The sequence below is a fragment of the Staurois parvus genome, unplaced genomic scaffold (assembly GCF_062004578.1).
Source record: "Staurois parvus isolate SC_StPar_1 unplaced genomic scaffold, SC_StPar_1.0 ptg000097l, whole genome shotgun sequence".
Taxonomy (NCBI): Eukaryota; Metazoa; Chordata; class Amphibia; order Anura; family Ranidae; genus Staurois; species Staurois parvus.
The window spans coordinates 10,889,117-11,177,474 of record NW_028317893.1 but is presented as its reverse complement, the minus strand read 5'-3'; the positions used below and the strand labels follow the sequence as shown (position 1 = coordinate 11,177,474).

Genomic DNA, 288,358 nt, shown 5'->3' with positions numbered 1-288,358 from the left:
CACATGCGCGTGCACACGTGTGCACGCCTATGTCCAAGTGCCTGCAAATCTGTTTGGCTCGTAAGGACTCTGTGCATGCGCATATTTGTGCGCCATGGAACTTCACCTGCACTATGGGCAGGCCTTTCCTGACAGATAACTAGCACATGCATGCTGCACTCTCAATGAATGGCATGCCTTAGAATCCTGCGTGCATGAACGGGATTGACGTCACTGTGGCTCGGCCAGTCAAACAGCTGCAGCCCAGGAGCTCAAAAGAAAGACGAGGTGAAGATGGAAGCCCGGGGGAGCTGTGACAGCGCTCCACTAGTGGGCTTTGTTTTCCAGTAAGTCTTTCATAATGTGCTAGTATGAAAATGCATACTAGCAAATTATGCCCTTAACTTACAGGGAGAAGATTTTGTTTTATTTTTTCAAAACGGTTTACTACCACTTTAACAGTAAGTGCATTAAAACATGCTTGGGTTAAACATAGATCTATACTTAGATAGATATATTGTCCCAAGGGTAGTCAACACACTCTATGTGTGCGGTAAATGCCCAAGACCTCACACACAAAGAAACCCGTACAAATCCAAAACAGGTATAGAGACACTCAAAAGTCTTGCAGTGGAGGTACCCAAAACAGCAATATTGATAATGTTAAAGTTTCGATGAAGCTCAGCCCAGTTTTCTCAAGACAGCTTGAGAAAGATGGGCTAAGCTTCATACAACAATGAAAATGCTGTTTTTATTAATCTCTGCTGCAAAATCCATGAGTGCCTCTATACCTGTTTTGGATATATACTATATATTATATATATGTATATATATATATATATATTGACATGGGGGATGTTTAGCTTCATGGTAGATGCAGTTTCAAGTGAGTTCACGCCAGTGAACTCGCTTGAGTTCACAGGGCTTTTTACTTTTATTGAAAGTAAAGGCAAAAACAAAAGTCCCACATAAGGTTTCCCGTGCAGGGGTTCTTCTCCAGTAACATATACAAAGTTCAAATGAAACTGCTAGCCCACCTGGCTACTCTTCAACAGCACCGTTCCTCTAGACACCGGTCCCTCTGACCGCCAGCTCCTCCAGGCACACAGCTTAGAGCTTCTCGGATACACACAACTCCTCTGGCCTAGTCCTCAGTCCATTAACTGTCTCTTGCAGACAGTCATACTCCTGCTGCCACATGCAGCCTCTCTGACTCCTGTAGAGGCCTTCTGTCTCTCTTGGGAGGAGCCCTGAGGCATTCCAAAACGTCCATTATAAGGGCTGTGTGCACCTGGGCACACACCCTGCTGTTCCTCCACAAAACCCAGACACTGGGTTGGAGATTCCATCTTGCCCAAGGCACTATGGAATCTCCAAACTAGGAAGCCCCATCCAGAACTTCCAAAACCTGGGGAAAGCTGAAAAGTCAGTTCTCTCTATAAAACCTTTTTGATGACCAATCTCACTGTGACAAAGTCTCACCCTGTCACAATATATACAGTTGTGTTCAAAATAATAGCAGTGTGTTGAAAAAAGTGACTAAAGCTCAAAATCCTTCTAATAGCTTTTATTTCCATACACACAAATGCATTGGGAACACTGCACATTCTATTCCAAATCAAAACATGAAGAAAAATATATCAAATTTGTGTTGTTCCTCTAAAAAAATTGAAGAAAAGTGAATATTAGACTGTTCAAAAAATAGCAGTGTTTGTATTCTTCTTTACAAACTCAAACATTCACTATATAAACTAAAAAATGTTTGAAGATTTTGCTTTCCTTTGAATCACTTAATTAATATTTAGTTGTATAAGCACTGTTTCTGAGAACTGCTGTACATCTGTGTTGCATGGAGTCAACCAACTTCTGGCACCTGTGAACAGGTATTCCAGCCCAGGATGATTGGACTACATTCCACAGCTCTTCTCTAGTTCTTGGTTTTGCTTCAGAAACTGCATTTCTGATGTCACCCCACAAGTTTTCTATTGGATTAAGATCTGGGGATTGGGCTGGCCACTCCATAATGTCAATCTTGTTGATCTGGAACCAAGATTACTGGTGTGTTTGGGGTCGTTGTCCTGTTGGAACCCCCATTTTGAGGGCGTTTTCTCTTCAGCATAAGGCAGCATGACCTCTTCAAGTATTCTGATGTATTCAAACTGATCCATGATCCCTGGTATGCGATAAATAGGCCCAACGCCGTAGTATGAGAAACATCCCCATATCATGATCCTTGCGCAACCATGCTTCACTGTCTTCACAGTGAACTATGGCTTGAATTCAGTGTTTGGGGGTAGTTACAGCCTGATATTAGGTACCGAGTTCTGATCTCATTTGCACACAGGACACTGAGTTGTGCCCTCATATCTGTACTATCCTCCTCAAGAAAATGGCAGCCGCACGATCCGCGCATGCACACCTTGATGTGGCCACATAGTAGTTTTCTAACCAACAAAATGGCGGCCAGGACACCCGCGCATGCGCGGTGAGGCATACGGTGGCCATCTTAACTTCCGGAAAATCACTGGGAAAATGGCGCCCGCGCATGCGCAGTATGACGGTCTTCGGCAAAATGGCGCTGGCGTGATTAAGTGAAATTTTGCCTATATATATAACTAATGTGACATCCGGCCTGCATGGCAGCATCCCTACTGCAGAGGTGTGTTTACACGAACCGCGTCTAGGAGGAGCCCTTGCACGCCTCGACGTCACGCCACCGGATAAGGAGGTCCGGCGGCCCACACTTGATTTGTAGTGGTCAGTGCTTGTTTGGGTGCTTCTTATGATTGCTCACAGCAGTCTCTTGTAACCTTTTTAGTTGCTTTTGTACGTCAATGTTCTTATTTGATACAATAAATTTATTATTCATATTACTACACTATGAGCACCTTTATTCCCCATACCTGGCACTGAGCCTCCATACCTCAGCACCAGTATTTCAGGCACTGCTGCAGACCTGAGGATTAAGCACCTTGTGATCTGACCTGTATCCTCCCCGTATACCACTGAGGGACCACCAGAGGATCTTGGCACCAGGCTGTTTCCACCCAGGACCCCAGGATGCATGTGATCTAGAAATGCGTAATGATATTGTGCTTCTGGTGAGTAGGCAATCTATTCATACCTCTACAACAGAAGATTGGATCATACTCACAGAAATTGATATTTTATGGTGGACTACATAACTCTTACTAAGATAATATAAGTGGACTTATATCAGTCACATATTCTGTTATGATAAAGGTTTATATTTGATTTAGTGCTGCACTCCCTGTTTTGTGATAGTGTTTGGGGGTCGTCTGACAAACTGTCTCCGGCCACTAGACCCAAAAAGAACAATCTTACTTTCATCAGTCCACAAAATGTTGTGCCATTTCTTTTTAGGCCAGTCAATGTTCTCTTTGACAAATTGTAACCTCTTCAGCACATTTTTATTTTCAACAATGGGACTTTGCGGGGGCTTTTTGCAGATAGCTTGGCTTCACATAGGCATCTTCTAATTGTAACAGTACTCACAGGTAACTTTAGACCTTCTTTGATCTTTCTGGAGCTGATTGTTGGCTGAGTCCTTGCCATTTTGGCTATTCTTCTATCCATTCAAATGGTAGTTTTTTGCTTTCTTCCACGTCTTTCAGGTTTTGGTTGCCATTTTAAAGCATTTGCGATCATTTTAGCTGAGCAGCCTATCATTTTCTGCACTTCTTTATATGTTTTCCCCTCTCCAATCAACTTTTTAATCAAAGTACACTGTTCTTCTGAACAATGTCTGGAACGACCGATTTTCCTCAGAATTTCAGAGAGAAATGCACTGTAACCAGCATGTACAACATTTGCTGCCTTCCTTCCTTAAATAAGGGCAATAATTGCCACCTGTTTTTCAAAGAATGAATGACCTCACTAATAGAACTCCACACTGCTATTATTTTTAACATGCCCCTTTCAATTAGTGATTCAATTACACAGAATCAGCAGCATGCATGTCATGACTGTTGGATCTGTTGGATTTCTATTACTCTACTACACCTGATAGTAAATTATTTGCTATGTAGAAATATCATTTCTACCAAAAACAGTGATTGATCAGGTTAGTGATGTCTGACTGCTATTATTTTGAACACAACTATATATATATATATATATATATACACACTGTACATACTGTATATACAGTATATTACAAAATTAAAAAAAATGGTGCAGACTCAATGGACCACTTAGTCTCTTTTCTGCCATCACTGTTCTTTGTTCTTTTTGTGATAGATACAATGTAATATAAAAAATAATTTCTGTCCTTGGGCCACACTTATCCAATTCGATTATCCAGTTATGTGAATAACAAACTCCTGTTACTTTAGATTAACTCTTATATATATTCCTCTAGTGGAACACAGACTTGGTAATGAATAAGAAACGTCGAGCAAAGCAAGCTGAATACTTTCATGTATCGAAAAGGGTTTTTATTCAAGGCATAAATCATTACAATATCTTACCCCATTGCAAAACACTGGTGTGGTCTCATCTTGAGTATGCATTCAGTTTTGGCCACCAATCAACAGAAAGGATGATTGCCCAAAGAGATAGTAATGAAACTTGTTGATAGTAGATAGTCCTATTAAGGAATTTTAGGTTTTAAACAGAATTAATCCCAAAAACATATATTTATTATATTGCAGTTTACCAATTCCTAGATGTGATGACTGTATTATTTTTCTTTTTTAGGCTTTCTTTCTTCTATTTTCATCTGGTGATTCAGTGAGCAACTCTGATCTTTTTCAAAAGTTTAAGCTCTACAGTAGAATGTATCAGTTTACATAGATGAGACAAACCACTTAACATTGTAAGGGGTGATTAACATATTCAGCTTTAAATTTGTTAATAGAAAGTCTTTATGCCAAAAGGAAAAACAGTTTGCTGTAACTGACTATAAAGAGTTAGCTGTAGTTTGGCTTCAATTTGGTATTCTATTCAGATCTGCTAATACATTTAACACTCCCATCCCCACAGACTGACAATACTGCTGTCTGCTGTGTCCTGTGCTCATTCCTCTAAAGCGGTGTCTCACTAATAGAGGAGGTGTGTTGCTGGCCATATGACCAAAAACAACAAAGACAAGAAAACTGTTAGGAATCCGGGTATGACCAGAAATGTGTGGACTGACACAGAGAAGTAGCAGGCTTCAGGAACACAGGCGTAGTCAAGCTGGAGAGGTGGAATGGTCAGGCAGGCCATAAGGTACTGTCAGGCACCGCCCAGCAGGATCTCTAGTGACCCACAGAACAGGATTCCCCGGGGCGCGAAGTCTAAGCCCCAGTCTGCCTTTTCACCAGAGCCCCTGATGGTGGGGATGGACTTGGCGCAGGACTGAGACCAGGTCGCGGCCCCTGGGTGCACCCAACAGTGGTAGAGGGGTCTGCCGAGGGTATGTACCGGGGGAAAGCCTGATGTGAATGGGCTGGCAGGTTTGGACAGTAGTGACTGGATCCGTGCGGGATGGATGGATCGTCTGGGTAGCGTCAGGCGTAGTCAGGCAGGCCAGGTCAGCAACGTGCGGGCAGTGAGGTACCGGAGGAGCAGGCAGAGAATAGTCAGGGTCACAAGCTGGGTTCAGTAACTCACGGGCAGCACGGTACAGAGGATCAGGCAGAAGGATGGTCAGGCAAGCCAGGGGTTCAACAGGAGATGGTCAGCAGAGGTCAGGATCAAAGCAGGGTCAGCAACTAGGCAGGAACACAGGATACCATGTACAGGGAAACATACACCAAGGCCCTGATCACAGGCCTGGTCATTCCTTAAATACACCTCCTGCAATCAGCGCCAGGTGTTGGCTGACTGCAGGAGTGAGCTTATGGCTGCTGAGAGCACCCGCTGGTCAGCCCTGGTACTGCAGCCCACACGGCAGGTGAGTCCCACCACCAGTGCTGAGTCCATTCCTGACAAAAATTGATGCAGCCACCACATTCTAATGATTAGTAAGTTGCAATAGAAAAAAAGTTTGGTTTTGGGTTTAATACCGCTTTAATAAAGGACTGTGAACATGAGTGTGTGTGTTTGTGTGTGTGTTTGGGGGTGAGATACAAACAAGGCTCTGTCCACTGCAAAACTAACCTTAATCTATACTGGTGATGAGCTAAAGTTCCTGCTGAACCCCTGTCTGATCTGAAGTTGTGGGAAACTGTCACATGATAGCAAGCCCCATGCCCAATCAGCTTCTGCCAGGGAAATCCCCATTCCACAACCATGAATAACAAAGGAGCAGGGATGCTGGTGACATCATTGGCTTAATATGGTCACATGGGAACCCTACCTTGTTACTCATTTCTACCTATTCTTTTTCTACAGCAACTTTCAGTACACAGGCACTTAAGCTGGCTTTACTTTGAACAAAATTCAGCTGGTTCAATGCAGTCAAGCTAAATTGTGATCAGTCTGTAACTGTCTCTTCTCGACAGAAGTCAGTTGTTTGATCAACATCTTTTGAAGGGACATGCCGAAAAAGTTCTTGATCAGTGGCTGCAGCCAATCAGCAAATTTCTGACAGTGGGTCAGAATACAGTATCTTTAGAGGTGAGGGATTCCTTCATCCACCTTGTTTCAGATTGCTGAAGGTTTTACCATCTTCATGACCAGGCCATTTTTTTGCTATTCAGCACTGTACTACTTTAACTGGCAGTTGTGCCTTCATGCAACATTATATGTAAATTAAATTTCTATTATTTTATTCACACAAATAGAGCTTTCTTTTGGTGGTATTTGATCACCACTGGTTTTTTATTTTTTGCTATATAAATGAAAAAAGACTGAAAATTGTAAAAAAATTTATTTATTTCTACTTTCTGTTAAAAAACATATCCAATAAAATAACATTTCTTCATAAATTTAGGCCAAAATGTATTCTGCTACATGTTTTTGGTTGTGGTCACGGGAGCTGTGCACTGTGCACCTCTCAGCTGGGTGACATACATGTGCATGTTCCAGCCTGCCCATGCCGCCTGCCCACAGTAAATGTACTGTGGGCGAGCAACATCTGGTTAAGGGCTATAATTACAATTAAAAAAAAGGCAATTTTTTTTTGTTTTGTTTTGGATGTTGACACCTGTCAGTTTTCATTGCTGTCTGCACCCCCGTTAGGGAGATTCACCTACTCTATTTGTCCAGTTTACCATTATAATTAAAAGCAAAAAAAATCACAAACATTGGGCTGTTCCCAGAAAAATAATAGAGGGGAAATCTTCCAATGGGGTTACTAGCTCTGGTGACCTGGGGGTCCCCAAAGGATTCCCTTAATTTTCAGGGATTTCCTCTCACTTCCTGTTTATCTATGGGACAAGACATGAAGGGAAATCTCCAAAATGGGATACAGATGGTGAGAAAAAAAAATCTGACTGGGGTTATAACACTCCCTTACTCTATCCAACAAAAAATGTTTTGCCTATAGTTCTCATTTAAAAACTTTGTATGCAATACCTTAAGATTTAATTTGTGATGCCTATTCATCTGTGCATGTCTGTACAGCATCACAAAAAATCTTATCTTATCTTTTGACATTGAGACAGCAATAATTTTAGCCACTCGCCAACCTCCCGCAGTACTTTTACTGCGGATTGGCAGCAGCAACAGGCAGAGACATACCGCTATGTCGCTCTGGCTGTACTAACACAGGGTGGCACTGTGTGCCCAAGCAGGCATGCAGCATGCCCCCCACAATTGCTGTGGCCACCAGAAATGGCAGAATGCAGATCCTGGTAAACCGGACCCGGTGGTCATGTGGTTGCTATGCGATCACATAAACACTATACTACCAAAGGTGTTATGAATCTTTCTGATTCATAACAGCTCTGCTTCCCTTCCTAGTGAGCTATGATTGGCGCATAGCTCTGCACCCTGTACCATGTGATCAGCTGTAGCCAATCACAGATCACTAGTAATTTGAAGTAAATAAAAGTAACCCATTCATGACAGTTCAAAGCAAGCACTGCATCACAGGAGCAATATTATTTATTGTACCAACAAAACAAAGTGCAAAAAAAACTCCCTGATCACTCCCCTAGAGTAGTACAATGTTACTATGGTAACATTGTACTGCTCTGATGAAAGTATTTTTTTTACTAATAAAAAACAATGTAAAAAATTTGAGGAAATGTTTTTTTAAAATGTAAAAAAGTTTTTCCTTAAATACTTGCCAGCTGCCCACCCGCCTGCGATGTGCGGGCAAGCAGCAGCTCTGGGCAAAGAGACGTACTCTTACATCGTTTTCTATTTCCAGGTGTGGCATGCATGCCCACTGTCAGTCCAGGGAGAGAAGAGAGAACACCACACTGTGAGTCACACACATTAGATTAGCACATTTACCCTTTGATTGCCCTATTAACCCTTTGATCACTCCTGTCACCCAGTCACTATCATTAGTACAGTGTCAGTATATAGATTTTTTCACTAATCATTGTATTACTGCTACTAGAGATGTCAGATAGCATCAGGGTCAGTTAGCACCCCTCCCAGCCAGGGTCAGCTAGCGTTAGCTTGCCCGCACACTATTGCAGTCATGCTATAGGTCACTGATCACTGCCATTACTAGTATAGTGTTTGTATGGATCAATATACTGATTACGAACAGAACTATACTAGTGCCTCCTTAGTATATTGTCCCTAAAACACAGTGTTAGCAGGGTCAGCCCCGTTCACTGCCAGCACTAGCATTTAGCTCCTCCAAATGTAACTACTCCCTTTATTTTTTGGAGCTGTTGTTCATGGAAGATTTGTATCAGTTTATTGTTGGCCAAAGTAATTTATACACACAACACATCGCTGCCCACCCAAATTGAACTCTTGTCAGACAATTCACATACAAACCTATCACGGTTTCCGAATTTAAAACTTTTTTAACTCTCAACATGGGCATTACAAAAAATAATGAATTGTGGTGGTATTGATCCACAGACCCGATTCAACATATACCTGTGTTCTCTGTTGTTACATATATTTATGCCCAACAAGGACCAGCAACGTGCAGGTACCTTGTTTGACTATGTTGGAGTGGTTATACTAGGATGAGCAGCTAGAGGCATCATCCTGGCATCACTTTTTTTAGATGGCAGTCAGCTTTCATTTAAAAGCAATCCTAGTGGCTAATTAACTGCTGGACTACTTTTACAAGCAATGTGAAGGTATGTACCCCTTTCCACTGCCTTCCACACCTTCTTATCCCACCGGCGAACCCGAGAATGCAGCTGGTGCTTCCGCTGGCTAACCATAGAGCTGATCAGAGACCGGAATGGCTTCAATCATCTCTATGGTCTAAGAAACCAGAAGCTATGAGCATTTCATAATTTTTTTTATATTAACAATTTTTATTGGTTTTCAAAGAAATCATATGTTACAGAAAACAAAGGAGAGAAAAACAAAAAAGACAAGCAAAACAGAGAAGTACATCGATGGCAAGGATTACATTTAGTCAAGACCAATGGAGTCATATATTAACAGTACGTCAGGGTCTTACGTTTCGGGCCAGCATAGAGGAAGAGAAATTATCCCACGGGAGCCAGATCATCTCAAATACAGCAAACAAACCACTATGTGAAGCAGTCAAACACTCCATCTGTCTTACATCGGCAATAAGTTTATACAAAGTTGGCAATGAAGGTGGAGTAGAGGATAACCAACACATAGAAATACTTCTCCTGGCCGCTGTTAGCACATGTGCAGCAAGTTTTCTGGCTAGTTTAGGTAGACCCGGGAATGGCAAGCCCAGCAAAAAATGCAATGGGTCAAATGGGAGAGAAACATGCAACAACGATTGCAACAAGGATCGAACCTCTTCCCAAAAAGGAGCAATGGAGCTGCAGGTCCAAAAAATATGATAAAGAGAGCCAGAAGCTCTACTACAGCGCCAGCAGGCAGGAGAAGCACTCGGATTATAAACATGAAGAACTTCTGGTGTTTTGTACCACAACATCATAATCTTGTATATATTTTCCTTAAAAACCACACAAATAGAGGATTTAGATGCATTGTCCCATATTTTCCTCCATGACAATAAGTCAATATCACGTTGTATAAATTGAGACCATCTACGCATATAAAGGTGAGCGTCACTGGACAAAGGGGGGCCTCCATAAGAAGTTTATAGGTGCTAGAGACAATACCCTTTGGTGGGGACCTTCCATACATAGACGTTCGAAGGGGGTAGGTTTTCCTAAGCTTAATGAGGGTGATAGAGTAGAGGAAAAGTGGCGTATTTGAAGGTATATATACAGATGGCGAGAGGGTAGAGAGGCTTTCCTCTGGAGATCCGAGAATGAATGCAACTTACGAGTCACCGGGTGTACCAAGTGACGTAGTTGAAAAAGGTTAGATCCTACCCAGAGAGACATCCGGGATATGGCCATATTGTCTGGAAGATTAGGGTTATAAAGGATATTTGTCAGTGGGGAGCAATCAGAGGCCAATGTGAATTTAGCCTTACATTTCTGCCAAACAGTCAATGAGAAAAGCATGGGACCTAGGAATAAGTGGCGAAAAGAAAGGACTTCCACCGCTGAGGTCGACCAGAGAAGGGAACACGGATGAACAGGGGACAATTGCAAAGACTCAATCTCAGTCCATGTATTGGGAGGGTAGTGGGTGGACCATGACATGAGAAAGCGAAGGTGGGTTGCAAAGTAGTATGTTATTATATCCGGCGCCCCCAAGCCTCCCCTAGAACGTGGGGAAAGCAGAACCGAACGAGCAATCCTGTGCCGCCTTTTGTGCCAAATAAAGTGTAAGAAAGATTTCTGAAGGGAGTGGAGCTTGGACATAGGAACGGGTACGGGCAGAGTTGCAAACAGATATAAAAGTTTGGGTAGCACGGTCATTTTTAGGACATTAATACGACCGAGGAAGGAAATGGGCAAGGCATCCCAGTGTTTCAGAGAGCGAGAAATTGCTATAAACAGTGGGGGAAAATTGGCCTCATATATGGATTGGTAAGAGGAGGTGAGGTTGGTACCTAAATACTTTAAAGAGTGGGTGCACCATCGGTAGGAAAAGGCTGCCTGAAGGGAGGAAAGAACGTCAGGAGAAACATGTATTGGAAGTGCCTCAGTTTTGGACGTGTTGACCTTATAGCCTGATAAAGCCCCAAATTGTTTCAAAGTTTTGTGCAAAATCGGTAAAGAGGTGTGGGGACTCGTAAGTGTAAGGACAATGTCATCTGCAAATAACGATAATTTGTACTCATGAGAATGGGATTGTATTCCCCGGATATCCAGATTCGACCTGATGGCAATAGCCAATGGCTCCAGGCAGAGAATGAACAACAGGGGAGAGAGTGGACAGCCCTGACGAGTGCCATTTGACATCTGAAAGGGGGGTGAGAGAAAGGAGGCTAATCTGACCTGTGAGAAAGGGGATGAATAAAGGGCCTTCAAAGCTGCTACAAATGAACCCCTAAAACCAAATCTCTCCAGAACCATGAACATATAGGGCCAGCTTAAACGGTCAAAGGCTTTTTGAGCATCCAGACTCAATAACACAGCAGGGGTAGAGGAACGATTTACCAAATCAACCAGATCAATAGATCTCCTGGTGTTATCTGCAGCCTGTCTGGCAGGTACAAAGCCCACCTGATCCCTGTGTATGAGCTTGGAGATAATACCGGAGAGTCGATTGGCCAAGATTTTAGTAAAAATCTTATAATCGGAATTAAGTAGGGCAATAGGGCGATAGTTATCTACGATAGAGTGATCCTTATCAGGCTTAGGGATAACCGAGATATATGCACGGGAGAAGTCAGTCTGGGGTATGATTCCCTTAAAAAGATTTCGGTAAAGGGAGAGGAGATGCGGGGCCAAAATACCAATAAAAGATTTATAGTAGGAGTAAGGCAATCCGTCCGGTCCCGGGGCTTTACGAGAAGGGAGGTGTTTAATTGTGTCCAATAATTCCTCTAGTGTAATGTCTGCGTTAAGGGCGTCCATGTCTGAGGATGTTACTTTCGGAAGTGACAAGGGGTCAAAAAAATTGTCAAATGATGACTGTGTGAGAGACGGGTGAAGGTCCGGGGTCAGACAATTATATAATTTCCCATAAAATGAGCCAAAAAGTGTTGCCATGGCCCGAGGGTCATAAGTAGGGCTTCCATCTGGCTGTATTAGAAGGTCGGGCATCGTAGAAGGGGACTGAGCTTTGAGATGGTTGACTAACATACGGTGTGGCTTGTTAGAAAATTCATAAAATTTCTGTTTAACCCAAAGGAGGGACTGTGCAGTCTTACTGGAGTCAAAAGCTTTAATTTGGGCACGTAGAGATGCCACCCTCTGAAGCCCTGAAATAGATGGCCTATTCAGTAACCGACGTTCCGCCACTGAGAGCTGTTGTATGAGAGAGGCCATAGCACTCGCCGAGGACTTTTTTAAACGAGAGCCCATGGAAATACAAAGTCCACGAAAAACCGCCTTGTGGGCCTCCCACAGAGATGAAGAGGAAGCTACGGAACCGACATTAAGAGTGAAATATGAATCGAGTCCCCGTGATAATTCATCCCTAAAATGATCTGTGGAAAGAAATGTCTCATTAAGGCGCCAGTGACACGGTTTGGACACAGCAGGGGGAAAAAAAAGATTTAAGGTCAAAGAGGCATGGTCAGACCAAGTGATGGGATTGATTTCAGAGGAAACCAGAAGTGGGAGCAATGAGGCTGAAATGAAAAAATGATCTAGGCGGGAATAGCTACGGTGAGGGTTGGAGTAAAATGTAAATTACTTATGAAGAGGGTGTTTAATCCGCCAAGCGTCAAAGAGACGATGCTCCCTAATCAATTTACGAAACGATTTTGAAGAGGAGCATTGCCGCTTCGAGGGGGTGGATTCAAAAAGAACTTTCCTATCTTTATGAGGGGAAACAATCAGATTGAAATCTCCCCCTACAATCACCTGTGAGGTAGTAATGGAGTCCAGATTAGCGAGCGTTTGGGACAGGAATTGCAGTTGACCTGTATTGGGAGCATATAAATTCAACAGAACAAGGGGAGTCTCGCCAAGCATACACTAAAATAATATAACGACCCTGACGGTCAACTTTGGAAGAAACAACCCGAAGGGAGCAGTGTGACCCAATAAGGATTGCCACCCCGGCCTTCCCAGAGGGATCAAAGGCCGAGTACGCTTGGGAAAAAAATCTCGAGGCAAAACAGAAAGAGCCAGTTGATTTGAAATGGGTCTCTGGACAAAAATAATGTCTGCTCCTGAGGATCGGAATTCCTTCAAAACCATCCACCGTTTTTGAATGGAGTTGAGGCCCTTGACATTATATGATAGAAACCGCAAAGCCATTATAAAATAACGACAACTGTTTTACATGTAATAGCATTAAAAATTAATAGAATACCATCGATGTAATACAGTAAAAAACAAAGAACATCAAATAGTTGAACACAATACTTTGCAAGGCAATAGTGTAAAGAACAAAAAACAGAGAAATAAGTATCCGCAAGGATATAAACTCGGGAGCAACAATGTGACCCAAGTCGTCTAGGCCTATGGCTAGAAAAAATCGGGAGCAGCAGGACAACCAGAACATCGGAGAGGACGTCAAACCCGGCCAGGAAAGAAATAGTAATCAAAAATGAAAAAAGCACCCAACACAATTTGGCCGGACAGATAAGGGAGACCTGTGGGAAAATTATGTAGAGGAAAAAAAAAAAAAGAGAGAGAACCAAAAACCCAGGAGGAAAAGGTTCATCACCGGATCCAGAAGGTAGCCCCAGAGATTCGTCAAGCAGGTGGATCAGTTGACCGAGGATGGCGCGGACGTTGTGGGGTACGTGAAGGTCTCTTCCGACCTCTGCGAAAATCCCGCTGGGGGTGGCGGACGGACGAGACGGAGTTGGTGGCAGAGAGGACCCATCCTCTGACAGAGGCGGAAGTCCCAGGCGTTTTAGGAAGGAGTCCGCCTCATGAAGATCACGGAGCACAACTTGGGTATTGTCCCTATTTACGACCAACCGAAAGGGAAACCCCCAACGGTAAGGGACACGGTGTTGTTGAAGGTGCATGGTAATCGGCTTCAGGTCTCGTCGCTTAGCCAGCGTAATCGGGGACAGGTCGCAGAAGAGTTGGAGTCTGTCACCCTCAAAATCCAGCGATGATTTATGACGAACAGCAGAAAGTAGAGCTTCTTTGCTTTGAAAAAAATGAAAGCGAACAATAACGTTGCGTGGTCTGGTGCCTTCAGCAGGTTTTGGGCCCAAGGAGCGGTGAGCCCTATCCATACGCCAATCCGCTTCTGGAACTAAGGGGGCAGTGGCAGTAAAGAAGGACAGAAGATGATGGTGCAGCTGTGCATCTGCAATAGACTCGGACATACCGCGAATACGGATATTTTGGCGCCGTTCCCTGTTTTTCAGGTCCTCTTGCTGGAGCTGCATTTGGGACATGGAGTGCTTCAGGTAAGCGTTATCTTCTTCCAGTACGTGGACGTATTGTACCAAATTATCAAACTCGTTTTCCAATCTGTCCGTGCGGTCTCCAATCTGGGCAATTTCCCCTCTAAGCTCCAAGGCCAGCTTTCCCACCTCCGTGGATATGGATGCAGTAATGTTGCGCAAAAAATTTTGTAACTTATTATCCAACGCTGACAATGTGAGGGAAGCTGATGAGGTGGCCTGCTGAGGTGCCTGGATGGAGGGAGGGTGCTTCCCTGATGCAGACTGCTCCGCAACCCCCCCAGTAGCATGCTGGGGCTCATAGTCCTCCAGCAGTGATTGAGTCAGGGCAGAGGCTGGAACATCTGTGGGTGCAGTACCCTCTGCGACCACCAGGGGGCCGCGATCCCTTCCTGGGCTCCCAGCCATACTAGAGGCCGGGCATTGCGGCCTGGAAAGGAACCGCCGGAGCGGCGACGGCCGCGGGTCACGTGACTGCGGGGAGGGGGGCCTCCAGCACCCTATCTTCCCCATCAAGTCTCCTCTCAAGTGCTGGGCCGGGTGCGGGGTACGTAGGACTCACCTGCAGCTGAAGAGGAGTGGAAGCAGCTGTCGGGTGAGTCTATACTGGCCGGGGATGAGCGGAGCTCACTTAAAGTGCGGCCGCCATCGATCCTGGCCGCGCATGCCGAGCATTTCATTATTAGGTTTCAACGGATATAAACAGCGCCATTTTAAAATTAGGAAAGCATATGATCACACTGATCTTGGTGTGATCAGATGCTTTAAGGGCAGAGGAGAGCTCTAAAGTCTAATAGACCCCAGATTTCTCAGAAAAAAGTACCTGTCATTGCTTATTGCTATCACAGGGGATATTTACATTCCCTGTGATAACAGTAAAAGTGATAAAAAAAATGAAAGGTACAGTGTAAAATAAAAGAAAAAGCAAAATAAATAATTATAAACATCCCCCCCTCCTGTGCTTGCATGCAGAGGTAAGTGCAAGCGTAGGTCTCGTGTCAGTGTGTAAACAGAGAATGCATCATGCATATGAAGTATCATCACGAATGTCAGATCGAGGGCAGTAATTCTAGCACTAGACCTTCTATATAAATCTAAAGTGGTAACCTGTAAAGGCTTTTAAAGTGTCACCTATGGATATTAAAAATTTACATAGTTTGCTGCCATTGCCCAGGGATATACAATTTTAAAGCATGTCATGTTTGGTATCTATTTACTCGGCATAACAGCATCAAACAATTGGTCAAAATATTGTGCAATGAAATTCAACAAAGTGTATTTTTCTCAAAAAATTGGGTTTGAAAAATCGCTGTTCAAATACTGTGTGATATAAAAAACTTCAACACCCACTGATTTATTCTATAGGGCCTCTTCTTTAATAAAATATCTAATGTTTGGGTGTTCAAAGTAATTTTCCAGCAAAAAAATGGTTTTCTGTGCCAGAAAAGACCTTCAAGTTGTTAGAAGAGTGGGTGATGTGTGGCATAAGCTTCTAATGTTGGCCCTGAAATGCCAGGATAGTAGAAGAACTCCCCCAAATGACTCCCTTTCTAATTTTCTTTTTCAAAACCCTGTGACAAACAGGATATCTGAAAAATACTCACCATGCATCTTATCAAGTTCCTTGGGGGTGTCTAATTTCCAAAAAGGGGTAATTTGAGGGGGGGGTGTTGTAATATCCTGGCACTTTAGGGCCTCCAAAACTGTGATAGGTAGTGTGTTAGTGACATGAGGAAATATTTCCTTTGAAAACCTTAAGGTGGTCATTGGATTTTGGGGGCCTGTATGTGGCTACGCTGCCAAAAAGTCTCTCACATGTGGTATCTCCATACTCAGGAGAAGTAGCAGAATGTGTTTTGGGGTGTTATTCCACATGTTCCTATGGCATTGCATGAGCAATATATCATTTAAGTGACAACTTTGTGTAAAAGAAAAACATTTTGTAATTTTCCAAAAATTTGTGGCAAAAAATTAAATCTTCCATGGACTCAGAATGACTCTCAACAAATTCCTTGGGGTGTCTACTTTCCAAAAAGGGGTCATTTGGGGGGGGGGGTTACTGTCCTGACATTTTAGCACCTCAAGAAATGTGGTAGGCAGTCAGAAAGTAAAAGCAGCTTATATTCCAATATACAATATATACCATAGTTTGTAGATGCTATAACTTTCACACAACCATATTAATATACATATATTGTGATTTTTGTTTTTTACCAAAGACATGTCGCAGAATACATTTTGGCCTAAATGTATGACTACATTTGAGTTTATTGGATATTTTATATAACAGAAAGTAGAAAATACTTTTTTCTCAAAATCTGCAGTCTTTTTTCGTTCATATCACAAAAAACTAAAAAAAACAGTGGTGATCAAATACCATAAAAAAAAGCTTTTTTTGTGTGAAAAAAGGACATAACTTTAGTTTGGGTACAGTATTGCACGACTGCGCAATTATCACTTAAAATAACGCAGTGCTGAATAGCAAAAAATTATCTGGCCAGGAAGGGGGCTGAAGTGGTCATGCCAATATTATTATTATTATACAGTATTTATATAGGACCAAAAGGTTTGCTCAGCGCTGTACATTATAGTGGGGGACATTACATGAGACAATACAGTAACAAAACAATACACGAGGGGTTCGAGGGCCCTGCTCTTTCGAGCTTACAATCTAGGAGGGAGGGGATAGTGGTACAGGAGGAAGTGGCTGTGAGGGATGGAGTGGTAGGAGGAGTGGAGGAGATCGGCTGTTAGGTGAGGGTGGGGTAGGCTTCCCTGAAGAGATGGGTTTTCAGGGTGCGCCTGAAGGTAAGGAGGGTAGGTGACAGTCTGATGGATTGTGTCATATGTTTTATTGAAACTAAGATCTGAGAGAGAAAAAATACTTATCATCATTTGTAGAAGTTATAATAGCAGTATTTTGTCTACATCATGCTCACGCTAACTATTCAGCCACTTCATTTAATAATTGTAGGGTTACATGACAAAATAAAACATTTTAACAGCAAGCAAAAATCAAGTATCTCTGCATTTGTTCCAGTTTTCCTCTCTTCATATTTTTCAAATGAGTACCTCTAGCTAGCTTGTGACAGAGGAAATCTGGAAAAAGTGAATAGAACGTTCACAATACATTTGTTCCAGTCTAGTCCAGTGCTGGTGGTTGTGGGAACCCTGTGCTGAAAAAAAGTGGTACTCCTGCTGGCCCCCTAACATGAAAATGATCCTTTATACTAAAACAAAACTCATAACACTTAACCCTGACATATCGTAACCTAACCACTAACACAAACCTTTAACACCACACACAAGCACTTTATCCCATTATTGCATACTCACCTCATGTAGCACTCATCCAAGAGCATGCAGGTCTCATGCGAAGTCATGCAGCATCAAAATAATGGGACCAGAAGTAACCAGTGTCACACCTATCTTTACAATAAAATGTTTTGAAAATAAGCTATTTCCTGGCAATACGTATGACCTTCTTATGATTTACTAATGAATTCACTCACCATCTCTGGTAACTGATCCCCTTTTCTATCTCCACTAGTGACTGAGCCAACGCTGTATCAAAACAATGAATACTGTACTGAGTATGCAGGATACATCATATACCTCAACTAATTGAAAGTTCTGAAACCTAGGACATTTTGAACTCTAATTACCGCTGTGGACTGTCCTTTGCAATTGTGCAGCTGTACACAAGCAATGGAAAAATGTGTGTGATGTCAGCCCAATTAACGAAGCTGACATGAAAAATCTGTACACATATTCCACACATTAAAAGATACCATTTTTTCTGCAGTATGATTATTCTGAATGCAAACATGTTTCACAGTAACCTAATAGATAGGAACATTTTGGGTTATTTTATGCTACCTCCATACATACTTGTAGTCAGCTGTCTTAAAAGATAAAAGAGGAATTTGATCATAAACTATATTCTGCTATACTTGCATAATGCATACAGCAAATAATTCCTAGCCAGTATAAATGCTAGTTTACCTAACAATAAATGTGAATGTAGGAGTGATACTAAATAACACATATGATGTTCATGGGATGAACACATAGCCCACCCAAAGGTCCCATCCTACAATATATATTGTTTTACATCAAACATTAGCAATGCTATTTCTAATGACAATAACATTTCCATAATCTCCAAAGAATTACAATCTCTTTTGCAGCAATCTGCATAATCTCCTGCTTCAGCTGCTTTCACTCAAGTTTAAGACCATTTTTTTGTATATTTAGTGCTAAAGAACCCAATTTAATCTATAAAGATTTACTGTATGTTTATAAAACAATAAATAACAACTGAAAAGGACTTTGACAAAGGGGTGGAGCCCCAAAACATGTATGCCCACCCACAGCCCGCTGCAGAATTCGTTGTGGCCTGTCTCTCCATCATCCAGCTCAGTAATCCTTTGGCATCCTGCTCCTGCTGTCATAGTGGATGGTAACCCCCATCCTGCTCTTTCAATACCTCAAAATGGTGGGTACAATTGGATACCTCAACATTACATCCCCAAGCAAAACTAGTGAATGCACGAAAATAAGAATAGACGGGGTTTTAACAGTGCTGGAAACTTTCCTCTCAGGAAAAAACAAGGCACAGAATTTTCTAAAAAGAAATAGTTTTATTACAAAATCAGGTAAACTTTCTTCTGGGATAAGTGCCCCATAAAATCATTTAAATGCATCAATCAATAATGTATCCATTCAGCAACCCCTACCAGCTCTCATTAGGTAAAGATGTATACAATACATATAGTGGGTAAAATAGGTATTGAACACATTACCATTTTTCTTAGTAAATTTATTTCTAAAGCTGCTATTGACATGAAATTGTTACCACATGTCGGTAACATACATACAAAGAACAAAAATCAAATAAGTTCAGAAATTAACTTATGTGTAATAAAATGACAGGGAAAAAGTATTGAACACACTAACTGAAATGTATTTAATACTTTGTACAAAATCCTTTGTTGGTAATGATAGCTTCAAGATGCCTCCTGTATGGAAAAACTAGTTGCATGCATTGCTCAGGTGTGATTTTGGTGCATTGCTCCACACAAACAGTCTTTACAGTATATCTTGAAGGTTCTGTGGGCCTCTTCTATGAACTTTGATCTTTAGTTCTTTCTATAGATTTTCTATTGGATTCAAGTCAAGTGAATGGCTGGGCCATTCTAGCAATTTATTTCTTTATTTGAAACCATTTGATAGTTTCCTTGGCTTTGTGTTTGGGATTATTGTCTTGCTGAAATTTCCACCCTTGTTTCATCTTCATCATTCTGGTAGATGGCAGCAGTTTTTATCAAGAATGTCTTGGTACATTTTTCCATTCATCCTTCCTTCAATTATATGAAGTTTGCTAGTACTATATGCTGAAAAACAGTCCCACACCATGATGTTCCCACCTCCAAACTTTACTGTTGGGATGGTGTTTTTGAGGTGATGTGCAGTGCCATCTGAGCTCCAAACATGGTGTGTATTATGGCATCCAAAGAGTTCAATTTTGATGCCATCTGACCAGACTATATTCTCCCAATATTTCATAGGCTTGTCTAAATGTTGTGCAGTAAACTTTAAAGAAGCTTCAACATGCTTTTTCTTTAGCAATGGAGTCTTGAGTGGCGAGTGTGCACACAGGCCATGGCGATTGAGTGCATTACTTATTTTTTAATTTAAAACAAATGTACCTGGTAATTCCAGGTCTTTCTGAAGCTCTCCACAAGTGATCTTTGACTCTTGGACAGCTCTTCTGATTATTCTTTTCACTCCTCTGTCAGAAATCTTGCAAGGAGCATCTGATTGTGGCTGGTTTATTGTGAAATGATGTTTTTTTCACTTGTGGATTATGGCCCCAACAGTGTTCACTGAAGCATTCAAAGGTTTAGAAATCCTTCTATAATCAATGCCATCAGTATGTTTTGCAACAATAAGGTTGTGAAGGTCTTCAGAGAGCTCTTTCTTGTGTGACACCTTGGTAATGTGATACCTTTTTATAGGGCATCAGTTAAGACTGAACCTGAAGCTGATATTAATTTGCACTATCAAGAGACAGGATTTCTTTCTAATTACTGATAGATTTCAACTGTTGTCTTGGCTTTCCATGCCTTTTGCATCTCCCATTCTTCATGTGTTCAATACTTTTTCTGTGTGTCATTCCATTTTATTATACATAACTTAATTTGTAAACATATTTGTTTTTGTTTCTGTGTATAAATGAATAACATGAGTTGTTACCGATATGTGGTGAACATTTCATGCCAATAGCAGCTTTAGAAATATATTTACTGAGAAAAATTGTGACATGTTCAATACTTATTTTACCCGCTGTATATCATATGAATATCCCAACACGTTTTGCAGAATGAGCTTCTCCAGGAGTTTGTGGGGTGCAGTTGAATACAACTGACAAAAAAAGAGAGAAAACCATATCATAATACATGCATTTATTCTGCAAAATGCATTAGGATACTAGCATGTTCCTTGAAAGTCTTTGCATTGCAACAATACTCTGCTCTTGAACTGCCTCACAAATAATGGGGAATTCTGTATCTATGACCATCATAAAGCAATTCATTCATTAACATGAATTATGCAAGCACACCGGGGGTTGGTTTACTAAAGCTGGAAAGTGAAAAATTGGGGGGCAGCTCTGTATAGAAACCAATCAACTTCCAGGTTTTTGTCAAAGCTTAATTGAACAAGTTGAAGTTAGAAGCTGATTGGCTACCATGCACAACTGCATCAAATTTTGTACTCTCCAGTTTTAGTAAATCAACGCCAACATGATATAATGACAGATTTGCCATGAGACTGGGCAGAAGAATCACCCACAGACATGGCGTCCCCTTTTGAATACAGTCTTTTAACAAGGCTTTTCAGGATGTTAGAAAATCTATGTGCTCCACAGTACCATTTTCACCTGCAAGACAGAAAAGACATGTATAACACCATCAAAAAATAGATTTTTGTTTTATAGAACTGCAAGGAGGGTAGTAGTAATTTTTCTAGATCCCAGAGTTAAACACCCTAAGCCTAAGTCCTTGGCATTGATGAACCCTTTTTTTGTTTTTAATTCAAACTTAATTACACACCCTCCCAAACATGGACTAGTTTCAGAAAAAATATGTGAATAATAACATGAGGATGGTAATTTGTTGGCTACCAAGTTGATGCTTTGTCTTCAATCAATATTAAGTTACTGATCTGTAATGCGTTTAGAGATAAGAAACCAGACAAAAAAAACAAAACAAAACATGTTTCATAGTACTTTTCAACAGCAACATAGAAAATAAGGTTTAGATATCATGTCTGTGCAAGGCAGTGAGAGAGTTACACACTGTCTTTAAAAAGCACACTCCCACACCATCCCACTCAGGCATTAACAGCAAGGCTCTTACTTTCCATTCATCACACATCAGCATCAGAGGTTGGTCATCAGCTCTGAGGAAATGGATTCGTCCCCGAAACGCATCAGTCATTTGACCGCACTGACAGTGAGAACACCTTGCCTGCCGTTGTGGCCATTGTCATTTTTCTATGCTTTTTAGATACATGCTTCGTCTGTGAGTATGTTTTTATTATTCTTTCACTCCTACAATAAACCTTGGATAACGCACTAGGTGTGTGCGCCACCTGTTTTCTCTCTATCTTTTTATTTTTTGATGCTCGCTTTAACCACTTGCTCTCCTGAGGATTTACCCCCCCTTTCTAACCAGGTCATTTTTTGCATTACGGCGCTGCGTTACTTTAACTGACAATTGCATGGTCATGCAACACTGCACCCATTATATTAATAATAGCAACGATCAGCAACTTATAGCGGGATTGTGGGACTGCAGCGGGCAGTCTGACAATGGGGGGAACTGACTTGGTGTCACTGACATTCTCAGTAACACCAATACAGTAATCAGTGCTAAAAAAAGCACTGTACTAATGCCACTGGGCAGGAAGGGGTTAACATGAGGGGCGATCACAGGGTTAACTGTGTGCTGGGAGTGTTTTACTGGGTGGAAGTGTGTTTGTGGTTCTCTGTAAGCACACTTCTCTTGATGGCTGTGCTGTGTAAAGTTGTGGGGAAGAGGCTCTTGTGCTTTGTGCTTATTAGTCTCCCCCCCTTTCCTGGCCTGCCAGGCTGCATGCTTTTTTAACAATCTGCTTTGTATTTTGGGAGGACCCCATGCCATTTTTTAAATGTTGGTGTGGGGAAGCCTGGTAAGGATTGGGGGGACCCCCATGCTGTTCTTTTTTCATTTTTAATGTTGGCACTTGTTTGTTCACATTCTGCTGTCATCAGGGAATCCTGTTGACAACAGATGAGTCATGGTTGTTAAGGATGTGGCGGTCACCCACTATAAACAACCAGCTATTCACAATTAATTAAAAAAAAAAAAATCTGAATGACACAAATGCATTCTTTTTTTAATTATAACTTTTTTTTGGTCTTGTCACCATTCTTTTCTATGTCCATTTGGAAATTTGGATACATCCAAAACATTAATTAAAATGAAACAAATCACTCATGTCTGATACTAATAGTTTTTTTTGCCTCATTCACAAACGTATCTTCGTGGAGGGCTGTGTTTACCCACACACGGATGCACAGGTGTTTCGTGCATCCCCATGCAAGTAGTCCCATTGGTTGCCTGCACAGGGATGCATGGAATAGCTATGCAGGTAAACATGGCCCTCCCCAGGGGTACACTTATGTATGCCCCATGTGAATAAAGCCCTACACACACAAGCACGCACCAATTACACACAAACATGCCACAACTCTTCTTCCCCTCTTTGCTTTACTTAAGGCAATTTATTTTCCGAGCTGAATATCTGATATATATATTTAAAGCTTGGGTTTTAGCTTTCATTATATCTTAATAGATCTGTAAAGCTTTAATTTAAACTATTAATAAAGGCTGAATTTCTTTTTTATTTCAGTGTACAAATCAGCACTATGGATTGTAAAAGGAAATACGCAATGGTCATATTTGCATATATATATTCTTGATCGGTGGTTATTATATCTCGCATTTATTTCTAAACAAAGCATCAAAAACATTTTACAGAAGTGAAAACACACATGAATATAAAGCATAATAAAAAGGTAAAAAAAGCAACAATCTGACAGATCCAAAAACAAATTTGTTCTATTTCTTTCAAACAGTGATTCCCTAAACCTGTCAGCGTGCTCCCTCCTTATTTTTCTATGCACCATTTAATGTTAAATTTAATTTTCTGTTTCTCCCAGGGGCTTGGAAAACATTACAGTATCCAACAGCTGTTATACAATTTCAGCGGTTCAGCGCCTTTTCTTATTTGAGGAACTAGGCTTAAAGTAGAATTTCCCAGGGCCTTCAGTAGCCAGGAATATACAGTCATCCATTACAAAAACAATGTCCTGCAATGGTAAATACCTTGTGGTTAATGAACACATCTGTGCATATATTCTCCTTCCCTGAGGAGTTGTGTATAATACTAGAATTGAAAAAAAAAAACAACAACACAAATCCATCAAATAAGCATTACAGGTCTAATTTAACCCTTATGGTGTCATTACCTAGTTCCCTTATTGAACTTCGCATGGCTAAGACATTAGACCATTTTTTCCACCAACCTCAAATGAAATATATGCTAAAGACTGGAAAATTCAGTGCAGGAATAAAATACTGTTTTCTTGATGTTATGTATTACAATAATTCTGAAGATTATTATACAGACTGTATCTTTACTAGCGTACACAAACACTTATACTGTCCAAAATTCCTACTAAATGTAATATTGTTTTGAGTTATAATAAATCAATCTAGATTTAAGCCTGAAACAATAAAAAAGATATACAAATCTTACATTAATGAATTCAATCATTTAAATGTCTTATAATAATTGTTTTACATAAAAACAAAAACCTGAATTCATTCTTAAATTATTGTGATGTCTGTGGACACCTACTGTGTATAGAAGAGATTTTATTTAAAGAAAAATGATGTGAATCCTAACTGTGTGCATGATGTTATTTGTGCTTATGTGTAAAGAGTATGATTGTCAGTTCATTTAAATGATTTAATATTTTATATTTTCTTGCATAAGGTTTTATATTTTTTTCTACATTGAACTTTTTACCAAGCTCTATAATTTTCACAAGGGCACTGATATGCTATCATGGGGTTCAGTTTCTGAGCCTCACAGCTCTATAAAAGAACACAATACATTCTACTCAACGTAAATGAAAAAGAGTTGAAATACTACTAATGTAATGCATACTGTATGTATGTGTAAGGGGCCCTTTAAAACGTTTTTAAACCTTAGACATGAAGTCTGAACATAGCACTTATGTTTGCATGCCTCTAAAACATAGTGTATCATTTCTCTCTGCTGTCTAGTTCCTCTAGTATCAGCATGAGTCACTTCTGACAAGTTTTCCTGACACCAAGAGAAAAAAAGGTGACAGGGAAGGGACAGGGGGGTGTCTCTTCCCTTCAATCAGCTCTTAGAGCTCTTGTGCAGTGTGTAATTGCTGCTTTCTGCCCCCTGCTATGTGAGTCTGTGAAAAATCAGTTTTTATCTGAGTTTTGAAAGGATGTATAGGACAAATGGCTACAAATAAACAGGTACAGCTTATGTAGAAGGATTTGTTTCATCTCCATGTATCACCTGAGTCTTGTCACTTCACTGGGTATGGGTAAGGGTTTACAACCATTTCAAGGACTGAGTTTTGTTTCCCTTGAAGAGTACTATGGCAACGAGCTGCTCTCAGTGGTAGGTGAGCTCTGTTCCAATCAGGAGAGAGCACATGAGAGAGGGAAATTTGTGAATTTAAGCTGTTTAGTGGCTGTGTGAGGAGCTGACATCTTGTTCTCAAAGGAGAGGACTGATAGGGATCACCATGTAGTAACTAATTGATGACCACTGATCCTGAGGGAGCATGGTGTCATCAGTTGTGTTATTATTATTATTATTATACAGGATTTATATAGCGCCAATAGTTTGCTCAGCGCTTTGCAAGATAACGGGAGACAATACAGCAACAATACAGTTCAATACAAGAGGGATAGGAGGGCCCTGCTCCTTGGAGCTTACAATCTAGGAGGGAGGAACTAGTGGCACAAAAGGTAGTAACTGTAGGGGATGGACTGGTTGGAAGAGTAGAAGATTCCATTATTATCTGAGGGCAGGATAGGCTTCCCTGAAGAGATAGGTTTTCAGAGATCGCCTAAAAGTGAGCAGAGTAGGCGATAGTCTGATAATTTGGGGTAGAGAGTTCCAGAGGATGGGGAAGCTCTTGAGAAGTCCTGGAGACTAGCATGGGAGGAGGAGACAAGGGAGATAGAGAGCAGGAGGTTGTGCGAGGAGCAGAGAGGACGATTTGGGTGATATTTGGAGACAAGATCGGTGATGTAATTTGGAGCAGAGTTATAAATGGCTTTATATGTTATTGTTAATGTTTTGAATTGTATCCGTTGGGCAATGGGAAGCCAGTGGAGGGGTTGGCAGAGAGGGGTGGCAGATACAGAACGGTTAGCAAGGTGGATGAGTCTGGCAGCAGCATTCATGATAGACTGAAGAGGGGATAGCCTGCGATGAGGTAGGCCAATGAGGAGGGAGTTACAATAGTCAAGTCGAGATATAACAAGGGAGTGAATAAGTTGCTTAGTGGTTTCCAAGGTTAAGAACGGTCGTGTTTCCTCAGGGTAAAACTTTACCCCCTAATGGAGAAAGGTTGGAAAGAAAGTACCTTTACCTCCATTGTATGGAGAGGTGTCTAATAACAGAAAAAGTGTACCTATCACTGGATGTGAAGTAATCCAGCAGTTTTACCACAAACTTGACAAAACGGTGGTGTTCAGTAAAACTGTTGTTTCAGTAAATTTTCCATATATGTTTAATATACTTAATTGCCAAAAGTATTGGGACACCCCTTCAAATCACTGGATTCAGGTGTTCAAATTACCTTCATGGCCACTGGTGTATAAAATCAAGCACCTAGGCATGCTTCTACAAACATCTGTGAAAGAATGTGTTGCTCTCAGGAGCTCAGTGAATTCAAGCGTGGTACCGTGCTAGGACATCACCTGTGCAATAATTCCATTTGTGAAATTTCCTTGCTACTGAATATTCCATGGTCAACTGTTAGTGGTATTATAACAAAGTGTAAGCAACTGGGAACAACAACAACTCAGCCACAAAGTGGTAGGATATGTAAAAAGTGATGCCCGTAGCAAAAAAAAAAAAATAGCGAAGGGTAGACGTAACCGTTTGAAGAGGGGAGGACAGCCAGGAAAGGGTTAAGGATAGGCTGGCAAGGTTTTAAAATATGCAGGCTTACTTGATTGGAGATGGCGTGGTGTGGGGTGGGGTCTCAAGCACCTTTGGGAGTGGTGTAGAGTCACAACGTCTTCGATACAGAGGGCAGACGTAGGAAGAAACTTCACTGAGACCCTCTACATGTGGCAATTTTGGCATGGGACCACTTGCTGTCCCAGGTGGGGGCTTCAGCCACTTCCAGGACCACTGCCTGGCTGCAGGACCAGGTATCCTCTCTGCTGGGGGACCAGGTCTCCAGGATGGTGGTGGGGGGGCAGGAGTTCTCACATGCTCGGTGGTCCAGACCTCCTTAATGCTTCAGCCCAGAATCCACTCTCAGAGCTTTGCACCACTGTAGGAGCCCTGAGAGGGACACTACAGGCCTGCCGGCGAGGCGCTTGCAAGCCTCTGCTGACGGCATGCTCAGGAGGTATCCTCAGCTATGGCAGAGCTCGGCTGGTGGGGTACCTCATGGAGTCAGCCTCTCTCCCCCCCTGCTTGGCGGCAAGTGTGGGGATGTTCGGATACCTCCCCCGATGAGGTGCCTGTCAGGGAGGAGGTCTGGCACGGGAGAAGGTTGGCTGTGGCTGCCGGACTGTCACGACCTGCAGCTGGCGGCCCCACTGGATCCATGGGCTCATCTTCTGGGACAGTGGAGAGGAGGAGTGGCTCTGGGAGGAGTGCAGATGGCCGCTCTTCTGCTCGGAAGATCAGGACTTCGGTGGGCGGGTCTGAACTCTGCCCCCCAAGTGGCGTGCCTCGGTACTGCTGCATTGGGGCCAGATGCTGGCTTGCGGGACTTGCTCTTTGGCTTGTGAGATTTGCTACGGGGGTTTGAAATAGGTGGTGGTGACCAATCTGCACCTGTGGTTGCTTGTATCCTGCCTAGTGGCAGGGAGGTGTTTGGCAGTCAGGTGAGGGGTCCGTGGAGGATCAGGGGGTTGCGGGAGCTTCCCCTCTGTGATCGGGATCGGGCACTGGGGTATCTTCTGTGACAATATCAGTTGCTGCTGGATCGGTGATGGGAGACCAGTCAGAGGCATCGGGGGATGGTGCGAGGAAGTCAGAACCTGTCCGTCTCGCTGACTCTGCGAAGTACGAGGTTTAAGTTTGTTTCGAGGGCCTGTTAGGTGTTCACTTGAAGATGGAGGTCCGAGAGAAGATTTGAAAAGATGAGTATATAGAAATATTCACTCTTCTGCCCCTGGAGAAATTTAACTTGGAGAGGGTAAAGCCAGAGAAAAGCAAGAAGGAGGATGAGGAGAAGAGATGGTACCGGCTCATCCCTCGCACCCTCTCTAACTGGTTGCAGGTGTTTGCTATTATGGCCAGTGTCATTGGGGAGAAGACTCTTGAGCATTTCTTGGTGCTTCTCTGTTATCTCAATGCTATTAGTGAGGACCACAGGGTCTAAGGGGGCACTGCCTGGCTCTGTTATGATGAACAGTTCCAGCAGCGGAGGGCAGTCCAACTGTACTTGCATTGGGACCACAAGGAAATTAGCCTATGGATAAATCTTATGACTAGAGATGAGCGAAGTAGCCGAAGTGGAATTCGAGTCGAATATCGGAAAAATTTCGATTTTTTCCGAAAATGGCGGCGGACATGTGCGGCGACGGAGCGGGGATGTCTGGGAAGGCGCGCAGACAAGGCGCGCTGACCCATAATGCATTCCTCAATGACATGTGATCGCATCAGCCAGCCAGCCAGCACTGTGTAATGGTCGAGCTATAAATAGCGGCCATTTTGGAATTCTTCATTTGCCTGCAGTCATTGAACAGAGGCAGACCGCTCTATATTAGGGACAGAGTTAGGGCCACAGAAACGATACTTGGGGACAGAGAAACGTTACTTAGGGACAGAGAACCATTACTCAGGGACACAGAATTGTTAGTGAGGGCCACAGAATCGTTACTTAGGGACAAAGAAACGCTAGTTAGGGCCACAGAATTCTTACTCAGGGACAGACAGAATTGTTACTGAGTGCCAGAGAATTGTTACTTAGGGCCACAGAAACGTTATTAGGGCCACAGAATTGTTACTCAGGGACAGACAGAATTGTTACTGAGTGCCAGAGAATTGTTACTTAGGGCCACAGAAACTTTAGTTAGGGCCACAGAATTGTTACTCAGGGACAGACACAGAATTGTTACTGAGGGCCACAGAACTGTTACTTAGGGCCACAGAAACGTTATTAGGGCCACAGAATTGTTACTCAGGGACAGACAGAATTGTTACTGAGTGCCAGAGAATTGTTACTTAGGGCCACAGAAACTTTAGTTAGGGCCACAGAATTGTTACTCAGGGACAGACACAGAATTGTTACTGAGGGCCACAGAACTGTTACTTAGGGCCACAGAAACTTTAGTTAGGGCCACAGAATTGTTACTCAGGGACAGACACAGAATTGTTACTGAGGGCCACAGAACTGTTACTTAGGGCCACAGAATTGTTACTCGCACAGACACAGAATTGTTACTCAGGGACACAGAACTGTTACTGAGGGCCACAGAACTGTTACTTAGGGCCACAGAATTGTTACTCGCACAGACACAGAATTGTTACACAGGGACACAGAATTGTTACTGAGGGCCACAGAACCGTTACTTAGGGCCACAGAATTGTTACTCAGGGACACAGAATTGTTACTGAGGGCCACAGAACTGTTACTTAGGGCCACAGAATTGTTATCGCACAGACACAGAATTGTTACTCAGGGACACAGAACTGTTACTTAGGGCCACAGAATTGTTACTCGCACAGACACAGAATTGTTACACAGGGACACAGAATTGTTACTGAGGGCCACAGAACCGTTACTTAGGGCCACAGAATTGTTACTGAGGGCCACAGAACTGTTACTTAGGGCCACAGAATTGTTACTCGCACAGACACAGAATTGTTACTCAGGGACACAGAACTGTTACTGAGGGCCACAGAACTGTTACTTAGGGCCACAGAATTGTTACTCGCACAGACACAGAATTGTTACTCAGGGACACAGAACTGTTACTGAGGGCCACAGAACTGTTACTTAGGGCCACAGAATTGTTACTCGCACAGACACAGAATTGTTACACAGGGACACAGAATTGTTACTGAGGGCCACAGAACCGTTACTTAGGGCCACAGAATTGTTACTGAGGGCCACAGAATTGTTACTGAGGGCCACAGAACTGTTACTTAGGGCCACAGAATTGTTACTCGCACAGACACAGAATTGTTACTAAGGGACACAGAACTGTTACTGAGGGCCACAGAACTGTTACTTAGGGCCACAGAATTGTTACTCGCACAGACACAGAATTGTTACACAGGGACACAGAATTGTTACTGAGGGCCACAGAACCGTTACTTAGGGCCACAGAATTGTTACTGAGGGCCACAGAACTGTTACTTAGGGCCACAGAATTGTTACTCGCACAGACACAGAATTGTTACTCAGGGACACAGAACTGTTACTGAGGGCCACAGAACTGTTACTTAGGGCCACAGAATTGTTACTCGCACAGACACAGAATTGTTACTCAGGGACACAGAACTGTTACTGAGGGCCACAGAACTGTTACTTAGGGCCACAGAATTGTTACTCGCACAGACACAGAATTGTTACACAGGGCCACAGAATTGTTACTGAGGGCCACAGAACCGTTACTTAGGGCCACAGAATTGTTACTGAGGGCCACAGAACTGTTACTTAGGGCCACAGAATTGTTACTCGCACAGACACAGAATTGTTACTCAGGGACACAGAACTGTTACTGAGGGCCACAGAACTGTTACTTAGGGCCACAGAATTGTTACTCGCACAGACACAGAATTGTTACACAGGGACACAGAATTGTTACTGAGGGCCACAGAACCGTTACTTAGGGCCACAGAATTGTTACTGAGGGCCACAGAACTGTTACTTAGGGCCACAGAATTGTTACTCGCACAGACACAGAATTGTTACTCAGGGACACAGAACTGTTACTGAGGGCCACAGAACCGTTACTTAGGGCCACAGAATTGTTACTCAGGGACACAGAATCGTTTAATTAAAGAGTATGTCAGACAAAATGCAGAGAAGTGGCAGAGGAGGCAATGTTTTAGGAGCGAGCAGACGTGGCAGCAGAGGAAGGGGTCGAGGCAGCACTATTCGCAGCCAGAGGCTAGTGCTCCCGGTGTCATCCAGTACAGTGAGGAAGAGCTAACAGAGGGCGGTCAGGAACGGGGGGAGACATCCGCCTCTTCAGCAGCCAGGCGAAGAAGTAGTGGCGAGGAGAGTGGCTCGGTAGCCGGTGTAGAGACAGGTCTGTCTCCTGACCCACACGCAGCCGAGGGGGCTAGTAGTGAGGCGGAGACCCTAATTGATGATGATGAGGCTGATCGCACTTGGCAGCCTCGTCGTCATCAGGCTATTGCTTCCGCATCATCAGGAGAAGAGGGTGGCAGCTTGGCAGCGAGCAAAACAGTCGGTGGGTTGTCTCCATCGCCAGACTCTGCCATGTGCCACTTTCAGGTCTCCTCACACACTGCTGATGTGTTGAATTTTTTGACATAGGGTGCTGGCAGATTACGGGCCTCCCATAGCTGCTGCCAGGCCCCTAATCTGCCATGGGCCCCTATACCGCCTCCTCATGCTGCTGCCAGGTCCACAGTCTCTCATGCCATGTGCCACTTTCAGGTCTCCTCACACTGCTGGTGTGTTGAATTTTTTGACATAGGGTGCTGGCAGATTACGGGCCTCCCATAGCTGCTGCCAGGCCCCTAATCTGCCATGGGCCCCTATATACCGCCTCCTCATGCTGCTGCCAGGTCCAGAGTCTGTCATGGGTCCCTGTACGGCCTCCCATTGCTGCTGTCTCCATCGCCACACTCTGCCATGTGCCACTTTCAGGTCTCCTCACACACTGCTGGTGTGTTGAATTTTTTGACATAGGGTGCTGGCAGATTACGGGCCTCCCATAGCTGCTGCCAGGCCCCTAATCTGCCATGGGCCCCTATACCGCCTCCTCATGCTGCTGCCAGGTCCACAGTCTCTCATGCCATGTGCCACTTTCAGGTCTCCTCACACTGCTGGTGTGTTGAATTTTTTGACATAGGGTGCTGGCAGATTACGGGCCTCCTATAGCTGCTGCCAGGCCCCTAATCTGCCATGGGCCCCTATACCGCCTCCTCATGCTGCTGCCAGGTCCAGGCGAACGTAGTCACACAGGGGAGGAACTTCTGAGTGTAATGAACAGAGAAATCGACAGATGGCTGTCTCCGCGCAAACTGAAAATCGGAACCATGTTGACCGACAACGGAAAGAACATGGTGTCTGCTCTGCGTCAAGGAAGGTTGTGCCATGCGCCATGCATGGCTCACGTGTTCAATCTGGTTGTCAAGCGGTTCCTAAAATCCACCATCCCACTGCAAGACATCCTTAAAATGTCACGTAAACTTTGCATGCATTTCAGCCATTCCTACACCGCAAAGCACACCCTCCTTGAGCTGCAGCGGCAGAACGGAATTCAACATCATCACCTGATCTGCGACGTTGCAACAAGGTGGAATTCAACCCTACACATGTTAGACCGCCTTTACGAGCAGCGAAAGGCCATCACCGATTTCCTGATGTTACAAGCGGATAAAGGTACTCCCCTGTGTAACTTCGATGTCAGCCATTGGCAGCTCCTGCGTGACACCTGCCGCTTGCTCAGGCCCTTTGAGGAGGCCACGCTATTCGTGAGTCGGCAGGACTATGGGATGAACGACGTCATTCCTCTGTTGCACGTCCTTGAACAAATGCTGTTAACAATGGCTGGTCAGGGTGCGGTAGACGTGGCGCACAGATCTCAACGCCACATGACCCCTGTGGGGGCAGGACAGGAAGAAGCGGAGGAGGTAGAGGAGGACATTTGTGCTCAGGAATTATTGAGTGAAATGGGTGGTTTTTCCACTCAGCGGACAGGAGTGGAGGAGCAGGAGCATCTGGTAGAGGAGGAGGAGGAGGAGACAGAGGACCCAGACGCACCGTGGCAGTATGCTGTGGAGATGGAGGCAGGGAGTCCCTCGCATTCCTTGGCACAAATGGCCCATAGCATGCTCGGTTGCTTGTGTAGCGACAGCCGAATAATACCCATCAGACAGAGGGATGACTTTTGGCTGTCCACCTTGTTGGACCCTCGCTACCGTTCAAAAATGGTGGCCTTTTTCACACCTGCTGAGAGGGAGGCCAAAATAACGTACTATAAAAACCACCTATGTAGTCAGTTGGTCTCTGCCTTTGTGCGCCAACGTCCATCCTCAGACACTTTGGGCCCTGTGCGCTCGCGTTCCGCTGCCATGGCAGCAGGGGAGGGGTGGGGTGGTAGGAGCAGTGGCAGCTCCACCAGCAGCGGCTGCCTCAGTCTGCAGTCGATGATGAGTAGCTTTCTTCACCAGCGCAGTGAGGAAACTACTAACCAGCCGCAGCAGCAGCAGCAGCAGCAGCATCAGGTGGACCTGGAGCAGGACCTCAAACAACAGGCTTGGGCCTACTTGGACAGCACCCTGCCAACCGAGGTAGACAATCCCCTTGACTACTGGGCAACGAAACTTGACCTTTGGCCCCAACTAGCTGAATTTGCCCTTGAAAGGCTGTCATGCCCGGCCAGTAGCGTGGCATCGGAGCGCGTGTTTAGTGCGGCAGGAGGTATTGTAACTCCGCGGAGGACACGACTGTCCACCCAAAGTGTGGAGAGACTCACGTTTGTGAAAATGAATCAGGCGTGGATTAGTCTGGATTTCAAACCACCAGTTCCTGACACAACTGACTAAATCCGCCATGAATCATGCCTCAAACATGTGCCACTTTCAGGTCTCCTCACACACTGCTGGTGTGTTCTATTTTTTGTCATAGGGTGCTGGCAGATTACGGGCCTCCCATAGCTGCTGCCAGGCCCCTAATCTGCCATAGGCCCCTATATACCGCCTCCTCATGCTGCTGCCAAGTCCAGAGTCTCTCATGGGTCCCTATACGGCCTCCCATTGCTGCTGTCTCCATCGCCACACTCTGCCATGTGCCACATTCAGGTCTCTTCACACTGCTTGTGTTTTCAATTTTTTGACATAGGGTGCTGGCAGATTACGGGCCTCCCATAGCTGCTGCCAGGCCCCTAATCTGCCATGGGCCCCTATATACCGCCTCCTCATGCTGCTGCCAAGTCCAGAGTCTCTCATGGGTCCCTATACGGCCTCCCATTGCTGCTGTCTCCATCGCCACACTCTGCCATGTGGCACTTTCAGGTCTCCTCACACACTGCTGGTGTGTTGAATTTTTTGACATAGGGTGCTGGCAGATTACGGGCCTCCTATAGCTGCTGCCAGGCCCCTAATCTGCCATAGGCCCCTATATACCGCCTCCTCATGCTGCTGCCAGGTCCAGAGTCTATCATGGGTCCCTATACGGCCTCCCATTGCTGCTGTCTCCATCGCCACACTCTGCCATGTGCCACATTCAGGTCTCTTCACACTGCTTGTGTTTTCAATTTTTTGACATAGGGTGCTGGCAGATTACGGGCCTCCCATAGCTGCTGCCAGGCCCCTAATCTGCCATGGGCCCCTATATACCGCCTCCTCATGCTGCTGCCAAGTCCAGAGTCTCTCATGGGTCCCTATACGGCCTCCCATTGCTGCTGTCTCCATCTCCACACTCTGCCATGTGCCACTTTCAGGTCTCCTCACACACTGCTGGTGTGTTGAATTTTTTGACATAGGGTGCTGGCAGATTACGGGCCTCCTATAGCTGCTGCCAGGCCCCTAATCTGCCCTAGGCCCCTATATACCGCCTCCTCATGCTGCTGCCAGGTCCAGAGTCTCTCATGGGTCCCTATACAGCCTCCCATTGCTGCTGTCTCCATCGCCACACTCTGCCATGTGCCACATTCAGGTCTCTTCACACTGCTTGTGTTTTCAATTTTTTGACATAGGGTGCTGGCAGATTACGGGCCTCCCATAGCTGCTGCCAGGCCCCTAATCTGCCATGGGCCCCTATATACCGCCTCCTCATGCTGCTGCCAAGTCCAGAGTCTCTCATGGGTCCCTATACGGCCTCCCATTGCTGCTGTCTCCATCGCCACACTCTGCCATGTGCCACTTTCAGGTCTCCTCACACACTGCTGGTGTGTTGAATTTTTTGACATAGGGTGCTGGCAGATTACGGGCCTCCTATAGCTGCTGCCAGGCCCCTAATCTGCCCTAGGCCCCTATATACCGCCTCCTCATGCTGCTGCCAGGTCCAGAGTCTCTCATGGGTCCCTGCACGGCCTCCCATTGCTGCTGTCTCCATCGCCACACTCTGCCATGTGCCACTTTCAGGTCTCCTCACACACTGCTGGTGTGTTGAATTTTTTGACATAGGGTGCTGGCAGATTACGGGCCTCCTATAGCTGCTGCCAGGCCCCTAATCTGCCATAGGCCCCTATATACCGCCTCCTCATGCTGCTGCCAGGTCCAGAGTCTCTCATGGGTCCCTGTACGGCCTCCCATTGCTGCTGTCTCCATCGCCACACTCTGCCATGTGCCACATTCAGGTCTCTTCACACTGCTGGTGTGTTGAATTTTTTGACATAGGGTGCTGGCAGATTACGGGCCTCCCATAGCTGCTGCCAGGCCCCTAATCTGCCATGGGCCCCTGTACCGCCTCCTCATGCTGCTGCCAGGTCCACAGTGTCTCATGCCATGTGCCACTTTCAGGTCTCCTCACACTGCTGGTGTGTTGAATTTTTTGACATAGGGTGCTGGCAGATTACGCGCCTCCTATAGCTGCTGCCAGGCCCCTAATCTGCCATGGGCCCCTATACCGCCTCCTCATGCTGCTGCCAGGTCCAGAGTCTCTCATGGGTCCCTGTACGGCCTCCCATTGCTGCTGTCTCCATCGCCACACTCTGCCATGTGCCACATTCAGGTCTCTTCACACTGCTGGTGTGTTGAATTTTTTGACATAGGGTGCTGGCAGATTACGGGCCTCCTATAGCTGCTGCCAGGCCCCTAATCTGCCATGGACCCCTATATACTGCCTCCTCATGCTGCTGCCAGGTCCAGAGTCTCTCATGGGTTCCTGTACGGCCTCCCATTGCTGCTGTCTCCATCGCCACACTCTCCCATGTGCCACATTCAGGTCTCTTCACACTGCTGGTGTGTTGAATTTTTTGACATAGGGTGCTGGCAGATTACGGGCCTCCCATAGCTGCTGCCAGGCCCCTAATCTGCCATGGGCCCCTGTACCGCCTCCTCATGCTGCTGCCAGGTCCACAGTGTCTCATGCCATGTGCCACTTTCAGGTCTCCTCACACTGCTGGTGTGTTGAATTTTTTGACATAGGGTGCTGGCAGATTACGGGCCTCCTATAGCTGCTGCCAGGCCCCTAATCTGCCATGGGCCCCTATACCGCCTCCTCATGCTGCTGCCAGGTCCAGAGTCTCTCATGGGTCCCTGTACGGCCTCCCATTGCTGCTGTCTCCATCGCCACACTCTGCCATGTGCCACATTCAGGTCTCTTCACACTGCTGGTGTGTTGAATTTTTTGACATAGGGTGCTGGCAGATTACGGGCCTCCCATAGCTGCTGCCAGGCCCCTAATCTGCCATGGGCCCCTGTACCGCCTCCTCATGCTGCTGCCAGGTCCACAGTGTCTCATGCCATGTGCCACTTTCAGGTCTCTTCACACTGCTGGTGTGTTGAATTTTTTGACATAGGGTGCTGGCAGATTACGGGCCTCCTATAGCTGCTGCCAGGCCCCTAATCTGCCATGGGCCCCTATACCGCCTCCTCACGCTGCTGCCAGGTCCAGAGTCTCTCATGGGTCCCTGTACGGCCTCCCATTGCTGCTGTCTCCATCGCCACACTCTGCCATGTGCCACATTCAGGTCTCTTCACACTGCTGGTGTGTTGAATTTTTTGACATAGGGTGCTGGCAGATTACGGGCCTCCTATAGCTGCTGCCAGGCCCCCAATCTGCCATGGACCCCTATATACCACCTCCTCATGCTGCTGCCAGGTCCAGAGTCTCTCATGGGTCCCTGTACGGCCTCCCATTGCTGCTGTCTCCATCGCCACACTCTGCCATGTGCCACTTTCAGGTCTCCTCACACACTGCTGGTGTGTTGAATTTTTTGACATAGGGTGCTGGCAGATTACGGGCCTCCCATAGCTGCTGCCAGGCCCCTAATCTGCCTTGGGCCCCTATATACCGCCTCCTCATGCTGCTGCCAAGTCCAGAGTCTCTCATGGGTCCCTATACGGCCTCCCATTGCTGCTGTCTCCATCGCCACACTCTGCCATGTGCCACTTTCAGGTCTCCTCACACACTGCTGGTGTGTTGAATTTTTTGACATAGGGTGCTGGCAGATTACGGGCCTCCTATAGCTGCTGCCAGGCCCCTAATCTGCCATGGGCCCCTATACCGCCTCCTCATGCTGCTGCCAGGTCCAGAGTCTCTCATGGGTCCCTGTACGGCCTCCCATTGCTGCTGTCTCCATCGCCACACTCTGCCATGTGCCACTTTCAGGTCTCCTCACACACTGCTGGTGTGTTGAATTTTTTGACTTAGGGTGCTGGCAGATTACGGGCCTCCTATAGCTGCTGCCAGGCCCCTAATCTGCCATGGGCCCCTATACTGCCTCCTCATGCTGCTGCCAGGTCAAGAGTCTCTCATGGGTCCCTGTACGGCCTCCCATTGCTGCTGTCTCCATCGCCACACTCTGCCATGTGCCACTTTCAGGTCTCCTCACACACTGCTGGTGTGTTGAATTTTTTGACATAGGGTGCTGGCAGATTACGGGCCTCCTATAGCTGCTGCCAGGCTCCTAATCTGCCATAGGCCCCTATATACCGCCTCCTCATGCTGCTGCCAGGTCCAGAGTCTCTCATGGGTCCCTGTACGGCCTCCCATTGCTGCTGTCTCCATCGCCACACTCTGCCATGTGCCACTTTCAGGTCTCCTCACACACTGCTGGTGTGTTGAATTTTTTGACATAGGGTGCTGGCAGATTACGGGCCTCCTATAGCTGCTGCCAGGCCCCTAATCTGCCATAGGCCCCTATATACCGCCTCCTCATGCTGCTGCCAGGTCCAGAGTCTCTCATGGGTCCCTGTACGGCCTCCCATTGCTGCTGTCTCCATCGCCACACTCTGCCATGTGCCACTTTCAGGTCTCCTCACACACTGCTGGTGTGTTGAATTTTTTGACATAGGGTGCTGGCAGATTACGGGCCTCCCATTGCTGCTGCCAGGCCCGTAATCTGCCATGGGCCCCCGTACCCACTCCTCATGCTGTGACGTTGCAACAACGTGGAATTCAACCCTACATATGTTAGACCGCCTTTACGAACAGCAAAAGGCCATCACAGATTTCCTGATGTTAAAAGCGGATAAAGGTACTCCCTGTGTAACTTAGATGTCAGCCATTGGCAGCTCATGCGTGACACCGGCGCTTGCTCGGGCCCTTTGAGGAGGCCACGCTATTCGTGAGTCGGCAGGACTATGGGATGAACGACGTCATTCCTCTGTTGCACGTCCTGGAACAAATGCTGTTAACAATGGCTTGTCAGGGTGCGGTAGACGTGGCGCACAGATCTCAACGCCACATGACCCCTGTGGGAGCAGGACATGAAGAAGAGGAGGAGGTAGAGGAGGACATTGGTGCTCAGGAATTATTGAGTGAAATGGGTTTTTTTTCCACTCAGCGGACAGGAGTGGAGGAGCAGGAGCATCTGGTAGAGGAGGAGATAGAGGAGACAGAGGACCCAGACGCACCGTGGCAGTATGCTGTGGAGATGGAGGCAGGGAGTCCCTCGCATTCCTTGGCACAAATGGCCCATAGCATGCTCGCTTGCTTGCGTACCGACAGCCGAATAATAACCATCAGACAGAGGGATGACTTTTGGCTTCCACCTTGTTGGACCCTCGCTACCGTTCCAAAATAGTGGCCTTTTTCACACCTGCTGAGAGGGAGGCCAAAATAACGTACTATAAAATCCACCTATGTAGTCAGCTGGTCTCTGCCTGTCTGCGCCAACGTCCATCCTCAGACACTGTGGGCCCTGTGCGCTCGCGTTACACTGCCATGGCAGCAGGGGAGGGGTGGGGTGGTAGGAGCAGTGGCAGCTCCACCAGCAGCGGCTGCCTCAGTCTGCAGTCGATGATGAGTAGCTTTCTTCACCAGCGCAGTGAGGAAACTACTAACCAGCCGCAGCAGCAGCAGCAGCAGCATCAGGTGGACCTGGAGCAGGACCTCAAACAACAGGCTTAGGCCTACTTGGACAGCACCCTGCCAACCGAGGTAGACAATCCACTTGACTACTGGGCAACGAAACTTGACCTTTGGCCCCAACTAGCTGAATTTGCCCTTGAAAGGCTGTCATGCCCGGCCAGTAGCGTGGCATCGGAGCGCGTGTTTAGTGCGGCAGGAGGTATTGCAACTCCGCGGAGGACACGACTGTCCACCCAAAGTGTGGAGAGGACTCACGTTTGTGAAAATGAATCAGGCGTGGATTAGTCTGGATTTCAAACCACCAGTTCCTGACACAACTGACTAAATCCGCCATGAATCATGCCCCAAACATGTGCCACTTTCAGGTCTCCTCACACTGCTGGTGTGTTCCATTTTTTGTCATAGGGTGCTGGCAGATTACGGGCCTCCCATAGCTGCTGCCAGGCCCCTAATCTGCCATGGGCCCCTATACCGCCTCCTCATGCTGCTGCCAAGTCCAGAGTCTCTCATGGGTCCCTGTACAGCCTCCCATTGCTGCTGTCTCCATCGCCACACTCTGCCATGTGCCACTTTCAGGTCTCCTCACACTGCTGGTGTGTTCAATTTTTTGACATAGGGTGCTGGCAGATTACGGGCCTCCCATAGCTGCTGCCAGGCCCCTAATCTGCCATGGGCCCCTATACCGCCTCCTCATGCTGCTGCCAAGTCCAGAGTCTGTCATGGGTCCCTGTACGGCCTCCCATTGCTCCCACTCTGCCATGTGCCACTTTGAGGTCTCCTCACACTCCTGCTGTTTTCCATTTTGTCATAGGTTGCTGGCAGATTACAGGCCTCCCATAGGTGCTGCCAGGCCCCAAATCTGCCATGGGCCCCGTACCGCCTCGTCACGCTGCTGCTGGGTCCACAGTGTGACATGGGTCCCTGTACCGCCTCCCATTGCTCCCACTCTGCCATGTGCCACTTTGAGGTCTCCTCACACTCCTGCTGGTTTCCATTTTGTCATAGTTTGCTGTATGGGCCTCCCATTGCTGCTGCCTCCACCGCCACACTGTGGCTCCAAACACTGGTTTTGGCCCCGTGACTGGCCAAATGAGTGAAGTGTGGCGGTGATTCTAAGATCGACGGCACTCATCTGCATGTCATACTGACTGACAGTATTATTTCTCTTCCCCAGCAGACTCCAAGGGCATTTAAATTAAAGGTACAGTGTTCTGCACTAATATTAAGTCTCTCTGAAGCCTAGAAACACCCTTTTTTAAGTTAAATTCACAGCGAATATATTCGACTCGAATCGAATATTGTCCATGAATTCGCCGAATCGGTCGAATCGAATTTTTGAATACTTCGCTCATCTCTACTTATGACCTATGCGCGGACCCCTAGTCTGTTTTTTCAGGGTGGGGGTGGTAGTAGTTCCTCTACCCTGGGACAAAATGAAGGGGTTTCTGCTGGTAGTACAATGAGGGATCATGTAAGTTCGGTGTGGCCTGCCGTTTCAAGCATGAATGTTCCAGCTGTGGTGGATCCCATGCTCTGTCACAATGCTTCAAACACGGAGAAGGCCATGGCGGTGAGCCTGCAGGTGAGAGGGACGACGCTGGTGAGGGTGGAAAGGATGAGGCCTTTCCTAAATATATACCCTGACCGACAGACTGCTTTGCTGCTAGAGGCTGGGTTTTGAGGGTTTCTCATCCCTTGTGCTTTGGCTTTCATTTCGCCGCTGTCACAGAATTTACATTCAGGCTTGAAGCATCCTGCGGTGGTTTCTACAAAGTTGTGTAAGGAAGTGGCTTTGGGCCATGTGGGCGGCCCATTCATGTGCATGCCTTTGTCATATTTGGTGATCTCTCCCTTGGGGGTAGTGCCCAAAAAGGATCCTCTTGCATTTCAGCTGATTCACCATCTTTCCTTCCCAAAAGGGGGGTCGGTAAATGATGCCATCGCTCCTGAGTCATATACTGTGTCATATACATCTTTCCATGCCATGGTTTTTTGGGTACACTCCATTATTTGGACGATTCTCTCTGTGTGGGACCGCCTGCCTCCAATGTGTGTGCCATTCTACTTGCGACATTGCAGCACATCACGAGCATTTTGGGATTATTCTGGCTCTGGAGAAGATGAAGCCTCTATGATCAGTTTCCTGGGCATTATTTTAGATTCAAGCGCTATGGAGTGTCGCTTGCCTGAGCACAAGCTGTTGGCCCTCAAAGTTGAAATTCAGGGGATCCTGGGACAACGTAAGATTCAGCTTCGTGCCTTGCAATCTTTGTTGGGCAAGTTGAATTTTGCAAGTCACATTATGCCTATGGATAGAGTATTTTGCCGACGGCTGTTGGCAGTGATGTTGGGGGACACCTCTCCCTTTCATTTCATTCACTTGACTAAAGATCATTGGGTGGACTTGCGAGTCTGGCACAGTTTCTTGGAATCATTTAACGGTCGGTCATTGTGGATGTCCGGCCCTGTTAGCAATTTAGATTTGGAGCTCTATATGGATGCAACCAGTTCCATGGAGCTATGGGGCCTTTTCTCAGGGTCGCTGGAGTGCAGCTCCTTGGCCGCATTCATGGCGGTCGGCTGGCTTCCTTCAGAATCTGGTTCTGTTAGAGCTCTTTCATCTTGGCTGTGGAGGTTTGGGGTGAGTCTTTTCGGAATATGAAGGTGCATTTTAACTGCAACAATCTTGAAGTGGTTCAGGTCATTAAAAGCATCTTGTCCTCTTCACAGCCTGTAATCCGCCTCCTTTGCCACTTAGTGTTGCGTTGCCTTCAATTGAATCATTTTATCTATGCTGTGCATCTCTCTGGTATTGATAATGATTTGGCTGACTCATTGTCTTGCTTTCAGTGGGATAAGTTTTGAGAGTTGGCACCGGCAGCGGAGCAACGCGGGTTCCTTGTCCCAACTGGCTGTGGGAGATTGCCTTGGAGTCATCGTAGGATGGATCCGGTGTTCTGTGAGTGACTCAACATGGTCCGCCTACTCCAGGGTATGGCTTGAGTGGCTGGAATTGTTACGACAGGCTGGAATTGATCCACTGGGTCTGGATGGTTTGCTGTCTTGTATTTTGTTGCTGGGAACTTTGAGTGGGGTGTGTCTGCAGCTGCTATAGATTATAGGTTAGCCGGCTTGACCTTTTTCTTTAAATTTCAGGGTTGTGGCGACTTCACAAAAGATTTTTTGGTCCGAAAGGCTCTCAGGGGATATCACAGGGCCCATAAGTGCGGGGATATGCGCCGTCCTGTGTAATTTGCTTTATTACATATTCTGTTTGCTTGTTTCGGTTCACTGCGCTCTTCAGTTTATGAAATTGGTTTATTCAAAACAGCATTTGCAGTAGCCTTTTTTGGGCTCTGCGGATTTGTGAGCTTGTCAGCCCTTTTAAAATGGTTCAAGGGGGTTTGTTGCTAAAGGATGTCTGCTGCAGTCAGGTTTGGGTTGCATTGCATGTCAGCCGGTTTAAAACCGACCAGTTGGGCATTGGCGTGCAGGTGCGCCTTTTTGCTATTTCGGCCTCACCCTTGTGCCGGGTGAGCACGGTCTGGGATTATCTTTCCAGCCATCTGTCTATGTCTGGGTCATTTTTTATGCATGCCAATGGGTCTCCCTTGTCTAAGTTTCAATTTGTGTCTGCCTTTCACAAATACCTGATGGATGCTGGCATGGATGCGTAAATTTACGCCTTCGCACTCAGTCAGCATCAGGGTGGCCATGGATGCTGCCTGGTGGGGTTTGGGTGAGGAAGTGGTGAAGCGGATTGGTAGGTGGGATTCTCATAGGTTTCGCCTTTAAGTTTGTCCTCATTTGTTGATGGCTTAGGCTGGGTTCTGGTTCTGTGTTCTTTTGTCTCTGAGCACTGTGCATTTTCTGGTTGTATTCTTGTTATTCTCCTTTGTTTTTCAGGTGGTGCAGTGGGCCTTGTGTGGATCCTTGGTCACTTGTACATGTTTTGGGGGGCCAGGCGCGCAGACGTTAGGCCCAATGGCAAGCAACTCATTTTTTCTAGACAGTCGGCCTGTGTCCGCTGGATTGGAGTACCGGACATGATGTGGGGCAGGGTGCTTCCAGAAGCACATTGTTTTGCATGCCTGGACAGATCACCGGATGTGCTGTTGCTCCACAGGGGCGGCAACGATTTTGGGGTTAGGTCTATGAGGGAGCTGATTCAGGACATCAAATATGACTTCCTTCAGTTGCGCATGGGTTTTCCAGACATGCTTATCTTGTGATCCGACATTGTCGCCTGCGCTTCTTGGCGTTTGGCTAGACCTGTCGAGGGGCTTAACAAGGCCTGAATTAAGGTTAACGAGGAGGTAGGTAGGTTTGTGATCCATAACGGGGGGCTGGTTGTTTGGCATTTGGAATTGGAAATTGACACTTGGCAATACCTTCATAGCAATGGTATGCACCTTAATGAGGTGGGGACCAACATGTGGTCCCTGAGCTTACAGGATAGAATCCAGTCAGCTTTGAGGGTGTGGCAGGGCATGTATAGGTAAGGGCTTACCCTTCATGTGCTGTGGCGGTTTTTTGGTCTTTGGAGGTGGCAAAATTTGAAGCTAAAGTGAATAGTTGGGACCCATCGGTGGTATTCTGGTTAACCAAGGTTTAACTGGAAGGTGGAGGTAGTGCACTTTGGATTGTGTGTTTTGTCTCTGAGCCAGTGGGGAATGCGTCAATGTGTTTCGCCCCTCCTCCAGGGCGTTTTCACAGTTACTGAATTTTTTTTTTCTGTCTGACCACAACACAAATTCAAATCAGACCCCCTTCCTATGTTTGGTAAGGAATCTGACATGCTCATAGCCAGTGCCTTACAGGAAGGTATTTTTTCAAAATCTGAGGCAGGTTTCTTTCGTAGAAACTTTTTTTAAAGTACCCTATTTTTACCACCTCCCCAAGGTACATAAAAGTCTGGAACCCCCCCCAGGATGCACTATAGTGGCTGAAGTGGAGAGCATCACTACCAGGTATTCTTTGTATATTGATTATTTTCTCCAGCCATTAACCCAGCCCCTTCCATCAAATATCCGAAATGCTACCCTCCTCCTAGAACTATTACGTCTATACACCTGGGAGTCCTCATATCTTTGGGTCTGCATGGATGTTTGTTCATTGTATACTTCTATACCACATGAAGTGGGTCTCCAAGCAGTATTACATTTCATCTCTAATGATATAAATTCTAAACAATCCGACTTCATTCATACCTCCAAAAGACTGGCATGGCCGTGGGGGCGAACTTCACAATGAGTTATGCAAATCTAACGATGGGGTTGTGGAAGGCCATGTGTGTCTAGAATAATAATCCCTTTTCAGCATACCTGGTCCTCTATATTGATGATAATATCATAATTTGGGATGGTTCCATTCACTCAGTTCAGGAATTTGTCACTCACTGTAACACATTTGGGCTCTCTTTCACTTCAGTTGTCGACACTACCTCCCTATGTTTTTTGGACCTGGAGCTTAGTCATTTAAATTCATCCATTGAAGCCAAGAGGCCAACAGCAGGGAATTCCTTTCTGCACTATAATAGCTGTCATCACCCAAGATGGGTGAACAATGTTCTAAAAGTCAATTCTGCCGCTTGTGGCAAAATTGTATAAGATTAGACAACTATGAACAACAGAGTGCAACTCTGAAGCAAAGTTTCTGGATAAGGGATCCCCCTGATATTAGCTGTAGCCCTCCCCCTGCTAGGAGCCATTTTTTAAATGCTTTCAACCATAACCAATCTGGTCTGAAGAAGAAGAGGAAGCTTCAAAACACTTTACCGCCCATTTGCTGGTGTCAGTCCCGACCTGGCGTTATCTTGTGCTTCATGCTGGTTACCACAGTGGTCAACCAATTCCTGGTCATCTCATCCAAGCTGCCCTGCTACACTGGCACATAGTACAACTGAGGATAATACCAGAGACTGCTTATGATCAGACATGGAATGTGTTACATGCTTACTAATTTACATCTATATGTGAGTTACCAATTGTCACATGTTTTAATAAATCAAGGTGTTTTATGCTGCACTTAGTCTGGCGCCCCTCTGTGTTATTTTATAATATGTAATGGTAGAATACAAATGATGAAAGATTTAATGTATGGAACCAAGACATCGTCATATTGAAAAAAGAGAAGAAAATCACTTTGGGACTTAGGGCATTTGGAGAGAAAAAGGCCCAGGGATTCAAGTGGATGTGACATAATAATTTTACTTGTCAAATCCCTTCAGCTGCTTCTAAATATTGACACAAATAGTTTGATAACCTGATACTGACAGTTGTTATTTTGAAGAATAACCAGTTGAAGTCCGCCCTATAGCAGTTTTACTGCAAAATCACACAAACACACACACACACACACATATATAATCATATGCATGTCCCCTGGTCCTGCGGTACTGTGATTCAGTACAGCACTGATCACAAACTAGATCCAGGCCAATGATGTTTTCCCTGGACCTGCTGATCAGTTGTACCAAATCAGAGCTCTTCCTCTGCCAGTGTTTACAAAACACAGGCACAGGAATTAATGAAATATTCTCTCTCTGAAGCACATTCTGTTCTAGAGAGAGAAGAAAACAAATATATGTAAGTACACTGACACTAAAACACATTGTTTAGGCACATTTTAACCTTTTGATCACCCCCAGCTAACCCCTTCACTGCCCTGTCAGCAGTGTCATTAGTGCAGCGTACAGATTTTTTTATTGATCACTATATTAGTTTCTCCCAGATAGCATCAAATTGCTCACCACTACATTACCATCACATTTAATCCTTTGATTGCCAGGAACATGCTCACATACACAATATAAACCTCCATTGCTAGTATAGTGTCTGAACGGATCAATATCTTTGATCAGATCAGAACTATACTAGCGCTCACAATAGTATAGCATCTCCCCTGCGTTAGCAGGATCAACCCTGACACCTGTCAGCACCCGTGTTTAGCCTGTCCACCCCCCCAGCAAATGCAATGTCAGTAGATCACTGTCACTTGATACATTACACACAAAACTGCAGTGTTAGCAAGATCAGACCTGATCTCTGCTAGCACATACAGGTAAATTTTTTGGTAGTGGTTCAAGCAGTCCCTGACAGCCAGGTGCTCTTTTTCCTGTGAGTTGCACTAGGTACCTATACATTTAGTGACCAAAATATCCAAAGAAAGGTACACTAATGAAGAGCCGAAACATGATTCTGAGTATGTCAGATAAGAGCAAGGGGAAGCCTCATTGACAGAATCAGGCTCATAAAGAGAGAGCAGTGGCACCCTGACAGATAGCTCAGATGATGGAGAAGAGCCCAGGTTGCTGAGGTGTTAGAATTGCATGATGAATCATATATGCAGCAGAGTGCCAGTACTAGTGCCGCACTACATTTTTGTGAACTGGTGAGCACCAGAGGCATAGTACATCCTGGTCTTTTACATATCAGCACTGCGGTATCACTTGGGGATGTGGTAAGTCCCATAGGTGCAGTACAAGCTGGTACGGTGGATAGCACAAGTAGTGTCCCACAGTCACTAAGAATTCAAACAGAGTCCCATAGAGCCTGATTGGCAGTCCACAAATTCTTCAGCACCCGCACTTCCCCCATTCACTGCCCAACCCAAAATTCAGGTGGAAACAGCAAATGTAACTACTCCCCTTGATTTTTTGGAGCTGTTTTTCACACAAGATCTGTATGGATTGATTGTAGCCCAAAGCAATTTATATGCACAACAATTTATTTCTGGTCCCCTTGCATTCAAACAGTTTCTCCCCAGCAAGAGTGCTAGATCTGGGGTAAAAATATATAAGCTCTGTGAGATGGCGACCTAATTGCTGGGGCTTCCCCCAATGGCTTGTGAATACCCAATTTAGAGTGGGGGAAAAGGCCTGTTTGAGAGAATTGCTCACAGTGAAGTGGAAGGACAAACGGGATGTTTTAGTCCTGTCTTCCAGTCATGCAGACATGACAGTGAAAATTTGCACAACAATTGGTGTTGTTGAAAAGCCCCTCTTTGTCCACTACTATAGCTTTTACAGGGGAGGGGTGGACTGCAATGACCAGATGATGAAGCCATGCTTAGTTTACAGTAAAGCCAGATGCTGATACAAAAAATTGTCTATATTTATTTCAGTTGGCTCTGTACAATGATTTTGTGCTTTACAAAGCAACAGGACAAAGTGGATCCTTCCTAAAATTTCAGGAAGAGATCATCACAGACCTTTTGTATCCAGAAGGTGCTGTGGCTCAAACCCCCAACCCAGATTCAGTGTGTAGGCTGCATGTGAGGCATTCTCCTGATGCCATTCCTGGTACCCCAACTCAAAACAAATCCCAAAAAAGATTTTGTGTCTGTAGAAGACTCACAATTAGATGTGACACCTGATTTTTTTTCCCTCCTGTCTTGGCCAAGCTGGACTATGTCTCAAGGACTGTTTCTGTTGCTACGATGCACTAGAGAAACATTAGTATAGGGTACAGCATGGCACAGTCTAGGCTACAGATTTACACAGGGTCTCAAAAGATGTTATGTAGATAGGAAATTGGCTATTTTGAGAGACCCTACAATCACAGTCTGGAAAGGTTACCTTTTAAGTTACAAAAAAGTAAAAAAACAAAACATTAAAAAAGTAAAAAGAATGTTCCGCAGTACACTTCCTGACTATCTATCACAATTTCAGATGCCATGAAATGCCAGAATAGTATAACCTCCTCCAAATGACCCCTTTTTTGGAAAGTAGGCACTCTAAGGTATTTGCTAAGAGTGAGTATTTCTCAGATCTCATTTGTTGCCACATGTTTTTTGGAAAATGAAGAAAGAAAATGAAAATGTATTTTGACTTTCCTTTTTTATTTTCCATATTTTCCAAAACCTTTTGACAAAAATGAGATCTGTAAAATACTCAATATGCCTCTTATTAAGTTCATTGGGGTGTTCACTTTCCAAAGGGGGGGTTGTGCTATCCTGGTATTTCAGGGGCTTTGAAACTGTGATAGTTATTGAGGAAGTAAAATGAGGAAAATGCGCACCTTCGGGCTTTCAAAGGGGTCATTAGATTTCAGGCTCCTGTATGAAACTAGGCTCTGAAAAAGTCCTGTACGTGGGGTATCCCCATATATGGGAGAAGTAGCAGAATGTATTTTGGGGTGTAATTGCACATATACCCATGGCATAATTTATTGGAGAAGAGAAAGGGGCCATTTGTTGTACTTTAAAGGCACTACAACAGGGATAAGAAAAATAATTATCTTATTGAACATACAACAATTATTTGTTTACGGGATAACGCTCAGTTGTTGTGACTGTCTTTTCACAAATGGAACTTTGATTGACCCTACTTGACCATTTTAATGCAAATACTGTGCCATTACATTGAATAACCCCTCTCTTGTGGCTCAATTTCCATATATGTAGGTAGGACTGGGTATTCACTTTTTTCTTCCCTGCATATTAGATCCCATTAACTGCTGTTCCATGATATTCTAAGGGTGGTGGATTGATGGTTTTTACACCCCCCCCATACACTAAATGACAATTAAGCATTCTCCCTCCTTTTGTGTCCTCTTTTAGTGATCTCCTCACATATTATACTAGCTGATTGCTAGTGTCTTCTGTATATACTTTACTTGGACCAAAATTGGTGATGAGATTGTATCTCCATACCATACTAGTTTATCTCTGATTCTTTTATATGCGCTCCATTTGGACCGGGATTGGTGACGGTAATGTACCCCTATCAATGGAGAGGTTAGTCCAATTTCTATACTCATATACCCTTATTTACCATCTAGGAGGCCCCCATCATGTTTTCTAACAGTTGCATATACTTTTTATGCATCAGGAAGTCTTTTGAGGGGCTGCCGCAGGTGCTCTTGGCTTATTGGGATCCCCCCATTGACTGGCCCTGCTTGGGAAGGCCTGAGGTCCTCTATCTTAGCCTCTGCACCGATGCATATAGACTAAGGTATGGCAATTTATTTAGTTGACCTGTATGAGTAATACTGGTCAATACAAAATGCCGTTTACAAATTTATATCATTCTCTTTATGTAGGAATTTAACTTTAATTTAAGAAGCGATATTATCACAAAACGTCAAGTTACTACAGCCATTGATATCAGAATATCTGTTTCTAAATCTGTACCGGATTGCGGTATACTTTTATTGTGGAATGTAACAATACCATATGTACCTATACGATTTGCATCTGCATTGAGTGTACAATTCCAATTACTGTGGGAGTACATTCTCTGCAGAGGATTTTAATAATTGTTGCACGTCTATGTATGTTCAATAAAGCAATTATTTTACTTATCACTGTTGTAGCACACCAAATGGCCTCTTTTTCTTCTCCAATAGTTTGAATAGGACATGGCACTTGGGAACGTTGTACATATCCTCACAGTAATCACCCTGTATTGGATATCATATCTCTATAACCAATATATAATTTAAGTGGCAACTATGTGCAAAATAAATGTCTTTTTTCAAAAACTTGTAGTAAAAAATGAAATCTTTCCTTGTCCCAACATGCCTCTCAGCAAATAGTTTGAGGTGTCTAATTTACAAAAGGGGTCATATGTTTTTTTTTTAACTGTCCTGGCATTTCAGAGCCTCTGAAACTGTTATAGGTAGTAAGGAAGTGAAATGAGGAAATTACAAATCTTCAGCATTTCAAAGGGGTCATTGGATTTTGGGCTCCTGTATGCAGCTAGGCTCCCAAAAAGTCTCACACATGTGGTATCCTCACACTGAGAAGAACTAACAGAATGTATTTTGGGATGTAATTTCACATATACCCATGACGTAAAATATATAAAAACAAAGTGTGCTAAAAAACAAAACTTCCATTAACTCAGCATGCCTTTCAGAATAGTTTGGATGTCTACTTTTCAAAAAGGGGTCATTTGGGGGGGGGGGGGGGGGGGGAGTTGTGCTATCCTGGAATTTTAGAGCCTCTGAAACTGTGATAGGTAGGGAGGAAGTGAAATGAGGAATTTATGCACCATCAGGCTTTCAAAGGGGTCATTGGATTTCAGACTCCTGTATACAGCTAGGCTCTCAAAAAGTCTCACACATGCGGTATTCCCATACTCAGAAAAGGTAGCTGAATATATTTTGGGGTGTAATTACACATATACCCATGGCATGTGAGACCAATATATCATTTAAACGACAACTTTGTGCAAAAAAAAAAAACAACAACAAATTGTCATTTTCCAAAAAACTTGTGGAAAAAAATAAATCTTCCATGTACTCAATGTGCCCCTCGTCAAATACCTTAGGGTGTCTACTTTTGAAAAACGAGTCATGTTGGGGGTCTTTGTACCACCCTGGCATTTCAGCATCTCAAGAAATATGGTAGGCAGTCAAAAAGTAAAAGCTGCATACATTTCAGTAAATTTCAGTATCTATACCATAGTTTGTAGAAGGTATAAATTTCACACAAACCAAATGATATGCAATAATTGGGATGGGTTTTTTTTTTACCAAAGACATGTACCAGAATACATTTTTTGGCCTAAATTTATGACAAAATCTGAGTTTATTGGATATTTTTTAAAACAGAAAAAAAATATAATTTTTGTTTTCAAAATTTTTGGTCTTTCTTCTTTTATTTTGAAAAAAAAAACAGATGTGATGAAATACCACCAAAAGAAATTTCTATTTGTGTGAAAAAAATTATATACATTTTTTATGAATTTTGGGTACAGTGTTGCATGACAGAGCAATTGCCAGTTAAAGTAACACAGTGCCGCATAGCAAAAAATGACCTGGTCATGAAAGGGGGGGGGAATCTTCTGAAAGTCAAGTGGGTACATTTTATGTCATTCTTTTACACAGACATGAGTGGGCCAACCACTGATGTTGCTACCAGCATTGCCACTATGGGCTTTGAAAGAGATTTCTACAGCCAAGTATTAGAAATAAATCATGTCAGAGAACACCTGACTAAGTATTGATGGAGATTCCTCTTCTTTCATTTATATCAATTTACTTTAGTCAGCCTTTCCTTGTACATGCTCTGCTTTCAATATGTATTCTGTAATTTATGTAGGACGTTTCTAGATTATAGGTCTGCTTTTCTAATATAGATGATGACCATGACAGTTTACCCTTCTTGCATGCTTATGCTGTAGTTTTCTTCCTTTTTTTCATGATTTTACTAAACTTCACCTGTCTCTAGCCAGTGTTGTCTTTGTGTTGCCACACATCCTCCATTTAATTGCTGATCTACATCTTTCTGTATTCCCTGCTTCTGTGTCCTATTCATAACCTCTGTGTTTGTCATAGATAGAGATGAGCGAATTATTCAAAAATTCGATTCGACTGATTCGGCGAATTCGTGAAAAAATTTCGATTCGAGTCGAATATATTCGCTGCGAATTTAACTTATAAAAGGGTGTTTCTAGGCTTCAGAGAACCTTTATATTAGTGAAGAACACTGTACCTTTAATTTAAATGCCCTTGGAGTCTGCTGGGGAAGAGAAATAATACTGTCAGTCAGTATGACATGCAGATGAGTGCCGTCAATCTTAGAATCACCGCACACTTCACTCATTTGGGCAGTCACGGGGCCAAAACCAGAGTGTGGAGCCACAGTGTGGCGGTGGAGGCAGCAGCAATGGGAGGCCATACAGCACCCTATGACAAAAATGGAACCCACCAGCAGTGTGAGGAGACCTGAAAGTGGCACATGGCAGAGTGTGGCGATGGAGACAGCAGCAATGGGAGGCCGTACAGGGACCCATGAGAGACTCTGGACCTGGCAGCAGCATGAGGAGGCGGTACAGGGGCCCATGACAGATTACGGGCCTGGCAGCAGCATGAGGAGTTGGTACGGGGGCCCATGGCAGATTACGGGCCTGGCAGCAGCAATGGGAGGCCGTACAGGGACCCATGACACACTCTGGACCTGGCAGCAGCATGAGGAGGCGGTACAGGGGCCCATGACAGATTACGGGCCTGGCAGCAGCATGAGGAGTCGGTACGGGGGTCCATGACACACTCTGGACCTGGCAGAAGCATGAGGAGGCGGTACAGGGGCGCATGACAGATTACGAGCCTGGCAGCAGCAACTTGGACAGGAGGACGTTCAGCTTCTGCACCGTCGGGTGCGTGCTCGCAAACTGTTATCTCTTCCAAGAAAGACTGCTGACGGAATCCGTGAAGAGGAGTAGCAGGAGAAGGAGCATCTGAACGAGCGGAATATGCCAACAAGCGACAACAGGGGCCCATGACAGATTACGGGCCTGGCAGCAGCATGAGGAGTCGGTACGGGGCCCATGGCAGATTACGGGCCTGGCAGCAGCAATGGGAGGCCCGTAATCTGCCAGCACCCTATGACAAAAAATGGAACACACCAGCAGTGTGTGAGGAGACCTGAAAGTGGCACATGGCAGAGTGTGGCGATGGAGACAGCAGCAATGGGAGGCCGTACAGGGACCCATGAGAGACTCTGGACCTGGCAGCAGCATGAGGAGGCGGTACAGGGGCCCATGGCAGATTAAGGGCCTGGCAGCAGCAATGGGAGGCCCGTAATCTGCCAGCACCCTATGACAAAAAATGGAACACACCAGCAGCGTGAGGAGACCTGAAAGTGGCACTTGGCAGAGTGTGGCGATGGAGACAGCAGCAATGGGAGGCCGTACAGGGACCCATGAGACACTGTGGACCTGGCAGCAGCATGAGGAGGCGGTACAGGGGCCCATGGCAGATTAGGGGCCTGGCAGCAGCAATGGGAGGCCCGTAATCTGCAAGCACCCTATGACAAAAAATGGAACACACCAGCAGTGTGAGGAGAACTGAAAGTGGCACAAGGCATGAGACACTGTGGACCTGGCAGCAGCATGAGGAGGCGGTACAGGGGCCCATGGAAGATTAGGGGCCTGGCAGCAGCTATGGGAGGCCCGTAATCTGCCAGCACCCTATGACAAAAAATGGAACACACCAGCAGTGTGAGGAGACCTGAAAGTGGCACATGGCATGAGACACTGTGGACCTGGCAGCAGCATGAGGAGGCGGTACAGGGGCCCATGGCAGATTAGGGGCCTGGCAGCAGCAATGGGAGGCCCGTAATCTGCCAGCACCCTATGACAAAAAATGGAACACACCAGCAGTGTGTGAGGAGACCTGAAAGTGGCACATGGCAGAGTGTGGCGATGGAGACAGCAGCAATGGGAGGCCGTACAGGGACCCATGAGAGACTCTGGACCTGGCAGCAGCATGAGGAGGAGGTACAGGGGCCCATGGCAGATTAGGGGCCTGGCAGCAGCTATGGGAGGCCCGTAATCTGCCAGCACCCTATGACAAAAAATGGAACACACCAGCAGTGTGAGGAGACCTGAAAGTGACACATGGCATGAGACACTGTGGACCTGGCAGCAGCATGAGGAGGCAGTAGAGGGGCCCATGGCAGATTAGGGGCCTGGCAGCAGCAATGGGAGGCCCGTAATCTGCCAGCACCCTATGACAAAAAATGGAACACACCAGCAGTGTGTGAGGAGACCTGAAAGTGGCACATGGCAGAGTGTGGCGATGGAGACAGCAGCAATGGGAGGCCGTACAGGGACCCATGAGAGACTCTGGACCTGGCAGCAGCATGAGGAGGCGGTACAGGGGCCCATGGCAGATTAGGGGCCTGGCAGCAGCAATGGGAGGCCCGTAATCTGCCAGCACCCTATGACAAAAAATGGAACACACCAGCAGTGTGAGGAGACCTGAAAGTGGCACATGGCAGAGTGTGGCGATGGAGACAGCAGCAATGGGAGGCCGTACAGGGACCCATGAGACACTGTGGACCTGGCAGCAGCATGAGGAGCCGGTACTGGGGCCCATGGCAGATTACGGGCCTGGCAGCAGCTATGGGAGGCCCGTAATCTGCCAGCACCCTATGACAAAAAATGGAACACACCAGCAGTGTGAGGAGACCTGAAAGTGACACATGGCATGAGACACTGTGGACCTGGCAGCAGCATGAGGAGGCGGTAGAGGGGCCCATGGCAGATTAGGGGCCTGGCAGCAGCAATGGGAGGCCCGTAATCTGCCAGCACCCTATGACAAAAAATGGAACACACCAGCAGTGTGTGAGGAGACCTGAAAGTGGCACATGGCAGAGTGTGGCGATGGAGACAGCAGCAATGGGAGGCCGTACAGGGACCCAGGAGAGACTCTGGACCTGGCAGCAGCATGAGGAGGCGGTACAGGGGCCCATGGCAGATTAGGGGCCTGGCAGCAGCAATGGGAGGCCCGTAATCTGCCAGCACCCTATGACAAAAAATGGAACACACCAGCAGTGTGAGGAGACCTGAAAGTGACACATGGCATGAGACACTGTGGACCTGGCAGCAGCATGAGGAGGCGGTAGAGGGGCCCATGGCAGATTAGGGGCCTGGCAGCAGCAATGGGAGGCCCGTAATCTGCCAGCACCCTATGACAAATAATGGAACACACCAGCAGTGTTTGAGGAGACCTGAAAGTGGCACATTTTCAGAGTGTGGCGATGGAGACAGCAGCAATGGGAGGCCGTACAGGGACCCATGAGAGACTCTGGACCTGGCAGCAGCATGAGGAGGTGGTACAGGGGCCCATGGCAGATTAGGGGCCTGGCAGCAGCAATGGGAGGCCCGTAATCTGCCAGCACCCTATGACAAAAAATGGAACACACCAACAGTGTGAGGAGACCTGAAAGTGGCACATGGCAGAGTGTGGCGATGGAGACAGCAGCAATGGGAGGCCGTACAGGGACCCATGAGACACTGTGGACCTTGCAGCAGCATGAGGAGCCGGTACTGGGGCCCATGACAGATTACGGGCCTGGCAGCAGCAATGGGAGGCCCGTAATCTGCCAGCACCCTATGACAAAAAATGTAACACACCAGCAGTGTGAGGAGACCTGAAAGTGGCACATGGCATGACACACTGTGGACCTGGCAGCAGCATGAGGAGGCGGTACAGGGGTCCATGGCAGATTAGGGGCCTGGCAGCAGCTATGGGAGGCCCGTAATCTGCCAGCACCCTATGACAAAAAATGGAACACACCAGCAGTGTGTGAGGAGACCTGAAAGTGGAACATGGTAGAGTTTGGCGATGGAGACAGCAGCAATGGGAGTCCGTACAGGGACCCATGAGAGACTCTGGACCTGGCAGCAGCATGAGGAGGCGGTACAGGGGCCCATGGCAGATTAGGGGCCTGGCAGCAGCAATGGGAGGCCCGTAATCTGCCAGCACCCTATGACAAAAAATGGAACACACCAGCAGTGTGTGAGGAGACCTGAAAGTGGAACATGGCAGAGTGTGGCGATGGAGACAGCAGTAATGGGAGGCCGTACAGGGACCCATGAGAGACTCTGGACCTGGCAGCAGCATGAGGAGGCGGTACAGGGGCCCATGGCAGATTAGGGGCCTGGCAGCAGCAATGGGAGGCCCGTAATCTGCCAGCACCCTATGACAAAAAATGGAACACACCAGCAGTGTGAGGAGACCTGAAAGTGGCACATGGCATGAGACACTGTGGACCTGGCAGCAGCATGAGGAGGCGGTACAGGGGCCCATGGCAGATTAGGGGCCTGGCAGCAGCAATGGGAGGCCTGTAATCTGCCAGCACCCTATGACAAAAAATGGAACACACCAGCAGTGTGTGAGGAGACCTGAAAGTGGCACATGGCAGAGTGTGGCGATGGAGACAGCAGCAATGGGAGGCCTTACAGGGACCCATGAGAGACTCTGGACCTGGCAGCAGCATGAGGAGGCGGTACAGGGGCCCATGGCAGATTAGGGGCCTGGCAGCAGCAATGGGAGGCCCGTAATCTGCCAGCACCCTATGACAAAAAATGGAACACACCAGCAGTGTGAGGAGACCTGAAAGTGGCACATGGCAGAGTGTGGCGATGGAGACAGCAGCAATGGGAGGCCGTACAGGGACCCATGAGACACTGTGGACCTGGCAGCAGCATGAGGAGGCGGTACAGGGGCCCATGGCAGATTAGGGGCCTGGCAGCAGCAATGGGAGGCCCGTAATCTGCCAGCACCCTATGACAAAAAATGGAATACACCAGCAGTGTGAGGAGACCTGAAAGTGGCACATGGCATGAGACACTGTGGACCTGGCAGCAGCATGAGGAGGCGCTACAGGGGCCCATGGCAGATTAGGAGCCTGGCAGCAGCAATGGGAGGCCTGTAATCTGCCAGCACCCTATGACAAAAAATGGAACACACCAGCAGTGTGTGAGGAGACCTGAAAGTGGCACATGGCAGAGTGTGGCGATGGAGACAGCAGCAATGGGAGGCCGTACAGGGACCCATGAGAGACTCTGGACCTGGCAGCAGCATGAGGAGGCGGTACAGGGGCCCATGGCAGATTAGGGGCCTGGCAGCAGCAATGGGAGGCCCGTAATCTGCCAGCACCCTATGACAAAAAATGGAACACACCAGCAGTGTGAGGAGACCTGAAAGTGGCACATGGCAGAGTGTGGCGATGGAGACAGCAGCAATGGGAGGCCGTACAGGGACCCATGAGACACTGTGGACCTGGCAGCAGCATGAGGAGGCGGTACAGGGGCCCATGGCAGATTAGGGGCCTGGCAGCAGCTATGGGAGGCCCGTAATCTGCCAGCACCCTATGACAAAAAATGTAACACACCAGCAGTGTGAGGAGACCTGAAAGTGGCACATGGCATGACACACTGTGGACCTGGCAGCAGCATGAGGAGGCGGTACAGGGGCCCATGACAGATTACGGGCCTGGCAGCAGCATGAGGAGTCGGTACGGGGGCCCATGGCAGATTACTTGCCTGGCAGCAGCAATGGGAGGCCCGTAATCTGCCAGCACCCTATGACAAAATGGAACCCACCAGCAGTGTGAGGAGACTTGAAAGTGGCACATGGCAGAGTTAACATGTTTGGGGCATGATTCATGGCGGATTTAGTCAGTTGTGTCAGGAACTGGTGGTTTGAAATCCAGATTAATCCACGCCTGATTCATTTTCACAAACGTGAGTCTCTCCACACTTTGGGTGGACAGTCGTGTCCTCCGCGGAGTTACAATACCTCCTGCCGGACTAAACACGCGCTCCGATGCCACGCTACTGGCCGGGCATGACAGCCTTTCAAGGGCAAATTCAGCTAGTTGGGGCCAAAGGTCAAGTTTCGTTGCCCAGTAGTCAAGGGGATTGTCTACCTTGGTTGGCAGGGTGCTGTCCAAGTAGGCCCAAGCCTGTTGTTTGAGGTCCTGCTCCAGGTCCACCTGATGCTGCTGCTGCTGCTGCGGCTGGTTAGTAGTTTCCTCACTGCGCTGGTGAAGAAAGCTACTCATCATCGACTGCAGACTGAGGCAGCCGCTGCTGGTGGAGCTGCCACTGCTCCTACCACCCCACCCCTCCCCTGCTGCCATGGCAGCGGAACGCGAGCGCACAGGGCCCACAGTGTCTGAGGATGGACGTTGGCGCACAAAGGCAGAGACCAACTGACTACATAGGTGGTTTTTATAGTACGTTATTTTGGCCTCCCTCTCAGCAGGTGTGAAAAAGGCCACCATTTTTGAACGGTAGCGAGGGTTCAACAAGGTGGACAGCCAAAAGTCATCCCTCTGTCTGATGGTTATTATTCGGCTGTCGCTACGCAAGCAAGCGAGCATGCTATGGGCCATTTGTGCCAAGGAATGCGAGGGACTCCCTGCCTCCATCTCCACAGCATACTGCCACGGTGCGTCTGGGTCCTCTGTCTCCTCCTCCTCCTCCTCTACCAGATGCTCCTGCTCCTCCACTCCTGTCCGCTGAGTGGAAAAACCACCCATTTCACTCAATAATTCCTGAGCACAAATGTCCTCCTCTACCTCCTCCTCTTCTTCCTGTCCTGCCCCCACAGGGGTCATGTGGCGTTGAGATCTGTGCGCCACGTCTACCGCACCCTGACCAGCCATTGTTAACAGCATTTGTTCCAGGACGTGCAACAGAGGAATGACGTCGTTCATCCCATAGTCCTGCCGACTCACGAATAGCGTGGCCTCCTCAAAGGGCCTGAGCAAGCGGCAGGTGTCACGCATGAGCTGCCAATGGCTGACATCGAAGTTACACAGGGGAGTACCTTTATCCGCTTGTAACACCAGGAAATCGGTGATGGCCTTTCGCTGTTCGTAAAGGCGGTCTAACATGTGTAGGGTTGAATTCCACCTTGTTGCAACGTCGCAGATCAGGCGATGCTGTGGAATTCCGTTTTGCTGCTGCAGCTCAAGGAGGGTGTGCTTTGCGGTGTAGGAATGGCTGAAATGCATGCAAAGTTTACGTGACATTTTAAGGATGTCTTGCAGTGGGATGGTGGATTTTAGGAACCGCTTGACAACCAGATTGAACACGTGAGCCATGCATGGCACATGGCACAACCTTCCTTGACGCAGAGCAACCACCATGTTCTTTCCGTTGTCGGTCAACATGGTTCCGATTTTCAGTTTGCGCGGAGACAGCCATCTGTCGATTTCTCTGTTCATTACACTGAGAAGTTCCTCCCCTGTGTGACTACGTTCGCCAAGGCATACCAGGTGCAGCACAGCGTGACACCGTTGCGCCCTGCACATGTGATATGCCGGTCGGGTAATGCGACTTGGCACGGGGGTGGCGGCTCAGGACACGAAGGAAGAAGAGGTGGTAGAGGCGGACATCTTTTGTGGACCAAGGACGTGCAAACGTGGAGGCAAAATCGGCGTGACCTGTCCAAGTTGCTGGTGCGGCTGTGACGGCACCACGTTCACCCAGTGGGCCATAAATGACATGTACTGTCCCTGACCGTAGTTAAAGCTCCACACGTCAGCGCTGCCGTGCACTTTGGCAGAGACCGACATGCTCAAAGACTGGCCCACCATCTCTTCTACATGTGAATGCAGGGCTGGCACTGCCTTTTTGGCGAAGAAATGACGGCTTGGCACTCTCCACCGCGGCGCGGCACAAATCCATCATTTCTCGGAAAGGTGGTGAGTCCACCACTTGGAAAGGGAGGGACTGCAGCACCAGCAACTTGGACAGGAGGACGTTCAGCTTTTGCACCGTCGGGTGCGTGCTCGCAAACTGTTGTCTCTTGGAAACGGATTCCAAGAAAGTCTGCTGACGGAATCCGTGAAGAGGAGTAGCAGGAGAAGGAGCATCTGAACGAGCGGAAGATGGCAACGAGCGACAACTCCCCTCAGCAGAGGTGTTGGAGCCTTGACTGGCTGATAGAGGGCGATTGACGTCGGGTGACGGAGCAAGTAACGGAGCGGGTGATGGAGCGGGGGCTGGGGCAGGCAGAACCACCGTATCTTTATCACGGTTTTCCCAGGCCACCAAATGGCGACGCTGCATATGCTGCCGCAACGCTGTAGTCCCAACATGGGCCCCCTGGCCATGCTTGACTTTCTGGCCACATAGTCGACATACGGCTACGTTTACTTCCTCGGGCGGCTTGGCGAAAAATTGCCACACCGCCGAGTAGGAAACTTTGCCCCCGCTACTCCTCACTGGCTGACTGCTACTTCCTCCGTGCACACCGGCACCACTACTGGCCGTGGTGGTAGGCTGCAGTGGAGCTGGTGCTCTACTCCGTGGCCGTTTGCCTCCACTGACACTGCTGCGACCCTGCTGCCTCCTGGGCAACCCACCGACTGTTTTGCTCGCTGCCAAGCTGCCACCCTCTTCTCCTGATGATGCGGAAGCAATAGCCTGATGACGACGAGGCTGCCAAGTGCGATCAGCCTCATCATCATCAATTAGGGTCTCCGCCTCACTACTAGCCCCCTCGGCTGCGTGTGGGTCAGGAGACAGACCTGTCTCCAGACTGGCTACCGAGCCACTCTCCTCGCCACTACTTCTTCGCCTGGCTGCTGAAGAGGCGGATGTCTCCCCCCGTTCCTGACCGCCCTCTGTTAGCTCTTCCTCACTGTACAGTGGGGCTGAGCCCACAGCATGCGATACTTCACTTGGTGAGGGAACACCAAAGGACAGGGGCAGGTCGAGGACACGTGATTTCAGTGGGCTTGCTCCCGGGCCATGCCAACTAACGGTTGTGTCTGACGTACCCACCGACCGTTGGCTGTAGGTGTCAGAGGTGACCTGGGAAGAGGAAGACGACCGAGCCAACCAATCGATGATGGCAGGGTTGTCGGTGGAGACAAGACCGCTGGATGACACCGGGAGCAATGGCCTCTGGCTGCGACTAGTGCTGCCTCGACCCCTTCCTCTGCTGCCACGTCTGCTCGCTCCTAAAACATTGCCTCCTCTGCCACTCCTCTGCATGTTGTCTGACATACTCTTTAATTAAACGATTCTGTGTTCCTGAGTAACAATTCTGTGTCCCTGAGTAACAATTCTGTGTCTGCCCCTGAGTAACAATTCTGTGTCCCTGAGTAACAATTCTGTGTCCCTCAGTAACAATTCTGTGTCCCTCAGTAACAATTCTGTGTCCCTCAGTAACAATTCTGTGTCTGTCCCTGAGTAACAATTCTGTGTCTGTCCCTGAGTAACAATTCTGTGTCCCTCAGTAACAATTCTGTGTCTTTCAGTAACAATTCTGTGTCCCTGAGTAACAATTCTGTGTCCTTCAGTAACAATTCTGTGTCCCTCAGTAACAATTCTGTGTCCCTCAGTAACAATTCTGTGTCTGTCCCTGAGTAACAATTCTGTGTCTGTCCCTGAGTAACAATTCTGTGTCCCTCAGTAACAATTCTGTGTCTGTCCCTGAGTAACAATTCTGTGTCTGTCCCTGAGTAACAATTCTGTGTCCCTCAGTAACAATTCTGTGTCCCTCAGTAACAATTCTGTGTCCCTGAGTAACAATTCTGTGTCCCTCAGTAACAATTCTGTGTCTGTCCCTGAGTAACAATTCTGTGTCTGTCCCTGAGTAACAATTCTGTGTCCTTCAGTAACAATTCTGTGTCCCTCAGTAACAATTCTGTGTCCCTCAGTAACAATTTTGTGTCCCTGAGTAACAATTCTGTGTCCCTGAGTAACAATTCTGTGTCCCTCAGTAACAATTCTGTGTCCCTCATTAACAATTCTGTGTCTGTCCCTGAGTAACAATTCTGTGTCTGTCCCTGAGTAACAATTATGTGTCCCTCAGTAACAATTCTGTGTCTGTCCCTGAGTAACAATTCTGTGTCCCTCAGTAACAATTCTGTGTCCCTCAGTAACAATTCTGTGTCTGTCCCTGAGTAACAATTCTGTTTCTGTCCCTGAGTAACAATTCTGTGTCCCTAAGTAACGTTTCTGTGGCCCTAAGTAACGGTTCTGTGTCCCTGAGTAACAATTCTGTGTCTGTCCCTGAGTAACAATTCTGTGTCTGTCCCTGAGTAACAATTCTGTGTCTGTCCCTGAGTAACAATTCTGTGTCCCTCAGTAACAATTCTGTGTCTGTCCCTGAGTAACAATTCTGTGTCCCTAAGTAACGTTTCTGTGGCCCTAAGTAACGGTTCTGTGGCCCTCAGTAACAATTCTGTGTCTTTCCCTGAGTAACAATTCTGTGTCCCTAAGTAACGTTTCTGTGGCCCTAAGTAACGGTTCTGTGTCCCTCAGTAACAATTCTGTGTCCCTCAGTAACAATTCTGTGTCTGTCCCTGAGTAACAATTCTGTGTCCCTAAGTAATGTTTCTGTGGCCCTAAGTAACGGTTCTGTGGCCCTAAGTAACGTTTCTGTAGCCATAAGTAACGTTTTTGTGGCCCTAAGTAACGTTTCTGTGGCCCTAAGTAACGTTTCTGTGGCCCTAAGTAACGGTTCTGTGTCCCTCAGTAACAATTCTGTGTCCCTCAGTAACAATTCTGTGTCTGTCCCTGAGTAACAATTCTGTGTCCCTAAGTAATGTTTCTGTGGCCCTAAGTAACGGTTCTGTGTCCCTCAGTAACAATTCTGTGTCCCTCAGTAACAATTCTGTGTCTGTCCCTGAGTAACAATTCTGTGTCCCTAAGTAATGTTTCTGTGGCCCTAAGTAACGGTTCTGTGTCCCTCAGTAACAATTCTGTGTCCCTCAGTAACAATTCTGTGTCTGTCCCTGAGTAACAATTCTGTGTCCCTAAGTAACATTTCTGTGGCCCTAAGTAACGTTTCTGTGGCCCTAAGTAACAGTTCTGTGGCCCTAAGTAACGGTTCTGTGGCCCTCAGTAACAATTCTATGTCCCTCAGTAACAATTCTGTGTCTGTCCCTAAGTAACAATTCTGTGACCCTAAGTAACGTTTCTGTGGCCCTAAGTAATGATTCTGTGTCCCTAAGTAACGGTTCTGTGGCCCTCAGTAACAATTCTGTGTCCCTCAGTAACAATTCTGTGTCCCTCAGTAACAATTCTGTGTCTGTCCCTAAGTAACAATTCTGTGGCCCTAAGTAACGTTTCTGTGGCCCTAAGTAACGTTTCTGTGGCCCTAAGTAACGATTCTGTGGCCCTAAGTAACGTTTCTGTGGCCCTAAGTAACGTTTCTGTGGCCCTAAGTAACGATTCTGTGGCCCTAAGTAACGTTTCTGTGGCCCTAAGTAACGTTTCTGTGGCCCTAAGTAACGAATCTGTGGCCCTAAGTAACGATTCTGTGTCCCTAAGTAACGTTTCTGTGGCCCTAAGTAACGTTTCTGTGTCCCTAAGTAACGTTTCTGTGTCCCTAAGTAACATTTCTGTGGCCCTAAGTAACGTTTCTGTGGCCCTAAGTAACGTTTCTGTGTCCCTAACTAACGTTTCTGTGTCCCTAACTCTCTCCCTCAATACAGCCAGGTCTGCCTCTGTTGAATGACTGGAGGCAAATGGAGAATTCTAAAATGGCCGCCATTTATAGCTCGACCATTACACAGTGCTGGCTGTCTGGCTGCTGATTGGCTAATGCGATCACATGTCATGAATGAATGCATTATGGGTCAGCTCGCCTTGTCTGCGCGCCTTCCCAGACATCCCCGCTCCGTCGCCGCACATGTCGCCGCCATTTTAGGAAAAATTTCGATTCGCGCATCCGAAGTCTGCTAATTTTCGGATTCGTCGCGAATCGAAATTTTCCTAATATTCAAAACGAATTCCACTTCGCCTAGTTCGATTCGCTCATCTCTAGTCATAGAACCTGGTTCAAGACCAAAGTGACAAGAGTGCTTCCCTAGCAGCCCTGGTCCAAGCACCCTTTAATATGGAAACCAGTGTTTAAGACACAACGTAGTCAGTGGACCAGGTGTCTGGTAGCTGCCCATGAAGGTGACCAGCAGGAGTGATGTCAGTGCTGTAGCCATCAGTCTTAGAGACACTTCAGGAGAAAATGTGGTCAACAGTTTGCTATGTCTGCAGTGGTGCAGAGAAGAACCCATAAGGCAGATCTTTAATGCAGCAGTATGAAGACTGTACCTCCAAGGGAAAAGCTAAGCACTAGTATGAAAGTCCAGCCAGGAGTAAGTTCAGAAAATGTGGTGAGGAGAAAAGCTGGTGTCATGCACAGGTCAGAAGCCAATAAGAGAGAAGTGGTCAGGAGATGAGCTGGGGACAAACATGGGTAAGCAGCAGGAATAAAATCAGTGCCCAGGTCAAGGTCATACATAGATGGACAGGTGGAAGTGTGAATAACAATAAGCCAAGATCAAGAATAGGAGTTCAGCAGAACGTGGTCAGGAGCAAGCTGGGTAACCAGGTGACAAAGAATCAGGAGCACAGGTCAAGGGAAGCTGAAGATCCATCCAGCGGTTTTCACTTACCAATGATTCCTTTAGATTGGATGCATGGCACCAGCCCTAAGATTGAGTGCATGTTTGTGAATTGGTGCTCGCAAAGGGTTACTCAAAGTGTGTCCATACACAGAGGGGCCAACATGTGAGTCCACACTAGTTAATGGCAGAAATTGTTTGTGTGCTGGTGCATATGCACTACAGTTAGCATCCTATTTTGTCTTTTATGCATGCAGGTCTTCCTTTGCTAATCACTTGACAACATTTATACTGATTCCTTGCCTCCGATTCTTGTGTACCATCTGGCTTTCTTGTCTATTGTTCATGCATCTGTTACTTTTATCAGTCCATCATTCCATCATTAGTATCTTTTTCTGGTTTAGTCTTTTACATGGTACCCCTTGTCAGCTGTCACTAGCAGTTGGTCTCACAAATCAGTTCTTACCTAGTATATCTTCTTGCTGTTAAGCATTTCTAAACCATTGCCTGCATTTTTACCAACAGCCCAAGAGTTTGCCTTAGGTCAAGTTTTCTGTTATCTAAGGTTTTGTCTGTGCCCTTTGATACTTTTACTCGCAAATTCTCTGAAAGATTTTTTCATACATGGTTACATTTCCTCACCTGCCAACAAGTTTTACAATTGAGTAAAGACACATGGCTCTTTCATGGTAAACTTCTGGAGAAAAAATGTGACAGTTCTGTTTTCAATACCATACCCCTGATATTGACAGGATGTCCAGAAACCTTTTTTCATCAGAAGTCACTTTTCATCCAATGCTAAAAACTATAGAGAGCTCCAATAGTTCACCGTTTATCCCATTTATTGCAGCCAGACTCATGCTTAACAAGATAAAATTAATTGTGCATTAGCCTAAATAAAAAATTTCTGAGTATCAAAGGAAGAAAAAAAATAAACCATACTCACTTTCAGATCTTTGGTTTCCAGTTACCAGGCTTCAAAATCAAAAAACATCTCTTTTGAAGTAGCAATTTCCTGGGGTCTGAGCCTTAAGATATACCACTACTTTAAAAAAAAAACAAGAGCAAGAATAAGTTTCAATGAGCACAGAATTATTATTCAAACATGTAAAGCCCCAAACACATTGTAGTCTGAGATAAAAACCAATAAGGACTGGTGTCCTCTAAGGAGTGAATGTATCAAATATTACACCGATAAAACACTGCTAGGAAAAAGAGCTACAAGAAATTTACAAAAAAATCATTATTAAGTGGAAAAGGTAAAAACAGTTTTACAAGACTGAACGACAACTTTTTAAACATTGGTCATCCAAAAATTATTTAATAGTTTGGTATTTAAACTATACTCAGTTTTTATGTTTTTTTAAAAAAATCTGTTTTCTTTTATTATTTATTTTCCTCAAAGCAAAACAAAAGTCTTTTTAGTTTCCTTTTTCAGAGTTCAGTTTTTACTATAGGCATTATTTGCATGTTGGTTTTATGATCTCCCTTTCTTAGTATTGCTTTTTTTCTGGTACTTTCCCCCACATTGCAGGAATATATTGGTATTTTAAATGACTTGCACTGGAAACTTTCCTTATTCTGTGCACATGTGTGTATAATTGGAGTATGTACATTTAACTGTAAACTCTTTAAAGGTCAGGGACTGATGGTTCAGTGTTCTCTGTAAAGTACTTCTAAAGAAATGTCTATATACTGTAAATGGGAGAAATAAATATAAGTTGTGAGGTTTAAGATAAAAATATGATCAAAATTGACCTAAAGTAAGAAAAGATGAATACTCTGTAAGTACAAGGTAATAGCTTTCACAAAGTTTGAAAACTGTTAGCTTAGCTTTGTATGTGAATAAAAACTTTATAAAATAGTTTTAAGACCCCTTTTGTATATAAAAGATGATAAAGAGCAAGAAATGTTTTTTTCTTTTCTGGCAAATCTTAATGTTCCAACAAGTTGGCAGAACAAAAACACATTTTGAATATACTGAGGATGCTTGACTAAAACCAAATATGCGGCTCACTTGGCAAAAGAATTTCACTTTGCCAGGGAATGTTCCTTTAGCTTTATGAATGTGGTGAACATTCTCTTTGCAAAAGACTACCAAATAGATGGCAAGGAAATTTAAAAAAGAAATTCAGCAGAGCTTTATCTCATTAACTAAGATAAAGGAAAATTCCCTTGCAAAATGAACAGCCTATTTCTCTTTAGAAAATTAACCTCAATTTAGTTGATAATCTAGTTTGCTAATAAATATTTTTTTTCTCAAAATGACATACTAGAGTTGCTTGAAGTGATTCTAAAATCGACTTTCTTAAACAAGAGAGGTAATACTTATGATTTAAATAATAATAAAGTGTATTTGTGCTAAATGCACTCTGTGGTGAAAAATCTGCTAACACAAAATTGCAGGCAACATATAAAATGATTATAAAAAAAACGAAAATGTAGGTCTATTCGATACAACTATTTCACAAAATATATGACAATTTTATAAATTCAAGTCCTCCAATATATGTGACTATGTGTTAGATAAGAACCATATCTTCAAAAAGTGATGTGCCGCCAGCAGGAAGAAAAAAAGAAGAAAGATCCCTCCACCATCACCATTCAAAGCCTCTTACCAGAAAATATGACCACAGATCATGTGGTCAAAAACAGCAAATATGGAATAACAATGGACATGTTGTATTCTTGATCTTCTCCTCAAAAAAGGCAGTTCCACCGATAGTGACTCTGTGATAATATGCCTCAAAGATAATGGCATAATGGGATACAAAGAGAGCAAAAGTTCCTCATAGTGTAGTATTTAAAATAATCCAAAGCTCAACAAAAGTATTGCACTTACAAACATAAGATGAAATCAGTATGTGAGATCATAAAAGTTTCCAGCCAACAAAATGGCCATAGTACGTGGTGCGATGACATCATAAGCTGTAGCTCCAGCCTACGCATTTCGTCACAAGCAGACATCATCAGAAGCATGGCCCATGATGCCCATCATGCTATAAATAGTCACAGGGCAGAAATGAGCCTGTGGCATTTGCGCTCCACAAACTGGAACAATAGATGAATAGCTGGACTGGATGTAATAATGACACCATAACAGAAAGCCTATGAAGCTTCACAGACCAGGACTACAAATATATGAACAGACCATGTGTCAAAATGATAACATAAATAAAATATAGGCCAAAACTAAAATAACAAACAGTAAAAAATTTAAAATCGCCTAAAACATACTATATCAAACATTAAGGCCCAATATACCATCTAGTGGCTAAAAAACAATAATGGTATATCCAACAAGTTCCTATAAATTTCCTGGCTCAGTGAGCCATCTAATTTGGAAAAAAGCGTCATCTTTTGGTTGGAAACCAATACATAAACGCATAAAATAAATACACAATACAAAATTTATAAATTAACAGATAACATTACATAGTTTCAATCCATCAAAAGGTGGGCTGAAATCTAACATAGTCTAATAAGTAAATAAACAAAAATAATAAGTAAAACAAAAATAATATAATCATAGACCTATGACCTCACTAAAATATGTTCAACTATTATTAACCGCTTCCCGACCACCCTAAAATAGATACACTGCTACAGGGCGGCATGGGTGCGCAAAATGATGTATATATAAGTGATTTTGCATTTCCGGGCAGGGGGTGCGCACAAAGTCCTACCCGCACCACTGTTTATGGCTGTTTGTCAATCACAGGGTTTACTTGCCGGTGCCCGGTAATTGCCGAGCATCTCCGATGGGGAGGAGAACTGTTTGTAAACAAAACAGTTCTCCTCCCTGTCAGCTCGTGCACACTGCTTTGGATGGCTGTGCACAGCACAGCCATCCAAATCAGTGTGATTACAGTGAAGCACACGGACACAGCTTACAGTGAAACAGCAGTCAGTTAACCCTTTGATCGCCCCTCATGTTAAAAGTGCCCAGTAGGCAAGTCGTTAAACCAAACAGGATATATGTTTTTAATGTATAAATCCATCGGGTCTCTAATTTAGAAATTTCCCTCCTGGCATAACTTCCACGCCAGTTAGGGGTAAACCTATCAATGCCCAAAAATAGTGTACCATTAGGGTTTTTTCCATGATGCAATGCATAATGTTTGGATACACTATTGTTTCGGAAAACCTTTCCGTATATTAGCAATATGTTCTTTAATCCTAGTTTGCATTGTACAGACAATGAGGCCCATATATTGAAGACCATGTGGACAACACATTAGATAAACTAGGTTCTTAGAGGAACAAGAGATGAAAGAATTAATATCATATGTGCTAGAAGTGTAATTGGAAGCAAAGGAAACAGCCTTTCTTCCCCTCACAATATTGATATTGCAAACAGCACACTTCTTACATGGATAAAATCCCTTCATTGGATCAAAGAACCCAGTTTTCTTAGGTGACTCACAATGTTAGGAGAAACAAATAATCTCAATGGGGGACAGCTCTATATAAGACACCCTAGGTGTTTCTGGCAATAAAGGACCTAAGACTCTATCATTTTTTAAAATGTTTCAATGTCTAGAAAAAATATTCTTAATTGCAAGATAATGGGTGGAATAAGTGGTCAGAAAAGGACAATTAGAGGAAAAGACAGCCACATCCTCTTTCTGTTTTGGCAATAACATATTAGTTCTGTCCAATTTATCCACCTCTGATATAACTCTATCCAATTCAACCGGTTTACATAGTTACATAGTTACTCTGGCAGAAAAAAAACAAAAGTCCATGCAGTTCAACCATAAACAAACAAAAAAAGTTATCCTACACCCACAGTTGATCCAGAAGAAGGCAAAAAACCCAGCAAAGCATGATCCAATTTGCTCCTGTAGGGGAAAAAATTCCTTCCTGATCCCCTGAGAGGCAATCGGATATTCCCTGGATCAACTTTACCTATAAATGTTATATCCAGTTATATTCTGTGTATCTAGGAAAGAATCCAGGCCTTTTTTAAAGCAATCCACTGAGCTGGCCAGAACCAACTCTTGAGGCAGTCTATTCCACATTTTCACAACTCTTACTGTGAAGAAACCTTTCCGTGTTTGGCGATTACATTTCTTTTCCTCCAGACGTAAAGAGTGCCCCCTTGTCCTCTGTGATGACTTCAGGGTGAATAACTCTACACCAAGTTCACTATATGAAACACTGATGTATTTATACATATCGATCATACCCCCCCTTATCTCCTCTTCTCAAGAGAGAATAAATTCAGTTCCTCTAATCTTTCCTCATAGCTGAGCTCCTCGATGCCTCCTATCAGTTTGGTTACCCATCTTTGTACTTTCTCCAGTTCCCCAATGTTCTTTTTGTGAATTGGTGCTCAAAACTGAACTGCATATTCCAGATGAGGTCTTACTAATGATTTGTACGGGAGTAAAATGATATCTCTCTTTCTGGAGTCTATACTTCTTTTAATACAAGAGAGGACTTTGCTTGCTTTAGAAACCGCAGCTCGGCATTGCTTGCCATTATTAAGCTTGTAATCTACCAGAACTCCCAGATCCTTCTCCACCATTGATTCCCCCAGTTGTACTCCCTCTAGTATGTATGATGCATGCATATTCTTAGCCCCCAAGTGCATAACCTTACATTTATCAACATTAAACCTCATTTTCCACATAGTTGCCCAATTAAACAGTGCATTGAGGTTGGCTTGTAAATTGGAGACATCCTGTAAGGACCTTATTCCACTGCACAGGTTGGTGTCATCTGCAAAGACTGAAATGGTATTTTTAATCCCAGAAGATCCTATATAATTTATAAATATATTTAAAAGTAAGGGTCCCAACACTGAACCTTGGGGTACACCACTGACAAACATAGACCATTAAGAATATGAATCATTAACCACTACTCTCTGAATACGATCTTTTAGCCAGTTTTCTATCCATTTACATACAGATTTTTTCAAACCTGTAGACTTTACCTTACACATTAGCCATGTGTGGGGAACTGTGTCAAACGCTTTTGCAAAATCCAAGTATACCATGTCCACCGCCACCCCTCTGTTCAAGGTTTTGTTCACCCCCTCCCCAACTATAGAAGTTAAACTAACAGATCTAGAATTACTTGATAAAGATTTTGACACCTTTTTAAATATTGGCATCACATTGGCCTTATGCCAATCCAGTGGTACTATGCCAGTAATTAAAGAGTCTCTAAAAATTAGAAACAATGGCTTTGAAATGAGAGAGCTCAATTTTTTAAGGACCCGTGGGTGTATGCCATCCAGTCCAGGTTCTTTATTCACATTTATTCTGTCTAAATATTTTTGGGTCAAATCAATTCTGAGCCAATGTGGATCATCTGGAGCTGTGTCAATACCATGCCCATTATGGACAAGAGCTCCCCATGCTCCTTTGTATACACAGATCTGAAGAAGGTATTTAATAAATTTGCCTTCTCTTTGTCCCCAGTCACCCACTATACATTATTTTGTTACATGCTCAGAACGGACCTTTTTACTATTAATATATTTGGATATATTATAACCCTTAACCTCCAAATATTGCTTTAAGAGAGTGGCTTCCTTTAAATAAACATCCCGAAAGATGCAATTTCTATAAAATTTGTGCAAAGTCTATAAAATTGGCTTTTGGGTACTGACCGTAACCAGCCATTATGGTTGGTCTCTTTGAAAAGTTTGGAAGTAAGTAGATTACCTTCTACAACCCTAATATTCAGATCCAAAAAATGGATATGCTCACTGCTCACCTCAAATTGAAGAACTATACCCCTATCATTAACCACTTGCCTACCGGGCACTTCTACCCCCTTCCTTACCAGGCCAATTTTCAGCTATCAGCGCTGTTGCACTTTGAATGACAATTGCACGGTCATGCAACATTATACCCATATGAAATTTTTATCATTTTTTTCCTCACAAATAGAGCTTCCTTTTGGTGGTGATTACTTGCCACTGGCTGTTTTACTTTTTGCGATATAAACAATAAAAGAGCAAAAAAAAAGTTTATTTGTTTCTAATATAAAATTTGCAAACAGGTCATTTTTTTCCTTCACTGATGTGCGTCGATGAGGCTGCACTGATAGGTAGCACTGATGGGCACTTATAGGCGGCACTGATTGGCACTGATAGGCAGCACTGATTGGCACTGATAGGTGGCACTGATAGGCAGCACTAATGAGGTGGCATGGATAGGCAGCACTGATAGGCGGCACTGATGATGGGTACTGATAGGCGGCACTGACTGGTGGTACTGCTGGGCACTGACTGGCGGCACTGCTGGGCACTGACTGGTGCAACTGCTGGGCACTGACTAGCGGCACTGCTGGGCACAGGTGGGTGGAACTGCTGGGCTCAGGTGGGCGGCACTGGTGAGTGGCACTGCCCTGATGATCAGTGCCGATCCCTGCTCTAACAACTGCAGGTTCTCAGCAGTACTTTCCTCATGCTCTGACAGCTTGAAGAAAGTGCAGCCAAGAACCGGCAATTGCATTTCTCAGTGACGCCCTCCCAGAACTGGCTGGCCGCAGTGCAGCTGTCATTCGGCTATCTGCGGTCGGCAACTAGTTAATATTGAGGGCATTATTAAACTTATCAAGAGAGCTACAGTCACCCTTCCAAAGGAGGAGGACGTCATCAATGTATCTTTTCCAAAGCATCAATTCAGATCTGCTTTCTCCATAGATGATGTTCTCCTCCCACCTTGCCATAAAAAGATTAGCCATACTGGGAGCAAATTTTGTGCCCATATCCACTCCACGATTCTGTAAATAATAAGTCCCCTTAAACCAAAAGTAATTGTGACTCATGGAAAATTCCAGAAGTTGCAAAATGTATTTTTGTTGTATATTTGGTAAACCTGCATCCCTATGTAAGAAATGTTCTACTGTCTCCCTTCCAATGCTGATGGTATACAAAGAAGTCACATCCATTGTAGCCAATGAATAACTATTTTTCAAATCCAATGAATTTAAGGTATTAATCACTTGTGTAGTATCTTTCAGATAAGAAGGGGTTCGAGTAACCAGTGACTGCTAAAATGAGTCGATATAGAGGCCAACTTTAGCAGTAACAGAAGGAGGATTCAATAGATCCTTGTGTATCATAGGCAGATAGTACATAACAGATTACTTTATGCATTTACTGTATATATTGGTTTCCAACCATAAGATGTCGCTGAGCAGTTTGTTTTATTTTATTATTTTTTCCAACCACTAGATTGCTCACTGAGCCAAGGAATTTATAGGAACTTTTTGGATATTCCATTATTGTTTTTTTAGCCACTAGATGGTATATTGGGCCTTAATGTTTAATATAGTATATTTTAGGCAATTTAAAATTTTTTACAGTTTGTTATTTTCGTTTTGACCTATATTTTATTTATGTTGCAATTTTTGACACATGATCTGTTCATATATTTGTAGTTCCATTCTGTGGAGTGCAAGCTTCATAGGCTTTCTGTTATGGTGTCGTTATGACATCCGGTCCAGCTATCTATCTGTTGTTCTGGTTTGTGGAGCGCAAGTGTCACGGGCTCCTTTCCGCCCTGTGACTATTTATAGCTATGGCTTATGACGTCAATGCGCCACGTACCGTGGCCATTTTGTTGGTTGGAAACTTTTATGATCTCACATGCTGATTTCAGCTTATGTTTGTAAGTGCAATACTTTTATTGAAATTCATATTTTAAATACTACACTGTGAGGAGCTTTTTTTCTTTTTGTATACATCCCGTTATCTCTGAGGTGTAATACTGAAGCTTTATCATTAAGTCACTAGTTTTGGAACTGCCTTTTTTGGGAGAAGATCAAGGATCCAACATGTCCATTGTTATTCCATATTTGCTGCTTTTGAGCACATGATCTGTGGTCATATTTTCCGGTAAGAGACTGTGAATGGTGATGGTGGAGGATTCTTTTTTTCTTCTTCTTTTGGCCTCTTTGCACTGGACACTGGATGACCTTGTTCCAGCAATGAATATGGGCACACCATTTTCTGTTGCTTCACCTTGTCAGTATCCACAACAACCTGTAATGTTCTGTGAACAATTTTATTAAAAAGAGCTCTGATGCATTGGTTGGGGGAAGGAAACGTCTGAATGAGTGATATTGGCAGGGATTGGATGGGAGTGGAAAGGTCTAAGAGGGGGTACACTGGCCAAGAACAATGAGAGCAAGGTAGTGGCCAGGACAGACAGGCACTCCGGTAGGGTGAGTGATTGGAACAGGTATGTTGTGTTGACCAGGGACAGAGGAAGGAGAGCAGGCACTTGGGTAAAGTGGAGAGTGGAAGAGGAAAATTAAAGCAAATTTTGGAAAGCAGAACTATGCTGAGAAAAGTAAACTATAAATGAGCTTTTCTATTATTACGGATAAGGTTGGTCAAGACTGTGTTTTTAAAGGAACAATGTTTTTTGATAATTTCTTTAACACTTACAAGGATATATACTTATGCTTTTACAATTTTAGTAATTTACACTATATAACATTATTATTTTGTAAATGAACTGCTGCTTTCAGGGCCAATTTTATATGTGGGCTTGATTCAAGAGCAATTATTGAAAAAAATTTAACAAATCCATGAGTTAGAGGAGATGATAATAGAAGTAAAATTAAATAGACTCATGAGCATCCCTCATGACCAGGGGTGGACTGACAACTCATGGGGCCCCCAGGCAATAGGGGATCATGGGGCCCCTGTGTCCTTGCCCAAACTCAAAAAAGCTCATGAAAAAGGTACCAGGGGCATCTCATGGGGCCCCCTACTGACCCCGGGCACTTGGGTAGTGCCCTGGTTTCCAAATGGTCAGTCCGCCCTTGCTCATGACCATCATAATGTTTCTCTAAGTATCTTGTTTGACTAGGTTGATAGACTGGTAGACTGTATGCTTACCTTAGATGTATAGGCAGGAAAGGTGCAACCAGAGCTGCATTTCTAGACAGTGAACTAGTCATCATCATTCCTCCGTCTGGTGTTCATTGCTGTATAATTTAGTTTTTTTCCCTCCTTTTAGCTGGGTAACAAAGAAAAAACAGTTGTTCCAAATCTAAAAACAGAAAGTGAGTCTATTCTGAGATATGATTAAAGTCACATTTATATGATCCATGAGGCAGTAGGCAACTGAGTGGAAAGTTGTTTTTTTGTCAGAGCTCAGATGGAGAGAGACACAGCTGTAGCAGCGTGAGTGCAAAATATCGCTATCTGATGCGAATGAAAGGAGATAAAGATTTTAGACTAGATAGAATTGTAATGATTTAGCTTCCAAATAACAAGTAAGAGAGTGTAGCTCCGTAAAATGCTGTGTATGGAATTACATAATGAACTGAGGCTATTTTATAATGCTTTCTAAAGGCCCTTATAAATTTTTATCAGTGCAACTTCTGATACTGAAAATATAAAATTAAGTGATACATTACAGACTCTTTTAAGCAGGTCTTTTAGGCCATATTTTGACATGATAAATAAAATATTGCATGAGGTTGGTTGTTTAGCAGTAATATATTATTCCCTAAAAAACACTTTTCTAGTTGGAAAATATAAAACGGGGCATGCCGCAACTGTCATCCCAACCTGCACACAGTGAAAGAAAACAACAGCACTACAGAAAGGCACACTGATTGGTAAGCAAGCTGATGCTTTAAGTTGGTGGATTTTGTAGAGAATACATGGAACATGAGGACTTCACAGATCTAGAAAATGATTTGAAGGGGTGAAAAGTGAATAGCTTATATGAATAATAATTCATAGAAAGAAGAAAGAAGGGTATGTGTTGGAGCATATACTGTATATGCAAGGAACTGTGGGGAAGGAGAGCATAAGGTATTTACCTTAGCTGTTAAAGGACTTTGTCACAGCATTATATAGTTGTGTAAAAGTGACTCAGTTTGACAAACAAATCACCTTCTTTACAGAGGCATTTCACAGAAGGAAATATTGTATAGTAATACTGTATTTTGGAGCTGAGGGTGTGAAGATGGTAATAACAGTGATGCTGTAAACTTTTATTCTTTTCATAAACAAATTTCATCTCTGGGTTCTCTTTGGACTCTTTATGAATTCCCTTGATTTTTTTCTTAATTGAATTTTGTTCTTATAGGGACTGTAACTGGCTTGTGAAAATAGCTGAGATTATCTGAAGTTCATTTGGTACAATTAACTGTTTTATTGATTTCTGTAGGGGATGACAGATCAGCCTGACCAGTGCCTTTAAAGCTGAACTCCAGGCAAATAGTTAAATGCACAGATCAATTACAAATATGCAAGTTGTTTTCCCTGCCAACGGATTTGTATTTCTGTTCATGCAGTCCTGAGATTTTTTTTTGCTTTTATAAAAACGTAATAAATCCATGTACGTTTGCAGGTAACAAAATGTGCATTCATTATTTTTTACTGTGCCTCCTGCCTGCTAGAGCCTCCTGCAGGCATCTGCAGACTCTCAGTAAGCTGTCTGCCTATACCTGACAGGTCGCCAGTGGCCAAAGCTACTCGTGGCTGTCCACACTGCAAGCGATTACCTGCAGTGATTACTGCTGGATCCACACAAAGTGAATCCAGCAGAGATCACTGTTGGAAATTGCTGGCTGTGAGATCAGCTGCAAATAGCTTCAGCTGCTGGCAGCCTGTCATTATAGTGAATAGGCTCAGCAGCCATACCTAAGATCATACATTCACCAACCACTTTATTGGGTACACCTGTTCAATTGCTTGGTAACACAAAATGCTAATCAGCCAATCACAGCATGAATTTAGGCATCTAGACTTGTTGAAAACGACTTGCTGAAGATCAAACCAAGCATCAGAATGGCAATAAAAGGGGATTTAAGTGTCCTTGAATGTGGCATGGTTGTTGGTGCTAGAGAAGCCGGTCTGAGTATTTAAAAAACTTCTGATCTACTGGGATTTTCACACACAACCATTTCTAGGGCTTACAGAGAATGGTCTGAAAAAGAGAAGATATCTGGTGAGCAGCAGTTGTGTGGTCAAAAATGTCTTGTTGATGTCAGAGGTCAGAGGAGAATGGGCAGACTGGTTCGAGATGATTAAGAGGTAATAGTAAGTCATGTCAATACAGTATGGACCAAAATGTCTGAGGAATGTTTCCAACACCTTGTTGAATCTATGCCACAATGAATTAAGGCAGTTCTGAAGGTTAAAGGGGTTCCAACTTGGTACTAGCAAGGTGTACCTAATAAAGTGGCAGGTGAATGCATATCAATCATAAGATTCCTGCAGCTGCAATCAATTTGCACTTGGCAAAATCACCAGTGCGAATGTAACCTTAGGGGTTACCTTAGCATAGACAACGCCCAGGCAACCCTTTGATTACTAACAGCAATTCTATACTTTGTTTTCTATCAATCACTCCTTGGTTTTGGCCAGAAAAGGCACAACGCAGTGTTATTTCTCAAACGTCATCCAAGTTTTACAGCTCTTTGGATGAGGAGTTACAAAACTAGAAAATTACACTATGGTAATGAGTGCTAGACTCCCAGCAAATTGTTATCTTAGCAGTCCTGAGAAAATGGTGCTTCACAAATACTTTAACCGCTTAAGGACCACCCACAGTACATTTACTGCTACAGGGCAGCTCCTGTGCACAGGATCACGTATAAATACGTGATTCCGCATTTCTGGGAGGGGGTGCAAGTGAGCCGTGCTCGCGCCCTACCCGTGCCGCTGCTCACAGCCTCGGGTGTCAATCATTGGGTCCTGGCCGGTGATTACCTGCTGGCACCAGGTAATTACCAGCGATCACCGACAGGGAGGAGGGCTGCATTGTTTACCAACAGTCCTCCTCCCTGTCAGTTTGGGCACACTGCTTTGGATGGCTGCCCCAGGTTTCTCAAAAAAGAATATATAACAATGCCCATTGAAGTTATAGGGGATATTTGCATTCCCTGTGATAGCATTAAAAGTGATTAAAATAAATAAATAAAAGGGACAGTGTAAACATAATTTAAAAAATCAAAGTGAGCGAGCCTTCACCTTGTGCCGTTATGTAAACAGTAGTTGCACCATGCATGTAAGGTATCACCACGAATATCAGATCAAAGGCAGTGCACAGTTTTAAAGCATGTCATGTATGGTATCTATGTACTCGGCATATCGTCATCTTTTATATGTTACCAAATAAGTGGCCACTATATTGTGTTTTTGTGCACTAAAAGTAAAAAAAGTGTTTGTTTTTTTTTAAATTGCATTTGAAAAATTGATGTGCGAGTACTATGTGGCATAAAATATTGCAGCACCCACCATTTTATTTACTAAGGTGTCTGCTTTAAAAACATATAATGTTTGAGGGTTCAAAGTAATTTCCTAGCAAAAAATACAGATTTTTGTCATGTGAACAAAAAGTGTCTGAAAAGGCTTGGTCTTCAGGTGGTTAGAAGAGTGAGTGATGTGTGGCATAAACTTCTAATGCTGGGCATAAAATGCCCCACCCCCCAAAATGGCCCCTTTTTGGAAAGTAGACAAACTAAACTATTTGCTGAGAGGCATGTTGAGTTAATAGAAGAATTTATTTTTTTACCACAAGTTTGTGGAAAATGACAAAAAAAATATATTTATTTTTTTTACACAAATTTGTCACTTAAATGATTTATTGCTCACACATGCCATGGGTATATGTGGAACTACTCCCCAAAATACATTCTGCTACTTCTCCCGAGTATGGGGGTACCACATATGAGAGGCATTTTTTGGAGTCTAGTCAAGTACAGGACCCCAAATTCCAATAAGCACCATCAGGCTTTTATAGGGCTTTATTTCCTCATTACACTTCCTGACTACCTATCACAGATTTGGAGGCCCTGAAATGCCAGGATAGCACCAAACCCCCAAACCACCAAACTGCATGGCAAGTATTTTATTTTGCAGATCTTGTTTGTTGCCACAAATTTTTGGAAAATGAAGAAAGAAAACAAAAACATATTTTTTCTTTATTTTTTATATATTTCAAAACCTTGTGAGAAAAAATAAGATCTGCAAAATTCTCACCATGCCTTTTTAATTTCCTTGGGGTGTCTACTTTTCCAAAAGGGGTTATTTGGGGGGTTTGGTGCTATCCTAGCATTTCAGGGCCTCCGAAACTGTGATTGGTAGTGAGGAAGTGAAATGAGGAAGTTACGCACCTTCAGGCTTTCAAAGTGGTCATTGGATTTCAGGCTTCTGTATGTGGCTTGGCTCCCAAAAAATCTCACACATGTGGTACCCCCATACTTGGTAGAAGTAACAGAATCTATTTTGGTGTGCAATTCCACATATACCCATGGCTTGCATGAGAAATATATAGTTTAAATGACAACTTTGTGTAATATATATATATATATATATATATATATATATATATATATATATGTGTGTTTTTGTCATTTTCCAAAAACTTGTGGAAAAAAATAAATCTTCCATGGACTCAATATGCCTCTCAGCAGATAGCTTAGGGCAGCGTTTTTCAACCACTGTGCCGCGGCACACTAGTGTGCCGTGAGATATTGTCTGGTGTGCCGTGGGAAAAATTCCAATTTCATCTGTAACATGTGGCTTCGGCTCACAAATAGACCAATCATTAGAATCTAATGATTCAGTGGTCGGCAAGCCGCGGCTCGCGAGCCACATGCGGCTCTTTACCCAGTCTAATGCGGCTCTTCTGTGTGCCGGGCGCCTGCTCCCCTCCCTCCTCTCGGTCGGCCGCTCCCCTGCCTCCTCTCGGTTGGCAGCCCCAAAAGTCCGCGCGGACCTTTTAATCCGGCTTGCGGATGTGGCTGTCAGGATGTGTGTAGGCGGGGCAGCGTGCCGAACGTGAGGGGAGGGGAGCTAGGCTCCTCTCACAGTCCGCCCTGAAGACCCGAACGGCGCGGGAAGACAGCGAGAGGAACGCAAAAGGTAAGTGAATTGACACGGGGGACTTGGCTTACTAGAAGGGGGGGGGGGGAATAGTACTGTGGGGGATGAAATACTATATGAGGGATGAATTACTTTATGAGGGATGAAATACTATATGGGGGGATGAAATACTATATGGGGGATGAATTACTATATCAGGGATGAATTACTATATGAGGGATGAAATACTATATGGGGGGATGAAATACTATATGGGGGGATGAAATACTATATGGGGGGATGAATTACTATATGAGGGATGAAATACTATATGGGGGGATGAAATACTATATGAGGGATGAAATACTATATGGGGGATGAATTACTATATGAGGGATGAATTACTGTATGAGGGATGAAATACTATATGGGGGGATGAAATACTATATGAGGGATGAAATACTATATGAGGGGATGAAATACTATATGGGGGGATGAAATACTATATGGGGGATGAAATACTATATGAGGGATGAAATACTATATGAGGGATGAAATACTATATGAGGGATGAATTACTATATGAGGGATGAAATACTATATGGGGGGATGAAATACTATATGGGGGGATGAAATACTATATGGGGGGATGAAATACTATATGAGGGATGAATTACTATATGAGGGATGAAATACTATATGGGGGGATGAAATACTATATGGGGGGATGAAATACTATATGAGGGATGAATTACTATATGGGGGGATGAAATACTATATGAGGGATGAATTACTATATGAGGGATGAAATACTATATGAGGGATGAAATACTATATGGGGGGATGAAATACTATATGAGGGATGAAATACTATATGGGGGGATGAAATACTATATGAGGGATGAAATACTATATGAGGGATGAATTACTATATGGGGGATGAAATACTATATGAGGGATGAAATACTATATGGGGGATGAAATACTATATGGGGGATGAAATACTATACGGGGGATGAAATACTATACGGGGGATGAAATACTATACGAGGGATGAAATACTATACGGGGGATGAATTGCTATGGGGGATGAATTACTATATGGGGGATGAATTACTATGGGGGATGAATTACTATATGGAGGATGAATTACTATATGGGGGATGAATTACTATATGGGGGATGAATTACTATGGGGGATGAATTACTATGGGGGATGAATTACACTATGGGGGATGAATTACACTATGGGGGATGAATTACTATATGGGGGATGAATTACTATGGGGGATGAATTACTATATGGGGGATGAATTACTATATGGGGGATTAATTACTATGGGGGATGAATTACTATATGGGGGATTAATTACTATGGGGGATGAATTACTATGGGGGATGAATTACTATATGGGGGATTAATTACTATGGGGGATGAATTACTATATGGGGGATTAATTACTATGCTTACTATGGGGGAATATTACTATACTTACTATGGATGACACATACACATCATTCATCTACTCTTGGTCCGGCCCCCGGGTCCAATTATAAAATACTTTATTATTTCATAATAAAGTAATTATAAAATAATTTCTTTGTGTTTGATTCCTATTCAAGAGAATTACTTTATATATAGTCAATATAGGCACAGAGGTAAATTTTTTTAACATTTTCTAATGGTGGTGTGCCTCGTGATTTTTTTCATGAAAAAAGTGTGCCTTTGCACAAAAAAGGTTGAAAAACACTGGCTTAGGGTGTCTACTTTCCTAGCAGGGGTCATGTGGGGGTGTTTGTACTGTGCTGGTATTTTAGCACCTCAAGAAATGTGATGGGCAGTCAGAAAGTAAAATCTGTGTAAATTCCATTATCTATACCATATATTGTAGATGCTATAACGTTCATACAAAGCAATCAATATACACTTATTGGGATTTTTTAACCAAAAACATGTAGTAGAATACATTTTGGCCTACATTTATGACTAACTTTGAGTTTACTATATATTTTTTATAGCCGAAAGTAAAAAATATAGTTTTTCTTAAAAATTTTTGGTCTTCTTTTGTTTATAGCATGAAAAATAAAAAGTGCACAGGTGAAAACAATACCCCCAAAAGTAATTTCTATTTGTGTGAAAAAAGGTCGTACATTTTGTTTGGGTACAGCATTGCATGACCGCGCAATTATCAGTTGAAATAGCACAGCGCCGAATAAAATAAAGAGGCCTGGTCATTAAGGGGGGTAAATCCTCAGGATGGCAAGTGGTTAAAAAGAAATGATACTTTGTAATGCAGATAAAAATTCAATTAATACAACTCTTTGCACTGCAAATTTAGTTTCTCCATATGTTCTACAATAATATACTGAAACATTGTTATAATGTACACATCTTAATTACAACAGGCAATTCTGGGTTTGTTCTCTTATGGGATGTCACAAAGCAAGACAAGTAGTTTTGCGACAAAAGTCAAATAGAGGACAGTGCCATTCAGCTCACAACATGTATAACACACAAGCACAGTCTTCTTTTTGAGCTTGAACTTTGCTTGCAGAAGCCTTCTGCATTTCAATCTAATGAGCTGAATGAACATCAGAAAAGCGTATTATGTTAAATACAAAAGTCCTTGTGTTCCGTGTTTACCACCCAGTACACCCAAAATAGTAAGGAGTAAAGTACTGGGAGTTTTGTAAAACTGAACACAAGAGCTTTTTACTGGAAGGAGCATGGAGTATGTGGATTTTAATTAAACATCTACAGAATAAAAATGTGTAAGTATGCAAAAATATTATCTTCCTTAAAACACACTGTGCTACAAATTTAACATGTGTCTCTTACAGAAAATTCATAGACTTTAAAATATCTAAAAAAAATGTGTTGCATTTAAGTTTATGCTGTATTTGAATGCTTGCAGTAATAATAATTTGTCATCGCTTCATAATATGTCAAGTTGTTACATCAGCAGTATACTGTTTTGTAAATATATTTATCATACATACTTTCATTTTGTAAATATATTTATCATTCATACATTCATAAACTGATACATTTTAAAGAGTAAAACATAAATTTGAGCAAGTATAAAATAATGTAATAAATTAGGTGTATAATATAGAATATTTTTCAAAGTCTGTTCACTTCTAACATTAAACCCAGAGATTGTTTTCCTAACTGCCAGTTACCTTTACATGAATGTTGTTTCAACTGTCAGTTATTTATTAGAAACAGCTAAGGGATACATTGTTTTTCCTATTATGAAAATATATGTGATAATATAGTATATGTTCAATACAGGACCTTAACACAAAGATTTTCAAAAATATACTATTTCTCAAAGTAAATTTATTAAGCTTATTTGCTATTTGCTGTTTAGATCTTTAACAAGTGCAATCATTATGAGAGTAAACTTTGACTTCAATTGTCCTGAGCAAATTTTGTTGTGTGACATATTTGTGTTATGCAAAACAAGTCATTTATGAAATTGATGACTGTGCTATATTGTCTATTTTTCCATTACAACTATTAATATTATTCTATCATACTATAATTGAATTGAATTCATGTTGATGTACTGTAGGAGTTAAGATCACTAATTGAATATAAGAGAGTTCTATATGCAAAATCTAATGTTGTTAATATGAAACAGTAAATATATACAGGGTTACTAAACCTGGATCATTCAGCATCTGATAAAGCTTTGCCAAGCAGCTTCTAACTTCAGCTTGTTAAGCTTTGACAATAACATCTGGAAGCTGGTTGGTTTCTATGTAGAGCGGCACCAGATTTTGCACACTCTAGTTTGGAAAATCTCCCCCATAGTTTCATAGTTATGTTGAAATAAGACACATGTCCGTCTAGATTAACCAATTGGCAAAAATACATAAAAACCTTGATCCACAGAACCCCAAACTCACAGTTATGCCGGATATCCACAGTTGATCCAAATATGTTTCTGTTTTTTCACTCACAGTGCAATCCAAAAATGTTATTTCTAATAAAACCGCTACTACTACTTATAGTAATAATTATAAAAAATAATACATGTATTATCATATTTATTTTTGTAAAGTGTATATACATCCAGTTATTTTTTGGCTTAAGTTTTGGATAGAGTGTAGAGGGTTAAGAACCCCATTTGAGTTTTTAGCTGCTATCCAGGGCTTTAGTTTTAAATTGAGGGCTAGCCCTGCAACCTTAAATACCTCAATACTGCCATACATATATATATACAGCCTCATATTGAGATGATTATACCAGAATCACGGCTGCAGCTACAACCATGACTCTGGTACCATTATTTTCAGCAGCCGTTACCCTACAAGTTAAACATTATCCAAACAGCTGTACAGCTGCTCAATTACTTTTACAGGTGGTGCAAGGGTCCCCCCCTCCACCTTTCCAGGCTCTTTTATACCACAAAGGAGCCCAGTACCAATGCGACCAGTTGCATCAAGATATGTACACAGAGTGAAAGGAATGTCTGTTGTTCTTCTCCCTCTGTGACATCAGAAACCAGAAGCGATGAGAATTTTTTTCACTTTCAATTTTGGTTTGTTTGTTTTCTAGCCATTAAGGACTTTCAAAGCATCTGATTCAATAATGCAGATATTGACTGGTCAGATGAAACTGCTCACTCCTCTAAGGCTCGACACTTCTTAAATGTCTTGTGGGACAATTTTATGTGTCAGTTGGTGGATGCCCCAACTAGAAACAGGGCTCTGCTTGACCTAATTACAACAAACCAGAGCTGACAGTGGCTGTAAAGGTAAGGGATAATTTAGGAAACAGTGATCATAGGGCAATTGCGTTCACTGTAATTCATGGCAAATGCAGATATGAGGGTAGAACAAGTACATTAAATTTTAAGAAATCCAACTTTACCAAACTGCACCCCATACTTCCCCATTATAAGGTTCAATGTAGAAAAATGTAAATTGATGCACTTGGGTGCTAAAAATATGAACACATGTTACACACTAGGAGGAGAACCCCTGTGGGAATAAAGTTTGGAAAAAGATCTGGGGGGTCCTAGTTGGTGACAGACTCAGCAATAAAATGCAATGCCAAGCAATAGCAACCAAAGCCAGCAGGCATGCATTACTCAGGAGATACTGTACATCTATAATTCTACCACTTTACAAAACTCTGGTTTAGCGGCATCATGAGTATGCTCTCCAGTTCTAGTCACCAATCCTAGAGAGATGCGCTGGAACTGGAGACAGTCCAGATAACAGCAACAAAACTAATATTGGGACTGGAGGATCTCAGTTATAAGGAATGGCTACATACATTGAGCTTATGTGCTTATGTTCCTTGGAGAAAGGGAACTTAAGAGGTGACATGATTGCAATATATAAATATCTAAATGGTGATTCTAGCAAAGGGAGAAAACTGTTCAGTCTCAGGTCACTTAAGAGGACACGCAGTCATTCAGTGAAGTTGGATGAGAAGTTTTTAACCTTAAATGGTGTAGGGGGTTCTTTACTGTCAGGATGGTAAGGATGTGAAACTCCCTTCTACAATTGGTGGTGTCAACGGGAAGTGTTGACAATTTACAAAAAAAAATTAGATAGGCATCTTAGCTTACATGATATACAGGGATATGGGAAGTGGTAGAGACATAAATACGCACACCCACACAGGTTGAACTATATGGACTGGTGTCTTTATTCAACCTCACCAACTATGCAGGCTATGTAAAAATGTATTAAATTGCAGCTCATCAGTTCTTGTGGTGTGCTGCTGCATTTGTTTTATTTTTTAAGACTTTTTTCCCTTTATTTTCACCTGGTAATCTAGCCAGAAAGTGTGTAGTTGCTAATCAACTTGCTTTAACACACCAAGGTGTCCGGACAAAGTAGCAGTTAAAAGTTTGACACAAACCATTTAACACTGATAGGGGTGCTTACAGGGGTCAGCTTACATTCATTTATGTAATGATATGCTTTTAGAGTGTCAAGTCCATCTAAATCTGCTAGTCTAACACTACCTTCCCCCCAGACTGAAATGTTGTTGTCTAATGGTGTATATAGATGTTCTTCGTATCCAGACCATTATCTTGCACATTATCATGCATAAGGATTTTAAAGGAAAAAATATTATCACTTAAGGAAGGAAATGCTTTAGACATGCACTGAAGTCTGATAGAGTGTACATCCTGTTCACTTTATATGAGACAGTGGAGGTTAAGGGCATTTTTAAAGCCACAGGGATGGCATAATGTTCCATGTTTTCACTAACTATATTATTTATCAGGATTTAAGCTGACAGATGTAGATATATCTTGGAATGAGATCTGTATTTGCAAAGAGAATAGAGCAGTAAAGTGATAAGGCCTTTGCAATAGGGAAATAGAAATTTAAAATCCCTACTCAAACCTTATAAAGATATTCAGCTGTTTAAACAGATAATGTCTTCAGTAAATGTTTGCTGCTGCATCAAATATATTGAGGATTAATAACTAGAGAAGAGTTTCTCAGTGTGATTGTGTTTATCATGTGCTGTCAACTAGTAAAAGTTCAAGACATGACATTGAAGTGTACATTCTTTAAAGCGGAATTATTTTCACATCCCTGTTAGATTAAAAGTTGATAGCATAAATATAAATCAGTATTTTTTTCAATATCATTTTCGCCTAGTTTACCTGATTTGGGTACCATTTTATATACAAATGTAAAATGTAAATAATCTGAGCAGAAAATTCCAACAAAATAGGATCTTGGTATGGCACTGTCTGACTCCATTAGATTTCAGTGTTGGATGTTTTTGGTCTATATAGTAATCTTTTTCACCCAAGCTTCACCAAACTTTCACCCAACATTTACATTACAAACAATCAAAGTAAACAAGTGTGAATCTTGGGTAAAAGTTGTATGAAACTGACATTCATAAGGACTTTTGCATAAGTATTTGTATGAAGTCTCAGTACATTCCATGACTGTAATTTGAAAGTACTTGTTTTCTTTTAACATTTGATTTTGGAATGAATGTACTTTACTGAATGAAAACCACATACATTTTTATAATTTTTTTAATTTAAGAAAAAAATTCCATCCTGCTTCTTAAAACTTTTTTGTCAGTTTGACCCCACTAATGATTAGAAAATCAAATTAATGTTCTTAAAATAATACATTTTACTACTAGGCCAGCTTTAGTAAAATACTTACCATATCCTTGGCTTCTATCTTGCAGGAAGTGATGTCACCATCCTTCCAAGGAGATCTGGGAAAATGCTTAGTACCCTAAATCTTATGGGATGATGCTTAGTGTAAGATGATATTCTTGTGAAATCTGGGATACTCAGTATTCTCTGGGATTTTGCTGGAAGCATGATGACCTCACCCTCATCTATGAGCCATGGCTATCATAAGTAGTTATATGCAATCCTCTTTGTCCTAACCTGTTTTTTACATTTATGCTGCTCTTTGTATAGTATATAGAATGGAGACCAGATATTCTAATTGGATAGTGCTTTCAATTTAACTTCTGATTTAATAGAAATTTCTCAAGAGGCACATTAAAGCTGAAGTTCAGGTATGGATAGTTTTGCATAGTTACATTGGTCCAACTTGGACCAATGTAAATATGCATGTGCCATACCTGGCCAATCCCCATGACAGCTAGAAATCACTCTGCAGAGATCATGGTTTCTCCACCTTATCAAATCAAAGAATGGCTGAATGGCTCTCGTATATAATATTGTTTTTAAAAAATGTGCTATCTGCTAAATAAAGTGTAATATATAAAAGGCACTGGTTTAAGGATGTTCTTTGCCCATTTTTAAATAAAGGTAAGGGTTCCTTACAGCAGCATTCCAACAGGAAGGTCTCAATATCATCCAGTATTTAAAGTAAATATACATTTTCCCTGCTATTAAGCAGCCTACCATGGGCTACACCAGCTTTCAACCTAATAGAATGCAGTCCCTGAGTCCAAAACATAATGGTGTTCACATGCTGCTGCTGTAGTAACCATAGCTCCAAGTTTCATCTTGGTTAGTGCAAGTAGACACGGCCCTAGATGTCCATGCATCTGCTGCTCCATAGTAGCTTACTAGTCTAATTGTCAAGGTAGAGCCCTGTACCATAAGTTATATGCACAACTGCACAGCAGACTCTGGTCACCATCAAAATGTGGACCCAAGGTTGAAGGCTTCATCCCATCCAAAACACTACAACACCTTGAGGATCTAGAACCTAGTTTCAGATGGTTTCTCTTAATGAGGCACACAGCCCAGAGCCCCTCAACCTGGAAAATGACAAAAAAAAACACATTTTTTACACAAAGTTGGAAGTTAAATGATATACAGTGGGGCAAAAAAGTATTTAGTCAGCCACCAATTGTGCAAGTTCTCCCACCTAAAAAGATGAGAGAGGCCTGTAATTGGCATCATAGGTAGACCTCAACTATGAGAGACAAAATGAGAAAAAATATCCAGACAATCACATTGGCTGATTTGTAAAGAATTTATTTGCAAATTATGGTGGAAAATAAGTATTTGGTCAATATCAAAAGTTCATCTCAATACTTTGTTATATATCCTTTGTTGGCAATGACAAAGGTCAAACGTTTCCTGTAAGTCTTCACAAGGTTGGCACACACTGTTGCTGGTATGTTGGCCCATTCCTCCATGCAGATCTCCTCTAGAGCAGTGATGTTTTGGGGCTGTCGCTGGGCAACACAGACTTTCAACTCCCTCCAAAGGTTTTCTATGGGGCTGAGATCTGGAGACTGACTAGGCCACTCCAGGACCTTGAAATGCTTCTTACGAAGCCACTCCTTCGTTGGCCGGGCGGTATGTTTGGGACCATTTTCATGTTGGAAGACCCAGCCACGTTTCATCTTCAACGCCCTTGCTGATGGAAGGAGGTTTGCACTCAAAATCTCACGATACATGGCCCCATTCATTCTGTCCTGTACATGGATCAGTCGTCCTGGTCCCTTTGCGGAGAAACAGCCCCAAAGCATGATGTTGCCACCCCCATGCTTCACAGTAGGTATGGTGTTCTTTGGATGCAACTCAGCATTCTCTCTCCTCCAAACACGATGAGTTGTGTTTCTACCAAACAGTTCTATTTTGGTTTCATCTGACCATATGACATTCTCCCAATCCTCTTCTGGATCATCCAAATGCTCTCTAGCAAACTTCAGATGGGCCCGGACATGTACTGGCTTAAGCATGGGGACACGTCTGGCACTGCAGGATCTGAGTCCCTGGTGGCGTAGTGTGTTACTGATGGTAGCCTTTGTTACGTTGGTCTCAGCTCTCTGCAGGTCATTCACTAGGTCCCCTCGTGTGGTCCTGGGATTTTTGCTCACCGTTCTTGTGATCATTTTGACCCCACGGGGTGAGATCTTGCGTGGAGCCCCAGATCGAGGGAGATTATCAGTGGTCTTCTATGTCTTCCATTTTCTAATTATTGCTCCCACAGTTGATTTGTTCACACCAAGATGCTTGCCTATTGCAGATTCAGTCTTCGACAGCTCTTTGGTCTTCACCATAGTGGAGTTTGGAGTGTGACTGTTTGAGGTTGTGGACAGGTGTCTTTTATACTGATAACAAGTTCAAACAGGTGCCATTGATACAGGTAATGAGTGCAGGACAGAGGAGCCTCTTAAAGAAGAAGGTACAGGTCTGTGAAAGCCAGAAATCTTGCTTGTTTGTAGGTGACCAAATACTTATTTTCCACCATAATTTGCAAATAAATTCTTTCCAAATCAGTCAATGTGATTGTCTGGATTTCTTTTTCTCATTCTGCCTCTCATAGTTGAGGTCTACCTATGATGCCAATTATATGCCTCTCTCATCTTTTTAAGTGGGAGAACTTGCACAATTGGTGGCTGACTAAATACTTTTTTGCCCCACTGTATTGTTCACAAATGCCATGTTTATGTGGAATCAAACCCTGTCCAAATCGAATGTGGTTTCCCCACTGATCCTGTGTGAACCGAGGCTTGTCATAGCCTGAGTTCACACAGGAGTGGAGTGGGAAACCTCCCTACAGGCATCCCAGTGTCAGTGGTAGGAGAAGAGATAAAGTGGTGGGGATTTGAAATTGGGGAAGATCACCTCTATGGTAAATTGACAGAACATTGACCTCAGTTCCACATTCCCCGCCAGGATGAGGGAGCCGAAGAGGTACCAGAGGATTCCTGTTTCTACACAAAACTGCTCCGACGACTGATTAAAAAAAAATATAGGGTTGATGCCTGCAGCTGCAGCTGGTACAGTAAATGCTTCCGAACTGGCAAAGTACTTGTACATTATCTGGCCCAAAAGTAGATAATAAGGCTTACTTGTAGGTGCAGTGAATATTTCCTAAATGTTTCCTAAATGTGCACAGTTTGGGAAATATTCACAATTGTAGCACACTGTGCTCTGAATGAACAGCATACTCAAGTGTGCATTCCATTCAGAGCACTGTGCCACAAATGTGACTTCCTCAACTTCATCGCAACACAACCATTTAAATGGCCAGAGCACAGAAACCCAGATGGAAGAGTGGGTGAATATGGAAGCCCTGTCAAAGAAATCCGCTTTACAGATAACTCTGTCATATTGGGCTAGTAAGAGGTGTATAAGTATAACCTGCAGGGAGACCTTTTTTATTTATTTATTTATTTTTTAGAGTTTACTACCGCTTTAAAAGGTTTAACTGGAGTTTGCCTAGTGCATCTAAGTTTGCTAATGCATCTAACACTCTCCACCCCCCAAACTAACAATGCTACTATTTATCGGTGTCTCTGTTGCTCCTTTATCCAGAGTGTAGGCCCTCTAATACAGGATAATACAGCCAGTTGTGTTACTGGCTGGATCACCAGGTGAAAACAGAGGGAATAAATAATTAAAAAAAAGAAAAAAAAACAATGCAGCCGTCACATTTGATGGTTGGCAATCTTCAATATATTACATTTTTGGTTTTGAGTTTAAAATTAAACTTAAGGGGGGCGTGTCCAAGATGGCGACCGGAGCGGCCGCATAATCCGGAGCTCCGGTGCCGAGCTTTTAGATCCGCTGCCATCCGTGCGGCGGCGGGTCACGGAGTGCCGGCGGAGGACCCGGGTAGTATCCCTGATCCCGGGGAGTCGGAACCCAGGTGATATTTCCGCCCCTCGTGGCGGCTGACGTCCGCGGCCTGGTGCGGCCGTGCGGGCCGGGGCTCCGGCGCCGCCCATCAGCTCTCCCATCCGCACCTGCTGCCATCCGGTGCCGAGCTTTTGAGTCCGCTGCCATCCGTGCGGCGGCGGATCGCGGAGTGCCGGCGGAGGACCCGGGTGGTGTCCCTGATCCCGGGAAGTCGGAACCCGGGTGATATTTCCGCCCCTCGTGGCGGCTGACGTCCGCGGCCTGGTGCGGCCGCGCGGGCCGGGGCTCCGGCGCCGCCCATCGGCTCTCCCATCCGCACCTGCTGCCATCCGGGCTGTGGTAGATCGCCTGGGGACATCCGCGGCGCCCTCTGCACTGCTGGGACTGGGGGAGAGACGCCACTGAGCCTTGCTGCTTCCCGCGGTGGCGGCGGCCTACATCACCGGTCTGGAGCCTCCATCTGGTCACAGTGAGTGGGGGATGCGGGTGCCCTCTTATTATTAGCTCCCCCCGCAGTGACCTGGGAGTGGGCCTCACGTTGCTGACCCCGGAGCCTGCCATCTCCTGTAACCACAGCCCCTGTTGGGCTCAGAGGCCTACTGGGGCCTTGATATTGCCCCGTGGAGTGTCTCCCTGGAGGGCCCTGTGCTTGGTGTTGGAGGTCCTCTGCTTCCCACTTGTCCCTCTTGTGTCCTAGATTGGGATCTGGTGCCATCATCCTGCTCCGGTGTGCTATATCTGCGTGTTACTGTGATCTATGTCCTCTCTACCCTTCCATGACTTGCTAATTATCCTTACAATATAATGTTCTCGCAGATGAATCTAACCGCATTCATGTAACTACAACCCTAAACCTATTTTGGGCGTTATAGGTCCCCTGGGGTTATAATCTCCATTCATTATCCTATTTTCAGTTGATCACCCCCAGGAGACTCCCTGTATGCCGTCCACAAAGAAAAAAAAGGGACAAGCCCAGAAGTCCCTCACAACATACCTACTTAAGGCACACGAGCTTTGTAATATGTCTCCAGTCAATACAGAGCGAGCATCCCTGTCCGATCCCACACAGGATACCACCGCTCCCTTATCGGCCTTGGTCAGTGAAAATACACAGCAACTTACAAAAGGAGACTTGGAGTCCTGCTTGGAATCTATGTACGCCAAACTAGCCGCCAAATTTCAATCAGAATTGCATAAAAGCACTAATGTTCTCTCTCAGGAAATAGCCACATTGGGCTCCAGGACAGACCGCTTAGAAACCAAACACGATGAACTTAGCCTGGCCTATGGTGAACTTTCCAGAGAGCATGATCATCTACAAACGGCCTTTTTTCAACTACAGGCGCAGGTGGAGGACCTTGATAATCGCAATCGCAGGAATAATCTGCGAATCAGGGGAATCCCGGAGTCTATGTCTGACCTCTCCTTAATCGTGACCAAATTATTTCAATCACTCCTCCCGGATTGTGACCCTGGGTCTTTTCCCTGTGACCGCATCCATAGAGCCCTGCGCCCTAAACCTCCTACTGACAAGCCACCTAGGGATATTGTCCTGTGCATGAGGGACTTTTTGACCAAAGAGGAAATACTCAGAGCTGCTCGCAATACCCCTACGATCTCCTTTGAAGGCTCGGTCTTACAAATCTTTCCGGATGTTTCCCCGGCCACGTTGGAGAAGCGTAGAAAAATGAAAGAAGTCACAACGGTCCTGTTCTCAGCTCGTATTCGCTACAAATGGGGCTTTCCCTTTAAGTTGATTGTTCCACATAATGGGAGCACATATATAGCTACATCTCCTTCTGAAGGTAGAGCAATCTTGGCCAAACTGGGCCTAGCGGATGCCCCATCACCTCAACGTCCACCCTCCACCCCTCGTGTCTCTCCCATTTGGCATACCCCATCTCCACGGAGAGATAGAAGGAGAGTCAGACAGGATCCGGGTTGATAGGTCCATTCTCACTTGCCTATTACCTATTGTTTGACAGTCCTTGGTCTTGCCTATTGTCTTTTATGACTTTACCGAGAATTGAGACACAGGGATTTTGTTTCTTACATCTTACGCTGTCAGGATGTGTATTTCTATGGTTACTGCTATGTTAATTTTATAATCCTGAGTAATATGTGTGTGCCTTGCATTGATAGCTGGACGAGTTAAGGTATAACAAGGGTCTTTGGTCCCTCTTAATTGCGCCCATTGGTTTATGGTTCCACAACTCTTTGACACGTTACCCCACCCTGCCTCCTGACATGGCCGGAAGTGTCGCCGCCCGATTGAGGGGTGGCAGTTCCGTTTTCCATGTTTTAGGGAGACAGGGTTTGGGCCCATTTGGCCCCTTAATATTTGAACTTTTTGTTTTATCAGGTATGACAAATTTTCAGCCTGATCCATGTTCTTTAGTTACCTTATTTGTAGGAGCTCTTCAAATCTCCTCTCTATTGTTTTTTGTCTTCTCTTTTTTCAACACTTTAGTGCATGAGGATTGTGTTGTGTCGGTCTATGGACATCATGGCCCCCATCTTGGGGCCGGGGGGTCCCCTGGGCTGGTTCTGCCACCTGTACGTCTGTCTGCTATAGACCTGCGGATCTCTATGTCTAGCCAATTAATTTTAGAGGATATCTTTGTAATGTATACTTTTATGATGATAGTAATAAGCTCTGTTTACTATGGTAATTCAATGTATTTCGCATAATGTCCAGGGTTTCAATTCGCCAAACAAGCGCAAAACGGCCTTTCTTCAATATAAACGACTGGGAGCCAAGATTATCTTATTACAGGAAACACATTTTGCAGCTGCAAAACACCCGACATATTTTCATAGATCTTATAGGCAGGGGTATTATACCCTGCATTCCTCCAAGAGTAGGGGCGTAGCCATCTTTCTACATAATTCATTCCCCTTTGAGGTTCAACATGTGTATCGTGATCCGGACAGTAGGTTTATCATTCTTAAAGGCACCCTTTCAGGTCGAGAACTTACTATTGCTAATGTATATGCACCGAATTCAGCTCAAGCTACCTTTTTTTCAAAATTTTTTGGTACTCTGGATAGGTTTTTGTCCCCTCATCTCTTGGTGGGTGGGGATTTTAATCTGGTGGCAAATCCTCTTTTGGACCGTAGTTCCCCCTCGCATTCTTCCCAGGCTTTCCCAAAATCCCTTACTAAGAAATTAGATACCCTCCAGTTGGTGGATGCCTGGAGAGCGCACAACACCGGAGCCAGGGATTACACATTTTATTCCCACCCACGACTCTTATGCTAGATTAGACTATATATATTGTACCCCAATTTTACTAGCTAATTCTAAGGTAGCTTGCATTCATTTGAGCCCCTGGTCGGATCACAGTATTGTGGCCTTATCTATCACATTTGTGGGATTGGCACCTACTCCTTTCTCTTGGAGACTTAATGATTCTATGCTAACCGATATCGACTCTCGCCAGGAAGTGGTTACATCTATTCAGGAATATTTTCAATCTAATTTAACCCCTGATATTTCCCCAGCCACACTCTGGGTAGCCCACAAGGCGGTCCTACGAGGCCGACTTATCTCCATGGCCTCATCCAGAAATAGAAAACGTTGGCAGCAAATACTACTTCTAACCCGAGAATTAGAAGCACACTATAGAAGCCATGTCGCTAATCCATCTCTGCTTAATAAACAGCTACTGTCCCAAAAGCGCTTGGAACTGAATGCCCTGCTTTCCCAAAAAACTGAAAAGGCCCTTCGCTGGTCGAAGGCCTCATTCCTATTACATAGTAACTCGGCATCTACCATGTTCGCAAGGAAGTTGAACCACTCTCTGCGCCCCCCACACGTGTATAAATTACGCACAAATTCGGGTGCTATCTCATCTCTACCTCAGGAAGTCTTGGGTATTTTCGAACATTTTTATTCAAACCTACTAGCTCCTCCGCAGTCGGATTCTGTCCCTCTGTCGGACTCTTGGCTGGACTCTATACCCCTCCCTGCCCTTACACCCTCTCAGATTGTCACTCTTAATGCCCCCTGTACTTTAGAGGAAATAACATGTGCAATAGGCGCGCTCAAGCGCTCTACTGCGCCGGGTCCTGACGGATATACCGCTAGCTATTATAAACATTTTGCCTCTACATTGGCTCCATACTTGATAACTTTATTTAATGATGTTTTGCAGGGGGGTAAGTTCCCTGAGGAGATGTTATTGGCTAACATGTCTCTAATACCCAAGCCACAGAAGGACCACTGTTTGCCACAAAACTATAGACCAATCTCAGTCATGAATAATGATCTAAAGATATTTAGCCGTATTTTGGCGGACCGGTTGGCCCCTATCATCTCCTCTTTGGTCTCTCCAGACCAGTCGGGTTTTATTCCCGACAGATTTATTACTGATAACATTCGTCTCACTCTAAATGTTATTCAAGATGCCAATTTACATTCCAAAGAGGTTCTGTTGATGAGTTTGGATATAAACAAGGCCTTTGATAGTGTTCTTTGGCCCTACTTGTTCTCCTTGCTACAGAAAATGGGCTTTAGTGAGGGGTTTTTGGCAGGCATACATGCCCTGTATGACTCTCCTAAAACGAGAATTAGGCTTCCTGGCTGTAACTCTGACTTCTTTACATTGGGTAGAGGTACCCGCCAGGGCTGTCCTCTTTCACCCCTTTTATTTGCGCTGGTGTTGGAACCTTTGGCATTGGCGATTAAATCACATTCGGATATTTCTGGCTATTCATTATTAGTTTCACAGTTTAAATTGAGCATGTATGCTGATGATGTTATGCTTTTTATTACTAACCCGTTGACTTCTTTACCTAACTTGTGTGCTGTATTGAACGATTTTGCCAAAGTGTCAGGTCTCACCGTTAATTTTACCAAATCTGTGGTCATGCCTGTTAATGTTCCTGACTCCCTAAGTGCATCTCTCCGTAGTTCTTTCCCATTTCGCTGGGTCAAGGACAGGATATCCTATCTGGGGATTAACCTCACTCCCAGATACTCGGATATATTTGCGGCTAATTATCCACCATGTGTATCGCGTCTCTCTACTCTACTGAAGATCTGGCACGGTTATCATATCTCCTTTCTGGGTAGAGTCACGGCGGTTAAAATGAATATTTTGCCCAAATTGCTTTATCTCTTTAGAGCACTTCCAGTTCCGGTCTCAAAAACCTTTTTGGATCATTTTCAGCGGACTATTAATAATTTTATTTGGGGAAATAAGCATCCACGTTTTGCCTCATCCATTTTGTATCGCTCACAACGGTCGGGAGGTCTCGGTCTTCCTAACTTTTGGCTATATTATCTCTCGGCTCGCTTTGCGCAATTGTCACAATGGGCTACTATTAACTCTCAAATCCCGTGGATCAAGTTTGAGTCTCAGTCGATACGCCCTTTTTATTTACCGGGAATTTTATGGTCTAACATCTCCCCCCGATCGACTGTTTTTCATAACTCCATAGTGACTCACTCACTGACGCTTTGGTCCAAACACAAATCTAAATTGGGTTTAGTCTCTTCTATTCCCCCAGGTGTGTCATTTTTTGGGGATCCTACTTTTGTTGTAGCCTTTTCTTCCCCTCATATGTTTCGTTGGTGGTATGATCGATCTTTTATCAGATTGTCTGATTTCCAAAGAGGAGGATCTTATATTACCTTTGATATGCTGCGCGTGTTGTTTGATGTTCCTCTTCGCGAGTACCTTCGTTATAGACAGATTAGGCACTTTTTTAAAGCGCACTTTGGCCTTGCCCCATCCTCTCCGATTTCCTTTTTTGAACGTGTCAGCCGTGACTCTCCCAGGGGTAGGGGTCTTATCTCAAATCTTTATCACCAATTTTTGATCTGTCTTTTTCATGCTCCCCCTTTGTACAGACGAAAATGGGAGGAGGATTGTGGCGTCACTTTTTCGGATGAGGATTGGGATTCCATGGTGGATAATATATGCAAGAGCTCTAGATCTCTTTCGGTTCGTGAGACGGCCCTTAAAGTTCTAACCAGATGGTATTATACCCCGTCAAGACTACATGTACTGTTTCCACAAACGTCCCCTCTATGTTTTCGGGGCTGTGACTGCACGGGTACTTTGGTTCATATATTTTGGGATTGCCCGACCATATCTTTGATCTGGCGTAGGATTTCTGAGGTCGCTACCTTATTGTCGGGCGCCCCGATACGATTGTCCATGCAGACCTGTTTGTTGGGGGCCCATATCCCAGGGGTCTCTGATGCCAATCTGAGATTGATACACACATTATGTATTGCCACTTTATGGTCTATTGCCCTACATTGGAGGTCCAATGTTGTACCCTTAGACTCCGTTTTACACAGAATTGACACTGTAATGCTTATGGAACACATTCATTATACCCTACTGGATAAGCTGCACTTATACGATAAAAAATGGGAGTCATGGAGAGATTGCAGACACTTATTACATGCTTAATAACATCCCCAGTAAAAGTTGGCTGGCATGTACTATTGACAGGTGTATCACCTAACCTATTTTGTTGTTTACGTACTTCATGCACTTGTAACTTCCTCTTTTTTTTCTTATCTTCTTTGTTATGTTAATATACCTTTATGTATTGTACTTTTCAAAAGTGCCTTGTTTTTGCTGACAATATCACTTTTAAAGTGTGCTGTTGTTCTACTGTCTACTCTTGTACAATAAAATCGTTTGTAAACAAAAAAAAAATTAAACTTAAGTCAGAAAATTAGGTTCTGCTGGATCACTTCAGACTGGCCCCTTTGCAGATATAGATATAAAACGTTAAAAATAAGTATCTATACTGTTTAAAATCCAGTAATACACTGTCTCATCCTACTCTACATACCGTATGTTCAGTTGCTCTTTATTTTTTGGCACTGCCAATAATGTACAAGGCAATCTGTTGCCAGCCTAAATATTTACTGCTGCTCAGGGGTTCTGGGCCTCAGCAAAATGGCAGCCTCAAGCAAGAAGTAACAGGTACAATGCTGGAGGCAATTTACAGCACACAATTTTGATAGCATAATTATTAATGTAGAATGTATGTTCTTTGCTAAAGAACATTATTTTGTATTAAGTTATGGGTAAAGTTCACTTTAATACTGCTTTTAGATTCTTCTGAAATTGACACAGTGTTTAGTTGCAACACTTGAAGTGAAATATCCAGATGTGTATATAAATGTAAAGATACAGTAAATGTATAGTTTGTAGTTTTGGATGGAGTGAGTAAGGATCAGAACTCTTGGCAGGGTTTTGCTGCTATCCAGATCTCCATTAGAAAGATTTTATAAACAAACTCATTTTTTTTTTTTTCTCATTTCAATTTTCATGTTTTGTTTTCCAGAATTGTGAAGACAATGCAATCCCACATTCTATGGAATAAAAGTCCACAAATATGTGAATTGTGCATTATCAAATAGCACATAGCACACTTGCACTGAATGTACAATATGAGGAACCTGCTTATATGGCTGAATATTCTCTTGGAACTTTCTTTTCTGTGGTCTTGTGCCAAATGTATGACTTTTTTCACATTTTTTACGCAACAAAATAGAGTTTTAAATCATGCAAGAGTTAAACGAGGATGGCAATGGGAACCTTTAATTGTCCTTGAGGAGCAATCAATCACAAACCTATCACATTATGTAGGACAGGTAAGCAGTGCAAACCCATATTGTATCCATAATCATAATGACTTTTGTAAATGTGTTTCTTTAATAAGTAACAGTGTCTTTATATAGAATGGAAATTTTGATGTCAAGCACATACTGTAAATGTTATCTATTATTTAAGATGAAACTCCAGGCAAATAACAAAACACAAGTTAAATACTTAGAAAGGATTTTTAATATAAGCTGACAATTCTTATGAGTTGATCCACACATGTGTGATGCGGATTGCAGCTCAGGTTTCACAGCTAATTGATACAGTAGTTGTTCACATGAGGTTTACGCAGGGCTGCTGTAAGAAACCATGGGGCCCCTTACAGTCAACCTGTACCACTAGCCCCTCCCTTTTTGATTGTAAGCTCTAAGGAGCAGGGCCCTCCTAACCCTTATGTATTAAACTGTATCGTTGCTGTATTGTCTCCCTTTATATTGTAAAGTGTTGAGCAAACTGTTGGTACTGTATAATAATAATAATAATAATCTGGCAGCCCCCAAACCACAGGGCCTCATACAGCCAAACATGCCTGTTGAATTTTATTGTGTTTTTATCCAATATCATTTCATTCAATATAGAGCTAGAGGCTTTCCTTCCATACTGTATATACATAGTGCATCCAGAAAGTATTCACAGCGCTTAACGTTTGCCACATTTTGTTATGTTAAAGCCTTATTCCAAAATGGATAAAATTAATTTTTTCCTCAACATTCTATATTTGCAAAAACATACTGTATATAAATTAAGAATCCATTAAAACTCATATGAATCCCTCCTTACATCAGGGTCTTCACTGGAGTTCTTTTTTTCATCCGGGTCCCCATCAGAGTCCTCACTTACATCAGAGTTCTCATTAAATTTCATCTTTTTATCAGGGTCGCCATCAGAGTCTACTCTTACATTAGAGTTTCCATCAGAGTACCCCATACATCAGGGTCCTCTTACAACTGAGTCCCACCTTGCATTAAGGTTTTCATCTAAACCCACTTTTAAAATCCCCCTTACATCACAGTCCCTGTTTAGGGTCCCCATATGAGTCCCCCCTTATATCAGGACCCCTATATGGGTCCCCCATACATCAGGGTCCCCATCAGAGTCTCCCCCTTACATCAGAGTTCCCATTAGAGTTCCTCCTTTCATCAGGCTCCCCATTAGAGTATACCCTTACATTAGAGTTACCATCAGAGTCCACTTTCAAAGTCACCCTCACATCACAGTCCCCACTTAGGGTCCCCATATGGGCCCCCCCTTACATCAGGGTCTCCATCAGATTTCTCCTTTATATCAGGGGCCCCATCAGAGTTTACCCTTACATTAGAGTTCCTATAAGTGTCCCCATACACTGGAGTTTCCAAGAGAGTCCCACTTAAATCAGAGATGTCCCTTACCTTAAGGTTATTATCAGAACCCACCTTCACAGTCACCCTTTCATCAGTGTCCCTGCTTTTATTAGGGGCTCTATCAGATTCCTCCTTGCACTAGGGTCGCATGAGAGTTTCCCCTTACATTAAGGTCCCCATCAGAGTTCCATCTTACACTGGGGTTCTCATCAGAGTTCCCCTTACATCAGAGTTCCCCCAGACATCAGGGTGCCTATTAGAATCCCCCTGACAAGAGTCCCCTTTACATTTAAAAAAAACTGGATGAACCCCCTGCACACTGCTTATATACCCTTTCTAGCAAACATAGCAATAAAAAACAGGAATTTGTAGTTCACACATATTACAATACCTGTTTAAGCTGGCCAACTGCGTTAAAGTAATCCCTCTATGGCCAGTCCTACTTTTCTCTACAAATGCAAATGCTACTGTGGACACAACACCAACATGGGGTAAACAGCCACAAAGTGGTTGAGAGCTACTCGGTTCAGGTCTGGCCACTGATCAGCAATGCAACATGAATAAGATATACCTGTGCTCAAATTCTAATGGCCTGCACATGTATATAAACTATCAGGTGCTAAAGGGGTATAAACACATGCAGGGGTGGACTGACAACTCATGGGGCCCCCGGGAAATAGGGGATCATGGGGCCCCTGTGTCCTTGCCCAAACTCAAAAAAGCCTATGAAAAAGGTACCAGGGGCATCTCATGGGGCCCCCTACTGACCCCGGGCCCTCGAGCAGTGCCCAAGTTTCCAAATGGTCAGTCTGCCCCTGAACACATGTTAACACTAGAAATTCTGGATGAACTCTCTGCACACTGCTATATACCCTTTCTAGAAAACTTTGGAATTTGAGCACAGGTATATCCTATTTCTGTTGCATTGTAGGTCAGCGGCCAGACCTGTGCAGTGGGTTTATCCAGAATTTCTAGTGTTAACATATGGACACACCCCTTTAGCACCTGAATGATTATATACATGTACAAGCTATTGGGTTTTGAGCACAGGTACAATATATCATATTCCTTTTTAAATCAGGGTACTCTTCCAAGCACCGTTACATCAGAGCCCATCTTAGTAGTGCCCCTTTATATCAGAGTCTCCAATCATAGTACCTCCATATATCAGGGCTCCTAACAGAAACCTCTTACATCAGTGTCCCCGTAAGTGTCACCCTTATCACTGTGAGCTGTAAGCATGGCTGTAGCAGCAGGGGGGAAACTGGGAGGCTGAGCGGGTATGGACAAAGGAAATTTCATCCCCCCTATGATAGCTGGGGCAAGCACATAATTGGATGCTAGGATGCTTGTGATCAAAGCAACCAACAACCAACAGCAGGGATGATGAAAGTGGAGCAGGGGGTAACCTGCACTTGAGACAGGGGGTTGTTGACCTTAATCCTTAATCTTTGCATACTGAGGATACACCACTGACCCTAGATGTGGGACAGAGAAAAACTTGTATAGGGCCAGACGTGGCATGTGTGCTATAGTTTGGATACCACTGACCTAAAGCATGATGTTATGAGACCTTGCACCTAACTGAATACTTTTAAAATATTGCAATTTTGGAATAGTACAATTTCAAAAGACAAATTAAATTATGTAGGAGACAGAGGACCACCAAAATAGGGTTCTGAAAAGAACACAGATTCAAAGGCCTTTATTCGCTACTTCTGGATTATTATTGTGCTTTCACTGTTTGATAGTATTTCAGTAAAGAAGACATTTTTACTTTTAATGAAGTATGCTTATTTTAAAAACCCCATTATAAACAGGAAATGTGCTGTTTATTTAATGTCCTTGCACATACTGTAATTGTGTGCTTGAAGTGAGCAGAGGTTAATTTAATCAAGAATGAACATTGCTTGTTTAGTAAATTAGGCCCTGTGCGTCCAGCAAGTTGCTGATTACAGTCTATACTGACTCTATTACAGTAAAGTCAGATGATATCAACTGCTACATACAGTCATTCATAGCAATACACATAAACAATGGCATATATATGCAGTGACAGAAAATATTCTGTAAATAATATTTATATTAACGGTCATTTATGGATCATTATGAAGTGCTATTTTTTGCTATTAAAAATTTATAGTATGCCAAAAAATGGCTTATACATTGCAGTCAGTGTTGTTACCATAATTATCACACTCAGATACATAATTAAATAGTGAGCATATTCATCATTTTACAAAAATTATCTTAATTAGGTTTTTTTTTTAAGATGCTTACAATCTGCACTATTGTAGTGTGCCCTTTAATTGTCCTGTCCTGTTTACAAGTCTAAAATTAACCAGGTTTAAGTTATAACTAAGTGGAACATTTAATTGGACCCAGAGGGTACTGGAAACAATTAGCAGTTTTGTTATGGTCTGTGCTAAAGAGACACTCTTTGTTCTATACAATTAAATAGATGCCGACACATTTCTCCCTTCTTACACATATATCAAGGCTAATTACTTTTTTGCTTTACAGTTAAAAAGTCTACAAATTCATAGGTTAATTGAAACTATATGCTGTATATATATATATATATATATATATATATATATATACACAGTGCATCCAGAAAGTATTCACAGCGCTTAACGTTTGCCATATTTTGTTATGTTAAAGCCTTATTCCAAAATGGATAAAATTAATTTTTTCCTCAACATTCTACAAACAATACCCCAAAATGACAACGTGAAAGAAGTTTGTTTTGAAATCTTTGCAATTTATTAAAAATAAAAAATGAAAAAAAAATACATGTACATAAGTATTCACAGCCTTTGCCATGACACGCAGAATTGAGTTTGAGTGCATCCTGTTCCCACTGATCATCCTTGAGATGTTTCCGCAACTTGATTGGAGTCCACCTGTGTGAAATTCAGTTGATTGGACATGATTAGGAAAGACATAAACCTGTCTATATAAGGTCCCACAGTTAACAGTGGATGTCAGAGCACAAACCAAGCCATGAAGTCCAAGGAATTGTCCGTAGACCTCCTTAACAGGATTATATCAAGGCACAGATCTGGGGAAGGGTACAGAAAAATATCCGCAGCATTGAAAGTCCCAATGAGCACAGTGGCCTCTATCATCCATAAATGGAAGAAGTTTGGAACTACCAGGAATCTTTCTAGAGCGTGCTGCCTGGCCAAAATGAGTGATCGAGGGAGAAGGGTCTTAGCCAGGGAGGTCCCCAAGCACCCGATGGTCACTCTGAAAGAGCTCCAGTGTTTCTTTGTGGAGAGAGGAGAACCTTCCAGAAGAACAACCATCTCTGCAGCACTCCACCAATCAGGTCTGTATGGTAGAGTGGCCAGACGGAAGCCACTCCTCAGTAAAAAGCAAATAGCAGCCCAACTGAAGTTTGCCAAAAGACACCTGAGGAACTCTCAGACCATGAGAAACAAAACTCTGGTCTGATGAAACAAAGATTGAACTCTTTGGCTGAATGTCAAGTGTCATGTCTGGAGGAAATCAGGCACCGCTCACCATCTGGCCAATACCATCCCTACAGTGAAGCATGGTGGTGGCAACATCCTGCTGTGGGGATGTTTTTCAGTGGCAGGAACTGGGAGACTAGTCAGGATCAAAGGAAAGATGAATGAAGCAATGTACAGAGACATCTGTGATGAAAACCTAAGCACACAGCCCACATAACAAAGGAGTGGCTACTGGCCAACTCTGTGAATGTCCTGGAATTGCCCAGCCACAGCCTAGACCTGAACCCGATTGAACATCTCTGGAGAGATCTGAAAATGGCTGTGCACTGATGCTCCCCATCCAACATGATGGGGCTTGAGAAGTACAACAAAGAAGAATGGGAGAAATTGCCCACAAATAGGTATACCCAGCTTGTGGCATCATACTCAAAATGACTTGAGGCTGTAATTGGTGCTAAAGGTGCTTCAACAAAGTATTGAGCAAATGCTGTGAATACTTATGTACAAGTGTTTTTTCTTTCTTTTTATTTTTAATAAATTGCAAAGATTTCAAAACAAACTTCTTTCACATTGTCATTATCGGGTATTGTTTGTAGAATGTTGAGGAAAAAAATTTATTTAATCCATATTGGAATAAAGCTTTAACATAACAAAATGCGGCAAAAGTTAAATGCTGTGAATACTTTCTGGATGCACTATATATATATATATATATATACTGTGTATATATATATATATATATATATATATATTGTGGGAACTCACTTCAAATGGTAGAGCTCTTCTTGTTAAAGAACACAGCAACTCGCTTCTTTAAGGGCCTTTTTGCCCACTTTTATTTAAAAGAAAAAAAAGTTCCATAAATAAAAATGCTTCCCACGCAGGGGTATCCACTATCAAGCAATACCAACAGTATTCAGCCTCCTGGCTTGTACGCAGTTTTAAGTCTGCCTCCTGCAGACTCTTCCCAAAATATGGCACTAGCACCCAGCTAGTCTGGCTTCCACCTGACTCCGAGGCAGAGACCTCCCGTCTGCCGGGGTGGAGCCCTCCCGTCTGCCGGGGTGGAGCCCTCCTGACTCCTGTCTGCCGGGGTGGAGCCCAGAACTCTGGTCCTGACTCTATCTAAAGGCCTACACACACCTGTGCAATCAGTCTCCTGGCCATTCCCAAAACCTGGTCCCAGGATTGGAGATTTCATCCCTCCCAGATCTCTTTGAAATCTCCAGGCTCCAGATCCCAAAACAGACCTTACAAACAAAGGAGGAAAGTGAAAAGCCACTTTCCTCCGTATCAAACACTTACCCTGGAGCCCCTCAACCTGCCTAGTTGAGAATCCTGGGTGACAGATAGTCACACTGTCACAATATATATATATATATATATATATATATATATAAAATCACTACTCAAAAAAATTAAAGGAACACTTTTTAATCAGAGTATAGCATCAAGTCGATAAAACTCCTGGGATATTGATCTGGTCAGTTAAATAGCAGAGGGGGTTCTTAGTCAGTTTCAGCTGCTTTGGTGTTAATGAAATTAACAACAGGTGCACTAGATGGGCAACAATGAGGTGACCCCCAAAACAGGAAAGGTTTTACAGGGGAAGGCTACTGACATTTTTTTCCCTAGTCATCTTCTCTGATTGTATTTCACTAGTTTTGACCCACTGGTATGGTGGTGATCAGGACCCATTGCTTTCATTCACACTAGACACTGTTGGGCAAAGATCAGGGCCACCATGAGCTGGCTGGCAATGCTTTGTGTGTGTGTGTAAACTGTGTGCAGAGACTGAAAATTACTCAGAGCTAACTGTAATTGCTCTCTCTCATCACAGAAGATGGTGTTGATCACGTATGGCAGTGATCAGGACCTGCTGGTTTGGTTCACACTGGACAATGTTCGGCAGAGATCAGGGACACCGTGAGTTGGCTGGCAATGTTTTGTGTGTGTGTGCAAACTGTGTGCAGAGGCTGAAAATTACTCACAGCTGTAATCACTCTCTCGTCAGATGATGGCAATGATCAGGACCCCCTGGTATGGCGGTGATCAGGACTCACTGGTATGGTGGTGATTAGGACCCCTTGGTATGGTTCACATTGGACACTGTTGGATAGAGATCAGAGACACCATGCACTGGCTGGCAATGTTTTGTGTGTGTAAACTGTGTCCAAAGGTTGAAATTTGCTCAAAATTAGCTGTAATTGCTCTCTTGTCCCAGACAATGGTGTTGATCAGGACCTCCTGATATGGAGGTGATCAAGACTCCCTGGTATGGCGGTGATCAGGATCCCCTGGCGTGGTGGTGATCAGGACCCGCTGGGGTAGCGGTGATCAGGACCTGCTGGTATGGCAGAGATCAGGACCTGCTGGTATGGAGGTGATCAGGACCTATTAGTATGGTTCACACTAGACAGAGATAAGCGACACAATGAGCTAAATGCAAACAGTGCAGCGCTAATAGACAATAAATGCGTAAAGGTATGCCTAAGGCTCACCATGAGATCGTACCGGAAAACAGTACAAATAAAAGTCCACAAAGTGTTAACTGACAGTTCTTTGATACTATAATGAAATTAAAAACAGGCTGGTGACTCCAATATTCCCATCAAGGCGTGAAACTTGGTGCCGTGCAGAAAATGTTAAAATTGCGCACTCACCAGATGCACAATAAGTAAGCACAATGATCAGTCAGAGGTTCCTTCCTGTCCTGGAAAAAGGTGCAGCTCACACTGGGTACTCTCCCTCTGTGTTGGAGTGACGCCTATAGAGGTCCTCTCTAGTTGTGGGCTGTAGTAGGCCTCTATAGCAATATTAATCACGAGGATGGCATGTCTGCAGTGGACTACTACCTTAACACAATTGATAATATCTCAAGAGCACATAAATCCTTTATACTGGAATTATTGGATTTCGCAATGCGGAAGAACTACTTTTGGTTCGATAGAAAATTTTACTTGCAAACCAAGGGCGTTGCGATGGGGGCGAAATTTGCACCAAGCCTGGCCAACCTCTTCATGGCCAGGTGGGAAGAGGACATGATATATTTCAGGGAGTGGCCGGAGCTTCAATTCTATAAACGGTACATTGACGACATACTTCTCCTCTGGCAAGGAGAGGAAGAAGCTTTAGTTAATTTCTTTGGAACTTTAAATAACAATGATCATAACATTGAATTAACATTTAATTACAGTACCACTGAAATCAACTTTTTGGACATAACTCTAGTTAACAAAGGAGGATATCTTATATCGGAAGCCTATTTTAAAATGACCGACAGATATAGTTATATTTTCCGGTCGACAGTTGTCATCACCCTTCATGGTTAGCTGGCATACCCAAGGGCCAGTTCATGAGGGTAAGGAGTAATTGTGCGGAGGTAAGCACATACTGAGCAAAAGCGAATATCTTAAAACAGCGGTTTGTTGAAAAGGGATATAATGAGGAGACATTAAACAAAGAACTACAGTTTGTAGCAAATCTCAACAGACACAATGCTTTCTAGCACATTAAAACGGAAGGAAGGTAAATTTTGCCCTTTTGTAACATCGTTCTCCATTTAACATAGGACAGTGAGTAACATCATAAGGAAGAGCTGGGATATCCTCATGGCAGATCCCGTTCTCTCTAAGGCCCTTCCTGAAAAACCGGAAATTGTGTTTAGGAAAGCACCTACACTAAGGAATAAGATCTCTCCAAATATCATCGACCTGCCTCCTAGAACTATGTTATTTTCTAATCTGAAAGGGTTCTTTCCATGTACAAAAAGCATAATATGCAAGCAGAGTAAGAATCTACCAAAAAAAGTGGAATCATTCACATCATCTAAAACTCAGAAAAAAATACATTACAACATTTTTAACTTGTAATAGTAGGTATGCAGTTTACCTCCTAGAGTGTCCATGCTGGTTACAGTATATTGGCCACACCACAAGGAGGCTCCCAGATTGTTTTAGGGAACATGTTAACAATATTAAGAAAGGTTTTAGAGAGCACTCACTCTCCAAACATTTCAGATATCATCATAATAGAGATCTGTCCCATCTAAAATTTACTGGTATAGATTTAGTTCAGAGCCACTGGAGAGGCATGAATAAAAGCAGGCTGGTCTCACAAATGGAGACCAGATGGATATGAAGACTCTGACCCCTGCTGGCCTGAACATTGAAGTAGATATTAATTGCTTTTATCGATCTATTTATAATTGTGTGTATAATATACTGTACTTGTTTTGATCTTTTATGATTCTATATCTCTGACACTGAGCAGCTCACGGTTTTTATCTGATCGATAGTATGTTTCCCTATCGACATGATAGTAGGACTTTATTATAGTACATTGGGCACATATAAATCATTTTATAATATCCATGCATTTATTGCTTTTACATCCAGAGTAGAGACATTTATATAGAGTCTTAATAATTAAATCCCGCTGCACAATGTGTAACACACTATACTTGTCCCCTGCGTCCCTGCTGTATGGAAAATGTCCAGTTTTAGCCATTTAGTCCCAAGGCTTAGGGAAAATGGCGTCGGACTTTGCGCGCATGCGCACTATATGACTGTGCCCGGACTTATGGATTTTAATATGTGACCCTTTGTAGCCGTATATTCGGCCGTAGGGCCTGTAGTGTTTGCATTTTAACTGTTAATGTTCTGCCTTTGTTCGTTATTGCTGGTCCCTCACCGTTTGGCTCTTGGAAAATGGCGCTCGGACTGTTTGCACATGGCCCTAAGACACATAACATAAATACACCCTTCCCTATTAGTAAGGCTCTAGTAAAATGGCACGCGTAATTTTCCGCGCATGCGCAATAGTAGAAGAAAGCGCTCGCGGATATTAATTCTTCCCTAATAATAAGGCTCTAGCAAAATGGAGCCCGTAACTTTCTGCGCATGTGCAATAGCGGACGACCGCGCTCGCGGATATTAATCTGCCATACGGGCCCTTTTTCATTTGCCTTGTATAGCCCTATAAGCTAGCCAAGATGGGCCTTTACTTTAAAGGATAGCAACAGGGTCTTTCCCTGTTGATGTGAACTGTTAGCTGCTCAATGTCCGAATGGACTACCAGAAAATGGCGCCCGTCCCTTTGCGCATGCGCAGTTTGCGCAGACCTTCAGCAAAATGGCGCCTGCTCATTTTATGGTTCCTAGTAAGCCTATAAGTAGCACTGTAATTGATGTCCAGGCTGCTATGGCATCTCCCCTTTTGAGAATGCACTAGATGTGCAAAACGCATCAAGGAGGAGCCACACATGCCTGTGACATCACGCCACCAGATCAAAGAGATCCAGTGGCCACACAACTACCCAGTTGGTTAGTTTTATCAAGCGGTTTCCCGCCACATGCTACTCATCTACCTTTTATCTGCTGGCGAAGGCCTTTCATGATTTTATTATGTGTGTTCAATTTTAATTCATTTTTTACATCCATTAATAAATTATTTGAATACTCAAAATACTACACTATGGATACTATTTTTTGCTCCATGTGAGCATTTAATTCCCTAGGACCCATTGGTGACCACCCTTAAGTCCCAGAGGAGAACAACACAATTTGCTGACCCCTACTACACACAACTAGAGAGGATCTCTGTAGGCGTCACTCCAACACAGAGGGGAGAGTACCCAGTGTGAGCTGTACCTTTTTCCAGGACAGGAGGGAACCTCTGACTGATCATTGTGCTTACTTATTGCGCATCTGGTGAGTGCGCAATTTTAACATTTTCTGCACGGCACCAAGGTTCATGCCTTGATGGGAATATTGGAGTCACCAGCCTGTTTATAATTTCATTATAGTATCAAAGAACTGTCAGTTAACACTTTGTGGACTTTTATTTGTACTGTTTTCCGGTACGATCTCATGGTGAGCCTTAGGCATACCTTTACGCATTTATTGTCTATTAGTGCTGCACTCTTTGCATTTTGAACATTTAGAAGGTCTTTAGGTTTCCTTTTAGTGCAGTTGCTGCTCCAACTGATTGCTTTTAGCGCTCGCTGAACCATTCCTTATATATCTGACACAATAAGCTGGCTGGCAATGTTTTGTGTGTGTGTGTGTGTGTGTGTGTGTGTATGTCTGTGTATGTAAACTGTATCCAGAGGCTGAAAATTACACACAGTTAGCTGTAACAGCTCACAGATGATGGTGGTCATTAGGAACCAACCTGCATGGTGGTGACTAGGAATTCGCTGGTGTTGAGGTGATAAGGAGCCCACTGGCATGGCAGTGATTGGGAACCTGGTATGGCAGCACTGATGACAGCTGGCTAGTGATCAAGGACACTGTAAAGTGGCTGCTGGTGCTGTAACTGTATAATCACACTTGCACTATTGTAATCAGCTCCTTCTCCTCTCACAGGCAGATCTCTGTGTGAGGATAAGGAGCCGGAAGCCACACCATGTGGCTTGTGTTTACATTTTTGGACACATTGCATGTGGTATAATACTGATTTACTGGGTCCTATACCATGTCACGTGATCCTCTGTATCTGGGCAATACAGTGATCATATGATTCGCAGGTGTGTGCTCTAGGCGCTGTGCACAAGCCTCAGATGCGGGCAGACGTTCCAGTATGTTAGCCTGCATCGGAGCTTCTCCCGTCCCACCATCTATATGCTTACAGCAGACGGGAAGCGGTTAAAAAAGGAGCTTTTAGTTAAAGGCCCTCTTTACATGAATGAGTAGGGGGTACATAGTCCCCCTACTCATTTACAGAAAATATACTTAGTAAAGAAAGGCACATATTTTTGACAAGTACTTTATTACAATATAAAAAAGTTTTCAAAAATGTCCTACCATGTAAATCTACCATTGGGTCATCCAGTGATTCATATTCTTGTCAATTATGACACCTGCTGATTTGCCAAGAAAAAACCCACTGACTCACCAACACATCCAATCCCATTGCTCACTCACCGTGAATGACATCTCCCGGGCCCCGCAGTGGAGGGTAAACAAAGGGGCAGTGTCACCCTAGTGATGTCATTCACCAACTTTAGACATTGGATTAACATAAGAGTCTGTTATAGATGTAGGGACTCTCTTAATTTACAAGCAGAACAAAGCAGCTGGAAGCTATCATTTACTAGCAATATGAAAGTAGAAAAGAAGGGAAAAACAAGGAAAAAGGGAAGAAGAAAAGAGGGAATAGAATGAGAAGGAGAGAGGTAAGAGAAAAAAGGAATAAGAAACCCGGACCCAAGAACGCTAGTACATAGTATTTTCTAGAAAGATCATCAGCACTGAATCCCTGAGGGGGAGAACAAGACATAAACAAAACAAAATAGAGCCATGGTGTTGCATACCGTGTGAGTGGCTAGCTGACACGTACACAAGGAAGAAAGAGGGCTATGGGACTTCTTAATGCCATATCAAGAGTACACCAGTTGTGTATAAGCTAAAGCTTAATACTTAAGACATTAGGGTAGTAGCTTGGTATGTAATTATCATATCAGTATCATGTCAAAAACCTGAGCATATCACTTCAAGAGCTTGGATTGGTCGTGGATAGGAAGTGTTCTGATAATATAGGTTTGCCATTTCTGGCTAAAGAGATCCATGGAGCAAAAATTAGAAAACTGTGATTTTAATTTTTCTCTGTGAAGAAGACTGTGTAGGTCCTGTTTAACATCTGTGAGAACTCGCTTCAAATGGTAGAGCTTGGTTAAACGCACACAGCAACTTGCTTATTTCTCAGGGCCTTTTTAGCCCACTTTTATTTAAATGAAAGTTCAAAACATCAGAAGTTTCCCACACAGGGGTATCTATCATCCACATAAACAAAATTCAGCCTCCTGGCTCTCTCAGATATACACAATCTTCCACTGGCCTTCCTCTTCAGGCTTACGTCTGTCTCCTGCAGACTTTTTCAAAAACATGGCTCTCGCACACAGCTGGCCACTAGCACACAGCTACTCCCAAGCAGCTCCTTGCCGCTTTTGGCTTCCACCTCACCTTGGTGGAGCCCTCCTGACTCCTGTCTTCCAGGTGGAGCCCTCCTGACTCCTATCTGCCTTGGTGGAGCCCAGAACCCTGGTCCTGACTCTATGAAAATGCCTGCACACACCTGTGCAATTAGTCTCCTGGCCATTTCCAAACCCTGGTCCCAGGATTGGAGATTTCATCCCTCCCAGATCTCTTTGAAATCTCCAGGCTCCAGATCCCAAAATGGACCTTACAAACAAAGGAGGAAAGTGAAAAGCCACTTTCCTCCGTATCAAACACTTACCCTGGAGCCCCTCAACCTGCCTTGTTGAGAATCCTGGGTGACAGATTGCCACACTATCAAACATCCTATATAGTTGGTGGGATAGATTAAATCCATTTCTTAAGAATGGCTCTCCTAGCCGACATGAGGCAACTTGTCAACCAAGGCTTGTTCTTTTGAGTAAATATAGAATGTAGATTGTGCAGCTGAATGTTAGAATGTTGCAAATTCCTGAAAATGAGTTGGAGAGGATTCTTAGATGGCTGGCTGGAGGCCGGTAATCAATGCTATAAAGCTTTCAACTTGGTCACAGAACATAGCAATAGTAGGACACATCCATAGTCTATGAAGAAGAGAAGGTTTTTGAAGGGTACAATGTGGACATTCTTGGGTGCTTGTGGTCGTCTTAGAGAAACTATAGGGCATATAGGCACGGTGCACAATTTTAAGTTGTTGTTCACGCCAGAACTCATTCAATATAAAAGTGCATGTGGTATTGAATCCTGTAATTATTTGATTTACTGAGAATGTATTGTGGAAGTCTTTGACCCAAGAAGCAGTCCACGTGGACTCCAGAGGCTTGCAAAAGTATAGATTTAGAGGAGTCCGATATCTTAAACTGCCAACACAGCAAAAGAGTATCAATTGAGTAATTATGGAATCTGATGGATTTATCTGGGGCGAGGTTTTGAACAAAGTTCAAGACTTGCAGAACATAGATTAAGTGATGGGGAGGCACATCTCTTTGTGACATGATGTGAGAAAAGGATAATAGCAAACCTGATGAGACATCAAATAACTGTACAACATTTTCAAGGCCATGGGACACCCACGTAGCATACACAGCATATTGTTGTGATTGAGGGAAAGAAGGATTATTGTGTGGAGAAAGCGGGATATCCATGGGGGTACACCCAGTTTACGCCTGGCTTCCCTCCAGGCTATCAACGTATCTCATATAAGCAAGTTTTGTTTAAAATGAGATGGAAGAAAATTAATGTTGCAATGAAGCAAGGCCTGTAGGCTAAATGGGTATACCATGTCTGTCTCCAAATCGTAGTTGGAGTATCTAGATTACCGGTTCAGCCAGTCCAAACATACTCTTATTAGACAGAAGAGATTGCATACTCTGATGTTGGGCAAACCCAATCCCCCCTCACTCCTTGGGAGAAATAATTTATGAAGTGCTATACGAGAAAGGTGCCTTTGCCATAGGAATTTGGAGATTGCCCTATTTAGTTTCAAAATGACATAGCAGAAGGGGTATAGTTTGAAGGGGATAAAAAGCTTGGGAAAACTGACCATTTTGAACAGGTGAGATCTCCCAAGGAGTGATAATGGCAGATTCTTCCACATGTCTAGTTCTTTCGAAATTTTGCCTATAAGTGTCGTGAAGTTAAGGTGGTATTGTGAGGAGGGGAGTTTCCCTATCTTAATGCCCAGATATGTTATGTGATGCCTGGCTAAAGTAAAAATCATGGTCAACGTCCAGGGGGGAGGACGTGCATGGTAGAGAGGAAGGATTTTTTTTTTTTTAAGTTTATGCGTAGTCCTGAGCACTGTTTCAAAGTGGTGAAAACATCATAGATGCGAGGCATGTCTAGAGTTGGATTTGAGGTGAATATCAGTATATCATCGGCAAACAAAGCATTGCGAAGATCCTGCTGGCCAATTGCAACTCCATGTAACTTGGAGTGATGTAGTAAGAAGTGTGCTAAAGGTTCCAATGCAAGATTGAAGAGAAGGGGAGAGAGAGGACATCCTTGTCTTGTCCCTTTATGTAGGTGAATAGGATTAGAAATGCGCCCGCCGCTACAACATTAGCCGTGGGTGCTGTGTACATGGTTTTGATCAAATGCGAAAAGGGTCCGGAAAGTCCAAATTTTTTAAGAACCATCTGTAGCCAGGTAAAATTAACATTATCAAATGCCTTTTTGGCATCTAAGAATATTATGGCTATGTCTTTAAGCGGGTTGTGTTTGGCATGTTTTAAAACAGCCAGGACCTTTTGGATGTTGGATGCCGCTGATTGTCACTGCTTGGGAAGGGTGTATGAGAGAAGGCATAAATGTTTTTTTGCAGAGACGAGCACGTAATGTACCTGGTTTGTTACAGAATTTGTGGTATTGGAGATCCAGGTATGACTGATATATGGTTTCCTGAGCTTTTTCCCAGAGATCAATATGATTTTTGCTTCTAGCCAAGTTTTTCTGCTTTCATGTGAGTTTTTATTGGCCATTCAAGCTTGAGCAGCTCTCGATTGATCGCTTGCCTCCCGAAAATTGTGAGATAGTCTTGTTTTGTATGCGGCTGCAAAAGCGATAAATTTCCCCCTTATTAGAGCTTTGCCAGTTTCCCAGAATTGGTTCGGATTGGATTTATGGGCATCATTAGTGAGAGCGAAGTCCGACCAGGTGTCAGAGATCACCTGGAGGAGTTCCTGATTATTAGCGAGATATGAAGGGAAGTGCCAAATTTTAGGGGACTGGTGTAAGTCGAAATGTTCAATATGGATGGAGATTGGGGAATGATGTGAAATGGCTATATTGGGAATATTAGAATTGGTAATGGCTTGTAGGAGAGAGGAATTGCAAAAGAAATAGTCTATTCTTGTGAGAGTATGATGGACAAGAGAATAGAATTTGTACTCCTTTCCGTCCGGGTGGTACAGCCTCCAGATGTCTGTCAGTTGCAGTGCCTCTACAAATTGGGCAAGCAAGGTAGTGGAGTTGGTGAAGGAAGGTGGGGGGGGATGCTGGTAATGCACTACGATCTTTTGATCTGTCTTCCCGCCCATTCATGAGGGAGTTGAAGTCTCCCCCCATGACGAGGGGAAGACGTAAATACCGTGAGATCTGGGAGGATGTTTTTGAAAAAAAGAGTTTGTTAGGTGAGTTAGGAGCATAAATATTAGAAAGCGCCAGGTCTCTGGATCCTATTCAGATGTGCATAGTGATCATAAAACCTTCTTTTTCTGCCTGTCAGGGACATGTTGGCCATGGCATAGCTGAGGCTCGTAGCCGCACAAGAACGCGCAGGTGCGGGCCTGCAGGTGCTCGTACTGTTGTGTGTGGCCGTGCACATATGTGCACACATATGCTCATGAAATGAGCATTGGCTAATTCTGGCGCCCACTAGCCTATAAAGGTGCATCAGTTGCACTAGTGAATTGCTGTCTGATCTGCAGCTCCCCCTCCTGTATTCCTGTGCCTGTTCCTGTGAGTGATTACCTGTGAGTGACCCCATCTTGTTTCTTGGACTACGCCTCTGCCTTCTGACTCTGCTTGATCTGCTCCCACCATCACTGACCATGGCTTGTGACCCAACCATTCTTCTACCTGCCATTCATGTATGATCTTCTTATCTGTTACCGCTTGTCTAACCCTGCATACAGTCTGCTACCAGCCTGCTCCACTGCCTGCCTGCTCTGCTACCAGTCTGTTCTACCACCAGTCAATCCAGATGTGACGTCTGCCTGCTACCAGCCTGCTCTGCTGCCAGCCAGTCCAGCCATCTCATCTGCCAGCAAGGTGCCAGCAATTCCCGCACAGACTACAGGGCTGACCAGGCACTCATATCCTGCCGTGCTCTTGTGGTTGCTGTCACACCTTCGGTGACCCTTGAGCCAGAGCCGTACGAGAGGCCTTCACAGGCTCACAAGTACGTGGCACTACCTCAGCAGTTATGACCTCAGGGGAGAGCCGTTTATGTATAAGGATCAACACCCCTGCTTTCCCTTTGACTGATGGGGAGACATGTACTTGCCCTACCCAGATTTTTTTCATGCTTATAAAATCAACTTGGGTTAGATGGGTTTCCTGTAGTAAAGCTACATCTTTCTTTAGCCACCTCAGGTGGCATAGTATCGCCATTCGTTTATGGAGAGATTTTAAACCCTTGACATTCCATGAAACTATTCGAATCATCACAGCAGAATATTAGCAGTTCTTAAATATATATGACATGTTACCAAATTCGTTGTCCTCGCCCTCTTCCACCTCCAGTACACTGTCTTCAAAGAAATTAGCGGTCTGATGTAGAAGGAATTAGGTTTCTGTGTATAGCTAGAATTGATGGAAGAGAGGTGAGGAGGATGCAGAAGGAGCAGTTAGGGCCCAATGGGGGCCTAACAGAAAATAAACATAAGGGAAAAACCATTGTGAGAGATTTGAGCTGGCTGGTGAAATACCGCACTGGGGCTCAAAACAAATAGCGTCAGAAGCCTTCATCCCCATTCATTTAAAACAAAGCAGAATGGCGGGGCAGTCAACTCGTATGGTTGTTTCATTAGCCAGAGCTGAGTAAAGCTGGGAAGGTGGGACAAGCCCAACCAAACAGCTTGACAACTTATAAACATATGGTCAACCATTATTTGAATTAGAAGTAGTATGAGAAGAACATAACAATACTTGCGTATCTCAAAAATGTCTGGTATCCCAGACTATAGCAATGAGGGTATTTGTGTTAGAGGCTAAGATGGATGATTGTCCTGGCGGGAAAGTAGTTAATGTTATGGAGTCTTGTGCTTTCCTGAATTTTGCGTCATGCGTTGCCTTTTCAGTGGATCTTTGCGTGGGCTGCATTGGTTCCTAGGGCCTGGGACATGGTTGAGGTGTGGTGCATTTGACGAGTCTGAAAGGGCATTGATGTATAGTTGCGTATATTGCAGTGGTTCTTCTGGGTGCGTGAAAGCTTTTGGCTCACCTGACGGGGTTACCAGCTCTAGAGGGGCGAAGTAGCCCAGAGTGAATTTGATGCCATTTTGATGCAAAGTTGAGCATATTGGTTGGAAGGCTTTGCGAGTAGTCTACGATTAGTAACAACTTGTGGCCATCAATTTGAAGTGAGCTGGAGTTATGAAAGGAATTGAGGAGAGCCATTCTGTCTTAGTAATTAAGATATTTAACTATCACTGACCTTGGAGTGCATCTATCATTGGATGGTGAGCCTAGGCGGTGGGCCCTTTCCACAATGCATGGTGTAGTGAGCCCCAGGGCTGTAGAAATGTGTGCGGAACACAGATCCATAAGGGAGCCAGAACTGTAAGGCTCAGGGAGACCAATGATCCGCAGATTTTTTCTGCGTGATCGATTTTCTAAATCATCTAATTTCTCTAAGATGTACTGCTGAGTGTGTGCGGCTTGGTAAGCACCCACTTGTGAAGAGTGGACCTCATCTTCCAAATCAGAGATACGTTGCTCAGCATCCGTAAATCGTTTAGCATGTTCACCCGGCTCTCTTCTGAGTTGTTCTATGCCAGAGGATACTGCCTGGTCCACAGCTGCTGTAATTGTGGGTGAGAGGAGAATAGCTACAGCCTGAGCTATTTTCTCGAGCTGGTCTGCTGGAGGCTGCAGCTCTGAAGACTCTGACACTGACTGGAGCAGAGAAGCTGCCGTGCCTGTCTCCATGCTGTTGGCCATCTTGGCTGCAGAGGAGGGAGAGACGCAGGTATCGGGTCTCGGGACAGCAGCAGACCCTTTGTGTGCAGGTACGAGGTACCGCTCCATGAAAAGCGGTTAGGAGGTCCGGGGGGGGGGAGCCCATGTGGGCAAAAACAAGTGCCCCAGAGATGGGGGCAGAATTTCTAAGCCACGGGAGCCGGAGCCGCTGTGTCTGCCTCCTTCACATGTGGCTCCAAACTGGAAGTCATATTGTCCTTTAGGCATGAATAAAATCTCTGCTTCTTTTCAAATTGAATTTTTGCTTTGGTATGAGCTCCCTGGGACAATGACCAACCCCCCAAGCCATTTGTTTGACAATCTCTTGCCTTTTACTGTAGAAAATGTAATTTACTGTGTTTAACATTCAGCTCCCATTGACTTTAACGGGATTTGTCACCTGAACTTTAATAATGTTTGTAGAACCCATCCAGAACCAAACCCAGATATGTTTGGCTCATAAATAATTGTCAATTACAGGAAAAGGCTGTAACAAACCAACAGTAGGACTGACAACAGGGTCGGCTCTTTAATTAGGCAAATTAGGTGGTCGCTTAAGACCTCACGCTCACAGAGCCTCGCAACCACCTAATTTACCTGTGATCAGTCATGAATGTCTCACCCACCTCTCACTCACCCCTTTACCCCCTCTTTTTCTCACCCCTCTCTTTTTCTCTCACCTTCCTTCTCTCTTACTGCCTCTCTCACTCCCTCTCACCCCCACCTCTCTTTCTCACCCCCTCTGTCTCTCATCATCCCCTCTCTCTCTCACCACCCCCCTCTCTCTCACCCACCTCTTTCTCTCTCACACCCCTCTATTTTTCGACCCCCTTTCTCTCTCCCCCCTCTCTCTCCCTTCCTCCCTCCCTTCCCCTCTCCCTCTCTCTCTACTCTCTCTCTTTCTCTGCCTGCACTGTGCTGGGATCCCTCCACTCTCCTTCCTCTGTGGATGTGGAATTACTTAATTTTCTGGCATATGTGCATCATTTTGATGGAGAATAGAGAGAGCTTATGAGCTGCCATTGTGGCTGCTGAGGAGAATGATTGCAGAAATGACATAACCAGTCCAAGGGTCTAAGGAGTGGTTGAAGCAGTGTTGACTTCTTTATGATCTTTCAGCCACCACTCTCTCAGATACAATTCTCTAAATGCATTAATGTTTTCATTTGTTCACAAGTTACAATCTGGTTACCAATATATTATTGTATAGAAAAGAATTACCTTCCCCCAAAAAAACCACACCAGGCCCTTATCCAAATATGCAGTCTGGTTGGCCAGGAAAGGCTGGGGATAGCGACATACCAAAACATATGCTCTCAACATGGGGTGAGTGCCAAGGGGGACCCCTCTAACAAAGGGCCTCATTTTGAACCAGGGACTTCTGCTGTGTATGCTAGTAACTCTTTTTTCTGAGTGACCGAGGGTCCGGGGTCAGTAGGGGGCCCCATGAGATGCCCCTGGTACCTTTTTCATAAGCTTTTTTGAGTTTGGGCAAGGACACAGGGGCCCCATGATCCTCTATTGCCCGGGGGCCCCATGAGTTGTCAGTCTGCCCCTGCTTCTGATCCATTAAACAATATTGCCTCGTATCTTATTTTTCATGAACCCTGAACTCTTTTCTCTTCCTATGAACTTCCTGATTTAAGCTGTGTCTCTGCACATCCTGTTTGCCAGATTATTGTGCTCTCCCCAGCCAATTTCTTGCTCCTGTCACTTCTGCTGCTGTCTGTAGCTCCACTACCACTTGTTACCAACCTTTGGCTTGTTCTTCAGCTATTCTTCTGCTTAATCAGAACCTGCAACCATGACCATTGGCTTGTTTAATGAATACCCATCTGCTGATCCCTACCTGCTAAATCTTCTACTGGATGCCAGCTTGCTCAACTCTTGTTAAGGAAATCCTGAGGACTGTGACCTGGTAATAACATGCAGCAAAACCCATCTCAACTATCAGGAGCTCTGGTGAACACCAGTTAGTGTTTATACCCCACACCTCAGTTGAGCCATGTTGTCTGCCAGGGTGACCTGCTGCTACACATATCCAGCTGTTTGGTGAGAGCCTTCTTCTGCTATAACTACTGGCCTCTGAGGCTGATCCTTGACTGTGACAGCACCCTCTCCCAATGTTGATGAGGACAAAGATCCCAGAGTGGATGGCCACCCCTTCATGTGAATGAATATTACACTTGATTACTCATTTCTTCATAAAAATAGTAGATAAACAGTGACATGCCAAAATCCCTTATTAAAAAAAAACAAAACAAAACCAAAAAAGTCTTAAGATCTCAAGATGTAAATCTATTGTCAGTTATGCCATCCAGTTATGTAGATCTACAGTACATCACTCACTATGATCGAAGACCCACTGCAGGTCATGAAGAATTTTTGCCATGAATGAAAGCTCCCAGCCCTGTAGCTACATGTAAACAAAGAAGCATGGAGCTGGCTAATGTAATTGACCAAAATTTGGTCAATTACATCAACCAGAATTGCAGACATGTCAAACAGCAGCCAGCGATACTGTGACCTAGCATCTTATCAGTCAACAATGCTAGGAAGTTATCATTTATTGTCAGTTGTAATATCACCATTAAATTAATAACCTCCTTCTGCAGTAGAACGTTTTTGTGGGTGAACAGCGCTAACAGTCCAAACATTTGCCTGGCCTACAAACTATGAATAGGCAAGCTTTGCTTTGAATCCTGCACCATTGCGAACACAAATCCCATCACTTATCCCTGCTGACTACTGTTTAAAATTGCAAACAAGCTGGAGAGAATGCTGCATGATGTCATTAACCAAATATGGTCATAGCTGGTGATGGACTAATCTGCTTGGGTTTGATTCAAGGGCAGGTTCATTGAACACATAAAAAATAATTAACAAACTACAAGCTTTAATATGAACTTAATTGAGATTTGTCTACTTGTTGCTGACCTCAGCTTGCTTCCTGACCACTATCCTGATGACTACCTATTGCTGACCTCAGCTTGCTTCTTGACTATGATCCTGCTGATTATCCATTGATGACCTTGGTGTGACTATGATCCTGCTGATTACCAATTGCTAACCTCTGCTGGCATCCTGACCATAAACATGTTTACCATACAATGCTTGATTTGCTTCATGACTTTGCCTCTGCCTTCCATCCTGACTGATAACTGCCATTCCGGTTATCAGCCACTGGCTGTCGCAACCTCTGCCTCCAGCCTGTTGAGGGTGCTGGTGTTCCTTTCAGCTGTTGTTTCAGTCTACTCATCTGTGGTATTTGCACTGGGTTCCCCAGTGAACTTCTCAGCAGTCTACAAGAGCACTTCTCTGCTAAGTCCCTTATCAGAAGTAGTAATATGTGGACTGGAGTCTCATCACCCATGTAAGTTTGTGCCCTTTCACACCCTATCACTATTTCAGAGTTTTTTTTAGACCAGAGCTGTAAGGAGGTAGTCCCTGTTATCATTTTAGCCCTTAACTAGGTATGTGATATTGGGTATGGATTTTCAATGAGAACAAATGCAAAAAAATAAAGAAATATCAGGGATCTCCCCCAAATAAAAATCCATACCACACATCATTGACTGCAAGGATGCAGGCAGCCAGTCTACACAGCACCCTTGGTTGCTGAGATGCAGGCAGCCACTTGTGTCTAGTAACCAAAGACCTTTGTGGCGTGCATAAAGGGAAGTTGTCACTTGGTGTTAGCAGTGGTGTATTTTGGTTTTGTGCTGCCCTAGGCAAGACTAAAATCACACCCCCATCAAATTTGCCCCTCCCCTTCCTGTTTAGGAGCCACATCTTCATCTGTAAACTCCACCCCTTCTGATTTAGGCTCCACCTCTTCCTATTAGAGCTCCACCTCCAGGAGCTTGTCAGAGACTGCAGACAAGATACAGGAGATGGTCAGAGACTGTGGACAGGATACAGGAGACAGTCAGAGACTGCGGACAGGATACAGGAGACGATCTGAGATTGTGGACATCATACAGGAGACAGTCAGAGATTGAGGACAGGATACAGGAGATGATCAGAGTCTGCTGACATACTTTAGGAGATTGTCAGAGACTGTGGACAGGATACAGGAGACGGTCAGAGACGACAGACAGGATACAGGAGATGGTCAGAGACTGCAGACAGGATACAGGAGAGGGTCAGCGATGGCAGACAGGATACAGGAGATGGTCAGAGACTGAGTACAGGATACAGGAGAAGGTCAGAGACTGAGGACAGGATACAGGAGATGGTCAGAGACTGTGGACAGGATACAGGAGACGGTCAGAGACTGCGGACAGGATACAGGAGAAGGTCAGAGATTGTGGACAGCATACAGGAGATGGTAAGAGACTGAGGACAGGATACATGAGATGATCAGAGTCTGCTGACATACTATAGGAGATGGTCAGAGATGACAGACAGGATACAGGAGATGATCAGAGATGGCGGACAGGATACAGGAGATGGTCAGAGACTGAGGACAGGATATAGGAGAAGGTCAGAGACTGAGGACAGGATACAGGAGAAGGTCAGAGATTGTGGACAGCATACAGGAGACGGTCAGAGACTAAGGACAGGATACAGGAGATGATCAGAGTCTGCTGACATACTTTAGGAGATGGTCAGAAACTGTGGACAGGATACAGGAGATGGTCAGAGACGACGGACAGGATACAGGAGATGGTCAGAGACTGCGGAGATGTTCAGAGATGGCAGACTGGATACAGGAGATGGTCAGAGACTGAGGACAGGATACAGGAGATGGTCAGAGACTGAGGACAGGATACAGGAGAAGGTCAGAGACTGAGGACAGGATACAGGAGATGGTCAGAGACTGTGGACAGGATACAGGAGATGGTCAGAGACTGCGGACAGGATACAGGAGATGGTCAGAGATTGTGGACAGCATACAGGAGACGGTCAGAGACTGTGGACAGGATACAGAAGATGATCAGAGTCTGCTGACATACTATAGGAGATGGTCAGAGACGACGGACAGGATACAGGAGATGGTCAGAGACGGCAGATAGGATACAGGAGATGGTCAGAGATGGCAGACAGGATACAGGAGATGGTCAGAGACTGAGGACAGGATACAGGAGAAGGTCAGAGACTGAGGACAGGATACAGGAGAAGGTCAGAGGCTGCAGACAGGATACAGGATATGATCAGGGTCTGCTGACATACTAAAGGAGATGGTCAGAGACTGTGGACAGGATACAGGGGATGGTCAAAGACTGCAGACATGATACAGGAGATGATCAGAGTCTGCTGATATACTACAGGAGATAGTCAGACACTGTGGACAGGATATAGGAGAGATCAGAGACTGCGGACATAGTACAGGAGACAGAGACTGCGGACATAGTACAGGAGATGACCGGAGACTGCGGAAATAGTACAAGACACAGTCAGAGACTGCGGACATAGTACAGGAGATGACCGGAGACTGCGGACAAAGTACAGGAGATGACCGGAGACTGCGGACAGGATACAGAAGACAGTCAGAGACTGTGAACCAGCTGGAGAGGTCTGATCTATACCAAGCACTATAGACATCTGATTTGCCAACACACATTAGATGGTTTCTGCACAATCTGTTAGACCCTGAAGCCACTCATAGAGTCTAGTGTACATCAAGCTTTCATCAATATAGTTAAACATCTAGCACCTCAGAGAAGACTCACATACTGCACCTCCTAGTAAAACGAGTAGGACCTTGAGATCTTCATAGACGTCGTGCCCTTTATTGGTCATAGCCAGGCCTGCACTGGGACAAAAAATAGGCCTGGGCACTTTGGACTGAGCAGCCCAAAGCCCAGGGACTCTTTCCTCGGAGCCTGGTGGCGGAACACCAGGGTCTGGATGCAAGAGCGGCCTTTGTGACCCTGGTAGTTTCGCCACTAGTGTCAGTAGGTTTTTATTTTTATTTACATTTTTACAATTTTATTTTTTTACTTTTTTTTGTAGGAGGGAAGGAAGAGAGAGAGAAGGGAGAGGAGAGAGGGGGGGGAGAGAGAGGGCAGAGAGATAGAGAGAGAAAGAGAGAGAGAGGGAGAGGGAGGGGAGAGGAGAGAGAGAAAGGGGGGGGAGGGGGGAGAGGAGAGAGAGAGGGGGAGAGAGTGGAGAGGAGAGAGGGGAGAGGAGAGAGAGAAGGAGAGAGTCGATAGAGAGAGGGGGGGAGAGTGGGGAGAGGAGAGAGGGGAGAGGAGGGAGAGAGAGAGGAGGGAGAGGAGAGAGAGAGGGGGGAGAAGAGAGAGAGGAGGGAGAGAGAGTAGAGAGAAGAGAGAGGGGGAGAGAAGGGAGATAGAGAAGAGAAAGGGGGGAGAGAGAGAGAAGAGAAAGAGGGAGAGAAGAGAGAGAGAAGAGAGAGGAAGAGAGGAGAGAGAGGGGAGAGGAGAGAGAGGGGGAGAGAGGGGAGAGAGGGGAGAGAGAAGAGAGATATAGGAGAGAGAGAGATGAGGGGGGAGAGAGAGAGGAAGAGAGGAGAGAGAAGAGAGGAGAGAGAGGGGGGGAGAGGAGAGAGAGAAAGAGAGAGGGGGATGGGGGGAGAGGGGGGGGGACACAAGGCTGGCTGGAAGTGTGGGTGGGGTAGACACAAGAGGAGAGGGCAGGAGGAGGATGGGCAGCTTTCTCTCTCCTGTCCCGTCTGTGTGGGGGGGGACTGTCAACACTGGGGGCTGCATATGCTGACAGATCCCCTGCAGTGCTGGAGGGTGGGGCAGCCGTGGGGGAACATACGGGTGCTGACCCATCCTCGCCGCCGAGCACACACGAACCCGCCCAAAAATGCTCCTCTCTAGCACACACGACCACATCCCCCTGGTCAAGTACAACCCTTTGCAGCGACGGCACTGGTCCCTTCTTCCTGGGGGTAATGCCGCCCCCCTGAAAAATGCCGCCCAAGACAAATTCCTTGTTTGCCTCGCGGCAGATACGCCTCTGGGTGGTAGCAATACTATAACACAATTAATAGACTTCTGGATACAACCAGAGGTTCACCTCAGAGAGTGGAAAAACAACCTATTTAGTTTTTCAACTTGTGTGTTAATCCTAGGCAGTTACAAACACCAATCTCATCCCTACTGATTACCAAATTTGTCAATGACTGCACACGAGTGCCCCGCCGCTACTCCCATTGTGAATGAAAGCTCTCTGGCATTGTTGGAATGTCCATACAATCATTTATGCATGCATGCATACATCAAGAGACCCAACACTCCCAACTACCAATACATCTATGTTGTGTTATACATAAAGTATTAAAACCATCTTTAAAAAAAATACAAAATAGTATCTTCTTTTCTTTTACCTCTGTGAACAACCAAAAGCAGATATCCAGTGCTTTCCTTACACCAGTATCAAATTAAACACACCAAAACAAACAGACCTCTTAGAATTGCAACCAGATATCTCATTGTCACTCATCAACTTCTTAGTGCTACCCTTGCAGCTTATGTCTTGAGCAATGAAAAAATAAAATAAAGCAGTAAGAAAAACTGTTAAGTATACTTATATTTATTAGAACAATAAAATATTACAGTAACATTGGGCAGTACTGTCATCTGGTGTCCCTCACCTGTCACTCTCTATGGTGTGTAGATTGCCACACAGTTCTTTCCTCCTCGTTGCAAAGCTGACTGGTGCATGTTCTGGCCCTCCTTGTTAATGTGTTTTGTCACTGAGGACTTTTGACTCAGATATACTGTAGGCCCCTCCTTACTCATTCAGTTGGGGGAGGCTATATCTGGGGGCCCATTTATTCTAAAGTTGGCATTAGGATTCTGATATGTCCCATTCTGCAGATCCCCACATTCTTTCGAGGATTGCCATGAAACAGGTCATTATGTTAACAGGGAGTTTCTTTGTGGGACAGAATGTGATGATGAGGGTCTTTCACCCATCAACATGCTTTTTTAGTTATAAATGTTAAAAAATGAAAAAAAAAATGGTGTGGCATCCCACAAAAAATTCATACTAACTCCATATCCAGGTATGCAGCCTGGATGTCCAGGAGTCTTGTCATCTATTCCATTTTGTGCGTTGTACTATTTTGCAACTTCATGTGCATTTCTAAGCATGGTATTTAAAACATTTGTGTATTTTGATGATTTCCTTTAAGCATTTTTAAAGAACTTCTTCTACTATCTGTATTTATGTTTTATTTTGTACTGGTACGTCTCCCTTGTCAGTGCTCAACTATACCAGCTTTATTTTTAACAAAAAGCTTTAAACTAAATTGAAAATTATTTGGCTCATAGATTTCAATCTGGGTTTGAAGCCATGTTCATTAGCGGATTTTGAGTTTACCGAACTTCATGCAAACCAAACTTTTCTCAGTTTGCTCATACCTAGTTCCCAACAGTTGTATTTCTCTAGGCTAGCACACTTATCTTCCAGTTTAGAGCAAAAAAATATTATCTAGGTTGGATATTTTTATGCCCTAATATACAGTAATGTTTCCATAAAATAGATTAGCATTTGATAGGTTGAATAGACTTCATAGTCATATTCTGAATAACTATGAAAGGCAAGTAAGATAGCAGACAAGGATGTGCAGACACTTAAAATGCAGGTTTCAGAAATCTTAGCTCAATGCTATGGTGAACGTCACTAATAAGTAGATTTATTTGGTCATTTACATTTTAGAATTTGTATTTAACTAACAGTTAAAATGTGCATTTGTATTTTTCTGCTATTATTTTTACTTGAATTGGAACTTTAGCTTATTTACTCAGGCAACTGGTAATTTATACGTTAGCTTTGGTAACTACGAGTGTCACAACGGTGGCCCCCTGTCCAAGAAAATGTCAAAAGCAGCTTAAAAAAGAATTAACTTGTCAATATTTCTATTGGCCTTACATCTATTTATGCTAAGATAACCTTTGGCACCAGCCCCTAAACCATAGCTATTTACAGTCTAGCTTCTACATGACTCAAGTTGAATTCTATCTTTAACAGCTTATACTACTGTATTTCTATTCATGGGCTTCTGGTTTTAGCAAGGCAGAAGTAATTTGTAATAACATTTAGATTTACCTGCTAAGGGTCCATTTGCATTTGATTGATTTGTTATTGCACACACATCAACATATTTTGTAACACATTAACATGCATTGCATTAAGGTGGCCCATTAAAATCAATGGGTTTTTGACACACCAAAACATCCCAAAAATTAGAAATGTCACAAACTTTTTGCTACATGGCAAAATGGTGTATTGCCATGCATTGTAGTGTGTTGTAACACACAAATGGCACCAAAATGTGTCAACACATAAAACATATTTTCATTCGCTACAATAATGCACATTTTACCATAGCGCCTAAATGTAAAGTATATTGGCCATACATTTTGTCGAAGACCTTCACTGTAAACATATACAGTATATGGTGCAAGTACACACTGGAGTCAACACCTTACTATACCATTTGAGTGCACCTTTCATGTGCTAGATTTAAATAGATCTGGGTAGCTACCACTTTCTGCCTGTTATGTCATAGAATTACAGGTGAAACAAAAAATTAGAATATCATGCAAAAGTGAATTTATTTCAGTAATGCAACTTAAAAGGTGAAATTAATATATGAGATAGACTCATTACATGCAAAGCAAGACAGTTCAAGCCGTGATTTGTCATAATTGTGATGATTATGGCGTACAGCTCATGAAAACCCTTAAATCCACAATCTCAGAAAATTAGAATATTACATGCAATCAATAAAACAAGGATTGTACATAGAACAATATCAGACCTCTGAAAAGTATAAGCATACATATGTGCTCAGTACTTGGTTTGGGCCCTTTTTGCAGCAATTACTGCCTCAATGCGGTGTGGCATGGAAGCTATCAGCCTGTGGCACTGCTGAGGTGTTATGGAAGACCAGGATGCTTCAATAGCAGCCTTCAGCTCTTCTTCATTGTTCGGCCTCATGTCTCTCATCTTTCTCTTGGCAATGCCCCATAGATTCTCTTTGGGGTTCAGGTCAGGCGAGTTTGCTGCCCAATCAAGCACAGTAATCCCACGGTCATTGAACCAGGTTTTGGTGCTTTTGGCACTGTAGGCAGGTGCCAAGTCCTGCTGGAAAATGAAGTCAGCATCCCCATAAAGCATGTCTGTGGAAGGAAGCATGAAGTGCTCCAAAATCTCCTGGTAGATGGCTGCGTTGACCCTGGACTTAATGAAGCACAGTGGACCAACACCAGCAGATGACATGGCTCCCCAAATCAACACAGACTGTGGAAACTTCACACTGGACTTCAAGCATCTTGCAGTGTGTGCCTCTCCATTCTTCTTCCATACTCTGGGTCCTTGGCTTCCAAATGAGATGCAAAAGTTGCTCTCATCAGAAAAGAGGACTTTGGACCACTGAGCAACAGACCATGTCTGTTTTTCTTTAGCCCAGGTAAGACGCTTCTGACGTTATTTGTTGTTCAGGAGCGGCTTGTCAAGAGGAATATGACATTTGAAGCCCATGTCCAGCCTCAGTCCACTCCTTGTGAAAGTCCCCAACACTTTTGAATGGCCTTTTCCTGACAATCCTCTCCAGGCTGCAGTCAGCCCTGCTGCTTGTGCACCTTTTTCTTCCACACTTTTCCCTTCCACATAACTTTCTATTAATGTGCTTTGATACAGCACTTTGGGAACATCCAACTTCTTTTGCAATTACCTTTTGAGGCTTTCCCTCCTTATGGAGGGTGTCAATGATGGTTTTCTGCAAACTGTCAGGTCAGCAGTCTTTCCCATGATTGTGATTCCTACTGAACCAGACTGAGAGACCATTTAAAGGCTCAGGAACCCTTTGCAGGTGTTATGGCTTAATTAGCTGATTAGAGTGGGACACTTTGAGCCTAGAATATTGCACCTTTTCACAATATTCGAATTTTCTGAGATTGTGGATTTGGGGTTTTCATGAGCTGTAAGCCATAATCATCACAATTATGACAAATCACGGCTTGAACTATCTTGCTTTGCATGTAATGAGTCTATCTCATATAATAGTTTCACCTTTTAATTTGCATTACTGAAAAAAATTCACTTTTGCACGATATTCTAATTTTTCGAGTTTCACCTGTAGAGTGAGTCTTAGCTTCTTATGGATTGCAGTGCCCTTTAAAGTTTGACTATAGTGAAAGTATGAACATTCAAGTATTCACATATTTGTAACAAGCAGTAAATGAGCTTTACCATAAGCTCTCACTGACCTTTGTAACTGCAGGTGCAGTGGAGTAATTGATTAACAACATTTACAGTAGAAGAACTAAAGTCATAATCTTAGCAGCTCAGCTCATGTGCCCAGCAGAGACTTTTCCATTTGAAGCAGATGCAGTGGAGTGAGTTGGCCTGTTGAAATAACTGACTAGAATTTCAATGCTACTGCTGTGAATTTGAGGATAAATTGTTCCACAGTGCCTGCAGCTACACTAACTTACAGCTGTTAAGGATTTATCAGCACTTGAAAGTCCATAGCCTGGCCACAGGTTAATTTTACGGAGGGCAAGGCTTACACAAAATGAGCTGCTCTCAGTGAATTCATCTCCACATGTCACATATATCCTTGCCCAGAAAAGCACAGGAGCTGTATAATCACTTATATTTATAAATGCAGGCAACAAAGTGCAGCAAAGTACATCTGTTTTCAATCTAAATGTAATAAACAATAATAGCAAAGCATATGTGCTTGCAACATTGATTGTATGTATATACTGTATACTCTGTATAATCTGTATTATGCTGAATACAAGATGTAAAACTCTAAAATAAAGATAACTTAATTATTTAACTTGCTTTCTGCCTAAGTTCTAATACATTTTATTTTTCTGGTAAGAATTGTTTGACATATTAAGACACAATGAAAGGCTAAATATAATATGATCCTGGAGTAACTGTTTACTGCCCTCTGCATGACTCACTCTTCCCTCTAGTATGCAATACTGTACCTTTTTTTTTCAGCCTACCTATTAATATGTTAGAATGTGTCATTGCCAAGAGCAAAAATAAATTTGTGTGAACCAGGGACTGACGGGCACAAAGATCTTGAAAGTAGTATAAAAATGGGCAGTAATGACTGAAAAACATCTCTTAATATAATGTTAACCCTTAGCAAACTCCTAAGAGTCTATTTATATTGTCTTATTAAAAACATTTTATTTTCCTCAACAGCTTAAGTCTGATTCTGATAAGAAAGATGGGTCAATTAAATACATTTTATCTGGAGAAGGAGCTGGAAACATATTCACTATGGATGAAGACTCAGGAAAGATATTTGTTCTTAAAAAACTAGACCGAGAAGAAAAATCATTTTATACTCTCAGAGCACAAGCCATAAACAGATTAACAGGAGTCCTTGTTGAAACAGAATCTGAATTTGTTATTAAAATTAAGGATATCAATGACAATAAGCCAAAGTTTATCCATGGACCTTATATCGCTGAAGTACCTGAAATGTCTCCCATAGGTACAGTATACTAAACAGGTATTTGAAAATGCCTGTTGCCTACTATGTGAAATATTGCTTTTTTGTATAACCTAAAGCCAAGAGGCTCTGTTGCCTGCAATCAAGGTCACTTTTGAAGGAATTGCGGTGACATGATTTTATAAAATACTGCTTTACACCTTCAAAAGGTTGCTAAAACCCATTGTAAACAGGTTACGATTATATAGATAGTAATATTAAACCACAGTAGGAAGGTTTCGCTAGTAATTCAGTGAGTTGAAATGATGTGACCTATCCCAAAGGCAGAGGTAAACAAAGTTAACTCAGTTTCAAATGACAGGAATAGCCTAAGTGGTAATATTAGCAAATATTCATTTAAATTACAAAAATAATTCTAAATATCTGATTGCAACTGTTAAAAATTAGCTCTTGTGATTATTTTGTTGATGACTTGCTTAAAAATGCAGCAGTCAGCACTTTGCACTTGTCTGCCTTTTTGTCTTAGCAAAAAAACAAACTATATGGCGCTAAGATAGCTATGTCAGTGGAGTGGAGTGTGGAATAAGTCACAAAATCACAATGCAAAAGGGAAAACACACTAAAATACCCAAAAGGAATGTGTCCACCTAAAATGTGTGAGTAAGGATATTTACTCTTGCACTGTAAAACCAAAAGAAACAACAGGCACCTCAATGAAGTGTAAATATTGAAACAATAAAAAGAAGTTAAAATTTGTATAAAATCATAAAAGCATTATTACTCCTCTGGTATCTGCAGAGCTTGGCAGGACACCACAAACATTGACTAAACTAAACTGGATGACAAAAACAGAAGAATAAAGAAGCAAAATTAAACATGTACAAAATTGAATAACGGGGAAGTTAAATTGTAACATTGTATTAAATCATAAAAGCATTACTTCTCCTATGGTGTCTGCAGAGCTCAGCAGGGCAGGGTAGAGCAGAGTAACATCTGGAAGTAGCTGGGCTGTATATTAAGGACATGTGGCTGGAGAGTGTAGAGCCAGAGCAGAAAGTGGTAATAACCAGGTCCTTGATGAGAGTCAGCGTGGAGCACACCATCGCCTTAAACCAACAGTGGAGCCAGAGATACACGAGTATACAGGGTAGAAAGGGGGCATAGTTACACATTTCAGAGACATCACTCAAACTTTGTCAAGCTTGGATAAGGGACTGGATGGGTTGCTTATGAAGGAAGGGAAGGAGGCTGGGCAGGCTGTATGCAAATCACTGACCAATAGGGAGAGGGGAAGACCTATATGACTGGCACCTAGGTATTTTACTATACCCTATTTAGAAACAAATGACAGCATGGAAAAAAAAACATAGAATGGACATCGCAAACATTTACTAAACTAAATTGGATGACAAAAACAGAAGAATAAAGAAGCAAAATTTAATTTGTAAGAAAATTGAAGAACAGAGTTAAATTGTAACATTGTATAAAATCATAAAAGCATTACTACTCCTCTGGTATCTGCAAACAAACATTGATTTGACCCCACTAACGATTAGAAAATCAAATGAATACTCTTGAAATTAGAATTCTCGAACAAAAATCTGTATGTGTATGGCCAGCTTAACCATTCCATGTCCAGTATGCTGGGATAAATGTAACTGCAGACAATATGTGCTCATTGAGCTTGGACTTCAGCTTTGATTTTGAATTTACTGAGACATTTTAGAAAGCAGTTAGCTTTTTTTAATGTTGTGTATTACCAATAGGGAGATGTATATTTATTTTCTGTCCCAGACACCAGAAGGACATCATTGTGAGGAGAACTTTCTACTGCTTAGCTCTGAAGTGCGTTCTCCATTACCAGAGATTTTTATTACAAATATGACAAAACAAATAGAACAAATACAAAAAGAAAATTGCCTGTACAGCTTGTTCACAGATCAGATCACAGATTCAGTGAAATAAATCACTGCTAGTGTTTGAGTAAGAACATGGTCTACTCATTGACTGAACTTTGTAACAACTTAAAAGTAAACACACAAAATACAATATAAAAAATTTGTCATACTGTGACATGTGAGAATAAACATAATCTCTGAGGTAAGGCTGTATAACCAGACATATATACAGGCAATAATGGGACCAGGCTGCTGACTCCAATCTGGCTTGGGAAGACCCATATCTGAAATGAATAAAAGGGGAAGGGGAGAGAGGTTCCCAAGGAACAAATATTGTGTAGCATGTCAATTTATTAAAAAGATCATTAAAATCATAAATTATTGCACTCACAAGGGTGAAGTGTTTACAGGCATGTCATTATGGCAGAAGTCTATAGCCACAGGCAGATGGATGGCTTGATCCACTAGGAGCTGGATGGAGAGGCAGCTACTGGAGGTGCAGAGAGGATGGTCACCTTAGAGAGCGGGATGCAAAGCCAGGAGTGTAGCAAAAAGTGCAAGAGCTTCAGCAGCTGTGTGCACTAGCAAATCAGTGGATCGGCAGATCACTGGAGTCGAAGGTTCACTGGAAAGGACTGCCATGCAGGAAGGATGAGGAGCCTGGTACCCCACCGAGAAAGTGAGTGTGTGTGACTCTAGGGAACGTGTTTTCAGAAGAACAACAAACTTCCTTCATAAACCTCAGCCTTTTCCCTTATAAACATACCAGAAAATGTTTATAAGAGAAAAGCTCCCAAACATGGATTCTCTGTACACTTTAATATATGGAGACGTGTATTTAAGATTTGTTGGTCCAGTAATCAAATCTGAGTCAAAGATTCAGGGTTGTTGCATCATAATGGTGGCAGGAGGATAATATCATAATACAATGTACATCATATATCTATATTAGGAGCATATAGGAGTGATTACCAAAAGTAATCACAGAAAAATTATGCAGATACCTCTACACTGTCAACCACTCAATGGAAGTAACATCTATGAGTGATATTTCGGTTTAGTTTGACCATAAGTTTTGCCCAAAAAGTTTCCAGAATGGGAAAATGAATTGGCTAGATGTGGCCATTTTGCCCATCATAACCACTGGCTGCTGCAGTTTAGGACCTTCATTCCTTATCAGACAGTGCTTTAAGCACCCTTAACACTCAGTATAGCATTAAGTCCCTTCCAGCTGCAGCCTGCCTTAGACTTTGACAGGCTGCCAACTGGGCTGGATGCTGCACATGTTCTTCCTAGGTACACTAAAATTCCAGGAGGGATGCACTGCAGCTGGATGGACCTGTGAGATGGGGCCTAAAGGTGCAGGAACGCATACATGTCCAGCACAGCACAATGGTAGCACAAAATCTCCAGTGCGTCCCCAGTGGCAAATCCAGCAAGCTAAACAAAAATGGCCATAGTTCCAATTTATAACTAGCTTTTTAAAGTAATGTGCACATGGAAAGGCTTTACACATAAGACCCTTTGCACACAGGGTTGTTTAGCTGATGTGCAATCCTCCCAACATTTTACTGCACCCAGGAGGGAAAGATCTATTTTGGTTTCTCAAGGGCACATTTAAGTTCTGGCGTATCCTAGTATGACCAGTAGAGACAGTGCACAATCCATCCCTACAGTCTGTTAAAGTCTATCAAAGGCTCTAGATGGACAAGGCTGAGTGCTGTATCACATGATACATGTTTGGGGCCCTATGCATTCAGGGATGAATGCCAGGAATGGAGAAGACCCTATATGCATAGGGTCCTAAATGTGAGCACTACTCGACATAGCATTTAGATCCATTCAGACAAAGCCTTACATAGACTTTGACAGGCATTAGACAGCAGGGCTGGATGCTGCACCTGTCTGTTCCCAGGTGCACTAAAATCACAGTTTGCATAGCAGCTAGATACCCTTGTGTGCAAGGGGCTTAAAAAACATTACAACATGTTCCCAGGACACACTTCACAGCTAGCCAGGAAAAAAAGAAAAACATTTTATATAATTTAACAATTTGCACTGAAACGAGATTTTTGGCCAACGTTTGCAAATATATGTGAAAGCCAGTCTGCCTTCTTAAGACCTCTCTGTGTGGTCTCTAACTTCATCTGTGAGAGCTTCCATCTTGGATTATATACTTTATAGCAATGGATAAACTAAGGGTAGATATACCTAGAGGTTGCCCATTCCTCCTTAAAGGCACATATTGTTATTATTTTAAAAAATGCAATCTTCAGTCTTAATTTGAATTAAAAAAATAATGTATATGTGTTTCCTAAAAAATATTACTGGATACTGAAAAAGTGAAAAGTACTGAAAACTGAGAATATAGCCATTTGCATGAATTCCATTGTTGATATTTGTCTCTGCAGCTACTTTGCATGACAAATTATATTTTACAGAATATTATCTTATGCTTTCTTTTCGTAGCCAACTCCTTAATTTCAGCGTTTGTAAGACCAAAGCCACTCATTTTAGAATTTATGCATTAAAAAATAACTGCTCATTTTAGTAGAACTCCCTTTATAACACTGTTACCTTGGAAATGCACACTGTTTCAGAATATCTTATTTATCTTTATTTCTTTATTTTAATATTTATAAAGTTTGGAATTTTGATACCTTTAGTGTAAAGGTTTCCTTTCTTATGTGCAATATACTTGAAGAAATCTGAACGCCTTTACTGAAAATAAATCTAGCAATACTATTTTCTCAAGAAAGGTCAGTGAGGGCTTATTGTATTTTAAGCCAAGGGATTTTGATTTTGAACCACAAAAATCTTCAAATATTAGATTTTGTACTTTGGGTTCAAGATGAGTTTGAGGAAAAGAGTCACATAAAAATCCAACCATCATAGGGCAGTCACGTAAGCTATTTCTGCTGTATGTGGCTGTGTTCCTGCATTTATTAAGCACAATCCTAGAAAGCAGCACATTACAGAGCTTTTACATTTCTGTTTTGCTTTGTGTCAGAGATGTCATCAGTCATATATAATTGGATTGAGATTACATATAGCGGCAGATTGCATTTATCTACCAGTTTGTTAGTATTAGTTTTCCAATTCATCAAAACATTTAATATGTTTAAAGTGATTATTTTTATGTTTTATATGTAGTTAACTGAAATAGATCACACAATATTCAATCAGATTTTTGATATATTGTTCTAGCATTTGCATATACTGTACAGTAATTGTGGTCTGTTCTGAAAAATGTAACTTATGATTGTTATGATAGATAAATAGATAGATAGATAGATAGATAGAGAGATAGAGAGATAGATAGATAGATAGATAGATAGATAGATAGATAGATAGATAGATAGATAGATAGATAGATAGATGTAAATGATTTACAGTATTTATGTATGTATGTATTTATTTCTTTTTATATATATTTCTATCATCCAGTTGTGCAAAAGATTTTCCTTTTTTTACACATGATTGGGCATTTGATATGAACAAGAAGTTAACTTTCTACTTCTTCAGTAAATTAACCCAATAAATAGTATAGTATACTGAAAGCTGTAGAAGATTTAAGTGACATAATACCTCCATTCTGTGCTTCTAGTCTGGAATATTTTTTCTGCTTTAGATGGGTTTTTTTTAATTAGAATTTTCCACCTTTGTGATATATGTACAGGTTGTCCCCAAAGTCTGGACACATAGGCAAAATGCATATTTTCAATAAATTTCAATATGTTTTTCAACATTTTATTTAATTGGAATATTAATCAATGTGATTTCCACCATTGTGATACAGAGTTCACTTTCACCTTTAGCATATCTCAAAAAAGAAGTCAAGGGGGTTCAGGTCTGGTGAGTTTATATAGTGATATATTATACACATATATACACATACAGTGATATTCTCAGTGTGTCCAGACTTTATAATAGCAGGATTTTATTTTTAAAATAGCAGGATTTTATTTTTAAAAATTGGCCATGAAGTCACCATAAGCACTATGTACATAGCCTGTACTAATTTAAAGGTAAAATCCTCCTGGAACAACTATATGATTTACTGGTCATGTGGGAATGCTGGGAAAACTATATCTTCCATGAATACTTTTAGGCTACATTCACACTTCGTGATTTGGAATGGCAGGCAGAATTGCCATAATTCTGTCCACAATTCCAAATCACATTGCAAATGCAGCACAAAGTGCTTTGTGTGTTTTGGCACCATCATTCTTCAATGGCACCCCAAACATGATGCAATTCTGGCAAGATTGTCACATGAAGGGATCGTACAGCAGTCATGGCAAACTGCACCTTCACAAATTGTGTGAAGCTTGTTGCCCTAGAAGGAGCAGGAGCTTCTGTTTGGTGACAAACATGTAATAGGGTAGCTCGCTCAAGTGAATGGGCTTCCCTATGTGACATGCAAAATTGCATAAAAATTGTGATGGTAAGATGATGTAGCAGGAATGCTCACTCCCACAATGCGATAATGATCTTCCCCTCTACACAATAATGTGAGCGGAGCCTTAAAATTCAATTAATTGTCACATGTATAGATACTAGAAATCAGCAACAAGCATGTTTGAATAGGTACTTTTACTCAGATCAACTCAGATAAACACTATAAGAATAATTTACTGAAGCTAAGGGAAATTCCCTTGCAAAGCAAAAATTCCTTAGTAAAGTAAATATGCTATTTGCCTTCAGTAAACCTTTATCTGTACAAATTAGTAACATTAGATTGCTCTAAAATTTGGCTGTAAAATGTCCTTTTACAGTGACCGATTTACTTTTCTTGTTGCTTTTTTTTGTAAAGTCTTTCACTTTCCAATGGCAGAATATCTTCCATTGTAAGCCATTGACTCTGTGTATTAGACTGGAGCTTCTGATTATCAAAGCTTTGTGCATGTCAAGCTCAAGTTGCAGTACACAGATTGTAGATAATTGTTAGACCTGCCTCCCTAGGTCTGCAGGGGAGTGATTGGGCATGGATGTTCCTGCCCAAAGGCCCCTATTATTTGATTGTTGAAATATTGCAGGGAGCAGACACATGCAGTATGAGCAACAAAATAACACAATGAGGTTGGGCAACACATTTCCTTCAAGCTAGTGTATTTATTGTTTCCCATATAAAAGCACACAAACAAAAAAAAATATTATATTGCAGCTTACAAATCATAGGGCATGGGGGCTGCATTTGTTTCCTTTTTATTTTAGGTTTTTTCTTCCCCTATGTTTACACCTGGTGATCTGGCCAGTAACACATCTCCTCTATGAGGCTCCATGCACACTGGGTGTTTTTATTATGCTGGTAACTAGAGATGAGCGAAGAAATGAAAAATTCGATTCGACTGATTCGGCGAATTCGTGGACAATATTCGATTCGAGTCGAATAAATTCGCTGTGAATTTAACTTAAAAAAGGGTGTTTCTAGGCTTCAGAGAGACTTAATATTAGTGCAGAACACTGTACCTTTAATTTAAATGCCCTTGGAGTCTGCTGGGGAAGAGAAATAATACTGTCAGTCAGTATGACATGCAGATGAGTGCCGTCGATCTTAGAATCACCGCACACTTCACTCATTTGGGCAGTCACGGGGCCAAAACCAGAGTGTGGAGCCACAGTGTGGCGGTGGAGGCAGCAGCAATGGGAGGCCATACAGCACCCTATGACAAAAATGGAAACCACCAGCAGTGTGAGGAGACCTGAAAGTGGCACATGGCAGAGTGTGGCGATAGAGACAGCAGCAATGGGAGGCCGTACAGGGACCCATGACACACTCTGGACCTGGCAGCAGCATGAGGAGGCGGTACAGGGGCCCATGACAGATTACGGGCCTGGCAGCAGCATGAGGAGTCGGTACAGGGGCCCATGGCAGATTACGGGCCTGGCAGCAGCAATGGGAGGCCGTACAGGGACCCATGACACACTCTGGACCTGGCAGCAGCATGGGGAGGCGGTACAGGGGCCCATGACAGATTACGGGCCTGGCAGCAGCATGAGGAGTCGGTACGGGGGCCCATGACACACTCTGGACCTGGCAGCAGCATGAGGAGGCGGTACAGGGGCGCATGACAGATTACGAGCCTGGCAGCAGCAACTTGGACAGGAGGACGTTCAGCTTCTGCACCGTCGGGTGCGTGCTCGCAAACTGTTGTCTCTTGGAAACGGATTCCAAGAAAGACTGCTGACGGAATCCGTGAAGAGGAGTAGCAGGAGAAGGAGCATCTGAACGAGCGGAATATGCCAACAAGCGACAACAGTGGCCCATGACAGATTACGGGCCTGGCAGCAGCATGAGGAGTCGGTACGGGGGCCCATGGCAGATTACGGGCCTGGCAGCAGCTATGGGAGGCCCGTAATCTGCCAGCACCCTATGACAAAAAATGGAACCCACCAGCAGTGTGAGGAGACCTGAAAGTGGCACATGGCAGAGTGTGGCGATGGAGACAGCAGCAATGGGAGGCCGTACAGGGACCCATGAGAGACTCTGGACCTGGCAGCAGCATGAGGAGGCGGTATAGGGGCCCATGGCAGATTAGGGGCCTGGCAGCAGCTATGGGAGGCCCGTAATCTGCCAGCACCCTATGACAAAAAATGGAACACACCAGCAGTGTGAGGAGACCTGAAAGTGGCACATGGCAGAGTGTGGCGATGGAGGCAGCAGCAATGGGAGGCCGTACAGGGACCCATGAGAGACTCTGGACTTGGCAGCAGCATGAGGAGGCGGTATAGGGGCCCATGGCAGATTAGGGGCCTGGCAGCAGCTATGGGAGGCCCGTAATCTGCCAGCACCCTATGACAAAAAATGGAACACACCAGCAGTGTGAGGAGACCTGAAAGTGGCACATGTTTGGGGCATGATTCATGGCGGATTTAGTCAGTTGTGTCAGGAACTGGTGGTTTGAAATCCAGACTAATCCACGCCTGATTCATTTTCACAAACGTGAGTCTCTCCACACTTTGGGTGGACAGTCGTGTCCTCCGCGGAGTTGCAATACCTCCTGCCGCACTAAACACGCGCTCCGATGCCACGCTACTGGCCGGGCATGACAGCCTTTCAAGGGCAAATTCAGCTAGTTGGGGCCAAAGGTCAAGTTTCGTTGCCCAGTAGTCAAGGGGATTGTCTACCTCGGTTGGCAGGGTGCTGTCCAAGTAGGCCTAAGCCTGTTGTTTGAGGTCCTGCTCCAGGTCCACCTGATGCTGCTGCTGCTGCTGCGGCTGGTTAGTAGTTTCCTCACTGCGCTGGTGAAGAAAGCTACTCATCATCGACTGCAGACTGAGGCAGCCGCTGCTGGTGGAGCTGCCACTGCTCCTACCACCCCACCCCTCCCCTGCTGCCATGGCAGCGGAACACGAGCGCACAGGGCCCACAGTGTCTGAGGATGGACGTTGGCGCAGACAGGCAGAGACCAGCTGACTACATAGGTGTTTTTTATAGTACGTTATTTTGGCCTCCCTCTCAGCAGGTGTGAAAAAGGCCACCATTTTTGAACGGTAGCGAGGGTCCAACAAGGTGGACAGCCAAAAGTCATCCCTCTGTCTGATGGTTATTATTCGGCTGTCGCTACGCAAGCAACCGAGCATGCTATGGGCCATTTGTGCCAAGGAATGCGAGGGACTCCCTGCCTCCATCTCCACAGCATACTGCCACGGTGCGTCTAGGTCCTCTGTCTCCTCTTCCTCCTCCTCTACCAGATGCTCCTGCTCCTCCACTCCTGTCCGCTGAGTGGAAAAACCACCCATTTCACTCAATAATTCCTGAGCACCAATGTCCTCCTCTACCTCCTCCTCTTCTTCCAGTCCTGCCCCCACAGGGGCCATGTGGCGTTGAGATCTGTGCGCCACGTCTACCGCACCCTGACCAGCCATTGTTAACAGCATTTGTTCCAGGACGTGCAACAGAGGAATGACGTCGTTCATCCCATAGTCCTGCCGACTCACGAATAGCGTGGCCTCCTCAAAGGGCCTGAGCAAGCGCAGGTGTCACGCATGAGCTGCCAATGGCTGACATCTAAGTTACACAGGGAGTACCTTTATCTGCTTTTAACATCAGGAAATCTGTGATGGCCTTTTGCTGTTCGTAAAGGCGGTCTAACATATGTAGGGTTGAATTCCACCTTGTTGCAACGTCACAGCATGAGGAGTCGGTATAGGGGCCCATGGCAGATTAGGGGCCTGGCAGCAGTTATGGGAGGCCCATAATCTGCCAGCACCCTATGACAAAAAATGGAACACACCAGCAGTGTGAGGAGACCTGAAAGTGGCACATGGCAGAGTGTGGCGATGGAGACAGCAGCAATGGGAGGCCGTACAGGGACCCATGAGAGACTCTGGACCTGGCAGCAGCATGAGGAGGCGGTATATAGGGGCCTACGGCAGATTAGGGGCCTGGCAGCAGCTATAGGAGGCCCGTAATCTGCCAGCACCCTATGTCAAAAAATTTAACACACCAGCAGTGTGAAGAGACCTGAAAGTGGCACATGGCAGCAGAGTGTGGCGATGGAGACAGCAGCAATGGGAGGCCGTACAGGGACCCATGAGAGACTCTAGACTTGGCAGCAGCATGAGGAGGCGGTATATAGGGGCCCATGGCAGATTAGGGGCCTGGCAGCAGCTATGTGAGGCCCGTAATCTGCCTGCACCCTATGTCAAAAAATTAAACACACCAGCAGTGTGAAGAGACCTGAAAGTGGCACATGGCATGAGAGACTCTGGACCTGGCAGCAGCAGGAGGAGGCGGTATAGGGGCCCATGGCTGATTAGGGGCCTGGCAGCAGCTATGTGAGGCCCGTTATCTTGCAGCACCCTATGTCAAAAAATTTAACACACCAGCAGTGTGAAGAGACCTGAAAGTGGCACATGGCAGCAGAGTGTGGCGATGGAGACAGCAGCAATGGGAGGCCGTACAGGGACCATGACAGACTCTGGACTTGGCAGCAGCATGAGGAGGCGGTATATAGGGGCCCATGGCAGATTAGGGGCCTGGCAGCAGCTATGTGAGGCCCGTTATCTTGCAGCACCCTATGTCAAAAAATTTAACACACCAGCAGTGTGAAGAGACCTGAAAGTGGCACATGGCAGCAGAGTGTGGCGATGGAGACAGCAGCAATGGGAGGCCGTACAGGGACCCATGAGAGACTCTGGACCTGGCAGCAGCAGGAGGAGGTGGTATATAGGGGCCCATGGCAGATTAGGGGCCTGGCAGCAGCTATGTGAGGCCCGTAATCTGCCTGCACCCTATGTCAAAAAATTTAACACACCAGCAGTGTGAAGAGACCTGAAAGTGGCACATGGCAGCAGAGTGTGGCGATGGAGACAGCAGCAATGGGAGGCCGTACAGGGACCATGACAGACTCTGGACTTGGCAGCAGCATGAGGAGGCGGTATATAGGGGCCCATGGCAGATTAGGGGCCTGGCAGCAGCTATGTGAGGCCCGTAATCTGCCTGCACCCTATGTCAAAAAATTTAACACACCAGCAGTGTGAAGAGACCTGAAAGTGGCACATGGCAGCAGAGTGTGGCGATGGAGACAGCAGCAATGGGAGGCCGTACAGGGACCATGACAGACTCTGGACTTGGCAGCAGCATGAGGAGGCGGTATATAGGGGCCCATGGCAGATTAGGGGCCTGGCAGCAGCTATGTGAGGCCCGTTATCTTGCAGCACCCTATGTCAAAAAATTTAACACACCAGCAGTGTGAAGAGACCTGAAAGTGGCACATGGCAGCAGAGTGTGGCGATGGAGACAGCAGCAATGGGAGGCCGTACAGGGACCCATGACAGACTCTAGACTTGGCAGCAGCATGAGGAGGCGGTATATAGGGGCCCATGGCAGATTAGGGGCCTGGCAGCAGCTATGTGAGGCCCGTAATCTGCCTGCACCCTATGTAAAAAAATTTAACACACCAGCAGTGTGAAGAGACCTGAAAGTGGCACATGGCAGCAGAGTGTGGCGATGGAGACAGCAGCAATGGGAGGCCGTACAGGGACCATGACAGACTCTGGACTTGGCAGCAGCATGAGGAGGCGGTATATAGGGGCCCATGGCAGATTAGGGGCCTGGCAGCAGCTATGTGAGGCCCGTTATCTTGCAGCACCCTATGTCAAAAAATTTAACACACCAGCAGTGTGAAGAGACCTGAAAGTGGCACATGGCAGCAGAGTGTGGCGATGGAGACAGCAGCAATGGGAGGCCGTACAGGGACCCATGAGAGACTCTGGACCTGGCAGCAGCAGGAGGAGGCGGTATATAGGGGCCCATGGCAGATTAGGGGCCTGGCAGCAGCTATGTGAGGCCCGTAATCTGCCTGCACCCTATGTCAAAAAATTTAACACACCAGCAGTGTGAAGAGACCTGAAAGTGGCACATGGCAGCAGAGTGTGGCGATGGAGACAGCAGCAATGGGAGGCCGTACAGGGACCATGACAGACTCTGGACTTGGCAGCAGCATGAGGAGGCGGTATATAGGGGCCCATGGCAGATTAGGGGCCTGGCAGCAGCTATGTGAGGCCCGTTATCTTGCAGCACCCTATGTCAAAAAATTTAACACACCAGCAGTGTGAAGAGACCTGAAAGTGGCACATGGCAGCAGAGTGTGGCGATGGAGACAGCAGCAATGGGAGGCCGTACAGGGACCCATGAGAGACTCTGGACCTGGCAGCAGCAGGAGGAGGTGGTATATAGGGGCCCATGGCAGATTAGGGGCCTGGCAGCAGCTATGTGAGGCCCGTAATCTGCCTGCACCCTATGTCAAAAAATTTAACACACCAGCAGTGTGAAGAGACCTGAAAGTGGCACATGGCAGCAGAGTGTGGCGATGGAGACAGCAGCAATGGGAGGCCGTACAGGGACCCATGAGAGACTCTGGACCTGGCAGCAGCAGGAGGAGGCGGTATATAGGGGCCCATGGCAGATTAGGGGCCTGGCAGCAGCTATGTGAGGCCCGTAATCTGCCTGCACCCTATGTCAAAAAATTTAACACACCAGCAGTGTGAAGAGACCTGAAAGTGGCACATGGCAGCAGAGTGTGGCGATGGAGACAGCAGCAATGGGAGGCCGTACAGGGACCATGACAGACTCTGGACTTGGCAGCAGCATGAGGAGGCGGTATATAGGGGCCCATGGCAGATTAGGGGCCTGGCAGCAGCTATGTGAGGCCCGTTATCTTGCAGCACCCTATGTCAAAAAATTTAACACACCAGCAGTGTGAAGAGACCTGAAAGTGGCACATGGCAGCAGAGTGTGGCGATGGAGACAGCAGCAATGGGAGGCCGTACAGGGACCCATGAGAGACTCTGGACCTGGCAGCAGCAGGAGGAGGTGGTATATAGGGGCCCATGGCAGATTAGGGGCCTGGCAGCAGCTATGTGAGGCCCGTAATCTGCCTGCACCCTATGTCAAAAAATTTAACACACCAGCAGTGTGAAGAGACCTGAAAGTGGCACATGGCAGCAGAGTGTGGCGATGGAGACAGCAGCAATGGGAGGCCGTACAGGGACCCATGAGAGACTCTGGACCTGGCAGCAGCAGGAGGAGGCGGTATATAGGGGCCCATGGCAGATTAGGGGCCTGGCAGCAGCTATGTGAGGCCCGTAATCTGCCTGCACCCTATGTCAAAAAATTTAACACACCAGCAGTGTGAAGAGACCTGAAAGTGGCACATGGCAGCAGAGTGTGGCGATGGAGACAGCAGCAATGGGAGGCCGTACAGGGACCCATGACAGACTCTAGACTTGGCAGCAGCATGAGGAGGCGGTATATAGGGGCCCATGGCAGATTAGGGGCCTGGCAGCAGCTATGTGAGGCCCGTAATCTGCCTGCACCCTATGTCAAAAAATTTAACACACCAGCAGTGTGAAGAGACCTGAAAGTGGCACATGGCAGCAGAGTGTGGCGATGGAGACAGCAGCAATGGGAGGCCGTACAGGGACCATGACAGACTCTGGACTTGGCAGCAGCATGAGGAGGCGGTATATAGGGGCCCATGGCAGATTAGGGGCCTGGCAGCAGCTATGTGAGGCCCGTTATCTTGCAGCACCCTATGTCAAAAAATTTAACACACCAGCAGTGTGAAGAGACCTGAAAGTGGCACATGGCAGCAGAGTGTGGCGATGGAGACAGCAGCAATGGGAGGCCGTACAGGGACCCATGAGAGACTCTGGACCTGGCAGCAGCAGGAGGAGGCGGTATATAGGGGCCCATGGCAGATTAGGGGCCTGGCAGCAGCTATGTGAGGCCCGTAATCTGCCTGCACCCTATGTCAAAAAATTTAACACACCAGCAGTGTGAAGAGACCTGAAAGTGGCACATGGCAGCAGAGTGTGGCGATGGAGACAGCAGCAATGGGAGGCCGTACAGGGACCATGACAGACTCTGGACTTGGCAGCAGCATGAGGAGGCGGTATATAGGGGCCCATGGCAGATTAGGGGCCTGGCAGCAGCTATGTGAGGCCCGTTATCTTGCAGCACCCTATGTCAAAAAATTTAACACACCAGCAGTGTGAAGAGACCTGAAAGTGGCACATGGCAGCAGAGTGTGGCGATGGAGACAGCAGCAATGGGAGGCCGTACAGGGACCCATGAGAGACTCTGGACCTGGCAGCAGCAGGAGGAGGTGGTATATAGGGGCCCATGGCAGATTAGGGGCCTGGCAGCAGCTATGTGAGGCCCGTAATCTGCCTGCACCCTATGTCAAAAAATTTAACACACCAGCAGTGTGAAGAGACCTGAAAGTGGCACATGGCAGCAGAGTGTGGCGATGGAGACAGCAGCAATGGGAGGCCGTACAGGGACCCATGAGAGACTCTGGACCTGGCAGCAGCAGGAGGAGGCGGTATATAGGGGCCCATGGCAGATTAGGGGCCTGGCAGCAGCTATGTGAGGCCCGTAATCTGCCTGCACCCTATGTCAAAAAATTTAACACACCAGCAGTGTGAAGAGACCTGAAAGTGGCACATGGCAGCAGAGTGTGGCGATGGAGACAGCAGCAATGGGAGGCCGTACAGGGACCCATGACAGACTCTAGACTTGGCAGCAGCATGAGGAGGCGGTATATAGGGGCCCATGGCAGATTAGGGGCCTGGCAGCAGCTATGTGAGGCCCGTAATCTGCCTGCACCCTATGTCAAAAAATTTAACACACCAGCAGTGTGAAGAGACCTGAAAGTGGCACATGGCAGCAGAGTGTGGCGATGGAGACAGCAGCAATGGGAGGCCGTACAGGGACCATGACAGACTCTGGACTTGGCAGCAGCATGAGGAGGCGGTATATAGGGGCCCATGGCAGATTAGGGGCCTGGCAGCAGCTATGTGAGGCCCGTTATCTTGCAGCACCCTATGTCAAAAAATTTAACACACCAGCAGTGTGAAGAGACCTGAAAGTGGCACATGGCAGCAGAGTGTGGCGATGGAGACAGCAGCAATGGGAGGCCGTACAGGGACCCATGACAGACTCTAGACTTGGCAGCAGCATGAGGAGGCGGTATATAGGGGCCCATGGCAGATTAGGGGCCTGGCAGCAGCTATGTGAGGCCCGTAATCTGCCTGCACCCTATGTCAAAAAATTTAACACACCAGCAGTGTGAAGAGACCTGAAAGTGGCACATGGCAGCAGAGTGTGGCGATGGAGACAGCAGCAATGGGAGGCCGTACAGGGACCATGACAGACTCTGGACTTGGCAGCAGCATGAGGAGGCGGTATATAGGGGCCCATGGCAGATTAGGGGCCTGGCAGCAGCTATGTGAGGCCCGTTATCTTGCAGCACCCTATGTCAAAAAATTTAACACACCAGCAGTGTGAAGAGACCTGAAAGTGGCACATGGCATGAGAGACTCTGGACCTGGCAGCAGCAGGAGGAGGCGGTATAGGGGCCCATGGCTGATTAGGGGACTGGCAGCAGCTATGTGAGGCCCGTTATCTTGCAGCACCCTATGTCAAAAAATTTAACACACCAGCAGTGTGAAGAGACCTGAAAGTGGCACATGGCAGCAGAGTGTGGCGATGGAGACAGCAGCAATGGGAGGCCGTACAGGGACCATGACAGACTCTGGACTTGGCAGCAGCATGAGGAGGCGGTATATAGGGGCCCATGGCAGATTAGGGGCCTGGCAGCAGCTATGTGAGGCCCGTTATCTTGCAGCACCCTATGTCAAAAAATTTAACACACCAGCAGTGTGAAGAGACCTGAAAGTGGCACATGGCAGCAGAGTGTGGCGATGGAGACAGCAGCAATGGGAGGCCGTACAGGGACCCATGAGAGACTCTGGACCTGGCAGCAGCAGGAGGAGGCGGTATATAGGGGCCCATGGCAGATTAGGGGCCTGGCAGCAGCTATGTGAGGCCCGTAATCTGCCTGCACCCTATGTCAAAAAATTTAACACACCAGCAGTGTGAAGAGACCTGAAAGTGGCACATGGCAGCAGAGTGTGGCGATGGAGACAGCAGCAATGGGAGGCCGTACAGGGACCATGACAGACTCTGGACTTGGCAGCAGCATGAGGAGGCGGTATATAGGGGCCCATGGCAGATTAGGGGCCTGGCAGCAGCTATGTGAGGCCCGTTATCTTGCAGCACCCTATGTCAAAAAATTTAACACACCAGCAGTGTGAAGAGACCTGAAAGTGGCACATGGCAGCAGAGTGTGGCGATGGAGACAGCAGCAATGGGAGGCCGTACAGGGACCCATGAGAGACTCTGGACCTGGCAGCAGCAGGAGGAGGCGGTATATAGGGGCCCATGGCAGATTAGGGGCCTGGCAGCAGCTATGTGAGGCCCGTAATCTGCCTGCACCCTATGTCAAAAAATTTAACACACCAGCAGTGTGAAGAGACCTGAAAGTGGCACATGGCAGCAGAGTGTGGCGATGGAGACAGCAGCAATGGGAGGCCGTACAGGGACCATGACAGACTCTGGACTTGGCAGCAGCATGAGGAGGCGGTATATAGGGGCCCATGGCAGATTAGGGGCCTGGCAGCAGCTATGTGAGGCCCGTTATCTTGCAGCACCCTATGTCAAAAAATTTAACACACCAGCAGTGTGAAGAGACCTGAAAGTGGCACATGGCAGCAGAGTGTGGCGATGGAGACAGCAGCAATGGGAGGCCGTACAGGGACCCATGAGAGACTCTGGACCTGGCAGCAGCAGGAGGAGGTGGTATATAGGGGCCCATGGCAGATTAGGGGCCTGGCAGCAGCTATGTGAGGCCCGTAATCTGCCTGCACCCTATGTCAAAAAATTTAACACACCAGCAGTGTGAAGAGACCTGAAAGTGGCACATGGCAGCAGAGTGTGGCGATGGAGACAGCAGCAATGGGAGGCCGTACAGGGACCCATGAGAGACTCTGGACCTGGCAGCAGCAGGAGGAGGCGGTATATAGGGGCCCATGGCAGATTAGGGGCCTGGCAGCAGCTATGTGAGGCCCGTAATCTGCCTGCACCCTATGTCAAAAAATTTAACACACCAGCAGTGTGAAGAGACCTGAAAGTGGCACATGGCAGCAGAGTGTGGCGATGGAGACAGCAGCAATGGGAGGCCGTACAGGGACCCATGACAGACTCTAGACTTGGCAGCAGCATGAGGAGGCGGTATATAGGGGCCCATGGCAGATTAGGGGCCTGGCAGCAGCTATGTGAGGCCCGTAATCTGCCTGCACCCTATGTCAAAAAATTTAACACACCAGCAGTGTGAAGAGACCTGAAAGTGGCACATGGCAGCAGAGTGTGGCGATGGAGACAGCAGCAATGGGAGGCCGTACAGGGACCATGACAGACTCTGGACTTGGCAGCAGCATGAGGAGGCGGTATATAGGGGCCCATGGCAGATTAGGGGCCTGGCAGCAGCTATGTGAGGCCCGTTATCTTGCAGCACCCTATGTCAAAAAATTTAACACACCAGCAGTGTGAAGAGACCTGAAAGTGGCACATGGCATGAGAGACTCTGGACCTGGCAGCAGCAGGAGGAGGCGGTATAGGGGCCCATGGCTGATTAGGGGACTGGCAGCAGCTATGTGAGGCCCGTTATCTTGCAGCACCCTATGTCAAAAAATTTAACACACCAGCAGTGTGAAGAGACCTGAAAGTGGCACATGGCAGCAGAGTGTGGCGATGGAGACAGCAGCAATGGGAGGCCGTACAGGGACCATGACAGACTCTGGACTTGGCAGCAGCATGAGGAGGCGGTATATAGGGGCCCATGGCAGATTAGGGGCCTGGCAGCAGCTATGTGAGGCCCGTAATCTGCCTGCACCCTATGTCAAAAAATTAAACACACCAGCAGTGTGAAGAGACCTGAAAGTGGCACATGAGACAGGAGACAGACCTGTCTCTAGACCGGCTACCGAGCCACTCTCCTCGCCAGTACTTGTTCGCTTGGCTGCTGAAAAGGCCGATGTCTCCCCCCGTTCCTGACCGCCCTCTGTTAGCTCTTCCTCACTGTACAGTGGGGCTGAGCCCACAGCATGCGATACTTCGCTTGGTGAGGGAACAGCAAAGGACAGGGGCAGGTAGAGGACACGTGATTTCAGTGGGCTTGGTCCCGGGCCATGCCAACTAACGGTTGTGTCTGACGTACCCACCGACCGTTGGCTGTAGGTGTCAGAGGTGACCTGGGAAGAGGAAGACGACCGAGCCAACCAATCAATGACGGCAGGGTTGTCGGTGGAGACACGACCGCTGGATGACACCGGGAGCACTGGCCTCTGGCTGCGAATACTGCTGCCTCGACCCCTTCCTCTGCTGCCACGTCTGCTCGCTCCTAAAACATTGCCTCCTCTGCCACTCCTCTGCATGTTGTCTGACATACTATTTAATTCAACGATTAGGTGTCCCTGAGTAACAATTCTCTGGCACTCAGTAACAATTCTGTCTGTCCCTGAGTATGAATTCTGTGGCCCTGAGTAACAATTGTGTGTCTGTGCAAGTAACAATTCTGTGTCTGTGCAAGTAACAATTTTGTGTCTGTGAGAGTAACAATTCTCTGGCACTCAGTAAAAATTCTGTCTGTCCCTGAGTAACAATTCTCTGGCACTCAGTAACAATTCTGTCTGTCCCTGAGTAACAATTCTGTCTGTCCCTGAGTATGAATTCTGTGGCCCTGAGTAAGAATTCTCTGGCACTCAGTAACAATTCTGTCTGTCCCTGAGTATGAATTCTGTGGCCCTGAGTAACAATTGTGTGTCTGTGCAAGTAACAATTCTGTGTCTGTGCAAGTAACAATTTTGTGTCTGTGAGAGTAACAATTCTCTGGCACTCAGTAACAATTCTGTCTGTCCCTGAGTAACAATTCTCTGGCACTCAGTAACAATTCTGTCTGTCCCTGAGTATGAATTCTGTGGCCCTGAGTAACAATTCTGTCTCTGTGCGAGTAACAATTCTGTGTCTGTGCAAGTAACAATTTTGTGTCTGTGCGAGTAACAATTCTCTGGCACTCAGTAACAATTCTGTCTGTCCCTGAGTAACAATTCTCTGGCACTCAGTAACAATTCTGTCTGTCCCTGAGTAACAATTCTCTGGCACTCAGTAACAATTCTGTCTGTCCCTGAGTAACAATTCTCTGGCACTCAGTAACAATTGTGTGTCTGTGCAAGTAACAATTCTGTGTCTGTGCAAGTAACAATTTTGTGTCTGTGAGAGTAACAATTCTCTGGCACTCAGTAACAATTCTGTCTGTCCCTGAGTAACAATTCTCTGGCACTCAGTAACAATTCTGTCTGTCCCTGAGTATGAATTCTGTGGCCCTGAGTAACAATTCTGTCTCTGTGCGAGTAACAATTCTGTGTCTGTGCAAGTAACAATTTTGTGTCTGTGAGAGTAACAATTCTCTGGCACTCAGTAACAATTCTGTCTGTCCCTGAGTAACAATTCTATGGCACTCAGTAACAATTCTGTCTTCCCTGAGTAACAATTCTCTGGCACTCAGTAACAATTCTGTCTGTCCCTGAGTATGAATTCTGTGGCCCTGAGTAACAATTCTGTCTCTGTGCGAGTAACAATTCTGTGTCTGTGCAAGTAACAATTTTGTGTCTGTGAGAGTAACAATTCTCTGGCACTCAGTAACAATTCTGTCTGTCCCTGAGTAACAATTCTCTGGCACTCAGTAACAATTCTGTCTGTCCCTGAGTATGAATTCTGTGGCCCTGAGTAACAATTGTGTGTCTGTGCAAGTAACAATTCTGTGTCTGTGCAAGTAACAATTTTGTGTCTGTGAGAGTAACAATTCTCTGGCACTCAGTAACAATTCTGTCTGTCCCTGAGTAACAATTCTCTGGCACTCAGTAACAATTCTGTCTGTCCCTGAGTATGAATTCTGTGGCCCTGAGTAACAATTCTGTCTCTGTGCGAGTAACAATTCTGTGTCTGTGCAAGTAACAATTTTGTGTCTGTGAGAGTAACAATTCTCTGGCACTCAGTAACAATTCTGTCTGTCCCTGAGTAACAATTCTCTGGCACTCAGTAACAATTCTGTCTGTCCCTGAGTAACAATTCTCTGGCACTCAGTAACAATTCTGTCTGTCCCTGAGTAACAATTCTCTGGCACTCAGTAACAATTGTGTGTCTGTGCAAGTAACAATTCTGTGTCTGTGCAAGTAACAATTTTGTGTCTGTGAGAGTAACAATTCTCTGGCACTCAGTAACAATTCTGTCTGTCCCTGAGTAACAATTCTCTGGCACTCAGTAACAATTCTGTCTGTCCCTGAGTATGAATTCTGTGGCCCTGAGTAACAATTCTGTCTCTGTGCGAGTAACAATTCTGTGTCTGTGCAAGTAACAATTTTGTGTCTGTGAGAGTAACAATTCTCTGGCACTCAGTAACAATTCTGTCTGTCCCTGAGTAACAATTCTATGGCACTCAGTAACAATTCTGTCTTCCCTGAGTAACAATTCTCTGGCACTCAGTAACAATTCTGTCTGTCCCTGAGTATGAATTCTGTGGCCCTGAGTAACAATTCTGTCTCTGTGCGAGTAACAATTCTGTGTCTGTGCAAGTAACAATTTTGTGTCTGTGAGAGTAACAATTCTCTGGCACTCAGTAACAATTCTGTCTGTCCCTGAGTAACAATTCTCTGGCACTCAGTAACAATTCTGTCTGTCCCTGAGTATGAATTCTGTGGCCCTGAGTAACAATTGTGTGTCTGTGCAAGTAACAATTCTGTGTCTGTGCAAGTAACAATTTTGTGTCTGTGAGAGTAACAATTCTCTGGCACTCAGTAACAATTCTGTCTGTCCCTGAGTAACAATTCTCTGGCACTCAGTAACAATTCTGTCTGTCCCTGAGTAACAATTCTGTCTGTCCCTGAGTATGAATTCTGTGGCCCTGAGTAAGAATTCTCTGGCACTCAGTAACAATTCTGTCTGTCCCTGAGTATGAATTCTGTGGCCCTGAGTAACAATTGTGTGTCTGTGCAAGTAACAATTCTGTGTCTGTGCAAGTAACAATTTTGTGTCTGTGAGAGTAACAATTCTCTGGCACTCAGTAACAATTCTGTCTGTCCCTGAGTAACAATTCTCTGGCACTCAGTAACAATTCTGTCTGTCCCTGAGTATGAATTCTGTGGCCCTGAGTAACAATTCTGTCTCTGTGCGAGTAACAATTCTGTGTCTGTGCAAGTAACAATTTTGTGTCTGTGAGAGTAACAATTCTCTGGCACTCAGTAACAATTCTGTCTGTCCCTGAGTAACAATTCTCTGGCACTCAGTAACAATTCTGTCTGTCCCTGAGTAACAATTCTCTGGCACTCAGTAACAATTCTGTCTGTCCCTGAGTAACAATTCTGTCTGTCCCTGAGTATGAATTCTGTGGCCCTGAGTAAGAATTCTCTGGCACTCAGTAACAATTCTGTCTGTCCCTGAGTATGAATTCTGTGGCCCTGAGTAACAATTGTGTGTCTGTGCAAGTAACAATTCTGTGTCTGTGCAAGTAACAATTTTGTGTCTGTGAGAGTAACAATTCTCTGGCACTCAGTAACAATTCTGTCTGTCCCTGAGTAACAATTCTCTGGCACTCAGTAACAATTCTGTCTGTCCCTGAGTAACAATTCTCTGGCACTCAGTAACAATTCTGTCTGTCCCTGAGTAACAATTCTCTGGCACTCAGTAACAATTCTGTCTGTCCCTGAGTAACAATTCTGTCTGTCCCTGAGAATGAATTCTGTGGCCCTGAGTAAGAATTCTCTGGCACTCAGTAACAATTCTGTCTGTCCCTGAGTAACAATTCTCTGGCACTCAGTAACAATTCTGTCTGTCCCTGAGTAAAAATTCTGTGGCCCTAATAACGTTTCTGTGGCCCTAAGTAACAATTCTCTGGCACTGAGTAACAATTCTGTCTGTCCCTGAGTATGAATTCTGTGGCCCTAACTAGCGTTTCTTTGTCCCTAAATAACGATTCTGTGGCCCTCATTAACAAGTCTGTGTCCCTGAGTAATGGTTCTCTGTCCCTAAGTAACTTCTCTCTGTCCCCTATTCTCGTTTCTGTGGCCCTAACTCTGTCCCTGTCCCTAGTACAGAGCGGTCTGCCTCTGTTCAATGACTGCAGGCAAATGAAGATTTCCAAAATGGCCGCTATATATACCTCGACCATTACACAGTGCTGGCTGGCTGGCTGCTGATTGGCTGATGCGATCACATGTCGTTGAGGAATGCATTATGGGGCAGCGCGCCTTGTCTGCGCGCCTTCCCCGACATCCCCGCTCCGTCGCCGCACATGTCAGCCGCCATTTTCGGAAAAATTTCGATTCGCGCGTCCGAATTAGGCTGTTTTTCGGATTCGGCACGAATCGAAATTTTTCCGAAATTCGACTCGAATTCCACTTCGGATACTTCGATTCGCTCATCTCTACTGGTAACGTTAGCTGTGTAAAGTCACATTGAAAATGTGAGTTTTTCAGCTTTTTTTAGCATTTTAATATTAGTGTTTAGCTGCGTTTTCCAGTGATTTTCTGTGTTTGCATTTGCTGCATTTTTTAGTGTCTTTTTGACCACAAAAAGTAAAGTCCAAAAATGTTGGTTTGCGGTGTTTTACTGTGTTTTACCATGTATTACCGTGTTTTTCAGCATTGGAGCATTTTTCCAGCTAAAAAACTCCTGTAGAAACCCACTAGTCCTGGGTTTTTTTCCAGCCAAAAAACTTCCCAGCCAAAAAATGTTGATTACAGTCTATATGTGCATGGACACAAAGGATAACATATCCTATCCTAGCTGTAGAAAAAAAGTCAAAAGCCAAAAACAGCAGCTGTAAAAACGTCCAGTGTGCATGAGGACTGATAGGCCTTGATTCACTAAGATGTGAGTGTATTAGCAGAGACTGACCATTCAGGCAGACTCCGGTCAATCAATCAGTCGTCTGACCAGCGTCTAGCAAGCTCATTAACGAGCGTCTACTGACTACTTTGCTATCACTAAATGTGGTATCCCGTCTGGCACATTTTTAGGTGCAATACCGGATATGTTCGCTAGATGGCGCACAAGCACGGGCTTTATTAATATTGGCGTTTTTATGATGGCAAAAGAGGATTCTTAGAATGTAATAAATAGTACACCTGTATTAGAATTTTCTATTTTCTTCTATTTCTTTTCTTGCTGTGTCTCCAAAATGATCAGGAAACTAATGCATTTACTAATGATTGTCATACATTCTGTACTCAAATGTTAAACATTTTCACACTTATATCTCAAATAATTTATATACTTCTAATTTCCCAATATAATTTTATATCTTCATTCTCTTTAATCACGTAACTATTCTATGGTAAAGACAAGTGCAGCGCTATAAATGCATGTGATCAATAATGAATGCATGTAAAAACCAAAAAGTGCAAAGAATTGCAACAATGATGTAATATTGTAAATGGTGCTAAAATAAGTTCATAGAATCATTCCTGAATAATGGAATGTCCTTCGTGTGAGAGTACCAACTCAGAGAGTGCCTATGAATGGCACGTGTGGTCTCTCCGTGACGGACAGTAGTGCATGAACTTGTGAAAGGTAAACCACCCTTGGGACTGGTCTACACTCACCAGAACAAAAGTATTAATGTGTATGGGTTATACACATCACACATCTGGGGGTGCAGCGGTATGCTGGCAGTTATGGGTTAGTCATCCAGCTCCATCCATCCATCCATCCATCCGGGTGGGCGCCCAAATGGTCCTGGGGAGGAATTAGCTCAGCCACAGGAGCCAGAAAGGTGCTCAATAGTGTAGTACACTGTCACAGGGGTGGATGACCTTTCACGAGTTCATGCACTACTGTTCGTGGTTATATTTATCTTGTGTAATACCATTTTACTAGTCTATATCATTTGACCAGCGCTCGCTTTATCATTTTTAAACAATGTAACTATTCTACATTATAGCTCAAACTGTGTCTCCCACAGTGGTTTAGTGGTTAGAGCTCAGAACTTACAGCACTTGGGTCATGGGTTCTAATCCCAGTCTTGGCAACATCCCAAAAAAATGGAGATCAATTTTCTGGGTTGTGGCAGGAATATTGATCAATCAATTATGATTTTGCCTAATGACTAGAAAGTGGATGAATGTTACTTGCGTACTGTTCTTCTGCCAATTAGGAAATGTGCAAGTTTCATGCCATGTATATTTCATTGTAACATTTTTCTCTTTTAAATCTGTCTCCTTATACAACTTGACCCCCTCCCCCACCCCATCATCACCTGTCCCATATGCAAATCTATGGATCACCGCCCCACTCTTTAACTATCTATTTACTGATCAAGTGAATGTGTCTCATTTTCTATCAGCTACAGCTCAGATCTCACATTATTATACAATTGCTGATTGTATCTCACCACTAGTCTGATTGAATTCACAATTCCTGGTCAGTCCTGTTCCCTGACCTCTAATAACCTTTAGGGCCAGTTCACACTACATGTGTTTCAGTTGCTTTTTCAGCATCACAAACGCACAGAAAGAAGGTTATATGGTTGTCAATGTCATAGTTCACATCAGCGCTTGCATTTTCAATGCATTGCAGGTGCTGTAAACAAAGTTGACCACGCTGCATTGTTTCTGCACAGAACTGTACTGGAACACATTGAAACATCCTTGAATGTACTAAAACGCACATGTCCCTAACTACATTGAATACAAAGAAAATAGAAAAAAATAAGTGGAAGGGATACAAAAATGCAATGTAAACATGTCCAAAACGCATCCAAAATGTACTGGAACACACTAAACATGCATGCCAAAAGGGCATGAAAAAAACCCATCAGGAACACATCTAGACTGTTTCTATAGTGTGAACCGGCCCTTAGGACTTGTTCACACCATTGGTGGTGCAGAAACGCATGCAAGAACACACATTTTCCAGCACAGCAAAGAAATGCAATGCCCTATGTAGATGTGCGCAGGTACCATGATGAAAACGTTGTTGCACCTACACACGTCTATTAAAAACAGCCCCATTCACAGCCACAAATACGCATGGCACCACACTACTGTGCGGTTAGGTGCGACACACTTGGAAAATAACATAAAAATAAGCCAACATGGCTAAAACATATCTTGAAAATATGGGGACTCTGATATCCGGCGACAGTCCGTTCACGAACGAGAAGCAATTCTGCACCCCTAAAACCAACATAGAGAAAAAGGATGGTCAAATTGCTGTGCTGCTTCCAAACCACCTCTGTCATGCCAGGGTCATTATACAGGTCCTCGATGCCAGTTCTTGCCTGCGGCCACAAAATATCCACTGGCCACAAGTGAAGGTGAGTGGAGGACGTGAAGGTGGATTTCTACCAGCTTCAACCGCAAGCAGTACCACTCCTGAAAAATGAGAGCAAATAATCATCGACACGTCATCATGACAGTCAATTCTCAGTGCAGGCTATCTAGAGTGTCTTTCCTTTTTAACCATTTCAAGAGTTCAAGGAAACATTCTTGGAGCATCTACTGTGTTTGGAAAGGCCAAAGGTCCCCCCCTCCCCCAGGCACACTAATGCTTATGCAGGCCATAGACGGGGAGAAAAACAGCCGATTTTTCTTTTAAAAAATGAAAAATCGGTTGTTCAAGCGGCCGATGTTACTAGCAATGGTAAAAAAAAAAAATCGGCCGATTTTCATCCCGTCTACAGCCGGCAAAAAGTGTCCCTGCAGAGAGCTCCGCTATTTCTTTGACAGTTCTTTGACATTTATAGAGGTTGCAACAATGTATTTGTATCCATTTAGGATACAGATGTTTTTATTCGGAAACAAATAGATACAATGTTGCAACCGCTGTAAATGTCAAGGAACTGTCAGAGAAATAGCGGAGCTCTCTGCAGGGACACTTTTTGCCATACTGGAATTCCTCTCATTTTTCATCCTTCTTCTTCCTCTTCTTCTTCTTCTTCATCATCATCCTCTTCTACTTCCTCTTCATCATCACCCTCTTCTTCTTCATCATCATCCTCTTCTTCTTCTTCATCATCATCCTCTTCTTCTTCTTCATCATCATCCTCTTCTTCCTCTCCATCATCTTCTTCTTCATCATCATCCTCATCATCTTCTTCATCATCATCATCCTCTTCTTCATCATCATCCTCTTCTTCTTCTTCTTCTTCATCATCATCCTCTTCTTCTTCTTCATCCTCATCTTCTTCTTCACCATCATCCTTTTCTTCTTCTTCTTCATCATCATCCTCTTCTTCTTCATCATCATCATCATCATCCTCTGCATCATCATCATCCTCTTCTTCTTCATCATCATCCTCTTCTTCATCATAATCCTCTTCTTCTTCATCATCCTCTTCTTCTTCATCATCCTCTTCTTCTTCATCATCATCCTCTTCTTCTTCTTCATCATCATCCTCTTCTTCCTCTTCATCATCTTCTTCTTGCTCATCATCATCATCCTCTTCTTGTTCATCATCATCATCCTCTTCATCATCATCCTCTTCTTCATCATCTTCTTCTTCTTTTTCTTCTTTTTGTCTTCCTCTTGCAGGTCACTGCTCATGTGCAGATTTTTTATCAGTAAAAAATCGGCCGATTTGCCCATCATTGCCGCGAAAATCGGCCAATCGGCAAATTCGGCCGTTTTTTTTCCAACTTTACCGAAAAAAAAAATCTGCCAAAATACCGAAAAACGGCCGAACAAATAGCCCACTAACGATCCGAAAATCGGCCGATTTTATTTTCGGCCGAAAAATTGGCCGATTTTCGACCCATCTATGGCCTGCATAAGATATGGTGTGGCCCTAGGGTCAATGTGTGTTTAGAATACTTCCAAAATGCACATACAAAAACACTCCATCCAAATGCATGTTGCATTTCTATAGCATGTTAAACAGAAGAAAAATGCACTTACATAATGTTAACATGCGCAAGTAAAAATAGACAAAATCCACATCCTTTTATTCTGGCTTCACATACATGCATTGTGGTCTAACACCGCACTCCTGGGCAAATCACATGCAATTTGTGTGCGTTGCAATTAGAGACAAACATTTTGCACACTTCAAATTGCACCGTGTCCGGGCCAAAAATGTGCAGGACCCTTTTTCAGGGTATGCACATGGGTGTGAATAGGCATGCCATCCAATTTGGCAAATCGCAATACGCTTTGTGTACCAATATTGGTGTGTTGGTAACTTCACCTAGAAAGCCGCAGCAGGTGGCATGAAGGGGTTGCGGTTGTGATGCGGTGCAGCGCTTGCACAGAAAACACTGCAAATTTCACATCGCATCTGTGTGACACCAGAATGTGCCAATATGTGGCTTGACAAAGCACAGTGGTCAGTGCAGATTATTTTCAATCCATGTTTTTTTACACTTTTCATTCACTGGTTTAACTCAGGTGATCGTTAATCACAATTATCTCCAGAGATCACATGCAGCCCCTCAACCATCTACACATATCTCTGGAAATCTATACAGATCTCCTTGAAAAAATGTCTCCTCTCTTCTTCGGAAAACAATTGTCCTCCACCTCATAAACAGGGGGACAGAGAAGACTTCTCCTTGATAACTAAAATCAGATGAATTATCTGTGCTTAATAAACATACACCAATACTGCAAATGCATTGTACTGTCCAAGGCATTGCACACTAACGCATTGCACACTAGAAATGTCAAATGCGTTAGTGTGTACAGTGCATGAGTGTAAAATGCTTTAGTGCACACTGCAGTGTACAACGCATTGCACACTGTAATACACTGTACAATGTAATACCGTGTACACCCACACATTGTAGACTGTAATGCACTGTACACTGTCATGCAGGCTGGAGCTACGCATTGCACACTGTGATACGCTGTCCACTGTGATGCAGAATCCAGCAACGCATTGCACACTGTAATACCATGTACACCAACACATTGTAGAATGTAATGCATTATACGCAGTATACATGTCCAGATATTCAAAGATTAGCCATGAAGGCCTAGCTGGTTACCTATTTGGCGACCGTAGATAGCCGAATAACGCTACACTGCATCCAGGCAGCTCTGGGAGGGTGTCATATGACATCCTGGCAGAACGCGCTCTCCGTGATTGCTGTGTCCTAAGGACACAGCTGATCACGTGATGTGGTAAAGGCCAATCACAGCGGCTTTTTACCATGTGATCAGCCATGTCCAATGACACGCTGATCACCAGGAAATGCATTTGCCGGGTCTTGGCTGCACTTTCATCACGCTGTCAGAATGTGTGGAAAGTACTGCCGAGAACCAGCAGTTATCAAAGCAGGGGTCGGCCCCAATGATCAGTGCCCACCAGTGCCACCCACCAGTGCTGCCTCATCAACGCACATCAGTGTTGCTAAATTACCAGTTTACCAAATGTTATAATATAAACAGCCTTTTATTCATTATGAGCTATTTTGTGGTTTATCGAGCAAAAAGTAAAACTCACAGCAGCAAGTCAATACCACCCAAAGAAAGCTCTATTTGTCTGAAAAAACTGATACAAATTTAAGATGGGTACAATGTGGCATGACCGCACAATTGTCATTCAAAGGGTAACAGTGCAGAAAGATAAAAATTGGCCAGGACAGGAAGGAGGTATGAGTACCCAGTAGGCAAGTGGTTAATATCATTGACCCATCAATACCCAGGAGCTAATGTACAGATAAGTAGCATGTGCACCAAGTGAGATTCTGCTAGGCCCCACCCACAAAATTGCAATTACCTGTCCCTCACCTGTTATAAACATATTTGCAATGGCCACACTTACTTTACATATAAGGATCATCTCCTCAGTTGAGAACTGTGCTCTCGCCATGTCCAAATGCCAGTAAAGTTATCAAAATTTTCAACCAACACAAAACCTCCAACCACTTGTCATCCACTTACACTCCCCACAACCACTTCCGGGTGCGCGCACCTGATGATGGACTTCCAGGATAGCCGTTCATGCGCCATGGGGGACAGCTGTTTGGTGCTTATTTGTTTGCAATCGCGCATTTCTATGCATGGCTATGATAGCTTTCGCAAATGTGTGTTTCTTATTGATTTGTTTTTTTTAACCTTGGCTAATATTTGTTGCCAAAGGCCAAAAATCAACAAAGTGTGGACTATTTTATTACTGTAAATCGAATTGTAGAAAACCTGTAGCTGGCTGCACAGTGAATGTGACATTCATTAGTACATAACAATATTGTGGTGCAAGTGGGTTTTTTTTTTTTGGTTTTGAAGAAGCCAGTTTGCACACACTTGCATATTCACGCTCTTACAAGCTACATTTGAGCAGATTATATAAGTATACAAAGTAACTATTAAGGTTGTTCATATATTGAACATAAAATAAACACAAAAACATCAGTCAAACATTTATTGATCAAATATATCTTCATTTATTTGGTCAGCAGGAACAAGTAGGTACAGTCAATATCTTGGTGAGTCACAGAAATAGGATTCACGTGGCAAAAATAAAACACTCCTGCTCATAAGAGCTTACAATCTAAAGATACTTCTAGTGAACTGTGTGTGCTCAGGTTATAGCAGGAAACAAAGGGGAAGATGAATCAAGTAACATTTTCGTGCACATAAGATTTACTTACACAATCACTTAGTATGAAGATCCATTCACAAAAAAAAGTCTACAGATCAAAATATCAAGAAAACAAAGCATGTGAAAAAAAACCCCTCCCACCTCTACAAACCCCCTACACATACATTTGTCAGCAGGTTTGTCAGAAAAATGCATTGGAGTCTAAATAAGCAAGCAAAATTAAAACAAGAGCAGATTTTAAACAAAACGATTGACATGTGTGAGGCTTTCAATGCAAAGAGAAAAAACACAATCATTGTGCAATAACGCACAAACACACTTTACAAGGCCAAAAATATGCAAACATTTCCAGCCCACTTCCAAACACAGCCTGAGTGGTGTCTGGGGCAATTCAGCACAAAATCTCTTCTTCCCCCAAACCACACCATGCAAGGACTTAGTCACAAACCACCCGGCCTAGTAACAGACCAAATCACTCCCTACTGCACATCTTTATATAAGCTAGGTTGTATTTGGAGCGCGCCAAACAAGGCCCCACACCCAATGAAGCCACACCCACCACTGACCTTAATTTGGTCAGTGAAAGTGTTTTCACCTGATGAATCCGCTTCCTACCTGCATTAACCCTTGGTATACAGGCCCCACAAATCAGAAAGATATATACAGTGAAATGTACGTGTGCAGCATACCACAGAACATTGAGCAGGGATGTGAAAGGGAACCCCAATTGGAACCTTTATTGCTACTATGGTCACAATTCCCTCCAGATTCTCGCATGAGTTAAGACAGTCACATGACCACTCTGGGCAAAGCTGATTTACAAATCCTGTGACTTACAGTAAAATTGACCATTTCAATGCAATTTTCAAGACATCTGACACAGATCTCTATGCAAATTTCCACTAAAGTAGTACATGTACTACTATATACTACATACTATATACATATACTATATGTACTATAGAAATCAATGTTTGAAACACACCCATGTGGTCGCACTAATAGCATACAATAGGGTGCGACTTTGCAGACTTTCTCTCTCTCTGTCAGCTCTTTGCTTGCCAAATCCTTCACAAAAGTGGATGGAGTGTAAACCATCATTATCAAATCTATTAGTGCTCCAGGCTCTTATCCCATTGTATGACATTCACATAAGGTGCAGCTTTGAAGGTGTTTCAACAGACAAGGCCTCATTCTAATTCACATTTTAGGGATCATTTAGACAGAAAGCAAAGATGTTGCCAGAACATCTATTTGAAGACAGCCACACACGGAGATCATACTACTTCCTCACCTGGGTTGGGATTCAAACCGACAACCCTAGAGTTGTGAGGCAGTAGTGCTAACCACAAATCCACGGAGCTACATTGCTAATCCAGCCTGTATTTCTGTGCTGTGAATCAATCTTAGGTCCCTGGGCAAGGTCAGTATAACTACCAGATATCTCCAATGTGACACAAATGTTGTGCTATGTTGCCAATTCAGATGTATGTTGGTTCTATGTATCCCAATACAAAGGATTGCAATACTAATACAGGCGTACCTCGGTTTACCAATGCCTCAGGGAACGTCATATTTGGGGTACAAATGCCAAACCATTTCAGTTAATTGGTCTGTTTACAAATGTTTGAATAATTTGGTATGGACATGTGGCCTGGTATGGTTCAGGAGGGGGGGAGGCGCTCGCTTGCCCCCCCCTTTCCTGACCTGCTGGGCTGCATGCTCAGATAAGTATCTGTTATGGATTTTGGGGGGTACCCCATGCTGTTTTTTATTTAATTTCAGCGTGGAGTTACCCCTTAACATCCATACGAGACCCGAAGGGCTTATTATGGATGAGAGGGGGGACCCCACGCCGGGTTTTTTACAAATTGTTTATAATTCCCTGCAATACTTTTACATCAACTGTCAGTGGGGAACTCCGCCGACAGCTGAAACATGAGCGCTGCATTGGTTTTCGCTACTAAAATGCTGCATGAGTTGATAACATAACTCATGCGGGATTGTAGGAGCGACAGCCATGTGTTAATGTTTCAACTGTCAGCGGGGTTCCCCACTGACAGTTGAATGTACAAAAAAAAAAAAGCGTGGGGTCCCCCCTCCCATCCGTACCAAGCCCTTCGGATCTGGTATGGATATTAAGGGGGAACTCCACGCTGAAATAAAAAAAAAACAGCTTGGGGATCCCCCCAAAATCCATACCAGACCCTTATCCGAGCATGCAGCCCGGCAGGTCAGGAAAGGGGGGGGGACAAGCGAGCGCCCCCCCTCCTGAACTATACCAGGCCACATGCCCTCAACATGGGGGGGTGCTTTGGGGAAGGGGGGCTCCCCCCCAAAGCACCTTGTCCCCATGTTAATGGGGACAAGGGCCTCTTCCGTTATTGGGATAATTGGTCGGCCATTTTTTGGGATTTTAGCATATTTTGTTTACCAGTAAAGTTGAAAATTTTTTGTTCCAAATTTACTGATAAAAAAAATGTGCCGAAATCCCGAAAAACAGCTGACCAATTAACCCACTAACGGCCCGAAAATCGTTCGATTTTTTTTTTCGGCAGAAAAATCGGCCGTTTTTAGACCCATCTATGGCCTGCTTTACATGGGTCTAAAATCGTCCGCAAAAAAAATCGGCTGATTTTCGGCCCGTTAGTGGGTTAATTGGTCAGCCATTTTTGGGGATTTTGCAACTTTTTTTAATTGGTAAATTTGGATAAAAATTGGCCGATTTTGCAGATCGGCCGATTTTAGCTGCAATGATCGGCAAATTGGCTGATCTTTTAACAGATAAAAAATATGCACATGAGCCATGACCTGCAAGAAAAAGAAGAATAAAAAAAAAGAATAAGAAAAAGAAAAATGCAGGCCATAGATGGGGCGAAAACTGACCGTTTTAAAAAAAAAATAAAAATTTGGTTGTTCAATGGGCCGACGTTACCACCAATGGTAAAAAAATTGTTCGATTTTCGCCCCATCTATGGCCTGCAAATATAATAGCAAAGTAATTACTTCTGTCCCTGCAGAGAGCTGCGCTATTATATTTGACATTAAAAAGTATAAAGGTTGCAACATTGTATCTATTTGTATCCGAATAAAAACATCTATATCCGGAATGGATACAAATAGATACAATGTTGCAGTCTCTATACTTTTTAATGTCAAATATAATAGCGGAGCTCTCTGCAGGGACAGAAGGAATGTTTCAGCTGTCATCGGGGTTTCCCACTGACAGCTGAATTTCAAATTATTTCCGTGAATTAAATAAATAATAAAAAAAACAGCGTGGGGTCCCCCCTCTCATCCTTACCAAGCCCTTCAGGTCTGGTATGGCTATTAAGGGGGAACTCCACACTGAAATGAAAAAAAAAACAGCGTGGGTCCCCCCGTCTCATCCTTACCAAGCCCTTCAGGTCTGGTATGGATATTAAGGGGGAACTCCACACTGAAATTAAAAAAAAAAACAGCGTGGGTCCCCCTCAATATCCATACCAGACCCTTATCCGAGCATGCAGCTTGGCAGGTCAGGAAAGGGGGGGGGGACGAGCGAGCGCCCCCCCCTCCTGAACCATACCAGGCCACATGCCCTCAACATGGGGGGGTGCTTTGGGGCAGGGGGGGCTCCCCCCCAAAGCCCCTTGTCCCCATGTTGATGAGGACAAGGGCCTCTTCCCCACAACCCTGGCCGGTGGTTGTGGGGGTCTGCGGGCGGGGGGCTTATCAGAATCTGGAAGCCCCCTTTAACAAGGGGGCCCCCAGATCCCGCCCCCCCCCTACGTGAACGAGTCTGCGGTACATGGTCCAGCAGACTTATTCACAAAAAAGTGTGGTGTAAAAAAAACACAGTACAGGGTCTTTGACAAGTCCTTTATTAAAACAATGTCCCCCGAAGTAGCTCCAACGTCAAGAACTGTCAGCTAGCCTCTTCTTCACAAAGCTGGAAGCCTGGGACTGGAGCAGGAACCTTTTTTTTTTTTTTTTTTCTTTTTTCGGGTCCCTGCCGCCGCCGCCGCGATTGACGTTGGATCTACTTCAGGGGACATTGTTTTAATAAAGGACTTGTCAAAGACCCTGTACTGTGTTTTTTTTACACCACACTTAGTTTTTTTGTGAATAAGTCTGCTGGACCATGTACCGCAGACTCGTTCACATAGGGGGGGGGCCGGGATCTGGGGGCCCCCTTGTTAAAGGGGGCTTCCAGATTCTGATAAGCCCCCCACCCGCAGACCCCCACAACCACCGGCCAGGGTTGTGGGGAAGAGGCCCTTGTCCTCATCAACATGGGGACAAGGTGCTTTGGGGGGGGAGCCCCCCTGCCCCAAAGCACCCCCCCATGTTGAGGGCATGTGGCCTGGTATGGTTCAGGAGGGGGGGGGCGCTCGCTCGTCCCCCCCCCTTTCCTGACCTGCCGGGCTGCATGCTCGGATAAGGGTCTGGTATGGATATTGAGGGGGACCCACGCTGTTTTTTTTTTTAATTTCAGTGTGGAGTTCCCCCTTAATATCCATACCAGACCTGAAGGGCTTGGTAAGGATGAGAGGGGGGACCCACGCTGTTTTTTTTTTTTTTTTTTTATTGCGGACCTTTATTATTACATTCAGCTGTCAAAATAAATATTATCTAGACCTTTGAAATAAGTAAAATCATTACAGAAATAATTATAAAGGATAAGAAACAAAAATATAATCACTAGAACTAAGGAAATCTAGTTAGATTACATGAAGATATGCCAAGTGCTGTTTATTAAACACAATAGACGCGAGCGAGTGCCGGCTGTCAGAGGAATCCACAGTAAGATTCACTATTAGTCAGTGGCTAAAAAGCAAACGCCCATGGCAGAAGTCTAAAATGTGTTCTGCACATGCTCAGTTGTATCTGCCAAAGACACTGCACGGGCTTCTAGATTTTTACTGTGTCGATTTCCTTGAAAAAAATGATTTTTAACACATTCTTAATTTTTTTGGAAATAGCAGATATTGTTTAAAGTGAAGTCCTGATCTTTGGCAAAGCAAATTTCTAAGTGAACATGTCTCTGCAGTGATTTTTCATGGTTTTAGACTTGCTTCTTAGCAAGTCTGTTTTGTGAGTCTGATTTCGGGCGTGTGTCTTTTTGTGAATTAGATTGGGCATCTGCTTATGGGCTCTGCTCAATAGTGAATTAGGTTGCAGGGTAAAAAATGACGGACGCCCATGAAAATTGGGCTTAAGCCCATAAATATGCGCCCACGCCCAATAGTGAATCAGGGCCCAAGTGTCCTCACTCTGGATGAAGGCGTAACAGAAACAGTTTTGGACAAAATAACATTGTCAGGCCAGTCCTGGCTGGAGTAAAATGGCATTAGTAATTTAGGGTGTGTTTTTGCGCCAGTTTAAATGGACAGCAGACAGAGCTGTTCACTTTTAAAAAACGTAGTATTTGCATCACTTTGCGACACTCTGTAGCAAAAACAACACTATGTGTGGAATCTAGGAGGCAAACTTGTTGACTCCTTCCATTCAAATGTATAATACACTGTAAATGCACCTGTAGCATTTACAGCATGTTTACAGCATGTTTGACAAGCATTTGTCAAAATCTCAAAAAGGTGGGAAAAAACAATGCTGAAGGAATATAGTATCCTAGAATACACTGCTAAAAGAAAGAGGAGATCATAGATTGTACAACATTCACTGCATTACTTATTTATTATTTTTGATTATTATCATTTATATACTAATATTACTATAGAATTCATTGATATATAATTTATATACTTATTAATTTATATAAACTATATAATTTACATAAATTACTATATAATACTATTATTTATTTAATGACATCAATGTAACAGAATCCAATTTACACAGTCTAGCAAAGTTGCTCTCTGTAATTTATTTATTTATCTAGTTACAGTATTTTAGCTTTATATCACTTCCTACTTTAAATCAGAAGACATCACTTGAAGGGTGTCTAGAGTGCATTGTTTGCTGTGTGTGGTTAATAATAATAATAATAATAATAATATAATAATACTTTATTTTCTATAGCGCCTTTAAAGGTAGCTTCTCAAAGTGCTTTAGAAAACATGAAAAACACAGGATAAAATCAAAGAAAAATGGGACAATTACATGACAGCTTGTCTAAAGAAAAAGTTTTTAGATTTGATGTGAATGAGTTTAGAGAAGATGGTTCTCTGATGTTCATTAGAAGTGAGTTTTTGGGCGTAGCAGGAGAAGGCTCTGTCTCCTATCAAGTGTAGGTGAGTAGTGGGGGGGGGGGGGCGACACAGAAGACCAGAATTTGAGAAGCAGAGGTTATAAAGGTAAGTTGATAAAAGTTCAGAGAGATAATTGGATGCCTTGAAGAGCTTTATATGTGAATAAGAGGATCTTAAAGTCTATGCAAAACCTGATAGGCAGCCAGTGCAAGGACTCCAGGCTAGGGGTAATATGGGCACTTGTACCAGACCTAGTCAGGATTCTGGCTGCAGAATTTTGTACAAATTGAAGTCAATTAATTATGGATTTAGGTACACCAGCAAGTAGAGCATTGCAGCTGTCAAGTCGGGAGAACACAAAAGTATGGATCAGCCATTAAGCTACAGTGTATAATAGCATAGGACGCAGCTGAGCAAAGTTGGAAAAAAGATGTTCTGACAACATATTGTATATGTGGATCAAAGGTTAAACTAGCATCAAATTTTACCCATAGAATTTTCTATTTAGACTGGAGCTCAAGTATAGTACCATCGATAGATAGACTATCAAGACTGGCCTTACACAATTGATGGGGGGTACCAATAAGCATGAGTTCAGTCTTGTCACAGTCTTGAAGGAAATTGTGTGCCATTTAAGTTTTTATATCAGAAATCCAGTTAGATAGGAGAGAAGCAGCCAAAGTAGAATCAGATTTAGTGTGGATGTATATCTGAGTTTCATCAGCATAAAAGTGATATTTGAGCCTATGTGATCTAAGCACGCCAAGAGAAACAAAGTGACAGAGATCAGTGAGATATGACTTAATCCATTTCGGAGCCAGTTCTGAGACTCCAAATATGGTTTCAAGGAGAGAGAGGAAAAGATTGTGGTCTACAGTATCAAAGGCAGAACAAATGTGGAATTAGAAGCTAACAGAACAGAAGGTCGCTTGTAATTTTGACCAAGGCAGTTTCTGTGCTGTGCAGTTGCTGAAAACCCACACTGGAGGGGTTCATATAGGTTATTTAAAGTCAGGTGATTATGTAACTAAAATATCAAGGATATTGGCAAGGAAGGATAAGTTAGATATTGGGAGAAAGTTGTTTAGGTTGTCTAGAGCCATGTTGGATTTTTTAGGTAGGGTGATGGCAGCAGTTTTGAGGATTGTTGGTACAAAACCGGTGCTAGGGGAATCATTTATGATACTGAGAATAATGGGGCATAGAGAACTAAAACAGGATTTAAATAAGTGGGTGGGAATAGGATCAAGTATGCAGTCGAGTAGAGAGAAGCGGGAGACAGAAAAATTAGCAAAACTGGGTGGGTCATGAAGTGATGTGGAAGAAACAAATGATGTAGTAAGAATTTGATGTCTAATTTTATCAATTTTTGAGGAGAAAAAAATCTAATAATGAATTACAGAACTGTGTTGAAGCTGGTAATGTGGAGGGACAGCGAGGTTTAAATAATCTGTCAATGGTGCAGAAGAGCTGTCTAGGGTTGATAAGATTTTTTTCAATGGCATGGGAGTAATAGTTTAAAGGGGTGCAAACAAATTGCGTTGGCATTCCAGCAGAGCCAAGAAGTCTTTAGCTAAACTGGAAGACTCTGAGTCAGTGTGTATATTAAAATCCCCATAGATAGAGATTCTCTTAAAATTCAGGCATAAAAATTAAGGCTTTTCAGCAAATTCACCTCAGAAATCTTTAAAAGACTTGGTTAATGCTATACTGTAGGTGTTTTGGTTCGCTTTATTCAAGTAACATCTACCTTTTTAACAGAACAAGGAGAAAGAAATTCTCAGTCACCACACACCATACAAGCCCAGTTTGTGATAGATGATAGCAGCCTCAGCCTAACTCCATCCAGGCCATGCCCCTAGAAATGTTTCATCCCACCCAAGGGGCTTAGTCATGGAGTGGATGGGGTGAAACACGCCAAGAGACGTGGCCTGGATAGAGTTAGGCTGAGGTTGCTATCGCCTAATACACGTTGGGCTTGTATGGTGTTTCTGAGGCTGAGATTTTTTCCCCTTGTTCTGTGGATTAAATGAAGTCAGGGGGAACTCCAAGCCTGACCTGCACACTCAGCGGAATACATGGGAGACATAAATGCCTGAGTGGAGACTCTAAAGTTGGCTTAGGTTCACATCTACTATTTTAGGTATCTTGTGTAAACTTAGCCTTAATAATATTTCCTTTTGTTTACCAAAGCATTGTGTATCATAAAAAATTGCCATGTTCTTGCCATGTTCTAGGAAATACTTTTTTTTGTCTTTTTTTGCATCTCAGCACTGCTGATATCCTCCAGGTATAAATAGGTACATAGTGCTTATGATATTATTATTCAGCATCATATTGCTCTACAATGAGCACAAATGAAATAGAAAGGAACTGCAAATAAGTGTTGGCTCGAAAGTTGAAATCTTAAAATAGGTAGTAGTCTGACAATGAGGGTCATGCAATACAGTAGAGGGAAATAAAAAAAGGGTGGGGAGAGGAGATGAATGAACCAGGAGCACCACACAGATGTGTGCTTTTGCATCATGTCAGTTACTCTGGCCTTCACTTTCTCATGTAACATTGTTTGTGTAATCCGGGATTTAGTTTCGACTATAGGGAGAGTGGGACTTTTCAACACTCTGCTGATTGTCTGTTTAGCAGCAGTAAGAACATGGATTATAAGTTTAAAATTGCACATTGAACAGATCAAGGGGGTTTATACAGAGGAGGGCATATTCTTCCTTTAGGGGAATATCCTGTTCCACCAGTGTACTAAAGTGTACTAAGGTTCCCTTTAAAAAAAAAACCTAAAAAAACAAACAAAAAAAACCCAACACATTCAGCGATAAATCCTAGTTTACAATATCTCATTTTTATATAATATCTATTTTCTATATTTTGATATTCACCACTATCATTCCTAATATCTTTGACTGGATTATTACATGCCTTCTTTATGAATAATCACCTTTTTGGAATATGCTGCCTCATTTTATTAAGGGGTTGGAGTTTTTAGGTAGTGATTGAATAAACTACTGCTTTCATCAAAATTGTATGAAAAATACTCTTAATTCAAGTGCCAGCTGGAGCCCCATCAGCTGCTTATTATGTTTCTATATAAAGTGCACACCTGTTCAGTGTATATTATCCCACTTCATTAAGTGAACATTGAAATATGACCTACATTTACTACTCATTACTGTATGTACATTATTGGGAAAAAATCAACTTAAGAAAGTGAAAGTGAGGATCTTTAGTGTTAATAGTTTACAACCACTGTTACATATAATTATAAATTCTATCCATGTATGTATATCATTTGCCACACCTGCTTACAATGCTTTTGCTAGTCTAACAGTGGCCAAACATAGATTGAAATTCAGCCAGTTCAGCAGGGACTGGCCAAATTTTGATCCATGTATGGGCAGGGAGGTAGTGCAGAAGTCTGTCAATTGACTTCTGTGCGACCACCCTGTTGGATTTTTCCAAGCTCAGTCAGCTATAGCTTGCAATGCTGATCAGAACAAGTCTCCCCATGGTCAGAATACAGTAGCTCAGTGGGGAGGATTCCCACATCCACATTGAGTGTGTGGATGGGGAAATTGAGTCAGGTTTTTTAATTCAAATGGAAGATAAAACAGGCACTCAACTCTAGTTCCAGCTAAATACCACAATTCTTATAGTCAATAAGTCTCGCAATAGTGCTTCCTAATGCACAGGAAATAAATTGACACAAATGTACTGAACATTTAACTATCATAAATACTGTAATAAATGATGCTGAAGTGTGGTGCTGGTTTTGCTGGACATAGGCATCTTGTGTTTCTTTATCTTCAAAATGTCAGTGAGACAAAAAGGTTTGTGGGTGTACATGCAGTACATTTAATCAGTGTGCTGCATTTTCTCCTCCCTCAGCTCTTATGCAGCTGAGAGCATAAGGGTGCTAAGAATTTGCAGGCAAGATATTAATTAAAACAGTCTACACTGGACGGTGTACCTTTCTCTGGACAATATTATATTGTGGGGCACAAGGAGTTGGGTGTTTTGGAGATTATATGTTGTTTATTAATTTATTTATTTATTTATTTAGTTTTGTTCCCTCTTTCTCATTATCCCCTAACCTTCCCCTCCCTTCCCCTTTTTTCCCTTCCTGTATACCTAAACTCATTAGGACAGTCTTTGTACAATTTTGTCTCTGTACCACTACAGGGTTTTCAGAATTGAGTATATTGGAGCTCTCATCCCCACACAATGGTGGACTGACTATTTGGGCACTCGGGCACTGCGTGAGGGCCCAGGGTCTGTAGGGGGCCCCATGAAATGCCACTGGTACCTTTCATAGGCTTTTTTGGGTGTGGTTTGAGTGTGGGCGAGGACACAGGGGCCCCATGATCCCCTATTGCCCAGGGGCCCCATGAGTTGTCAGTCCGCCCCTGTTCCCGCATGTACTATTTTTTCCGGCTTCTTGTCAAATGTTTGATTATTTCTTACATGCTTAACCAATGTTCTATGGAGATCTTGCATTGTCACCATAGCCTTTGCTATTCATGTGTACAATATCTGTCTCAGTTGAACTTTCTGTGATGTTCCTTCATGTATACGAACAGTATTATTTTTGTTATGTTTCACTGTAAACATGTTTTTTTAATAAAAATGAAAATAAAGAATGTTTAAAGAAAAAAGTGGTTACACTGAGGGGATCAGTGATGGAAAAAATGTGGGGGTCCTTATGGACCCCAGGCTTATCAATGCAAGGCCAGGCTGCCACTAACAGAGCAAGCAGAATACTCACATGCATTTAAAAGGGTATTTATTTAAGGAAGAAATCAACACTATTACTCATTTTCAAAACATACAGTTGAGTTTTGGGCCCAAATCAATAGAAACTATGTCCTAGAATTAGAAATAGTCCAACAAAGCACAATGAAATTAACAAGGGAGCTGGAGGACCTGAGTTATGAAGAACGAATAAGTAAACTAAACAAATTTACCTTAGAGAGGAGAAGCGCAAAAGGACACATGGTTGCTATTTACAAATGAATCGATGATTGTAAACACAGTAACAACTTGATTCATCTCATGTTCCTGACATGAACATGTGGACAAAATTTAAGGTCAGAGAAATGGAGGTTTCTCGTTGAAGGGGTTCTTTACAGTCACAGCAGCAAAAATGTGAAACTCCCTTCCTCAGATAGTGGTATCAGCTGGGAGTATTGACAAAAACACAAAGATGTCTCCCTCAATGAGCACAATATACAAGGATTTTAGAATCCAAAACTTGAACTGACACACACACACACACAGGTTGGACAGGATAGACAGTGGGGTTGATTTACTATAAATGGAGAGTGGATTGCATTGTAGCAAAATAGCCTCTAACTTCAGCTTGTTCAATTAAGCTTTGACAAAAAAACCCTGGAAGATAACTGGTTTCTATGCAGAGCTGCACACAATTTTGTACTCTGCAGTTTTAATGAATCAGCCCCTTTGTAGCTTTTTCAGCCTTACCTACTACAGTATGTAACTAAAGGTGAAGTGGTCCTTTAAAGCAATATTAACATGATCCAAGCTAAGTAAGATTGCTCATCAAGAAACATAGTTACTAGCAATAAACAATTAAACATATAAAGATATGTTCTACTATTCTTTCTTTTAGGTACATCTGTAATTCAAGTAACAGCTGTAGATTATGATGATCCAGCAATTGGAAATAATGCCAGACTGGTATACAGCATTCTTCAGGGACAGCCCCAGTTTTCAATTGAAATAAAATCAGGTAATAAAATTTGGGGGTTTCTACAGTTTTCTAAACTTTAATGATTTTGTTCAGGTTCAATACCTGCATTCATACATGCAATTATAAATGTTCACACATAACTGTTGGTATGCAATGTGTTTTATGGTGGCATTTGTGCTACTTTTTCAATAAACTGTATCTAAAGAGCTTCAATTTTTGTTTATGGTGAAAGGTTAGATCTGTGTCAGGTTTTGTTGCTGTCTGTGTCTCTGTTACAAACATTGTACCCACAACTCAAATTAGGGAACACATTCTAATGAGGATGCACGTATTGGTAACATCTGTCTACGAAAGGGGTCTAACTTAGAAGAGATAAATGGAAAATAGAAAACCTACAGCGGTTTTAGCCCTTGAAAGCTCTATAAAAATGTTTTGGCTTTAGATGTACTTTAACCATTGGATATTCTCAATAACGTCCATGATGAAAAGCACAGGAATGTAGTAATGTTGTTCGTTCCAGTATGACTACTGCAATCAGTTACACATAAAAAAAATCACAATTCTAGAGTTGGGAAACTATTGATATTCCATTTGTATAGCAGTATTTCTAAATTACAGTATTATATTACATTGGCAATAAATCGTCTAGTAGTGCTATATTATCATGAATTTTCCGAAATGTAAACAAACATTTAAATCAGAAACAATAATTCACCAGTGCGAGTGAGCTAGACAAACTTGGGTTTGGTTTATGGGAGGTTCACTGAACTGTGCTGAAGTTTTGAATATTAATCCAGCACTGCTGATGTCAATGGAAGACAAATCTTCATTTTCAAGACTAATAAGCTTGGGGATTGTCAGAGAATAGCATGGGTGGCTGGACTGCCATGGGATACATGTACTAATGTAAAAAAGTATAAAAAATACCATATGCTGGTAGGTTAATTGGCTCCTTTCTAAGTTAGCCCTAGTATGTGTTTGTGCGAATGTGAGTTAGAGACCTTATATTGTACCCTTGAGGGTTAGGGACTGATGTGAATGTACAATATATATACACAATATATATGTAAAGCAACGCATAAACTGATGGTTCTATATAAGTACCTATAATAAATGCTGTAAATGAATTGTTGCTAGCCATAGGAGAATTTTGAAGCTATCTTCGTAGTATAGATTTATTGCTCCCAATGCTGCTTTAGCATTGATATTAACCCTGTATGCCTAACTCTGCCTTCCTTAGGCCTAGTTCACACTGGCATTGAAAGCAGGCATTTGAGGAGCATTTTCAACACTCCTAAAATGCATTTGCAAGTGATACTATGAACAACACACAGTGCTGTTCACCTTATCAAAACATGAAGCGTTAGTGTCACTTCGCTTCAATATTGAAGTCTTATTTTCAGTCTGGAGGAGTTTGAAGCCTTTCAACGCCTCCCATTCAAGTCTATGGTGAGGCTCAGCAAAAGTGCTGGCAGGTGTTTGCAGGGTGTTTTCACTGCAGTTGCAGAACATTAATAACATTGCTGTTCATTATAGATATTTGTGGTGAGATTTTAACACTTGTAAGATACTTATAAAATACTCCAAAACTGCAGGTAGGGCATTTGGGGAGTGTTTTTAACACTTGTAAAACACCACTCTAAGGTTCCTACTAAAGCTGATTAACGCCTGTCTAAAGCCCATACTAAAGCTCATTAATGCCTGTCTAACGCCTTAATGCCTCATTAATGCTCATTAATGCCTGTCTATACTAATGCTATGGGAGTGTTAAGAGTTAGAAATTTAGTCAAGTGTAAACAAGCACTTAAGCCTAGTACACATGATCAGAAAAACATACAAAAAATGTTGCTGTACAATAATCTGATTGTTAGTGCACAGCTTTTGTCCAAAATGATTTAAAGGGACAAGCACAAAATTTTTTCTCGTATGATACCAGATCAGAAATGTTTGTTTAATCATTACAATTTTCATCCAAAAATACAATACAAATACATTACAATACATGACATGCATGACATCCCTTCGAAATTTTAAATCTGTCTGAGAAGTTTCGTAACTTTAGTAACCTTTTCATTATCGATATAAGACTAGCATACAAAAAAAAAAACAGGTGATGATTCCTCCAATATTCTCATCGTGTGTACAAGACTTTAGGCTGTAAAAAATTCCAATATTTCTCCTCAGCTAAAAACTGACTGCTATTTGTAGTTCTGCAAAAAACACCCCACAGATTAAAGAAGTGTGTATTAGGATTATAGACTTTGTAATTGTGCACTAATTGTGTACAACTGAGTAATTGTGTGCTAGCAAATATGTCATTATATGAAACAATGTGATGATTGTTACTAATCTTATGACAGCCCCTACAGTGCCAGTTCTTTCCTGCTGCCTGTGGATGGTGAATTGTAGACAATCAGGGGCCACCAGCGTTGCAGCCGATCCACTGATAGGCACAGTCCCAACGAGTCAGTGCGAGTGTTGCTTGGCATTTAAGCAATGCTAGCAGGCAGTCCCCCCAGTGCCTCCCTGTGTTCCTCTGTGACCCTATTACCTCCAGTGTTCATCCCTCTCCTGGGATCTCCAGTGTTCCTTTTTCAGTGACCTCCAGTGACTATCTGAGTGGTCCTGCCTGCAAACCCAAATTCCAGCATCTGTGATATTCTCTGAGCACTCCTACATACCTGTACCGTGACTTCTCTATGTACCTCTATCAGCACCCAGTTTTCCAGTGCCTCTGTGATTGCCTGTGTGATCCAGGCAGGCACTTGTTACTAGCACCTGTGCATTTCAAGTCTGCAGCCTGCTTTAGTGTTTTCTTGTTCACTCCCAGACAGCTTTTCACTTTGTGTTCCAATGCATACCTACCAATTTCCAGTCTCCCTATGTGGTTCTATGCACTCCTGCCTGCTTGGACTTCACTTCCCACTGACCTGTGATCCCAGAACCTCTGCACCACAAGAGACTACACTACATGAGCTAAGATAAACTACACATAAAACAGTTTTGTTCTGTTTATTAGCATGTTATGATCTGTAACAATGTGTTTCAGAGTTTATATTTACTTAGATATTTTGGATGATCTAGTTTCTAACTTATACCGCCTTTAAATGCTTTTGCATGAATATTTAAAGCAAGATGATTTACTTGATGAGCACTGGGTAAAATAATAGGAATAAAGAAAGTACAACAAATCCTAAAATCAATTGTTCAAATTACTAATAAAAGGAACAGCTGAGGTAACAATTGTTAATATTCTGACAGTATTTATGATGCATTGAAATGTTACAATAAAAGTTTACAGCTTAATGGTGATAATGAATGTAAAATGAAGTGCTGCCTACCCCAGTAGAAAAAAATATCTGTACCTGTCACAACAAATATTCAGCAATTGAAATAATGTTGTTTTTAAATACTTTTTGGTGTTACTTATCTCCATGGAGAAATAATCTGTCTTATGTTAATGCAGCTACAAGTAACTTGAGGTTATGTGATGTATAATTTGTATATACAGTATAGAAATCTCTTTTAGAAGAAATGTGTAAATTGTATGTTGTACCCACATTCTGAAAATTCTTGATTCCTATTTGTCAGCCTTCAGCACCCCCTGGTCACTGACCCAAATCATGTATGCAGAATAGTATGTCAAAGTAACGTTAAAACCCCTGATTTGCACAATTATTCATGGTCAATGACTCAGTAAAAACAAAAATCAAATAAGTATGACAGTTGGGCAACTAATATCATTAAAAGAAGTCTCTTCATCATTTAATCACATAGCACTGTACATTTAGGTGCAGATAGCATGAGACTGATCTGCCAAAGGATGAGCTCCTGTGATGTCAACATAGTTTGGGAATATACTTTGCTTGTTTAGGCTATTGTATGAATGTCGGACTTTCATCCTGTTTGGCAGAAGGGGAGGATAATATATGGTAGTGGGATTTTCTCCCGCTACTATATAAGACAGCTTTCTTCTTCCACTGTCAAAGTAGTTACAGATATGCTGGATGTTGGCACCTACAGCATCCTTAGCTATCAGTGACTTTAACCAGCCCCATTCATTTACTGATAAAGAATTCCCAGCCATGTAGACAAAGCAGCCTGTATAGTAAAAAAAAAATGGTGTGGGGTTCCACTCATAATTCATACCAGGACCCTTACTCATTCACATGGGGAGCAGGTATCTGGGTGCCATCTATTGACAAAGAGGATTCCAGATCCCAATAAACCCCTTGTCTGCCAATCTCCACAATCATCATGCCAGAATAGTGGGGAATAGGCCCTTACCCTCGTCAACTTTGGGACAAGGTAAGGGTCCGGTATAAATGAAGGACCTTGGTATCCATTGTTTAAAAAAATGTAAGTCAGTTGCCTGAAATTATATATATATATATATATATATATATATATTTATGAATGAATGAGAGAGAGAGAGAGAGGGGGGAGAGAGAGAGATTGATACTCATTTGTTTGACAATTCCTTGCCTATTGGACCAGAAAATGCAGAAAAATTATTTTTAACATTTGGCTCCAGTTGACTTCAATAGGCTTCAGATTCAACACCTAAACATTTGTAATGTTTGTCTGCCTTTAAACCAAACACATGTACATTCAGATCATCTCTATTGAGAATTGTAAGTCCAAAAAATGCGTTAAAGTGTTACTAAACTCACAACAGTAACATCAGTCTGTATATGCAGTAAAGCATGCTTGTTATACTCACTGTGAACCTAAGGGGTTAATCCTCTGCATTGTGTAAAAAGGTTGTTTCATCCTGACTTCTCTGCTCCTCCTCTTGTTCAAATGTCCATGTTTTATCTCCTGATAAGACAGACTGAACCGTAGCCATTCTGCACATGCTCCGTTTAAAGTGTATTGCTACAGCGGTTGTTTTTTTTTCTTGGAAGAGTGCATGTGATCAGCACAGGGCCAATCAGCACTGACCAGACAGAGGTCAGGGGTTTTGAATCCTCCTAAACTAGAAAGAAAACTCCTACAAGCTTTAACCAGTGCTCTGCTGAAGTTACAATACTGCTCTAACTGCTGATGAGAAAAGGTATTTAGCAGTTTATATTTACTAAAATAATTGCACTTCCATATTCTGTGTACTGTGGGAGAACAGATATAGTGAATGCAGGATCCTGGGTTTAGTAACACTTTAATGTTCTCTTTAAGTTCTGTCTCTGCGTATGCAGCCCCTCAAACTCAAGAAAATACAAAAAACATTAAAAGCACATTATTTTTAAATTTAACACTTTAACAAAGTCTTAAATGGTCAAAACAAGTTTTCCGTGTTCAGTGAAAATGAAAGCATGTTTATGAAAGCTGTTTTCTTATTTGGATGTCATTAAATTATTACATTAATATTGTCTAATAAGAATCATGTAACATGGCTTAATACACAAATAGTATATGCATTAAAATGTTTAGAACTTTACTTTCAAATTCAAATGCAAATGAGTAAATAGTGACACTTCACTGGCATTCTTTAGCATGTACTTACATCAGTTACCATATGTTCAAATGCTAAAAACTCGCTAAAAAATTGCATTAGACTTGTTAAAAAGCTATTTCTTCAATAACTAAAGAACATTTTTAATAAAACCACAAGTAACTGAAAAAAAACCCAGATATTTTATTTCCATGAATATATCGCAAGTAAAGCTTAAAATATAACACTATTTTGTATTTCTTTTAATACATTTTCACAATATAATACTTATCTGAAAACTTAGGAAGGAAGAGTTAAATTATATCAGACTACTGGCTGAATTTTTGGTCTGAATCTTTTTATCACATCAAATGTTTAAATAAATAACTTTTCTAACTGTGTATATTTAGGCTCAGTTGAACAAATAATTTAGGATAATTACAATGCTTTCTATTTAATAACTTCTAGTCTTCTGAACAACAAGATGTAACATATTTATAAAACCATTGTTTGAATTACTTATAAACTAACCTTTAGATTCAGTGTATTTTCTTAAGACAGCATTTCTTTTTCAAATGGATTTTTTTTAAGTTGTGGCTGGCTAACTTTTAATGGAAAAAAATGGCAATTATCTTATGGGTTAATAAAATTAACTAATACTTTACATTCAGACTAGGTGGGATCTGTATTTAGTAATGTGAATTATTTAAGAATGAACTGCTCTATTTAGTGACAACTTACTACCAGGGGCAGACTGACAACTCATGGGGCCCCTGGGCATTAAGAGATCATGGGGCTCCTGTGTCCTCACTCACACTCAAACCACACCCAAAAAAGCCTATGAAAGGTACCAGGGGCATCTCATGGGGCCCCCTACTGACCCCGGGCCCTCGAGCAGTGCCCGAGTTCCCAAATGGTCAGTCCGCCCCTGCTTACTACTTACCTTTTTTACTGCACCTATGTACAGCAAAATATGCAAAGGGTAAGTTATAAACAGTGGGAAGTACTATACTGAATGCTTTTGTCAGCACATAATTAATAGACTGTAGGGACTAGTTTAACACTCTCTGATTATTTTTTAATCTGAAAACAGGTTCATACACTGTGTAGTGACCAACGATTAAGCTGACCTTACCTAGGTTTGGTTTGATCAGGGTCCAGTAACTAAAGTTTGGGTGCTGAATCCAAACCCAATTGAAGTCAATGAGGGCGAACGCTTAAAATCAGTTCTGGCCATTTCTGGTCTAATAGGCATGGGATTGTCCAACAAATGATATGAATGTCTGGACACTGACCTAGTGAACATGTACCAAATTAAAAAAAAAATAAAAAATTATATTTGGCAGGGGATAGCAATTTTTTTTTCATTCTTAAAATAAGCAATGAAATGAAAAACTCTATTAAATAACAGGCCTGGGGTTCCCCTCACCCTGCCTGTGAAGTGGTGTACCTGTGCAACAATTTATACTTACATACTACAGCAACACTGATATTTACAAAGAAAAACTGTGTTAATATTGCATGCAAAAATATCAGCTCTTGGCTATTTTGTTCTGTTTGTAAACAGGATCTTCATTAATTTATACCAGATCCTAGGTTGAACCCCATGCAAAAATCAAAAATAAAAGCATGAAGTCCCCACAAAAAATCCATACCAGACCCAAGCATGCAGTCTGGCAGAATAGGAAAGGGAGAGAATGTGAATGCGGCCCCCACTTCAAAATCGTACAAGACAACATGCTCTCAACAAAAAGGGTCCCTAGACAAGTGCTTCCTTTGTAGGGATCTGTGGGTTGGGCGCTTATCAGAATCTGGAAGCCCCTTTAACAATAAGGGGGCATCTAGATACTAACCCCCCAAGTGAATGAGTAAGGGGTATATAGTACCCCTACTCAATCACAAAAAAGTAAACAATTAAAAAAACACAGTTTATGACAAATACTTTAATAACAAAAGAACAAAAAAGTTTAAAATGTAAATCCACCATCAATAACATACATTACATTGTACCCCTATTCATTAAAAAGAAAATGTAAAGTGCAAATAAAAACACATATAGGAAAAAGAGTCCCAAGGTGTACAGATATCATTAATTACATTATTCAGCAATGTATATCTATGTCAGTCAAGATGCACAACTTCTGATCACCCACTGAATAATAAAAAAAAGCCCACTGATTAATGTTTGTTCCTATCACTTCTTTCACACTAAATGACGAGTCAAGATGATGGCAGTTGTTATTAACAAAGGGGCAGGGTCTCCTGTGACATAATTGACCGTGCAAGCTCATGACCAAATATGGTCAATGACATCACTTGAATCCCATGTCAAGGGTATGTTGTTGGGTATGGTTCAGGAAATGGCTTGCCCCCCCATCCTTGCCTAGCCTACCAGGCTGCATGCTCAGATAAGGGTCTGGTATAGATTTTTGGTAGTTTCACCCTTTTTTAAGCTGATATTTGCATGGGATTCACCATTAAAACCATACTAGACTGAAAGGGTGTCCAGCCTCCCTGCATCTGCCAAGGTCCTTAACAATTTACAGCAGTAAGTTGTCATGCATAATAGTGGAAGGTATTTAGACAAGTGCAGACTGAACCTTAACCTTATTCTTACTAGTGACATTCGGAGACAGCCAAAGAAAGAACAGAGAACAGTGAATGACCAGGAAATCGACACTTCAAGAAGTGTCAGATTCCAAAGGGTCTTTTGAGAGAGAGATCTCTCCTCACTAATGCAGTGGTCACAAGAGTGGGCATCAGGAGAGGTGAGTATATGTAACATCTTCTTAGCAGTATATCTACAAAAAAAAAAAAAACATTCAGTACATCTTAAGCAGAGTTATCAGCTCTACCTGAGTTCTCCTCTGTTGCACTACAAAACATCTTCTTGGTATATTATGAAGAAAAGTAAAAGGGAAAGTTTTCTATAATCCAGCAGGGAAGAACTGGGCAAGGATGACAATGCTGCTGATTTTACAGTGCAGCAGTGGTCGCATATTGTCACCTCAGGAAGTTAGGAACATATTGGATTGCTAGCAGATCCATGGGTAATTTTCTGTGTTTACAGCATATTTAAAGGGATAAAACATTGGGTATTGTGCCCATATCACAGACATAAAATAAATGTATTATTATTATCCTTATTTTTATTTTGACCAGGCATTTTAAATTAATTTTCAAATGCTGTAGAATTTTGAAGATAAATACATTTTTTGTTTTTTATCTTTTAGGAATCATTCGTGTTGCTTCAAAAATTGATCGAGAAACCAAGGATCAATACTCTGTTTTAGTACAAGTTCAGGATATGATTGGTAATGCTGGTGCACTTTCAGCCACAGCAACTGTAACAATTCATGTGTCTGATATAAATGACAATGCCCCCAAATTTCAACAAAGTAAGTAAACTATGCAGATATTTGTCTTATTTGTCATATGTGAACATTTGGACTTTAATCTAATAGTGTTAAAACCTTTAATTAGACTAGTACTTCGATCTAAATGGAAAGAATTAAAGAGGAAGCATTGTTCCTGTGTTTCAAACAGGAACTGCAATTTTATATTTTACCTGTATAGCACGTTGTTATCAAACATGAATTGTGGATATGCACGTATCTAACTTATTTCAGATAGGGAATGACTCATGTATCTGAATAGGCCGATATGATGAGGATGGCCTCTCTTACATATCCAGTCTACAGTAAACACCCTTTGATAGGGAGACAGGGTGTGTAGCAATGACAAAGTGGCATGGGGGATTTTGGCAAAGTGTGGTCATCAAAGTGTGCGAAGTGACAAAGTTATGTAGTTCATTGGTTAAATGAGGTCAAGAAACAAGCAGAGGTTAGCAACAGAAAGTCAGTGGGAAGAAAAAGAGAAAGAAACAACTTGAGTCAGTAACTGGCAAACATCAAAGTACAACCATTCACAATTCTGTGTGCAGATCTATACACCTCCACATGCACATATGTAGGTGAACAAGTTAAATTTCAATTATACAGACTGACATGATCTTCTTGACATAACAATCAGTACTACTATTGGTAAAATCAAGAGCTGTGAGTGACCCTTTGTGAAGTAAACCCCTATGTGAAATGAACCATTTGGACCATCATATAGTAACCATAATACTACTATACATGGTCTAACAATGGGTGTTATTAAAAAAAATAATATTAATTAAAATTTATATATATATATATATATATTAGGTCAAGTGTTTATGTGAATACACTTCATTCACTATATGGGTATTTGTGTATACACAGCCTCTCCTCTCCTCTCCTTTTTATGCAGTGGCTAATATAATGCAAACTAATTGGTCACTATATCTAGCAAATGTATATTGCAGCCTAATTCGAGTATTCCCCTTTGTGAAAAAGAAAAAATAATGGCTAGACCTTTGAAGTAGAAAATATTTACAGTAACATCAGGTGGGAAACTAGGAATGGTATGATGCCAAAGCACACTCAATGTATTCCTATCTAACTAAAATATACAAAAATTACAATATTTTTTTTATGGAGATTTCATATACATTCATTATCTCACATATATAGATAAATTATGTTCTTATATAAAATATGATCTAACTGTTCACATTTATGTTATTTAGATTTTTTTAAATGCATTTTATTGTTGCAGAAACATATGACATGTCCATAATAGAATCAGCCTCTATAGGAGAAATTGTTGGAGTGGTTTTGGCTGATGACATTGATCTTGGAATGAATGCAGAAATCACATACTCGATTGAAGAAAGAGGGGGTCACTTTAGCATGTTTAACATATTCACTGATAATATAACACAAGAGGGAATCATAACATTAAACAAGGTAAGTGTTTCTCTAAATGTTTTTTGCCAGTTTGCATGTGACCCCACTGCTATGCTGATACCATCTTGAGCACTAATCACTACTGGGCCAACCCTTGAAACCTGCATTCATGTCTTCTTACAGCAAGTAGCCATTGCTCCTTACACATATGTTTGTTTCAGGAGTCACCTCAGTGATGACTGATAGAAACTGAAATAAGGGACGTAAACCTTTCCCTTGGTATATTGTATTTGGCAGAAACCTTTCAGGATGTGGAGTAATCCAGGATCCCTCCTGTTCTTTTACATAGATGAGATATATGCCAAATGCTTGTTTTGAGTATTTTTAATATACTAATGGTGCACATACATGGACCATCCTTATACTTATATACTCAATATGGCCTTGTAGCTGCTGACTATATATTAAATGTTGAATTATGAATGACCACTTGCTTGTGCAAAATTCTTTGCAGTAATGGAAGTATATTTCATGAGACATTTTTGAACATTGACAACACTGACGTTAAACATGTCGTAGCAGAACTGATGTTGCTGCAAATTCATTGCCACTTTCATTGATTAACCATACTTACAACATACTAGGAATTTTTTTTTATTGTTTGTTCAAGTGGATTATTTTTTTGTTTGCTGAATAACATATGATAAATTGATATGAAGCATAAATATACCTCTTTTCTTTTCATAGGAGTTGCATCTCCTATAATTTAATGATATAATAGGATGTTATATTATCATATGATATATGATATAATAAGATTTTATTTTGGAATTATTTTGCTACATGCATCTCAGTTATACATTGATCTCTATTAACATGGCTTGCTGTTCCTAGGGATAGCATTAAGTTTTGCTGATGCTTTTTGCAGATGGATTGATTTCACATTGGGCAGGGAGGGATTTTAATGCTAGGAGATACAATGAGGCTCAATGCACACTGGGTTAAAGAAAACTACTTCTATGTTTTTTTTTGTGTTTTGCCTGTGGAATAGCTCAATGTTATCCTATGCCATGCACATTAGGATGATTAGAGGCATATTTGAAGCTCTACGTTTAGAGGTGGGGAAAAACTCTTCTGTATTGTGTTTTTGATTGGAGCTTTCTTGCAGAATAAAAAAACTAACCTCTCCTAAACTTGCCTAAACTGTGTACAAAAACGCTCTATAGCAGCGTTTTTTTCTGACAAGGGAAGTGCCATTTTTGTTAAGTTCAGTGTTCATGGAACCTAACAGTGTTGGCAGATTTAATCATAGGGACATGTGTGGACATGATTTTTTTTACATATAGTATCTTGTCATACAGTAATAAATAAAAACATAATTTTAAAGAGGATATTTCCTTGGAGGTGTCTTCTTTTACAATTTTTTTTTTAGTATGTTATTATTGTTCAATATGATGGCACCTGCCCTAATAATGGGATGCAATACCCAGGATTTATCACAGCACTTCCTAAGTACTTTTTTATTTGTTTTTGTGTTGAAAGCCAATATTTTGCCTGCAAAAATGTGCACAGTTATAGACCCATAATTGTATAATAAATTTCAAAATCCTGATTGCATATATATGGACCTGGATATGTAAATTTCATAAGGCTTAATAAGGCTCAGATGTGCATTTGAGGAGCAGCTATGCATAATTCATTGCTACTGTTGGTACATGGTGCAAAATTGTGGTTTCTAAGTCAAGGCCTGATACCCTACCAAAATATCCTCCAATTTGCATTGCAAAATACAGAAATAATACACAAGATTATAGCCACTGGGCCTAAACAGTTTCAATGTGCTGGTTAATTTCTCTTAAACTACCCATTCCAGTGACTGACACATTCATACCTACTGCATCCCACTGCTGGGTGAGAACTTTCAGCAGGAGTTTTCAATATTTTCTTGGGCACATTGTTTTAAAAATAACAACTTTCAACTTATGTCAGATCAAAAGAGGTAGCAGTGTTTGGGAAAATTCTCACAACCCACATGAGCCATCTGTTGTAGTCAAACTTTGGCAAACATAGTTTTCTCATTACTATTTAGATTAAATTATGGCTAAAATATGCAGTATTTGTCTGAATAAAAATACTGTCTACTGTATAGACTATATACAATGTATTATAAGGAAAAAAACAATAGATGAAAATGAAACAACTGCTCAGACCGGAGGTTAGCAGTACTTGACTTAAATAGTCTTTTTAATGTCAATTAAGATATATTGCATTAAAATCCGATTAGGTAATTTATTAAATTATCTAATCAGCCTACTGAAGCTTTCCCATAATCAAATTAACCCAAATAAGTCAAAGTACAATATGTAAGTGTCTGGTTTTTATAAGTATATTATTGTTGCAGAAAAATGTGGAAAACTTCTCAACTAAAACAAGATTAAATTGCTTATTAAAAATTGAACTTTGTTAATGCAAATCATTTATGAAAGGCAGCTTAATCTTTTCATTTGGGGGAGAAAACCATACAGTCTCTCAGCTGGAAATGGAACCCAGGATGGAGAACTGTCAGGCAAGAGTACTGGTCACTTAACCATCAGTGTTCAGGAAAAGCCCAACAAGCCAAATTTGTATAGAGTATAACAATAGCTTATCAGGCTCATTTCTAATATTCCACTGTAATTAATTTTAGTCATTCACACTATCACACTGCACACTCCCTTACCCCTCCTAGGATCGACAGCAGAAAAGAGGAGATTACAGTCTAGAAAAAAAGAGAGAGTACTGCAACTTGTGATCATCTTTGCTTTTCTGCTGTTCACAGGAGGGTGGGTGAGGGAGAAGCGAGTGTTCCTGAGTTGGTCTGTGCTTTGCACAGTAACCAACTGCATAGACAAAGCAGGGGTCTGTGTTGATTACCATGAATTTCTGGACTATTTTGCTATGAACATTGAACTCTAGCTATGAACATTGGACTGTTTTTGTTATAAAGATGGAATGAAGAGTGAATAGCTTTTATCTAATTAAGCTTACCTTTAGTTTGCTTGGACACAAGTCAAATTTAATTCCCTTATGAGTACCATTACCTACTGAAACCACATTTAGCAACTATGATTTATATAATAAATATATCAAACTTGGTCACAGTCATAAGATTCTTCCTGGTTGCTAGTAGGGATGAGAAAATTGGACAAAGTTCAGTTCACAGAAGGCTCAGCAAACCCAGTGGGAAGACCATGAACCAGGAAGATAGCCCTGACCCTCATTAAGTCTATGCAAGGCAAATCTTGCTTTTTTCTGGCATTTTTCAAGGCTAATGTGCAAGCATTGTTAAAACGGAATGGGTAACTGGGCACTGCCACTGGAGACAGGTACCAATGCAATACTTTTTTTAATATATATCATTTGAGGGGAGAGGGTCTTTTGATACAGTTCAAGAGAAAAAACGGAAAATGCACAAATGCCCTGAAGCTGAACAGAAAGTTACCAAACAGTATGCTGTCCTTTAAAAGGAATTTTAAAAAACTTAGGAAAAAACAGCATTCAGCCCCCCTTAAAATTCTTTAAATCTCTAACTCTTATCCAGGTCAAGCCTTCCCCCTTGCAAAGCACCTTGTCTCAATGTTGTCGGACAAGGTCCCATTCCCCACATGTGGTCCCAAGAGAGGTTTTTGGTGAAGGCTTATAGGAACCTGAGAGGCCCCTTACAATAAAGAGGCCTCAGATATCCTGCCCCCCAGGTGAGTGAGTATGGAGTTCATTGATGCTCCTTATCATTCTACAAAATGTAAAATATAAATAAACATACACTGTGTAAAAGTCCTTTAACCTGTTGCTGCCAGCATAAAGCCTTTTTCTGTGACACTAAATATAAACTATATTGCTATATATATATTAAATATTTATATATATTAAAAGTATTGGGATGCCTGCCTTTACACTCAGATGCACTTTAATGCCATCCCACTCTTAGCCCCTAGGTTTCAATATTGAGTTGGCCCACCCTTTGCAGCTATAACAGATTTAACTTCTTCTGGGAAGGCTTCTTCTTCTGGGAAGGCTGTCCACAAGGTTTAGGAGTGTGTCTATAGGAATGTTTGACCATTCTTCCAGAAGTGCATTTGTGAGGTCAGGCACTGATGTCAGACAAGAAGGCCTGGCTTGCAGTCTCCACTCTAATTAATCCCAAAGATGTTCTGTCGGGTTGTGGTCATGAATCTATGCAGACCAGTCAAGCTTCTCCACCCCAAATTTGCTCATCCATGTCTTTATGGACCTTGCTTGTGCATTGGTGTGCAGTCATGTTGATACAGGAAGGGGCCATCTCCAAACTGTTCTCATAAAGTTGGGAGCATGAAATTATCCAAAATGTTTTGGTATGCTGACTCCTTAAGAGTTCCCTTCACTGGAACTAAGGGGCCAAGCCCAACCCCTAACAAACAACCCCGTACCATAATTTCCCCTGCACCAAACTTTACTCTTGGCACAATGCGATCAGGCAAGTACGGTTCCCCTACAACCACCAAAAACAGACACATAAGCCTCAGACTGCATAGATATTTCTATATTCATAAAGAGGTGGTGTTTTTCACACAGAGTTTAGGGAACAGGAAGGGGAGAGCAAGCAGCCAGGTTTTAGAGGATGGTGAATGCAGGAGCCATGTGAGCAGAGAATCTGATGGCATCCAGGGGTAAGAGCATTCCTCAGTAACCAGAGCTGCAGCTAAGTGAAACTGATCATGTCCGAGACCCTGATCCTGTTCAGAGAAAGGAAGATTGCTGCCAGGAATGCTGATGAGAGCAGAGGAACAAAGCAACATACACTGCAAGACCGCATGCTTGTTGAAGAGACATTTGTTCTGTTCAGAGTCACCAGGGGATGCAAAGCAGACCCGGGTCGGTAAGATCGTGCATGCACCTCATTTCAGTGTTGGCGCCTAGAGACTGAGACCAGGCCTATAGTTAGTTAGTTAGGGTCTCTGTTTGTGTCAGGCCACAAGTGTTATTACTGATCATTGGAAGGACTCCATAACTTAAAGTGACATTTCACATTGGAGAGCTGATAACATCCCACAAACTCAAGCGAGACTGGCGTTTTGCTCAGAAGGAATACTCAGGCACGTGCTACAGGAACAGTTATGGGAGGGGGAATACTGTAGATTTGTGTAAGATTATAAGCTGTTGTGCTGCACTGCATGCTAGCCCATACCATACACCCATACACTGATTCCTGCTCTTTTAGGGTAATAACGGATAAGGTGTGGCAGCTTAGTTGTGCCCACCAGTAGGTAAATTACTACACTTTCTACCTTCATCCATCAGGAGGCACCGTGCTGTGCAGCACAAGGGTCTCAGCCTTTGGCCTGGGTGTATGTAAATTTATTGTATGTTCTCAGCATGTGTGGTTGTGTTTATTTGCCAGATCTAAGTAAAATTCTGTTGTGGCAAAAGCTGGTGTTGGGGTTGCTTTCCTCATTCGTGACTTCACTGTATCCTGGGGAGCCCACCCCTGGTACATGGCTTACATCTCCCAGCAACTGGGTTATCTGAGTATTTAGGCTGTACTTGATATTAGCTGCTGGGAGGTGTATAATCCTGCCCTTGATTGAAGTTTTGTGCTTCAGTGATCTTGATTCTTGTTCCTGGTTCCTGTACCTCGTCTTGAGACCTGCTCCCTTTACCCTGCTCCCTGCTGCCCTTGTTTCCTGTCTTAGTCCTGACCTTGCCCTGCTTATGTGTGCTCCCTCAACTTTGTACATAATTAGGTTATCATTTGGGTTTCTGCACTGTTATATCTATTTTGTTACTTTACATTGTTTATGGTTTATAATTGGTGTTGGATGTGTTTTATTTGTTATATTACAGGCAGTTCCCGGGTTACGAACAAGATAGGTTCTGTAGGTTTGTTCTTAAGGTTAAATTTTGTATGTAAGTTGGAACAGGTAAATTTTTTAAGTGTAACTCCAGCCAAAAATTATTTTTGGGTTTAGGATAGCATAGGGAAAGGTTAACTGGCCATGCAGTGATCTGGGATTGCTGAAAGGTCAGCCAGATTTTAAATGGCAGCATGCGGTGAGCAGCAAGATGACTGGCCAGCAGTTTCTGGGACCAGAGTGACATCACGCTGCCTCTGTTCTTAAATAAGAGTCGTATGTACTGTAAGTTGGATGTTTTCAGCTCAGGGACTACCTGTAAACTTATTTTAACCTTACTCAGCCTGGTTCCTGATTTCGTAAGGTACAGCCCACTGATCTGGTCATACTTGCTGGATGCCTGCATTAGGTATCCCTTACAGCCACCCTTGAAGAAGATGCTGAATTGTATTAGATCCCTCTGCCTTGCAACTGTTACAACCTACCCTTACCTGCATTCGAAAACACTGACACATCTGAAAACATTTTAATTGGGGTTTCTTGTAAAAGGCAAAGCCCTAGAAAGGAAAGGGTAGGTCAAACAAGAACAACAATAATAAGCAAACACAGTTTGATATGTGACACTGACATTCAAAGCACAGACCCCTCTTGGCAAGCTCCTTACAGGCAGCTTCTAGCAACAGCTTCAGGACAGTATCATTAATCGGTGGCCAAAATGCCTCTTACCACTGTGGAAAATCCTAAGGTTTCCTCTTTTGCTGGGTCTACTCACAATCACCCCAGTAAATGGCTCTACATGCAAAAAAAAAGTAAAAAAAAAAAACAGGACTTGACTAAGGTTAAGGTCAGGGTCTAGGTCATGGTTAATGTATTTTACATAGATTACAAATGTTTTGCTATTTAATTTCAGCTACCTTGTTAGTAATAGTTTTAGTGTGTTTTAGGTAGGGAAAAAAATCAAAATGTGCACTACTGTTTCTTGGCCCTACTACAGGTGCACACATCAAACAATGTATACATATGTGGCATCTCAATGATCGTCAGCAGTGGAAACATTTGTTTTTGGGATTTTTGTTAGTGGATCATGACAATGGCAAGAAATATACAGCTAAAATAAAAAAATAATGAATCACTTTCCTAAAACGTGCTTAAGGTTACCTGGCTGCAACTTTAGGTTTTTCCCCTTGGCAGGGGTGTCCTCTCTCACCCCTGTTATTTGAAATGGCAATGAAGCCATTGGTTATGGCAATTAATCATCACCTGGATATTATTGGCCAAGCTACTTTTAAATTGTGCATGTATACAGATGATGTATTTTTGTTCTTTACCCAACCTAAAATTTCATTACCAAATCTCTTATCTGTACTAACCAAATTTGCAGCTCTAATGGGTCTTTTATAGTCAATCTAACTATGTCTTTGGCCTTGCCTCTCAGTGCAAGGCACTCAGGGTTGCTATTTCTTTTTATCTGGTATTCCTCTTCTATCTCTTATTTAGGTAATTTCATCCCTCCTACTGTTCACACTTTACTTCAACACAATTACCCCCCAACTATACCTAAAATTCATTAGATGCTTAAATGATGGTCTTCTTCTTTTCATATCTCATTCTTGGGTAGAGTTACTGCAGATAAAATAAATATCTTCCCTTAACTATTCTACTTATTTAGTGCTCTTTCAATTAAAATATCTAAATCGTATCTCACTCAAATTCAATCTGACCTTAAACAATTGATATGGCATAATAAACTACCTAGATATGCTAGATTGATCTTCAACTGTTCTCACAAATGAGGAGGTTTTGGTCTACTACAGATATGGCTTTTCTATTTAGCCTCTGATTTGACGCAACTGGTACAATGAAACAGTTCCCTGGATCAGATTTAAAAATGTATCACTCAATACTTCCTTCTAGGCTTGCTTTGGTGTAATGCCACTCTATAAAAGAAATAGTAGCATACAATCTTTTATTAGCTCAGTCTCTTAAACAATGAAACATTTATAGGAGCAGATTCTCTTTGGCTTCTAAAATTTCAAACTGAACCTCATATTTAGGAGATCCTAGATTTGTAACAGCTTTCTTCCAGCCTGGTGATTTACATTTTTGGAGAGCCCATGCTATAGCCACTCTTCAAACTTTCAAGAGGGCTCTACTTTTGTGTCATTCTCTCATCTTCAGAGTTTGAAAATGGTGCCTTCTACTTTTTTCCATCATCTTCAAATCCAGCATTTTTATATCAAACATTATGTCTTTTGTAGAAAATGTTCTATACGATTTATGAACAAATCTGTCATAAAAATGAACAATGCCATGTTCTTACTTGATAAAAGTTTACAAACAAAAAAATATTTTGTACTATTTGGGGAGTTTTCTTTCTTTACTAAAAAAAGTTCTCATTACCACTTACCAATAAATGAGGTCCTAATTTATCTTTAACCACCTCGGGCACTTTCACCCTTTTCCTGCCCTTGCCAATTTTCAGCTTTCAGTGCTGTCACGCTTTGAATGATAATTACTCGGTCATGCAACACTGTACCTTCTTTTTTTTACATATTGTCGCCAGTGAAATACAACATCATCATATAACTGGTGTGGTGGTGACCAGGGACACTGTCTTGTGACAGTATGTAAAACAATAATAATTTTATTAAATTTTTCTTTTATTAAATTTTTTCTTTTTTTATGATTTTATTTTTTTTACATACTGTGACTATATCAATACAGTGTTACCATAGTGATCAGCATTTTTTTTAACACTTTGAGTGATAAACATTGTCATAAGCAACTATTTTTTATGAATTACATCTATTCATCCAGTGTGTACTGTTGTGATGTGTGATTGGCCACAAGTATCACATGGTACAGATGCACTGTGATTGGCCCTGTCTGCACCACTGACCAATCACAGAGATCAACAAAATAGTACTAACTGAATGGCTATGTATCGAAGCCATTCAATCAAAGCCATCAATTGCCATGTGATCTGTTGTGATTGGTCACAGTGATCACGTGGTACAGGCAGTGGCCCAGTACACTGATCTGCCATCCACTGTTTCCTGTTTATTATAGGCCAGGCAGGAAGTAGTAAAGTATAATGTAATTCACCAGGATATGGCAAGTGGTTACAATGTACAGCTTTATTAACCCATGCCTAAGGCCCCATTCACACTATGATGTGTGACATCAGGCAGTACACATGCACTTTTTTGCATGTTGTGCTGCCCTACGCATGTTAAATGGTGTCAGCATAGATCGTGCACCTTTTTGAGTGTCATGCTTTGCACATTTTTTAACCCCATTTTTTCAAACATTAGTTGTATGTTTTTGTTAAACAATCAAGATACTCTTCTTTAGTGGGCGTGGCCAGAGCAGAGGCTGAATGGCTGCATAACCAGACAGCTCTGCAGTACTCACAGTGCCAGCATACAGTAGATGGCAAGTGATGCCACTACAGCAGAGGAATCCAATGAGGAGTGGGAGTATCAGGCCTCCCCTGGACACTGCCGTCCTCCAGGATCATCTCTCAGTCCTGGCTTCTCACCGCCATCCACTGCGGAGAGCTCCGGGAGCTCCGACCCTCAGAGCAGCCTACAGCCTGGCTGGGAGCACTGCATACTGGGAGTTGTAGTTTTTCCCCCGCCTCCGACCTGCTGCCTCCACAGGAGCAAACTACAATCCTGGCAGGGTGTGTGGGGGAAGGACTACAACTCCCAGCATCCAGTTCACCCGGCCAGGCTGTAGGCTGCTCTGAGGGTCAGAGTTCTCCACAGTGGATGGCGGTGAGGAGCCAGGGCTGAGTGATGATCCCGGAGGACGGCAGTGTCCAGCGGAGGCAGGGATCTCTGTCACAGAGAGGGAAGGGAAATGCGGCTGTGAGGAGGACACATACCGGCAGTACACGGCTCCCCCCCTCGGTCTCCGCCCCTCCACCAGGCCTGGGGAGTGATCTCCATCCTGCTACTCTGTATACCATGTACAGTGGGGCAAAAAAGTATTTAGTCAGCCACCAATTGTGCAAGTTCTCCCACTTAAAAAGATGAGAGAGGCCTGTAATTGGCATCATAGGTAGACCTCAACTATGAGAGACAAAATGAGAAAAAAAATCCAGACAATCACATTGGCTGATTTGGAAAGAATTTATTTGCAAATTATGGTGGAAAGTAAGTATTTGGTCACCTACAAACAAGCAAGACTTCTGGCTCTCACAGCCAGTACCTTCTTCGTTAAGAGGCTCCTCTGTCCTGCACTCATTACCTGTGGGGGTGCCCTGGGCGGGGCAGCGATTTTTGTGTTACCTAGGGCAGCACAAAACATAAATACACCACTGAGTAGGACATTCTCCCAGAAAGTGACCCACAACATTCTACCGCCACCAGAGCATCTCCAGAGTGGAACCTGGTCACTCACAAATGCCAAACTAAACATTGACAGTATATTTGCAATCTTATCTCATGGTCCAGCTTAGGTGTAATTTCACATGTTTAAGCAAGGCACTGAGGATACTACCCTTACCGAACACATTACCTGTAGGTATGCCTGCCAATGGCCAGGTCACTTGTTTTGTTTTTGCCCCAAATGTACTAGGCAATTTTCATTGCGTTCGGATCTTGGCTAAGATCCTATTTTTACTGATTTGTTATCTGTTCAGTTATCTGTATTTGTTTATTTTTTTCCTTTTTGTTTCTACTATCATGTAATTCCTGATAGTCTTAATGGTTTAACTGACATGTGCATAAAAATGTATTACCGGTTTAGGGGCCCCTTGGTTAAGCCCCGATTAATATCAGTAAATATATCTACTCAATGGGTATAAAAATTATCTCCATTAATGTCAATGGCTTGAATTATCCAGTCAAATGTACAAACATGTTTAAACAGGCATTTAAAGATAAATGTGATATACTCTGTGTTCAAGAGATTCATTTCATAGAATCAGCCCCTCCTAAATGCTCACACAAAAAGTTTCCACATGTCTATACTGCCAATGCCTCTGAAAAAAAAGAGGAGTACTCACTGCTATTAGAGATACACTAAACTTTGTTCTTCAGAAAAATATCTCAGACCCCGAAGGCCAGTACCTGATTCTTATATGTACTATAGATAATACAGATTACACTATTGTAAATTCATATGCACCTAATACTCATCAAAAAAGATACTTTACCAAGCTCTTCAAACTAATCTCCAAAAATCGTTCTGGTTCCCTTATACTATGCGGTGACTTCAACCTCATAGTTGACAGAAACCTAGACTCAACAAAATCTCAAAAAAGACTACCCCAACCCTATACCCCTTTCTAATAAATGAGGATGTCTATGACGTTTGGAGGTGTCAACATACAAGTGAAAGAGATTACCCTTTTTTTTTGCTAGACACCAATCTTATTTGAGGATTGACCTTATATTGGTAGATAAATGGCTATTGCAAAATGTTACCACATCAACCATAGGTATCAACCATAGGCAATATAAAATGGTCAGACCAGCCGGTTTCACTTACTATTTTGGATAACCACTTATTGAAACCACACAACCTCTGGTGCGTAAATTCGCCCATTATAAAAATTGCCAACAATAACTTGATACTTGGAAAACATCTTGAGGAGTTCTTCTATATAAATTTGCCATCTGTATCAAACTCTGGCACTCTTTGGTGCACTCGCAAAGCATATATACGTGATATAATTTTACAAATGTGCGCTAAAGCTAAAAAGCAAAAAAATAAACAGATTAATGACTTACTACAGGATATCCGCAAACTAGAAACGCAAAATAAAGCTCAAGTCGATCAAACCACCTCGAATACACTCTCCAGACTAAGGAACAAATTACGCTCCTTACTAATGTACCAATTTGATAGAAGTACGCAAAGATTAAAACTCAACTACTCTAATGGAAACAAAGCAGGGAAATACCTAGCGAATAAAATTAAATCCCTGCTTACTAGAACTAAAATACCGTATCTTATCAACCCAAAAGATAAAACTAAAATCAGTAATCCTCAAGAAATAGCAAATGTATCTTTTTTTACTCTCACCGCAGCGTTACAGGATTTTTTTTATGTTAATTCCCCCTCTACTACGAATGTCTTTAGTACAAGGTGCGCACATAAAGCGTATAGTAGAAGTATTCTTTTGAAATTGGCTTCACAGGATAGACATGATAGGAACAAAACTTTTTCAGAATTAGTCCACAAAATAGCTAGCCTAGAAAACCTTCATAAGCAATCCTTATCTCCTAAGGTCCTGCGGGACCTCCAAAACGCCAGGCTTGAACTTAGAACCCTGATGTCTTGGAGACATGCAATGAATTTGAAAAGAGCCAAAACTACCTTTTATACACAGGGGAATAGAGCAGGCATGATGTTAGCGAGATACCTTACTATTAGACAAATCAAAATCGAAACTAACGTCAATTATTGACCCTATCTCCAATAAAACTTCTCGTCATCCCAATAAAATAGCGGACGCGTTTTGTTCCTACTACTCTCAACTTTATAATCTTAAAGAGGACTCTAATACCCCCCAACCCACCCCTGAGCTTATCCAAACATTTCTAGATCAACTAACACTGCCCAAGTTAACAAATCAAAAATTAGATGGGCTTAACCCTTTGAGGACCATAAGATTACGGAACGCCAAAATAATCAATTTTTTGTTTTTAAAGTTCGTACACTTCAGTTGCTGTAACTAAGCCATTTAATGAAATAATTGGCAAAAAGCTAGATCCATTTGTTGATAAGAACTAATATTTTGACTCAAACCAAGAAAAAAAAAGTATTTTAAGTTCTTAATCAGATGATACAGGCAATTAAAAACATGGGACAAATGCGTCCCTTGGTCCTCAAAGGGCTAACCAACCTATCCTGGAATCCAAGATTAGTATGGCTAATAAAGCACTGCCTAAAGGGAAATCCCCAGGGGCAGATGGCTTCTCTGCGAAATATTACCAAAAATTTCAATCCATCTTAGTGCCGTATCTTAAAAAGACTTATGACGCAGCTATATTGAAATCCGAATTCCCATCGGAGATACTAAAGGCTATTATAGTCACTTTACCCAAACCAGGGAAAGCCCCGGACCGCCCTCAAAATTTCAGGCCAATCTCACTTTTAAACACTGATCTTAAACTATACGCTAAAATTATAGCTAATCGCTTACTTAATATTACTCCCCTTCTAATTCAAACAGACCAGGTGGGGTTTGTTTAAAGTTGCCAGGCTGCAGATGGCACCCATAGGATTCTTAATTTGATGCACATCGTGGAATCAAAAGGTCTTCAGGCTGTATTCTTGGCATTGGACGCCGAGAAAGCATTTGATAGGGTTCATTGGAGATATTTGGATGCTACTTTAACCAAATTTGGGATAACTGGCTTCATAAAGTCGGCCATTATGGCACTGTACACTGTTCCTTCTGCCCGGGTGTTCACATCTAACGCCCTTTCACCCGCCTTCAATATTACCAATGGTACGGGACAGGGGTGTTCTTTATCACCTATAATTTTCTCACTAGTGATGGAACCCTTAGCGGAGGAAATTAGTTCCAACTCACGGATATCAGGTATTCAAGTGGCATCTACTTCCCATAAAATAGGGCTATTTGCGGATGATGTAATCCTTACGGTTACTGATCCGATGCAGTCTCTCACTGAAATTTTGCATTCCTTGGTGTCCTTTAGTGCTGTATCTTATTATAATCTTAATGTTACTAAATCTTGTGCCCTCCCTATTGCAATTAAGAAAGGCCCCCTAGGCTCCCACAAGGATAAATTTCCTTACCAGTGGACCAACAAAAGGTTGGACTACCTTGGTATATGTATATCATCCCCGTCATCTCATACCTTTAAAAATAACTTTGAAAAACTGTATCAATCTTCCCTGTTAGAAATGCAAAGGCTTGACAAGTTTGAAACATCGTGGATTGGTAGAATAGCAGCATTTAAGATGTTAATCTTTCCTAAAATCCTGTATTATTTTAGAACGATCCCAATTATCATACCTCGGAACTATTTTTATAAATTAGAGCTGGCTATAAAAAGATTTATTTGGAAGGGGAAAAAAACGTGGATCCCATTCCTGGCCCTTGCGAAACATAAATCGAAAGAAGGAATGGGGCTTCCCATATTACCCATGTATTATTATGCGACACTATTAGAACAACTTCCTGCATGGTTCACACCCAAATTGTGCACCCAAATTGTGGGTGCAGATTGAACGGAATACGTTTCCTAATAAAGACCTACAGCCCCGTATCCTGGCTAGAGCGGTTTCATCTAAGCTAGTAACTACTCTCTTTCCATCTATTGCCACCACGTTGGAAGCTTGGAGCATAGGTTTGAACTTAATGCCCGACTCCTCCCCTAAACTTCAAATTTCTATTCCCCTCTCTGCATATGAACATCTTATACCAAATCTAAATACTAAATCATTAAGAGAACTAGGGTACAATACATTTGAGGAAATAAGACAACCAGTTCCGAGTATAGGAATGCACCCATACCTGCAGATAAGGGGATTCTATGGTACTGGCCTAAACACAAGTTTGGAAATAGATTCTAAGTTCTGGCATTCTGTAAAAAATCCCGTTAAACTGAAAAACGGAATCTCCAAACTTTATAAACTTTTACATTATGATCGGGATGGTTCCTCAGTACCTAGTGTGGAACGATGGGAAAGGGACTTTCAAAGATTATTTACAAGAGATGAGTGGGAGGATGCCATGAAAAGAAGTTTACGTATTTCTAATTGTACTAACCATTGGGATTTCTCCTTGAAAATAATGCATCGTAGTTACTTCACTCCATATAAATTATCCAAAATGTACCCTGATACATCCCCACTATGTTGGAGAAACTGTGGTGGGGAGGGGAATATACTTCACATTTTGTGGAAATGTCTCTGTTTGAAAACATTCTGGAAGGGGGTCTTCACAATTATCTCTACAGCTTCCCCTCCGGCTCCACATTTAGCCCTCCTTAACCTCAAACTAAATCTTTTTCCTAGTAAATATAGAACAATCATAGGTCATGTTCTCATTGCGGCTAGATTGGCTATTACTAGTAGATGTAAATCGACAAACATCCCTGGTATAGCAGAACTTTTTCAAAGAGTTCAGACACACTATATGTATGAGAGGGCTTTGCAAATCAGTCATTCTTCTATGGAAAAGTTTGATGCGAAATGGTTCCTTTGGAAAGAGTTATCTCCACCGCTCACTATTACTATATAGAATCTTTTGTATGATAGTCATAAAGGACAATATGATATATTTGGTCTCCTATTGCGCATGTGGTTGCTCTTTCTTTATTCTTTCTCTTCTTTCATTTTTCTTTTCCAAGTTGGATTCTATTTTCTTTATCCTTTACTCTGCATCTATTCTTCATTACCCTTTAATCAGGCTTAGGTGGGCCCGCAATGTCGTGTCTCTGGTGAATGGAATTAGCAAAATGCTATGCATATATGGTATGTTTGGTTTATGTACTTATTTTGTATGGAAGTATACTTTCTCTAAACTTGATTTTTTTTTGATAGTGTACGCATTTCTTAGTTATGTACCGTATTTGCCGGCTTTTTACGACTTTTTACCCCTTGAAAATCTTCTCAAAAGTCGGGGGTCGTCTTATACGCTGGTATACGGCATACTGACACTTTTTAGGGGGGCGGCGCGGTGCCACCGCTGCCCCCCCCCTTCCAACGGAAGGGACACTAAGTACAGGGGTGGGCAGGGGCTGTTTCTTACCTGGCTCCGGTCCCACGACAATCCGGTTCAGGAAGCGCGGCTGCTCCTTCAGTTCGGCCACTGGATGTTCGCGCGGCTGCTCAGCTCCGCCTCCTCACCGGTGATTGGCCGCCAGAACTGTAGCTCAGGAAAGGCACACAGGCGGCCAATCACCGGCGAGGGGGCAGAGTTGAGCAGCCCCGCGATAATCAAGTGCAGGAGCAGCAGGTAAGTGTTCAGTGTAGAGGTGCTGCTGCAACCACATATGCTGGCTGCAGCAGCACCATACTAGAACAGGGTCAGCAAGTGTAATTGGTGTCAGTGGGAGGAATAGTGCCCCATCATTGGTGTCACTGATAACAATGATGGGGCACTATTCCTCCCACTGACACCAATGATGGGGCACTATTCCTGACACCAACGATGGGGCACTATTCCTCCCCCCACTGACACCAATGATGGGGCACTATTCCACCCCTCACTGACACCAACGATGGTGAACTATTCCACCCCCCACTGACACCAATGATGGGGCACTATTCCACCCCCCACTGACACCAATGATGGGACACCATTCCTCCCACTGACACCAATGTTGGGACACTATTCCTCCCACTGACACCGATGGGGCATTATTCCCCCCCCCCACTGACACCAATGATGGGGCACTATTTCCCCCCCCCCACTGACACCAATGATGGGGCACTATTCCACCCCCCACTGACACCAATGATGGGGCACTATTCCATCCCCCACTGATACCAATGATGGGACACCATTCCTCCCACTGACACCAATGTTGGGACACTATTCCTCCCACTGACACCAATGATGGGGCACTATTCCCCCCACTGATACTAATGATGGGGCACTATTCCTGCCACTGATACCAATGATGGGGCACTATTCCTCCCACTGATACCAATGATGGGGCACTATTCCTGCCACTGATACCAATGATGGGGTACCTATTCCCCCCACTGATACTAATGATGGGGCACTATTCCTGCCACTAATGCCAATGATGGGGCACTATTCCTGCCACTAATACCAATGATGGGGCACTATTCCTCCCACTGACACCGATGATGGGGCACTATTCCTCCCACTGGTGTGCATTGGAAGAGGGGTAGTCTTATACGGCGAGTATAGCCCAAACACTACATTTTAGCAGGAAAAGTAGGGGGGCTTCTTATACGCCCAGTCGTCTTATACGCCAGCAAATACGGTATGTATATTAAAATGCAGAGAAAGAGCTGTATTTCCTCCCTAATCTGAAGTTGTAATACTTTGCATAGATATCTTGAATTGGAAACATAATGGCATATGCACAATACAAGATATTTGTGTTAAAAATTACATAACAAATTTTGAATTCCTTATGAAAGAATTTAACCTCCCCCCTTCTGAAAATCAACCTATACACACATCTGTTGTTGTCTATCGAAACATCCAGTAAAAATAATATATATACCCAAAGTATCTTTACAGTTCTATAGTTCCGGTACTACTAAATCAGGTGGTATAACCCTATTTTATAACCTTCTACAATGTAAATCAGAATTTAATAAGGCTACTCCCTTAATCAAGTGGGGGAAAGACTTAGAGACTGAAATCTCTAATGAGCAGTGGGAATGTGCATTCAGGAATGTGTTTTCAGCTACTAGATGTGTTAACCTTTTGGAGCTAACGCATACAATTTCCACAAGATTGTATCTAACTTCTTACCAAATGGCCAAATTAATGATTAATAAGTGGTCCATGAGTAAAAATTTTATGCAAAATAGCCATGAACAAAATTTGGGATTCTTACTTTGTTGAAAATGCTGTGAAAATCTGGATATTTCAATGAAATATTGTTATTAGGCAAAATGCATTGGTCATCACCATGTATTAAGTGTACCTTGAAAGTATTGTTTATTAAGGCACTTTTTAAAATTTTAAAATCAGTATTGGAAGGAGCTGCAAAAATGTGTCTTTTTGTGTTATTTTTCTATTTAGCTTGTTGACTTTGAAAGGGGAATCCGAAGATATCACATTCAAGTAAGAGCAGAAAATAAATACAAGTCTGAATTAAATGATACAGCCACCATAAGGGTTTATGTTGTAGATGTCGATGAACCTCCAGTGTTTCTCAGAAAAGAATACTACATGGAAATCCTTGAAAATGCTACAGTTGGTTCATATGTTGGTACAGTAACTGCAAAAGACCCTGACATCACTAACAACATAATTAGGTACAATGTTTTTCTAATTTCATGAACAAGGGATGTGGGGAAAGAAAACAATAATTGTATACAGTGATACATTTATGTCTAATAGGTATGGAATTCTTCAAAATAAGTATTCAAGATCCTTCGAAATTTATTCAGACAATGGATCCATCATTACAAGTACACCTCTGGATAGGGAAACTGAGCCTTGGCATAATATTACAATAACAGCAACTGAGGCACGTGAGTGATATTTTGTTGAATATTTAGTACTTTTCGTTTTGTTTTGGTTTTTTACACCATTACATTGTTGTTGATGTTGGAGAAATCTAGGTTAAAGAGCATAACTGCAAAGATGAAAGTCACCAAATGCTACTCTACAGGGTCCCCCTGATCAAAGTTTACCCCTAAAATCATGCCAAGAAACTAATACTTCTGGAAGTGTCAATCTCCTGGTCCTCCACTGCACTTAGTGATTCCCATATTGCTACAAGATAGAGTAGTGACGTGGAATTAAGTAGATTAAGTAGGAGGAATTATGAAGCACAGTGTAGGACCACGAAATCAACAGTCCCAGAAGTGTTTGATTCTGATGAGTATTTCTGAGAATAATTCTTCTTGGTCAGAGGCAGTGTTTGGTGGTCTAGTAATGGGAGAGGTTAGATTTGCTGGTATGGCTTTGATTAAACTTTTATATAAACAACAGAATCACTTTAAACAATTCTCCTTATTTATTGATTCCGTATTTAATTAAAAAATACTGTCCATTGTATTTTTTTTACAGAAAATCTTGCACATGTTTCAGTGGTAGATGTGTATATCCGAGTTATTGATGTAAATGATCATCCTCCAGAACTTCAAAATGAGTTTGATATATATGTTTGTGAGAAAACAAAAGCAGGGGAGGTGAGGCATGCAACCTTTCTTTACATATTTTACATAATATTTAAACTTTGGAGTGCAAAACAACTGCTGAGTAAAGTCTGTTATCCTTGTCCTCACTCTTATGCAGTATAACAAAGCAAAAAAAGTGTAAATGTTTAAAGAGTAACTGCATTTTTGGTGAAAAATATAGCAAATAAAAAATAGCATAAACAATTGTTATACAAGTCGTATTGTAATTTACTGTTATTAAAAAATTACATTACCTTTTAATTTTCTGTAAAATTCAATGCAACATAGCAACCTGTGTACAGAGAGCCTCCATAAATGTAATTTTCAGCTTGTGTGATTGGCTCCCTGATTTTTCCAGAAGTCTGCACTAAGATAAAAGTCAGATTTTAGGCACCCCCTGCAACAGAAATGTAATTTTAGGTGAAAGTGTGGTGAATAAAAGAGCTATGTTTTCAGAGCAACAACAAAAGGTAGGAATCTAAAATCCTTGCAATATACATTGATGATAAAGAAAAAATGGAGTTATGCTTAAAAATGTTGAAGGAAAAAAGTTTTAAACTGCTGTTAATTGTATACTTTATTTTTTCTTATGCTTTATTTGGGTTTTCTAAGAGTTTGGTAAAGCTGATCTAGATGAACTTAATTAACTTACATTAGAGTTTTGTTACTAACTTGCCATCACAGAAAATCCTATGCAAGTTCTCGACGATGTACAAACCACTGTCACATTGATACAATTAAAACATAGAATAATGTATTGAATATTGATTCCAAATTGTAAATCATATACATTTGTCAAGATTATTTCATGTGGATAAAAATTTCCATCTTACAAAATATTTAGGCTGTGATTATGGATCTGCAGATGTGTTTTCTCATTAGCAAATAATGTCATTTTTTATTATCTTATTCAAAATTGTTATTAGAATAAGTAAGTAGTGTACAAGTACAAAGTATTGTCAACAATAGGGAATACGCTCTGATGGCAATTGGAGAGTATACGTTTTCTGGTTTGTGAGAGGTAAGCTTTTCAGAATGCAATTTTCTTATTCATCTTCCTTTAGATTTATCTTCAACTATGTAATGCAAGGGCCTGCCTGTTTTCATACAAATAGAAAGTGTTTTGGTTTGACCTCAATTTATATGGTTTTGGTAATTCTAAAGAAAAATTGTACAAGAAAATTGTATAATGTATGGCAAGCTTTAGCTACCATAAGACCTGAGGAAACCAAATCCTATTGTTGGGAGAAACGTGTCGGTGTGACGTTATCACTAGAGATGAGCGAATCGAACATGACGAAGTGGAATTCATTCTGAAGATTTGGAAAAATTCTATTCGCGACGAATCCGAAGATTAGCAAACTTCGGATGCACGAATCAAATTTTCCCAAAAATGGCGGCGACATGTGTGGCGACGGAGAAAATGGACAGAGAAGATGGGGCGGGGATCTCTGGGAAGGCGCGCAGACAAGGCGCGCTGACCCATAATGCATTCATGACATGTGATCGCATTAGCCAATCAGCAGCCAGCCAGCACTGTGTAATGGTGGAGCTATAAATCGCGGCCATCTTAGAATTCTCCATTAGCCTCCGGTCATTCAAGAGAGACAGACCTGTGTGTATTAAGGGACAGAGTTAGGGCCACAGAGACTTTAGGGCCACAGAATCGTTACTCAGGGACACAGAATCGTTACTCAGGGACACAGAATCGTTACTCAGGGACACAGAATCGTTACTTAGGGCCACAGCTATCAAAGAATCGAAAATTTAAAGTGACATACACCCTTTTTTTTTTTTGGTGGCTGTCGTGCACAGTTGGTGCTGCAGTTTGCCGATTGTGCAAAATAAACTGACTTTCTGCTTCACAACCACTATTGTACTTTCAAAGAGTTAGATCCATTTACACGCCGGGTGGCGGTAATATTTTTTGGGTGATTAGTGCATTCCAGTGACATAAACGTACAGTTTCCAGCCAACGGCAAGCTGCAATTGACCGATTGTGCTAAATAAACTGACTTTCTGCTTCACAACCACTATTGTACGTTCAAAGAGTTAAATCCATTTACACGCCGGCTGGCGGTAATATTTTTTGGGTGATTAGTGCATTCCAGTGACAGAAACGTACAGTTTCCAGCCAACGGCAAGCTGCAATTGACCGATTGTGTACAATAAACTGACTTTCTGCTTCACAACCACTATTGTACATTCAAAGAGTTAGATCCATTTACACGCCGGGTGGCGGTAATATTTTTTGGGTGATTAGTGCATTCCAGGGACACAAACGTACAGTTTCCAGCCAACGGCAAGCTGCAATTGACCGATTGTGCTAAATAAACTGACTTTCTGCTTCACAACCACTATTGTACGTTCAAAGAGTTAAATCCATATACACGCCGGGTGGCGGTAATATTTTTTGGGTGATTAGTGCATTCCAGTGACATAAACGTACAGTTTCCAGCCAACAGCAAGCTGCAATTGACCGGGTGGCGGTAATATTTTTTGGGTGATTAGTTCATTCCAGTGACATAAACGTACAGTTTACAGCCAACGGCAAGCTGCAATTGACCGATTCTGCTAAATAAACTGACTTTCTGCTTCACAACCACTATTGTACGTTCAAAGAGTTAAATCCGGTTTTATTTTTGGGGTGCTTATTGAATTAAAGAGTATGTCAGACAACACGCAGAGGAGTGGCAGAGGAGGCAATGTTTCAGGAGCGAGCAGACGTGGCAGCAGAAGAAGGGGTCGAGGCAGCACTAGTCGCAGCCAGAGGCCAGTGCTCCCGGTGTCATCCAGCGGTCGTGTCTCCACCGACAACCCTGCCGTCATCGATTGGTTGACTCGGTCGTCTTCCTCTTCCCAGGTCACCTCTGACACCTACAGCCAACGGTCGGTGGGTACGTCAGACACAACCGTTAGTTGGCATGGCCCGGGAGCAAGCTCACTGAAATCACGTGTCCTCGACCTGCCCCTGTCCTTTGGTGTTCGCTCACCAAGCGAAGTATCGCATGCTGTGGGCTCAGCCCCACTGTACAGTGAGGAAGAGCTAACAGAGGGCGGTCAGGAACGGGGGGAGACATCCGCCTCTTCAGCAGCCAGGCGAAGAAGTACTGGCGAGGAGAGTGGCTCGGTAGCCGGTCTAGAGACAGGTCTGTCTCCTGACCCACACGCAGCCGAGGGGGCTAGTAGTGACGCGGAGACCCTAATTAATGATGATGAGGCTGATCGCACTTGGCAGTCTCGTCGTCATCAGGCTATTGCTTCCGCATTATCAGGAGAAGAGGGTGCCAGCTTGCCAGCGAGCAAAACAGTCGGTGGGTTGCCCAGGAGGCAGCAGGGTCGCAGCAGTGTCAGTGGAGCCAAACGGCCACGGAGTAGAGCACCAGCTCCACTGCAGCCTACCACCATGGCCAGTAGTGGTGCCGGTGTGCACGGAGGAAGTAGCAGTCAGCCAGTGAGGAGTAGCGGGGGCAAAGTTTCCTACTCGGCGGTGTGGCAATTTTTCGTCAAGCCGCCTGAGGAAGTAAACGTAGCCGTATGTCGACTATGTGGCCAGAAAGTCAAGCGTGGCCAGGGGGCCAATGTTGGGACTACAGCGTTGCGTCAGCATATGCAGCGTCGCCATTCGGTGGCCTGGGAAAACCGTGATAAAGATATGGCGGTTCTGCCTGCCCCAGCCCCCGCTCCATCACCCGCTCCGTTACTTGCTCCATCACCCAACGTCAATCGCCCTCTATCAGCCAGTCAAGGCTCCAACACCTCTGCTGAGGGGAGTTGTCGCTCGTTGGCATCTTCCGCTCGTTCAGATGCTCCTTCTCCTGCTACTCCTCTTCACGGATTCCGTCAGCAGTCTTTCTTGGAATCCGTTTCCAAGAGAAAACAGTTTGTGAGCACGCACCCGACGGTGCAGAAGCTGAACTTCCTCCTGTCCAAGTTGCTGGTGCTGCAGTCCCTCCCTTTCCAAGTGGTGGACTCAGCACCTTTCCGAGAAATGATGGCTTGTGCCGAGCCGCGGTGGAGAGTGCCAAGCCGGCATTTCTTCGCCAAAAAGGCAGTGCCAGCCCTGCATTCACATGTAGAAGAGATGGTGGGCCAGTCTTTGAGCATGTCGGTCTCTGCCAAAGTGCACGGCAGCGCCGACGTGTGGAGCTGTAACTACGGTCAGGGACAGTACATGTCATTTACGGCCCACTGGGTGAACGTGGTGCCGGCACAGCCGCCACAGCAACTTGGACAGGTCACGCCGCTTTTGCCTCCACATTTGCACGTCCTTGGTCCAGCAAAGATGTCCGCCTCTACCACCTCTTCTTCCGCCGTGTCCTCAGCCGCCACCCCCGTGCCAAGTCCCATTACCCGACCGGCATATCACATGTGCAGGGCGCAACGGTGTCACGCTGTGCTGCACCTGGTATGCCTTGGCGAACGTAGTCACACAGGGGAGGAACTTCTCAGTGTAATGAACAGAGAAATCGACAGATGGCTGTCTCCGCGCAAACTGAAAATCGGAACCATGTTGACCGACAATGGAAAGAACATGGTGTCTGCTCTGCGTCAAGGAAGGTTGTGCCATGCGCCATGCATGGCTCACGTGTTCAATCTGGTTGTCAAGCGGTTCCTAAAATCCACCATCCCACTGCAAGACATCCTTAAAATGTCACGTAAACTTTGCATGCATTTCAGCCATTCCTACACCGCAAAGCACACCCTCCTTGAGCTGCAGCGGCAGAACGGAATTCCACAGCATCGCCTGATCTGCAACGTTGCAACAAGGTGGAATTCAACCCTACATATGTTAGACCGCCTTTACGAACAGCAAAAGGCCATCACCGATTTCCTGATGTTACAAGCGGATAAAGGTACTCCCCTGTGTAACTTCGATGTCAGCCATTGGCAGCTCATGCGTGACACCTGCCGCTTGCTCAGGCCCTTTGAGGAGGCCACGCTATTCGTGAGTCGGCAGGACTATGGGATGAACGACGTCATTCCTCTGTTGCACGTCCTGGAACAAATGCTGTTAACGATGGCTGGTCAGGGTGCGGTAGACGTGGCGCACAGATCTCAACGCCACATGACCCCTGTGGGGGCAGGACAGGAAGAAGAGGAGGAGGTAGAGGAGGACATTGGTGCTCAGGAATTATTGAGTGAAATGGGTGGTTTTTCCACTCAGCGGACAGGAGTGGAGGAGCAGGAGCATCTGGTAGAGGAGGAGGAGGAGGAGACAGAGGACCCAGATGCACCGTGGCAGTATGCTGTGGAGATGGAGGCAGGGAGTCCCTCGCATCCCTTGGCACAAATGGCCCATAGCATGCTCGGTTGCTTGCGTAGCGACAGCCGAATAATAACCATCAGACAGAGGGATGACTTTTGGCTGTCCACCTTGTTGGACCCTCGCTACCGTTCAAAAATGGTGGCCTTTTTCACACCTGCTGAGAGGAAGGCCAAAATAAAGTACTATAAAAACCACCTATGTAGTCAGTTGGTCTCTGCCTTTCTGCGCCAACGTCCATCCTCAGACACTGTGGGCACTGTGCGCTCGCATTCCGCTGCCATGGCAGCAGGGGAGGGGTGGGGTGGTAGGAGCAGTGGCAGCTCCACCAGCAGCGGCTGCCTCAGTCTGCAGTCGATGATGAGTAGCTTTCTTCACCAGCGCAGTGAGGAAACTACTAACCAGCCGCAGCAGCAGCAGCATCAGGTGGACCTGGAGCAGGACCTCAAACAACAGGTTTGGGCCTACTTGGACAGCACCCTGCCAACCGAGGTAGACAATCCCCTTGACTACTGGGCAACGAAACTTGACCTTTGGCCCCAACTAGCTGAATTTGCCCTTGAAAGGCTGTCATGCCCGGCCAGTAGCGTGGCATCGGAGCGCGTGTTTAGTGCGGCAAGAGGTATTGTAACTCCGCGGAGGACACGACTGTCCACCCAAAGTGTGGAGAGACTCACGTTTGTGAAAATGAATCAGGCGTGGATTAGTCTGGATTTCAAACCACCAGTTCCTGACACAACTGACTAAATCCGCCATGAATCAGGCCCAAACATGTTATTAGGGACAAATGGAAGACCTCCACCTGATCCGTACATTTGTATATATATTTTATTGAGAGGCTGCTGGTCGGCCGACTCATGTTTTGCACATTTTTAATGACTTATACTCTGCAGGTCGGGCCCCTCATGAATTGGGGTTTTTAAATTATTTATACTTCCCTGGACGACCGTCACATGAATTGAACCTTTTTAATGACTTATACTCTGCTGGTCGGGCCCCTCATGAATTGGTGTTTTTAAATTATTTATACGTCACTGGACGACTGTCACATGAATTTAACTTTTTAATTATTTATAGTCGACCAGTTCCAGACCGATGGAATAGCAATTTTTTAAAATATTTATTTGACACGTGTTGTCCATCTCATCAATGTGGTGGACTGTTTATTTATTGGCCACGGTTTGGCCCCCTCCTGTTTCTTACATTGTTAACTTGTTGTATCGGTCACGGTTTGGCCACATGTTTGGTTGTCTTGTTAAGATTTTCTGTAATGTACACAGTTACGCTTGACTTGTCGACTTTCCACAAGCTACTAAGGTATAGCATCGCATCAAAGTTTTTTTTTTTTTTTTTTGGTCTAAACCATTTCTTATAATGTCAATTTGTAGGATACGCCGCTGTAAGGCGACCTACTTTTTTGTCACTGTGTAGACATCTATTTATAGGCCGATGTTTGGCCAGAAAGATATATTTAGTAATAACCTAGCCGTTCAAGCCGCTCACTGAACACCTCGGGAATTGCTTTGTATATCTGTCGCCTTAGGGGCCGCTTTCTGGCGACATAATTTTTTGTCACTGTGTAGACATCTATTTATAGGCCGATGTTTGGCCACAAAAATATATTTAGTAATAACCTAGCCGTTCAGGCCACTCCCTGAACACCTCGGGAATTGCTTTGTATATCTGTCGCCTTAGAGGCCGCTGTCTGAACAGCTCATGAATTGCTTTCTATATGTGTCGCCTTTGAGGCCGCTGGCTGGACAGCTGATGAATTGATTTGTATATATGTACTTATTGTCCGCTGTCCGGACAGCTCATGAATTACTTTTTGTATATAGCCTTCCAAACCACTCTCAGAATAAGTCATGATATTCATACTGTGTATAGCCTTATAGGCCAATGGTCAATCAAGTCATGATTGTTATAGTGTGTATAGCCTTATAGGCCGCTGTCTTTACAACTTTATAATTCCATGCAGTATATAGCCCTATCGGCCACTTTCTGGCATCCAGTTGCTGTAGCCCCCATCACCACACTGTGCCATGGGCCCCTGTACCGCCTTCTCATACTGCTGCCAGATCCATCCTCTGCCATGTGCGTCTTTGTTGTCTGCTGGGTTCCAGTTTTAAACCTAGGCCTGTGTATGGCTTCCGAATACTGCTGCCTCCACCGCCACCCTGCACCATGTGCCACTTTCGGGTCTCCTCCCACTGCTGCCAGGTCCATACTGATTCATGGCCCCCTGTACCGGCTCCTCATGAACGTGGTTCAGCGGGTTTGCATCACTTAACGGCAAATCGTTGACAAACGCTGGGACGTTCAGTGTTGTGCGCATTAAGCCAGACACCAAAGGGCAGCACAGACCTGTTATTACTCACTCAAGCATGGCTGAACAAAACCAGTCTCTACCACAAATTGGACCCAGACCTGCCCAGGGTCTCGTAAGTAGATTGCACGGAGGAGTAGAGTTCGTTATTGGAATTAACTGCGAGGGACTTTTAAACCTAGGCCTGTGTATGGCCTTCAATTGAAGCTGCTTCTGCTCCGCCACTCTGCCATTGGACTCTTGATAGTCGTCTCCCCACGCTGCTGCTGGGGGGACTTTTTAACATAGGCCTCTGTATGGCCTTCAATTTTAGCTGCTTACGCTCCGCCACTCTGCCATGGGCCCCTGTACCGCCTCCTCATGCTGCTGCCAGGCCCGTAATCTGCCATGGGCCCCCGTACCGACTCCTCATGCTGCTGCCAGGCCCGTAATCTGTCATGGGCCCCTGTACCACCTCCTCATGCTGCTGCCAGGTCCAGAGTGTGTCATGGGTCCCTGTACGGCCTCCCATTGCTGCTGTCTCCATCGCCACACTCTGCCATGTGCCACTTTCAGGTCTCCTCACACTGCTGGTGGGTTCCATTTTGTCATAGGGTGCTGTATGGCCTCCCATTGCTGCTGCCTCCACCGCCACACTGTGGCTCCACACTCTGGTTTTGGCCCCGTGACTGCCCAAATGAGTGAAGTGTGCCGTGATTCTAAGATCGACGGCACTCATCTGCATGTCATACTGACTGACAGTATTATTTCTCTTCCCTAGCAGACTCCAAGGGCATTTAAATTAAAGGTACAGTGTTCTGCACTAATATAAAGGCTCTCTGAAGCCTAGAAACACCCTTTTTATAAGTTAAATTCGCAGCGAATATATTCGGCTCGAAGCAAATTTATTCCGCGAATTCGGCGAATCAGCCGAACCAAATTTTTGAATAATTCGCTCATCTTTAGTTATCACACACATGATGTCATCATGCACTCTGGCCGCAGCAAACATGCACACTTGCAGTATTAAGGACTAGATTCAGTGGCTGGTTAGGGTGGAACAGCATCATCAAGGTGTATTGCTATGACCCTGTGCCCATAAATACTGATATAATCTACTGGCCAGAAGAAGACACCAGAGACACTGTACTATACTGCACCTGATACTGGACATATCAGAAAGGACTGGTGAGCTAAACTACTTGGTGTAGTTACCAGACTGTCCTGGGTGCAAGATGACATAAGCTTACTGAGCTTTTAGGGCCACCTTATTGTCTATTCCACTGACTGTACTTAGGCCCCTCCTGTATATCAGAGTTTGAAGTGCCTGGCCTATACTCCATCCTTTTCATCGTAAATAATTTATGGCTGGATGGTGGAGCGGCTACATCTATAGAAGCTGTGTTCCATCAGCTAACAAGAGTATACTGTTACAACTTTTATGTCATCTGTTACTATGTCTCTATAGCAGAATATAGGCAAATCATATGAACATTTAGCATGAGTTCTACACAGCCTATGCCTCCAGTGAAGTTTTAGGGAGAGTAGTGAGGTCACCATCATAACTTCTGAGTGTCAGTGTGTAGTTTTACCATTTAGTGCAATGCTTCTTCTATATAGGGTGTTTCCCATGTGACCTGTATCCACTGATCTAATCCCATCTGGAATCCCAGTTATTGGAGGTTATTTCAGTCTGTTGGTGTGCATAATGGTGAGTGTGGTGTGAGCAGCTGCTATCACTGCTTTTGACAACATTGCATTTTAATTATTTGTGAGGTGGATGTGTTTTTATGCAATGTTGTCCATGAATATTTGATTAATAAAGCCATGTTTGTTAATGCTGCTTGATCCATGAGTATCAGCCCAGACCTTTTGAATATGTACAAAGATTTATGCATGTTTATGTGTGTTATATATACTGCATACACACAATTGTATGTGTGTGTGTGTGTGTGTGTGTGTATGTAACAATCATCAGCCTTGGCTCTGCGCTATCTTCTCATTATTACACTGCACTCCAGCTCAGATCTTTTCAGGTCATACCTATTAGTGATGGGTCAAACATTCCCATGTTCGGTTCGTGGTTGAACATTCAAACCTAATGAATGTTCAACCTCAATCTTCAAACCTTATGCAAGTCTATGGGACTTGAACTCGTAAATTTAAAAGTGCCCATTTTTAAGGCTTATATGCAAGTTATTGGCCATAAAAGGGGTATGGGGACTCAAGTTCTGCCCTGAGGGAAATGAATCAGTGAAAACAAAACTCAAAAAGTACTGATTTTAAACGGGCAGTCATTTTTCATTGCTGCAGCAGGATTAATATATTTTTTTTAATATTTCATAAAAACAAAAACAGTGCAACCCCCCCCCACCCCAATCCATACCAGGCCCTTTCGGTCTGGTAGGAAGGTTAGGAGGAACCCCAAAGTAAAAGTGCATGGGGTTCCCCCTAAAAGCCATACCAGTCCTTTTAGGCCTGAGAGGAATTTTAAGGGAAACCCCACCCAAAAAAATGGGAGGAAAAAAGCATGGATTCCCCATTTAATTCCGATCAGACCCTTGACTTGAGCACAGGCCTGACAGGGCAGGAAACGGGGACAAACGAGTACCCCCCCCTGCAGCTTACCAGATTATGTGCCCTTGGCCTTCCCCACAACCCTGGTGGTCCAGTGGAGTGAACAAACATGACAGTCAAGCTTTTTTTTTAACATACTATCACCGTTCAGTGTACATGATCACCACCACACCAGTCATACGATGGCACTGTACTGCGCTCGTAACAGTATGTAAAAAAAGTGAAAAAAAAATATAACTTAAAAAAACTCACCATGGCTCTTACTAAATACCTCAGACTGTCGACTGTCCAAAAAGGGGTCATTTTGGGGTATTTGCACTATCCTGGCATTTTCAGGCCTCAAGAAATGTGTTTGGCCGTCAATACATCAGAAATGATCAATTTTCAAATATATATACCATAGTTTCTAGACACTATAACTTTCACACAAACCAATTAATATACACTTATTGGATTTTTTTTTACCAAAGACATGCAGCAAAATATATTTTGGTCTAAATTTATGAGGAAATTAGATTTTTTTTTATTTTTCTTATATGTATATGCTTTATAACTGAAAGTAACATATAATCTTTTTTTCAAAATTGTCAGTCTTTTTTGTAATAATAAATTAAAAACCCAGCGGTGATCAAATACCACCAAAAAAAAGCTCTATTTGCGTGAAAAAAAAATTATGAAAGTGAAAAGTATTGAATTGCTGAATAACAAAAAATGGTCTGGTCATGAAGGGGGTAAAACCTTTTGGAGGTCTTGTGGTTATCTAAGACCAAAGTGAGGGACAAATGGAGAGGAGGGGAAGGGGCATCATTCTGAATGTCCCAAACGTTTAGGTGATGAGGATAAAACCAGATTATAAGAACATTTTCTTGGGGTTGAGGGAGCCATTGTATATTTCTTATTGGTGTGGTTATATACTGTAAACTAGCTCAAAGTGGGATATATGAAGTGGCATAAAGTAAGGTTAATAGGGAGCTATCTGCAGCATGGTAAAAGCTGGAGAACCCTCAGACCACACTGGAGTTTTGGTTTGTAGAGAGTCTGTTGGGCAACTCTAGGTTTCTTAGAGTAGTTTAAACCACCAAACTCCGCACAGAAGGAATCAGTCTTAAGTAAACATATAATGTATAATATATAACGTAATATATATATACAGTTGTGTCCAAAATTATTCAACCCCCACTGAAATTGAGTGTTTTGGCCAGTTTGACATTGCTTTTGATCATTCAGTCATCTTGCTTACATTTACATTAAAGAGGCACTTGTAGGTCAGACAAATATAACATAACAGTTATAATGAAATAACCACAAATGTCTTTTCTGTGCTCACAGCATTATCAGTTTTATTCAACCCCCAAGTGACATTCAATCTTAGTACTTAGTACAGCATCCTTTTACAGTTATAACAGCTTTTAAACGTGAAGCATAGCTTGACACAAGTGTCTTGCAGCGATCTACGGGTATCTTCGCCCATTCTTCATGGGCAAAGGCCTCCAGTTCAGTCACATTCTTAGGCTTGCGCACTGCAACTGCTTTCTTTAAGTCCCACCAGAGGTTCTCAATCGGATTTAAGTCTGGTGACTGCGATGGCCACTCCAAAATGTTCCAGCCTTTCCTCTGCAACCATGCTCTAGTGGACTTGGAGGTATGCTTGGGATCATTGTCCTGTTGAAAGGTCCAACGTCTCCCAAGCCTCAGGTGTGTGACGGACTGCATCACGTTTCCATCCAATATCTCCTGGTACTGAAGAGAATTCATGGTACCTTGCACACGCTGAAGCTTCCCTGTACCTGCAGAAGCAAAACAGCCCCAAAGCATGATTGACCCTCCACCATGCTTCACAGTAGGCAAGGTGTTCTTTTCATCATAGGCCTTGTTCTTCCTCCTCCAAACATAGCGTTGATCCATGGGCCCAAACAGTTCTAATTTTGTTTCATCAGTCCACAGAACACTATCCCACAACTTTTGTGGTTTGTCCACATGGCTTTTGGCATACTGCAGTCGACTCTTCTTATTCTTTGGAGACAGCAAGGGGGTACGCCTGGGAGTTCTGGCACGGAGGCCTTCATTACGCAGTGTGCGTCTTATTGTCTGGGCTGAAACTTCTGTACCCACATCTGACAAATCTTTTCTCAGTTCCTCAGCAGTCACACGGGGACTTCTCTCCACTCTACGCTTCAGGTAGCGCACAGCAGTCGAAGTCAGCATCTTCTTTCTGCCACGACCAGGTAGCGTTTCAACAGTGCCCTTTGCCTTGAATTTGCGAATGATGCTTCCTAAGGTGTCTCTTGGTATGTTTAACATCTTTGCAATCTTCTTATAGCCATTGCCCTTCCTGTGAAGAGAAATCACCTCTTCTCTTGTCTTCCTGGACCATTCTCTTGCCTTCACCATGTTTGTAACCACACCAGTAAATGTCTAGAAGGAGCTGAGTATCACAGTCATTTTAAAGCTGCCTAATTGGTGCTTATTATGCTTGATTGCTGCTCGGTGACATCCACAGGTGTTTTCAATACCTGATGGAAAGCACCTGTATGAACCTCTGTTCTTCAGAGTGGTAGTCTTTAAGGGGTTGAATAATTGTGGCAATGAAGAAACCACATAAGAACCATTTACTACTGTATTACATAAACAATTGATGTCATTTTAGTTGCATTTGGGTAGTTACAACGTCCTTGTAGGATTTGATTCTGAATACAATTCCAAATGTACACTATAGTCCCTAAACCCCTTTACAGCATTGGGGGTTGAATAATTTTGGACACAACTGTATATATATATGAGATAAATCATATAACATCATTGTCCCTATAACAAATAAAAACCACATGTAATTCATAAAGAAGCCCTCTGAACTATAAATACTATGAACTGGCAATCATATGCAGCTAAGAATATTTTTTTATCTTTTTTTTATCAGAGTTGCAATAATATTATAAACTATAATAAAAAAGCATGAGCACCAGTATACAAATAAAGCTGCAAGCAAAAAGTGGGCTAAAACACTCTCACATAATGTAAAAATAAATGTGCTGCGCTATTTCAAATTAAACATTATAAATGACATATATGTGTGAAACTCAGTATAGAACAAATAACATATTTGTGCAAAGAATTCAAATTATTATTATTAAGTGAGTCAAATAAGGTCTCTGGGAGTGGCCTGGGTGTGACTATTGAGTTAGATGGGAGAGAGAGCTGTCAGCTGCTGGAGTTATATTTGGTGTTTACAATCAGCCATCCACTTTTATAACAACATGGGAGTGAGTTTTAAAGTGATAGGGGTCACTGTGGTGGAGCTGTTTTTCATTTACACATATCTTCTGCGCTTGCTGGAAAGAAACGTTTTTGCTTCTATGATTGATTGTTTTTTTGGACTTTTCACTTGCAGAGACTGCATTGATCTCATGTAATAATATTTTTTCTTCTTTGCACAGTAATGTTATTTGTTGAGTTACACACATATTTAATTCATATTGTTTAGTTTGAAATAGGACAGCACCTTTGTTTTTACGATAATTAAATTGCACTTGTTAACAACAGAAGGAGCTCTTCAAGGTCACCTATCTGGGGAGAACCCATGTTCTACAATTTCAATGTTAATGCATATTCGTAAAAGTACTAGCAACAGTGATTACAAGGATAAACAAACACAAATATTATTGTATAAAAATATGATAAATGTGCACTAACCATTTATATTTCAAACACAACTATGAACATCCTAACTAGTATTGCGCAATTGGTATAAATAACTAAATATCAAATATAACTGGGAACATCTTTAACCAATATATACTGAAAACCTATAATACTAACAAAAAGGGAAAAAGTGAGGCAATAAAAAAAGTGGAACAATACCAAGTATTTGTTTTTTAAATATCAGCACTTACTGCCCTTGTTTTAGTAATTTCTGAATTTTCCCATTCAGTCAGTAGGGTAGTGAGATGCTAAGTTGCTGAGGGGTGGATTAATTCACATGGCATAGGGTGTTAATAGAGTTAGAAAGGGTGATACTTAAATATGGGAAAGCAAAATCCAAAATTGTACAGCTGTCACCAGAACAAATGTTGAGGGTAACTCTTAGAATGGCACACCTGTTCCAGTGACAACTGTCTAAGGCCTGGTTCACACCTATGTTGTAATCTGCTGGAAAAAAGTCCCCTACCCTTTCCAAAAACGCAGCGGATAAAAACGCTTAGATGTGAATGTGTCCCATAGGAAACCATGTTAAATGAACTGTAGTGAGTTTCTGCAAATCGCAAAAACCACTAAAAATTGCATAGGTGTGAACCAGACCAAGGAGGGGAAATCCCTTAATTTTTTTTTAGAGATTTCCTCTCTCTACCTGTTGTTTCTTCAGAAAGGTAGTGAAGATAAACTTCCCCAACTAGACATAGCAGCACAAGATAAACTGGAAGGTGTTTTAAGACTCTTCTACTTTATGCTAAACTAGAAAAAAAGTCTATGGAAGTCTATGCATTGGTCAACTTGTCTATATTTTGAATGAGGGAACATCAGTTTTTCTTATATTACAGACACTGTATGTAATAAATACAATGAAGCCATAAAAAAAAAGACTGTAGCTATTTTGATTATTTTTTCCAACATCTACCAGTTTAAAAAACAAACTAGGCCTCAAATAATTAAGGTTTATGTAGCCCGACTAGGGGATTCAGTTAGGCTTAAAAGAAATTCAAAAGATCTGTCAAATACCCACTAGATCATTAATCTTGAAGACAAATAAGGGTGAATTCAAATAAAGGGGAAAAAAGACATTAAATACAAAGAAAAACCAAACTGACTCATGTTTGGGATTTTTGGTGTTGCCCATAGCTATAACAATTTCCCACACTAGATGGCATAGGACAGGTACTTAAAGTACACATTAGACACTTTCTCCTATATTTTGAAACTTACAAAATGTTTTCTGCGGTTCCTGAGTTAACCTGAAATGTTTACAGAAGATATTGTACTGTATTTGTAGCTTACAATGAATTATTGGAACATTAAAGTAATAGTTATAAAAAATTCAGATCCCTTATATTTTAATTTGAAAAGCTGTATTTTATACATTTTTTATTTCTCGGAAAGAGCTTGATTTTAAAATTCTCTTTCCAAAGCTTCCAGTTTAATGAGTCCTGAAATAACACAATTCATTGCAATTAGATTGTGATCCAATCAATAACACAGCTGCTGAAGTTTTCTAAAAGCTGAACCTAACCTTGTTATCTTTGTCTTAACATCAAACGTCAACTTTCATATCGAAGTTCACAAACAACTTACTGGAAGCTTTGTGGTTAGGCTGCTCTTTAATAATAGCTACTTTTGTATAGATATTTATATGTAGACTTTATAAGAAAATTCAGAACTTTCACCATTATCTAAAATGTGCATCCTTCCACAAACATATGTACAATGATACTACTGACAAGTAAACTGTTAAAAAGTTTTCTAAATTTTAAGTTTTATTTTAGTTTCTTTTCTCATCACTTTGAGGTCATTGGAAAGTTAGCCAAATTTGACAGCATCTGGAAGAAATCTGGTCTGCCTCAATCTCTGTCAACCATTTTACTCAAACAGCAAATTGACTTCTGTTCACACAAATCTTGCACTGGTCCCCACAGTAGTATTGAGCCAGTGGTTATGCAATTATATGAACATTAGTGTTCCACCAATCATGTAGACCAGTGGTTCTCAACCTGTGGGTCGTGACCCCTTTGGGGGTCGAACGATCCTTTCACAGGGGTCCCCTAAGACCATCAGAAAACACATATTTCCGATGTGTAAAGAGCAGCTACTGTGTAGAAAGCAGCTGCTGTGTTGAAAGCAGCTACTCTGTTAAAAGCAGCTACTCTCTTGAAAGCAGCAGTATTGGAGGTAAAACGACACTTATGAATTATAATTACTGGGTAAATAATTTTATGGTTGGGGGTCACCACAACATGAGGAACTGTATTAAAGGGTCACGGCATTAGGAAGGTTGAGAACCACTGATGTAGACATTCATAATATGCAAAAATATCAGCTACCTCCATTAGGTGAGCTCTATTTATTGGGTTTGTTTTAAATGCAGCCAGTGTTAGTACTTGAATCTGACTTGGTATCAGCCTCTTGGAAACACCTGTACAACAGCATTTAGACTTTAGACTTGGAGGGGGAATAGCAGCATTGTGGAGCAGTCAAGTGGGCTGCATGTAAATATGCTGCCAAGGAACATGGTGATAGCTGATAGATGATGGGGAAAATAACAGAGTAAACCTTGCCATTCATGGTTTTTAAATAGAAACAAAAGCAGATCAGATTCTCCCATACTCACATGTGTCACCTATGCAGCACAGAGGAGATGGAACTATGAAAATAATCGTTATTAATAACAAAAATAATAATATCTTCTAACAGTGATTTATCGCTTACTTTAGCCCTATTCTTACAGTGACAATAAATGCAGCAATCATACAAAGATACTGTTCCTTAGGGGTTTTGTACTTATTATTCGCTTTTAAAAAGACAAACTGGATGGAAAAACTGCATTCAAAATAGATTCCAATAAAAAAAGAATGTTATGATGGAGAATAGGTCTATTCCTTCTACTAAAAAGAGTATTCGCAGTGTTGTCGACACATTACTGTTAAACTATCTCAGTTGCTGAGAGAGCTTACAAACTGGTTATGACCATGAGAAGAGCAGTAAACATAGGTTAGGTAAATCTTTCAGAATACAGCAATGTCAGTCGGTGAAATGAACTGTGGTTGATGAGAGAAAATCCCAGTAGTCTATGGCATCTAAGCCTATAATCAGGGTTATACTGTGTAAGTTAATTTAATTTCTTGAAAGTAGCTTAGGGCATTAAGGTTTTTATTTCTAATCTCATAGTATATAGAATACCAATTGAAGACAAGGATATTTACTTGTCTATGTTACCAAGGTACATTTTAAATACAATTAACCAAACCATAGCTTAGATGCAGTTAATTTCCAAAGCAGTGGGACCATGGGGGATAATCAAAAATGCATTTCCGTCATGGCAAATAACATGATGTATAAACTGAGATTAGGATCTATGGAAAAGGGCTAAATACCTTTACAAAGAGGAGTTATAGGGTCCTAAAACACTCAAAGTATCCCTGGGTATCTACATAATGAAAAGTGGCTAAAGTTTTTTCCTTGTTCCCCTTGTTGCCTCTTTTTTTCTCTCTCTTTTCTGTGTTACTTCTCATAGGATTATTTCCCTTTTCTTGCTGCATCGATTAGGGTTGAGCTACTGTTCTCGCCTTTTGCTGAAAATAATCCCTGCACAAGAGAACTGTGGTACACAATATGACTCACAAAATTACCTTGAAATGCCACAAATTTGCAATGTCTTATATTGAATTTTCCTAATTAAGCCACGTAAAGTATAAGATGAACCTTGAAAATGTCTTGCACTGGTGTATCATGGTTCACCGATATAGTACAAAAAACAGCAACTGCCCCAACCTATAACTGGCCTTTGCAGCAAGGAGCTAACAGAAGGGCAACTCATGCCAAACAACAACAGAGAACAATTCCCAGCTCAACTTACCAACCAGCCTGCAACCAGCTGTATTGTCCTGTCTAACAGTTCACGTTAAAAGCAGGGATTTAGTTTGCACACATTTGCAAATACATGTATAAGCTGCCGAGCCTCTTCACAGCACCCTGGTATTCTGCAGTTCCTAACTCTATAAATTTTGAGAGCCTCCATAGTAGAAGCACATGTATAATAGACTCAGATGTGCAAAAGATGCCAAGGTCTAGCAATCCCCCTTTCACTAATAAAAGCTCACAATATAAGATTTTACTGATTTGGAAATTTTGGTGTAAATGGATCTCGCTTTATTGACTTTCCTGAAATACTTCCTTCAAATTCATATAGACTACAAAAAAGGCTGTTTTTATAGAGAGTAGTGGTACCACTGATCATTCTGTACCAATAGGTAATGGTCAAAAGTAATAAGGAGTCAGGCTTATTAAAAGCCAAAAAAAAGGATACACTGGACAAAATTTCCCACCACCCAATTCCTTGGTATGACCTGCTTATGTAATATTTAATACTCCTAATATGGGAAGAATAAAGCCTAACTATGGGTTTTGTGTTACTTTGAATAGTTTGTCTGGGCCAAGCTGGCTCAAATAGACTATTTCTTTTACTAAGAAATGTGGCTGATGTCAGTGCTGTGTAAGCTGTAAGTATACAGCGTACAGCGCTGTGTTATGTATTAACAAATACAAGGCTTCCTCTGAATAGCTGAGGTGGGGATTGTAATGTCACACCTGAGCCAATCAGAGGAAGTGTAGTGTGCATTCATAAAAATACAAGACATCCTGTAAATGACTCAGCAGCTCCCTGCCCAAATCAGTTTTGTTCTGAGAATGGAACTGGATGTCTCTGTACAACTGCCAGAACACAAAACTGTATAGAGTATGTAGCTGATTCACAGCAGTCACATTTCTTGTTAATGGAAATAGTTAATTTGGGCCATCTTGGCACAAATAAACTATTTTTAAACAAACACAAAACTTTAGAAGGTTTTCTTCTGTATGGCCACCTTTATTGTAGTACAAATCAAAAGCAATGCTACTTGAAGAACAGAGTTCTGGAGCACAGTAATTCCAAAATGTATTAAAAATATGTACACAAGGGAACAGGGTACAAATCAATGGCCCTTTCACAGTTTGTCAATACATTTATTGAAGGACATTTTTTCTTGTTTTGTCTTTCAGCATATGATTGTTGATCTTGTTGTCTGTAAATAAAAATTTACAGAACATAATAAGATTAATAAAGAAATCCCTAGACTCCATCAGGTTTTCATACTGGCAGATAATAGTCAATGGTCTTTTGCCAGATTAAATTAGGTAATATGAATATGAGTGCCCTAATACAGTACTAACAAAGTGCTTTATAGCACATTTTAGCTTTGATTGTCCCCACTAAGGTTGCTTTGTAGCATTAAGTATGAAAAATGTAATTTTGGTATGTTTAATAAAAATAGTAGGTACATGTTCTTTCCTATTTAATATTATAAAAAATAAGGGATTTATTCAACATTTCTTCTTTCACTCACAATTTATTAATATACTATTGTTGGGAGGATGAATGTCTGCCATCTTCATTGAGTAGACTGCAGCATATCTGTTGGTGTACACTGCATTATAGTGCTACTTTTAATTTAATGAGCATTAGGTCACATTTCCTATGGTTGCAACAATGTGTGTCATTCTGTTGAATCCCTTGGATGGCAAACTCCATTTTGTTGTGCTGTCAGTCTGCTTTTTCATAAATCCTTCAATAAAAGAGCTATTTTCAAACCACAATTTAAGCCTTTCCTCTTGACTGAACAGCCAGAACCTATATACTTAAGAGATCCTGCAAAGCTTTAATGGATACCATACACATTCTTTAGAGATGCACAAAACAAGGGCAACAGAACATGATGAAAGTAGGAGAATTAACCCTGCAAGCAGAAATCTGCAAGCAAACTACGAAAAAAACAGGAAGCAACCCTAGAAGAGTAAAATCTTAAATGACAGGGACGTTTACCGAATCAAATGAAAAGGAAAATTTAAATTACTCCCTCTGTTTATTTGCTTTGGAGATCCGACAGCCACATCATGCTTGACATAAAGATGTAACTACTGGACAAATCATAGATAAACTTCATACAGGGGAGAAGGTTGATGTGATGTCTATTGCAAAGGTATGTTAATCAAACATGTTAGACTGGGAGGGGTGGATTAACTAAAGGAAAATGGACTGTTTATTTTACAAGGAAATTTTCACTTTGTAAGGGAATTTCCCTTCACTTAGTGGATTAACTTTGCAAAGAAAATCAATCACATGCAAGGAAAATAAACTACCGGTATTTGCTTGCATATGGTTGGATGAGGGAAGTCAGCAGAGCTTCATATCATTCATTTCACTAAAAGAAAGAAAGGATGGTATCTATACATGCAAGTTTAACACCTTTTAACAGTTTGTATATACAGCATCAAGCTGTCATTGTCAATGTCAAGCAGTATTCTTGTAATCCACAAAGTTAACAACGCACTTCAATTATCAAATAAATTTGCATGTATAGAGACCAGAGTTTCTAATAAAATACTTTTATATTTTGGGGCAAGAAAATTTGATGTTTTATTCACATTAGCTATGATTATAACTTTTTTGGCTACAACAAAGTCTCAGGGTAGATGTTTCTTTCTTTTTGTTCTATATTGTAGGGACAGAGCAGCCTTGAACTCTTAGGATTTCACCTTTTCTTTGCATTCACTATGCTATGGGAAAATTTCTTAGCAAAGTGAAAGTTCCATTCCAAGGTGAATGAGCTATTTGCCTGTAGTAAATGTACATGTCTGGTAAAAACAGACTTTCTTCTCCTCTCCATAAATTTAAAGTGCTTTTGAGCTTACAGAGAAGTTAGTCACTATCAGGGGTGGACTGATAACTCATGGGGCCCCGGGCAATAGGGGATCATGGGGCCCCTGTGTCCTTGCCCACACTCAAAAAAGCCTATGAAAAAGATACCAGGGGCATCTCATGGGGCCCCCTACTGACCCCGGACCCTTGAGCAGTGCCCGAGTTTTCAAATGGTCAGTCCATCCCTGGTCACTATAGTCACAATGTAATTTATACCCATTTGTCAATTGACTATGAGGGAGTAGAATTGTTATTCCAAAAAATGTGCAGATGTAAATTGACAAAGACGCTATATACAGCTATTTGTTTAACAAATCGTTGAAACCTTTGAGATCTGTTGACCTAAAAGACAGGCTATTATCAAATGGACCTACCAATATACCAGTTACACAATTACATTTAACCCATCCTTTCTAGAAAAATTTCTATATTGGCAAGGCCAATAAATTCAGACAATATGACTAGAGATGAGCGAATCGAACTTGGCGAAGTGGAATTCGTTTCGAATATTAGGAAAAATTCGATGCGCACCGAATCCGAATTTTAGCAAACTTCGGATGCACGAATCGAATTTTCCCCGATCAGCCGGCAAAAAGTGTCACTGCAGAGAGCTCCGCTATTTCTGACAGTTCTCTGACAGTTCTGACAGTTCATTTACAGCGGTTGAAACATTGTATCTATTTGTTTCCATTTAGGATACAGATGTTTTTATTCTGAAACAAATAGATACAATGTTTCAACCGCTGTAAATGTGAAGGAACTGTCAGAGAACTGTCAGAAATAGCGGAGCTCTCTGCAGATACACTTTTTGCTGTACTGGAATTCTTCTTCTTTTCATTCTTCTTCTTCTTTTCATTCTTCTTCTACTTCTTCTTCTTCTTTTCATTCTTCTTCTTCTTTTCATTCTTCTTCTCCTTCTTTTCATTTTTCTTCTTCTTTTCATTCTTCTTCTTCTTTTCATTCTTCTTCTTCTTCTTTTCATTCTTCTTTTCATTCTTCTTCTTCTTCTTTTCATTCTTCTTCTTCTTCTTTTCATTCTTCTTTTCATTCTTCTCATTCTTCTTTTCATTCTTCTCATTCTTCTTTTCATTCTTCTTTTCATTCTTCTTCTCATTCTTCTTTTCGTTCTTCTTTTCATTCTTCTTCTTCTTCTTTTCATTCTTCTTTTCATTCTTCTTCTTCTTCTTCTTTTCATTCTTCTTCTTCTTCTTTTCATTCTTCTTCTCATTCTTCTCATTCTTCTTTTCATTCTTCTTTTCATTCTTCTTCTTCTTCTTTTCATTCTTCTTCTTCTTCTTTTCATTCTTCTTTTCATTCTTCTTCTTTTCATTCTTCTTCTTCTTTTTATTCTTCTTTTCATTCTTCTTCTTCTTCTTTTCATTCTTCTTCTTCTTCTTTTCATTCTTCTTTTCATTCTTCTCATTCTTATTTTCATTCTTCTTTTCATTCTTCTTCTTCTTCTTTTCATTCTTCTTCTTCTTCTTTTCATTCTTCTTTTCATTATTCTTCTTCTTCTTTTCATTCTTCTTCTTCTTCTTTTCATTCTTCTTCTTCTTCTTTTCATTCTTCTTTTCATTCTTCTCATTCTTCTTTTCATTCTTCTTTTCATTCTTCTCCTTCTTCTTTTCATTCTTCTCATTCTTCTTTTCATTCTTCTTTTCATTCCTCTTCTCATTCTTCTTTTCATTCTTCTTCTTCTTCTTTTCATTCTTCTTTTCATTCTTCTTCTTCTTTTCATTCTTCTTCTTCTTCTTCTTCTTCTTCGTCGTGCCCCGTGACTGCCCAAATGAGTGAAGTGTGCGGTGATTCTAAGATCGACGGCACTCATCTGCATGTCATACTGACTGACAGTATAATTTTCTTCCCCAGCAGACTCCAAGGGCATTTAAATTAAAGGTACAGTGTTCTGCACTAATATAAAGGCTCTCTGAAGCCTAGAAACCCTTTTAATAAGTTAAATTCGCAGCGAATAAATTCGCATCGAATCAAATTTCTCCCGCAAATTCGGCGAATCAGCCGAATCGAATTTTTTAATAATTCGCTCATCTCTAAATATGACTTTGTAATGCAAAGTTGGAAGTTCTTTTAGTTTCCTTTGATAATCCTGAATTACAGATGACGTGAAATTATGAACTGAATTTCCTGGATTCAGATTGCAAAATCCACATTTCACTTTATTTTGGTGGTTCAGATTTCCAAAACCCAGTATACCACAAGCTTCCTAAAGCATTCTGTGTGATGTTGCATCACTTGCTGCTCTTTAAAGCACACTTTTATGGAGCCTAGTTTTGACTTCTATTGCCTTCAATAGGACTTCTGATTCAGAAATTCCACATTTGGTGATTTTTTTTCATGTTTTCTCATTTCTAACTGATATCTTCATGACATCATCACTTATTTACACATACAGTATTACAAACATAACATATAACAAAATAAGAGGAGCTTAAAGACTGGGTTAGCAACCCTTGTTAATGTTTTTCTTTTATTAGTAATTTTACCTATATTGTTCTGCAGCTTTAATAAAAAAAGACAATATATCAAATTTAAAGACACAATAATTGGTATAATAAAATGCAAATATTGTATAAAAATGATTGTGTTTTTATTCATGATTAAAATTAGTTAATTTTGCTAGAGGCTGAATGATTATTCTTTTTCTGAAGGTGAATTTAGAAAGACATAGGATTATGTCTATCAAGCTGACTTTGATTGTCACAAGCATTAAAACTGCAATCAGCTTGTAAGTGAAGTTGTCATGTACAAAATAATTAGCTTTTATGGTTGTAGAGGTATAGTGAATGCATCTTCATCTTCAAACATTTTGATCATATTACATCTTTTTCTGACAGCCTTCCTCCTGTCTTTCTATCTGTGACTGGATTTCCTTGTATATTTATTGGTTTAGGGTACCAATGCATAACCTTACAGCCTGATATTTAATCAGTGTAATTGATATCCATTGAGGCAAACCAAAAGAAGATTGTGCACAATGTCACATGCGTGGCTAGTTTAAATCCTAATCTGAAGAAAATCTTGCCTAATTGAGGAGAAAACACTAGTGGATATATCTTGAGAGGAGAGGAAACTGTTCCACTACCAGTTCAACTACAAAGGGTCAACATAACAACATAACTACTGGATTGTAGCATAGACAATAGTAGTATTCCCACCATATACAAAATTACATGTCATCACATCACTGGAACATGATATATGATCTTTCACCAGGCTTGCTTTTCATCAAGTGAGCACCGATAAAATGTCTTCTATCCATCAAAACAATATGTAGATTCCTCAAATGAGAATAGCTTGCAAAAGTTGCAGAGATCAGCAGGATAATGTCATTGCTTTGTGCAAGTGATTCAGACCCATTCCAATTATGCAATTCTGGATGTAGAATATTCATCCTATAATTTTTACCACTTGGTTAAAAACAAGTCTAGTGAAAGTTCAGATCATACATCATGTTCCAGTGATGTGATGACATAACATTTTGCATATGGTAGGACCACTACTACTGTCTACTGCACAGTCCAGAAGTTATGGAGTTGTGCTGAGCATCTGCTTCTTAGACCTTCACCTTATTGGCTCAACCTACTGTAGGTACACACTATAAGAAAATTGAAAGAAACATTTTGTGCAAGGAATGATCAGTTGATTACCTGATTGTTAATATAGTGCTTTCAACAGCAGAATCCAACTGTTCAGATGAAAAAACAAAAAAAGTGCAAGATGGAAATATTTATCGTATATGAACACAATGTTCAAGTTTCACTCAATGTGTGCAGTAATCATATAGTAACAATTAAATGAATCAAATAAAAACAAAAACAATCATGATCAGAAGCAAAGAATGACCCTGAAGAAGGTGGCAACAAACATAGAGATGACAGACAAGAAAGAACGTTTGCCTTTGTCATTTGAGAATTTTCAAACAGGTTCATACCATTGTCGGTTACATCACGATACTCACCTTCATGTAAAATAAGATGACTGATTGTCTGATTTTCTCATAGTGTGTACCCCACCTTACCATCTCTGATAGTACAGAATATAGCCCACCTCTTCTTACCTTCTGTACAAAAATGTGTGGGGCAGGGATACACTAGAATCTGCCAGAAAGTGTCAGAACTTTGATTGTCAAAATAGTTCGGAATTCATAAATGACTAGAAGCTTTGGAGAATTACTTTTTGGAATTTTAGAGAATATCAGTGCGTCCGCACTTTTGTCCTGCTGAAGTATTCCCCCTACCCCTTTCATGACAGAGTCTCTTTAAGAAAACAGAAAAACTTTGGAATTGAAGAATTATAAAGTGTTTATAGTCAAATTCCAGGTAAGGAATAAAAGAATGTTGATTTAAAAATTGTCATATATTTAATCATGTCCCTCACATTTGAATGCAGACAATGATATATGCATAAGTGTGTGTATTTTGTAAATACACTTTTCTGCATAGCTAAATAAGTGGTCATTTTGTTTTTGTTTTTTTTAAGCTGCACTATCAATAAAATCATGCACAGTGTGAAATTAAATGAACTGACCAAACTAAAGTGTATATATTTTGTTCTGGATATAGCATGATATGTCCATTTGATTTTCCATTATGCATATATTTTAGCTGAAATGTAAATTGCACATTTTATGATCAATTTGCCAAAGCACTCAAATGATTTTTAAGCATTAGATTACAAACATGTGGCTTTAACTGTCAATTTATGGATTCCAATATATGTTCTTTTCAGTATTTCAAAAAAAATTTTGTACTTTGCTTATTGTTGAAAGAGATATATAATGAAGGCATTGATGTTATTTTACCTGGTAAATCTATCTTTTCAATCAGCTTGTTTTAATTGCCTCTCAGGGTACATTAAGGTTTTGAGAGTATCCTAACTTCCTGTATTGTGTTCATTTCATCATATTTCTGCACAAAGAGTATTAACCAACTGATGTCTTTTTCTAGCATGTGCAAACCTTAAGCGCCTTTGATAAAGATCCTGTAATCGGCCACCAGTTCTATTATATGATACCTCCTGATGAAATCAGTGATGCAAACTTTACTCTCATAGATAACACAGGTAATGACTGCCATCTACTCAATTATGTGTGTACCTATTTCCATATGAATGTATTGCAATACAGTATAATGGGAGAGAGATGCAAAACTGAAGAGAAAAAATCTGGAACAAAACTGGAGAAACCAGTCAACTTTAAATTGTTTGTAAACCCTCTCATATACCCAGTGAAGGAATCAGCCTCAGATGATACACAGAGATTAAAAAAAATCTTCCTACAAACATTTTATTTGTTTCTTTGCAGTCTTCTCTTTTGCACATCCCTTTAAAAGTTCTAATTTTAGATCAAATCCTTCTGCATTTCTCAGTATCACAGAGGAGGGGGCAGGGAGCTGCAGTTAGAGCTGATTGGAGGAAAGGGACACCCCCCTCCACACAGCACACAGGAGCTATGCTGTCTATATGAATAGACAAGCTGTCTACTGAACTCTTCCCCCCTATCCCCTCCGACACAAATTTATCTCCGGAATTTATGTGTCAGGAAAACATCTGTTCCTTTAGCAGAAAAAAAATGCTGATATGGAGCGCTTTTTACACAGTTTAGCCTAGTTTAGGAAAGTTTTGCATTTTTTTCTGCCAGAAAGCTCCAATCAAAAACGCAAACCAGAAAGGTTTTTTTCCTGCTTTTAAACTTTGAGCTTAAAATATGGCTCTAGTCACCCTAATGTGCATGGACACATAAAATAACACTGAGCTGCTTCTAGAGGCAAAACACCTGTAGAATCAGCGATTTTGAAGCCGGTGTACATAGAGCCTTAGAGCTTTGGAGAGAGACAAGAACACATTACAGATAGCTGAGTTGTGTTCAGATTGCATGACTGAGGTTTACAACCACTTTAATCTTTTAAGATGCAAAAGTTTATACCTCTTATAGTTTTCAGACAATTAAATCCAGTTGCATAGCAGAATATGAATGATTCTTTTAATTTAGGACTTACGGACTTACCTCAGTGTGTGTGATATGTATTTATGAAGATGCCTCTCAATATATTCCGCATGTGATTGTATAAGAGGTTATCAGTAACTGTGTTTGTGACTTCAAGTGTCATTGGTCCCAAAAAATGAATTTCCGCTTACAATGTAATTCTTATCTGTACATCTGTGATCTGTTCCTGTAGGGTGCTTTCACACTAGTCCATTGAAAAAAAACACAGTAAAAACACATATGCCTTTTTGCTGCATTTTGTAATGCATTTATTTTGAATTTTCTGGACTCCTGACTCTAATCATGCACTTGTGAAACTTGAACATGTGACTCAAAAAATTCACCAAAAATGCACTCCATTTTGCTGAGTTTTGGTGCATTTTCTATAGAAATCAATGAAAGATGCATTTTTGGTGTGCTCTTGAAAAGCGAACCAAAGGTGCAACATACAGGACTTTTAAAAATGCACCGCACCGACAGCGGTGTGAATTCCATATGATTTAAAGTGATACATTTTTTATGCAGTTTTCTTCCACTTTTTTTTACCCCAAAACACATAAAAATGGATCAGTGTGAAAGGGCCCTTAGTTTGATAAAGTATAAACTGCAGATGTCTGAAGAAAGTACTGTTTGGGGACATGACAGGAAACATGTTTACCAATGACATTCATTTTCCAGTGAGGTTTCCAATGTTGATATTTGTTTCTCATTTTTAAAGTGGGTCTAAAGCCTAGACATTTTTTTACCTCAAAGTATTCCCTGCAATAAGGTAAACAATCTCACACCACCTTTATACTTACCTTAGTCCTGTCTTGATCTACCACTGTTCCCATCTGCAGAAGATCTCTCCTCCCTCTCTGCTCGCAGAGGCAGTTGTGGGAGCCATCAGCTCCTGCTGCTGTCAATCAAATCCTGTAGGCAGAGAGCAGGGGGCAATGCTGAACTTTACTATGTGTGTCAATAGACACACGCAGCCCAACTCAGGACTGAGCCCACAGGTGTGCCCCCTTAGCAAGTGCCTTGCTATAGGGGTACACACCGAAGAGATAGAGCCAAGAGGCTGGGGACCCAAGAAGGTTCAGGACCACCCAGTGCAAAACCATTGCACACAGCAGGTAATTATAACATGATCTAATTCAGAGGAAGGCAGGACAGTGCTGGGTCAGCAATGCCCTGCTCCAAGATGGTTATATAGCATGAAGAGAAAATTGCAGAGATGTCTGAGATAATTTAGCAGGCTTTTTTCTTAAACCACAATATAGAGTGCTCTTATGAAGCAATCTGACATTGAAAGCTAGTGACTGCAGCGCAAACACCAAATGGAAACCACACAATTGCTCACACCAAGAACCCTGGCAGAAACAAACTGCTAATGCATCTTCATTTTAGAACAGCTCATTGGATCTAAGGTTTAGGAGTTAGGTTTAAGAGTTTTATTCTGTTGATGGGATGGCCAGTTTTTCTGACATTTTCAAGTGTAAATTTCCAATATTTTAGCAATCTGGCATAAAGACACTAATACAATCCTAGGGTATCAGTATCCTTAGATACATTCTTCCATACACTTTAGGAAACCTCTGCCATATTTGCCATTTTTTGCCTAATTTAAAAGGTTACAGTAACTACCTCACTAGCATTCCTAGATGTCTAAAGGCATTTCCACTAAAACACCAAAGTTTATATTTTACATAGGAAGGTCACTTTATCTTTATCAACAATACCTATAATAACAAACCAATTCATCTTTTAATATTTAAAGGAACAATAAACTGAGAGACTGAATGGACAAATAAAAGATTTATTTCATAGAAATGGGATAAATCGTTATATGTACTCTTACATGAGAATTACACTGTGATCTTCCTACGGTCTAAAGAGTAACAAAAGCATATTTCTAAAACAGTCAATATGACTAATCAAACATCACTGCAGGCAAATCAATCTTTATAATGTCATCAAGTTGTTTGCAGTTCTTAACTTCTAAACTTTAAAGACACAAATCCATTGAGGTTCAGCTCTGTTGAAAAAGCATAGTGCTGTTAGAATCATAGAAGGCGTTTACACCTCTTCACCATCCCATGTTCATTATGAAGTATCCATGAAAGAGAGACAGTCCACAAGTCAGCATCTACTGCTGGGGTGTCTTATTGGAAATCATAGTAAGCTCCAAAAACACAGTGTCATTGAAGAACCTTGTAATAATGCTTATTTTAAATATTAATGACAATGTGACATCATAGATCAATTTTTAAACTTGTAAGCATTCAGAAAATTAAAACTGACAAAAAAAATATTATTCCACTTTATGTAGGTCAGCACAAAGATCAAAACAAAACTCTTTTGAGCATCTCACATCTGTCTATCTGTGTGTCTTTCTTGTTATATTTAGTCAGCTGTGTACTCAATTTGATTATGTTCTTGGAAGGCTCATGAAAATATCATCTAAGCACCATTAATTTGATTAAATATAAATATAGAAAGCATTGAAAATGGTCCCACTCTTTCTAACTATCCTGTCAGTAGCAATCAAAGCTAAAAGTCATGCATGCTATCACGGCTGCAGTCATACATCTAAGCTTTGCTAATTCTGTTTGATTTGTCCCCTGTGAACCCATTGACATATCTACTTTTAATTTAAAGAGACATTTATAGCTTCCTGGGAAAATAAATATGTTCACAATGTATGAAGGACAGTATTTGGGGGGAAGTAGAATAGTTTAGATTAAAACAATGATGAGATCAAATAAAATCCTCCAGATTTTTGGTTCCTGAATGCATGTACACGTGTAAATGTAAATCAGAAAGAGAAGGTCTCATATTACAGTTTTGACCTGATTATTTGTTATTAAAATTATACCCAATTATTGCTAATGTGTTAATGTAACCTAAAATGGATTTAAATGTACCGCATTCCTGTGCAAATCACATGTGAATTCTGTGCGGTGCAATTTGAGCCATAAATTATGTATGGCTCAAGTCATACAACATCCGCACCAAAAAGGTGCAGAACCTTTTTTTTGGGTCCGCACTAGAATCAGATTGCATGGGTATTCACACCTATGCAATCCGATTCTGCGGACTGATTTCGGGATGTTGTTAACTTAACATACAGACCCGCAGCAGTTCGCATGAACGGGGTGTGATTCTGATGTGGTGTGGAATTCTCACAGAAAACGTTGCAAATTCCACACTGCATCAGTTTGAACCCAGGCTAAATGTACACCAATGTCACAACTAACATTATGAAGAAAAGGCAAACACATTTTTTGTGTATTTATCTATGTGACTGGTACTTTAAGGGTATTACCACCCATCTAATCTTTATGCTGGAAGTAAAACTAAACCCTTTGATCAGCTCAGACAAGAATTCCAACTACCCCCTACTGATTATTTTAAATATCTCCAATGCTCCTACCTCCTTCACTCCACTAATACACATAGTATCAACCTTTGTCTTAGGGCAGTGGTCTCCAAACTGAATCCAGAGGGGGAGGGGGGCAGATGTGGCCTTTTACTTGTTTTTATTTGGCCCTTTAAGCATTATTTAATCCACTGATACCAGCAATGGGGCATAATTCCCCCCACTGACACCAACGAAGGGGCACAAGTCCTTCCAATGACACCAACGATGGGGCACAATTTTTTCCAATTCCTCCAACAATGGGGTCCAATGAAACAAATGATGGGGCACATTTCTTCTCACTGAAATAAAAGATGGGGCATTGTTTTTTCCCACTGACATTGGATCAATTTTTACTCCTAATGCCCACAAGTCTTCCCCCTAAAATCAAAAGGACAGTAACCTGGAGCTTTGTTTAGAAAGTTTGGAGACTCCTGCCCTAGGATATGGAGATATTACACTACCCATCCATGCATCTCTAAAGATATATCTATCTTCTATAATATATTTCAGGATACATTTTCTTTCTTTAAAACCCCACCCTACCTGAAATGGGAAACTGATTTATGTTTATCCTATACAAATACACAATAGCGACAATTATTTAAAGCAATATACAAAGCCTCTAACTGTGTTAACCACTGGGAATTTTCCCCAAAAAATTGCTCTGCGATGGTATATTTCACTGTGTTGAAAATCTACATTTTTGAAATCCCATTCTCACTTTGTTGGAGGGGATGTGAGTCTATGGGCTATTTATTGCATATCCTCTGGTTGGTCTTGTAAACATCTCACTAGCTTCTGGAAAAAACTTTTTTCAATGCATCTTGGACATATCAGGACTTACTTCCCCAACTTCAGGTCTAGCAATCTTGAACTTAGGTAATGATATATTTCCATTGGCGCAAAATTGTGACACCCATGTTGATAGAGGCTCGATTGCTGATGTTTGAACTTTTATTTTTACTTCTGAATGTTTTACATGCCCTGTGGGGCATTACTTCATTTTGTACATGCTTTGTACAATTTTATTTTTGTACTTACCTTACTCCTGTCTTATACTCATGGTGCCTAAGCGAGGGTGATATCATGGCCCTTCCAGCTATATCCTGGGGATTACATAGCAGCCCATATCCCATGATGCTCTTGTAATGGACTGGAGTAACTTCTCATAATATCTGTGCTGCTCTGCATTGCCCAGGAAACTTTCTGGAAAAACGTTGACATCATGCCCAGCAAATTGGAAGTTGGAGGTAAGGTAAGTATAAAATTGTACCTTTTTTCTTCACCAGCAAATTTTGACCCTACTATAGATAGTTGATTTATTTGGAGGAATGGCCCAGACAGTATATCCAGACCTTCCCTTGTTTCATTAAAATAATTGCTTGACTAAAGGTTTGCAATACACACATGCTTGCTTAAAATATATAAAATCATGCTTCTAACATCATCCATCCCCATTCAGTCCCTGGCTGGATATCCCCCAGTCATGTAAAAGAGGCAGCAGGGATAATTTAAAAAAATGCAGTGGTTTTACCCCATAATTCACAACAGGGCCTTATATGAGCATGCAGGAAAGGGGGCATAAGAATGCATTTCCTTTTAAACCATACCAGGCCACCAACATGTGGGGATAGCTTGCCAGAGAGTGCAGAAGGGGGGCATGCTTTTTTACTTAATTTTTGTGGGGGTTCTCCCTTAAAATCCATACCAGACCCCAATGACCTTTCATATGTATTGTGCTATAACACTGCTATGGGTACAGTGACATTATTATGTATTGGAAATTGTAGTAACCAATGATCCATATATAAATAATACACTAGATTTGATTTACGAAAACTGGAGAGTGCAAAATCTGGCACGGCTCGGCATAGAAAGCCATCAGCTTCCAGTTTTTTTGTCAAAGCCAAATTGAAGTTATGGTCTCATGAGAAGTTGATGGACCAAATGCCACAAAACTGATGACACATATGTCTGACTAAATATACCTCACATTAGGGCTCTTGTATATTTGCTGAGTCATGTTCACAGGTTGTGAAGGCTGAAATATTAGATTTTATCAATCTTTTATTGGGATGGCAGATTATTTTGACCCAGGAATTAAAGAAGATTTCATCTGTACATGTAATGTTTTACAATGACTTTGACTACGAGGAGTAATAGTCAGTTGTTTAGTAAGTGGTTATAAACTTTATGGGTCGCCTAGATATTTAGATTAACCACATGCCGCCCAGCCACTGTACATATACGGCAGCAGGGAGGCACTCACAGGCAAAACCACGTTTTAAAACGTGTGTTTTGTAAACAAATAGGGGGCGCGCACGAGGCGCGCTGCTGCCCTATTTGTCCTGTGGATCACCGCCGCAGATGTCAGTTGCCGGGTCACAGCTGCTCATTTGCGGCTATGTCCCGGCGATCGGCGATAAACGGTGACAGAGAGCACAGCTGCAGTAGCTCTGCTGTCTGTCACCTCTCTGTCAGTTCAAGGATGAGCTGATCGAGAAAGAATAGTTTCACTTTCTCGATCAGCCTTGCCCCGCCCAGTACACACCCCCTCCCCCTAGTAAAACACTCCCCTCACTCCTATAACCCTTCCCTGCTAAATAAAGTTAACCCCTTCCTCCCCATTGCCATTAGTACAGTGTCAGTTTTTTTTTTTTTGCACTGATCACTGTATTAGTGTTTTTGGGGATGTCAGTGACCCCAAGTCAGTACCCCCCAATGTCAGAATGTCCACCGCAGTCCTGCAGTCCCACAATAAGTCGCTGGTCGCTGCCATAAGTCCCTGATCGCCGCCATAATTTGCTGATCACCGCCATTATTAGTATAAAAAAAAACCCTAAAAATCCCAGTATCTTTCCCGCCATTTGTAAACGCTATAACTTTCACGTAAACCAATTAATTTACATGTATTGGGTTTTTTTTTTAGCAAAGACATGTCATAGAATGCATTTTGGCAGAAATTTATGACTAAATTTGATTTTTGCATTTTTTTTTTACTGGACATGTTTTATAGCAAAAAGTCCAAAATATAGTTTTTTTTTCCTCAAAATTGTCAGCCTTTTTTTTTTATAGCTCAAAAAATAAAAACCGCACAGGCGATCAAATACCACTGAAAGAAAGCTCAATTTGTGGGGAAAAAAAGGATGTAAATTTCATTTATGGACCATATTGCATGACCGCGCAATTGTCCGTTAAACTAGCGCAGCGCTGTATAGCAGAAAAATGGCGTAAATTGCAGCATTTATACCATAGTTTGTAGACGCTATAACTTCCACACAAAGCAATCAATATACACTTATTGGGATTTTTTTTTACCAAAAACATGTAGCAGAATACATTTTGGCCTAAATTTATAACCAAATTTGAGTTTACTATATATTTTTTATAGCTGAAAATAAAAAATATTGTTTTTCTTCAAAATTTTTGGCATTTTTTTGTTTATAGCGTGAAAAATAAAAAGCGCACAGGTGATCAAATTACACCGAAAGAAAGCTCTATTTGTGTGAAAAAAAGGACATAAATTTTGTTTGGGTGCAGCATTGCATGACCGCGCAATTATCAGTTGAATTAGTGCAGCGCCAAGTAGCAAAAAGAGGCCTGGTCATTAAGGGGGGTAAATCCTCAGGAGCTCAAGTTGTTAATACATTTTTCCTGGGTTGGAACAAACAAATAGTTGAATATCAATATTTGGTAACAATGCTTCTGTATTAATTTGGTAATTTTAGATGCAGTTTGTGATTACGTACATATTGGATATACTATGTTTATACATAGTACACATACATATTTGATAATTTATTACTGTAAATCAGGATCATGTGGTTTTTTTCAAAGGTTTTAAAGAATTAAGTCTTCATGAAAAAAAGTTTTTTTTTTAAATCTGTGCTATATATGTGTTTATTTTTTTAATAGAATGTTGATATTCCTACCTATGTGCAATGCAACTATGGGAAGAGACCTTAAAATAATGTAATTATTTCCATACCATGATATGTAGTAGTCTGTGCTCAGCAATTTGAGTCTACTGTTTAGACAGTGGGGAAATGTGCCTTTGAAGGATTGCATGTGTATAAAGCTCAGCTTACAAGAGTATCCATTCCACTCAAACCAGCAGGACTGTATTCTGCATTATGCTAAGCATGTGTGAATGATGATACCCTTTTGTGAAAGCTCTGTCCCTTGTGTTATGTAATTATATTAGGAAAAATATAAGCAGCAATGAAACAGAATGTAAGATATGAACAGTAACAAGTGCTTTATTTTTTAACTACTTGCCCTCCAGAAGATTTACCCCCCATTCCGACAGGGCCTTTTTTTGTGATACAGTGCTGTGTTACTTTAACTGACAATTGCGTGGTCATGCAACACTGCACCCAAATGAAATGTATATAATTTATTCACCACAAATAGAGCTTTCTTTTGGTGGTATTTGATCACATGTGCGTTTTTCGTTTTTTGCGCTATAAACAAAAAAAGACTGACAATTTTGAGAAAAAAGCAATATTTGTGACTTTTTGTTATTAAACATGTCCAGTAAAAAAATTTAAAAAAACAAAAAAAGACAAAATGTGCTATGTCTACATGTCTTTGCTTAAAAAAAAATCCCAATATGTGTAAATTAATTGGTTTACATAAAAGTTATAACTAGAGATGAGCGAATCGAACCTGGCGAAGTGGAATTCGTTTCGAATATCAGGAAAAATTCGATTCGCATCGAATCCGAATTTTAGCAAACTTCGGGTGCACGAATCGAATTTTTCCCGATCAGCCGGCAAAAGTGTCACTGCAGAGAGCTCCGCTATTTCTGACAGTTCTGACAGTTCATTTACAGCGGTTGAAACATTGTATCTATTTGTTTCCATTTAGGATACAGATGTTTTTATTCGGAAATAAATAGATACAATGTTTCAACCGCTGTAAATGTGGAGGAACTGTCAGAGAACTGTCAGAAATAGCGGAGCTCTCTGCAGATACACTTTTTGCTGTACTGGAATACTTCTTCTTTTCATTCTTCTTCTTCTTCTTTTCATTCTTCTTTTCATTCTTCTTCTTCTTTTCATTCTTCTTCTTCTTCTTTTCATTCTTCTTTTCATTCTTCTTTTTCTTCTTTTCATTCTTCTTTTTCTTCTTTTCATTCTTCTTCTTCTTCTTTTCATTCTTCTTCTTCTTCTTTTCATTCTTCTTCTTCTTCTTTTCATTCTTCTTTTCATTCTTCTTTTCATTCTTCTTCTTTTCATTCTTCTTTTCATTCTTCTTCTTTTCATTCTTCTTCTTTTCATTCTTCTTTTCATTCTTTTCATTCTTCTTTTCATTCTTCTTTTCATTCTTCTTTTCATTTTTCTTCTCATTCTTCTTCTCATTCTTCTTCTCATTCTTCTTCTTCTTCTTTTCATTCTTCTCATTCTTCTTCTTCTTTTCATTCTTCTTCTTCTTCTTCTTTTCATTCTTCTTTTCATTCTTCTTCTTTTCATTCTTCTTTTCATTCTTCTTCTTCTTCTTTTCATTCTTTTTCTTCTTCTTTTCATTCTTCTTCTGCTTCTTTTCATTCTTCTTCTTCTTCTTTTCATTCTTCTTTTCATTCTTCTCATTCTTCTTTTCATTCTTCTTTTAATTCTTCTTCTCATTCTTCTTTTCATTCTTCTTCTTCTTCTTCTTTTCATTCTTCTTCTTTTAATTCTTCTTCTTCTTCTTCTTTTCATTCTTCTTTTCATTCTTCTTCTTCTTCTTTTCATTCTTCTTCTTCTTTTCATTCTTCTTTTCATTCTTCTTCTTCTTCGTCGTGCCCCGTGACTGCCCAAATGAGTGAAGTGTGCGGTGATTCTAAGATCGACGGCACTCATCTGCATGTCATACTGACTGACAGTATTATTTCTCTTCCCCAGCAGACTCCAAGGGCATTTAAATTAAAGGTACAGTGTTCTGCACTAATATAAAGGCTCTCTGAAGCCTAGAAACCCTTTTAATAAGTTAAATTCGTGGCGAATAAATTCGCATTGAATCTAATTTCTCCCGCAAATTCGGCAAATCAGCCGAATCGAATTTTTGAATAATTCGCTCATCTCTAGTTATAACATTTAAAAAATTGTTATATCTACTGGAATTGTTTTTTTACTAGTAATGGTGGGGATCAGCGACTTATAGCAGGACTGCGGTACTGCAGCGGGCATTCTGACACGGGGGAAACTGATTTGGTGTCACTAACATCCCCAGTGACACCAATACAGTGATCAGTGCTAATAAAAAGCACTGACAATATACTAATGGCACTGGGCAGGAAGGGGTTAACATATGGGGGGCGATCAAAGGGTTAACTGTGTGCTGTGTTACTATGTGGGCTGTGTCTGTGTTTCACTGTAAGCACACTGCTTTGTATGGCCCTGCTATGCAGAGCCATGCAAAGCAGTGTGCAGGAGTTGACAGGGGAGAGATCTGTGTTGTTTATACACAGGTCTCACCCCCGTTGGAGATACTTGGCGATCACCCGGAGTCTGTGAGTAATCACTGGCCAGGACCCAGTGATTGACAGCTAAGGCCACAAATGGTGGCATGAGTAGGGTGTGCGTCCCTTAACCAGAACTTCAAAATCACGTATATATACATGATTTTGTGCACTCGTGACACCCTGTAGCAGTATTTCTGCTATAGGGAGGTGTGGATCTTGTGATACAAGGGGCTTTAGTGAACTAATTGTCATTCAGTTTACAGGTACCTTAATTACATGTAATTCCAGTCCAGTTATAGTACATGTAATGACAGCCCTTTTATTTATTTATTAGAAAATTTAAGAAAGTAGCATGCATCTGGACATGAAATTGGGAAATTAAAAATTGCAAACTGGAATAAGTGAGCAAATAGGTAAAGTCACAGTAAAGTAACAAGTCTTTATCTGCTTAGTCATTCTGGGTCAGTAAAGCCTAGTACACATGATGAGAAAATCTAATGAAAAATATACAGCTTTCAAAGTGATCGTACGTCATCGTTAGTACACAGCTTTCATCCAAAATGATTTGAAGGGACAAACACAACATTTTTTTTTCCATACAATACCAGATCATGTGAGTTTTGTTTAATCAGTACAGTATTTATCTGAAATAAATCAGAAGAGCAAGACCATGCATGCTCAGAAATGAAAAAAACACATTACAATATAATACAACACATTACATCACATCCAAAGTTGTGTTCTGTCATACAAGAATTTTTGTAAGTTTGGTAACTTCATTTTTGATATGCGACTAGCATGCAAAAACAAAATGGACAATCATTTGTCTGATATTTTCATCGTATGTACCCGGCTTAACTCAAATCTCTTAAGTTAGAGGATCACCCTGACATCAGTCAACTAGTATTTTCAGTAACAACAGCAGTTGCAGTGCAGCCTCAATTGCAGTTGCAGCCTCAATATCTCTTGAATAACAGGTTTACTTTAAATGTTTTAACGTCTGATTTAATAATATTTTTCATTATTGCACTGATGTTATTTAAGTTTTAAGAAAAGTTATGCTTGTAGGAGTTGTAAACAGCAGTAATAACTTTTCAAGGACATGTATACAGTGATTAAAGTAAGTACCGCACATACAGTACTTTGAACGTCATATGGATTCTACGCACATTCCTCGATGTGTACAACTAAGAATCTAACTTTTAATAATTTTTTTCAGAAGTCAGCTTTAGAGTAAGTTTCTATTGTAACATGCAGGTCAGAGTGCTGGGTGTTTTTGCATTTATAGTGAATTTTCCACCTGTGCACCTTGTTCTCTTATAAATTGTATGAGTGGCATCTCTCACTTTCTATTTATATTGTGAAAGTATGCAAAATTATTCTTGCTTAGCAAAATATATGCAAGTTGATTTACTAAAGGGGTTGAGTGTTCACTTTTTTTCATTGCTTAATTTAATAAGTCAAAAGGCAAGTAACAAACATTAGGCTACAGCATTTGGCCAAATGCCTGAGATTTACATTCATATATCAAAAGACTGTGAAAAGACCACCTTTCAGCCAATAAGAGATATAAGGTAACAGTCACATGGTTGCATAAACAAAAGGTTGTAGAGAGAAAAAAGTGTTTCTCTAAATAATCAAGCAGATAGACAATCTTTTCATTCTTTTCAACAGCCATACAGTCAGATACAGGGGTGATGGCTAGCTATTTACTAAATTTCCTAGGAGAAGGGCAATTAACACGCCTGGTCAGCACAGTGGATGGAACATCAATTGGTGGATCATGGGCAAGTAATTTAGTTAAAGCCTAAGTGCAACCAAAATAAATAAAAAAAAACATAAAAACAATTCAGTAGGATGCTTCTTATGTTAGTTGTCAGCCTCCTCCACCATGCCTCCCACCCCTTAATCCTGCTACTCTAATCTTCTGGTGCAGTGTAGGTTAAAAGAATGTAGGGGATGTCACATGCTTTTATCAAGAGTGCCAGACTATTGATAGATCTTGTATGTCTCACAGAAGCTGCAGTAACAGCTTTTATGAATGGAGGAACTTGGAGGAAAGGGTGGACATAGTTAGGCACTCTTGATGTGACCCTGTGACAGCTCCTTCGTTCTATGAAACCCCTCCACACTTGAAGATTATGGTGGTGAGAGGCATGGATGGAGAAGGATTTCAACTAACAGAAGAGACATCAGCACAATGGACACATCTTACTGACTGTAAGTAATCTCCCTTGTGCTGATTTTTGTGTTTGTTAGGCTTTAGGTATCAATGAGTATGGTAAAAGCATCACACTATCATCCAATAAATATCAGCAAAATTTTTATAAAAGGATTACAATATATCAAAGAACTTGTGGAACTGATTTTCTTTGTTCAGGGAAGCCTTCATCCGTTCCATAAGGATATTGTATAGCAATTTTTCAATAAATAAAGAAACTGAAGGTTGATCAGGGTAGATCCACTTATGTAAAATAGTCTTTTGGCTACTAAGGAAAAGATAGTAACAAGTTGTTTAGAGCCCCTAGAGTTCCAGGAATATCTACTATGCCAAAAAAATGCCCAGTTAATGGTAGGTATTTAGCTAGATAAGAGGTGGCATACCATGCCACCGTAGTCCACAATTGCTTGATTATGGGACAGGCCCAAAATGCATGGTACAAATCTGCATCTTGAAATCCACATTTTAAACAACAAGAAGCTTAAACTCATAAGTTTATAGTAGCATGGAGATATGTTGTACAAGAATGATGAAAGAATCAGAACATAACATCTCGGTACGTCGTAGCTTTGATTGTTTTCAAGGATAATTATAGCAAATTCAGGGGTGCATCAGTATTTGGGGAAGAAAAAAGTGTGGGTCCATTCACTGAGGCCAGTCCCTGCTACTGCCAAGGCCTTCTATAAAAAGCATTAAAAAAAGCATCATTAAGGATTAGGGCATTGCAAAAGTGTTTTTAGCTGTCAACAGTCTGTAAATACATGGACAGTTTGAAGCAGTCATTGATTTTTACAGCTGTCCAAGAATGTCCATTATGGACCTAAAATGTCTCTAAAACACTGCACTGTAGCCAGGAGATACATGGGTCCACTCAATCGTCTAAATCCAGATGATTCTTTTTTTTTTCCTGCCACCATTGCAGTGCCATATTATGCATGCCACTGCCAGCTCCAGTGGTTGGTTTCTAGGGCCGTCTGGCATCCTAGCAACCAACCATGTGTTTTCTCCACCTCAAAAGACTCCAGACCTGTTGCCAGGCAGTGCCCTGATATAAGGTGGTGGCACTTTGGAGAGACTAATGTAAGGTTTTGGCACTCTGGGGACACTGAGATAAGGTAGTGGCACCTTGGGGTACTGATCTGATGTGGTGGCACTCTGGGGGAACTGACCTAAGGTGGTGGCACTCTGTGGGTACTAATGTAAGGTGGGGACACTGATGTAAGGTGGCGGCACTCTGTGGACACTCCATATGTTGTTCTCTTTGTTACTTACCCTCCTGCACTCTGTACATTATGTTGTACATAGACATGACCAAAGTGTTCATTATCTCAACATTTGCTGGTTCTATGAAGTTCTTTAAGTTAGGCTCAGTAAGACACAAATATACTTTTTGTGTGCATAAAAACATATGTAATGGTAAACTTTAATTTTAGAATGTCACCCTTTTTCCTAAGGTGCATTTGTGTGTTTGAGACTGTCAGCTTAGGCACTGTAGTTAGTACTTTGCGGGTATAAGGACTGTAGTATGTGTGTATTTTTTACAGCAAACACAGATTCTTTTTAAACCTTCTTTAAGAGCCTCCCAATGACCCAGCACATTATCCATTGTGGCATGAAATGCGAGCAACAGAACTTAATTTTCTATTCTGTCCCAGGGAGCCCCATATCTTTCATAATCCTAGTCTTGGTCACATTTTGTCACACTGTTTTGACCTTTTAATTGTAAAACCAGACTACTTGTTATGATTATTGGTAATGTTTACATATTATTTGTACTGTTTTTAAAGGGTAAGTTAACCTTTAGGAACATGTTACAAGTTATTTGTATTTAGGGTTTAACATGTAACATGTTCCTAAACCACCCCAACCCTCACCTACTAAGCCCGTCCCCCTCATGTCAGCTGGTTGGGGTTCTTTTCCCTTGCAGCCACTTTCACATTTAAAATTGGTGTGGCTGTGTGGGGCTTCACATGCACAGCCATGCAAAGATCTGTGAATGAATAAACTACAAGTCCTATCTTCTTCTGTGGCACACAGCTTGTAGTTCTCAGTGAACTAAGAGTGTGCTGATCAGAGCACTCATAGTCTGCTGAGACCCTTCCCCCAGATTTCTACCTGAAAGTCCATTTAGAAGTAGGGCAGAAAGCTGCAGAAAATGCCTTCAGGAGACTGACATTGCACACATGATCCACTGATTGCAGGTGCAATGCTTTTTAGGCTCCTGTGGGAAAAATAATAAATGCACATTTTTTTCCTGCAAAAATATCTCCATGTATTATTTTTTCCTTAAAGGTAGATTTAACCTTTATATATCAATTGTCTTCCGTTAAAACATAATTTTCTATCATGTTTCAGATGGCCAAAAAAAAGTGTTCCGTCAGTAAATTTCCAACGTTTTATCAGTAAAAAAAGTAATCGTGGGTTGGGAAGCCTGTGTCTTACTGATTTGACAAATCCTTTTGAAAAGATTTTTGACTATACAAGTGATATGGGATCTCACTTAAAAAAACCCCCAAAAAACCAACAACGGGACATTGGTTAGGACTAGAACTTTTTCCTGAACAACATTCAAAGAGTATGGTTGCTTAGTGATAGTATTCATTAATTTCTAAATATACTGAATACCATCATTATGCCATAGTTTAAGAATGGGTATTCTTATGAATTGTGCAAGATGAGGATTTTGCCAAAGTGGGTGGAAAAGTAGATTAAAGTGTTACTAAACCCAGGACCCTGCATTCACAATATCTGGTCTCCCACAGTACACAGAACATGGAAATGCAATAATTTTAGTAAATATAAACAGCTAAATACCTTTTCTCATCAGCAGTGTATAGCAGTCTTGTGACTTCTATCAGTGTCCAGCAGAGCACATGTTAAAGCTTGTAGGAAGAGTTTTAATTCTGCTCTATGAGGATGCAGAACCTCTGACCTTTGTCTGGACAGTGTTGATTGGCCTTGTACTGATCACATGCACTCTCCCAAGAAAAAAAAAAACCTCTCTAGCAATACACACCAAACTGAGCATGTGCAGAGTGACTCCACAGATATCTATTATCAGGAGATAAGAGGGGGGCATTGGAAGAAAGGGAGGATCAGAGAAGACAGGATCAAACAGTCTTTTTACACAATGCAGAGGATTAACCCCTTAGGTCTCACAGTGAGTATAACACACATGCTTTAATGCATATACAGACTGATTTTACTGTTGTGGGTTTAGTAACAATGTAATATACAAGAGAGGATTTAGAAGCATATCTGGAGGCAAAAGCTCCTTATGAAAGTGGAAGGCATATAATAGGTTAACATGAGGCAACAAGTTTTGGTCAAGACAAAAATCAGTATACATGGAGGAGCCACAAATCTAATCTCTCATATCTAGTAAGTGCAATTAAATTATACAATTCAAGGTCAATTAATTTGTTTTACATTTTATTCTTCGAGGACATGATTGAGTATTCACAGAGTCATTAAGTTTTGTGAACAGTTTTATTTTTCTGAATAAACATTCAGAAATAACCACTACAATGCCAGGTACTTTCCGGGGTACTTTCCATTGTAATATAAATTACAATTTCCCTTTTAAGACATCATGCTTTTTGTGTCCAATCTATAAAGGGATTTTGGTATTCTTCCCACATGGCTATTTCACTACTGTATGTTGCTTTGATCTCTGGAGAGATCTCCCTCCCGCTGTGTCTACATCACTAATACATAAGTTTGTGCTTTGACTTTACTTGCAATTCAGATATGATCTTTGCCATGGAGTACGTAACAACAAGCAGTTAATGAAATAAAATGTGTAACTTGGCTATCCACTTAAAAATAATATTGTTTATTTGTTCTTTTTCAGATAACACAGCTACAGTTCTGGCATTGCGAGATGGATATAGTTTACAAGAACATCCAATATATTACTTGACTGTTATAATAAGTGATAATGGAATTCCATCACTTAGCAGTACCACCACACTAACAATTCAAGTTTGTGATTGTGGTACTAAGAATGATAAAGAGTCTTGCAGAAAAAAGGGCTTTTTTTGGATCTTTTTAAATTCAGGTGCATTTATTGCAATCTCCATCTTTTCAATTGCACTTCTAGGTAAGCTGAAACACTCTTAGATGCAAATGTTATTCCTTGCATGTTTCCCACTGACACCATATGATATGAATTACATTTTGTTCTGCAAAACTGTGGGGCAAATTTATAACAGGTGGATGAGTATTGCCACTTTCACTTGCTCAGCTTTGTTAGCATTTAGTGCATATTATAATTAGTATAATAAATGTACTGTAATGCTGTACCCAATAAATGTCAATTAAAATTTAAGGGCCTATTTACACTTCTGCTTTGTGGTAATGCACACATTAAAATGCATTACATGTATTTCTGTGCTGCTGTGCCATTTGTTTTTAATGGCACTCCAGCACACTAAAGCAGCACAGCTACATTGCAGAATGCCACAACACATGGTAGTGGTGTGTGGCACATTGTCTTGAAAAAAATGGTGCATGTCTAATTTTGTACATGTTAGGGTGGGTTGGCAGCCCATTCACTTCCATGTGCTGCCTTAAAGCAAAAATGTTAACATGCATGCATTGATGCACCCAAATATGTAAAAAAAATGTCCTTATATGTATTTATCTTGGGACTGCACAGTCATTAATAATTGCGAAGAATGTGTCTTGTACCTGGTGGAGATCAAGCTGGAGAGGGGGGCTACTCTTGTACCTCTTGTCCAACACCCCTAGTTGCGATGACAGGAGGTGTGAGGACACAGAGTGGCACGAGGGCTGGTGTAGCAGACAGTGTTAGCTGGTGTTTACAGAAAGCAGATGACCATAGATCACCAGGCAGTAACCAGGAACTGAAACACCATGACAATTGATTGACAGAGAGGAGTGTAGCCAGGACACAAACCAGAAGGTCATCAACAGCCAGGCAGCGAGGTACCGGAACATTAGGCAGATGCATACATAAGCCCAGATTGGTACACAATCGGGCAATGAGGTACAGGAGTGCAAGATGGGGCAGCACAGTAGCTTAATCGTTAGCATTTCTGCCTGGCAGTACTAGGGTTGTTGGTTTAAATCCCAACCACAGCACCAGCTGCCTAGAGTTTGCATGTTCTCCCTGTGCCTGTGTGGGTTTCCTCCGGATACTCCAGTTTCCTCCCACACTCCAAAGACATGCTGGTCGGTTAATTGGATCCTGTCTAAATTGGCCCTAATACGTGTATGTATGAATGTAAGTTAGGGACCTAAGATTGTATGCCCCTTGAGGGTTAGGGACTGATGTGAATGTACAATATATATATATATGTAAAGCGCTGCATAAATTGACAGTGCTACATCTATGACCAGGAAGAATGATCAGTGCATACATTGGGAGGCTTGTTTACCTTAGTGACTTTTGAAATCATGTGTTTACTCCTTTAGAAAACTAACCTCATTTTTTTTATTCCATGACGTATCCATAGTCTGTGGATACAGATAGAATTGGGCTGGGCGGCACAGTGGCTTAATGGTTAGCATGTTTGCCTTGCAGTAAATGGGTCATGTGTTCAATTCCCAACCATGGCACCTCCTGCATGGAGTTTGCATGTTCTCCCTGTGCTTGCGTGGGATTCTTCTGGGTACTCCGGTTTCCTCCCACACTCCAAAGACATGCTGGTAGGTGAATTGATTCCTGTCCAAATTGGCCCTAATATGTGTATGTATGAATGTGAGTTAGGGACCTTAGATTGTATGCCCCTCTTGGGTTAGGGACTGATGTGAATGTATAATATATATGTAAAGCGCTGTGTAAATTGACAGCGCTATATAAGTACCTGAAAAAAAAGAAAATAAATTGTTCTAGGTGTATATTTGGTATACAATTGTCCAACAATAACTCCAAAGCAAGTCAATATTTATAGCATAATGTTGGACCTAAAGAAGACAGCAATACCTGTGATAACGCAAATCTATTTCCATTATGGTGCTGCGCTGGCACTAAATTACTTTGTGATTTTAAAAAGTATTATGTTCAACAACATTTCCCTGCCTCTGCATCATTGCTGCCTCAATCAATGATTTTTAATGCTGCCCACTACTACCAAATATTGTGGTACCAACTGTGGCACTTTTTCAATCCTCCTTCCCACTCTGGATGCAGCTGCATCTCTCATAAGCCACCATTGGGCAGTGACTTAAGAGAAAACAGACTGGTTGAATATAGGAGAGCCAATGCGTTTCGTATTAGAAGCTTTTAAAACATTAAAGCTCAACTGTACCTTCAGATTAAATAGGCTAAATTTATTACAGGTACATCAAAACAAAGTATGTAAAATCCTACAGTTCGTGTTCTTTGAAAATCAACCACAAACTAAGTAGAAAAGCCTGTGTCTTACAAGCAAGAGATGATCCAACACACCCCAAATAAGTCAGACCTATAGCACTGTGGTCAATAAAGCTTGGGCTCCTTTTACAACTCAGGATACAGCTTTTTTGAAAGAATACAAACTGTAAGACTTTGTCCATCTTGACTGTGCTTAGCATTTTTAAACTGAAAAGTTCTTAGGCTTTAACTAGATCATTGCTTGGGGGATAACAGTGGCACAGGGGCAGGGGTTATAAAGGGGGTGTCATACTTGGAGTACTTTACCAGGGCTAGTCATATTGTGGCAGGGGATCTGGCAAACTTCCCCTAGAGTCAACCCTGAGCAACAGCAATGGAGGTTCTTCAAACTGACAATTTTTTTTTTCGTCCAGGGTAATAAAATAGTATGTTGCTCACATTTAATGCACAGCAAAAAAAAAATGAAAAACAAAAACATGCCAAGTACTGTAAATGCAAATATGTATGTTTATTAGTTTTTGGAAAAGGGTACCAAAGGTGAATTCTTTTTTAAGAAACACAATCAAACAGTACAAATAAATATACAGTATATACAGTAATCTACTATTTTTGGAAGAGAGTGCCAAAGATAGATGGTTTTTTAGAAACACAGTCAAACAATACAAATGATTTACCATATAAGAGAGACAGAGCCATTATGGAGATGTTAATTTGTTTTTTTAATATACAAACTTGATCTTTCTCTTCTTGTGTATTTCAATAGCATTGGCTGTAATTGTTCACATAAAGTGCCAGAAAAATCCTGTACGTTTTACTGAGAAAGGAGAAGACTTAAAGGAAAATATTGTTAAGTATGATGATGAAGGTGGGGGAGAAGAAGATACAGAAGCATTTGATATTACAGGACTCAGACATCAAACAGTGATGAGAGAACATAAGAGAAAAAGGACTATAAGAACTGACATTCAAAGTATGTATAGGTTGTCCTTGGGACTTGGGCCTGATGTCACTATTTTTAGGGAATTCCTTTCAGAGAAGTTGGAAGAAGCAGATACAGACCCATATGGATTCCCACCTGACTCCATTCATACTTACGCCTACGAAGGCACAGGCTCCACAACAGGATCACTAAGCTCCTTGGAATCAATTGTACTGGATATTAATCAATGTTTGGAATATGATTAGGGCTGTGCTCATAAATAAGTTACATGTTCTAAAAAAAGGGATTCACATGGATAACAAGCTCTCTAAAGTTCAATAAGCAAGACTTCTGCACAAATTATTGTTCAGCCTCATTTACTAAAGGTTCAGGCCACCAATAATTGAAATAACATTTTTATTTTGGCTGATGCCAACAAGCAAGGTCATCGTCTTGATTCTTATACCTCTGGAGGACTTTAGTGGTGGAGATCCTATTACCAAAGATCAAAGTTTCACTCACCTTTATTAGCCACTGCAAGGGGGGGCCCACTCTAACAGCTTCTCCTTATATTAAACATAGTTAAAAGAACAATAATTATGCCTAACCTTTAAAAGCAGAATTTAAGATTAGTGAGAAATCCTTTGTTTGGTTAATAAAAATACTTTCAGCACAGAACCAATAGTTTTGCATGTGTATAAGATGCATGCATTTTTTTTTATTGCTGGATAATATGGAATAGGATTTATGCTTAAAGGGATTGGTATAATGTATATGGATAGAAGTTGTTATTCTATAATTATATTATGGAAAGCTATTTAACTTTTAATACCAAAGGTTTATAAAGCATCATACTTACAAATTGTTTTTTCATTCTGCACAAAAACGTAGGGGCACAAACAAACTGAACAAATATTTAGCATTATTTAGCGCTTTGCTAATTTCAGCTGGCAACCAAGGGACCTTTTTCTAAATGTGAAAATGAAATGTTGCATTTTTTTTTCAAAAAGATTGATTTTGATGGCTTACGACATATAATTAAAGACGTTAAATTTGTAGTTTTATTACAATTCTAAAAGTATCACATTTCTATTTGAAATGTTGATGGATTCAGTTCTTAATAAAAACATTTCTCATTATTTATAAAGATTGCAAGTGTAATTTCATCAGGTTGTAATTAAACACAGCTTCACCTTATTCGCTAACATTAACTTTACTAGATGAACAGCCTTTATTCCTTCAATGATTCAACCCCCTCAAATTCATTTTAATGAGAATTTTGTCACTGTTAGAGGAAGCAAGTAGAAATCTCTTTATCAGAGAAACAACATCAAAACAACTTGTGTGGAAATGTTAGAATCTCTGCAAGCATATTTATTTTTGTCTGTTTGACCCATGAACATTTCTCTTCACTTCCTGTTCCACTGGCAACATTGTTACAGTGACACAGACATCAATAAACATGACAGACATTCTAGCTTGTTCCCACTCTATCCAAGACTTTAACAAACATTTTTTCTCGAATTGTTCAGACACTGAGGTTAATGTTTAAATGGAATTGAATATGAATTTAACTTTAAAGCACTACTTACTTTTTCTTTCAGACCTGTAGTAGGGAAATTCCAATTATTCCTATTATATTCAATACTCCTGCATATAGTGAGTTAAATGGAATGTGCACAGGTCCCTTGGACAAAATGGACTTTCATGGAGGCAAGGAAAGAGTTTTTAGCTTTTTGTAGACTACAAGGCTCAGGTTTGAAATTACACAGGGCTAGTTGTCTTCCCTTTCTTCAGTGTGGAAGCTAGGAAGTAAGTTTGCATGGCTTGGGGGAGGGGGGGGGGGTGGCAACAATAAGGTGAACCTTTTTAATTTGTCCTGCTTGGACAAAGTACTGGTTTATTAGAAAATATACCTAAGTGCTTTGTTTTTATGTTTTACTGGATTTTCAAAAATACAAATCATGAATCAGGGAGTGAAGGCCCTGAAATAAAATCCAAGTAGTCTGTACAGAGATCTAAAGTATATACCAACATATAATGAACATTTACATACAGAAGAAGTATACAGAAATACATTATTAAACCAAACTATAATGGATATCAACATATTAATGCTATAAGAGTACTTTCAGGAATGGAAGCATTTGAAACAGTGACCAAGTGAGTTTCACTACTGTACTTTTGATAGTATAATCTACTGTAGGGGTCTCCAAACTTTGTAGAGGTCCAATTTACTGTCCTTTAGACCTTAGGGGGTCCATACTGTGACCAGTGAGAGTAGAAAGTATTGGTGCACATATGCAATGCCCCATCACTGGTTTGAATGGAAGCAATAGTGCCCTATTGTTGGTATTATTGGTTAGAATAGTGCCTCATGGGGGCTGTCAGTGGGAAGAATAGTGCCCTATCGATGGTGTCAGTTGATGAAATAGTGCCCCAAGGGCCAGATAAAGGCAAGCCAAGGGCCACATTCGGCCCTCGGGCCACATTGGACACCACCTATCTAAAGCATAAAACAAAATAGAAATATGATCAATGGTGAGTGCTCAGCTAGGTGGGATGTCTCAATGGGCTAACAAGTTTAGGGTGAGAGTCAAGGGGCTAGTCTAGATCTAAGACTTTAAGCCTTGACTTGGGAATTGAGAAGATCACATTTCAAATACCACTCAGTATAATAAAAAGGTCACATGTTAGAAAAAAGTTCCTCTTGAGAAAACATGTAGTCATAAAATTTTTGCCATCTAGTAAAGGAGCACCGGTGTATAACTTTTGTACTATGGTGTCTGTAGATAACATAATGACAGTAAAGTCTGTTTCACAGCAGAAAGACTAGGAGGATAAGGATAAATCCAGTTGCACAGAATCATTCTACGAGCTACCAATAAGCATATATGAACCCATTGTGGGAGGGTTGATGGTACTGTCAACTGGGCCTAGGTAGCTGACATTTATTTTCTTGATGTCCACAATGGACACCATGGATTCTGGGATGAGAATGGATTGCTATAGCCAAGGGTTCTATCGCCAATGCAAAGAGCAGTGGGGAGAGTGCCGCATCGAATTGGGAACACAGAAGATCTGTAACCTCTAATAGAAACTTGAGCTGAGGGAGTATTATACAAGGACTGCAATAGTGTAAGAAACACAGGACCAAATCCGAAAGCTTGCAAAGTAGTAAACAAATATTCCCAGGTTAACCACTTGCCCGCCTGACCAGGCCATTTTTTGTGTTACGGCGCTGTGTTACTTTAACTGACAACTGCATGGTCATGCAACACTGCACTCAAATGAAATTTATGTCCTTTTTTTTGCCACAAATTGAGATTTCTTTTGGAGATATTTGATCACCTGTGCGGTTTTAATTTTTTGCACTAGAAAACAAAAGGCCTACAATTTTGAGAAAAAAAACTAAATTTTTGACTTTTTGCTATTAAACATGTCCAGTATAAAAAATGTAAAAATCACATTTCGTCATGAATTTATGCCAAAATGTTTTTCTGCTTCATGTCTTTGCTAAAAAAAAAAAATCCCAATACGTGTAAATTAATTGGTTTACGTGAAAGTTATAGCGTTTACAAATGGCGATATAGATACTGGAATTTTTTTTTTTATTATTTAGTAGTAATGGTGGCGATCAGTGACTTATAGCAGAACTGAGGGACTGTGGCAGGCATTCTGACACTGGGGGAACTGCCTTGGTGTCACTGACATCCCCAGTGACACCAATACAGTGATCAGTGCTAAACAAAAGCACTGACACTGTACTAATGGCACTGAGCAGGAAGGGGTTAATATGAGGAGCGATTAATGGATTAATTGTGTGCAGGGAGTGTTTTACATAGGGGGTGGTGTGTGGGCTTCACTGTAAGCACACTGCTCTGGAAGGCTGTGCTGCACACAGCCTTCCAGAGCAGTGTGCTTACAGTGATCCAGATCAGTGTGTCCGAGCCGACAGGGAGAAGTAAACAAAGCAGTCCTCCTTCCCCTCAGAGATGCTTGGTAATCACTGTCCAGGACCCAGTGATTGACAGCTATGGCTGGGAATGGCGGGTATGGCGCATGGAGCATGGCTCATATATATATACGTGATTTTGCGCACCCCTGTCGCCCTGTAGCAGTATATCTGCTATAGGGAAATCGGGAAAAGGTTAAACTATCAAAAGCTTTATGAAGGTCCAAAGAAAGAAGCAACAACTCCCAAGAGAGAAGGGCATCCCATTTCGAGCAGACAGCAGAAATTGAAGCGATGGACCGACGAATCTGATCCAACATTTGGCAACCAGATATGAAACCTGTTTGGTCTTTGTGAACATACTGCACCAAAAAGGAATTAAGACGCAGAGCCAAAATTTTAATCAGGTTTAGGAATGACGCTAATATATGCTTTGTTTTCATCTGAAAGGATCACACCGTCCTCCCTCAAAGAATTGAAGTAAAGGGCCATATGGGGGAGAAGTTGTTCAGAAAAGGTTTTATAGTAAAAATTCTGTAAACGGTTGGAGCCCGGAGATTTATGTGATGTTAGCATCTTAATAACTTTGCTAAGCTCCTCACTAGTGATAGCTTGTTCCATAAGTTCTCTGTGGGCCTCGGCAAGGGGTGGAAGCCTCAAGGACCACAAAAAATCTTGAAGCAGACAAGGCTCAACAGGCTGGGGTTGACTGTATAAAGTAGGATAGAAATTATGAAATCTTCTGAAGATCCTGTGAGATATGACCCCCCGAAAGCCTAAGCTTAGGAAGCACCAAATAGGTATGTTTGGGTGAAAGTTTAAGCACTAAGAGAGAACTTGGTTTGTTTTGCCATTTATGGTTCATCCAGCGTAGCTGTTTTTCAGCTTTCGTGGTAAGACAAAGATTACGTTTTAAATGAGCTTGCTGCACCTTAAGTAACAAGTCCGGGGCAATTTTGTGTTGGGCTATTAAATCCTCATACTCCTTAGTTTTGGCAGAAGTCAACTCTTCACGGGAACATTTAAGTCTAGAGGATAGTTGGATAAAAAAACCTCTGATAGACGCTTTATGAGCTGCCCAGTTAATAGCAGGGGTCGTATCTTCCACTTTATTAATGGTAAAGTAAGAGTTCCACTACTTTGAGGTGGATAGACTCATTGCTAAGAAGGGACTCATTCAATTGCCAGTGTGGTTTGGCCAGGTTGATAGTTAAATTAGAAAGTGTTAGTATCACAGGGTCATGGTCTGACCAGGGTGTTGATACAATTTTAGCTGAACGTAATTTGGACAGCATCTCTTTAGGAAGAAAGATGTGATCTATACGTGAATAACAATTGTGAGCTCTAGAAAAATGAGAATAGTCTCTAGAAGTAGGATTGGCCTCTCTCCATGCATCTATCAAGCTATAGTGATACAAAAGTTATGCAAATTTGTGACTTTGTTTGGGAGAGGATTTAAGTTTGGCTGCATGCGATTTATCAAGCGTTTGTATAAGGCTAAATTTGAATCCCCTCCCAAAATGACATCACCTTCCAATTCAGGAGATAAAGATTGAAACGGATCAAAAAAAGGCTACCTGATTCACGTTATGGGTGTAATAAATTAGAAAAGTCACTAGATTTCCTCCTAAATGGCCTTTGACTAATAGAAATTGCCCTTCATTGTCTCGTATCACTTTAGTTCCTGTAAATGACAGCCATCAAGCTTGACAGAGTGCTACCCCTCATTTTTTGTCAGAGGCATTAGCAAAAAAGCATACAGGGAAGTATATATAGAATAGAATATACCTAGGTGTAAAAGAGGAGGCAAAATGGGTTTCCTCTAGACCAATTATATTAGCTCCAAGGGACTTATAACGAGGAAAAAACCTGGAGGCGCTTAAAGGGGGAGCCCAACCCTTGCACGTTATGGGAAAGCAAGGGGATAGTGCCACTATTAAATCTTAAAGTAGACATTGAAAAAAATCAAAGCAGCTATAGTGAGACCCATGCATCCACCAATGTGGGATAACGAGTATCCAAGACCTAATAGAAGAACCCAGGATGACCCTCAAATAGAAACAGTGAACAAAAGTAAGGAAGAAAAAGATAGAAAGAAAAAGAGACAAAAGATGCTGAGCCCAAGAAATGGCCAGCATCAAACCAGGTGGCAGAATAACAATATGCAACATAAAACAGTAAAGTAACAGGTATCCCAGACACAAGGTCAAGGAACGGAAGAGTCTCCGTCAAAGTGAAGCAGTGGGGAGAGTCTTTCGATTAGGGAGAGCACATAGACATTTCCCGGCATCATGGGGTCTATATCCGACATATACATTAAAGGTTCCCAACACTAAAACGAAAACTAATGTATCCAGCATATAAACAGTCAAGCCAATAAACAGTTATAGGTCAATATGACTATAGTGCAAAACATATACAAAAACAACTCAAAAACGAAGGCAGAGGCCAATGCCCCAGAAAGGGACCATGGAGAGGTCCCCGCCAAACAGAAAATCAATTAGTAACCAGCAGAGTCCTTAGGGAACTTGATGTGGGGTAGCAGGTTTCTTCTTCCTGTGAGAGGAGGACCACAGAGGCGAAAGTGGGGGAGAAGAGCTGTCAGCTTTGGGTTGATTCTTCAAGGAGGGGCTAAGGGAAATAAACCTAAGTTCAGCAAAATTTTCTTCCCTTTGGGGAATGTAGAACAGGAGTAGGATTTGCCATTGTAAGAAAATTGTAGGCGAAATGGATAGTTCCATCTATAGCGAATGTCTCTTTGGATCGGAGGTGAAAGCAATGGTTTGAACTCCTTCCATTTTTGAATAGTAGCTTGAAAAATATATCCATCGACTTCCAAATCTGTATGTTCCCTGGTATAACGCATCGCCGCCTCCTTAATTCTTAAAAAATGAGGTTTAACGATAACATCCTGAGGAGGCCCATCTGGTTTTAAGGGGACCAGAGCTCTATGGAAACGGTCTATTTCATGTGCATATCACCAGCATTCGGCACTGCTGATTGCATAAGGGAGTGGCAACTGAAGCGATATTAACCATCTCTGGAAGACCACTAATCCGGAAATTGTACTTGTGGGCATGGTTCTCAAGATCATCTATTTTAGTATAAGCTTATCTAGGCGATCTTTTAGGTCAGCAAGCCAATCTCCCTAAAATCCTGTTTCAGGTCAGAGGCCAATTTAGTGGTACCTTTTTCCAATTCTCTCTGAAGCAAATCAGCAAAACTAGCAATAGGAACTGAATCCCCTGAATAATGTGGGGGCACAGATGGATAAGCTGGAGAGTCCAATAATCAGGAGCTGGATCATGGCCAATAGAGTCTCCAACTGAACTGAGGTAAGTTTAGGTAAATGTACTCTGGCCAGTAGGGCATTAGCCTTCACTTGATCAATAGGAACCTCTGAATAGAGAGATTTGTAATAATCAGTAAGCAGTTTACTCTCTTCCTCAGGAGTGGTAGCAAGAGAGCCAGCAGGGTATTTTAGAGTATAGATGTAGGTTGCTTGTCTAGGGCACGAACAGAGTTTAGCTAAAAGTTTGCCCACTTTATTACCAAATCCGTGGAAGCGTTAAGAGGAGTAGGACAGTTTAGCTGCTCCCTGCTGTTCTGCACATGAGTCAAAGTTATGTTTGCCATGCTGCCAAGCTTTGCTTGGTGGCCAGGGTGCTTGACTGTAATAAAGCCCCATGTGTCACACAGAGTGTTTCACTAGCTTGCTGGAATTGTCATTGGGAATGCTTTTTAAATTGAGAAGTATAAGAAATAATCTTACCCCTGAGGAAGGCTTTGCCTACTTCCCAGAAAAGATTGGGATCAGTAAGGTGGGCTCCATTGGTAGCGGCATACTCCACTCACACTGTATATATCGTGAGATGAAAATCCTCCTTAATAGGTAGGAAGGAAGGAAAACACCAGTTATGTATGGGAGTAGAAGATTTGAATCTAGATAGTTCAACTAGAATGGGCTATGGAATAAAATCATAATATCCCCTATTCCGGTAGTATGAAGACAGTATATGAGCACCGGAGATGTAAAAAAATAGTCTATGCATGAGAATAAGTTATTTGCATGCGTTTATTAGGAGAATAAAGCCCCTTAACATTCCAGAATGACTTTCAGGTGATTTCCAGCGGCTGGAGGAACTATGTCTGCCATACATATTATTTATAATCTGTATAAGGAAGGTTGTGCCCCCTGGAGGGCATTGCCCCCCACCCCACTGTGGACCATCACCATGTTAATAAAAACTAGAGAGTATGGATACAATATAAGTAAACATCCTAAACCACAAAATTCTTAAAACAAAGTGGAATAACTACCAATCAGTCAACACTGACTCCACATCTTTCCACCAGAGACAATCCGCATAGAGCTCACCCCAGTGAGTTACTCCTCAAGCAGGGATCTGCGATGCTCTGGTGGGGAATGAAGGAGAGGAAGGTGGTGGGAGGAAAAAGAAAAGTAAAGAACTGGTCATCAGTTGGTAGCTCTAACAAGCCCAGAGGGCTCATAGAAAATAGAAAACTATAAATCTCACGGAAAATTAACCAGTATCAATTAGGCAAAGAAAGAGAATCCCCAAGGGACTCTGGAAAGGCTGAATTAGTGTATACAGTTCAGCGAACCTTAGACCATCCATCCTGATGAGCAAAGTGAATCTTCTTTTTTTTTTTTTTTGTTTCCATAATAAATGTTTATTTGGTTTTACAAATATAGTTACAACAAAAAAACAAAAATAGGACAGTGAAAAGCTACAAAATATCACAGTATAGGTGCTGCGTTAAAGTTTAACAAAGAGAAAAAAGGAAATATTGAATAATTCCTAACAATCTTACTAGTTCCACAAAATAATCATTTTAGAGTATCCAAAAAAAAGGTTAAACATAATAATATCTTAGGCTACAGTTCTGAACCAGTCAGACCAGGGTTTCCAAGCTTTGTCAAATGTAGTAATTGTATCATTTAGGTAAGCTAAAGATTTCTCATAGATGAAGTGGGTCTGGACTAGCTCAATGACTTCTTTTAGAGAAGGGGCTAAGTTTTTTTTCCAGTGTCTAGTAATGGTAAGTCTTGATGCTAAGGCTGTTATCGGTATAAGAAGAGGACTTATTCATAGAGGATCTATAGGCATGGAGCTTAAGGGTTTCAAGGCTTTGATTGAGGCTCATAAAGTTGGTGTTGTTTTACTAGCGGGAATCCTTTGCCACGATCTCGCTAGTAGTGTGGCGCTTAAATCTGTAGTAGAGGCGAGAGTTTTTCAATGTCACCCCATTTTGTATCATCTTCCACTATAAACCAATGTTTAAGTTAGTCTAATAATAATGCTTTGTGATAGTCCCTAATGTCAACAAATCCCATTCCTCCTATTTTTTTGTCTTTGATTAATATATTATGTGAGCATCTAGGTCTCATATTTCCCCAGACCTATTTTTTAAGCATAGATTGTAGTTTTGTTAGATATGAATATTTAATAGGGATTGGAATTGATCTAAATAGATATAAAATCTGTGGCAATATGAACATTTTAAATGCAGCCAGTCTGCCAGACCAGGATAGTTCATGTTTAGCCATTTGATTAAGGTGGGTTTGAATTGTTTAAATTAATTTAGAATAATTGAGAGTTCCTAGGTCAAAGGTTTTGTTTGTCAACAATATTCTAAGATAAGGAATGGCTTCATTTTCCCAGATGTAGGGAAATTTGTTTTGGAGGTGCATTTTTAGAATGTGATCTACACCCAGATTTAGGATCATAGGTTTGGATGCATTTATTTTATAATATGAAATATTACTGAATTGTATGATAGTTTGTTGAATTGCTGCTAAAGAAGTAGAGGGATTAGTTAACATTAAAATGATGTCATCTGCAAAGAGCGTTATTTTGTGGTGGTTTTTACCATGAAAGCATGTATATCTGGATTGTTTCTTATAGTTTCAGCAAGAGGTTCAATTGATAGGTTAAAAATTAGTGGCAACAATGGGCATCCCTGCCTGGTACCATTCATAATTAAGAATGGTTTGGATAGCATACACATGAAAATACACATGTGCAATCGCAGCAAACAGATTTCTATCATTGTAATATTCTGTGAAGTTAAGAGGCACTACAAGATCCACCTCTGTACAAGTCCACCATCCAAAATTCCTCCCCGGACGGCAACCGCTGCTGAATGGTATCATTTTAAACAGCAGCACCATCCAGAGAAGGATCCTGAATAGCAGACCCACGCAGAGGCGGATCCCACAATTCACCACAACCTCAGAGACTATGGTTGCCGTGATTGCACTTGTTTTCTCAGCCACATCCAAAGCAACCCATAGATTAGTATTTTTTTTTTCATTCAACCAACAGATTGCCTTAGAAAAAAATTACCTGATTCCCCCATCTACACACTTGATGTAGATGGGAGAATTCTCCCCACTGAGCTACTTTGTTCTCTATTACACTGATCAGTGCTGCCAGCTATAGCCTGCAGCTCTGACTGAGCATGGAAAATCTGACAGGCTGGTTGTATAGGGATTGATCGGTAGATTGACATCTGAACAACCAGGCTGCCCATATATGAATCAAAATCTGTCCAGGTCCCTGCTGAACCAGCCAAACTTTGATCAATGCATGGCTGGCCTAAGGGTATGAGTGGTCAGATCAGATCTGCCTGTCATTTTTTCAGGCGGATCTGATTGGAATCTCTGGAGTCTGTGAGCAGGCAGTTGCAAAACAACATGTGTACTTCGACATACAATTACCTCTGAGTTTGTCTAAATCCCAAAAAAGTACATACTATTTGTGTCCATCTCCATTTTTTTCTGACCTATAAAGAGAAGATTGAAAGTAAAATTAGATATAAATTGACACATGTATGTTTGTATCCACCTGCTCATATACCTGTCACATTGGTCAGTTTTCCTCTGCTCACAAGCTGGAGGAAAGAAACCAGATTCATTCCATTCAGCTGCAAACCAGCATAAGATCTGATCATGGAACCTCTGCTGATTGCAAATGGAGGACGATCATCTAAAAGGGGCCTTAAGGTAAGCAATATCTTCTTTGGATGTTGGAACACAATGGGGCTAATTTACTAAAAGCTGTGCACAGTGGCCAATCAGCTTCTAACTTCAGCTTGTTCAATTAAGTTTTGGCCATAAAACCTGGGAGCTAATTGATTTCCATGCAGAGCCACACCAGATTCTGTTTTTTTTTCATTAATATTTTATTAGATTTTAAATTTCAACAAACTTCAAACCACGAAAATAAGTTATCATAACATTACATTTCATATATAGAAAAAAAAATTGTGTTTTCCTATTAAACATTCCCCAAGAAAACCAACCCCCCCCATCTCTCCCCCCTGCCCCACCCCCCTTCTTTTCCCTTAGCTCCCTGTTCCTCAACCTTCCTGAATACCCTCAGGATTTCTTTCTTCTTCTTCCTATCTTATTTTCCTCTTTTAATTATACAGGTCCTCTTGTATCCTCTTTCTCCCATTTCAGCATGTTTATTTGATCTCTTAAACTCATCCCATTTTTCCAACCTATCTCGGAATCTCTCCATTTTATCTTCTTCCATGTAGTAAAGTTCCTCCACTCTATACATATAATCCACCCTTCCTATCCAGTTTTTTATTTTTGGTACCTCTTGTTCCTGCCAAAATTTGGGTATCAATCCTTTTGCTGCATTTATAAGATAAAATATCACCAAATTTTTATATCTTTCTACTGTAAGCTCAGTTCTATGGAATAGGCATATCCCTTGATCTTTGATATCTACAGTCCCATGTGCTGATCTAAAAATTGTATTTTTTTTGTTGCTCATCAAATGATATTCCCAATTCCCTTTCCCATTTCTCCATATACAAGGGGGAAGTGACTTCCGCCATTACAGTAAGGATTTTATAAATTTGAGAAATGCCATGCTTCCATTCTCTATGTGTGCTAAGTAATTGTTCAAATGGGTTCATATCTACTTTTGTCCTTAAGGACCTAGGGAGCCTTGCCACAAAGTGTCTTAGTTGAAGATATCTAATCTAGAAAACAGCTCTTTCTTGTTTTTCAGCTCCTGAAAGGAGAAGAGTTCTTTATCATTCAGTATATCTTTAACTGTACATCTCCCTTTCCTATACAATTACCCAAAATACTTTCTTTCCCTAGTGGAAAGAAATCTGTAGCCACCATTGGCATCCATTTGTTTGTGAATTACATCCCAAATTCTTAATACATTTCGTGTGTAAGTGCTTGTGCTTTCTGCCAACCTACGATATTGATGTGGCAACCACACCAACCTACTCAATTGTGTCTCACTTAGTGTATTTTCTATAATTACCTATCTTTTCCCAAGTACATTATATGTCCAATCAAAAATATGTGATAATAATACTGAATAATAATACCTCTTAAAATCCGGTACACCTAAGCCCTCATTCTCCTTGTCTCTACACAGCACTTCATAATTTATTCTTGTTTTTTTATTCCCCCAAATATCTTGTTATCATTTTTTTAGTTATTTTAAAGTACATTCTCAGAAGCTGTACAGGCAACATGTGGAATTTATACAGGATTTTTGGAACGATTATCATTTTTAGCAAGTTTATTCGTCCTATCCAAGATAGGGATCCTACCACTAGTTTCCTTAATTCCTCCTTGATTTAGTTTATTAATGGGATATAGTTTGCTTTATATAGATTCTTTAAAGCAGAGTTCCACTCACTCTGTGAAAGAATAAAAGTCAGCAGCTACAAAAACTGTAGCTGCTGACTTTTAAAAAACAGCCACTCACCTGTCCCACGATCCCGAGTTGCCCCAACCACAGCCCGTTTCACTGGCCCTCCTGTATTCCAGGCACCAGCATCTTTAGTGTGGGTACCTGGCTGTGACAGCTTGCTGCTTCACAGATGGGTGCCCACTGCACATGTGCGAGTAGCGCTGTGCTTCCTGAATGGCCCTGTCATCTTCTGGGACCTGTCACGTGTCCCACAAGACTTTGGGGAGGGAGGGTAAGAGGACAACTTCTGTTTCTGGTCGCCTAGGAGATCGCAGTGGAAGTGGGAGCGGGTACCTGTCAAATTCAGGTACCTGTCCCCGCCCCCCCGCTCCCCAAAAGGTGCCAACCCTTAATAGGGAGCTGGGGGACCAATCTTTAAAGCGAAACTTCCCCTTTTGGGTGGAACTCCGCTTTAAGGATGCGGTTAATTTTATTCAAAGATATATTCTCTTTCCTTTCATAAGGAATTTCTCTTTGTAAAACTTTCTCCTCAGTTTTTGAAGCATTAATATTTAAAATCTCAGCTTTAGTCGGATTAATTTTTAGATTTGACAACTCTCCATAATCTTTTAATATTTTCATTAGATTGGGCAATGTTAGCCTGGGTTAACCACATAGAATAGCATGTCATCAGCATACGCTGCTACCTTATGCTCTGTCTGTTCTATCCAGATCCCTTTTATGTCTATGTTATTCCTCACTGTTGCTAAGAGAGATTCCAGAGATAATACAAACAATAAAGGCGAGATCGGACATCATTGCCTTGTCCTCTTAAAAAGATAAGCAAATTTGTGATAAAAATGCTTGTATGTTTTCTATAGAAGGTTGGAGAGTGGATTTGTCTTGATTTAGGTTATAAAGCAAAACGTACTAACTAGCAATTGAATTTGCTATTTCTTGAGGATTAGTGATTTGTTTTATCTTTTGGGTTGATAAGATACGGTATTTTAGTTCTAGTATGCAGGGATTTCATTTTATTCACTAGGTACAGTTGCAAGAAAAAGTATGTGAACCCCTTGGGATTACGTGGAGTTTTGCATGAATTGGGCATAAAATGTGCTCTGAACGTCATCTAAGTCACAACAATAGAAGAACACAGTCTGCTGAACATAATACTACACAAATATTAGGTGTTGCCATGGTTTAATTGCACATTACATGTAAATATTCACAGTGCAGGGAGGAAAAAGTATGTGAACCTTTGGACTTAATAACTGGTTGACCCTCCTTTGGCAGCAATAACCTCAACCAAACGTTTCCTGCAGTTGCAGATCAGACCTACACAACGATCTGGAGTAATTTTGGACCACTCCTCTTCACAAAACTGTTTCAGTGTAGCAAAATTCTTGGGATGTCTGGTGTGAATCGCTCTCTTAAGGTCATGCCACAGCATTTCAATCGGGTTGAGGTCAGGACTCTGACTGGGCCACTCCAGAAGGCGTATTCTGTGCTGTTGCAGCCATTGTTTTGTTGAATTACTTGTATGCTTTGGGTCATTGTCCTGTTGCATCACCCATCCTCTGCGGAGCTTCAGTTGGTTATACGTTTTCCTGCAAAATGTCTTGATAAACTCTGGAATTCATTTTCCCATCAATGACAACAATCCGTCCAGGCCATGATGCTCCCTCCGCCATGTTTTACAGTGGGGATGAGGTTTTGATGTTGGTGTGCTGTGATTTTTTTTCTCCCGTGTGTTCTTCCGAAACAACTCAATCTTGGTTTCATCTGTCCACAGTATATTTTGCCAGTAGTGCTGTGGAACATCCAGGTGCTCTTTTGCAAACTTCAAACGTGCTGCAATATTCTTTTTGGACAGCAATGGCTTCCTCCGTGGTGTCCTCCCATGTACTCCATTCTTGTTTAATCTTTTCCTTATTGTAGATGTGTCAACAAAAATGTTAGCATGTGCTAGAGATTTCTGTATGTCTTTAGCTGACACTCTGGGATTCTTCTTTACCTCATGCAGCATTCTGTGCTGTGCTCTTGCAGTCATTTTTACAGGACGACCACGCCTAGGGAGAGTAGCAACAGTGCTAAACTTTCTCCATTTGTAGACAGTCTGTCTTACCGTGGACATATGAACATCAAGGCTTTTGGAGATACTTTTGTACCCTTTTCAGCTTCATGCAAGTCAACAATTCTTGATCGTAGGTCTTCTGAGAGCTCTTTTCTGCGAGGCATGGTTCACATCAGACAGTGCTTCTTAAAAGCAGTAAACTCAAAACAGGTGTGTGTTTTTTAAGGGCAGGACAGCTGTCAGCAACACATCCAATATCATCACACTGATTGGAGTCAAGGTTGGCTCACTCCTGGCTCCAATTAGCTCTGGGAGAAGTCATTAAGCTAGGGCTTCACATACTTTTTCCTCCCTGCACTGTGAATGTTTACATGTTATGTGCAATTAAACCATGGCAACATCTAATGTTTGTATAGTATTATGTTCAGCAGACTGTGTTCTTCTATTGTTGTGGCTTAGATGATGTTCAGAGCACATTTTATGCCCAATTCATGCAAAACTCCACGGAATCCCAAGGGGTTCACATACTTTTTCTTGCAACTGTATTTACCTGCTTTGTTTCCATAAAAGTAGTAGTTGAAATTTAATCTTTGCGTACTTCTATCAAATTGATACATTAGTAAAGAGCATAATTTGTTCCTTAGTCTGGAGAGTGTATTCGAGGTGGTTTGATAGACTTGAGCTTTATTTTGTGTTTCTAGTTTGTGAATATCCTGTAGTAAGTCATTAAGCTGTTTATTTCTTTGCTTTTTAGCTTCAGCACACATTTGTAAAATTATATCACATATATATGCTTTGTAAGCGCACCAAAGGGTGCCAGAGTTTGATACAGATTTGATACAGATTGTGAATTTATATGGAAGAACTCCTCAAGATGTTTTTCAAGTATCAAGTTATTGTTGGGGATTTTTATAAAGGATGAATTTACATGCCAGAGGTTGTGTGGTTTCAATAAGTGGTTATCCGAAACAGTAATTGAAACCGTCACGTGGTCTGACCATGTAATATTACCTATGGTTGATGTGTTAACATTTTGCAATAGCCATTTATCTACCAATATAAGGTCAATTCTCCAATAAGATTGGTGTCTAGCTGAAAAAAAGGTGTAATCTCTTTCAACTGCATGTTGACACCTCCAAACGTCATAGACATCTTCATTTACTAGAAAGGGGTATAGAGTTGGGGTAGTCTTTTTTTGAGATTTTGTTGAGTCTAGGTTTCTGTCAACTATGAGGTTGAAGTCACCGTATAGTATAAGGGAACCAGAACGATTTTTGGAGATTAGTTTGAAGAGCTTGGTAAAGTATCTTTTTTGATGAGTACATATAAATTTACAATAGTGAAATCTGTATTATCTATTGTATATATAAGAATCAGGTACTGGCCTTCGGGGTCTGACATATTTTTATGAAGAACAAAGTTTAGTGTATCTCTAATAGTGAGAACTCCTCTTTTTTTTCAGAGGCATTGGCAGTATAGACATGTGGAAACTTTTTATGGGAGCATTTAGGAGGGGCCAAATCTACGAAATGAGTCTCTTGAACACAGAGTATATCACATTTATCTGTAAATGCCTGTTTCTGCATGTTTGTACGTTTGGCCGGATGACTCAAGCCATTGACATTAATAGAGATAATTTTTATGCCCATTGAGTAGATATATTTACTGATATTAATCGGGGCTTAACCAAGGGGCCCCTAAAGAGATAATACATTTTTATGCGCATGTCAGTTAAACCATTTAGACTATCAGGAATTACACGATAGTAGAAACAAAAAGGAAAAAAATAAACAAGTACAGATAACTGAAAAGATAACAAATCAATAAAAAAGAGGATCTTAGCCAAGACCAGAATGCAATGAAAGTGACCTTGCCATTGGAAGGCATACTTACAGGTAGTGTGTTCAGTAAGGGTAGTACCCTCAGTGCCTTGCTTAAACATGTGAAATTACATATAAGTGGGACCATTAGATAAGATTGCAAATATACGGTCAATGTTTAGTTTGGTGTTTGTGAGTGACCACATTCCACTTTGGAGATGCTCTGGTGGTGGTAGAATGTTGTGGGTCGCTTTCTAGGAGAATGTCCCACTCTCTAAGACATTGCAGACCTTCCTCTAGGCTGTTGATTGCGTTGATTGAGTAATTTCTGGTGACAATCAATTTAGTGGGGTGACCTCAGCGATAAATAATTTTAAAGGTGTCGTAGAGCTTTTGTTATTGGGAGGAGATTATTCCTGAGTTGCATGGTGCGCTTAGATAAATCTGTGAAAAGCTGTAAAGAGAATTGTGCAGGCAAATTTTGGGGTTTGCGCACAATTTCCATGATTTTTTCTTTGACATAAAAAAAATTAATTCTCATCAAGACATCTCAAGGTATTTTATCTGGCAGATAGGGGGGTTTTGGAAGGCAATGTATTCTATCGATGGTCAGATCTGTGTTTGCAGCATCAGGTAGGAGGGCATGAAAGAGCTCTTGGGTATATGCTCTCAATTGGTCAGGTTGTATTGATTCTGGAATACCTCTTATTTTATGTTGTTACATCGTAATCTATACTCCAGATCTTCGACTTTATTTTTGAGCCATTCCATTTCTTCATCTCTTTCATTGTGGGCATCAACTAGTGTGTTAAAGGAAGTGGCGTATTCTCCCATTTTTCTTTCAACATGGTCAATTCTGTAGCCAAGATCATTAATCTCTGATTTGATTTGTTGCATAGAGTTAATGATATCTGACTGTATGGATGATCTTAATGAAAGGAGCATCTCCTTCATTAACGTATCAGAAATAGGCTGACTAGTAGTAGGAAAGTTAGCCACTGGATCTGAGAAATTACTTGCAGAATGTGAAGTATTAGTGTGTGAATCTGTTACAGCATGCTGTGGGTTAATATCTGTCATTCTAGGTTTAGATTTTGCTGGGCTCTCAATAGAGGAAGTAGAGAAAGCAGGGGAGACAGGATGCAGTAAGATAGATATATTTTTCTGCCTAACAGGTGTCACAGGAGAAGCTGCAGAGACTTGGCTGTGTGCTGAGTGAGAGGAGGCAGTTCCTGAGCTTTTGCTGCCATGTTGGGGATTGCTGTGATCCAGCCTAGGGGGAAACTCTGTTAATTTCAGGAGTTTTCTCTCAGCTTTTGAGCGTTGTGCTGGTGCCAATGTGAAGTAGAAGGAGCTTTAGCAGACTCTTGAGAAGAAGAAGAGGCAGGTTCATGTTGGTCTGTCTCCATGTCAGATGAAGTATTGAGGTAATGCTCCGCTTCTGACGGTTAAGTGAAGGAGACATGATCCCCTGTTGTAGAGTGAATATGAAGTGTAGTTGGATAAGCAAAAGTGAACTCGATGTGCTTGTGATACAGAACTGAGCAGATAGCAGAAAAAGCTTTGTGTTGTCTCAAGATTTCAACAGAGTAATGTGCAAAAAGCAGTAGGTCAGCACTGTCGATGGAGACTTTGCATGATCGTCTGAACCTCTGTAAGATGGCATTTTTGTCAGCATAGTTGAGATAGCGCACTATGACAGGTCGAGGTTTTATTCACTGGCCAGTACTGTGTGCCCACTCTATCACACATAGAGTGTGGAGGCCAAGCTGATTACGGATGGTTCTAGCACAGAATTCAGAAAACATCACTGTAAAAAAGGACTCTGGTAAGCCCACAATATGCAAATTATTGCGCCTTGAGCGATTCTCAAGGTCATCTAATTTGTCATGGATTTCCCTGTGGGTCTGGGTAATGTACACTGAAGCAGCTGACTGGGCAGTGAAGTCATCCTCCAGGGATGAGATGCGTTCCTCCATGTGGGTGATTCACTGAGCCTGTGCCTGGATGTCATGGTACAGCTGTTCTAGTCCTTTAAGGACTGCATTGTCCACTGCTGCAGTTAAAGTAGGAGTGAGGAGAGCAGCCACCACTTAGGCTATGCTCACAGGTGAAGCTTGGTCAAACACCACTGTTTCATGCAGTTCTGGGATCTGTGTGCTGTCTTCAGCGGGAGTAGTGGGCACCATCTTGGCTTTAGCAGCCATTCTGTCCACAGGGAGTTGCTGAGAGTTGGCAGCTGCGCGGTTGTCAGATCGCTCCACAAAGTGATCCATAAGGATCCCAAAGAGAGGAGCAGGTAAAAAGGGGGGTTATCCATGTGTCTCTGGAATCAAAAGTCTACCCAATTACTTTGAATTTTAAATAACCAAATCCATTATTACATAAATTTCACGTTTTTGTGGTCTTTGTGATCATAAACACCAGAAACAAAAGGGCAGAAAACAAATTGAAAAGTGTATCCAGAAATTGCAGACGGTTTTCTTTTTTTCGTATATATTACTGTATGTTTTATAGTAGCAACTCAATCTCTAGTGAGGTGGTGCATTTGAAATATACATTATATACAGTGATTTAACAGGGTGAATATCCAAAGAAATCTTCACTCAAAATAATGTACACTTTTTGTATTGTTTTTATATATTAAAATAACATTATCAAAATACTCACCATACAGTTATGAAGAGAGGACAACAAACAGATCAAATCAAACTGCAGTGCCTTAAATGGTCTCCTAGATATTATGAAAGTATTCAGACGAAAAAAAAAATTCTTATGAATAGTACTATTAAGAAGCTTTTTTGCTATTATTTTTATTCTGATAATATTCACCATATCTAATGAATTTATATTAGTAAAATGTTACATATTTAAATAATTGCTCAGTTCATAGACAAAAATAGTTTGATAATAAAAGGAACATTACATTTTCTTCCTAATCCACTTTTCATTTTCAAAGCAGCAAAGTAATTTTATATTTATCTGCATGGATAAATAAGCAACTGAAGATAAGATATTTGCAACTTGGCTGTAGTGTTACAAGAATAACATTGGTAAACTTGGCAAAAACTTTACTTTAATATAATTAGAGAATTTCTGAATGTTCAAGTGTTTTTTTCTTTTTTTTATGACAGGTTGCATTTAACAAAACCTCAACCTTAAAGGTTAAGTCTACTCAACAGTAACACTTTAATTATACAGCAGTTGGAGTATGGTAGCCTAAGTTATCTGCTGCCTTTTTGCATCCCTTGGGGACTCCACCAATGAGATCCCGTATCACAGATCCTGTCTCAGTTTCTGTGATCATAGTACTTCTATTCCTCCTGTTTCAGTTCACATAATATAAAAGCAACAGATATTACTGTTAATAAATAATAGTTACGTCTTGCGCTCCACCTAAAAAACTAAAGTGTATAAATATAATAAATACAATATATCCCGTTATAACAAATGATGTATCAATCCTCCCACACAATGTGTAGTGTTGATGCGCCACTACATTCACAGTAGATAGTCACTTATATTGTTTATATTAATACCACCTTAGTAGCTCACAAGTATTTATTTATTTTTTATTAACAGATATTACTGTATATTACTGATAGTAAAATCATTTAGTAATGGCCTCAGGTTCCAGCACAGAAATATCACTAGGATTCAAGTTTAAGCCTAGGTTCACACATAAGTGATGCAAAAGTGATCAGCTTTGAAGTACGATTCAGTCATCATATCATATGTGGTTTGATTATTTGCGCTTCAATAGCAATGCATTTTCCATGTGATCTCTTGCTCTCTCTTTCTCTCTCTCCTCTCCTCTCCTCTCTCTCTCTCTCTCTCTCTCTCTCTCCCCCTCTCTCTCTCTCTCTCTCTCTCCAGTCAAACAGGGAATAGATGTAAAAAACACACTGTATTTACAATACATCTGAATAGACAACTGTTTCCTCATGAGGTTCCCACTGAACTCTAGATACTGGAAACTTGGATCTCAATATTCCAAACTCGCACACTTTTTTTTTTTTTTAACGCAGTGCTTCTGAACCGTATATATACACTATTCAAAAAAAATTTAAGGAACACTTTGAAAACACATCAGACCTTAATGCTGGATATCTATCCTGATATGGACTGGTTAATGTGTTGGGAACGTAAGGATGCCCCATCATTTGATGGAAATGAAAATTATCAACCTACAGAGGACTGAATTTAAAGACACCCTGAAAATCAAAGTGAAAAAATTATGCAACAGGATAGTCCATTTTTCTGATATTTAATTGCAGCAACTCAAAATGGTACTTAGTATTTTGTATGGCCCCCACGTGCTTGTATGCATGCCTGACAATGCTGGAGCATGCTCCTAATGAGATGATGGATGGTGCCCTGGGGTATTTCTTCTTAGATATGGACCAGGACATTACTGAGCTCTTGGACAGAATGAGGTGCAACTTGGAGGCATCGGATGAACCAAAACATGATATCTCAGAGGTGTTCTATTGGATGTAGGTCAGGCGAGCATTAGGGCCAGTCATTGGTATCAATTCCATCATCCTCCAGGAATTGCCTGCATATGCTCACCACATGAGGCCAGACATTGTTGTGCACCAGGGTGAACCAATGACCAACTCCACCAGCGTAGGGTCTGACAATGGGTCCAAGGATTTCATCCCCATACCTAATAGTAGTCAGGGTGCCACTGTCTAGAAAGTTGAAGTCTGTGTGTCCCTCCATGGATATGCCTCCCCAGACCATAACTGACCCACCATCAAAACAGTCATGCTGAAGGATGTTGCAGACAGCATAATGTTCTCCACGGCTTCTCCAGACCCTTTCACATCTGTCACATGTGTTTAGGGTGAACCTGTTCTCATCTGTGAAAAACACAGGGAGCCAGTGGCAGACCTGCCAATTCTGTGTGCAATGGCAAATGCCAATCGAGCTCTACGATGCCGGGCAGTGAGCACAGGGCCTACTAGTGGACGTCGGACACCCAGGCCACCCTCATGAAGTCTGTTTCTGATTGATTAGTCAGAGACAATCACACCAGTGGCCTGCTGGAGGTCATTTTGTAGGGCTCTGGCACAAAGGAGCAGATATCGGGCCTGCTGATGAGTTAAGGACCTTCTACACCCCTGTCCAGCTCCCCTACGGTAACGGCCTGTCTCCTGGAATGTCCTCCATGCTTTTGAGACTGTGCTGGCAGACACAGCACACCTTCTGGCAATGGCACGTATTGTTACACCATCCTGGAAGAGTTGAACTGCCTGTGCAACCTCTGTAGGGTCCAGGTATCGCCTCATGCTATCAGTAATGACTCTGACCCTAGCCAAATGCAAAACATATGAAAAGCTGTCAGAAAAGATGAGTTGGAAAAAAATGTCAGTAGCCTCCACCTGTTAAACCATTCCTGTTTTGGGGGTTGTCTCATTGTTGCCCATCTAGTGCACCTGTTGTTAATTTCATTAAGACCAAAGCAACTGAAACTGATTAACAACCCCCTCTTCTACTTAACCGACCAGATCAATATCCCAGGAGTTTAATTGACTTAATGCTATACTCTGATTGATAAGTGTTCCTTTAATATCTTGGAGCAGTCTATATAAACACCGTCCATTGAAGCTCATGTTATTTCTAATGTCATGTGATTTGTGCAGTTCAAAATGCATTCCAAACTGCGTATGTTTGAACCAGGACTAACTCTCCAATGTTTACTAAAAAATGAAATGCCATTTTGGACGGACTGACCCTTTTATGTGCAGTACAGCAATATTAGACATTCTAAGCCCCTTTCATATAAACAATGATCAATACTTTTTATACACACGACACACTTTTAATATATTTATACTTCATACTAATAAATGTTTTATATTTCATAAAAATATAGGATGTAATTGTTGAAGATATTTAAATAAGAGAAGATAAGGGTTTTTAGCAATTTTATGTTAAGATAGCAGGCAGTACAAAGAGTCAAGTGTTTTGATAGCAGCCAGAGTGCAAGTCTGAGTTCATATAAGAAAACCCGTTTACATCTGTGTTAATATCAGAAAGGATGATTCTGTAGCCCAAATATTTCTTAGAACTCCAGGGACATAGCATCCTAAGAAAAGAGAGAGATTAATGCTCTTTGGTTAACTTTTCCTTATGATATGCAAGGAGCACAGGTGTGTAATCCCATACAAGCTAATCATTTCCAATGACAATAAATGAGACAAAAGAGGTTGAGGCAGGTATATTTGTGAGCCTAAAAACCACCTGCTTCTGTAAGTAGATATCAATTTTTTAATCTTACACACCCCAAACATTCATGATTTTTTTTCCAAAAATACGTTTCAAATTAGCCTGTTTTTTATTTTTGTGTAGGCACATGATGACCAAGACCTCTGTCAATTCTCTCTGCTTGGGCAGTAGGGTGCACTAGTTCTCCACTGCTGTAGGGTACATTTCCCAGTATGACAATGCTTTTAAATGGGTGGAAACGCTGATGTGCTTGAGTCACTTTGAAGTTCTACAAAGAGCATCAGAGCTGAAAAGCTGGCAATGATGCTTCACATTCACCAGTGGTCTAACAGCATTGTTTACTATCCACAAAAAAATTAGATAATCACTGAAAAACTGGCAGGATCAACAGGTATAAATTAGAGGAAACAAGGAGAGGAACACAATGCAAATTTTATGAATGAAAAGCTGTGAACTGGTATTTTACTGCTCTACTGTACATATAATATTTGGCTAGAGTTACCCTTTAAAAATGATCTGCATGACTCTGGAAAGGAATTTAAATGGTATGAGCAACAGCTCTACTTAAACTTCAATGCAATAAAATATATTTAATATAGATAAAAAGAAGGAAAGAACAGAATGAAAAAGAGGCATATTAAAAATGGTGGATAAAGACTTCCAGTAAGGAAAAAGTTCAAACACAGATAGCATTGTGAAAAAAAGCTATTTCTTTTTTAACTTGTAGACCTTGCTCAGGTATTTGCGTTTAAAAATACAAGCGTTGTTTTCATAGGTTTTGAACATGTGGTGCTATATAATTCAGTAAACCATGCAAATGTCCTCCAATACATGATCTTTTTAAAAAGTGTACCACGTATATGTGAACATAAAAGCGATTGCATAATAAAATTGAACAGTTCTGCATATTTACGTGGTGCACTGCTGTGCTAAAGTGGCTACCTGTGAACGGAGTTGAAATCTGTGCAATGAATTAAATGTCATATATACATTAAAAGACTAAAAATATACATCCTGTGAAGGAAGAGTAAAATTATATTTGTGCAGTGAATGAACTTCTGTAAAGGACTGAAATGCCCTCTTTTAGTATTCAGTTGATTCTTTACTCTTTAAACTGATGTGTTTTCTGATGTAGCGTTATATAAAAAGACTATACAAATACTTAGAAATTTAATTTAAACTTAGAAGGAGATAGTCATGGCTTAAAAACAGATACATCTAAGGTATTTTTAAGTCCCAATGAAGAAATACATTAGCAATTATTTCAATCATTTAACCAAGCCTGAATATTGCAAATACGATAGAAAAGGACACAAATAATATCTTCCTGTGATGTGATACATTTTAGAAATAAATATAACCTAAAATCAATGTTTTGTTAAAAAAACTTCTCTAAAGCTTTAGTGACCGAACTTACTGATGATAAAGTGTGTCCCACATTGTTCAGGCAGCTGAATTCTGTAGAAATCTTCTGTGCAGGGATGCCTAGTCCTCTCCCTGATGCTGAACGTCTAGTGCTAAGGGAGTTGCTAGCTCCAAGTCCTATGTTAAAAGGCAGTAAGCAAGATACTGTTGAGGAACACTACTTGCTTCTTCCTCTGCTTGTTAAAGGGAGCTTCCAAATTCTGATAAGTCACGATCCCCACAACCACAGTCCAGGATTGTGGGGAAGAGGCCCTTGTCCCCATTGGCATGGGGACACCGTCCAATGCTGTGGGCTTGTGGTCTGGTAGGCTGCAGAGGGGGGCACTTGTTCATCCCTCCCTTTCCTGGCCTTCCAGGTCTGTGCATGGATCAAAGGTCTGGTAGAAATTTAGGGGGGACCCTTTGCTTCCCCCATTTGTTTGGGGGTGGGGTTCCCCTTAAAAGTCCTATCAGGCCTAAAGAGCCTGGTTGGACTTTTAAAGGAACCCCATGCACTTAAAAAAAATAAAACTGATTGTGGGGTCCCTCCTAACCTTCCTACTAGACCTACAGGGCCTGGTATGGATTGGGAGGACACCCCCATGCTGGGGTTTTTTTCTTATAAAAATGTAATTTAAAAAAAACAAAAAAAAGTCAGTCCTGCTACAGCAGGTTCTATACATTGTACAGATGTGCAACTTTGCAGGTAGTTTAAGGGGACCTCCCAAGGCATGATATTTAAAGGAAGTTTTCATTTTTTTTTAACTTTAAGCATTAAAAAATGACTGCCCCTTTAAAAACAGATTTTTTCTTCACTCATTCATGTCCCTCTGTATGTCCTCATACCCCTTTTATGGCCAATAACTTGCATATAAGCACTATCATATAAGGTATGAGTCCCATAGACTTGTATTGAGTTTGAAGTTTGCGGTCAACTTTCAGTAGGTTTGAATGGTCAACCATGAACCGAACAGGGGGATCTTCGACCCATCACGACTATTTAAAAAGTATTTCTGCTCAAAAATAATTTTACAATCCTCAGATTTGGCATCTTCCACCATTTACAAATTGTTTTTCTCTCAACATCTGGTCCCAGCCCGCAAAATTTCAAACACCTTTCCCCCTGATTTATTATTCCTTTCATAGGCAGCCTCAATCTTCCTCTTCTGAGATCCCCCACTGGCCCTCCTGGCTTCTCCCCCCGAGTGATCCCATAGCAAGCTGCTTGCTATGGAGGCACTTGCGTGGGATTGCTCCTGAGCTGTGCTGTGTGTGTCCATTGCCACACTCAGTATGACTATGCCCCGCCCCCTGCTGTCCACACTGGCTCTGATTGACCAACTGGACCCAATGGTTTAGGGGGGAGCTGCACATAGAAGGGTTTTATCTTAATGCAGAGAATGCATTAGGGTAAACAACATATACCCGTAGAATCACTTTAAAGAGCTGAGCAAACTGTTGGCGCTATATAAATCCAGTATTATAATAATAATAACTGTCCTTAAAAATGGAAAAGCAATAAGAAAAAAAACAGATAATCAAGGATTCTTCAAAGGAACTTGAAAAATAGAAGGAGCCATTGCTGAATTATATTGCAAGATGAAAGTTCCAGGATTTTTACCATCATTCTTTATTATAATTGTTTAAAAAACATGTATTGAAACTGCTCACACTCAACAATTTTGGTTAACTGAATAATAATATTGTGTTAATTTGTTCTAAAGATAAGCAGTAAATATAACATGCACACTGTCATGACCTAGTTCACCAGGCACTGTGGGTCTCTGTGCAGGGAGCTGTAGTTTCAGCATCCACCAGCAAGTCTCTCCTGGCAGGCAGCAGGTTCCAGCAATCAGCTCCACCTGGCTGCAGTTGCTGGGAGAGTACTTAAGTCCCACCTCTACTAATGCTCCTTGCATCAGTGTTTTGATTGCTGTGGTTGCTGCCAGATTCATCCTGCTCCTGAGCTATTTGCATCCTGTTGCCTTACTGCTGCTCGCCTTGTTCCTGTACCCAGTCCTGATTCCCCCCTTTTTCTTGCATTGTCCCTGTTAATCTTGTTTCTCATATGGTATATATTTTGTACATATTTTGTTAGTTTTATGTTTCTTTTATGGTTTTGGGTCACTTTCTGTTTATGATCATTATTTGTTGGTGTGCATGTCTTTTTGCTTTGCTGTTAATAAATGTACTTCATTATGCATTGTTTGGTCCCAGTTTCTGTGTGTAGCTACATACAGTACATCTGGTCATCCCAGCTGCAGACGCCTGACAAAGCACTGATGCCCACTAACAACTAGATCAGCTACACTTGGGAACTTGGGAACATTTGCTCTGAGTATTTGCTTTCCTTTTGTCAAGATGCTTCTAGTGGTGGTTATTTGTTGTGTGAAATTGGCAATGGAAAGTAAAGACCTTTGCCGCTGTGCACTCTTTTGTTAAGCTAGGGAAATGTAAACTGACTTTAGTTCAGCCTCTGCTCCAAGCTCAGTCAGAGATCCCCAGTGTTAGAAGATTCACACAAAGTCGCTAAACATCAAGAATTTCTTCCTTTGTTACCCTTAGCAACCACTGCTACTACTGAGTGTTCATTACATCCTGCATACCAGTATGCTGATATTATTAACCACACTTTTCCTGTATGTAACCCATTGAAGACCTCTTCTGTGGTACTGTTACCCACAGCAACCTCTCAGAGCTCTTCTGTTAATTTTCCATCTATGCTCCCCAGAACTCTTACTACTTTTCCATTAGCAGTACACTCTGGTCAGCACCATGAAACTACTCCAGGACTCCAGTATCTAAGCCAAAAAAGAAACAGAAGTTTTCTACTGCTCATACAAATCCATGCTGCTTGTTGATGGGGTCCAGTCCTTCTCCATGCTGCCTGCTAATGGGGTCCAGTCCTCCTCCGTGCTGCCTGCTGATGGGGTCCAGTCCTCCTCCATGTTGCCTGCTGATGGGGTCCAGTCCTCTTCCATGCTGCCTGCTGATGGGGCCCAGTTCACTTCCATGCTGCCTGCTGATGGGGCCCAGTTCACTTCCATGCTGCCTGCTGATGGGGTCCTGTCCACTTCCATGCTGCCTGCTGATGGGGTCCTGTCCGCTTCCATGCTGCCTGCTGATGGGGTCCTGTCTGCTTCAATGCTGCTTGCTGATGGGGTTCAGTCTGTTTCCATGCTGTCTGCTGATGGGGTTCTGTCCACTTCAATGCTGCCTGCTGCCTGCTGATGGGTTCCATTCCCCTTCCATGCTGCCTGACCATGGGGTGAAACCTGCCTCAATGCTTTCTGATGGGGTGCAGCCTGGCGCTGGTGCCCCACTGTCAGCTGCCAGAGCTGCTGATGGTGATCAGGCTGCCTCTCGTGATCTGCTGTCTGCTGCCAAGCTTGCCTCTGGTAGACCGCTGTCTCCTGCCAAGCCTGATTGTGACCTGCTGCCAGTGTCCTAGTTGGACTATGCTGGTTCCCAGGCTACTGCCCAGCCAGACTATGCTGATTCCCAGGTCGATGCCCAGTCAGACTATGCTGATTTCTGGGCCGCATCCAACCTGGACTAGGCTGATGCCTGAGCCATGGCCTGGCAAACTATGCTGATTCCCTACCTGCTGTCCACCCAAACTATGATTATTCCCTATCTGCTGTCCAGCTGGACCATGTTTACTGGGTTAAGCTTCTGTCTGCTGATGGGTCTGATGCCTCTGGGTTTCCATTGCCTGTCCTAAGTTCTTTTTGCAGCTGTTTGCTCCTTTTGCACCAAAGTTGGGAGCCCCAGTAGCACAGGTTTTCTAGGGAAGGGCAGAGTTCTATTTGAACATTGTAGTGACCTAGGAGATATCTCTTTGATCCCAGGTGCATTCATGAACCTGGGTCGGGTAACCTATGCCCTGGGTAGACCCTAGTTGCAGTTAAAATGCATGGCAGTCTATAGCTACCTAAATGGGGAAGGTCCAAATATGATGGGATACCCAGGTGTCAGGGTACCTGTATGGACCAAGAACTCTGGTGTTAAGCCTTCAGGCTGCCTTTGGAGTCAAAGTGTTGGGACCAATGTTGCATTCAGGAATTGTAAGCTCCAAGGGATCCTCATCAGTAATCTGAGCAGCAGGGAGCACAGACAATTTTTGTCATGACTTGGTTCACCTGCTGGTGGTACTGTGGTTCTCTGGTCAGAAAATTGTAATTTCAGAGTCCACCGACAGGTGTTTCCTGGCAGCTAGCAGGTTCTAGCAGTCAGCTTCACCTGGCCACAGCTGCTGGGAGGGTACTTATGTCCCACTTCTGCTATTGTTACTTGCATCATTGTTTTGATCTCTGTGCTTATAGCCAGATTCATCTTGAGCTATCCTTGCATCCTGTTCCCTGTTGCCTTACTGCTACCCACCTTGTTATTGTACCCAGTCCTGATGCCCCCCTTTTTCTTGCATTGTCCCCCTTACCCTTGCTTCCCATATTGTATGTTTTTTGTATAGATTTAGTTTGTTTTGTTTCTGTTTTTAGGGAATTTTGGTTGTGGGTCACTTGTAGTTTATGTTCACTATTTGCTGCTGCGTGCATGTATATTTGCTTTGCTGTTAATAAATTTACTTTATTATGCATTGTTTGGTCCCAGTTTTCTTGTGTAACTACATATATCTCAGCTGCAAACTCTTGACACGCAGTCTCTTTAGATATAGATTTATAGTGGTTAGGAATGATGTGTGTAATAAACTGTCCTACATTGTTTGCTCTCGTTGGATACTACATGGGTCTATGTGTTCCTGAGTGGAGTTGGGTAAGCTAAGGTTGCATAGCTGAAGAACATTTGTAGAACAACATCACTTTCATGAAGGATTAACCTTAAAGCTGATTGCCAAGCCAACATCAAAATACACAGATTATATACATACTGTATATGATAGCTGTTTATCTGTCAAAGACTTGTATTTCAGTATATCCAGTTCTGAAATTCACACAGCTCTACCCCACAGCATAGGCATGTCTAGCAGGATAGGGGACCTGATCTTAATTGCTTTAGTTTCATTTTTATTTACAGGACTTTTCCCCACCACCACTCTGTTACTGGACAGTGAAAGGTTAAGCATAACTCATAAGCCTATCTCTCTGTCACTCTGCTCTCTCCCTCTATCAGCATATTCTTTACAATCCAGCCTGTCTAACTGGCTCCTTATGCTGATTCTCTCTTCAACTCCCTGAGTTTTGCTGTACAGACTGCACAGTGTGCAGTAAAATACTGCTAACAAGTCAAATTTACTTACCTAGTGTATACAGCTTGCATAAAAATGCGTTTAATGATATGTTAATAAATTCCAGACCTGCATTAATTTGTGTATTTGATATCCTCCTGCAGCTTTAAACTGATAAGGGGTTAATTATCTAAGCATGTCTTACAAGCAAGAAGCATAACCAAAGCTGGGCAGTGATGTTGTATGTACAGTACGTTATATATGGTTTACAGATGCAGCAGCTGCTATTTTTCTCATTTAAACTACTTAATGTGAAAAACAATACATTAATTTAAAAAAAACACATGCTATACTTGTTTTCACTAGAAGCTGTTTTGAAGCAGCATTACAAAACATTTTAGCATTGTTGTAATAGAGTAAAACATCTGCTGGTTTCATACCAAGTCATTTTAGGATAATGGTGAAAAGACAAATAAGACTTGAGCAATAAGACAAGAAGATGTAATTAAAGAACATAAAAAACAGAAGGTATGTTATATTTTATCAATGCAAAAAAGATCTTGCTAATTATGTCATTTCTATTTTTTATTCTATATTTCATGATCGTGTGTATCTTATTTGTTTCCTATCACCATGTTTTTCTCTTTCATGGATAACATCACGCTTATATCGTGCCAAGTTTTAAAATATATGTGTAATAGAAATTGCTCACCAATGTCAAATATAAAGTGCTGGAAAGCAGCTGCTGCCATTAGCAGTCAAGATTGTAAGGATTGTTTCCAAATGTCAAGGCAAGTAACCCTCTTCATAAGAAGAAAGGACAGCTGGAAAATGCCAATGCATGGCAGGCTTTTAAAGTGAATCTTTCAGTAATGTTACAAGACCAGGACGTGAAAACAGTGCATCGTATCCATATTCTTCTTACTGACATATTCAGGAGTCTATTATAACACTCACTGTTAGGCCAATTTTTCATAGCCGAATATTTGGGAAGGCATAAAACTGTAAGGAGCCATTGTATAAACAAATGTACAATGATTTATGCTCTGTAAAGGAAGAATTTTCATCCAACTATATAAAATGTATGAGGGGGAACGGTGGGGAAAAAAAGAATATAGGTAGGGAGGAGGAGTAAGAGTAAGAAGAGACAGGCAAAAATAATTCTAGGCCTTATCCACTGCCTGACAAGTCATGTGTAGTATTATATCAATCACTTTTAGTGACAATCTATTTTGTCAGTGTTACTAAACAGTGTAGAGCCATAAGTATGTGGGTTGCTAGTTTTTCCCTGTGTTTGGGCAGTTGTAAGAAGAGAAGGCCAAGATGGAAGAACAGGGGAGTTAGCAGTAGAGCTTGTTTGGTTAAATGCCTGAGAAGAACCATTTTCCAAAAGGGTTATAGTCTTGGAGAGGACCAGCATATGGTATACAGAGCTAGCTGCTGAATTGCATTACCACCATTTTGATAAATGTGCAGGATTATTAGATTGTAAAAATTGGGGTTGTGGTACCAATAATACAATATCTTACATTGGTACAAGTAGAAGATTTACCGGCATTGAGCCAAATGACTTCTTGTTTTATGTAGTTCCCATCCAAGCATTAGTTCTCATATAGACATGCATGATTGTTTTTGTAATATCTAATTTTTGATGTGTGTGGAGGATTTGGTATATTGCTGATATTGGGAATTTAGTCATGGAGCCACTTCAGCAAATATTCTTGAAGGTTGTAATTGTATCAAAGTTAAATTCTTAGAGATTGCATGTAAAAAATGTTTAATTTGCAGGTAAGTAAGAAGGGATATAGACAGTAAGCTGAACTTTGTTCTTAAGTTGAGGAATGGAAGCAGCTTTTTTTTTCTTTTAGCATCTATAATACAGTATCTTTAAAACAGAAAAAATATTTAAGTTTCCACATTGTAAACTTATCACAGGCTGAGATGTTTGACAGCTTTAAAATTTGTTAAAAGGTTTTAAAAAAGCTACATCAGGGCCATCCATAAGAATTTTGTTTCAGACTATTTATTCTTAGGGTAGGGAGGGAACTGAAACTATGAATATATATATATATATATATATGTATGTATATATATATATATATATACACAGTATATATCTGATATGTGTTGCAAAAAAAGTATGTGATTTGGTATATCACAAATGCCCAGTGATAAAGATGGCGATTGATGTCCCTGTTGTGGGCAGAAGTGGATGTTTATATAGCTGGTCCAATTGTGTCCGATGCCTACATCCCATGAGGAAGTTGGGTAAAGTGCTTGACCTAAAGGGAGAGGTACGGAGCACAGCTGGTGATTGGAATTTACACAATTGGTGATATGGTTATTTATTTCATGTGAGTGGCACTTCAAGGGGGAGTTTGTGAGTGTTTAAGACATATTATACTATATAAGTTTTTCCTTTTTGGGAGCAAAATCTTGGAAAAAAAGGATACGATATGATGAATCTGTGAGGAGACACTTTCATATATAAATATTTTGAGGCGCAAAAATTTTCGAAGAGCGTAAGAGTACATAGCAAAGAAGGTGGATCGTTTGTGATATCACATAGTGAAGCCACGAAGTGGTAGGCCTCGTAAAATGACTGGGTAAAATGACTCAGTGGGATTAGCGGTTCATATGAATTGTAAGTGCAGTCATTCATCCCACTGAGCACTTTTTTTCCTTCTTGTGCACTGAATTTGGAGGTCTGTGATTTGTGCATCATATCATTGCAGCAAGGACTTTCATTTACATGGACTGTTTGTTTAGTTATCTTTATTTATGATTGCACGTATTATATTATTTTTATATTAATTTTTGATATGTAATGAATGTTGGTAACATTTATGGGCTACTGTATCATATTACATTTCACTCTTATTTCATTTTTAGGTGGATACATTTGTATATATATATATATATATATATATTTTTTTTTTTTTTCTTTTGTGCAATTTGGTAGTGTATGCGGTGGATGATACAGAGGGAAGGAAGAGGCTGCAGTACATTAAGTATCTGGTGAGAACATAAGAAGATTATTACCGTCATTTACATATGGACTATTAAAAGGACTGGGGGAGATTATTGAGCGAAAAAAGTCTGCATGAATAACTTTGTAGTGCTTGCCATCCTAAGTAAAGCCTACAAGGTCCTGTTGTAAGGATGTAATACATAATTGGCGGGACTTTTATCAGTATATTCTCAAAATATTCTCAAAATAGTACATCAACTTTGGTAAAAGTGTTATTTTTATAGATGTTATTTTTCTTGCCCAGGATAAGTAGTATTGTTTCCAATGTTATAGGAGTGGTATTAGTGCTTTAAAAAAACGGACAATAGTTTGTTTGTAAAGAAGCTATAAGTGGGAGGTGAAGTAACCCCCACAGTATTCCAGTTCATCTTGTTTGCATATGTAAGAGAAAGTTTTTGAAGGAGTTTGATGGTGATAGATGGTTTATTTATGTGGGGAGATTCAGATTTTCCATGATTCAATTTGTACCCCAGCAGGAAGGTGGATAGGATAAGTTTTTTATATAGATTAGGAAGTGAGAGTTGGGATTCGGTTAATGTTAATATAATGTAATTTGCATACAAAGTCAGCTTAAATTGCTATTGTTGTAGGCATATTCAGGTAATAGGTGATTATCAGATGTGTGATTCTAGGAGTTGGATGCACAAAAAAAGTAATTGGGATAACAGGCACCCTTGACAGGTTTTATTATTAATTTGAAAAGGGGAGGATGTAGCATATTTAAACTTGATAGACTGTGTAAAATAAAGTTGGGTTATTGAAAAATGAGCCAGTTATACAGCATTATTTACAAGAAAAGGACCAACTGAGGAGAACAAATGCTTTTTCTTCATCTAATTCCAAAATCAAGGTATCTTCTTTCATTCATTTACCAATATCTATCATGTTTACTATGCTTTAGGTCTTGTGTCCTGCTGGTTATTAGGCAGGAACCCTACCTGATTCATAGGGCCTGATTCAACCACTTTATTGGCCTCTCTCAGTGGACACAGCATTTCTGAGAATGGGGATATTAACTGGAAAATAGAAAAGAATGAATATCTGTTTTCTTGGGAAGAGAAATAATATTATAATAATAAAAATTGGAGGAGTATCCAAGACAGAAGTACTGAATCAATTAAAAGAGTTTAACTTTGACAAGCTTTATAGGCAGGCCCCAGACTTTACTATCAAATTTCATAAGATCCTCTGGGACCCTCAGGAACCTATGATGCTCCTCCTGACATATCATATGCTATTTACAAAAATTACCCTTGAAGTAAGACATACTTAAAAGGGCATGAGGGTACAGACTTATTACTTTTAGTAGTAAAGAAGTTAAAAAGTGTCCCCAGATCTTTCTCCCGTTACCCTACAAAGCAAAAGAGCCTTGAGACCTTTGCTTTGAATAATACATAAAAGAGGCTTCACCTAAAGATGACACTTCCCAATGGGCCTCTTTGTTCAATGCAGTGGCCAACCCATACAATTATGTACTCCTGGTGACATTTCTGACTGTCAGGGATCGCGCGCGGCGCTGGTCCCGGCGCACGCGCAGTAGGCCACCTCACGTGGGGATTCGGGCGCTAGGGCTCAATCCACCGCGGCATCGGAGATCACGCATGCGCACTGGCGGGCGTGAGCACACAATTGGCACCAATGACAGCGCGGGGCACAATATTTAAAGTGCCCAGTGCTGTCACTTGTTGCCGAATGGTCTTTGCGTATCCTGTTGCCTGTTTGTGAGTACTCCGATCTGGATTATCTGACCTAGCTGCCTTCTCCTGTCCTGACCCCTTGGCTTGTCTGACTCTGCTCCTGGATATTCCCTTTTAGATTTGATCTTCCGTTATTGACCCTGCGTGTGACCCGACCTTTTCTTGCCTACTGTCTTGTACCCCACCGACCCGCTAGTTACCGACACGGCCTGTTTGACTCTGATTCTGCTCATCCATCCATCCATCCCTCAGGGATCCCCGGGCTCCCTCACATCAGACTCTTAACCTGCAGGATCCTCTGGCAGACTCCTCTACCTCTGGTAGAGATACCCAGCAACTGTGACCTGGTCTCGGAGCGCTCCAAGTCCATCCCCACCATCAGGGGCCCTGGTGAACAAGTGCTCCGGTACTTAGACTCCGCACTCTGGGGAGGCTCTATCAGGGGAATAAGCTGGGATGTGTGGGGGAGACAGTCTAAGCATAAATAGAGCACTCCAAACTGTCCTTTTTTAAGTACAGATGGTAAAAGATTAAAAAATACTAACACACATTTACTTGTTGTTAATTGCCTTTACAATTCCAAAAAACATTCTACTAACATCAATCTCGATATTATATTATATAACAGAGGGATTGGCAACCAGAGACTTTCTAATTGTTTTCACTGATAAAGTTTAAGACTTGATTTCAATTTTGATTGTCTGGTAGGAGCATACATGTACTATGAGAGGTGAATTCATTTCCATGGGTAGCCACATCAACAAACTGCAAAAACAGAGGCTTCCTGCATGATATAACAAAAAAAATTGTTGCCATATATGGAAGCCTGGGATCATCTTTGTGGGTACAAGAAAGACTGCATGAGCTAGGCAAACAGTTTTAGATGACAAACAATCCAAACTATCTCTCAGCTGTAAAATTGCCTCATACACCACTTCAGGACCTGTGTTGACTCCTTCCTGCTGCCTTTCAACACTTTCTTGGAGGTGGCTTAACCCCTTCAGTATTTAGATCTATGAAAATAGGGTTTGAAGGTTCTTTCCCACCCAAAGTCTCTCTCCCAAATAAGGGCATACAAATCCAGATAGTACTGTGGCTCAGTAATGAACTACCCTGGAACCCCTCACTAACAGTATCTGTTGAGTCCCACCATAAAGGGACCATAACCCAAATATTGAAGGACTACTGTATTCTGTCCAGGGCTTATCCCTGGCATCCAGTACACTGTCTAGACTGTCTTCATAAGAAATTGCTTGAAGAAAAACACCAAAGACTTCACACAAGTAGAAAAGAACTTCTAGATCTTCTGGTACTTGAAGCAAAACAAAAAAAAAATGCCTGCCTACTAAGATGATGTTTCCTCCTCATTGTGCAAGTTGACAAATTGCTGTCTGGGACGACTGGCATCTCCAGTTCTCAGCACACATTGAGGCCTAGGGGTCTGACAAGGAAGCAGTGCCCAGGTGTCAACTGAGGATTTCTGCTGTTTAGAGGGTAGTGCAGGTATTTTTATGTAGGAAGCCTGAGAAGGGTTGGGAGGGATGTAGGTTCTTCCACCCTAGAGGGATAGTGTTCTGTGGAGTAGGGCTCTGCTACCATCTGTAGATTCCCTCTTTTGTCCCTCAGGTACAGGGGCGAACTGACCATTTGGAAACTCGGGCACTGCCCGAGGGCCCGGGGTCAGTAGGGGGCCCATGAGATGTCCCTGGTACCTTTCTCATAGGCTTTTTTGAGTTTGGGCAAGGAAACAGGGGCCCCATGATCCCCTATTGCCCGGGGGCCCCATGAGTTGTCAGTCCGCCCCTTCTCAGGTACTTACAAGTCAACAAGGAATCTCCCCCCTGTCTTAAGGCCAGCAGACTCTGGTAATCTTGGTGTGAATTAAAAGAGGATTCTTTCTCTGACTGGCTAACTTGGTTCCTGTTAACAGGCACTACTGCAGTCTCAGGCATGTGTGTGCGAGCTGGAGCCTGTGCAATCTCAGTTGTAGTGCAGCTGTCTGGTGAGTCTGTTGGAACAAAGTCATCTTATACTTTATTATGGAGGCAGCTAGTGGTCCAGATCATTTATGGGTAATTACAAATTGATGGCTGTCACAGATCGCAAGATCACCGCCACCAACATGCGAAAATCTCATGACCGCTGCCACCAATATTTCACGATCACGGCCTCAGACCCCAGACCTTCTCACCAAACTCGTGACCGAAGGACCGGCCGATGTGACGTGCGTAACAATGCCACACCCAGCTGCACCCTACACAGCGATTTTCCAGCTAATGGTCAACCGATCGATGTGCCGTCAGCCTGAGCGATTGTTACTGCGTTGGGTTAATTACGTAACTAACCCTTCACTGCCACCACCCCTTTTTGTACAGAGAAAGGGGAAACTCTCTTTATCAAATATACACTCTAATGGTTGAAAAGTCGTCTGTCCAATACGGTCACCGCAGGCCAATTTGGCAGAGGATTAAACAAACACAGTAGCGTCTCTTTAGAGGCAGGAATTCATAAATTGCAATTAAGCACTTTAGAAACAGTTTAACACTTTCAGAAAGAAAGATTTATTACTAAAAGAGTCAAACAGGTGCAATAAAATATTTACAGAAAAAGATGTAACTAAGATATATATATATATATATATACATACAAAGAACCATAGCACAGCAAAGAGATATCAGAGAGGAAGTTAAAGGGTTAAGTTACTTGCCAATTAAGCCTTAGCCGTAAGCAGATCCACGTTTCAGAGCAAAGGGTCTCCCCAGGTGGTATATTGATGTTACAATTGGGAGATGTCTTCAACTTACTTTTTAGGCCTGCTAGCCCGTGTTTTAAAGTCCCCCAGCAGGGGGGTGGCTCTGAGTAACTGAGCAATACTCTGTTTAGGGAGGGATCGTCAGGCGGACTCTGAATTAGAACCAACATCTTCATAATCCATAATATGAAACATAGAGGACAAACTGACTTGAGGAATGTTCATTTAATTCTGTCACCTAAACTACTAGGTTTTATGAGGTTACAATCTCTTTCAATTCCTGGGAAAATCTGCCTTATCTCTGTTATGAGGTGAGAGATTACACATGTTTTGGGGTAGCCAGGCTCTGTCTCTCTTGGGGGGCTTTGTAGCTCTGGGCCCCCTGCTGCTCTACCTACCAGTGAGACTTTTAACACACACACATCTTTCACTGTGCCTCTCAGGAAGGGAGGAGGAAGGAGAATGAGAAATGAGAGACACAATATATACTCCGTACCAAGATGGAGGTGCCTACAAAATAGTTGAACTGTGTACTTCACTGTGTTTTGCGCAGTTTTTGCGACAATGGCAGTAAAGGCTTATTTAAGTATCACCTATAGATAAATGTGGGCGGCAATTTTTCTGCCATTTCGCAAGCACAGGTTGATGCTTGATATGTTTGAAGTCTGTTTGGCATCTATTTACCCGACTAGGTATTATTTTGTGCTTGTGTGCATCAAAGCTAATTTGAAAATATTTTTTAACTTAAAGTATGGATATGATAAATAGTTGCAGTAATATTGTGTGACATAAAAAATTGCAACTACTGCTATTTTATTCCACAGGATTTCTGCTTACAGAGAATATATTCATTTTTGGGGGGTTGTTTTAAATGAGCATTTTAACATATGTGGCAATATACAAAAAAGCTCTAATAACAAAAGGGTCAAAGCAAAATAAAGTAAAAATATGTATGTATTCTTAACTTAACCAATTGAAACTCAACCTTATGTTGCTCTCAGCCTCCAATAAATCTCTGTTTCTTTTATTTTGTTATTTTTTTTTACTGTTGTCTTTTCTTCCTGTTAGATGGTGGCTATGTTCATTCTCTATGTTCCTGATGTATGTAGGAACGGACTGTGGGCTATGTACTATGGATTATGGACTATGGACTAAGCAGTCTGCCTAAATGCCTGCAACTAACCTTCTTGCTCATTCCAAACAAACAGAAGCAAGGATAAAATGAAAGGTTTGGGAACTCATGGAGTACATTAAAAAAAAGGCAGAAAAACACAGTAGGAAAAATCATAAAAAATACAGGTCCATTAACTAGCCATTTTTTTTTTATCTAAATAGATTTTTATTAGATTTTAAAAAATTACAATAAAGAAGGTCTAAGAATAGACCAGAAAAGGATAACAGTTAGCAATAACATTAGTATGGTCCACATAGTATAAGAAGATGTATCTTACAAATGGAGATAAAAATAAGTCAGATAATATGAACAATAGCATCAATTACAGAGTCAATTACAGTGAACGTTTCCAGCAGAGTATGTTGCTACCAGAAAAAAAAACCTCTCTCATGTAGAATAAGGATTATGTATCAAATCTAACCAGGGCTTCCATTGTTGCATGACAGTAGAAACCTTTTTGTTTCTTATAGCCAAGAGATGCTCATATTCAAAGTTTAATTTTAGAATCTGTATAGTCTCCAAAGGGTTAGGTGTTTGTATGTTTTTCCAATTTCTAGTTATGGTGGATCTAGTTGCTATTAGAATATGACAGATAAATACATGAGAGAAGTGTGGTAGATAGAAGATTCCTAGGTTTAACAGGGCAAGAGCACGGTTAGGTTTCATAAGTATCCCAGCAACTTTCGAGATAATTTGAAAGATTTTTTTCCAAAAACTAGTGCAATACCAAAGAATATGTGGTATTGTACCCACAGCCCCACAATCTCTCCTACACAGGCGGGAATGAAGAGAGCTAAAGTTATAAAATTGGTAAGAAGTATAGTACCAACATTTTCAAAGACATTTCCTAGTGATCTATACAGCTAGACGTTTTGTTTAGGGATCTAATAGCAGATTTCAAATTGGACTCTGACAATTTCTCTGACAGGTCAGATTCCCATTGGAGCATAGCTGAGTGTTTGACAAACTCTAGTTTCCCCTGCAAGAGATTATAAAAGAACAAAGTTGGTTTAGTGGGAGTTCTGGTGGTCGTTAATGTAGACCAAGTTATATCTGAGACCCAGCTAATTTTAGAGGGTAGAGTGCGTAAAGCATGGGTAATTTGATGATACTAGTATCTCTCCTTTTCTGAGAACTGAAATTCATTCTTCACTATTTCCCCGGTCTTAAGTGCATTAGAGGTATTAAGATTAGATATTTCTCAAAAGCCTTTCCCTGACCACAACTGTGCTGTGAAAAAAGGAATAATAAGCTCCATGAGTTTTAGAGTGAAAGGTAATGAAGAGATAGAAGCTGTAATATGGGAGTTGGCTAATAATTTTCTTCAAGCTAGCAGACTGCAGTGTATGGTGGGAGGGAAGGTACTCAGTTTCCAAGGTTTCCAGGCATCTTTGAGTAAGAAGTGAGCAAGATGACTTCCAGAGACTAGCATAGATTCAAGTCTCACCCAAGGGGTGTATGAGGCCTGGTGAAAGCACTCTCTGTGTCACAGTGAGAGGTCAGGTTCAGAGACCAGTAGCTATAGCAGCAGACCAACCAACAGGATAGGTAAACAAGCAGGTCATCCTGGGAAATGACACAGGCTCACCTGAGGTGTGGGGTCTAAGCACTAACCTGTATTCATCAGAGCTCCTGATGGTGGAGATGGATTTTGCTGCATGTTAGTACCAGGTTGCAGTTCTGAGGATCACCCCACCAGGAAGTGAGCAAGCCAGGATCCAGTAGCAGATATGGCAGGTAGGGGTCTAGCAGAAGCGTAGTCAGTAAACAAGCCAAGGGTCGGTAACAAGCAGTAGCAGCTTGGGATGAGGCAGAATCGTAGTCAAGGAACAAGCCAGAGGTTGGTAGCGAAGGTATGGACGGCAGCAGGAGAGACAAAGCGAGATACTGGCTGGAGAAGGCACAATAATATGACAACCAGGAAGTGCAGAGACATGGCTTAAATCAGGAAGTTCATGGGAGGAGCAAGGAGTTCAAGGTTCATCAGAAAACAAGGCAGGATTGTCCAATAGATCAGGCAGAGTGGCTTGGTATCAGGAGATCCCCGAACTTTCCACTTCTTAATAGGTGAATTAACAGTGTTGATTGGCATAGTCAAGGCTTTGGACATCTTTTTATGTCATTTTCCATCTTTATAAAGTTCCATTACCTTGTTACGCGGGACTTCTGACAGTTCTTTTCTGATCCCCATGGCTCAGTATCTAGCCTAATCAGTGCTTCCACGTAAGAGCTAACAAACTCATTGACTATTTATACACTGGCACTAATTGCAATTTAAAAAGCCACAGATGTGGGACATTAACCTCTAATTGGCATTTTAACCCATGTGTGTCACCTTGTGTGTCTGTATCAAGGCCAAACATTCCAGGGTATGTAAACATTTGATCATGGACATTTGGGTGATTTCTGTTATCATTATGATTAGAGATGAGCGAATTATTCAAAAATTCGATTTGGCTGATTCGCCGAATTTGCGGGAGAAATTAGATTCGATGCAAATTTATTCGCCGCGAATTTAACTTATTAATAGGGTTTCTAGGCTTCAGAGAGCCTTTATATTAGTGCAGAACACTGTACCTTTAATTTAAATGCCCTTGGAGTCTGCTGGGGAAGAGAAATAATACTGTCAGTCAGTATGACATGCAGATGAGTGCCGTTGATCTTAGAATCACCGCACACTTCACTCATTTGGGCAGTCACGGGGCACGACGAAGAAGAAGAAGAAGAAGAAGAATGAAAAGAAGAATGAAAAGAAGAAGAAGAAGAATGAAAAAAAGAAGAAGAAGAATGAAAAGAAGAATGAAAAGTAGAATGAGAAGAAGAATGAAAAGAAGAAGAAGAATGAAAAGAAAAAGAAGAAGAATGAAAAGTAGAATGAGAAGAAGAATGAAAAGAAGAATGAAAAGAAGAAGAAGAAGAATGAAAAGAAGAAGAAGAAGAATGAAAAGAAGAATGAAAAGAAGAAGAAGAAGAATGAAAAGAAGAAGAAGAAGAATGAAAAGAAGAATGAAAAGAAGAAGAAGAAGAATGAAAAGAAGAAGAAGAAGAATGAAAAGAAGAATGAAAAGAAGAAGAAGAAGAATGAAAAGAAGAAGAAGAAGAATGAAAAGAAGAATGAAAAGAAGAAGAAGAAGAATGAAAAGAAGAAGAAGAAGAATGAAAAGAAGAATGAAAAGAAGAAGAAGAATGAAAAGAAGAATGAAAAGAAGAAGAAGAAGAATGAAAAGAAGAAGAAGAAGAATGAAAAGAAGAAGAAGAATGAAAAGAAGAAGAATGAAAAGAAGAATGAAAAGAAGAAGAATGAAAAGAAGAATGAAAAGAAGAAGAAGAAGAATGAAAAGAAGAAGAAGAATGAAAAGAAGAAGAATGAAAAGAAGAATGAGAAGAAAGAAAAGAAGAATGAAAAGAAGAATGAGAAGAATGAAAAGAAGAATGAGAAGAATGAAAAGAAGAAGAAGAAGAATGAAAAGAATAATGAAAAGAAGAAGAAGAAGAATGAAAAGAAGAAGAAGAAGAATGAAAAGAAGAATGAAAAGAAGAATTAAAAGAAGAATGAGAAGAATGAAAAGAAGAATGAAAAGAAGAAGAATGAAAAGAAGAAGAAGAAGAATGAAGAGAAGAAGGAAAAGAAGAAGAAGAAGAATGAAAAGAAGATTGAAAAGAAGAAGAAGAATGAAAAGAAGAAGAATGAAAAGAAGAATGAAAAGAAGAAGAAGAAGAATGAAAAGAAGAAGAATGAGAAGAAGAAGAATGAAAAGAAGAATGAAAAGAAGAAGAAGAAGAATGAAAAGAAGAATGAAAAGAAGAAGAAGAATGAAAAGAAGAATGAAAAGAAGAAGAAGAAGAATGAAAAGAAGAATGAAAAGAAGAAGAAGAAGAATGAAAAGAAGAAGAATGAAAAGAAGAATGAGAAGAATGAAAAGAAGAATTAAAAGAAGAATGAGAAGAATGAAAAGAAGAATGAAAAGAAGAAGAATGAAAAGAAGAAGAATGAAAAGAAGAAGAAGAAGAATGAAAAGAAGAATGAAAAGAAGAAGAAGAATGAAAAGAAGAATGAAAAGAAGAAGAAGAAGAAGAATGAAAAGAAGAAGAAGAATGAAAAGAAGAAGAAGAAGAATGAAAAGAAGAAGAAGAAGAATGAAAAGAAGAATGAAAAGAAGAAGAAGAAGAATGAAAAGCAGAAGAAGAAGAATGAAAAGAAGAAGAAGAAGAATGAAAAGAAGAATGAAAAGAAGAAGAAGAAGAATGAAAAGAAGAAGAAGAATGAAAAGAAGAAGAAGAAGAATGAAAAGAAGAAGAAGAATGAAAAGAAGAATGAAAAGAAGAAAAAGAATGAAAAGAAGAAGAAAAAGAATGAAAAGAAGAAGAAGAAGAATGAAAAGAAGAATGAGAAGAATGAAAAGAAGAATTAAAAGAAGAATGAGAAGAATGAAAAGAAGAAGAAGAAGAAGAATGAAAAGAAGAAGAATAAGAATGAAAAGAAGAATGAAAAGAAGAAGAAGAAGAATGAAAAGAAGAAGAATAAGAATGAAAAGAAGAATGAAAAGAAGAAGAAGAAGAATGAAAAGAAGAAGAAGAAGAATGAAAAGAAGAATGAAAAGAAGAAGAAGAAGAATGAAAAGAAGAAGAAGAAGAATGAAAAGAAGAAGAAGAAGAATGAAAAGAAGAATGAAAAGAAGAAGAAGAAGAAGAATGAAAAGAAGAAGAAGAATGAAAAGAAGAAGAATTCCAGTACAGCAAAAAGTGTATCTGCAGAGAGCTCCGCTATTTCTGACAGTTCTCTGACAGTTCCTTCACATTTACAGCGGTTGAAACATTGTATCTATTTATTTCCGAATAAAAACATCTGTATCCTAAATGGAAACAAATAGATACAATGTTTCAACCGCTGTAAATGAACTGTCAAAACTGTCAGAAATAGCGGAGCTCTCTGCAGTGACACTTTTGCCGGCTGATCGGGGAAAATTCGATTCGTGCACCCGAAGTTTGCTAAAATTCGGATTCGATGCGAATCGAATTTTTCCTGATATTCGAAACGAATTCCACTTCGCCAAGTTCGATTCGCTCATCTCTAGTTATGATTTAAAAAGGAGCCAAACAACTATTTGATAATAAATGGTTTCATAGGATCATCATCCTTCATTAAAAGAGCATTTTGTGGCATGATCAGTCATATTTTCAATATCAATGCCAAAGTTTCACAATTTCTGCCAGGGTATGCAAACTTTTGAGCACAACTGTATGACCAGTGGATGCTGTCAAATTTTTTTCAGCATCTATAGAGAGCATTAACAAAGGCTTGCAAGCTGAATTAGCATAGTAGATAGCGTTAATCATTCTTCTTGTAGCATCAGATGCTTGTCTACCAAGTGTAAAACCCGACTGGTCATTCTTGACCAATAGAGGGAGTATATGTGTAAGGCGTCTTGCAATTAGTTTGGCATACATTTTTACATCTACATTTAGCAATGAAATAGGATGAAAATTTGTGGGAGTTGTTGGGTCCTTACCTGGTTTTGGGATGGTAACAATGTGTGCTTTAAGCATTTCCTAAGGGAATGATGATGAGGAAGCTGCCACATCAAAGAGATGTTTCAAATGTTGTTTTGGTGTGGAAATGCTTTATAGTATTCTGATATGAATCCATCCTGACCTGGCGATTTAAAATTTATTTAAAATTTCAGTTACCGTGATCTCTGACTTTAGCTCCTGGAGTTGTGCCTGGGTGAGATATGGTAACTTAAGTTTGCTAAGAAAAGCGCTTATGGCCGAGTCGGAAGCTTGGGTAGCGGTAGATTCATCTCT

General features: G+C 41.8%; 1 protein-coding gene across 2 annotated transcripts; it reads left to right on the top strand.

Annotated features, from left to right (window-relative positions):
• The first annotated feature begins 81,003 nt into the window (after window positions 1-81,003).
• Window positions 81,004-245,390, top strand: LOC149467921 (cadherin-19-like). 2 transcript variants are annotated; one of them, XM_089671069.1, is made up of 12 exons: window positions 81,004-81,126; window positions 96,759-97,068; window positions 127,705-127,999; window positions 169,635-169,754; window positions 178,380-178,544; window positions 179,791-179,981; window positions 197,508-197,743; window positions 197,829-197,962; window positions 198,504-198,625; window positions 224,164-224,278; window positions 241,123-241,371; window positions 244,373-245,390. In XM_089671069.1, exons 2-12 carry the CDS (start codon window positions 96,856-96,858, stop codon window positions 244,792-244,794), a joined length of 2,262 nt encoding a protein of 753 aa, XP_089527195.1. In that variant the 5' UTR covers window positions 81,004-81,126; window positions 96,759-96,855; the 3' UTR covers window positions 244,795-245,390. The 2 variants fall into 2 exon arrangements, with proteins under 2 accessions (XP_089527195.1, XP_089527196.1); XM_089671070.1 differs by lacking the exon at window positions 81,004-81,126 and adding an exon at window positions 82,984-83,120.
• The last annotated feature ends 42,968 nt before the right edge of the window (window positions 245,391-288,358 follow it).

Excerpts from the sequence above, each read along its gene's own strand:
- LOC149467921 (XM_089671069.1), top strand. The coding sequence starts at position 96,856 with ATGTACAATATGAGGAACCTGCTTATATGGCTGAATATTCTCTTGGAA. Across the intron at positions 128,000-169,634 it reads ACCTGAAATGTCTCCCATAG|GTACATCTGTAATTCAAGTA; the intron begins GTACAGTATACT and ends TCTTTCTTTTAG. Across the intron at positions 169,755-178,379 it reads TTCAATTGAAATAAAATCAG|GAATCATTCGTGTTGCTTCA; the intron begins GTAATAAAATTT and ends TTTATCTTTTAG.